This window comes from Megalobrama amblycephala, linkage group LG4 (assembly GCF_018812025.1).
Source record: "Megalobrama amblycephala isolate DHTTF-2021 linkage group LG4, ASM1881202v1, whole genome shotgun sequence".
Lineage (NCBI taxonomy): Eukaryota > Metazoa > Chordata > Actinopteri > Cypriniformes > Xenocyprididae > Megalobrama > Megalobrama amblycephala.
This window is the reverse complement of record NC_063047.1, coordinates 39,264,120-39,552,477: the sequence shown is the minus strand read 5'-3', so window position 1 is coordinate 39,552,477 and position 288,358 is coordinate 39,264,120. Positions and strand designations below refer to the sequence as shown.

The 288,358-nt window shown below is 36.8% G+C and overlaps 12 protein-coding genes and 1 long non-coding RNA gene across 37 annotated transcripts in view; 5 read left to right on the top strand and 8 right to left on the bottom strand.

The window, feature by feature from the left end:
- Positions 1 to 2,442: 2,442 nt before the first annotated feature.
- On the bottom strand, positions 2,443 to 79,883 carry rasgrf2b (Ras protein-specific guanine nucleotide-releasing factor 2b). 8 transcript variants are annotated; one of them, XM_048189226.1, is made up of 28 exons: positions 79,232 to 79,883; positions 51,093 to 51,199; positions 46,792 to 46,939; positions 45,115 to 45,204; positions 43,570 to 43,823; positions 39,364 to 39,443; positions 38,832 to 39,025; positions 38,218 to 38,327; positions 37,203 to 37,321; positions 33,522 to 33,682; positions 32,747 to 32,813; positions 32,149 to 32,285; positions 29,564 to 29,646; positions 28,558 to 28,806; positions 27,126 to 27,218; positions 26,298 to 26,707; positions 21,423 to 21,548; positions 19,993 to 20,082; positions 17,998 to 18,104; positions 11,326 to 11,438; positions 11,110 to 11,170; positions 8,293 to 8,396; positions 8,001 to 8,085; positions 6,624 to 6,821; positions 6,458 to 6,537; positions 6,256 to 6,373; positions 6,072 to 6,140; positions 2,443 to 3,677 (listed from the first exon to the last, which is right to left on the bottom strand). In XM_048189226.1, exons 1-28 carry the CDS (start codon positions 79,505 to 79,507, stop codon positions 3,585 to 3,587), a joined length of 3,822 nt encoding a protein of 1,273 aa, XP_048045183.1. In that variant the 5' UTR covers positions 79,508 to 79,883; the 3' UTR covers positions 2,443 to 3,584. The 8 variants fall into 8 exon arrangements, with proteins under 8 accessions (XP_048045183.1, XP_048045184.1, XP_048045185.1 ...); XM_048189227.1 differs by having other exon boundaries at positions 19,993 to 20,043; XM_048189228.1 differs by having other exon boundaries at positions 21,423 to 21,509.
- A 3,046-nt stretch (positions 79,884 to 82,929) lies between these two features.
- On the bottom strand, positions 82,930 to 163,815 carry msh3 (mutS homolog 3 (E. coli)). Of its 7 annotated transcripts, none has more exons than XM_048189223.1 (24): positions 163,163 to 163,812; positions 162,885 to 162,981; positions 160,345 to 160,583; positions 159,999 to 160,178; positions 157,972 to 158,088; positions 157,718 to 157,835; positions 155,665 to 155,798; positions 154,768 to 154,934; positions 136,665 to 136,795; positions 135,308 to 135,416; positions 134,186 to 134,270; positions 132,737 to 132,846; positions 130,839 to 130,971; positions 128,776 to 128,963; positions 128,439 to 128,607; positions 124,748 to 124,812; positions 124,212 to 124,328; positions 123,892 to 124,023; positions 122,998 to 123,112; positions 115,719 to 115,876; positions 106,111 to 106,297; positions 93,499 to 93,625; positions 87,162 to 87,330; positions 82,930 to 83,260 (listed from the first exon to the last, which is right to left on the bottom strand). In XM_048189223.1, the coding sequence occupies exons 1-24, from the start codon at positions 163,322 to 163,324 to the stop codon at positions 83,179 to 83,181; spliced, it is 3,291 nt and encodes a 1,096-aa protein (XP_048045180.1). In that variant the 5' UTR covers positions 163,325 to 163,812; the 3' UTR covers positions 82,930 to 83,178. The 7 variants fall into 7 exon arrangements, 6 of the variants coding, with proteins under 6 accessions (XP_048045180.1, XP_048045179.1, XP_048045178.1 ...); XM_048189222.1 differs by having other exon boundaries at positions 162,885 to 162,984; positions 163,163 to 163,811; XM_048189221.1 differs by having other exon boundaries at positions 160,345 to 160,586; positions 163,163 to 163,811.
- A 1,915-nt stretch (positions 163,816 to 165,730) lies between these two features.
- ubac1 (UBA domain containing 1) lies at positions 165,731 to 180,668 on the bottom strand. Of its 2 annotated transcripts, none has more exons than XM_048189217.1 (10): positions 180,223 to 180,668; positions 178,218 to 178,338; positions 177,659 to 177,732; positions 177,438 to 177,545; positions 177,236 to 177,332; positions 176,503 to 176,611; positions 175,205 to 175,481; positions 173,094 to 173,180; positions 172,825 to 172,963; positions 165,731 to 168,439 (listed from the first exon to the last, which is right to left on the bottom strand). In XM_048189217.1, exons 1-10 carry the CDS (start codon positions 180,358 to 180,360, stop codon positions 168,324 to 168,326), a joined length of 1,266 nt encoding a protein of 421 aa, XP_048045174.1. In that variant the 5' UTR covers positions 180,361 to 180,668; the 3' UTR covers positions 165,731 to 168,323. The 2 variants fall into 2 exon arrangements, with proteins under 2 accessions (XP_048045174.1, XP_048045172.1); XM_048189215.1 differs by having other exon boundaries at positions 177,236 to 177,338; positions 180,223 to 180,667.
- Positions 180,669 to 181,384: 716 nt separating this feature from the next.
- On the top strand, positions 181,385 to 185,036 carry entr1 (endosome associated trafficking regulator 1). 2 transcript variants are annotated; one of them, XM_048189219.1, is made up of 9 exons: positions 181,385 to 181,478; positions 181,589 to 181,731; positions 181,870 to 181,961; positions 182,242 to 182,652; positions 183,119 to 183,192; positions 183,696 to 183,807; positions 183,903 to 183,965; positions 184,183 to 184,322; positions 184,436 to 185,036. In XM_048189219.1, exons 2-9 carry the CDS (start codon positions 181,692 to 181,694, stop codon positions 184,518 to 184,520), a joined length of 1,017 nt encoding a protein of 338 aa, XP_048045176.1. In that variant the 5' UTR covers positions 181,385 to 181,478; positions 181,589 to 181,691; the 3' UTR covers positions 184,521 to 185,036. The 2 variants fall into 2 exon arrangements, with proteins under 2 accessions (XP_048045176.1, XP_048045175.1); XM_048189218.1 differs by having other exon boundaries at positions 181,407 to 181,731.
- Positions 185,037 to 185,501: 465 nt separating this feature from the next.
- On the top strand, positions 185,502 to 199,124 carry snapc4 (small nuclear RNA activating complex, polypeptide 4). 3 transcript variants are annotated; one of them, XM_048189211.1, is made up of 25 exons: positions 185,502 to 185,882; positions 186,331 to 186,462; positions 186,849 to 186,889; positions 186,983 to 187,082; positions 187,309 to 187,331; positions 187,445 to 187,594; positions 187,706 to 187,831; positions 187,947 to 188,025; positions 188,153 to 188,234; positions 188,436 to 188,537; positions 189,028 to 189,100; positions 189,210 to 189,374; positions 189,554 to 189,704; positions 190,061 to 190,167; positions 191,639 to 191,733; positions 191,886 to 191,980; positions 192,614 to 192,696; positions 192,794 to 193,264; positions 193,368 to 193,451; positions 194,567 to 194,738; positions 195,158 to 195,228; positions 195,321 to 195,386; positions 195,726 to 195,756; positions 195,874 to 198,650; positions 198,735 to 199,124. In XM_048189211.1, exons 2-25 carry the CDS (start codon positions 186,348 to 186,350, stop codon positions 198,828 to 198,830), a joined length of 5,355 nt encoding a protein of 1,784 aa, XP_048045168.1. In that variant the 5' UTR covers positions 185,502 to 185,882; positions 186,331 to 186,347; the 3' UTR covers positions 198,831 to 199,124. The 3 variants fall into 3 exon arrangements, with proteins under 3 accessions (XP_048045168.1, XP_048045167.1, XP_048045169.1); XM_048189210.1 differs by having other exon boundaries at positions 185,502 to 185,910; XM_048189212.1 differs by lacking the exon at positions 185,502 to 185,882 and adding an exon at positions 185,953 to 186,227.
- A 539-nt stretch (positions 199,125 to 199,663) lies between these two features.
- Positions 199,664 to 206,662, top strand: card9 (caspase recruitment domain family, member 9). Of its 2 annotated transcripts, XM_048189213.1 has the most exons (12): positions 199,664 to 199,975; positions 200,176 to 200,313; positions 202,101 to 202,426; positions 202,697 to 202,876; positions 202,955 to 203,098; positions 203,180 to 203,305; positions 204,978 to 205,166; positions 205,340 to 205,375; positions 205,496 to 205,544; positions 205,634 to 205,683; positions 205,771 to 205,859; positions 206,009 to 206,662. In XM_048189213.1, exons 1-12 carry the CDS (start codon positions 199,774 to 199,776, stop codon positions 206,100 to 206,102), a joined length of 1,623 nt encoding a protein of 540 aa, XP_048045170.1. In that variant the 5' UTR covers positions 199,664 to 199,773; the 3' UTR covers positions 206,103 to 206,662. The 2 variants fall into 2 exon arrangements, with proteins under 2 accessions (XP_048045170.1, XP_048045171.1); XM_048189214.1 differs by lacking the exon at positions 205,771 to 205,859 and having other exon boundaries at positions 199,665 to 199,975.
- Positions 206,663 to 209,979: 3,317 nt separating this feature from the next.
- Positions 209,980 to 228,341, top strand: ccdc180 (coiled-coil domain containing 180). Of its 3 annotated transcripts, none has more exons than XM_048189207.1 (37): positions 209,980 to 210,248; positions 210,394 to 210,524; positions 210,633 to 210,712; positions 212,223 to 212,332; positions 212,453 to 212,581; positions 212,690 to 212,800; positions 212,881 to 212,976; positions 213,062 to 213,225; positions 214,298 to 214,417; positions 214,511 to 214,590; positions 214,685 to 214,773; positions 214,860 to 214,979; positions 215,127 to 215,300; positions 215,539 to 215,654; positions 215,818 to 215,944; positions 216,031 to 216,073; positions 216,165 to 216,289; positions 216,375 to 216,562; positions 216,804 to 216,979; positions 218,339 to 218,519; positions 218,609 to 218,755; positions 218,863 to 219,007; positions 219,104 to 219,220; positions 219,310 to 219,408; positions 219,488 to 219,577; positions 219,664 to 219,851; positions 220,142 to 220,206; positions 220,369 to 220,450; positions 220,709 to 220,783; positions 220,878 to 220,947; positions 222,739 to 222,883; positions 224,935 to 225,095; positions 225,323 to 225,460; positions 225,578 to 225,689; positions 226,855 to 226,960; positions 227,421 to 227,562; positions 227,933 to 228,341. In XM_048189207.1, exons 1-37 carry the CDS (start codon positions 210,189 to 210,191, stop codon positions 228,065 to 228,067), a joined length of 4,437 nt encoding a protein of 1,478 aa, XP_048045164.1. In that variant the 5' UTR covers positions 209,980 to 210,188; the 3' UTR covers positions 228,068 to 228,341. The 3 variants fall into 3 exon arrangements, with proteins under 3 accessions (XP_048045164.1, XP_048045162.1, XP_048045163.1); XM_048189205.1 differs by having other exon boundaries at positions 220,342 to 220,450; XM_048189206.1 differs by having other exon boundaries at positions 209,981 to 210,248; positions 220,342 to 220,450; positions 226,858 to 226,960.
- pomt1 (protein-O-mannosyltransferase 1) lies at positions 228,252 to 241,819 on the bottom strand. Its single transcript, XM_048189208.1, has 20 exons — positions 241,519 to 241,819; positions 241,245 to 241,368; positions 241,042 to 241,148; positions 240,903 to 240,953; positions 237,945 to 238,091; positions 237,751 to 237,856; positions 237,585 to 237,644; positions 237,337 to 237,430; positions 237,096 to 237,251; positions 235,751 to 235,881; positions 235,571 to 235,666; positions 235,371 to 235,463; positions 235,109 to 235,205; positions 234,929 to 235,021; positions 232,409 to 232,529; positions 232,234 to 232,331; positions 230,460 to 230,573; positions 230,244 to 230,370; positions 229,864 to 230,041; positions 228,252 to 228,825 (listed from the first exon to the last, which is right to left on the bottom strand). Exons 2-20 carry the CDS (start codon positions 241,361 to 241,363, stop codon positions 228,651 to 228,653), a joined length of 2,163 nt encoding a protein of 720 aa, XP_048045165.1. The 5' UTR covers positions 241,364 to 241,368; positions 241,519 to 241,819; the 3' UTR covers positions 228,252 to 228,650.
- LOC125267510 lies at positions 241,289 to 256,010 on the top strand. The gene is made up of 3 exons (XR_007184689.1): positions 241,289 to 241,399; positions 254,501 to 254,578; positions 254,714 to 256,010. It is a non-coding gene; the product is annotated as an uncharacterized LOC125267510 (long non-coding RNA).
- Positions 243,848 to 246,901, bottom strand: zgc:194398 (midasin AAA ATPase-domain containing protein). The gene has a single exon (XM_048189209.1). It carries the CDS (start codon positions 246,899 to 246,901, stop codon positions 244,799 to 244,801), a length of 2,103 nt encoding a protein of 700 aa, XP_048045166.1. The 3' UTR covers positions 243,848 to 244,798.
- On the bottom strand, positions 246,934 to 262,565 carry LOC125267506 (trichohyalin-like). 2 transcript variants are annotated; one of them, XM_048189202.1, is made up of 12 exons: positions 262,411 to 262,565; positions 257,868 to 258,003; positions 257,564 to 257,663; positions 257,382 to 257,466; positions 257,102 to 257,270; positions 256,827 to 257,006; positions 256,608 to 256,730; positions 256,236 to 256,351; positions 254,842 to 254,869; positions 254,655 to 254,757; positions 254,475 to 254,574; positions 246,934 to 254,313 (listed from the first exon to the last, which is right to left on the bottom strand). In XM_048189202.1, the coding sequence occupies exons 6-12, from the start codon at positions 256,957 to 256,959 to the stop codon at positions 246,934 to 246,936; spliced, it is 7,983 nt and encodes a 2,660-aa protein (XP_048045159.1). In that variant the 5' UTR covers positions 256,960 to 257,006; positions 257,102 to 257,270; positions 257,382 to 257,466; positions 257,564 to 257,663; positions 257,868 to 258,003; positions 262,411 to 262,565. The 2 variants fall into 2 exon arrangements, with proteins under 2 accessions (XP_048045159.1, XP_048045160.1); XM_048189203.1 differs by having other exon boundaries at positions 256,236 to 256,348.
- Positions 262,566 to 284,842: 22,277 nt separating this feature from the next.
- On the bottom strand, positions 284,843 to 287,573 carry gcnt4a (glucosaminyl (N-acetyl) transferase 4a). Its single transcript, XM_048189201.1, has 3 exons — positions 287,433 to 287,573; positions 287,002 to 287,071; positions 284,843 to 286,880 (listed from the first exon to the last, which is right to left on the bottom strand). Exon 3 carries the CDS (start codon positions 286,877 to 286,879, stop codon positions 285,590 to 285,592), a length of 1,290 nt encoding a protein of 429 aa, XP_048045158.1. The 5' UTR covers position 286,880; positions 287,002 to 287,071; positions 287,433 to 287,573; the 3' UTR covers positions 284,843 to 285,589.
- Positions 287,574 to 287,708: 135 nt separating this feature from the next.
- The window catches only part of ankrd31 (ankyrin repeat domain 31), a 20,430-nt gene continuing 19,780 nt past the window's right edge, over positions 287,709 to 288,358 (bottom strand). For all 4 annotated transcript variants that reach the window (XM_048189192.1, XM_048189194.1, XM_048189193.1 and 1 more), the window contains one exon: positions 287,709 to 288,064. In XM_048189192.1, coding sequence (XP_048045149.1) covers positions 287,928 to 288,064 — 137 coding nt within the window. In that variant the 3' untranslated portion in view covers positions 287,709 to 287,927. The remainder of the gene's footprint in view (positions 288,065 to 288,358) is intronic.

Here is a 288,358-nt window from a genome sequence, read left to right as displayed (position 1 = left end):
CCTGTATCCTATTCTTCTTTAATCCACAATGGCAGCACAGCTGTTTGAGCTGCATGCGCCCTCTACTGTACAGGCGTAAATATGCATTTCCTTCAGCCTGGCTTATTCATTTCACTTTTGGTGTGAAAGGGCCTTAACATTTGCCAAAAATAGAACTTTTTGTTGTTATTAAAAAACAAACAAACAAGCAAACCCAGCCCAGGTGGGAAAAAGTAACGTAAAAGTAATGTAACGCATTACTTTTCATAAAAAAGTAACTTACACAATTAGTTACTTTTTTAGGGAGTAACCCAATATTGTAATGCATTACTTTTAAAAGTAACGTTCCCCAACACAGATACTCATGCAAAACTGCGCTAAGCTATGTTTAGTGGGACAGTGTGGGTGAGGGATAAAATTAAACTGGTATTTGATTTGCCCAGCTCAAGCATTATCTGGTTTAACACCAGAGCCATGCTGTGCTCATCCCTTCTTTCCTGTTGGATTATGGAGAGAGAGAGAGAGAGAGAGAGAGAGAGAGACCTTGAAATTCTATCTATCTATCTATCTATCTATCTATCTATCTATCTATCTATCTATCTATCTATCTATCTATCTATCTATCTATCTATCTATCTATCTATCTATCTATCTATATCTGTGATACATGATGCAGATTCCATTGTTTGTTGGATTTGTTTATTTGAAATGAAAGCATGGAATTGAAGTACTGAAGCCATATATTCTGCAAGAGAATCAATGATAAAATAAAGTGGAAGGAAAAAAATAAGGAAACATAGTTTGATACAGAAATGTACAAAAAGCAGTTTTCACAGGATTCCAACCTGGACATGCAAAGACATGCAACATACCAAAGCAGTAATTCTGTGCACATTACACTAAACCCTTAAAAAAAAAAGAGAAAAATTGACAAAGGATTGTAAATTAATCAGATATGCTACATTTTTCTTAACACATTTAGGAAAATGTAACAATTACAGGAGTGCTTGCAGAAATTAAAATATTACATGGTGATGGATGGGGACAAAAATCACATTATATCATAAACCCATATTGACACACTATATACAAAAAGGGTCAAATAAATATGCCAGAAAATAAATACTACCATCACACTTGCTTTAAAGATAACAACGCTACATTGATGAGAGTGTAACTCACACCTTTTCCACCCACTCACCTCTGAGATCACATTCACACCTACACGCTCTCATGCATTTCACACACTCGCACATATAGAATAGAAATCCGTCCCACTCTGAAGAAAGGATAGATCAGACAGAAACAACATTTTCTTCATACAGCACAGTGGTAGATATATATTTATGGCCAATTTGACAGTTCTCTGCCAGTCTATGCATATGAAATCTCCAGCTATTATGATCAAAGTATTTAGATAAAGAAGTGCAGTCAAATGAGAAGTTAAATATATTCATCTATCTGTTTTACTTGAGGTTTCTAGAGAGTTTAAAAGAGGCTACACAGCAGCTGAATGACACATGACCACAAAACATGTCTTGCAATGCATTTTCCAACATGCGATCACTGAATTTTTCATGCAAATAATGGAGAGGCCCTCTTTTCTGGTTAGCTGACCAGGAGGGTCGTTACATTAAAAAGCAGGAAAGCTTTGATTATTAAAGAACTTGTAGAGGCAGAATTGGATTCCAGTCATTTAGTTAAAAATTATTTAAAGGTTTAGTTCACCCAAAAATGAAAATTCTGTCATTAATTACTTACCCTCATGTTGTTCTACACCCGTAAGAGCTTCGTTCATCTTCGGAACACAAATTAAGATATTTCTTGATAAAATCCGATGGCTCAATGAGGCCTCCATCGCCAGCAATAACACTCTCTTTTTCAATGCTCAGAAAGCTACTTAAAACATATTTAAATCAGTTCATGTGACTACAGTGGTTCAACTTTAATATTATAAAGCGACAAGAATACTTTTTGTGCGCCAAAAATAACAAAATAGCGACTTAATTCCACAATATCTAGTGATGGGCGATTTCAAAACACTGTTTCATGAAGCTTTACGAATCTTTTGTTTCGAATCATTGGTTCGGAGCACCAAAATCACATGATTTCAGTAAACGAGACTTCGTTACGTTACGTAAGTGTTTTAAAACTTCAATAGTTCACGTGGTTTTGGCAGTTTGATACACGATCCGAACCACTGATTTGAAACAAAAGATTTGTTAAGCTTCGAAGCTTTATGAAGCAGTGTTTTGAAATCGTCCATCACTAGATATTGTGGAATAAAGTCCCTATTTTGTTATTTTTGGTGCACAAAAAGTATTCTCGTCGCTTTATAATATTAAAGTTGAACCACTGTAGTCACATGAACTGTTTTAAATACTGTTTTTAATAGATTTCAGGTCATTGAAAAAAAAGAGTTGTTATTGCTGGCGATGCAGGCCTTACTGTTTATTCAGATTTTATCAAAAATATCTTAATTTGTCTTCTGAGGATGAATGAAGGTCTTACGGGTGTGGAACGACATGAGGGTGAGTAATAAATGACAATTTTCATTTTTGGGTGAACTAACCCTTTAACAATAATGAGCTTTTTCTCCACTAGGGGGCAGTAAAGCCTCAACTTACTGTAAAATCAGATCAGGTTTGCATTGCACAATAACAAGTCAACATTTACTTTTTAATGCATGGATGATGTAATCTACTGCAAGTGGAGTATATCTTCAAGTAAGATGTTTTAGAATTTGAGAAGAAAATGCAAATTTATACTAGTATTTATTTGTTTTAATAGTCTGAATATCTCTGTTCTATCGTTTGCTACAGAGGCCAATCGTTTGCTAATATCATAACTTTCAAGCATTGCTGAAACATTAGTTTTCATTTACAAGTGTCTGTGAATGTGAGAAGGCACATTAAACGACTGATTTTTCAAAGAGCCCACATAGCTTCAGGGGGAATTACGAAATATAAATATAATCTACAACTGGTAAGGATTTTAGAAAGCTACTATACATTCCCATTACTTAGAAGACTGATGTATCTTTTGAAATTATCATGTGGCATTTTGGTTCTATGCAGCCAGCTGTTGGCAGATGGGAAAGCACATGGAGTGTAAAGTTGAGGCAAAGCGCACAGCAAACCCACAGTCTAGTTCATGCACAAAGTCACTACCATTACCAATGAGGGGATGTGCCAGGGGCCACAGGCCCGGGGGCCACAGTACACTACATACAAACTGGCTAATAGCTCTACTTCTGTACATGCTACATATCTTCACCAACTCTCTTCTCACTTAAGACTGAATCCATTTGCTAGACCCTGAAACTCATTCATGACCCCTGACCTCTGACAGTGGCCAGTTTTCATCCTTCTTTCCTTCATCTTCATGATAAAAGTCACCCTTCAGGTGACATTGTGGTGGTGAGCACTGTTTAATACTCTCTTCCAAATCTGAACCCTCTACCCTTCCACACTTTCAAACGGACATGTTCCCTCCATCCTTCGCATCCCAATTTCTCAAAACACTAGGCATGCTTCATGCCTTCAAAACATCCAAAGAGTGAGAAGCACATCTAGATGGAAGCTGCCAGGTACTGAGGTTGTAGTTCATGCAGGAAGCCTGGGTTCAATCTTGAGAGATAAGTCATACAGTGTGTCCTCATCCATAATCAAGGTCTTATCCAGAAGATACTGTGTGACCTGGACACGAAAACAGTACAGTACATGAAAACGGTTAGATTACAGATTACAAATTAGAGTAGATTTAGATTAAATAAGAAACCATATGAATAAAAATGACATACTGCACACAAACGTTTAAAACAGTTCATAAAAAAACACTAGAAAGAACAGGATGTGATGATTCATCTGGAGTCCAGTATGCTCATAATTATTTCATACGCTCATATGCACAAAAAGCAACTTTTCAAACCCATGGCAAGACTTGCAATTCACATATACAGTATAGGTTTACTGTTTTGGTTCAAAAGTTTGGGGTTGGTATAAGATTTATTATTGTCTCTTATTTTCACAAGAATGCATTTATTTGATTAAAAAAATACTATAAAAACAGCAATAAACAGCAATAACTGTTCGCTGATTTAATATATTTTAAAATGTAATTTATTCCTGTGATGTCAAAGCTAAATTTTCAGCATCATTACTTAACAGCCTTCAGTGTAACATGATTCTTCAGAAATCATTCTAATATGCTAATTTGCTGTTCAAGAAACATTTCTTATTATCAATGTGGAAAACAGTTTGCTGCTTAATATTTTTGTGGAAACTGAGATAAATATTTTTTTTCAGAATTCTTTGATAAATAGAAAGTTCAAAAGAACAGCATTTATTTGAAATATAATTTTTTTGTAACAATAAAAATTTTTAATCAGTTGAATGCATTTTCTATGTTTAATTTAATTCCTGAATAATTTAAACTTACTTAAAAGGTGCCCTAGAATTGAAAACTGAATTTATCTTGGCATAGTTGAATAACAAGAGTTCAGTACATGGAAAAGACATACAGTGAGTCTCAAACTCCATTGTTTCCTCCTTCTTATATAAATCTCATTTGTTTAAAAGACCTCCGAAGAATAGGCGAATCTCAACATAACACCGACTGTTACATAACAGTCGGGATCATTAATATGTACGCCCCCAATATTTGCATATGCCAGCCCATGTTCAAGGCATTACACAAGGGCAGGCAGTATTAACGTCTGGATCTGTGCACAGCTGAATCAAGCAAGAACAATAGCGAAAAATGGCAGATGGAGCGATAATAACTGACATGATCCATGATAACATGATATTTTTAGTGATATTTGTAAATTGTTTTTCTAAATGTTTCGTTAGCATGTTGCTAATGTACTGTTAAATGTGGTTAAAGTTACCATCGTTTATTACTGTATTCACGGAGACAAGAGCCGTCGCTATTTTCATTTTTAAACACTTGCAGTCTGTATAATTCATAAACACATCTTCATTCTTTATAAATCTCTCCAACAGTGTGTAATGTTAGCTTTAGCCACGGAGCACAGCTTCAAACTCATTCAGAATCAAATGTAAACATCCAAATAAATACTATACTCACATGATCCGATGCATGCATGCAGCATGCATGACGAACATTTTGCAAAGATCCATTTGAGGGTTATATTAGCTGTGTGAACTTTGTTTATGCACTGTTTTATAGTCGCGAGCTCGGGGGTGGGGAGCGCAAGGATTTAAAGGGGCCGCAGCCTGAATCGGCACATATTTAATGATGCCCCAAAATAGGCAGTTAAAAAAATGAATTTAAAAAAATCTATGGGGTATTTTGAGCTGAAACTTCACAGACACATTCAGGAGACACCTTAGACTTATATTACATCTTGTGAAAAAACATTCTAGGGCATCTTTAACCCAAACATTTAAACTGTAATATATATATTTATTTAAATAGATAAGTAATTACAATCATATATGGTAATAATAAAAAGCTGAGGTTTAAATACAACTGCAAAATATGTAATCAACTATATATATATATATATATATATATATATCACTACGCTTGAAGCAACTGTCATGGCAGCTGAGCAAATCCACCATATTTTTTACAATTACTACACTTATTGTACCACGAACTGTAGTTTTAAGAGTTTTTTTAGGCTAGAATGTAGTTGTTTAGACCTTAAATACGTGACTCATATTTAATCATGAATCCATGGCGAAAAGAAGTAGTTCTGCACAAAAGAGAGTTTTAAAAACACTCCGTTGTTATTTCTTATTTATTTACACACTGGTATCGTCGAACTGTTGTATAAATGCAATATCGCACTCATAGCCATGCGATATGGCTGTATATCAGCACGCTGTAATTACCTACTACGGCACTCAGCCGTGCTGATATACAGCCATATCGCACGGCTATGAGTGTGATAGTTATAACAGCAGTCATTGAATGTCTCTTAATTACACTTTTACTTAATGAAATGGTATAAGCTGTCTGCATGCCTGAGATCAATCAACTGATATATAGTAATGTTACTGAAGCAACAGGAATAGATGGAGGTGTCAGGACTTGATCTGAACATGAAGGATTTGTCTAACCTTTGGTTGGTGCTCAATTCTGTAGGGAGTTTGCTGGAACTGTCGGATCTCTCGTATGATATGAGATATCTGCAGACAGAGTGCCATGATTTATCTGTCTATCCACATTATCTCAAAGACAGTAAATCAACAAATATTAATTAATCCCAGAGGAAATGATCCAGGATACGATATAATTTCTTACCATTCTCATCTTTGAGAAGTTAACCAGACCTTCCTCTGTGAAGTTTGGGGTTCCCTCTTCGATAAATGCGAGGTCTGTCAAGTACATACCCAGATAGGGAACACAAGGTGGATTACAGCTGCGGAAAGACAGAAATGAGGTCACATACTGTACAAGTCATAAGTTATCAAACAAAGTGTCTCAAAATGTATCAACAGCTCACTTTTTTAGAGTTTCCCTCAGGTTTTTAAACCTTCCCTCAGATGACACAGTCTTTTGAAGTTTGTCCATTAGTGCTTTAGTCTGTTTAAAAGGACAACAGCGGTGAATAATTTAGCACACTGATATAATCTACTACACAAAACGTTACAGTGCAGTGCATCTCACACCTGTTTGCACACTTTAGCCCATGTCTTCTTTAGCCTGTAGATGGCGCTCCGGTTCAGGGCAGATGTGATCTCCAAGACACCATTATAATTGTTGAGACAACGGCAAATGTCAGCCACTGCTACCCATTTTTCAATAGAGCTGGCTCTAGAGCCAACATCTGTGTGGCTCATGATCTGAGAGGCCACGAGATTACTCATCTATACACAGAAAGAGAGAGACATTTTTATAACTGGAGGGGTGACCGGGGCTAGTTGTCACACTTTTTTTTACTCCAGTGAGCATTTAATAGAGTAGGATTATTTTGGATTATTTCAATTTCTGTATTCTGTATATAAAGCAGGGGTGTCCAATCCTGCTCCTGGAAGGCCACTGTCCTGCAGAATTTAGCTCCAACCCCAATTAAACACACCTGAACCATCTAATCAAGGTTTTTAGGCACACAGGAAACTTCCAGTCAGGTGTATTGTGTTAACTCTGCAGGTCAGTGGCCCTCCAGGTTTGGACACCCCTGCCTTAAAGTGTTGGCTACAAAAAACAAAAACAACAACAGATTATTTCCACCATTGTTGCAAACAATATACAGTTCAATGAACACATTTTGTGACAACATGGCCCAATATATTTGCCATGTTACACAGCATATTCGTTGCAAAATTTTAAAGGTAAGAACTGTGAGATATTAAAGAATTCATCAATTTTGGCAAAAATGTAGATGTTAACAAACACCATTGTTTCAGCAAACAAATACTGAAATGTATAACATTTAAACTCAATAAAAACGCAACATGTCTGGACTGATATTTATGAAAAACATTTTTGTCAAATCACCCAATCTTTTATATAGGATTATAAATATATATTTCATAAATATCATGATGAATGGATGAAATATTTCTTTTTTGGATGAAAAGATTTCTTATCTTTTCATAAACAATTGTAAACAAAGTTAAAATGCATTATAATATTTGCAGATTCCATGTTATCTAAAAAATGGTTGTTTGTCATTGCACTTTGGGTGTAACAATGAATAGATAGATATTTTATAATATATCATAACTATGGTTGCAATTATTCATGAGAATATACAATGCATTATAAGGTGAATTATAAGGCATAATTAATGCATTACAAATACTTTTATATATAAAGGCTTTAAGTAACATGTTACCAAATATTCTAATTTGGGACCTTTTGAACTAGTTGTTTAAAATAAAAAATGCAAGACCACTACTAGAGAAATCTAGGTGTATTATACTTTTGACTCTATACCTTATACTTACTGAGATATGGTACACTTCTACGTATGACAACTAGCCCCGGTATCTCCTATAACTAGCTAAGCTAAGAAGCAGATAGATATTTCCATATATACTCACATCATTGAAGTGCTGACTTGTCTTCATGATGTATGGAGTTCTCTCTGACTTGTCGGTCTTCATCCATCCTTGGCCCAGGAACTCCCTACAGCAAGAACACAGTCAGTCAGTGTATTCTGATAGAAGTGTGTCTTCAGAGGCTTCTTCTCTCATGAACACAGGAGCTTTTTTCAGGCCATAATGAAAAAGTTCAGTAGAGCTGACATAGAATTTTTCATGCATTTTTTTTTCTCTGGTGTCTTTAGAGGCTTGAAGTCTGCATCTCTCTGTATGGTGTTGAAGCTCTACTCACTCGTAGGGAATGCTCCTGAAGACGATGTGATCGAGAAGAGTGATTTGTTCAGCTAGCTCCATTGCTGACAGAGATTCGAAACACTCTGCCTTTGGGCATTCAGCCTGGATGAGATGAACAGACACATAAAAAGTTCTTTACTGTGACAAATAGCACTGTAATTGTTTAATGACTTTTTCAGGTATTATAAATACTGCATATTTAGAAAGTATATGAAATCATGTATTCATTACTGTATCGGTTTTTCCTATTTTTTTCAGTAACTGAAAAGGGATAATAAATTTAAAAAAATGTCATGATTTACTCTCCCTCAAGTCTTTCTTTCTTCAACGGAACACAAAAGAATGCATGTTGATGCTGCTATTTTCCATACAATGAAAGTGAATGTCATGTTCCAAAAGGGAAAAAAGCCATATGATAGATATGTGTGAGGAACAGACTGGAATTTAAATCAATATTAAAGGAAAATAATGCTTGACAGATGTGGTCATCATTCACTTTCATTGCACAGAAAAGAGCAGCATGAACATTCTTCAAAACACCTTCTTCTGTGTTACATAGAAGAAGGAAAGTCATATAGGTTTCAAACAATTTTGAGTGAACTATCCCTTCAACAATGTAAACGGGTCAATGAGGTGATGCACCATTTTTTTGTCCAAAGGCCTTAATAATAATAAAAAAACAAAAAACAAAGATATGACATCTAAAGTATGTAAGGTAGTACAACTAGATCTCTTTCAAAAGGTTTTAATTATATTTTGCAACATACAAAGGTATTTTAAAGATTTTGAAGTGTCAAAAGGTCATTCGGTTTAACCGTCCAAAGGCCAATTCATTTGCGATTAAAATATCTTAAAATGTAATAAATGTATATATTTTTTATTCTGGCATGATTTTATAATGTCATATATCAACATAGTGCAAAATGGTACAAAAATTATCTGTAGAAGTCATTGCTATGTTATGAGAAAGAATGTCCGGAAAAATGAATTTCATTGATGTCATTCAGAGTAACCAATCTAAAGGGATCATTTTGGATCAAGTCATGTGGTCATTATCATGTGACAGGATGTGCCATAATTTAGACACCTGCAAAGGATCACATAATCATGAAGCAAAGTAACTAACGCTTTTTTAACTATTTGAAAAATTCATGTTTTTACTAGCTCATAAGCTTGTCCCGAAACATCAGGTCATTCAGTACAACCATGAAAAATGTTGTAATATTTTAAAAACTTAATATACTTAATAAACGTACTAAATATAAAATGTTTGATTGTCCTTTTGCTAGCTAGCTATCAAGCTAATTTGCTAGCTAGCTAGATATCAGATGCTAACGGCATTGTTTATAAATATCGTCATTCGGTAAAACCAAAATTTTAGTTAAATCGAATGACTTTTTTGGTGACGAATTTTGTCCATCTTGTAAAAATTGACTAAAAGAGTGTTAATTGATTACAAAAACCACATAATCTCATTGTTAACACTTAATAAAATGTTAAAATTAATTATATCTCCATTACTTTTTTTTTTTTTTTTTTTTTTTACACTTTTAAAAACCTTATTTGTCAGTGACCCAATTATTCTATTCTGGGAAACACTCTTTAATGGCAAAGTGCAAAATACCATGCTGATGCTGATTTGAAGGCTAGTAATTACACATATTTGTACAAATATATGAACTTATGAAGATCTATAATTAAACTGCCAGTTAGCAATGAGTGACTGTTGGTTGTGTTTTCTTTGGCACACACACTTTTCAATTAACACAGTAGGTGAGGATTTCAGAAGCAAGATAAGGGTGTGTGTGTGTTCAGGGAACATGTTATCAAAATGTGCCCTTGCACGCACACACAATCACACACACACACACACACACACACACACACACACACACACACACACACACACACACACACACACACACAAGCATGCTGTGTTTGTAATTAGTGAGCCCAGTATGCTGCTGCCAAAACACATTATATCATACAGCCATGTGTGTTTGTGTGAATACATTTATCTGCATTCAGCCTATAAACAAGGTGGGTAAGAAACATTAAAATCAACTAATGTAGCTCACTCAAGTCCTTCTAAAACACAGAATGCTGCATAAAATGTTTATTAAATGTATAATATAAGCAGAGGAATAAGTAGAACTAATTGCATAATAAAGTACATCTGCATAGAGTGCAGATGCCTCTTTTACAATATTAATAAACATCAGTCACATAAAATAATAGCTATTTTTCCTACACTGCCAATGACATGCTTATCAAACAAGAGAAAACCCTCCAAAACCATGTCTCTAAAATTGAAACTCAGCAGATATCACTAGCAGGGCTTTGAAATGTAACAGCATGATCATTTACAACAATACATGGACATTTCAGAAAGGAAATATTCCTGAAATGTCTTTTAGAGTGTGTTTCTGTGTGCACTGGCGTTGCTCTGTAGTTTGCATGTGGCGGACAGCAACAGGCGCTCCGTCTCGCTGTTTGAAGTTGTAATTAGAGTCCTGCTGCTCAGAGATTTGCAGTTTGAACATGTAATTCAGTCCCCAAGCCTGATGCTGCCTCATGAGGCATGCCAAACTCTGCCTTTCCTCTGAGATCTAAACCTTAGGTGGCTGCTCAACGGTGATGTGGTCATGTGGATCATCTATCAGTCAATGTAATAAGTGTATTGTCTGTCTGTCTGTCTATCTATGTATCTTTGATTTGATAAGTCCCACATGTCAACACAGGAAAGAAAACTGCACTTCTCAAGCAATTTCATTGGGTCTAGAAACATGTAAAAAAGACTATAACATATTCTCACCATCTGTAGAATGTCTTCAATCTTCAATTGTGCATCGTCCTGGTCATCTTGAGAAAGGGCACTGTGGAGAAAAAGCCAACTTCCTCTAATCAGAATCCCTTGAAAATAGAATCTCGAAGAAGATCTACATTTATATTCAAAGACGCTCCCATTCGGAGTGACTTTCAGAAAGTGCCTTAGTTTTAATGTGTGAGAGGTTGTGCTTATGTAACCTGCCTTAGTATGTTTGCTGTGGCTTTCCTCTCCTGGGGAAGAAGGTCGGGGTCTCTCAACACCTCTTCCAGCAAGCAGATCACACCCATCTTCAGCTCTCCATTCATTTCAAAGTCCTGAAACCCACCACACACATAAGATCACGTTCCACAAACATGTGAGACCCATGCATAATAAATTAAGCTAAGCAAAGTCTAATGGGTTGACAACCCCAGATGGCTGAAATCAACTACTGGGTGAATCTAAACTCATTTCTCTGACATGTAGAGGTCTTTTTTCACACTAATGCAGATGAATCCAACGCAAATTCTGTGTGTACACTGCAAAATATTATGAATCTGTATTTTTTTCTTGTTTTCCAGTAGAAACATCTAAACTTTGCAAGCAAAACGGCATATAATATTAAAGACTTGTTTTCAAAGAACACTAAGATTTTTAGAATTTAGTGAGATTTATGCTTTATTTATCTATGGGCAAACATCAGACGTACACAATTTTGCTTCAAGCTAATTTATCTTGTTTTGAGAATGTTTAGATATATTTACTGGAAAGCAAGAACAAAATACAGATTAATAAAATGACTGTATGCAGTGTGTAGTCTGATTCATGAAAGTGTTGGCATTAAAGACTGCACACTCTCCATTAGAGCTCATCAGAAGCTATGCTACAGTACCTCAGCTCTACAGTTTCCCAGTGTAATAATCAACAGCTAACCCAGCTTTTCTTCTGTCTCTCTGTGCCTGCAAGCACTGCAGGTGGGTGGCTATAATCTCTTGTGTCACAGTTAAAGCATTCTTCACTTCTGGCTTCATAAAGCCCCACATCTATTAAACAGTCGATGTTCTTTGCTGTTTTTTCCCCCATTCACTTTAGGTTTATTGTTGAAATAATTTGGCCATCGGGACCAAAGCTTTCAGCTAATTTGATCTATCCTTGTTCGTACCATCTGTGTTTAGAGCATTTTCATCTACCAGTTTTTGAGCTTACTAATAATCTTGATCCTGACACGAAAAATGTAAATACTCCTCTGCAAAGGGACAGTTATTCAAAATAGCATAAGTGACATGATTTAAACAAACCAATTTATTAGTACATAATATTTTGTGTAGCCTTTCAAATGCAAATGCATAAACCACTTGAGTGTTTGTGCTCTGTTGTTCTCAGAGTATGAGTACTCTCATGTTCAATATGCTAGACTGTAGTTAGCATAATGGGCAACTTTGCTTATTCCTATCAAGCTTCCATTATACAGTATATGTTTTAACATACTGGATAAATGATCCTTTTTACTTTCCTAAGATATATTTGCCAGATATTTTTCTTCCCGCTAACAGAAATATTAAGACAAAGAAGCAGAACCGGATCAATTTAGATATTTCTGAACCTAAACCTTAACTAAACCTAAAGTTAACTATTAAAAAGAATTTTTGTTAAAGGCACAACATGTAAGATTTTTATATTAACCACTTGTACAGTGTTATATATTTCTTTCAGCTGTGTACTTACACTATCCTAAATGTTTCCAAGAATTTGTAAATTCAGAGAAATTCACAATTTTCAATAGACCCTTTTCACAGACTGTGATGACGCGTTTTAACGGTCATCAAAATCCTGCAAAGTTTTTTATATTTTCATTTAAAAAAAAAAAACTTTTACATTTGTACATTTATAACACTATACTTAGTATTATATTACCTTTGCATCAAATTACAAAAATTACTTAACACAGCTGTGAGGGTGTTTCTAATATAGCGGTTATGGGAGTGACGGTAAAAATGACATCTTTCTCACTTCTGACTGCCGTTATCAATCGCTTTCTATTTTTTTCCTCTTTTTGAAAGTTGTGAAAGCACTATTGTGGAGTTTTTCTTTTGCTATTTGAGCAAATGGAAACACAAAAAATATATATATTTAATGTACAAACCCGATTCCAAAAAGGTTGGGACACTGTACAAATTGTGAATAAAAACAAAATGCAATGATGTGGAAGTTTCAAATTTCAATATTTTATACTGAGGAGACAAGTTGCTCAAGTTTAGGAATAGGAATGTTGTCCCATTCTTGTCTAAAACAGGCTTCTAGTTGGTCAACTGTCTTAGGTCTTCTTTGTCGCATCCTCCTCTTTATGATGTGGCAAATGTTTTCTATGGGTGCAGGCTGGCCATTTCAGTACCCAGATCCTTCTTCTACGCAGCCATGATGTTGTAATTGATGCAGTATGTGGTCTGGCATTGTCATGTTGGAAAATGCAAGGTCTTCCCTGAAAGAGACGACGTCTGGATATGTTGTTCTAGAACTTGGATATACCTTTCAGCATTGATGGTGCCTTTCCAGATGTGTAAGCTGCCCATGCCACACGCACTCATGCAACCCCATACCATCAGAGATGCAGGCTTCTGAACTGAGTGCTGATAACAACTTGGGTTGTCCTTGTCCTCTTTAGTCCGGATGACATGGCATCCCAGTTTTCCAAAAAGAACTTCAAATTTTGATTCGTCTGACCACAGAACAGTTTTCCACTTTGCCATAGTCCATTTTAAATGAGCCTTGGCCCAGAGAAAACGTAAGACTAATCAATGTTATATAGCTCAGCACGATGAAATGTTAGAATATCATGAGTATGATACTCTAATGTTGATCTAGCTTACTGTTAAGTCTCATACGGGCAACAAACTAATACATAGAATAACATTACAACTTTCAACACACTCAAATGCAGTTTAGTATGATAGTGTAACTAGACCAAGTAAAACAGCGCTGCGTAACCTCACAATTTTAATTCGTCAAATAAACTGTATGAGTAATATTTCAGCACTTGCAAGTAGATCAGCACTTGCAAAATGTCCTCAGCCACGCTCTGCTACATACCACAGTCATTTTAAAAAACATGGGCTGTTCTTCAATTCCAAGAACGCAGAGAACGGACTTGTGTTCTCATGGAGTCCGATCTTGCCAGGCAACCTTGGAAGAAGCAACTCGGAAGGACGTGAAGAAACAGAACGCATCCTTTTGAGAATTGAGATGTGCTGCGATCTTGTTGCTCAACTGACCGTACCAGCATATTATAAGTAGCGGCTAATGCACAATAAATGCAACATAACATCACAAACAAATGTAAAAAATATATCATATTATTATAATTTTATATCTTTTTTTTTTTACCGCGAGTATTTATGAAAATGAGTAGCCTGCTTTGTCAATGTTAAGATTATTTTTATATGCCAATAAAAATACTGCAGGCTTTCTTCAGGTTATCACTTTATTCAAAAAAAACAAAAAAAAAAACAACAACAACTGACAAATGTTTACTTTCACGAGCCTCCACGTATTTGCAAGCTTGTAGCGGGAAATCTCATAAGGGAGAACGAGAACTTTAAAGCTTGCAGGCTTCCGTACATCGACCGCCCGTAGCGTCTTCTGGGATTTTTAACGGTTCGATTCTCTCAAGTCTGCATTTAATGCATCCTTGATACCAAGAACACATCCGGGTATTTTCATGCGTCCTCTGTTCTTGCATTCTTGAGTACTGTAATCGAACTTCGACGGTCGATGATGACATTGAGCGAGAACACAAGGGCGCAAGATCTCTTAAGAACTCATATTGAGAAACAGCCATGCATTCACTCATCCATAAACATTATTTCCCCATAAAGATTATTAGATCCATCAGCATGACAACAAGTTCCATGATTCCATGCCTCTTCACTGCGTCATCAATCTATGGCTTTGTTATTGTTTTGAAGAGTTTAGCGACCCCTAGCGGAGAAAAAAAATAGTCCTACATATTGTGCCTTTACGTGAAATAAAGATAAAATAAAATAAAAATATTAGATGAAAAACAGAGAAAATAATAGTAAATTAAACTAAAATGTGAGCTAAAATGAAAATGAAAATAAAGGGGAATTAAAAAATACATATATATGTATGTACTGTATTGTGTGTACAATAGTACAGTAAAAACAATAATATTGTGAAATATTATTTAAAAAAAATTAAAAGAACTGTTTTCTATTTGAATATATTTTAAAATGTAATTTATTCCTGTGATGACATAGCTGAATTTTCAGCATCATTACTCCAGCCTTCAGTGTCACATGATCCTTCTAATACTGATTTGCTGCTCAAGAAACATTTCTTATTATTATAAATGTTGAAAACAGCTGTGCTGCTTAATATTTTTGTGGAAATGGTGATAGTTTTTTTCAGGATTCTTTGATGAATAGAAAGCCCAATGAACAACATTTATTTGCAATTTTTTTTGTAAACTTATAGATGATCTTCACTGTCACTTTTGATCGATTTAATGCATCCTTTATGAATAAAAGTATTAATGCAGATGAATTTTTAATCTTACCAAATTTTTGAATGACATCATTGTTTCCCACTACTTATTTGTATTTGTATTTGAGCTACTCCTTACTATCCACTAAATTTTTCACCTTTCTCTCTCTAGACAACCAGCATTTGTAAACATTCCTCCTCTCATGTTTCTCTCGTCCACATCTTTCACCTTTGCAACCATAAAGGTCACTTCTAACAAGCTCTCTCCGTGTGAATTTGTCTGGCTGTTCTTAGCATAAACTGACAAAGAGTTAAAACAGATCAATGTAATTAGCCCACACTTTCCCTTCACTCAAACAAAGCGAGGTAAAAGCTGAAAAAGAGAAGCTTATTTCAGAAGGCCATTATGAGAAACTGTTTCCACTGCAGCACATAATTATGTTGGCTGTGTGTGAGGTCCTGTGACTGTGTGCGTATTTTAGTTTTGCTCTGAATAGTTGTCAATATTAATGTTATAATATCCTATGCTTTGACTCATAAAAAGTTGGCAGGGACTGAAATTATCCTTTATCTCTATGAGTTAATGGTCATATTAGAACACAGATCAATATGACGAATACCTGGCTTTAAAGCAAACCAAGCACTGCTGAAAAAGCTGAATCAATAAAGATACAAAAATAAACTGTAGTTTGTACATTACGTACAAGTGTGTACATTTTTATGTTAAAATGCTTTTTACTATTCCAACTGAATGTGCAGATCCAAAGTCATTTGTATTCCCCTGAAAATTGTAACACTGTGGCTTTTTAGGTTTTTCAAAACATTGCTCTGTGTATTTGTGTATGTAAGGGCTTTTTGCTGTTAAAAACAAGAGATGCAGGTCAGTGGAACAAAAAAAGCACAATGTCTAGATCTTCTTTCAACTTGAGCGCCGCATATTTAGAATACTCTTTCATGTGATAGACACTTGCGAAAGACACAAGACGGTTAAAGACGTCTCTAACTCCAACCAATGGTATAGATGGGGAAAAGTTAAAAAGAAATCAATATTCTTTCAAATACATTTGTTTGGATGTTACTGGCACAGAAATTGCAAACTTCGCCTTTAATAGCTTCTCTTTGAAGAAATGCATTTTGATCCAGTAGTTGCTGTGTTAATTAAGGTTTGGTACTGTTTATGTAAGGTAATTGGTTTCCCTTGTGAAAATAACATGGAAATTGTGAAGAGGTGTTACGCTTCCTCTGCCCTGTAAAATATGAGGCCTGGGGGTAAGCATGTGTTCACAGCCAGAGCCTGGACTAAAATGTAAAAGTGCCTGTGATAAAATATCAAAAAGCAGGAAGGGAGAAGAAGTCACAGATTAGTGTGACACTACAGTTTTAGGTACGTAATGACACACAGTGGGCCCTATTTTAACGATCTAAACGCAAAGTGTAAAGCGCACGGCGCAGGTGCACTCTGGGCGTGTCCAAATCCACTTTTGCTATTTTAACGACGGAAAAACGGTCCGTGCGCCGGGGCGCATTTTTGAAATGGGTTGTCCCTATTCTCATAATGAGTGATGGGAGTAACGTTCAATAAACCAATCAGAGTGTCATCTCCCATTCCCTTTAAGAGCGAGATTCACTCGTGCCATGGCGGATTGCTATTTACATGGCGGAATTTGTTGGCGGAAAAGCTGAACGCTTTTCAAGCGAAGAAACCGATCTGCTCATGCGCGAAGTTAAAGCGGGCTTGCAAATGCAGGCTTTCAAATAGCTTCGCGCGATGGGTCAGTTAATATAGGCCTATATGTGTGTGTATTGGCACGATTGTTCAATTAATTAGCCAATTTCGTTCATCATTATTATAAGTAGTAGCATAATAGGCTGAATTGAAAATAGGTAGCCTAATTCTAATACACACAATGACTATTCATCATTACATTTTTATATTCATGTAGCCTGCACAATAATATTCTTTTACACTGTAATCCTTTTGTTTTTAATATTTCGCATGTTTGTGTGATGCGCATCCCTGTGTGTAATAACCAAATTAAGTCAATGCGCCCAGAGGCGCAGTTTCTACCAACACTCTCTAACAAAAAAATATTGCGCCATTGACTTTAGACTTTAGACCAGGTTTGAGTTGGTCTATGGCGCAGTCTATTTTCAGCTCCTTAAAATAGCAATGCGCCGGCAATGCGCCTGAACACACCTCTTTTTTAGACCAGCACGCCCATGGGCGCACTAACTGGCGCAAATGCATTTACTAATTTAAGGATGTGGCGCTGAACGCAACTAGCAAACACACTTGCGCTGCGCCTTGCGTCGCATTACGCCGGGTGTATTATAGGGCCCACTGTGTCTGTGAGGCGAATGAAACATACTGTAAGCTGATGCTGAAAGACAGACCTGTGAGTGTTTGGAGACCCAATGGCGCAGGACATTCAGAACTCTGTTGGTAGCCGCCCGACGTATAATGAACTCCTTGTCACAAGTCCGCTCAGAATTATTAAAAACTGCAAAGGAATATACACATTGTGAGGGTAATACAGACCTGTCATATCCAGGCTCTCATTTCAGATTGTAGAAGAAATGTATGTATGGATTATACATGATCAAGAGCTTATTTGGTGTTTTAATACATATATACAGGCATACCTGTCATTTGCCTCACTATCAAATTTATTGCCACTACAATACACAATGGATAGTACAATTGCAAACACAGCACCACTATACCTGTAGTTGCAATGCTGGAATGGCATAAGTTGAAACCACAAAGTGGCATAAAAGAACTAGGCCTATTAAAGGGTTAGTTCACCCAAAAATGAAAATTCTGTCATTAAAGACCCCCTGTGGTTAAATTCAAGTTTTAAATGTTGTTTATATATCTATGTGGTGTTTTTAATATGCTTTAAGGCAAACCATGTGCAAATTCATATGTTAACCCCATTGCTGAGTTTTTTCTCCTTAAAACTGCAGTGAAAAAAGACCCACGTTTGAAATCGCTGGTGTCTGTGACGTCACAAACTACCTTGTAACCAATCACATCAATGTTCCAGTGGGCTTCAGCATATCATTATTAGTGAACTAGCAGGGGAGTCTCAAGAGAAGACAAGTTATCACTGTAAATTTTTCTGTTGATATGAAAAATCGGGGTAGATTTAGCAATATAGCGGGTGTATGGTGTATATTACAATGTTATGATGAACTATATGACTTTCTCCGCTGATGTTCAGAGTTGTTCAAAGCATTTGTAAGGATACTGATTGTTAGAAGGCAGCTCGTGAATGTGAACATGATTTGTGTAACATTAGCAACACATTATTAGCTGTTTGATAACATAGTCAAGCAAAAGGCTAATCATATTAATTACCGCAATGCGTCTGACATTGTAAAAAAGCAATACCACTGTGCAGCGTTTCCAAATAAGTTGACCGAGTGGATCTCTGAGCTCGTGTGAGTGAGTGGAGGCGGGGCCAATTTGCATATTCATTGATCCACGTGTATTAAATGAGGCATGGGTGTAGAGTTATATCCAAGCTATTTTAAGGCACAAAGGAATTTTTATCACAGGAAAAAAAAACGTTTAAATATGTAATTTTGTTGATCAAAGATGAGTTTTAAGGGATACAATTATTGACTACAAGGGAACTCACCCTCATGTCGTTCCACACCCGTAAGACCATCGTTCATCTTCGTAACACAAATTAAGATATTTTTGATGAAATCCGAGAGGTATCAGACTCGTCCATAGACAGCAATTTAACCACCACTTTTCAAGCTCCAGAAAGGTGCTAAAGACATTGTTATAATAGTCTACGTGACCGCAGTGGTTCAACCTTAATTAAGCGTCAAGAATACTTTTTGTGTGCAAAAACAAAACAAAAAAATAACAACTTTATTCAACAATTTCTTCTCTTCTGTGTCATTCTCATACGGTGTTTTTACATCCATTACTTCCAGGTTCTATGTCATAACACTGGCTCATTATTGGCCGGCTTCTGTGTCAGCATCAAAAGCATGCGTCATGCTGCTCACGTGAAGGTCTTACGGGTTTGGAATGACATGAAGGTGAGTAATTAATGAAAGAATTTTCATTTTTGGGTGAACTAACCCTTTAATACAATTCTTTCTGTTTGTATTTAGTAGGATGCGAGAATGTTAGTTTATGCAAGTAAGATGAGGGATTTTTAAAGTTTATTCTAAGTAAATTTTCCTTAAATCATCATGTAGCTCTTGAGGCTGCTATTCCTGTTATGATTTTGAACATTGTTCTATCATTGAGGGATGAAAATAGAGAAGCTATTAGACCTGCAGAAACTGCAACAGCTGTGTAAAGTGAATTTCAATAGCATATGAAGCTTTGCACATCTCTTGGGTTCTTTGAGTGGTGCAGTGTACCTGGAGGGCTGCTGTGTCCAGCTGCTGCTGTGGCAATAGCAAATGCAGAGGCTGGAGAAACAGAGCAGCGTGAGTTCTCAGCTGACTGGACTAGAAAAAAATATTGAGAGATTTAGATTTAATGACTGACGACCATTTAAAAAGATTTAATCACCCCAAAAGGGTGATGGCACCTTTAAAGTCACTCAAAAACTCATACTAAACCAATGCATGCAAAGAATCCATACAAAGGTTTTGTGATTAATAGACCAATAGGTTGGACCTCAATAACTTCAAACATCATTAGTTCTCCAGTGTCTCATAACTGTACACCATGATGTCAAACCTTCATGTATCAGTTATATCTAGTGGGGCATTTCAGTACATTCATTACACAAAGCTATAGGATGGCTTGAGGAAACTTGGAATATAGCAGACACATTCTATCGATTTCTCTTATAATTATTTTTTGTCCTTTGGAGCTAAACAGCCCCTGGTCACTACGCACTTCTTGTCTGAAAAAGACTAAATATTATCTTTAAAAAAAAAAAAAATCTGTGCGCGCTCCACAGCAGAAAAATAAAAAATAAATAATAATACTTGTTTGGAATGATATTATGGTGAGCAGATAATGACAGAATTTTTATTTTTGTGTGAACAGACCCTTGAATTTTTCAGGGAACGTGTAGTACAGTTCGTACATAAAGCCATAATTATCACATATCCAGTTTTTCTGCTAATCCAGTGGTGACAATTCAAAATGAAAGAGGTTTTTGCCCTTTAGTAACCATATTGAGTCAGCAACTAAGTGAACATATGGAAACAGCTTTTAATGGAAACTGAGAGAGCAGACATAATTATAAACCATATACCGTATATAACCATGACAGAATCAGATATGAATGCTTATGTTGAGCAAAATGAAAATGCAAAAGATACCCAATAAAAAGTCTGGAAGGAAAAACAACTTTGCTAATCAGAACCAATTTAGAATGTGATATATATATAATTTACTCCTGTCCCAACTCTCCCCAAATATGGCTTTATTTAATGTCATCCAAACACAACATTTGACTGTTTCAGATCCAAGACTGTGACTGAGGTCATTTTGTAACTGGGCTGCACTGAGAAAGTTTCGTTTAAGGAACCATTAGGAATGTTGGTTGCCCTCTCCTCTAAAATGCAAACTGAAAATATTATAAAAGAAACATAAAGAGGAAAAAAAGAGACATAAAAAGACCTTTATAAAAGGTACTCAGCTACTCAATACATGCAATAGGACTTATGGCAAAAGAGCTAGCAATATTGGAATGAAACTGTTACATTCACAGACTTCTCTATTTTACCTTTAGAAAGTTATAACTCACCACTGTGTTTGACTCTACAGTTGGTCTCAAAAGAGGACTGCACTGCCAAGAGAGCCAAACACCAATAGATATGCGCACGCTTACCTCCTGGCTGCCTGTAGCGGAGGTGGCGTGGAGTGGAGGGTGAGCGGCAAGGAGAGATTTCTCCTGGTTCACTGCTCTGGGGCGACTCTGGAATAAATTTGTCCAAAGACACTGACTCCAGCACAGCTGAGGGGAAAGTCAGACTCTTTATTAAAATGGATGATACAACCCCTAATTCTTCAAAAATAAATGGTTTTAGAGCAACAGCTCCAGAAAAAAAAGAGAGAGCAGGGGCAGGGAACAGCCAAAAAAAAAAAAAAAACTAGGGCAAGAGTGTTGCAGTTGCTAGGGTGTTCTGGGAGGTTATTAGGTTGTTGATATGGTGATACAGCATGAGAGGTTGCACGGTGGTTAAGTAAAAAAAAAAAAAAAAAAAGCCCACCCATAAGCAGGGTTATTATAGTTAACTAAAACTAAAACCATAAAAAAAAAAAAACATTTCTGTTACTTTTCATTTAGTTTAACTTGATTTTCTAAAAGAACTAAAACTGAAATAAAAATAAAATTTAATAAAAACTAGACATAAAAAACACAAAAATGACATTAATAATTAAAACTATTAATAAAAACTAATAGTAGTGATACTAAAATAACAGTATATTCTGGGCATTAGATACGACTGGGGACATATGCATACGAAAATGATTATTTTGCTTTGGTTTATCGTTTAATACTAAAAAAAATACTTAAAGGGATAGTTCACCCAAAAATGAAAATTCTGTCATCATTTACTCACCCTCAAGTTGTTTCAAACCTATATGAAATTCTGACTTTTGCTTAACACACTAAAAAAGGATATTTTGAAGAATGTCAGAAACCCCATTGACTTCCATTGTATTTTTTTTTTTTTCCATACTACAGAATTCAAACATCAGCTGTTTGGTTACCCATATTCTTCAAAATATATTTTTTTGTGTGTTAAGCAGAAGACAGAAATTCATACAGGTTTGAAACAACCTGAGGGTGAGTAAATGACAGAATTTTCATTTTTGGGTGAACTATAAGTCCGATCACACACTCAAAAAAATAACTTGTTGGTCTAACTTAATTCAATTATGACACCTATTTCCACACAGTTGAACTGATTTATTTGAACTTAAGCTAGGTTAATTGTACTGATGAGTGAAATTCATCCTAATTGAATGAGATCACACCAGTTTCATTTGACGTATTCTGTGTATGTTTCCTGAACATAATTCATTCTTGTTGATCCAACCAGTGCTTTTTTTTTTTGTTGTTGTTTTTTTGTTACCATCATGGTGAAGATGTGCGCTTGTGCTTAGGTTTTGAGTAGCTGTTGTACACAGACATACATGTTTTCATGACCATTGAGAGGGGAAAAGCTGGTGACCATATGTAGACTGTGTAAATTATGTGCTGGCCCTCAAACAAATTTATTTATATTTCTATAAAAACTAAACTAAAATAACACTTTTTCATATGCTAAGTAACATTTATAGCATGCAAATAATGATCAGATAAAGAACTTCTCATCACTGGCTTGAGCACAGTTAATGCTCGTTGAGAACAATATAAATTTATTTTACGTAGCCACCTAGAGCCTAACCACAAGGTCTACAATTCAGCATAATGGTAACCTCAAAAAATCGACATAACATAAACTCTTTTAAATGTCAAATATAACTGAACATCAAACTTTAAAAGGTATTTCCCTTTACTAAAAAACACATTAAACAGCACTTAAGTTCAACATTTACTGTCCCAATCTTTCCCTAAGCAAAGCATGCTGGGAACTAGAAATCCACTGCCCAGGTTCAATCAATGCAACATAAATGATTCATGTAGTCCCAACACAAATGGTTTAGGTTGACCTAACATTTTGCAAATTTAATTTCATTTAACATAATACAATTGAGTGCAAATGCCAATTAAGTAAAAAACTAAAGATTTGTGTTGGTTCAGCTTATTTTATTTAAATAAACTGAACAAGCAGCTAGAATCATTTTTTTGAGTGCAAAGTAATACGTGGCTTGTCTGATGCGGTGTTAAAGCTTACTATTAGTGCCAATAGTTCACAATAAGATTGACCTCAGAATATGGTGGATTTTATAGCAGAAAGAGGGAAAAACAATAGGGCTGGGACAATAAAATAATTCATTTCGATTCGTCGCTCGATTCTGAGATTTTCCGAATGCATCGCGCTTCTCTCTTGGACCGATATTGAGCTTAGTTTATAACAGCAGATGGCGCTCTAGGCTAGTTCTTAACCGCACACTCAAATGCACACGAAGAAGAGCGCATGTGCATTCAGCTATGTACTTGCACCTCAGAATGCTTTTATAACACGAAATTAATGTAAACAGCCCACTGCAAAAACCCTTGTAATTCGCTTCAACCTTTTCAAATTTTATGAATGATTATTTTATAGAAGGTTCAAGTGGTGTGTGTAAGGAATTGGAAGCAAGCAGAATACAGCTGTTTCTAAAGCACGCAGTGACATCTGCTGTTAAAAACTAAGCTTAGAATCGTTTCAAGAGAGAATCGTGATGCATTCAGAAAATCTCAGAATCAATCCAGAGTAGGGCTGCACGATATATCGCATGAGATTGTCACGCGCATTTCGTCAGTAAAGCCGGTTCCCTGATTACCGCTAAATCGCCATCACCTGCTTTCAAATAGAGCGCCATTTAATAGACAGAGCCGTAGATCACTGAAAAGCCACGCAATATCGCGTTCATATCGCAGATGAATCGCCTTCGATAATGAACGCGATATTGCGTGGCTTTTCAGTGATCTACGGCTCTATCTATTAAATGCCGCTCTATTTGAAAGCAGGTGATAGCGATTTAGCGGTAATCAGGGAACCGGCTTTACTGACGAAATGCGCGTGACAATCTCATGCGATATATCGTGCAGCCCTAATCCAGAGTCATTCTCGATTTGCGATTCTACGATTTTTGTCCCAGCCCTAAAAACAATACAAGAAAATCTAAACTAGCAAACACAAAAGGCCAACCATCAGTAGTTCGCACACCAGAAATCCTAACCAAAGTCACTCAAAGACGTCCATTTCCTCGACACATTTCCATCTTTTGAATGTTTCTGAATAAGGAAAATGATTTATTATTTGGTTGAGGTTTCAAACATTGCCTGCTTCTCATTCCGAGCTGCCTGGATGCCAGTACAATAGAGGGCCATAACCACAAGCATTATGGGTGTTTCGTCAAAAAACTTAAGTCCTCTGTTTTGCATTAAGGAGGGACACAATACAAGCATGTTTGCACTTTATTTGCGCGTGGATTTTATGTGGAGACAGGAGAATGCTGGTCAGACTAATAGCCTATAAAAGAAAATAACACATTAGTTTGGCTGTTAAGTTATTATGGTTTCAATGTAATTTGGAGCACCTACAGAAATTTTACTTAGAATATTCACTCTGCCAGCTACTTCTAGATGAAATTATGCTTTTAAAAAGGCAAAAGCCAGCTAATGAAGGTCGTGTTCATGAACATCCATGTTACTATCCAGCTAGTGTCTTGACCTACTTCCAACATCCCAGCACTGCTCTATTCCAAAACATAGTGAGCTGCCTACAGAGGCACCGCATGATCCCAAGGTGAAGGCTTGTAAAATTAAAAATCTTACTTATGTTGGCTAATAAGATACCTTGTTTTGGCCATATTATAAGGCAGCCAGCATCGCATGTATCCTTCTTGGAAAAAGCAAACCCAGAATATATTGTGATAAGCCCAGCAAAAAAGTAAATCCATGAAAGTAAATAATGATAGATTATAAAGCTTACATTTCATTCAGTTCTTCAGTACCAAATATTTGTATGTACAACATATTTTTTAAGATTATTAGAGATGTTAGACTGTTAGCTTAGCAACATGCTAACAGCAAATTCTATAGCACAACAGCTCCCACCTACTTTTTCAGCAGCCTTGGTTCTGGAAGTATCTTTCTCATTCATTTTTCCCATAGGGACTTTTAAAGAGTCTTTGTGAATCACAACATTACAAACTAATTTGAAGCAAAAAACAAAAACAAAATTGAAAACAGGACAAAAAGACAAATGTACAAGACTGTGTACTTAACAGCATTAATAAGGGAAAAAACTACAATTCCATGAAGCACTGCAAATGAATGAATCAAATTTAAAACAATGGATAAATATAAAACTATTGATTTAAAGATGTTAATTATGTACATATAGAAACAACATATTTTAGGTTTACTGAAAAATATGCATATACTGTATATGCAAATATTTGAGAAAGTTTGAGAGTGTAGGGACGTTGACTCATTCGCTGTACTTCATGGGAGTGGGCAGGCATCAAAGAGTTCTATTGGTGCAATGTTTAGGCCCTGTCCCAAATGGCACACTTCAAATGCACTTACAGTGTTGTGGACTTACAATGGTCACCGTTAAGTCCACAAGACTATAGGGTGTCCCATTTGTCATTTTAGGTTTCAGAAGGGTGCTCGCGAGCCTTTGAGTCTAATTTCAATTGTCTGATTGGTGGAGATTTCTTTGCAGAATCATGAGTAATGTAGTTTTCACCAGGAATTTCACAGTTAAATAAAATTAGTTGAAGAAATGTGGTCTGATGTCTTCAACAAAAGCTTATGTCATTGATTAACAACCACATAGCCTCATAAGTCTGTCTGTAAAGGGGTGTGTGAGTTATTGTTAAAAGTCAATTCCCCTATGTAGAAAATTAATGGTATTTTTACTTCCAGAACCCGTTTGTTGCACTCTCCATGTGAATCTCCATGTGCTTCCAACTTATCAGGCTCTATTTCAGTAGATACCCAGAAGGCAGTAGACAGTGGGGCCACTCACTAGGTTTTAAAACCGCTAATAAGTTTCTCTCACTACTCCTAGAAAGAAAAAATCTCTTTTCTGCTCACCTCTCCTGATGCTGCGGCGCAGTTTACCACAGAGGGCGTCGATTCGCGGCACCTCGGCATTCTCATCCAGAGCTCCAGGGCTCTGCTCAGGGGAGGATGGACTTTGTCCATGGCTAAGGTCCAAAGGGGGCTTGTTGTTGTTGTTGGATGGTGGGGGTGAAATGGTGGGGTTGGCTGAGGTTGGGCTGCTGGCTGCAGATGATGAGGTCGTGGACAGATCCAGGATGCCTACTTTTGAGCTGATAGGGGAATTAAGAGAGAGTTTCCTAGTGCGAACTGGAGAGGAAGTACGGGAGGGGATGGAGAGAGGTGGAGGAGATGAGAACTTGCGACACAGTCTGGGGGATTTGTCATTTACGTGGTCCCCGCTGCGGTTGTTCTGGTTGGTGGCGAAGAAAAGCTCCAGGGATCTGAGTTGTGGAAACAAAATTGAAAGATGGGGCATAAATGGCAGAGCAATACTGGCACATTCTCCATACTTGCATGCTCCAAGTACACTTAACATTCTTGTGTGTTGGATGCATTCAACATGTGGCAACACATAAGGAGTATCAGTTGTTGAGGCATGCCTCCTCTGCAGCTTTCAGAGTTTGAGAACAACAGGTAAACATTGCAAGATGTGAAATCTGCACTGGATGATAGCAATTGTGCAAGGACAGAATCTGGTATTTATTGAAATCACATAATAGTAACTTCCAAAAAAAGAAAAGGAGGATAAAGACAAACACTCCCAAAAATACAGTCAAACAGAGAGGAAATGTGAGGAGATAGACCAGAAAAATGGACAGGGATGAAAGTGAATCGGTAACAGAGAGATGGGTTTGTTACTTTGACTGATCCAGTGCTATCTTCCTGATCTTCAGGCTGTAGTCTGGGCAGATGGATGTAATGGACAAGCGGTCAAATGAGTGATACTGGACCCTGTGTGACAGCAAAGTGAGTGGGGGGATGAGGAGCATCAGAGACAACACATTAAACGTCACATCACTCACAATGACACCTTCTGACCACAAACACCTTCACATGAGGTACACATGCTGTGTTTGCCTTCTGCACAAGAATATTGAACATTCAACGGCGATTGAGGAGGAATTGCTGAGCGCTTTCTGGGCTGCTTTTTAAGTACAGGTCACTAAAAGTGCACTAATTTAACTTGGCAGAACACATGCTTTTGGAATAGAAAACATTTTTCCATTTGAAAAGACATTCAATCTGAGCATAAATGTTTGCAGAGATAAATGCACTACTCAGTCTCACTCACAGCAGTGTTTTAGACGCATACATCTTGTGCTCTCTTTCATATATTTCAATCACACAAAACATTTGAGCGTTAATATATGGTATTATTTTAAATGGATTAGAAAGGTGGCCTTGTACACTGTGGCCTATGCAAGTTTCCAACGACAAGCAAATTCCCTGTCCACACTAAATACAAAACTGCTGTGTGATGCAATATAATTACAGCCAGTTAGAAGACATTTCATAGTTATGTGGAGCAGGACCAATGAGATCTCTTTGTGGGCTGGGCTACCCAGTGTGATGCAGCTCAATTAGAAATTAAGGAACTGACAAAATTTTCTGTTAATTGTTGTGGTTAGGACAAAAATGTAGATTTACATTGAAGGACACAGGTTAGGACAGGTTTTGTATAGATTGTGAAATAGATTATAATATGCAGCACCCTGATATAGATTCATTTTTTTAAAGCACATATAAAAGTAAGAGGCATTGCGACTATTTTGAAGATTTTAATGCTTGTTTTAGACTAATTTCATCATCCTTCTGATGTAAGACAGATTCGAGTGTCTCCGATTTAAACTTCTGTAGTAAAAACGGTAATAGGGTTGGTTAGTTTGTCAGTATGAACTTTTCATTTCAATGAATCAATTCAAAATTCAACTGATTCAACAATTTGTTTTCTTCACTCAAAAAATATTGCAATATTTTTCATAAATTACATATATTTTTCAGTAAAAATTTATGTAGGTTAAAACAGCTGTAATAGCTTTTTATAACAATATTTTTTAAAAATAATTTTTGATAGTTAGTAGATTATTACTATATATTAGTTCTTGCATTAAACTTTTGAAATCTACTTGACAACAGTGGCTGTTGGTTGAAATGAGGGGTTGAAAAAAATAACAACTTGAGATATTTTAGAGTAAAGAGAAAAACTGAGATATATATTGGACATCGAAACAAAAGGCTATAAAATATAGACATAATTTTTTACTTTTAACCCCTTTGAGAGCTCCATTACCTGACTGGTATGGATGTAAAAGGCTTCTTGTAGATGTCAGCCAGTTTCTCCATGACCACGGTGGCAGTGGTGAAGATCCGGTAGGTGTGCAGGAAAGTGTTGAGGAAGTCTATGGAGAGGAAGCGCAGGTCGGTCAGCCTCTCCAGCAGCCTCTCCACGCTGGCGTAGCGGATCTGAGGAACCTTGCAGGAGTTGAGCGTCTTACTGAAGCAAATGTCAACATCATCTTTATGGAGACGTGCATCGGATCTAATGAAGAGCACAACCAAAGCATCTTTACGGTCTGTATGCTGTACATTTATGTTGATGGTGACTGGAGATATGAAAAACTAGTGGAGATCAATGATTTTGTTTGCATCTAAATATGTTAGCTAACTAGTCCAAATGTAACCTAGATTTGTAGACTAATAATGAAAATAATAATGATATACAATATTTGTTTTCTGCTTTTTTAATGGACAATTTTTAGAAGCTTTACACTATCCACAAGTAGAATATTTAAATGTTAAGGGTTTTTTTTTTTTTTTTTTTTTTTTTTTTTGCTTAAGGCCCTTTTTGCTCATTGGAAATGCTGCATCCTTCCTGGACTGGTAGTGCCAACATATTTTCCAGCATGGAGGGAAATTAGTCCCGGTTGCTTGCTCTCTCTGTCACTCCAATGTTTAGCTTGGACAGATGTGTTTGTACAAATGTAGAGTGCCGGTGCAGGGCTTCAGTGCATGTTCACCGTGCCTCCAAAACAAGCTGTTAGCAAGATGCTATTCTCAGCTAACTGATTTGCTAAGTTTGAAGGGCTAATCATTTAAAAATTGGTATTTTTGGTAAACTGAAATGTTATTTTTAGTCATTTGGTCTTTTACTAGATGAAATCAAAATCATTTGTATGTGTACATGCGGTATTACTGGCCCAAAAATTATGAACATAGTGGAAGTGCTTCTATACAATAAACTGACCCATGGCAATTAAGACACACATTGTTTCTTTATAAACACAAATCTGACTTACTTAATCATGTGCGGCACTGTGACTTTTGAGTTCTCCTCAAACACGCTGGTCATCAGGCCGTTACAGCGGATGTTATCGATGCACTACATCCCAAAGAGCAGAAATTTAAATGAAGAGAGGGATCAAAACAAGGAACAGTACAGGGAACAACACAGTTAATCTAGTCATTAAACACGTGGACATAATGTAATTTCTTTGTGTATATAAGAGACTGGGGGGTTCAAGGACAGAGAGACATCTCTTGTGGGTTCATCAGTAAGCCATGTTCTGACAACAAGTACAAAGCGTTCCCCTCCAGGACCAAGTCTTAACCTCATGGCTCTTGAATATGGTGTGAGTTTTCAGTGAGATGGTGGTTAGTTATTATCCACTGCTTCTGCATAGCCATTATCGCTTTTTGTTTTTAAAGGCTACAGGGGATTTGTATGGTTCAGAGCAATTGCAGAAACTACAGATGAGCCTTTTGGGTACATTTTCTTTCAGTGTTTGGGTAGTTTTTGTGTTACCCAGCTCCTGGGTCAGACACTGAGTTATTTATCGCAGACTTTTTGCAACCTCCGTCAAATTGGTGCATGTCTTCGGTAAAATGCAGGTTTGTACATTTTATTTTATCTATGAATTTGTTATTATGCTGTATATTTTTTAATTTTATGCAAAGCAACATAAGGCGCAATTTTATGATTTTATTAAAAAAAAATACAGAATATAAATATTTAGGATGCTAAAATATGTTCTCAGAATTGTACACTGATTATTTATGGACAGTTAATGGAGTCAGTCACAGCATATTTTGGCTATGAAAACGCAGGGCAGCGGTCTGAAGTTAGCAGTTCCCCCGTCAAATGCGAGCCATCTCTGGCACAAGATCCAGTGCCGTTACGGTGGAAAAGGGACAACAGAGACTGGTCGATTACATTTGAATTACTTCTAAATGTTTAATTTTTACTTCTAATATTTGTTAAATGAGCTTAAATGTAGACAATCTGTATTTAAAAAAAACTAGATAAAATATGCTATACTGTAAAATATAATTGGGAAAAAAAGGAATTATTATGCAAACCAGTGTTTGTGTGGAGTATTGTAAAAAAGTTGAGGGGTTAAAGGGTTAGTTCACCCAAAAATGAAAATTCTGTCATTTATTACTTACCCTCATGTCGTTTCACACCCGTAAGACCTTCGTTAATCTTTGGAACACAAATGAAGATATTTTTGTTGAAATCCAATGGCTCAGTGAGGCCTCCATAGGGAGCAATGTCACTTCCTCTGTCAAGATCCATAAAGGTACTAAAAACATATTTAAATCAGTTCATGCGAGTACAGTGGCTCAATATTAATATTATAAAGCGACAAGAATACTTTTGGTGCGGCAAAAAAACAAAATAACGACTTATTTAGTGATGGCCGATTTCAAAACACTGCTTCAGAAAGCATCGGAGCACAAATGAATCAGTGTATCGAATCATGAATCGGATCGCTGGTCAAACCGCCAAGCTGCTGAAATCACGTGACTTTAGCGCTCCAAACTGCAGATTCGACACACAGATTTACAATGCTCCGAAGCTTTCTGAAGCAATGTTTTGAAATCAGCCATCACTAAATAAGTCGTTATTTTGATTTTTTGCCGCACCAAAAGTATTCTTGTTGCTTTATAATATTAATATTGAACCACTGTACTCACATGAACCGATTTAAATATGTTTTAGTACCTTTATGGATCTTGACAGAGGAAGTGACATTGCTCCCTATGGAGGCCTCACTGAGCCATTGGATTTCAACTAAAATATCTTAATTTGTATTCCGAAGATTAACGAAGGTCTTACGGGTGTGGAACGGCATGAGGGTAAGTAATAAATGACAGAATTTTCATTTTTGGGTGAACTAGCCCTTTAAGTTAATCTGTAAAAAAAAAAAAAAAAAAAGAAAAAAAAAAAGCTGTATTATAGTAAAAACAAAACAAACCATTATGCTGGGTTAAATCAACCTATTATGCTGGGTTAAATAAACAACCCAATTTGCTGGGTAAAATTAACCCAACATGTGCTCTGTCCTATATTTACCAAGCTCTTGGGTTGAAAACAACCTAAATTGGGTTGTTTTTAACCCAGTGTTTTTTAGAGTGTTTGTATACCTTTAATCAACAACAGAGTTGAGAGAGACAACATCATAGTTGGATATGGGGAATGAAGCAGGCTAGATTTGAACCCGCATCTACAACACATGAATTAACAACCGTGCCACAGCACTGTCCAAGTTTATCAGTGAGCATATACAGAATAATGATAATATATACACTTCGGTTCAAAAGTTTGGAATCAGTAATATTTTCTTTAAAATTCAGGAATAAATTACATTTTAAAATATAGAAAACTGTTGTACTTTAAATTGTAATAACATTTAACTGATTTTAATGTGTTTTAATCAAATAAATGCAGCCTTGGTAAGCATAAGTGACTCCTTGCAAAAACATTTAAAAAAATCTTACCGACCCCAAACATTTGAACAGAAGTGTAACCTTGAAGAAACCATCAGCAGTTCACTTTAAATGCAGAAAAGGAGCTGTTGATTACAAGTGGCTTCCCTCTCACCTGGCTGATGTCGCTGGTCCAGGCCGCTTTCTCCTGACGGGAGGGAGCCAGCAGCACCACAGTAAAGGCAGGAGCATCTGAGGGCTCTACCACAATCTTAAAGTCCAGGTGACCAAACACCTGCCCTGAATTTTTAGCTAAAAAAAAACAAAAAAAAAACAGAAGGTTACAAATGAACACAAATCATGCACAAAATCCTAATTATCAGTCCTGTGGGATCACTCAAAATAACAATGGCAATACAAACTAATTGAACTGAAGGGATCTCTTCTTAGAAACATAATAGTGATGGTAATGTTTATTAAATAAGCTCTTAGGAACAATATAAAGGAATTACGAGAAGGTCATTGTGATGCAGTTTTGAATTAGCCATTGGGTCTCTTTCTATACCCTCAAGTGGATAATCAATCCATGACAATTATCATCTCTGCCCATTTGACATTTAAACAGCAGGCAGCTTTGACTCTTTTCTGACCTGTTCATAACAGTTAATTAACCAGCACTATATGAATAATGTCCAATATATAGCTAATGATGCATGTCTCCAATCATCTGTGCTGATGTGTTTGAAAATTGTGCATGAAAGAAACAGTCTCACCATCCTCATCATTGGCGTCAGGCTCTTCGATTAGAGTGCACTCAATCAGGGACAACACACCACCTTGCTGCCAGAGTCAAACCATTAGGATGAGAGGTTAATCACAAAGGGAGAGTTTTCTGATATTGATGGTTTGTTAGAATAATGGGTTTGTAATGGATCTGAATGTACAAAGACATTCCAAATGTGTTTTCCAAAAGCCTATGTATTGCTTGCTTATAGATCTCATCACCAAATAATTATTATAACTGGTAATTATTTAACTGGCTAACAAAAACGAGGTGTTGTTGAAAATGAGAAATTGACTTAATATTAGTTTGATGCATTTTTCAAGAGTGTAATTTGTGTTTTAAAAGAGTTACACACATATGAAAGTTATGAGGAAATTCAGTTTCAGAAATTGTGCCTGAGGATTGACCTAGTCAATTAAAAAAGCACAGATGCACTTCACACATTCTGTGAGTTATGCAATAATGTGCGCATGGGGTGTAGGGACTGAATGAAATGAACAGGGGAAGCTCAAACCTCATCACATATGATTAACCTTTTGAAATCATTACAGTTATCAAACATTTGCTTCTGGGTTTCTAAGTTATTGATCATCAGGGGTTAGTTTCTTAATCACTATGTCTTAACTGCCTTATCAATACATAAAAGACAGACAGGATGACATTTTGGGGTTTTCTTTGTTGTTTTTTTTAGAGTGACTGGTGTGTATTAAATGTCATTTTCTCTTTGGTTGATTTGTTGCAGTACTCTGTGTGCATGTGCGTACCTTGAGCAGGTGAAGTTTGCCTCCCGAGCTGCGTGTGCAGATAAGGAAGTGCTTGGTAAAGAGGAAGCACTGTCTCTCGCCTTCTTTTTTGAGTGAGAGAGAGCCAAGTCGCACCTTACTGAGCTTCCCTCTCTCCACTGAAGGCAACTGGATCAAAGAGCCTGAGAGAAAGACGGCAAGAAAGAGAAATGAAAAATGTGAAAAAGAGTGACAAGTCAAGTTGAGTCAACAGAGCCACAGCAGCATACCAGAACAAATGATAAATTAATCAAAGACACTTTTACCACTGAACAAAAGACTACAAGAAGAAAAGGGAAACATGGCAGATTTTCAATCAGGACATGGAGTGAAAAAAAAAAAAAATCAAAAGATTCAGATCTCATAAGCCACAGTCCAGGAAATCCATACTGTCACTTCAGTATGGTTTATTCTTAGTTTGGTGACAGAGCCCTGACACTCCTATCATCTTATCTTTGTGTGGGTGTGCAGTTTCATGTTCGCTCAAGCTGTACACTCTTTCATCCATGTGTGGTGTTGTATGTTCAGAGCGTTGTGTTCAGATCCTGGCACTTCTGTCTAGATTGGTTTGGTGTTGGGCTTCAGATATTCATGCTTCATGTTTTGTCTCTTGTTGTGAGCGCACGGGTTGAGTGTTCATTCACTCACTGTGCGCTCTTGTCTCATGTGTTTTTATAGAGCGCCTGTTATGTTTTCATTGGCCAGGCATTTTTGTGTTGTGTTATATGTAGTTTGTGGCATTTATGCTATCATGTTGTCCCATTCTGTGTAGCTTTCATGTTTGTCATGTTTTGTGTGAGCACATGGCTTTGCTTTGTTTTGTTTGTTTCTATGTGCCATGTGCTCTGATGTCTATTCTCTTAACTCTGTCTTGTTACCTGATTATTGGTTTAATTGCCCCACCTGCTCTCCCTCGTTAGGGTTTCTTTCCCTATGTATTGTCTCTGTGTGCTTAGTGCTGTGCCAGATCATCATCATACTGCTCCCTGTTGTGTCCTACCAAGTCCTGCTGCCGGTCCAGCTTTCCCCCAATTGATTGATTGATTGATTGATTGATTGATTAAAGGTCATACCTGCCTCATCACTTACCTAAAATCTGATTTAAACATTTTAACCCTTTCGCACGCAAGTTTAAAATATTCTGGCTGACCCCCCAGCGTGAGTTTTTTAAGGCGACCGTTATTTAGAACGTATCACTTTATGGTTTCCATGGTGACGCGTCATCGCTTGTTACGTGACACAGCGCAGCACTGTATGAATGATGATCTGCTTTCATTTAATTTTTCCTTTTTTATTCAAAATATTCACAGATTTGTTAACTATAGCATGAAATATCTAATATTCCGATTGCCAAATATGTGCAAGTGGATGTGTTTTGCTGTTTAAACACCTTTATAACAATCATGTTAGTTGAGCCATATGCGCTATGGGCGCCGCCATGTTAGTTTGCGCCGCACAGAGAATCTGTTGGATTTACAACACGTTAATTTATCCACTTCTCCCGAAATACATGAAAGTAAGTGAGTCGGTGAACTGGGGAAGAATAGAGTAAGCTTTAAAGTTACTTTCACAAAGTGTATCTGATATGAATAAAACGTGTTGTCTAATTATAAAGGCAAGGGTTGTTATTTCCGCTTCTATAGACATCATTGTGTATTTTACAAACTCTGTATATATTGTTTTGTTAGTACTCATGTGTATTTAAATGTCTGAAACCTAAAATAAACATTACTTGGTTGAAAACACTGCATATATGTAATATATGAAAAGCGCTGCGCGCGTCCATCTCTGGTTTAGCGTCAGCCAAAGCGCACACGAACATTTGAATTTGGCAGTTGATTACGTGATGCACTGAACGTTCTAATCACACCGGTGTGATCGTACGCTCCTGGGGCCAGACAAGATTGATCACACCGGTGTGATCGTACGCGTCAAAGGGTTAAATTAAAAATCACAACTGAATCTATTTACTTTATTAAAGGGGTGATAATCATACATTACAACATTTAATTATTTTTTTACTAATTTATCATTTTAACAATAAACATGAATACATATTAGTTATATGAACTTGAAAGGATATCATTTAAATTAATTATAATTAAAACTTTAAAAATTACCATTTTAATGTTTCCCCCTAGGATTTATAACAGTTTTTTTTTTAAGATATCCTAATAAATTTTTATCATTTATTTATTTAATTATTGCTTATACGAAAGTGCATAGGTTAACATTTCAAGAGGACAAAAACATCTTTGCTGTAGCCACATTTTAAATGCTGGAGAGATTGCAGATTTCCAGAGAAGCAAGAATTTGTCCTTTTATTTTGAAAAGGAATCAGTTTTTCATTCTTACTAAAAATGAACATTCTGGATAGATAAAGCATTTGTACTATCAATGCATGCATGACTTTTTTATTATATCACTGTATGTGGGCAGAGACAAATCAAACAGTCAAATCAATGGTCGCTGGCTTATTTCACTGGAAAATCAACAACTCACATTGACTTCAGTTATCTTTGTCACTGCAGATTGCTATATGTATGAATGACCTTTTAAAATTAGATGTCTATTGTTTATGCTGTGCCTTTAAGAAATGCTTTGTTGAATGTGAAAAGGGAAACTTATTACATACCAGATATAAGTTTTCTGCCCAATATAGTGTTTAACTCCACCATCGTTCAATAATGGCCTTTTTGCAAATCATGTATAAGCTTTATGCCGAACATCACATGAACAAACAGGACAACAGGTCTCATTGCATTCGCTTGTTGTAGAAAGTGTTAACAGCTGTATGAACTGACAATGATATCTATGGACTTTTAAGGTAATCGGCTAACATAGTTATTTATATTAATGTTGGCATATTTTAATATCTGAATGTTCGTGAGAAAAAACTTTAAGATATCAATCTGCATATGTAATGGGCATTAGTTATGCTCATCTTTGGTAGCTCCTTTGAAGGCATCTTGAGTAAAACAGCTCAAGAAGCACATACAAAAGAGCAGAACTGGAAGCGATGTAACCTGTTTTACAGACGGAAATTGCTGATGGGAATCAGGATACCAAATGATTTGAGCTGATGAGATATAGACTGGACAGAAAGAATAAGCGTACTTCTTAAATAATAAACTTAAGCCACTCTTTCATAATTTGGGGATCCTGCAGAAAGAATGCAATACGGAAGTAAAATGCATTCTGAACGATATTTCATATTGTCTTGAGCTGAAGTCATAATAATGATAAATCCTCTCACACTGGCTCATGGGGCTTTGGGTTTTAAAAATATGAGCTGAACCAAATGAAATGTCAACAACAGGAATTGCTTCCCCTGTCACTCATTCTACAAAAGAACATGAACTATGAACTATCATTGTGTGTAATGATGTCATTTCCTCTTTCACACATTCCATGCAGACCCATCCAAGTACTCGTTATTCCTGGTTTTCCTTACAGCACTGGATTCTAATACATTATAAAACACCTGACTGAAACACATCAAATACTCTGTCAATCCTGGAGACAAGGCTGTCCAATTCTGAAACCATGAAATATTCAGAGGCCGAGGGGATCAAAACAAAGTTGTTGCTGTCACTCAGGTGCTGCTTCTGCTTAAAGCAGCGTGTCAGGCAGGTGGCAGCTCGAGGTGTTAACACGACTCACCTTGTCTCACAAACGTCTGGCTGGTGTCAAGGAGGATGTCACAGCCCTCCACGATCATGCGCTCAATAGCCAGGTTTTTACGGATGTTTTCTGTGTCACTCACTTCATCGTGCATCACCCTGGAATAATGCAAACATGACACTTGTGTCACAAATGAAAATGTGAGAAATTCACCATATTACTTTTTGCCACTTTGATAAAACCGTTCTCTGACAAAGCTGTAAATGAACATGTCAGGATATAAGAAGCACTAGTGTAAGTGTAACTTATTTACAACCACTACATCAATGGCAAGTTTTAAAAAAAACGGTCAGTGGGGAATTCACTAAGCTAAAGTTACTTGTCTGCATTGTTTTGACATATTATTCTCTAAAATAATTCAAATGTAAATCAATTGTGATTGATCATCGACTGTTGCCATGATCGATTTGTTGTATTTTCAATTAATTTCGATTTACCACATGCTTTTCTACAGCCAAATAAGCGCGGTGTTATTGTTATTGTGCTGTTTTGTGAAAGAAGAAATCTTTAAGATTTACATAGAAAGAGGTGTGTTTGTTCTGAGAAAAATTACTTCATACTATTGACGCAAAGCTAATTCGCAGCATTAAACATAGTTCATCCAAAAATAAAAATTTTGTCATTATTTACTCACCATCATGTTGTTCCAAACCTGTATGATTTTTTTTCCATACAATGGAAGTCAATGGTAACCAAAACTGTTTGGTTAACGACATTATCCAAAATATCTTAATTTGTCTTCAGCAGAAAAAGTCATACATAGAGTTCAATGGTAATTACCACCATAGTTGACTAACAATGCATTCGGGAAACACACCCCAGGTTTGGAATGACTTTAAGGTGAGTAAATGATGACATAATTTTCATATTTGGGTGAACTATCCCTTTAAATGCATGGTTACACAGGTTTGTGGGTGGTTAGTGAAAAAGACAAAGGTTTTCTGCACTCAAATGCAATGTTTTTAGTGAATTCACCTCAGGGTGCATTTCTCACCTGGAGAGTTCCTCCAATTTGGACTTGGCAAATTCTAGACTTTTCCTTTCCACATGCTCATGAGGTGTATGAGCCAGTAGCTCATGGAGAGTGATGATATAACGAGGGATCTGTCAATCAATCGTATAAAGAGAGAAACACTGTAAAGAGTGAAAGCGTACAAAGAAAATGAGAGAATTTGCGCCCACAGAATGTCGCTCCATCAATCAACCGAGTTTTAAACATCCTTCGCTCCATATACAGTATGTTCGCTACTTACATATTGATGGCTAATTTGATAATGCTTTCATCCAAGAGTCTAGTATTTCAAGTACTTTCATTTAATTCTACAGATTTTACCCCAAAATTACCTCAAAAAAGTCTACAGATTCTGTCAGGAAACTGATTGCCTCGAATGTTTGAGGAATTGAGATACATCAGGATTCTACAAGTGATAAATGAGGCTCTTTTCAAAATGAGAGTTCGCTCAAATGGTTTATGGAAAACAAATTTCTTGTTTGTAGAAACACAAGCAGGCAATTCCCAGTGGCAGTTCAAATTAATTGAACAAATCGAGCTCTTCGGTGATCAGGCTAGAATTAAATAAGACACTAATGAGAGTGCGAGAGCAACACCTGAAACATGGGGTATGTGAGAAACGTTTCCAGCATCCTCCCCTCACACGCAGCGTTCGATTCATACTGCTTCAGGAGTTTGTCAAAGTCCCGGTTCTGCTTACAGTTGGCCAGAACCTGAAGACTGTACTGGTGGTTCCTCACAAACTCCTGATAGATGTTAAGCATTGGCAGCAAGATATCAAAGAGATCCGCTAAAAGGAGAAAACAAAGTCAAAGTCATTAAAAATTGATTCTTTTATTCAGAGCAGCGCTTGAAAATGCTTATCTGGGGTTTAGGATGTTGGCGGGGGTTTTGTCTGGCTACCATTGTTGCAGATGTGTGCATGTCTGTATACGGTGAGATAGGAGAAAATCAGGCGTCACTGACGGGTTTGATTGAGATGCTGTGCGTCAGCGGAAACGGCTTGTCCTTGATGTTAGTGTCACCCTGCAATGTGCTGTCTTTGTTGGTGGGGTGTTCTGAATAATAGCTGCTTCTGAGTGCAGTAATTAGCTTTCTGAGAGATAAAACGTAACCATCATGACATACCTAGAACCAGTGTAGGCCAGTTTGCTATCCTTGCCTTCAGTCCTTGATGGAATATTTCATGCAGAAACATGATTGTCTCACTGAGGACAAAAAAAAAGTGTATATCAATACAACAGCTCATTCATAATGATGAGTCAAAGGGATAGTTCAACCAAAAAAATTGTCATCACTTACCCTCAAGTTGTTCCAAACCTGTATGAGTTTCTTTCTTTTGCTGAACAGTTGACGGTAGCCATTGACATCTATAGCATTTTATGTAAGTCAATGGCTACCATCAACTGTTTGATTAGCAACATTCTTCAAACTATATTCTTTTGTGATCAACAGAAGAAAGAAACTCATACTGGTTTGAAACAACATGAGGGTGTGTAAATGATGACAATTTTTTTTATTTTGGGTGAACTATCCCTTTAAATACCACACAAAGGCAAATAAAAAGACATTTCTCACCTGTAAGCACAGTTGTATTTTGGTTGCAGTTAGGTTAAACTGCAGTACAACATTTTTAAAACATTTGTAGGATGTGTCAACACTGAGGCTCTATTTTTTATATATATTTTGGAACCCAAGCTCATTGGAAAACGTGCCTATGGCGTTAATAATGCAAAATGATATTACATTGCTTCTTGCACGTTTTGCTACACTTTCAAAGTGAAATGTCTGGTGAGTGGCATTAAAAGCTTGTTCGGTTTTATCCATATCAGGATGAATGTGAATCTGGCAACATTTTATTACATTGGTTGTTGTATATCATGGCAGTTCGGAAATGAAATGTCCCGTGAGTGGTTACGTTCGAAAATAACATACCACCAACACTAAACCTTCCCCTAAACCTAACTAATAGTGTTAACAAAAGCAAAAGTGAGATAAAAACACTCTTTGCTAAAGAAACCATACCATTTTAGTTTCCTTCCCCAAGTCTTTGAACTCTTCTATCATGACTTGAGTTTCACTGGATTCGTACACAAGTGTTATGCATACTACATCAGAAAAGTCATACATATGGAGCTGGTTATGGGATGCAAACATCATAATGTATTTGATTTCAAAAAAACATGCACTATGGTAAAAGTGTTTTAAGGACATAACCACAAGAAAATATATCTTTATTAATCAATAACACTGGTCTACAACTTTTTTAGAATTCATCTGCCTCAGAGATAAAATGTGCTATTTAGTGTTTTTTGATATGCTGATGTACATTTCATGTCTATGTATATTGTGTAGTACCTGGTACCTGTTCTGTTTATGTAAATAACACTTTAAAAAGCAGCGAAAGAGTTATGTAAATCAAATTTATTATGAAACAAAAGGCAAAAAATAGTTTATAAATACATAGTTTAGTCCTATTCAGTGTCTCATCAAGTCCTTCAAGCTTATTTGAAAACTACAGGTATGTGTGTTGAAGCAGGGTTGGAACTAAAGGTGTGTTCATGCCACGCCGTGTAGCTTGTAAGATGGGGGTTTTCTGAGAGCTCATACTTGTACACTGTAAAAAATGACCGTGATTTTAACAGTAAAAGACTGTAAAAATGCTGCGGTGAAAAACTGTCAATTGGTTTACAGAAAGTTTCCGTACTATATACGGTGAATAACTGTAATAGATCTAACGGTACATTTAATGTAATTTTACGGTAAAATACCGTTAAATTCACAGTTTTTGGAAGTGAAAAATAACAATTCATTGTAAAATTTACAGTAAAAAAAACATAAATTGGCATTCCCATAATTCCCTGCGTGACACTTCACATTTGATATATTTTTGTTGAAATAACTCTGTTTTTTCTTAGTTTTTCTCATTTTTTTCTAATCAGTTATGTACATTAGGGTTTTATGTTACATCTAATGTTGTTAAATTAATGTTTATTGCATTTTTAAAGTTTCATGCATGTTACCATGATGGTGTTTAGTGTGTGTGTGAATGACACTGTGTGCACCTTCTATATGTTAGTGTTGTCTTTCTCAGCTTGTGGAAAATCTGCTTGTGGTGAACTTTGATTCATCATGTGACTCTTATCACCACTGTGTTTGGTGACTGTCAGTGTATTATAAAGGTATAAAACAGATATTAGTACTTCATTAGGTTGGCAAATTAACATTATATCAGTTAATGAAATACGTTATTTTACCGTAAATTTAACAGATTTTTTTTTACGTTGCTACTGTATTTTTTACGGTAAAGTTCTGGCAACCACAGCTGCCGTTTTTTTACCGTAAATTTTACTGGGATTTTTTTTACAGTGTACGACATGACAGCTGTACCACCTGACTGCTGCAGATTCATTTAAGTGTTGATAGTGGTGCCAGAGAAACATACAATTCCCAGTCCGAGGACGTGAACAACTTTGAAAATAATGTCACGCTTTGTCATCTCAAGACTATGGTAATTACGACGTGTGAACGCAGCAGGGTCGTTCCGTGTCAACTCAACCAGAGGTCCCTGACTCAATTTTTTTATTTTATTAATATTTTTCTGTAGAAAGACAAACATAAATAGTGATGAAAACCAAAATATTAAATGTCACAGATTTATATTTACTGATTAATCCATTATTTTGTAGAAGGGGGTCAAAATGACAATTTTCACCTGAGATTTCGAGCAAAATTAGAAGGGGTGTAAAATGACTTTAGAAAGACGCAGCATCATTATTTTAATTTTACACAGAGATTGGTTGGTCTATTAGTAAAATCTGTTGACTTTGGCTATCTTTGTTTCATGATATGCCAGCGGTGACAGTTCAAAAATAGCAAAAAGCACTTCTTGTGTTTTTTTCCTCAAGTGTTCATGCCTGCAACTCAAGAAGTATTAAAGATATTTTATATCCTTTTAGATTCTGGTTCTTAAACTTTCCTTTTGGTATCTTCATTTTAAAGGTCTAATCTCTGTGTAAAAATAAAATAATAATGCTGCCATCTTTCTAAAGTCATTTTTACACCCCTCTAATTTAGCTCCAAATCTCACTGAAAACTGTTATTTTGACCCCCCTCTTCAAAATAGTGGATTACTCAGTAAATATACATCTGTGACATTTAACATTTTGGCTTTCATCACTATTTATCTGTCGCCCTCCAGAAAGAGTTTTGCACCCCTGCTGTATGATTTCTAGAGATGATATAGGGCAATTTGTGATGTAAGCTCTATTAAGATTGCATCATCCATGACTTCTAGGAATAACATGATGCAATTCATATTATTTTGCCTAAAAAGCAAGTACTATCCAAACCCAGTCATTCATTTATTCATAGATCCAGTCAAATATGTATCTTAGCATTTCTGGTTTAAATTGACGTCCCTTGCCTTTATTTCTCACTTATCTTCCACCATTCCCAAGTCAAGGGTCTTACATACTGACCAATAGCGTATTCTGAAAACTAGAGCCATTCAACAATTTTAAGCATCATTTTCATTCTCAGTAACCCTAAATTAGTCAAGTTTGACTACATTTATTTCAGAAACATTTTGGCTGTAGACCAGTGTAATCTGTCACTGTAATCATGATTTGTGTGAAGAGGAATAAAAGTTGTCGGTATTTTATTGCTACTAGTGCAGGGGTGTCCAAGGGCCACTGTCCTGCAGCTGACTTGTTGCCTCGCTGCACTATCTTTGGTAGCGTTTGGGCAGGAAGGCACCTCATGAAACTGATTTCGGAAAGACTTCTGAGGCAGCATAGCAAAATAGCACAAAATAGCGCAAGCTTTGGTGATAACTAAGCGAATATTTAATTACTACAATAGTAATTTCTTGTTAGAAATGACATCAAAAGTGGTAAACGTTGGTCAAAAACATACATTTACACACAAACTGACCACCAACCGCAACTTTCAGATGACATATTTATTTTTTAGCTCAAATGTCACAGAATGGAAAGCACAGGATTGTATGATATCAAAGGCAGCGAAGGATACTTCTATGCTGCCTTCAATAAATAGATCAGATAAAGATATCTCTTGAGACAGCAAGCAAAAATTTGGATTCGGACGTGCCTTGATGCCTTTCTACCTTAGAATGCGTCCTCAGAAGGCAGCATTTTTCAGTTTTCGAATTCAGCCACAATCTGCAGGTTTTTGGCCAGCTGAAACTGAAGTTAATTGCCTCTATCTGAACATTTTTGGAGTTTCACAAAAATGCAGGTAGAGGCATGTTTTTCTAATGAGCCTATGTTGATTTTTTTGAGTTTTCAAAGCCACTGAAACCAAATTACACACCTGTTAAGGAAGATGCTACTGACATCATCATGGCTTATCGGTGGTTTTTTGGAGCTGGCAGCCATTCTGAGCGGCCTCAGGAAGCAATTGACCAAGATGGAAAGCTGATGGACATACTCTGTCTCAGCCTCCACCATGTTGAAGACGATCTGGTTTCTTTTCCTCATGCTCTCAGCATGAGGAGAACAAATGTAGTCCTGCACAATAATCTTCCACTTCCTTCTACACAGCCACCCTCGCATGAAGCTCTGGACCTACAAAGATAAAGTGTGAGTTGTTTTAGTGTATCTAGGATTATTATTTGTGGCCTCTGTTTGATGAAGGAATGATGATGAGATGCACAACATCCTTATTTCATTAATTTATAAATGTTCAACAAGCCCATATCTGCATTGTTTAATTGTCCACATACTTAACTTACAGTTGCAAGAAAAAGTATGTTAACCAGAATCTGTGAAAATGTGAAAAATTTTAACAAAATAAGAGAGATCATACAAAATGCATGTTATTTTTTATTTATTACTGTCCTGAGTAAGATATTTTACACAAAAGATGTTTACATATAATCCATAAGACAAAAAATAGCTTGTCTTGTTTGTTCTGAGCAGTTAAACTGACCTCTATTCTTCAGAAAAATTCTCCAGGTCCCAAAAATTCTTCAGTTTTCCAGCATCTTTTGCATATTTGAACCCTTTCCAGCAGTGACTGTATGATTTTGAGATCCGTCTTTTCACACTGAGGACAATTGAGGGACTCAAACACAACTATTAAAAAAGATTCAAACATTCACTGATGAGAAGGAAACACGATGCATTGAGAGTCGGGGGGTGAAAACTTTTGAATAGGATGAAGATGTCTAAATTTTTCTTATTTCATTTGAATATCTTTTTTTTTTTTTTTTCATTTAGTACTGCCCTTCGGAAGCAACAGAAGATACTTGCATGTTTCCCGGAAGAAAAATTAAATACAATTTGCCATGATCTTCAAATTCGAAATGTTTTCACCCCCCATCTATTAATGCATCATGTTTTTTCTGGAGCATCAGTGAATGTTAATAGTTGTGTTTGAGTCCCTCAGTTGTCCTCAGTGTAAAAAGACGGATCTCAGAATCATTCAGTCACTGCTGGAAAGGGTTCAAATATGCAAAAGATGTTGGAAAACTGAAGAATCTGCAGGACATGGAGGATTTTTCTGAAGAACAGAGTTCAATTTAACTGCTCACAATAAACAAGGGACTCATGAACAACCATCACAAAACACAACAACAAACAGTCATAGATCGTCCCGGTAACCACACACAGTATTAAGAATCAATGGTTCACATACTTATGAATGGGGTTATTTTAATAAATTCAGCTATTTTTTGTCTTGTGGACCATATGTAAACATCTTTCATGTAAAATATCTTACTCAGGACAGTACTGAATAAAAAATAACATGCATTTTGTATTATCTCCCTTATTTTGTTAAAATTATTCACATTTTCACAGATTCTGCAAGTGGTTCACATACTTTTTCTTGCAACTGTATAATGAAGTTCTTTACCTTTTTGATTTTTTTTATATCAGGATCCTCTTCTTCCTGGTATATGTGGTAGGGGCGCATTCTTTCCTTAGTTTTGTTCAAGGCTACAATCTTTAAGAGAGAACAAAATACAACATTACAATGTGCAGAACACGTGAGAAGGGAAATTGGTGGAGGTGACTGTCAAAACAATTGGGCTGCAAATGGACGCAGTGATTATAATTTGACAACTCAGATAATGCTGGGGTATTTAGCGCTTATCCCTCTCAATGAATCAGCATGTCATAAATTTGGGTCATGGAGACCCTGTGTGGGTGCTGGCACATCAGATAACCATCTTAACTTCCTCTCCATGGACAATTTCCTTCCTTCATTCAACAGCCTTCATCAAAAAGCTCTCTCACCAAGCCTTTATCAGGCATTTACTCTGGATGCAAATAGGTTAAATGCCCTGCAGCGTATCTGCCAGTATGTGTGGTCCACAGACTGCTGGCACAAGCCAAAGACTTCAGTTTATTGAAGTGCTATTGCACACTCTAGATACTAACAGTCATGTTTGTAATTTATTCTTTTCTTTCTTTTTTATTAAGTGTTAGTTTGGAATAACAAAAATCCTTTCATCTTATCTGAAGGCTTTCATCGCTAGTCTTTGCTTTAAGAGGATGATGGTAATGTTTCCTTAATCTGGTTTTACTGCCATCTTATAACATGCAAAATTTATGTTATTTCATTTTTTTACAACAATAAAAAAAAATTATACATTATTCCATAATGAAAAGAATCACATATGAAAATGCAGCATTTACACAGAATGTATAGTATTTGAGAATATCTTTATGTATCTTATGCTTTATGTAAGCAATATAAATGTTTTTCTACAATATGGGGGTGTGACTCTGTAGTAGTTGTTAAAACTGAAAGTATTTTTTTAATTTTCTCCTCATAAAATATTCATAACTCACAATGAGTATAAATGCAGATGTTTCTGTTTAAAACAACAAAGCATTGCATTTATGGCTTCATCATTTATTCATAGACGAATACTACTGACACTACAACAAAAGTGGATTTTATGACCATTTCTATTATTCACCAGACCTATGTCTATGCAAAGAAATAGCACAAGGAAAATAACATCAATAACAATTATAGAGAGAGAGAGAGAGAGAGAGAGAGAGAGAGAGAGAGAGAGAGAGAAAGAACAAACATTGACCACTAAGTATAATGAGCTTAATTAAGATTACACATTCCTCATTGCTTTGCATTGATTTATTCTCTGAATCATGTGTTCACATGCCACTGACCCTGCAATGTCAATAATGGGGCATAATTCTTGTCCCCATGGCGACTGGGCCAATGGGGAGGATAATTCCCTGGTAACACAACTAGGGAACAGATAAGGTGCAGAGCCTGAGAGATGCTCTGTGGCACACTGGGATTGAATATGTTGCTGGTAACCTTAATCACAAAAAGAAATATACTGGAAAAAGCAATATGAGAAAAGTAAACCTACAGTAAAACTCCATATCAGGATTGTGTCAATCTATGTAAGTCACAAATGCTTTTAGTAATGCAACATTTTGGAGACCTGCACTGTTATTAGATTAATGGGATCTAGAGTGGTTCACTGATTCATAAAATTGGACCACACATTGGAAAACAGCCCATTAAATGGCACAGCTCAAGCATATACATTACCTCAGCTTTAAGCCTCTCAATCTCTGTGTCTTGGTCTTCCAGTTGTGTGCGGAGCTGATTGGCTGCCACCTTCTCTGTCTCCACAATCTGCACCAGGTGGATGTATTTCTGCATAAGAACCTCACGCTCAATGATGATGTCGGAGTAGCTGAGATGAAAATGACAGGGTTAATTAATGAGATTTCAGAAGTAGGAGTTTATATATGCCTGGTTTCATTTAGCAGAGCTCAACAATAAGAATGGTAAGTTGAAGGAACTGCCACTATCGGCAAATTGTACTCACTGGAGAGCCAAGTAAAATGGGTGGAGGTTGACCTAGTCCAGCTCCACCTCTGTGGATCTAAGAGGTGGAGCTTAACTTAATTAGGTTTAGGGATTAGGGTTGATGTTAGGGTTTGTGTGTGGTTGGGCTTTCTCCAACAACTAGGTCCAGAAAGGGGGAGCTGGACGTCAAGCTCCACTGGCTCTGCAGTGAGCAGCATCTCACTATTGGGCAACTTATATTTGTCGCTATAGGGGCTTTTGCACCGGGTAGCTCTAAGAACTCAGTAATCGGAACTAGCCACTATGATAGTTCCCCAAGAACTAACTAGAAGAACACAGGTAAACGCCGTTATCGCTGTTTTCCGTGTTCGTGAAGTACAAACCTGATTCCAAAAAAGTTGGGACACTGTACAAATTGTGAATAAAAAAGGAATGCAATAATTTACAAATCTCATAAACTTATATTTTATTCACAATAGAATATAGATAACATATCATATATTAAAATGTCATGCCAAATATCGGCTCATTTTGGATTTCATGAGAGCTACACATTCCGAAAAAGTTGGGACAGGTAGCAATAAGAGGCCGGAAAAGTTAAATGTACATATAAGGAACAGCTGGAGGACCAATTTGCAATTTATTAGGTCTTGGCAACATGATTGGGTATAAAAAGAGCCTCTCAGAGTGGCAGTGTCTCTCAGAAGTCAAGATGGGCAGAAGATCACCAATTCCCCCAATGCTGCGGCAAAAAATAGTGGAGCAATATCAGAAAGGAGTTTCTCAGAGAAAAATTGGAAAGAGTTTAAAGTTATCATCATCTACAGTGCATAATATCATCCAAAGATTCAGAGAATCTGGAACAATCTCTGTGCGTAAGGGTCGAGGCCGGAAAACCATACTGGATGCCCGTGATCTTCGGGCCCTTAGACGGCACTGCATCACATACAGGAATGCTACTGTAATGGACATCACAACATGGGCTCAGGAATACTTCCAGAAAACATTGTCGGTGAACACAATCAACCGTGCCATTCGCCGTTGCCGGCTAAAACTCTATAGGTCAAAAAATAAGCCATATCTAAACATGATCCAGAAGCACAGGTGTTTTCTCTGGGCCAAGGCTCATTTAAAATGGACTGTGGCAAAGTGAAAAACTGTTCTGTGGTCAGACGAATCAAAATTTGAAGCTCTTTTTGGAAAACTGGGACGCCATGTCATCCGGACTAAAGAGGACAAGGACAACCCAAGTTGTTATCAGTGCTCAGTTCAGAAGCCTGCATCTCTGATGGTATGGGGTTGCATGAGTGCGTGTGGCATGGGCAGCTTACACATCTGGAAAGGCACCATCAATGCTGAAAGGTATATCCAAGTTCTAGAACAACATATGCTCCCATCCAGACGTCGTCTCTTTCAGGGAAGACCTTGCATTTTCCAACATGACAATGCCAGACCACATACTGCATCAATTACAACATCATGGCTGTGTAGAAGAAGGATCCGGGTACTGAAATGGCCAGCCTGCAGTCCAGATCTTTCACCCATAGAAAACATTTGGTGCATCATAAAGTGGAAGATGCGACAAAGAAGACCTAAGACAGTTGAGCAACTAGAAGCCTGTATTAGACAAGAATGGGACAACATTCCTATTCCTAAACTTGAGCAACTTGTCTCCTCAGTCCCCAGATGTTTGCAGAAAAAGAAGAGCTGATGCCAAACAGTGGTAAACATGGCCTTGTCCCAACTTTTTTGAGATGTGTTGATGCCATGAAATTTAAAATCAACTTATTTTTCCCTTAAAATTATACATTTTCTCAGTTTAAACATTTGATATGTCATCTATGTTGTATTCTGAATAAAATATTGAACTTTGAAACTTCCACATCATTGCATTCTGTTTTTATTCACAATTTGTACAGTGTCCCAACTTCTTTGGAATCGGGTTTGTAAATATGTTTACATGGCTTTTTAAAAATGCCAGGTGCCGGTGTTTGACATGCATTTGGCCAATCAATATACACTTACGTCACTGGTAGTTCCTATAGTGCTGGTTTAGACCCTACTCTGAAGTAGGAGCTAATTTAGTTCCCCCAAAAGGAGCTCCTAGATCTAATAGTTCCTAGTTCCTGCAGTGCGAACATGGCAAAAACCGGGTACTTCCGCCAACAGTTCAAGGAACTATGAAAAGGTTCCTCTGGTGCGAAAGCCCCTTATATCTTAACTTATTCATGTTTTTTTCCCCCAAACAATATGTCACATCTAGCTGGATAAAAAATAGATCAGTTTTTGTAAAAAAATTACAAGAATTATTATTATTATTTTTTAAAAACATCAGTTAGCCTAGGTTGAAAATTATAAACATATCACCATACCATCATTTTCCAGTGTGTTTATGACATTATTGGTGTTATGAATTCAAATTATAGCTTTAAATGATAATTTCCAGATATAATTGGAAAATGAAAAATGTTTTAAAATGTTTAAAAATTAAAATAAAACATGAAAAATTATATTTCAAAAAATGCAACCAAAATATGATGCAAAAATAACAAGACATGTATCATTTATTGTTGTAGGGCCTATGTTTTTATGGTGCACTAAGTGTGCCACACTTTGTCTCTACCTATTGTCCAAGATTTATTTCCAGTTACATTTAAATGAACAATGTTGGCCTGTTTGAATAAAGTCCAATGTGTCCTGTCCAGATGTTCACAGGCACATCTGCTCATGGGCACCCAATAATCCTTTAGATTCAGCCCATCACCCCAGTGACGCAATACAAATGTACACTGCGTGTGGCTTGTGTATAAATCTGTATAGGGAGTATAAATCTCTGGAGTGCATGTGAGTGCTTTAAATCTCAGAGGGTTTTTGTGTCTACAGAATATCATGTGCATGTGTGTGTGTGTGTGTGTGTGTGTGTGTGTGTGTGTGTGTGTGTGTGTGTGTGTGTGTGTGCGTGCTTCTGTGACATATCAGGACACAAATTTGTATAATGATATGGGTATGACATAGGTATTACAAGGAGATGGTGACTTATGAGGACATTACTCATCCCCATTTTTCAAAAGTCTTATAAATCATACAGAATGAGTAAGTAAAAATGTGCACAGTTTCTTGTGATGGGTAGGTTTAGGTGTAGGGGTAGTGTAGGGCGATAGAAAATATGGTTTGTACAGTATAAAATTACGCCTATGGAATGTCCCCCCAATTCACAAAAACGTGTGTGTGGTGTGTTTTCTAATGTAGCTTTCTAATAAACCTGGAATTGTATACTTTAAATACTGCTGGCTCAGAGTCAATAAATCTATTGTTAACAAATATAAAATTACCAAGTACAGCAACAAATAATATGGAAAATAAATAAATAAGCTTAAATAAAGAAATAAAGGACATAAAGGGGGAGATAAACAAAAGGGAAATTTTAATAAAATAAAAGAAAAAATTAAATTCAAAATTGCTTCAAGAATTTTTTTTTAAAAAATGCTAAAAGAAAACTGTCCCACTAGACCTACTAAGTTACTAAAAAGTTTTTAACTTGCTAAAAAAGTCTTATTTTGCCTATGGCACTAAGTGAGACAAGACTGGTGCGCCCTCAAAAACCAAAAAATTAGTACAAGACGCCTCTGGCAACAGTGATTCCACAATCTGAAATGAAAGCTTAATATTCAGCCTTGCTCTAAGGCAGATCTGTGATACAACAAATAAAGCAGTTTAAGCTTTCTTTAGAGATTTGTCTCTTGGAGATGAGATATAAAACAAAATTTTATCTTAGGCTGCACATCTGAGCACCAAGGAGAGAGGAACAACAGTGCTGTCAACCTCAGTGCAGCTTATTTGTTGCTGTGCTGCTCTGCAGTGACAGGGATAAATGCACAATGCGCTTGACTTAACCCGCTCTGATATGTCTCTTTCTTATTATGATGATTTTATTCTTTCAGCCTGAGAGCAAAGCTTCTTTAGCGCTGCTAAACATTATCCTTGACTGAGTAGGATACAAAAACAAATATACAAATACACACACTGCTGCATTATACCTGGCCTGCAGTATGGCCTCCACCCATTCATCACAGTCTGACTCCTCCTCCGTCCGCAGCTCCAGAGGCTTCTGTCCATCATGCCCGAAGATGACAAGGAAATAATGCTGAAAAATAGACAGATAGAAACAAATTAAGAAGTTCGCAGACCTATACAAGCCTGTGTGTGTGTTTTGAATCTACTGAACTTCAATTTGTACTTTGCCACAAATAGTGTGCTTTGGTGTCCAATTTTAAAACATTAGAGGCACAACTGATGTGGGGGTTTTTTTCCATCATAAAAACTATTAGATATGTTAAATAAACTATTATCTTGCATAAAAGTAACTTAGCATTGCTAAGTTATTTTAAACTAATCTAATGTCTGTGTTCTGTCTACTTAAAATGGTAATTTTGGCCTTTCCTACCTTGTTGGATACCAATTAACTGTATTCAACAAGTCAAACAACGTCACAGTCTTGACATAATCTGCTGAATATATTTTGTCATTTTTACTTCATTTTAATTTTAAAACTCCCACATTTTTCCACATCCTTCTTAGTATCAATTTTTACCCTTTTAAAAATATATACATTCCTTAAAAATGATGACACTCAGGACCGTACACATCATGTAGATCCTTTCTACAGAATGAGAATGAGAAGATAAATACAAACCCGATTCCAAAAAAGTTGGGACACTGTACAAATTGTGAATAAAAACAGAATGCAATGATGTGGAAGTTTCAAATTTCAATATTTTATTCAGAATACAACATAGATGACATATCAAATGTTTAAACTGAGAAAATGTATCATTTTAAGGGAAAAATAAGTTGATTTTAAATTTCATGGCATCAACACATCTCAAAAAAGTTGGGACAAGGCCATGTTTACCACTTAGTGGCATCCCCTCTTCTTTTTCTGCAAACATCTGGCGACTGAGGAGACAAGTTGCTCAAGTTTATTAATAGGAATGTTGTCCCATTCTTGTCTAATACAGGCTTCTAGTTGCTCAACTGTCTTAGGTCTTCTTTGTCGCATCTTCCTCTTTATGATGCGCCAAATGTTTTCTATGGGTGAAAGATCTGGACTGCAGGCTGGCCATTTCAGTACCCGGATCCTTCTTCTACGCAGCCATGATGTTGTAATTGATGCAGTATGTGCTCTGGCATTGTCATGTTGGAAAATGCAAGGTCTTCCCTGAAAGAGACGACGTCTGGATGGGAGCATATGTTGTTCTAGAACTTGGATATACCTTTCAGCATTGATGGTGCCTTTCCAGATGTGTAAGCTGCCCATGCCACACGCACTCATGCAACCCCATACCATCAGAGATGCAGGCTTCTGAACTGAGCGCTGATAACAACTTGGGTTGTCCTTGTCCTCTTTAGTCCGGATGACATGGCGTCCCAGTTTTCCAAAAAGAACTTCAAATTTTGATTCGTCTGACCACAGAACAGTTTTCTACTTTGCCACAGTCCATTTTAAATGAGCCTTGGCCCAGAGAAAATGCCTGCGCTTTTGGATCATGTTTAGATATGGCTTCTTTTTTGGTCTGTAGAGTTTTAGCCGGCAACGGCGAATGGCACGGTGGATTGTGTTCACCGACAATGTTTTCTGGAAGTATTCCTGAGCCCATGTTGTCATTTCCATTACAGTAGCATTCCTGTATGTGATGCAGTGCCGTCTAAGGGACCGAAGATCACGGGCATCCAGTATGGTTTTCCGGCCTTGACCCTTACGCACAGAGATTGTTCCAGATTCTCTGAATCTTTGGATGATATTATGTACTGTAGATGATGATAACTTCAAACTCTTTGCAATTTTTCTCTGAGAAACTCCTTTCTGATATTGCTCCACTATTTTTCACCACAGCATTGGGGGAATTGGTGATCCTCTGCCCATTTTGACTTCTGAGAGACACTGCCACTCTGAGAGGCTCTTTTTATACCCAATCATGTTGCAAATTGACCTAATAAGTTGCAAACTGGTCCTCCAGCTGTTCCTTATATGTACATTTAACTTTTCCGGCCTCTTATTGCTACCTGTCCCAACTTTTTTGGAATGTGTAGCTCTCATGAAATCCAAAATGAGCCAATATTTTGCATGACATTTCAAAATGTCTCACTTTCAATATTTGATATGTTATCTATATTCTACTGTGAATAAAATATAAGTTTATGAGATTTGTAAATTATTGCATTCCTTTTTTTATTCACAATTTGTACAGTGTCCCAACTTTTTTGGAATTGGGTTTGTAAACAATCTAGGTTTTTACACAAATTGCAGTGTTCAATTCATTTGTCAAACTCATCCTTCATCCTTTTTACCAAGTATTTTATTTTTATGGCTAGAAATGCACTTGCAAAAAATAATTGAAAATAATATAGCTCATATAATATTTAGTTTAACCTCCTGAGGTCAAACTATCTGGCCAAATATAATTCATTTTTCAAGAGTTTCAGACGTTATTTTGTATCTTATTTTTGTCTAAACTCTAAAATATGAAGAATAGAATAGTGTTATGCCGACCCCAAGCAAAACAACAACCACAAAAGGCCTGCTTTTAGATATTCTTATCAGCCTGCTCTATATTACAAACTCATAGAAACATCAAGCTTAAACTGCCAGCACACAGATGCTGACAAGCTCTGTGAAATAAAACAGGTACAGGGTTATGAGAGTCTGAGCACTGGCTTGAGGCCATCTGAAAGGCAAATAAACACATGCAGCCGCTTAACAGCAGGTGCGAGAGGAGTTGAATCAGCTATTGTCATAATGACCTGAGGGAAAATGCGAAATGAGCTGGTTAGCATGTGTGTGTTCACAGTGATATTAGCAAACGCCTTCGCAAGCTTTAAAATGTCACATACAGGGGTTCGACAATGAAACTGAAACACCTGGTTATAGATAACAATTTATTAGTATGGTGTAAGGCCTCCTTTTGCAGCCAATACAGCATCAATTCATCTTGGGAATGACAAGTCCTTCACAGTGGCCAGGGGGATTTTGAGCCATTCCTCTTCCAGAACAGGTCACGTAATGCTGGTGGAGGAAAATATTTTCTGGCTTGCTCCTCCAAAACACTCTAAAGTGACTCAAACAAATTTAGATCTGGTGACTATGCAGGCCATGGGAGATGTTCACATTTACTTTTATGTTCATCGAATCATTCTGTCACAAATCTTGCTGTGTGCATTGGTACATTATCATTCTGATACACAGCACCCCCTTCAAGGTACAATGTTTGAGCCATTAAGTGCTTCCAGAATGCTTCGGTAGTCCTTGGCAGTGACGCGCCCATCAAGCACAGTAGGGAATGCCATGATATTGCAGCCCAAACCATCACTGATCCACCCCCGTGCTTCACTCTGGGCATGCAACAGTCCGGGTGATAAGCTTCTTTGGGGCTTCTCCAAACCATAACTGGGGAATCTGGACTCATCAGAGAATAATATATGTTTCACATTGTCCACAGCCCAAGATTTGCACTGTTGGAACCAATGAAAACAACATTTGGCATTGGCATGATCGACCAAAGTTTTGGCTATACCAGCCTGACCATAAATATTAGCTCCCAACAAACAGTTTTGGTGGAAACCGGATGCACATTTAATTCTGCGGTGAATTAGATGTCTGTGGTTTTTTAATGTTTTTTGGACACAATCCCTTTTAGACAGCTTCCTCATGCGTCGACAGTTACTTCTGTTGGATATGGTTCATCCTACATGGTGGTATGCCGACATTACCCGGGATACCATGGCTCTTGATACACCACAAAGACTTGCTGTCCTGGGCACAGATAAGCCAGAGAGAGACGCAACCAACAATTCGCCTTTTTTTGAACTCTGATATGTTTCCCATTATGTTGTGTGGATTGCAATATTTTATGTACAGCTGTGCTATTGCTCTGCTAATTCAAACTTCACACTCTGCTCTTACTGATGGAATGTAAAATCTGTGCAGATTGGCCACCAGGCTGCGCATATATAGGTGTGAAACTTCCAACACTATATTGGCCAGTGTTTCAGTTTCATTGTCCAACCCCTGTACATTTTATTGCAGATTCACTGCTTGCACATAATGTGTAATATGTAAATATGAGGGGAATATGTAAAAAAATAAATACACAATTAAAAAATGAAATAGAATAAAGTCTGTACTTTCTACTTGAAAAAAATACATAGGGGAATATATAGGGGAATGAACTATACTGCAATCTTGTGTATCCATAAAAACTGATTCTGATTCAAAGAGATTTTTTAATGAAATATCAACTACATCAAGGCATTTGCAGTACTAACCACAGCCTGACATCTGGAAAAGAAAAAAAATTAAGTGAGGTTTGGCCTTTTGCAGACAATGAAATGCACCATCACTTCCAAAAAAAAAAAAAAAAAAAAAAAAAAAAAAAAAAAAAATCTTCTGATGGTATTCAGCTGACACCGAGAGAAAGCAATCACAGCCTAAATGCATGAAAGCTGATCATTTCCATCCCTAAGTGGCTGAATTAGCATACACTTAGAATCCAGTGGGAAATAAGCCTAAGATATATACAGGTACTGTAATTAATTATCACAAGTTTATTTATTTATACAAGGCATCGTTATGCATATCAATCCAATCTGCTAATGAAAAGGTTGTGGGGTCAGAATGCAGAACATATTGCATTTGTTTGTGTATCTGATGTTTACATTTATTTATTTCACATCAGCAGCTGATGCTAATGAAACAAGCTACTACAGCTGGTCATGCAACAAGAAACACATAAAGCTCCACTCGTTGCTCTTTGAGTCATCACTGGATTCATGAGGAGGGAGACAAAATACAGTACAAATAACTTATTCAGTTTGTGATAACCATGTATATGTCAGAGATATAAAGATCTTTGTGCGTCAGCTTGTTTACAGATGTGCATATGCGTCCAGTATATGTATGTACACATATTTAAGCGTAAAACCGCAGTTGAAGTCAAGTTCAAGGGATTAAGCGTTCAGCATTTTCTAGCACAGACAGGCATGAGAGGCCTTATGTAACCCTCCCTCGATCTATTTACAGTCTCCCAGGCTGGCTGCCTCTCTGGACGTCCTCCTGCGCTCCTCTCTAGGCGTTTAAGTTGCATGTAAACAGAAGGATAAAATCAGCACAAGGCATTTTTATGACCTCCCAATACATGCTCAAAACCAAGATTGCTTTGTAAGATATTGGTGAACCTAGCAGAATGCACTTAAATATCTAAATGTACTTATGGACCCTTTTTACAGACTATTAATTTGTTAACGTTAGTAAACATTAGTAAACTAATAGTTGGTAAAAATCTAATTGTTCATGTTATTTCACAGTGCATTAACAAATGTTAACAAAAACAACATTTACTGTCTTAGTAAATGCTGAAATTAACATTGACTAAGATTAATAAATTCTGCAGAACTATTGTTCATTGTAGTTCGTGTTGTCATGTGGTTCCAATTTAGCCAGAATGTTTATTAAACAACTAAAACAAAGGCAATACAAAACAAGAGGGCAAAAACGTAACAGCTTCACACGAAAATACTGGACAGTGACTGGAACAAAACTGAGGGCTTAAATACAAAGGAGATAACCATCTGAACAAGAAACAGGTACGCAAAGCAATCAGAAACAATGGCTGTGTCCGAAATCACCCCCTATACCCTATACTATTCTCTACCCTAGTCCACTAATATAGTTCACTTGAGGGAGTGAATTAAAAGGAGTGAGTGAATTCAGACACTGAGTGTGCCGAAAGAGCTGCCGCTTTTGTTTGTTTTATATTACGCTGTAGCCAAATTGGACCAGCGGTTTGAAATATGGATGGATGGATGGCACGACCCTCACAGTGCATTATGGGTATTTTCTTGCAGTATAGCATACAGTGGTTGTACACTCATTATTAAGGTGAATTGTGAAATTGAATAAGTGCTCTCGATAACGTCCACTATGGTTTTGGACACCATTACAAATGGCTTTCCTCTCAAATAGTGCCCTATTTAAGGGTATAGGGGGTGATTTCGGATACAGCCCCTGACAACAAACTAAGGCATAATCAACCTAGGGATCAGAAAATTGGGAAAATAGGGAACAAAGGAAACACAGAGAATCAATGAAATGCAAACTAAAAGTCCATAAAACAGAACATAAACCTGACACTAATATAGTTAACTAATGTAAACAAATGAAACCTTATTGTAAAGTGTTACTGAATATCAAAAGATTTTTCAAACAATGGACTAGAGTCTATGAGCAGCCTTGGTGACAGGATGAGATAAAAACAAAGTCAAAATAAATAGACAGACATCAGAGTTAATACACAACTCAATATTACATCTCTGCAATCATAAGCCCTGGAGCGTCTTTTAAATGGTCTATCAATGCTCTTGTGTATGATACTTCCTGCAGTAACAGGAAGCAAGTAATTTGCTCAAACTCCTAACATTTACTAAGGAAGGCAATCAGATTTTTCACAAAAAGAAGATCCAGAAATGAAATCATGAAAAATCTTTTTTTCACAAAAGCATTATTCTTTTAATTTGCATCTAACAGTAAAACATATTTAGTAATACAAAAATGCAATGAAATACAAAAACAAAAGAGTGGGTAGATAAAAGTTTGTCATTTTCAAAGGTGAAAAGAATACAAATAAAAGGTATTGGAAAAATACAGAGAAGTTTTTATGCCCTGCAAAAATTCAACATTTGGTTTTCAGTGATTTATTCTACATTATTATTATTTAGTCTTGAGTGCATAAGTAAGAAACTATAAACCAAGCAGTAATATTTTGCATTATACACCATTTTTAGCATTAGTGTGTTTATGAATTTATGTTTTATAAGTTATAGCAGTATCATTTTCAGCTTGTTGCAAATTTTGCATTTTGTAAAGAAAATAATTTTATTAAATCTTTTTTTATTAAACAACATAAATATGTTTAGCAAATATAAGGATAAACTGAAACAAAGATCATTCTGCTGTGGTGGGGTCAGAGCAAACTAATAATCAGAACTACTGGCCCAGAAAAAAGCAGAAAAAAATGTCTTATCCTTATCAGAGACATGTTTTGACATCAAAATATAAACAGACATGGCGCAAAACGCAAGAACACCAATAAGCCAGAAGAATGCTGGTTTACATGCAAAATCTACAGTTTTCATGTTGATCGGGTTTTGCTTAAACCATTTATGAACTTAACCAACAAAAGAATTTAGGGTGTTTGCATGACCTAAATGTTGTTTAGTTATTAAACATGACCAGTTATTAAACATAGCCAAAGACGGTGCATAGATAAGTTTAAGGCCAAACCATAACTTTGCAAAAAAAAAAAGGCTATGTTATATTACAGTATAGAGCCAAATATTCTCTTTGAACAAAATAAATGAGAAACAGTCCACATTGATACTGACCTAGTAAACTAAATCATCGGCGCTCTGCCCCTTTACACGCATGAGCTCCTTTCATTGCGGCTGTGAATGGACCAGTGACCCCTCCACTCACAAGCAGTTATGCTGGTCTTTCCCCCTGTAATGGTCTGACTGAAATACTTCCTAACCTACTTCCTCACACAAGTCATACATTTGTGAAATGCTGTAGCTCTGCATTCACAAGGCCATGCCCTCAAGTGCTGAATTATATGAAAAGTGTCTATTCTGGGCAGAGCGTTTATATGGAAGTGGTACACACAAGCTGAGTCCAATTCAGAGCCTGCATCCTTTGAAGGACGCAGACTTCAAAGGCCACACCTTCGAAGTCCAAGAAGATAGAACAGAGTGTTAATAAATGGAATGGTCTAGCCTATGAAGGATTGTTCTTGTCGCCTAGCAACTGTGACAGGTGCCACTGACAAGCGGCAGTAACATTTGTACTAGACCTTTTTTTTTTTTATAGTTATAGGTCTCAATAGTAGTCAGTAGTCAGGGCATTGATCAAGTAGTCGACCATTTTAAGGCTGTCTCAGTGGCCCTGTTTACACCTGGTATTTTTTAAAAATCTAATAAAAAATATGTATAAAAACTATAATACTAAAATACCAGATCAATCTGATGTGTTTTGGTTTGATCGGATTGCAAGTGGATGACGCTAAATACAAGTGTAAACAGGGTGTAAAACGGTTTGAGCTTGTCCACTTTCGACTACTTCCAGAGGTAGTTGAAAACGCATTCAACCGGATTGCTTTCGTAGCGTAAACGCTCATGTGGTTAAATGTGTTGAACAGCGCAAAACTCGCCTACTCTACAAACTTTGGCATCTGAAGACCCAAGTTTGAACAATGTACCAACACAATGTTCTGTCACCATTCCTGATTTCTAATACACACGCACAGCGTTCGGCGTGGTCTTGCGGCAGTCAGAGCAGAAACGTAAGCTCCTGCTCTCCGCGTTTTTCCATCATCTCTGGGTGTGTTCAAATTGTGCAAGATTATTTTGTCCATTAAAAAAATAAATAAAAGAAATCAGGAAGAAATCAGGACAGAAGTGGTTTAAATTGGACAAAAGAGACGGATTAAAATACCAGGTGTAAACGGGTATGCGTCTCCCTCGTCCACTTGTGATCCAATTGTATCCATGTGTAAACAGGGCCAAAAATTCCCACAATGCACAGTGAAAACCAGGGAGCTTTGATGCTCACTATGTTTCCTTAAAGGGATAGTTCACCCAAAAATGAATCTCTAATAATTTAATCAAAATAATTTCTCTAATCTGCTTACCTCCAGTGCATCCAAGATATAGGTGACTTTGTTTCTTCAGTAGAACACAAATGATGATTTTTAACTCCAACCGTTGCCGTCTGTCAGTCAAATAATGCGAGTGGATGGGAACTTCTACTATAAGAGTAAATAAAACTTGCATAGACAAATCCAAATTAAATCCTGCGGCTCGGGACGACACATTGATGTCCTAAGACACGAAACGATTGGTTTGTGTGAGAAACCGAACAGTATTTATATCATTTTTTAACTCTAATGCACCACTATGTCCAACTGCGTTCAGCACTCGTTAGTAAGGTCTGATCGCGCTCTGACCACGGCAGTGATGTCTCGCTCTCATTGAAGTCTATGTGCGAGACATCACTGCCGTGGTCAGAGCGCGATCAGACCTTACTAACGAGTGCTGAACGCAGTTGGACATAGTGGTGCATTAGAGTTTTACTCTTATAGTAGAAGTTCCCATCCACTCGCATTATTTGACTGACAGACGGCAACGGTTGGAGTTAAAAATCATCATTTGTGTTCTACTGAAGAAACAAAGTCACCTACATCTTGGATGCGCTGGGGGTAAACAGATAAACATCAAATTTTCATTTTTGGGTGAACTATCGCTTTAATGGAAGTTCTGAAGAGCGAAACATAAATCACGTGAACTCCCTACACATAATGACATGAGATGTTTTTTAAGATACAAACCATTATATTTTTCAGTATGAACATACATCGCTAGACAGGTAATGAACATAATCTAGCAAACATTTATAATTTATTTACGACTGAAATGTTGCAAGTATATGTAACAAGTGAAGTATTTATCATAATGTACTTTAAATAACATTAAAACAATGTCAGAAAGATATCAGTTCTGCTGTTGTTCATAAATACCAGTGATGTTGTACAATAAGGACATTGTCATGTTGCTGGAAAAAGACGCTGTGTCCGAATACTTCTCTATTATATAGTATGTGTAAAACAGTATGCGAAAGAGTAGTATGTCCAAATTCATAGTATTCGAAACACATCCAGGTACTTTATTGAGTGCGAAATATACCCGGCGAGATGTTGAAGTGTGCATACGATGGACACTTTACTATCCCATGAGGCCACGGGAGAGGATTTGTGAATGGAGTTGAAGGGATGTAACTGATGCTGGTAGGTCATGTGACAGTAACAACATGGTGGATGTAGTACGTCCGAATTTCATTCATATTACACGCATTCGTACTATATGGAACATACTTTTTCAACGGTCGTGAAGTAAATTTAATTTCAAACGTAGTACCTACTCAGTACGCGATTTCGAACGCAGCTAGAATCATCAGTGTCTCAATGTGTAGTGGATCCTTAGTCAGGGTCCTTACTGTCCTTACCAGTGCACAAATTTATATACACGATATACCTAGGAAGCTAGGGAGTTGATTGAGATGCACCCATAATCAGCTGTTTGAAAACAAAACAGGGTTCACCACCTTTCTAAATATGTTCACCTTGGTCCATGTACGTACATAATAAAGAGTATAAACTTTCTATAAAATTGCATATTGGTGTCACTGGCACGCAATGAATATTGGGATAGGTTAGGCTGTAAAGGATAAACTCATTCTATCCTTCAGGGCCAAGGAAAAAGGACACATTTGTAGACTGCATTTGAAGGAGCCTTCGAACTGGAACTGCCTTCGTCGCACCGCTATGAAACATTCGGCCTTTGAATACAGCCTTCGAAGGATGCAGCCTCTGAACTGGGATTCAGCTACAGAATGTCCAACTCACAGGACACAATGCTGCCGCATTAGTGCCCAAGGACAACACAAACCAACAGGCCTGGTGAGCAGGAGTAAAGGTCCAACCCAACACCTCTAAATCTAGTCACCAAACACTCCACTAATACACAAATTCATCTCTGCATGTATCCACAATAGTAATTTGCTCTGGCAATCTGCCAAGCCAGAAGGGAAAAGCAGAGCGGGTGGGTGAGAGAGACAGACCCTCTTGCATAACATTTCTTAACAAGTGTCAAGCATATTTTTAAACCGTCACTTCACATAACAAATCCCGTTTCCATGACAACGCAGTGCTCTGCGCAAGAGCAGTGTTCAATAAGGCTTTTTTGCTCTGCATTCATTACTACCGCTTTATTCGTTCAGCGCCTTGCCAATCTTCATTTAAACTTCCTCATCTATTACGCCGACATCAGATTGTTAGAAGATACGTTTGGCTCAGCCGTTTGCAAATAATATTTGCAGTGATCTCAGCACCATAAAAGGCAATACTGTGTTGAAAAGAACTGCCTAAGGGGATTTTTTGCTGGTTTGATCTGGTTTAAACCATTTTAGCATGTCAGCCAGCTGGTCAAGTGTTCTAAACCCTTATAAAACCAGCAAAACAGAGCAGCCTGAGTCTGACCGGGCTGGAAGACCATCCTGCGGTGGTTTAAGAAGGGCGAATATTTGTCTCGATTAGCAGCACTTATTCATTTTATGCATTTCTCTCATTGGGGGAAGGGAGAAGAGATGGAGTTGTCAGCTTAGCTTCAGGAAAAGTGTTGATGTTCACCGTCTGGATGAAATAAATTACACTTTCTGCTCTCACTCCTGCTGGGTGCTTACTGATACTGTTTACAATCATGCAGTTTAGCTCTGCGCTATGTCTGTAGCTCTCTTTGCAGCTACAGCCAGATATAAAACAATCAATCACAAAGCAATATTTGCTGTTGTCACAATACACCTTTGTGGTTTGTTTGCGATGGGCCGATGCCAATAAAAGAAATGGAGTGGGCCCTGCTTTTCCTCAGGATGAAAGTGCACTTTTTTTTTTCAGCTTTCAATCAAGTTTTTATGGAATCTATTGTAATATAGCACCTCAGTTATTTCAAGACATGTATGTAATATTTTACACAGAGAATAAAGTGGACTGTCAATAATATTCTGGAGTTTTGAAGAAATTACATACCAACATCTTAAACCAGCCTAAAGGTAAACTAACCTGGTCTTTGGGCCTGGCCATGCTGGTTTGACTGGTCTTTTATGTTGGTCTAAGATGGGTTTTGGCCACTTGACAGCTGGGAAACCAGCTTGCAGATCAGCTAAACCAGCTAAGACCAGCAAACCAAGTATGCAAGTGGTACGTAGTGAAAGAGAAGCTTGATTCCACTTAAGCTCTTTATCAAACAGGACTAGTTTTCCCAGAGAAATTTGTGTTTCGCAGACGTACTTTGAGATTTTAATCCCATCTGAATCTGCCAAGTTTGTGTTTTTCCTCACACAACCTCTGTAACAATTCCAGAGTAAGTTACCTACTGTTTTTTGGTAAACTCGATGGTCCTCTGAGAAATCAAATCCTGTTTGAATGCAATAGTCTTTGACTGCTGATCCCAACAGTTCTCCTCAAGTGTTTTTGACTAACCTGACCTAAAAATTTATAATTTTATAAATATAAAATTAAGGAAAATCCAATTACTGAAATTTATAAGACTGGCCATTTTTATATCAGCGTCAGGTAAGATACAGTGCTCAGCGTAAATGAGTACACCCCCTTTGAAAAGTGACATTTTAAACAATATCGTAATGAACATAAAAACTATTTCCAAAATGTTGACAAGACTAAGTTTAATATAACATATGTTTAACTTATAACATGAAAGTAAGGTTAATAATATAACTTAGATTACACATTTTTTTTACTCAAATTAGAGTGATGCAAAAATGAGTACACCCCACAACAAAAACTACAACATCTAGTACTTTGTATGGCCTCCATGATTTTTAATGACAGCACCAAGTCTTCTAGGCATGGAATGAACAAGTTGGCAACATTTTGCAACATCTATATTTTTCCATTCTTCAAGAATGACCTCTTTTAGAGATGCTGGATGGAGAGTGATGCTTGTCTCTTCAGAATTCCCCATAGGTGTTAGATTCATATCAGGAGCCACTGAATCACATTCACCCTGTTCTTCTTCAGAAATCCAACAGTGGCCTTAGATGTGTGTTTAGGATCATTGTCATGTTGGAAAAGTGCACGACGACCAAGGGCACGGAGTGATGGTAGCATCTTCTCTTTCAGTATAGAGCAGTACATCTGTGAATTCATGATGCCATCAATGAAATGCAGCTCCCCGACACCAGCAGCACTCATGCAGCCCCACATAAGGACACTGCCACCACGTTTCACTTTGTATTCCTCACCTTTGCAACACTGTGCAGTTTTGAAGCCATCAGTTCCAAAAACATTTATCTTGGTCTCATCACTCCAGAATATAGAGTTCAAGTAGTCTTCATTTTTGTCAGCATGAGCCCTGGCAAACTCTAGGCGGGCTTTTTTGTGCCTGGTCTTTAGGAGAGGCTTCTTTCGTGGACGGCACCCATGTATGCCATTCCTCTGCAGTGTACGCCATATTGTGTGACGGGAAACAGTCACTCCAGTTTGGCTTTCTACTTCTTTAGATAACAGCAGTGAACTTGCATGCCGATTTTCTTCAACCCTTCTCATCAGAAGACGCTCCTGTCGAGGTTTGACTTCCGTGGATGACCTGGACGTCTCTGTGCGGTTCCATCTTTTTTACATTTTTGTACCACTTTTGCTACAGTATTCTGACTGATAAGTAAAGCTTTGCTGAACTTCTTGTAGCCTTCACCTTTCTGGTATAAAGAAATTATTTTCTTTCTCAGGTCTTGTGACATTTCTCTTCCATGTGGTGCCATTGCTGACAGCATGAAATGGGAAGGGATTTTAACACCCTTTTATAGTCAGCTGTCTGCTGGACACCTGTGTAATGAATAATTAGACTCACCTGTGGTTGAATTCTTGTTAAATTAGACATTTGTAGTCTAAAATGTAGCTTTGCTCCAGAGACTTTCAGTGGGGTGTACTTATTTTTGCATCACTTGCATTACTTTCATGTTATAAGTTATACATGTTTTATAAAACTTGGTCTTGTCAACATTTTGGAAATTGCTTTTGTGTTCATTGAGATTTCGTTTAGAATGTTACTTTTCAAAGGGGGTGTAATCATTTACGCTGAGCACTGTATATATATAGTTTTTTTATAAATACATAGATTCCCTGATCATGGACCTTTCCCGATCCCGTCCCCCCGTTTCTCTCCAACTTCGCTTCCTGTCAACTTACTGTTCTGTCACAATAAAGGCAAAAATGACAAAAATAAATCTTTAAAAATAATAATAATAATAATTCATTAAAATATGTGTCATATGTGATGCACACAACCATAGCACATGACCCTTTATAATGCTTACATCAAGCAAACATATACTCCCATCTCTGTAATTAACAAATACATAAAAATCACACATGTGGGGTGATAAGAATTGTAAACTCATACAGCGCTCAAAAAACTGGCAAGTCTGTGTTTTTACACTCTGATATTACATCACAAGTGTAACATTAAAAGGCTAATATTAGCGTTTAAATAAGCATGACGTTTTTTTTTTTTTTTTTCAATAACAGTATTTAAACAGTTTAAAATATCTGAAATTATATTAATGATATACAAACAAGAGAGAAACATCTTTCAGACACAAATGTTGCTATTGAGCGAGCACAAAACGTGGTTTCTATGAGTGATGAGCGAGGAGCAATCTAGGAGTGAGAGATGGAAAACCCAGAGTGGAGGTGGAGTGGAGTAATTTCAAAACACTTTCAGCAAGAGGAGAAATTGCTGTCACTCCACCTCTCTCATGTACTGTTCAGAAAAACACCTTAGTCTGGTTTAAGTTGTTATTTTCGGCGGGGTTTTGGCAGTAGGAGCATCCAGCTTCCAGACCTTGTGTATGATCTCCACAGGAGGAGTTGCACCACGCAAAAATGAGATGGAACTAATTTAGTTTAGTGTTCTCCAACTGATCACATTAATAACACAAACTGTAGAAATCTTAGACAATCTCTGAACATGCAGCCCTGTGATGAAATCCCCAACTGAGTGAAATAGGTAATGTCTATTCTCTGCATCCTTTCAATTTATAATTTAAATTATGAATTTTCCCCCTTTCGCTATCTTATATAAAACTTTTTTGCTCATTCTTCAATGCTTAGTATAACTGCACACTTAACAGTCAATAACATTAAATTGCAAATTTACTTTCATACACCGGAGGCCAGAAAATTGTTCCATGAAAAAAATAAATTAAAAAAATAACCATCACAATTGATTCAACTACTTTCCACTATGACATCCATTTCTCATCTCTATCATGCTATTTGTGTTTAAGAGATGTGCCTTTTGCCAGCCTCTCTTTTTGGTTTTGTTCATTATTGGTAATGTTTTTCATTATTTCATCCCTATTTCTAAGTTTAGAGATATGCTTTTCTATCCTTTATTCTTTTATTTTATTTTGAAACTCCTTTTATGGACTTTGTTTTCCGTATTTCATTGCATGCAGCCAAGCTTTAAAAGCTTTTTTTTTTCTTTTCTTTTTTTTTTTTTTTAATATTATTCATTGAAACCCCATTCCTAGAGAGAGAGAGGGAGAGAGAATGAAAAGTGTCACCAGCAGCGCTAATTGTACATCTCACAACCCAATTTTTGAGCAAAAGTAAATAAATAAATAAATAAATAAAGTAAAAACAAGGCACTACGTCTTTTCATTGCATACATGGAAATTATTTCAAATATTAAAGTTCAGTGATTGGTCCATCACAGTTGATTCTGATATGTTTGTATAATGACTGCTAAATAAATAAATAAATATTTTTGGTAAATAGTCTTGTCATAAATAACTGTTATGCGCTAATATTATATTCATAAATGTGAGCATATATTTAGAGATATATTATTTGTAAAATATTTTTGTCAATAAAGTATTTTCCACCATGACAAACATTTTTGCACCCTTTTGCTCCCACACAGAGCAATATCTAAAATTCAGAGTGTATTTTAAAAAATATATTTAAAAATAAAACACTTGGCAGTGATTGGGAGTGGAGTCACAGGAAAAATGTACCAGAACAACTGATGAAGTATTCATGAATCTCTGTTTGATTAATGTCCAGCACTTACAGTCAGCTTACAGCTAAATTATGAGAGAGTAAGAGTGTTATCCGTGTTATAAGTGCGGGAGAATGTGTGAATTGGATTGATTTTTACAAGTAAAAACATTTCCTCAAAGGAGAAGTATATAATTTCTGTGCCACCAAGCCTGCTGAGAAAGGCTTGAATTTGGGTCTGTTCCACACAATCGTATGGTTTCTAAAGTTTTAAAATACAGCGCATGAATAAAATCCATTACTTTTGTGAATTAATGTTCCATTTTTGGTGTATTTTATGCTTCTGTTGTCAGTCACAGCATAGGACTATATTGAAAAACCGCCTTTTGTGTCCCAGAGCAAACATGAGATCACGTTGGATATAAACTCTGAATTGTAAGTTATAAAGTCCGAATTGTGAGATTTAAACTTGCAATTGCAAGAAAAAAAGTCAGAATTGTGAGACAAAAAGTTACCATTTACATTTATTTTTTTATTTCATGGCAGAAACAACCTTTCATAATTAAGACATTAGATGTTACATTAATTATTTATGTCATCCTGAAAGCATTGCCACATGACCAGTGCCAACCTTACATTTACACCACAAATTACTCCTAATAAAAAAACCCTGAATAAAACAGAACAGCAATAACACAAGTCAACAAAACAGCAGGCTTCACATCCTGAAACAGGAGGGACCTGTTATTTTAAAGCTTCCCATCTAGATCTCATTTCTGAAGCCAATAATCAAAGCTAAACTGGGGAATAAGATTCCCCATCTCTCCCCTTAATCTAGTGAAAACATAACATCTTCAGCTGAAAGATTTCCTCACAAGACATTTTGGTAATGAGGAACACAGGGACCAAATAACTTTCACTGAGAAAATACTGTAATTTAATGCCAAAACACATCAGTATAATTGGAAAAGATTCACATTATGTCAGATCTCATTCTTCCCATGGTAATGGTAATAATGATAATTCTCGAGGCGCCATAGTACAGGAACTGTCATGGGGCGTGATAAATTTCATACATTAAAAGTGTATGAATTTGATATCATCTGCTCTTGTGTGAAGATGGATGAGCTTACACAAGATGCTGAGGAAGAAAAGGAATGGTGGTCATGGACCTGGAAATAGCCTCTTAATATGAATAATTAACAGAAGATGTTCAATAATAGCATCTGCTTCACTATAGATATACTGGAATGTGGAATGTGTCTTGTCACCTGTCTGATGTTAAGTTTCTGCACCAAAGCAACCAGACACTACTTAGCCCCTTTCTGAGACTACTTTCTTGAAATCATTGTTGTGTCTATTTGTTCACAGTTAGAAATATTTACCATATAATACAAAGATACTTCATAAAATCACTTTGTATTTAGCAGAGGCATTATGCTTATTATGATGTTGTACCAACAACACGACCCAATCATGTCCAGCTGTGCATATCCCACCAGCAGGATTACATAATTCCCATTCGGGTGTGGACGGTAATGAGATGGCCAGCAGCGATTCCTTAATGTTATTAATAACTGCAGTCGAGAGAGCATATGTGTAATCTAATTCATCATCATGACTGCAATGGCCATGGCTCAGCATATATTAGTAGATCAATATTAGGTGGTCTGGCATTTAGGATGTTTTGTAGGGAACACTGGTTTGCAGGTGTTCAAACTAGCTCTGTTTCAAAACCTATTGAGCTATCTCGCTGTCTATAGCGTGTTAGGCAGCTAACTTCTAAGACAGCATTGTAACCTCGCAGAAACCACAGAGGTGACTGAATTGAAGCTACACTGCAGGAATGGTCACTTATTTAGACACAAATTGCGCACTCATGTGAAGCACACAGTTTTTTCCAATAGTCTGGTGTTAGCATGTGGCTAAGCTAACGACAACACTCTATAAACATGACATTACATACACAAATAATGGATGATTTTAAAATGTATTTATTTACTTGGAAAAGCTATTTTTATCAAATGGATTTCCACCTTATTTTTAAGGTAAGAGTGGGTGCAGACATTTTTAAAATGATGGTATTTGTTATCACATTATTTTAAAGGGTTAGTTTACCCAAAAATAAAATAATGTCATTTATTACTCACCCTCATGCCGTTCCACACCTGTAAGACCTTCATTAATCTTCGGAATGCAAATTAAGATATTTTTGTTGAAATACGATGGCTCAGTGAGGCCTCCATAGCCAGCAATGACATTTCCTCTCTCAAGATCCATTAATGTACTAAAATATATTTAAATCAGTTCATGTGAGTACAGTGGTTCTATCTTAATATTATAAAGCGACAAGAATATTTTTGGTGCGCCAAAAAAACAAAATAACGACTTATGTAGTGATGGCCGATTTCAAAACACTGCTTCAGGAAGCTTCGGAGCATAATGAATCAGCATGTCGGATCAGTGGTTCGGAGCGCCAAAGTCACGTGATTTCAGCCGTTGGCAGTTTGACACGCGATCCAAATCACTGATTCGACACACTGATTCATTATGCTCCGAAGCTTCATGAAGCAGTGTTTTGAAATCGTCCATCACTATATAAGTTGTTATTTTTGTTTTTTTGGCACACCAAAAATATTCTCGTCGCTTTATAATATTAATATTGAACCATTGTACTCACATGAACTGATTTAAATATGTTTTTAGTACATTAATGGATCTTGACAGAGGAAATGTCATTGCTGGCTATGGAGGCCTCACTGAGCCATCGGATTTCAACAAAAATATCTTAATTTGTGTTCCGAAGATTAACAAAGGTCTTACGGGTGTGGAATGGCATGAGGGTGAGTAATAAATGACATTATTTTCATTTTTGGGTGAACTAACCCTTTAATTCATTATCGTAATGTAAATAGTTTTACAGTTTTTTGTACTTAGATATTCTTCTAGTTATTTACCTCTAGTGGCAAATGAATCAGAAGTATTGCAGATTCACAGGAAATAGCTTACTTAAATATTGAAAAATAAGGTGAAGTAGGCTATATTTAAAATACATAAATATATTAATAAGTAAAATAAGTATAATTTTGCCACTCAGTGGAGCTTGGAGCTTTTAATAAATGTGTTATTTATCCTATACTTATCCTATTTATCATATACTGTTGACTGTTTTTGTAAACTGTTATTATTAGCAAAAGTCTGGACAAAACAGGCTGGGACTAAATGCAAAATAATGTAAAGAGAGGTGTCACATTCCACATTCCACGTTCTGTCCTTCCTTGCAAATTATAGAGCACAATATCAGCTATATCAGAAACACCTGCTTGTTTTTCCACTCCAACATTTTCCAACATAGAAAGTATGATCACTGCCCTATTATCTCAGTTGCGTTTATTATATCAGCTCATGCTGTAAAAAATATTATTGTGTGCTATCTGGGCCCGAACAGAACCATTAAAACAATAAAACAGGTCATAGCGTGAATTGCAGTGCAGTAGGAAAGGCCAGACTATATTAACTTTTTCCACAACACATCCATCCAATGATCTGCGGGGAATTATGTGGGATTTCCTTACGTATGTATTTCCACTAATTGGAAAAACAAACTAATGTCAGGTGTCTATTAATAAAAATGCAAAACACCTTGATTTGACTCATTTAGGGTGTGGGCTACATTTGTCTTAAAAGCATTAATGCCAATTTTGCCAGATTACATTAACTTTATTGTATCAAACTAACGTTTGCTGAGAGAGCAACACATACTTCTACAGCATTATGAGAACGCAGTCAGACTGCAGTGATGACGCACAACCTTGAGATTGCATGGCTAAAAGTGTTTGTGTTCACGTATTTGCTTAATGTATGTTTCGGGTATAAATCCAGGCGTTAGTATTATATGTACAACACATAACTGCGACAACATTCAGAGATTTAGAATGGTGTCTGTTTGAGCAGCTTAAACTGACTTCATACTGGCACCTCTCCCCTTCTTTCATATTTCTATAACTCTTTACCTGCTCATTTTACGAGAGCAAACCTACTCAGCCTGTGCTTTTTTGTCTGCTGGAAAGAATTATCTACATGTTGTAGTCTCTCAGTCGGATTATGCCAGTCATATGCAACCAAAAAGTCTACTTTCAGATAAGCAGAGCCACAGACATTGTAGGATAAGGATTACATGCAAAGTAAACTTATTGGTGAGTGGTGCTCTGAGTATATTTGTAATGAGCCCTTTACAAACACTTCTACCACATAATGTGTCAAACTACATCAACAACATTAATAACAGAGATTGGATACACTCAGTATGTAAATTGATCAATAATGAATGAGATATCACTGGTGTTAGAGACATAAGCTTAGCGGCTTCAATCTTTCTCAATGTCATCTATAATAAAACTAGCAGCACAATAATATCAATAACTAGGGTGGATGGGAGAGGGGCGGGGAGAAATTTCACAGCTTCAACAGACTAATTCTTTGGAATAAAAAAATAAATAAAAAAATTTACAAATTATGAGATAACATTCAGCAATAGTTTGCAAACTGAACCTACAGATCTTTAAGTGAAAGTAAACAATGTGGTGTTTTCAAAAACATCAGCAATGTCATATAATGGACACATGTAATAAGATGAGTAGTACATAATCTGGTCTGTATTAATGAAGCAACTATTTGAAACTGAGTATCTTACTAACTTTAAAAAGTTAGGACTTGAAAAAAAAGTATGACTAAAATAAGAGTAGTCTAAGCAGTTTATGCATCCAGCCCTGGATGTGCTCTATTCCAAGCCTTCTGAAGCTTTGTGTACAGAACAGACCAAAAAGTACGCAATTATTCGCTCAGAATATTGCTTTCTAACTCGACAGCCCCTGCACTCTAAAAAATAAAGGTTCCAAAGTGGAGGGTTGCAGTGATGCCTTAGAACAGGGGTACTCAACAGGCGGCCCGCGGGCCGCATCCGGCCCGTCAGCATTAAATTTGTGGCCCGCATCATGCTACATATAAATGTATTTTTATTATAATTTGCGTCCAAAAATAGCGTGAATATTACTTCGTTTTTTTACAGGGTAGGCGTACAGTGCGCGTGACGCTGTAATCATCAGCAGAGAACGCGTATAGTGTACGCGCGCAGCACAGTTTTTCTAACCGCAAAGAACAATATAAACTGAAGGCACTTTGCACGCGCGCATTGAATAGTTTTTGCACTAATTTAGTTTGTCCACAAGGTGTCAGCACTGAAACGGGCTGTTGTTTCAGTCTGAAAAGAAACGGATAAGACAGAACAAGAGTAACAACAAACACAATAGCCGACCGAGAGCGCTCGTTTGAGGGGATTAAAAGATACCAGCAACTCTAATTTTAAACAAGTACAAAGACATTGTATTGTAACTATTTGAGCAAAAAAGACTAGACAAGCATGAATCTCTCTAGTGCGCATGTGTCGAGCACTTGTGTTCGTGAACGCCATCAAAGGCTCGAGACTGCGCGCAAGTAAAAAACGAAGTAACCTTATTTTTCCATGATGAAATGCAGTTGACATTCCTCAAACTTTGCAGTGCGTATGTTGCCGAGCATCATGAAAAACAAACCTTTTATTCTTAATGTCAATGAGTTATAAACAGAAAGCAAGCACCGCTCCCATTACAGATCTGTCATCACATCGAGCTCATGGAGAATATCTTATTTATCATGTTTACAACGTTGGTTATAGTTAGATTATTCATGAGATTGTGATTGAACATAAAAAAAAAAAAAGATTTTTGGATTCTGACCAAATTAAAAGGTAGGTAATAATAATACAAATAATAAAACGTTTATTCTCTGAGTATAAATAGGTGCTATAAAAAGTGTTAAAAAGGTGCAATGGAGTATAAAAAGACTATAAAAAAGTGCAATTTTTTCGTCTTACGGACAAACTCTCATCAGCCAGTGAACAACAGCCAGACCTTTAATTTCTTGTGAAAACAATGCAGACATTTCAAATGAATAAGGATTTCTTTTCATCAGTTCTTGTTTTTCTTTATGCATTTGTACATTAAGAATACAGCAAAACAGGCTATTCATCATTTTTTTAAATGCCATTTATCATGTTAAGTGACACTTTAAAAAGGACACCATACTATTAAGGCTTAGCTAGATAATAAACTGCACTTTTAGTAAATAAACAGTAAAACTACAAATATTGTCTTAAGTAGGCCTAAATAAATGTCTTACGATCCAAGTTATAATTTGTGGCCCTTCGCTTTTCATTTGGTTAAAATGCGGCCCTCTTGGCCTCTGAACTTGAGTACCCCTGCCTTAGAAGAACCATTTTGGGTTCCCCAAAGAACCTTTTAGTGAACATTTAATTTAACAATCTGAAGAAACTTTTTTCCACTATGAAGAACCTTTTGTGCAATATAAAGGCTCTATGGATGTTCTTCATGGAACCACAGATTATTATTATTCATTACAGGTGCTGGTCATATAATTAGAATATCGTGAAAAAATTCATTTTTTTTATTGTAAATTATTTTTAAAAATGAAACTTTCATATATTTTAGATTCCCTACATGTAAAGTAAAACATTTCAAAAGTTTTTTTTTTTTTTTTTTTTTTTTTAATTTTGATGATTAGAGCGTACAGCTCATGAAAGTCCAAAATCCAGTATCTCAAAATATTAGAATATTTCCTAAGATCAATCAAAAAATGGATTTTCCAAACAGAAAAGTTCAAGTTCTTTAAAGTATGTTCATTTGTGCACTCAATACTTGGTCGGCAGCACATATTACAGAAAATGACTTGCTCCTATAGCACAAATTACAGCATCAGTGAAGTGTGGCATGGAAGTGATCAGCCTGTGGCACTGCTGAGGCACTATTGAGCCTTCAAATCATCTGTATATTGTTGGATCGACTGTTTCTCATCTTTCTCTTGAAAATATCCCATAGATTCAGGGGTCAGGCATGTTGGCTGGCCAATAAAGCACAGTAATATCATGGTCAGCAAACCACTTGGAAGTGGTTTTTGCATTGTGGGCAGGTGCTAAAGTCCTGCTGGAAAATCAGGAAATCAGCATCTCCATAAAGCTTGTCAGCAGATGGAAGCATAAAGTGCTCCAAAATCTCCTGGAAGATGACTGCATTGACTTTGCAGTTGATAAAACACAATGGACCAACACCAGCAGACATCACGGCCCCCCAAATCATTACTAACTTCAGAAACTTCCCACTAGACTTCAAGCAGCTTGGATTCTGTGCCTCTCCAGTTATCCTTCAGACTCTGGGACCATGATTTCAACATGAAATGCAAAATTTACTTTTATCTGAAAAGAGGACTTTCGACCACTGTTCACTGTCCAGTTCTTTTTCTCCTTAGCCCAGGTAAGATGCTTCTGATGTTGTTTCTGTTTCAGAAGTGGCTTGGTAGTCCTTTTCCTGAAGATGTCTGAGTGTGGTGACTCTTGATGCGCTGACTCCGGCTTCATTTGACTCATTGTGAAGCTCTCCCAAGTGTCTGAATCGGCTTTACTTGACAGTATTCTCAAGCTTGTGGTCATCCCTGTTGCTTGTGCACCTTTGCCTACCCAATTTCTTCCTTCTAGTCAACTTTGCATTTAATATGCTTTGATACATCACTCTGTAAACAGCCACCACATTCAGTAATGACCATCTGTGACTTACTCTCTTTGTGGAGGGTGTCAATGATTGTCTCCTGGACCATTGCCAAGTCAGCAGTTTTCCCCATTAGTGTGGTTTCAAAGAACAAGAGATACCCGGAATTTATACTGTAGGGATGGTCATTTAATGAAACTCAAATGTAAATATTCTAATATTTTGAGATACTTGATTTTGGACTTTCATTAGCCGTACGCTCTAATCAACAAATTAAAAAAAAAAAAAAAAACCTTTTGAAATGTTTTACCTTTTCATAATATTCTAATTATATGACCAGCACCTGTATATGGAAAAGAACAGTCAAGGCATTCACCTAAGCATCTCCTTTATGTTTCACAAAAGAAAGAATAAGGGTGAGTAAATGAATTAACAAATTGTTATTTTGGGGTGAACTAACCCTTTTAATAGTGCAAGTCTTGAGAACTAATCATAGACTAATTTTCGTGGCTAAAGATACAAAGAGAACTCAAGCAAAAACCACGTCAACCAAGCAAAAACCATCAATTTTGCTCACAAGAAACTTGCATTATTACTTTGTCATCTTTCCCTCTGTACCTTGAAGTTATTACCTGAGTATCTTCTGAAAATTATACACTCAGCCCCCACAGATGCATCTCTTTGCCCCTCATTCATCAAACTGTCAGCTCATCAGATATGCATGTTATGAATGAACTACACACAAAGTCCAAAGAACATCAATCAGTTTTGGGGTAGTGTATAAAATATATAAAAATAAAGAATTGTTATCACCATTTAAGGTCCATATGACCTTCTTGAGAACAACAGTAAAGGCTTTACCACTGTAATCTAACTGGTGCATTATTTATACTACTATACGCACAAGTCATTTCAATCTAAAAACATCGGGAAAATATTCACTACAGTACGTTCAGCTTTAACAAAACAAAACTCAGCTTCCCTCATACAATACATACAAATGCAGCATGTTCGTAGTTGCTCTAAGTTGATTGATTATTTAGAAATGAAAAGATTATGATATTGATCCAGGACATGACATTAATGGGAATACAGTATTTATAATTTATGCCTCTAAGCAGTTCATGAGCCTAAGAAGTGTTTTATTGTCCCATATACTTTCTGTGTTGATGTAATTAATCTTTCATAAAGGCAGTTAATACAGAAGGTCTCATAAAAACAAAAGACCCAAAATCAAATCATGATGTTGTCTGATTGTTCCATGCTCTTTATGAGTTTAAGGGCGTCTATTTACAGTATTTCGGCAAATACCCAGTCCTCAGAAATCTGGCATTATAAAAAGAGTCTTGGACTTCATAATAATACACAAATAAAATCTGTCAGCTACAGGAAGGTTTTCATTGACTATGGAGACATTAGTGTTGGCTTTAAGTTTCAAATAAACAGCTGGAAATCTCCGCCTACACATTTCTATAAAATCTGTATTTCTTGCTCATCAAAAATAGTAATTTCTATTTAGTAATTTCTGTTTATCACTTATGGCAGAGCTGAAAACATTTATTTGTAAATGTTTTTGGTTGGTTTACATTTTCTATTCCACCGGGTTTTTTCTCCCCAAAGGAGTTTTAGTATCCCCATCGACACCTTCGACACCTGTCTGTACTCTTTATAGACTAGCCCACATTTATTCCTTTGTGTCTTTTTAGTTATCTGTGGGAGAGAGCGCGCATACTTATATGCAGCCGTGTGGGAGTCTGTGGGTGTGTGATTGAGAGAGGATTTCTAACTGTGTTCTCACAGAGGAAAGAGTCGATAAGCTACAAATATGCACTCTATCAACTACATTCACGTTGCAAGAGAACTAGGCCCGTATAACATCTGTAGATTAGAAGTCATCTCATTTCTGTTTGAACAGGCATAATATTCAAAGCAATACATGATTGCTGATAGGCTACTTAACTTAAGTCTTTTTCATGTCTAAACGTGTCAAAAAGAGAAAGAAAACCATTTTGGGGTTCACTAAAGAACCTTTCAGTGAACCGTCCATAAAATAACCATTTATTCTTTGTTTAAAGAACATTTTAATAATCCAAAGAACCTTTTTTCACTATAAAGAACCTTTTGTGCAATGGAAAGGCTCTCTGGATGTTAAATGCTCTCCATGGACCCATACATGCCAATAAAGAACCTTTATCTTTAAGCGTGTACATGAATCTTTGGCAACTGCAACATGAAATCAATAAATAGATTTTTATGAACTCATCAGCAGTTTAGCAGAGTTAAATGATTAACTGAGACACAAACATCTAGAAAAGTTCATAACTAAATCAATTAGGCCTACTTCTGAAAAGACTGGACACAATCTAAGGACATATGAACTTACCTTGACATCTCAAATGGTTTATCCCTTAAAAAAAAAAAAAAGCCAATAGTCTTTACTTATGTAACAGCCAAAAACATGTTTTTCTACCAAAGGGTCAAGGTTTAGCTGGTTATCATACACAATATGGCTGCATATACATTGACAACCATACTGATGTATGGGTCATTGACGAATAAGGTTTTTAAAAGTAAAAAAAAAAAAAAAAAAAAGATAATGGAGATATAATTCATTTTTCAAGTTTTTCAAGTTTTATTAAGTGTTAACAGTGAGATTATATGGTTTTAATAAATCAATTAACACTGCTTATGTCATTTTTTACAAAAAAGTCATTCGGTTTAACCAAAATTTCAGTTTTACCGAATGACACTTTTGGTTTTACCCAATGACGATATTTATCTAGCTAGCTATCAAAAGGACAATCAAACATTTTATATTTAGTAAAAGTTTTTAAAATAATAACAATTTCCAATTTTCAAAAAAAATGACCCATCACGTCATTGACCTGTATATCTTTTTTTGTACGCAACATTTAAATCACTATAGGGAGACCTGTGTGTGCCAGCTAAACAACATCCATATTTATTTGCTAAAAGCCAATTATCTCAAAACTCACACTGAGAGAATAAGACTCTCATTTTCATTTCAAGAGACTCAACCAGGGATGCAAACAGGTAAGGGGGGAAAAAGGTGAGAACATTGCGTGGGGCGAGGGCATGCTTCGCACAATATGTTTAAAAAAAAAAAAAAAAAAAAATTATATTTTATATTTTTTTATTTGTAGTTACTTTAAGGGATTTTTTTATTTATTTTTAATACCGTATATATCCAAAACTGTAATGCAGGATATTTAAGACAATATTGGCTAATTAGACGGCAATACTGAGCTAAACTGCAAACTGTTTGCCATCTCTCTTCACCGTTCCCACATCTCAGACCTCAAATACATAAAATATTCCCCTTTAAAGACATTAGTTTTTAAAGTAAGAGTGAAGGAAACAATGTACAGTACTTATTGAAACAACCAAGTACCCTTGTAACACCCCAAACCCCAATAAAAACACTTTCTCATTGGATCTATGCAAATCCCATAAGTGACCTATTTTGATCTCAAAAAGGTGAGGAGTTTGTATCTATGGACTCAACTTTTACAGAAGACTTTATCACATGTAAAGGGTTACATTTTAGAGTAAAATCAGAAAATATGTTTTTAGTTGGAAAAATTAGATAATTTTACATTAGATAAATAGGATACTATGGCAGCAGCTAGCAGAGACTTGTAGTATAGTGTGTTAAATGATGACTGAAAAAGAGAAAAAAATTACCACCCATTTTTCAACTGATTATAATGCAACTGCAAATTTGTGCATGTGAGAAATTTATCAGCAGATGAATATTAGTCATGACTTGTGATACTACTGACACTTGCATATTTTTTCTTCTGTGTAGAGGTCACAGACTGCACCTGTTGAATGGGGAGACTCTAGTTTCTAACTGACTTCAGTATCTGACATCAGCAGCCGCCTATTTGACATCTTTGTCGTCGGCAGACCACCGCATTATATTAGGTGAACATTTCTGCATGATAAAAATGTTTCATCCACATTTCTTTGCCAGAACCTCATGCGAAATTCGAATATTACCTCTAACATGATAATGAAGACATCAATAGACATTATAGATTTTATAGGGGTCCTCTGGATGTCATGGTCTGATTAATTTAATGCATAGCACGGTCACGTTTCTGCGCTGCTCGAATCATGTTCAAAAGAGGACTTGGGGTGTCCAATGCAACAGGTTTTCACATGGCAAGCAAAATATTTATAATTATCTATTAGATATTTGTGACACATTGTCGACGTTTTGCTGCTTCTTTTTTTCTTCAATATGAGCAGAAATAGTCAAATATATCCTCCAAGTTGATTTCCAGATGTCAGTGATAATTCCATCAGATCTCTTTTTACCTCAAAATACAAAAAGCAAAAAAGGCATTCCCTTTCAAATCCTGTATTTTTTATCTTAGTTTATTATTATATTTAACATGAAAATTATTCAATTACTTTAAGGGGTTACGAATTTTAAAAGGTATTTCCGTCTGTCATTGTAGAACGCGATTCGTGGAGGTCCCTCACGCGCAACCAAAAACGTATTTTAGACACAGTTAAGCGAAGCGTCAACATCTAATAGACGTCTACAGAAAGATTTTGAGATTAGGTGATATTTAAATATATAGTAAAGTGATTAGATATGTATTGTATTGATACAGATCTTAACTGAAAGCTCTAAAGCAGCGTACTGTTGCCATGGTTACCTCATCAGGCGAACGCGACTTCTATTCACGAGCGTAACTTGTAATTAAACTTTTGTCTTTAAAGAAACGTTGAAATTGCAGATGTAACATATAGTTTAATACGTTTTAAGACAACCATCCGTTTTGACTTCCTTTGGGTAAGTTCAAACCTTAGAGTGCTCACCAAACCCCCATAATTCGTACTGGTATGTTGAAGAAACGTTGAACTCACCAGTTTGTCAAGCGTGTCCTTGCCAACAGTGGACACCTTAAGCGCAGGGACTCGTTCACATGTGCATCCTTCCAGAAGATAAATCCCTGATGGTCGAGCGCTCTGGTCGGTGTCGAAGTAAAATAAAACATTCTGATAAAGTGCAAAAAACTTCTCATGCCATTTGCTGTTTTCTGTGGTCTTCTTGCTGAGATACCCTCGCTTGGTGCCCTCTTTACGCGCGACAACGGAGAGATACAGAGCGTGTCCCTCATTGTACCGAACACTCTTCTGCATTTTCCGTCTTGGTTTAATGTGTGTTCACTTGTTTGTCACCATATCCCATGTGATTTTAACTTTCCACCTAGGATGTTTGGAGAAATGCGCACTGGAAAGTTGACGAGCTGAAGCGCGCTGCTTATAAGCGACTCATCCAAACGAGTTCGGAGCCCAATCCATTCTGACCTGAAAAAGTTTTAACCCTGACGAACAACACTGTCAGTCAACGCGTTCAGCTCATGTAGTACAGCAAAATAAGCAATAGTAGTGGACAGACGGTGAGAGAGAATCACTGTTGAGCTCAGATGTAATCGGCTTTGGCATCCTCTTAAAGAGACAGCGCCTCTCTCGCTCTCTCTCACTCTCTTTCTCCCTCTCTCACTGAGATTCACTTTCCCTTGAGGCTGAGCGCAGGTTTTAATGAGTGGGCGGATCAAAATTTTGGCGGAACTACTTGCAGATCTTAATGAGGAGGCGTGGCGATGGAAAGATTTTAATGACGGGGCGGGGCGACACGCGCTAACGCACATCACTCTACACAAAGCGGGCACCTGACAAGGCCCAATTAGGCGCTTTACTGGTAGGTCAAGTTGCAGTAAAAGAAAAGCTACAATTCACATTCACTCCATGGCAACATTTTATATTTAAATGAACTTTTATTTCAGTGTCCTTGATATATATATTAATTTGTACTAACAATAAATAACTACAAGCAGCAATAAAAATTGCACATTAAATACATGCTGTTTATCGCTCCATAAACTATTGCATAAAAAAATGCCATGCAAATGAGTGAAAAGGTGAAGTCACGTTAGCAAAAAAGGTCCATTGTTCATTACAAGTGAAGTGATGTATGAAGCACAGCTCACACAGAGATCAGTTTCAAACCAAGTAGCTTTTTGTGGGACATGGCGAATTTGCATGACCAACTTGCACACGATGCGAAATCTATGTGGGGAAATCCTTCACCCAATCCTTCATGTGATATTCTCAAAGGGTTAGTTCACCCAAAATTGAAAATAATGTCATTAAAAGGTTTAGTCCACTTTCAAATAAAATAAAAAAAAAAAAAAAACGCCGCCAGTTTCGTTTTTTTTTTTTTTCATAAGTAGAATAGGGAAGGCGTAGGACATACAGCATAAGCTTTTTGAAGAATACGGAAAGCGGAAGCACACACACGGCGATCATTTGTGTTTATAAAGCATGTACAGTTGTATTTTTTAGAAAATGACCGATCGTTTCGCTAGATAAAACCCTTATTCCTTGTCTGATATCGTTTAAAGCCCTTTGAAGCTGCACTGAAACTGTCATTTTGACCTTCAGCCGTTTGGAGTCCATTGAAGTCCACGATAAAGGAGAATAATCCTGGAATGTTTTCATCAAAAACCTTAATTTCTTTTCGACTGAAGAAAGAAAGAGATGAACATCTTGTATGACATGGGGGTGAGTAAATTATCAGGAAAATTTTATTTGAAAGTGGACTAATCCTTTAATCACTCACCCTCATGTCATTCTACTCCCGTAAGACCTTTGTTCATCTTCAGAACACAAATTAAGATATTTTTGATGAAATCCGATGGCTCAGTGAGGCCTGCATAGACAGCAATGGTACTTCCTCTCTCAAGATCCATAAAGTTACTAAAAACATATTTAAATCAGTTCATGTGAGTTCAGTGGTTCTATCTTAATATTATAAAGCGACGAGAATATTTTTTTGTGTGCCAAAAAAACAAAACTTTTCAACAATATCTAGTGATGGCCGATTTCATAACACTGCTTCTTGAAGCTTCGGAGCTTTACGAATCAAATCAGCGGTTTGGAGCATAGATATTATTATATGTCTATGGTTTGGAGCGCCAAAGTCACGTGATTTCAGCAGTTTGGCGGTTGATACGTGATCCGAATCACTGATTCGACTCAAAAGATTCATAACGCTCTGAAGCAGTTTTTGAAATCGGTCATCACTAGATAATTGTTAAGTCGTCTTTTTTTTTTTTTTGGGCGCACAAAAAATATTCTCCTCGCTTTATAATATTAAGATAGAACCACTGAACTCACATGAACTGATTTAAATATGTTTTTAGTACCTTTATGGATCTTGAGAGAGGAAATGTCATTGCTGGCTATGGAGGCTTCACTGAGCCACTGGATTTAATCAAAAATATCCTAATTTGTGTTCTGAAGATGAACGAAGGTCTTACGGGTGTAGAACGACATGAGGGTGAGTAATAAATGACATTATTTTCATTTTTGGGTGAACTAACCCTTTAATCGTGTGGATTCCTATTGCCAGCAAAAATTCACTGAACACGGTAACAGTGTCTATACCGGACGCAACCTTTGCAAATCCATCAGTCCTTCATATCAGAAGTAGCGCAAGTGCTTGGAGTACACCAAAAATAGAACAGGTCATCAGTTTATTGTCAGGAATTTGTAGCGTCACGCTGCAGCATGCCACATCCAGTGTAGACAGCATCACTGATTATAATGGGTTTGATTTGCTTTTGTCGCGTTGCTCGTGTCTGGTGTAGACACGGTGTAAATGTGATCGCACTTTAAAGTCGGTATGAAATGGAAGTTGCAATAGTCTTTTCTTCTCTGCTGTAACGTATAGTGAAATGGCTTCTCGAACAAGAAACACAATGTAGGGCGAGACTTGATTTTGTCCTTCAGGAACTGATTGGATTGTGAGATTGTTGTGGTTTGCTATAGAACTTGCAAGGCTGTGAGGGATAGACTTACAGTGTTTTCAATGGTATCCACTATATAAAAAAAAGCTGTATAAAGCTCCTAGATCACTTATAATTTTCCAAAGTTCATGTTGTCTGGAGTTTTTTGTCTTTTCACTTCATAATAACAGGAATTTGGATGAAGCTCTGGACTGGTCAGATAATGGTCAGTGCAGGGGTACTCCAGGACCAGGACTGAAAAACACCATCCAGTGTCTCTATCAACTTTAATTACATCTGAGAATTCAACACTCATTTTCCTTTTCCTTAATTTGCCTTTTAACCTTTTTGCATGTTAAGATGACAGATATAATGGGTTAAGAAGGTTAAGAACATTCTTAATTTGAAATGACATTTAAACAAACCTGGGCAAGCAATGCAAATGCGAGTAAGGGAGGAAGACACAAGAGGGTTTTATGGTCTCGGACTGCTTCAGCTTTCATGAAGAATGATTATTCACCTCAGACATTAAGTCTGAGGTGGAGGACAATGAGATTACTGAGGAAACTTAAAGGGATTGATTACACAAAAATGAAATTCTGTCAGTTACTTACCCTCATGTCGTTTCAAATCTTTTTGACTTTCCAAGAGTCTTAAAAATATATTTTCTTGTGCTCCGCAAAAGAAAGAAAGTCATAAACAAAAACAGGATTTCCATTTTTGAGTGAACTAGCCCTTTAAAAAGAATAAGCACCACAATTTCCAGCAGGATGTTTGAAATGCAGTTTAATCAATGTAAACACCACATTACATTTTTCTTTTCCATACAGTCACAAATATATTGACAAATTTTCTGGTCTATATAAAGACAACATGTTTGAAGTTGTAAGATCTACTGTTTTAAGTTAAAGTTAAAACAGGTGAAGAAATGCATGGTTTATTTAAATACATGATATTCAGTGTTTGTTTTTTGAGGGTTTTAAACCATCATCCTATGGGGAAAAACCCGTCGCACTATCATTAGGAACTACACTTTCTCCAATTCAGCAATGTTTCCTTGTTGTTGATACTCCAGGCATCAGATAACACTCTCACCATATTCCTATGTTTGTAAAAAGAGAAGGGGATATCATGTTACATATATCACACCATTACAAAAAGGTATAAACACAGCATCTTCCAATACTTCAGGAAATTGTTAATAATGTAGCCAAATCAATCAAGACAATTTGGTCTTTTAGTGGCTGGTGTAAATTTAAATGCATCATTTATAATTGATTCTAAATATTAACATGTTAAAATCAAAAGGGAGACATTTTTCTATTTACTCAATTATTCAGTCTAGAACTTCCTCTTTTACATTTCTTGCAAGTGTTAACAGAAAATACATGCAATATTGGACAAACTGTATTATGTACTGTATGTGAAAATCTATGCAAAACAGCTCACTCTGCACAATAAATTATGATACATTTCAAGCATTTCATACTTTGACAATTCAAATTACAGCTGCTCAGCAATTATTATTTTTTGCATGTTTTTTCCCCAGTAAATTAAAACTTTAATAACAGCTTTTACCAGCAGAAGAATGCAAGTACGTCCTTTTTAACACAGACTTCCATTTCGAGGATCAAATGCAACATAAATACATGTGGATTATATATATATATATATATATATATATATGTTGGCAACCTATCACGGAACCACATTTGAATTCACTGAGCTCCTGAAAGCCCATTCTTTCACAAATGTTTGCAGTCTGCATGCCTAGGTGCTTGATTTTATACACCTGTGGCAATGGAAGTGATTGGAACACCTGAATTCAATGATTTGGGAGGGTGTCCCAATATTTTTGGCAATATAGTGTATACTGATCAGGAATAACATTATGACCACCTTCCTAATATTGTGTTGGTCCCCCTTTTGCTACCAAAACAGCCCTGACCCATCGAGGCATGGACTCCATTAGACCCCTGAATGTGTGTTGTCATATCTGGCACCAAGATGTTAGCAGCAGATCCTTTAAGTCGTGTAAGTTGCGAGGTGGGGCCTCCATGGATCGGACTTGTTTGTTCAGCACATCCCACAGATGCTCGATTGGATTGAGATCTGGGGAATTTGGAGGCCAAGACAACACCTCAAACTCATTGTTGTGCTCCTCAAACCATTGCTGAACCATTTTTGCTTTGTGGCGGGGCACATTATCCTGCTGAAAGAGGTCACAGCCACCAGGGAATACCGTTTCCATGAAAGGATGTACATGTTCTGCAACAATGCTTAGGTAGGTACATGTCAAAGTAATATCCACATGGATGGCAGGACCCAAGGTTTCCTAGCAGAACATTGCCCAAAGCATCACACTGCCTCCGCTGGCTTGCCTTCTTCCCATAGTGCATCCTGGTGTCATGTATTCCCCTGGTAAGCGGTGTACACGCACCCGGCCATCCATGTGATGTAAAAGAAAATGTGATTCATCAGACCAGGCCACCTTCTTCCATTGCTCCGTGGTCCAGTTCTGATGTTCACGTGCCCACTGTTGGCGCTTTCAGCAGTGGACAGGGGTCAGCATGGGCACCCTGACTGGTCTGCGGCTATGCAGCCCCATACGCAAAAAACTGCAATTCACTGTGTATTCTGACACCTTTCTATCAGAACCAGCAATAACTTCTTGAGCAATTTGTGCTACAGTTCGTCTGTTGGGTCAGACCACATGGGCCAGCCTTCGCTCCCCATGTGCATCAATGAGCCCTGGCCGCCCATGACCCTGTCGCCGGTTCACCACTATTCCTTCCTTGGACCACTTTTGATAGATACCACTGCAGACCGGGAACACCCCACAAGAGCTGCAGTTTTGGAGATGCTCTGACCCAGTCGTCTAGCCATCACAATTTGGCCCTTGTCAAACTTGCTCAAATCCTTACACTTGCCCATTTTTCCTGCTCCTAACACATAACTTTGAGGACAAAATGTTCACTTGCTGCCTAATATCAATTTACGGATGTTTACATCGGATGTCAATTTACGGTGTTTACATTCATGTACAATCATCTCTGTCCATTAACACACACTGTCCCTATCAAATAAATAAATAAATAAATCCCACCTTGCTGTGATGAAGAGATAATCAGTGTTATTCACTTCACCTGTCAGTGGTCATAATGTTATGCCTGATTGGTGTGTGTGTGTGTGTGTGTATATATATATATATATATAAACTGCCCTCCAAAAGTTTGGAAACACCCTAGAAAAGTGGGGTTTTGGACAATATTGGCATGAATCCTTTTAATTTGTGATAATTCTGCACTGATAAGGGACAACACAAACTACAAAAACATATTTTATTACATAACAGTTTATACATACAAAAAAACTTACATTTTCGATTCATCAAAATATCCACCATTACCAGCTAATACAGCTCGGCATAATCTGGGCATCCAAGCTGTCAGTTTAGTCAAACATTGACTTGATATATTACTCCAAGCCTCCTGAAGTATTGCCCAAAGATGATTCACACTGGTTGGACACTTCTTACGGACATCACGGTCCAGTTCCTCCCATAGTAGCTCAATTGGGTTGAGGTTGGGTGATTGGGGAGGCCATTCCATGACAGACATGATGCCAGCTGACTGTTTCCTCTCCAAATAGGATTTGCACAGCTTGGAAGTGTGCTTGTGGGTCATTGTCTTGTTGGAAGGTGAAGCCGTGACCAATAAGGTGCTGACCAGAAGGAACAGCATGTTGTTGCAAAATGCTGTGGTATCCATGCTGGTTCAATATTCCTTGGAGTATTCCTTGATACAGGTCACCAACTTTTCCTGCTCCAAAACAGCCCCAGAACCATCACACTGCCACCTCCATGCTTCACAGTGGGTGTGAAACAGTCATCTAACATCTTTTCACCAACTCTGCCTCTCACGTAAAATCGTCGCTTTGAGCCAAAAACTTCAAATTTGGATTCATCCGTCCAGAGCAGCTTCATCCAATCATCTGCTGTCCAGTTTCTGTGCTTCTTTGCCCACTGCAGTCTCTTTTTCTTGTTGTTTGATCTTAGCAGTGGTTTCTTAGCTGATTTTCAGCCATGTAGACCTGCTTGTTGGAGTCTCCGATGGACAGTAGTACATAACACTGGTACATCACGTGCACTGTTGAGATCAGCTGTCAGCTCTGGACAAGTAAAGCGTCTGTTGCGATGGCTGGACACTCTTACATATTTGTCCTCACTAGAAGAGGTACTTCCTGGTCATCCACTCCTCTTTCTGTCTTTATTGGACCCAGACTTTGCCTTTCGTTCCAAGCAATAGTGGACACCTTTCGGTGAAATTTTCAACTTTTTGGCTATATCTCGCATTGAATAGCCTTCATTCCTTAGAACTATTACAGACTGACGTGTTCCCAGAGAAAGCTGCTTGCACCTGGCCACGTTGTCAAGAAACACATGGAAACTCTCTATAAAATAGGCCAAACAAGTCATTTGATTGGCAAGAGCTATTTGTAAACTATCTGACCTAAATTGGGTTCTCATTGGTTCATTGTATTCTAAACTTAATTGGCAATCAATTGTTGAAGCTATTAAGGTGTGCTGACCCAAAAATCTTTTACAAACCCGGGCCAAGTTTATACCAGTAACCAGGCATAACAGCTGGCAAAGGGGCATGTCTGACTTTGACATGTATATATTGCCATTATTATGTAATCAAAATGAAAATTATTATTGCTGGTCTTCAATGATAATGTCAAGTTACTTTAATGATAAGGATTTATGCTGATATTGTCCAAAACCTATATATATATATATATATATATATATATATATATATATATATATATATATATATATATATAGGAAGACTTAAACCTTATAATACTTTGTAACCTCTTCAGATTTCAGATAGTTCTCTCCCTGAAAAGTCTAAAAATTTGTTCTAAAGGAAGCTCCTCCACAATCCAAATCTACTACAGTGTTCTTTTTCCATTGTGTAACCAATCAGCCCACGTACCTCCGGCTGTTCACGAGAGCCTCCAACTCTTTGGACTTGAATGCAGCGGTCCTGAGGATGGACTCTGGGATTTCAGCCAGACGTGCTACATTTAGCCCGTAGCTCCTGGCGGCTGCGCCTTCAATCAGCTGATAGAGAAACGTGATGAACTCTGGATGCATCTCCTCCTCTAGAAATGAGAGCAACAGAGTTATTAAACACTTCAGAAGCACTCAGTGTATAAAAAAGAAAAAGAAAAAAAGATGCACTGTGAAAGAGCAAAGTTTTGAAAAGAGAATTTGTGAAACAAGATCCATTATAATCCTGATGATGCTGCTTAATAAATAGCCTAATTGTCCAATAGGATACCAGCTTAAGTTTCACTTTATTATTTTAAGTCAAAGACAGTAATTGTATAACCAGTGTTAAATATAAACGTGTGTGAAGATGACTTGACATTCTTTTATGAATCGTTTATGGTTTTATATATAGAAAAAAAACTAGTAAACAGTCTACAGTCTAAATACTACATTGTTTTGTCAATTATGTGAATATTGTAAAATAATACTTTAGTGGAGTGCACTAAAATTGAATGAACTGATCAAATACAGTATATGATCACATGACCTTTGGCAAAAAGTGTAAAACCTGTGTAAAATACCCACATGATGACATATTCGAGAAAATAGACATTGTCTGAGAAAAGATATTTGAATGATGAACATTAGAAGGGCAGAAAGTGAGTTTTGCCTGATAAATGACACTTCTTCAGTGCTCAGAAAAAGTCCTGTGTCATGATGTGGCAGAAGCAGAATATGATTTGTGAATATTATTAGGCATTTTCCCCAATATTTCTCAGCAAATCTGTCACAAACTCAATCACCTTTTCAGTATGGCACAGATTATTTAGTCAGAAAAAAGAAGAAGAAAGAAACTGAGAAAACCTGAGGAATTTGAAGGAAGGAGGAGGAACGAACCATAAATAAGTGAATCAGACTGAGTTCTGATTTTTACAGATGATCTAAATCTGAACTCTGGATGTGATTTAAGGATGAATTGGAATGTCGGGATGTGAAAATACACAGCACAGTACAATGAGAAATAGAAGAGGAAAGACTACTTATGCAATAGGATTACTGTCATACACACAAGTCAGTTGTTAAGTAACCACTACCTGGCTCTTATAACAGTATTACACGGGTTTAAAGGTATAGTTCACCCAAAAATGAAAGTTCTGTCATCATTTACTCAACCTAAAGTTGTTCCAAACCTGTATGATTTTTTTTCTTCCGCTGAACACAAAAGAAGATATTTTGAAAAATGTCGGTAACTAAACAGTTGATGGGCCCCATTGACTTACATAGTATTTTTTTTTTTCCATACTATGGAGGTCAATTGGGCCCATCAACTATTTGGTTATCCATATTCTTCAAAATATCTTCTTTTGTGTCAGCAGAAAAAAACTAAACCAAACCCTAATCCTAACCTTATAGTAAGTATATACAGTTAATTGAAAGTGCCCAAGAACGTTCTTTCACAAGATGTAATATAAGTCTAAGGTGTCCCCTGAATGTGTCTGTGAAGTTTCAGCTCAAAATACTCCATAGATTTTTTTTAATTAATTTTTTTAACTGCCTATTTTGGGGCATCATTAACTATGCACTGATTTTTTCAGCGCGCCGCCCCTTTAATTCGCGTGCTCCCTGCCACACGAGCTCTCAACTATATTTCAGCACATTTACAAAGTTCACACAGCTAATATAACCCTCAAATGGATCTTTACAAGATGTTCGTCATGCATGCTATATGCATGCTTCGAATTATGTGAGTAAAGTATTTATTTTGATGTTTATATTTGATTCTGAATGAGTTTGAGGCTATGCTCCGTGGCTAACGGCTAATTCTACACTGTTGGAGAGATTTATAAAGAATGAAGTTGTGTTTATGAATTATACAGACTGCAAGTGTTTAAAAATGAAAACAGCGACGGCTCTTGTCTCCGTGAATTCAGTAAGAAACGATGGTAACTTTAACCACATTTAACAGTACATTAGCAACATGTTAACGAAACATTTAGAAAGACAATTTACAAATATCACTAAAAATATCATGTTATCATGGATCATGTCAGTTATTATTGCTCCATCTGCCATTTTCGCTGTTGTTCTTGCTTACCTAGTCTGTTGATTCACCTGTGCAGATCCAGACGTTACTGTCTGCCCTTGTCTCATGCCTTTCATAATGTTGGGAACATGGGCTGGCATATGCAAATATTGGGGCGTACACCCCGACTGTTACGTAACAGTCGGTGTTATGTTGAGATCCGTGTGTTTTCCGGAAGTCTTTTAAACAAATGAGATTTACATAAGAAAGAGAAAGCAATGGAGTTTGAAACTCAATGTATGCCTTTTCCATGTACTGAACTCTTCTTATTCAACTATGCCGAGGTAAATTCAAATTTTGAATCTAGGGCACCTTTAATATTACTCAGTACTTAAAGGGTTAGTTCACCCAAAAATGAAAATTCTGTCATTAATAACTCACCCTCATGTCGTTTCACACCCGTAAGACCTTCGTTCATGTTCGGAACACAAATTAAGATATTTTGATAAAATCCGATGGCTAAGTGAGGCCTGCATTGCCAGCAAGACAATTAACACTTTCAAACGCCCAGAAAGCTACCAAAGATTTATTTAAAACAGTTCATGTGACTACAGTGGTTCAACCTTAATGTTGTGAAGTGACAAGGATACTTTTCATGCACCAAAAAAAACAAAATAATGTCTTTATTCAACAATATCTAGTGATGGGTGATTTCAAAACACTGCTTTATACATACTAGTGAAGCTTTACGAATCTTTTGTTTTGAATCAGTGGTTCGGAGCGTGTATCAAACTGCCAAAGTCACGTGAACCATTGAAATTTCGAAACACTTATGATGTAACAAAGCCTTGTTTACTGAAATCACATGACTTTGGCAGTTTGATACATGCTCCGAACCATTGATTCGAAAAAAAAAAAAGATTCGTAAAGCTTCGAAGCTTCATGAAGCAGTGTTTTGAAATCGCCCCTCACTAGATATTGTTGAATAAAGTCGTTATTTTGTTTTTTTGGAGCACAAAAAGTATTCTCATGACTTCATAATATTAAGGTTGAACCACTTTAGTCACATGAACTTTAGTAGCTTCCTGGGCATTGAAAGTGTTAATTATTCTGCTGGCAATGGAGGCCTCACTGGGCCATCAGACTTTATCAAAAATATCTTAATTTGTGTTCTTTGTGTCTTAAGGGTGTGGAACGACATGAGGGTGAATAATTAATGACAGGTTTTAATTTTTGGGTGAACTAACCATTTAAATGTGTAATTACACTGTAACAAGGAAATAAAATGTAACCAAAGGAACTTATAGCCTTACAATCTACCACAGCAGAAGAAGCTGAAAAAGACACTTAAAAAATGTCTTGAGATAAACAAACATATGTCTGCTAATCATGGTAAAGGTGAAATGGGTGCATATACACATTGGGCGTTTTCAGTAATTCATTATTTCATATTTGAATCATTACCAAAAACTTTATCTTTTTATCGTCTCTGCAATTTGCTCCTTAACTCTACATAAGAGCAAACATGATCTGTTTACCTGTCACTACTTTAAGTCATGTACAGATTATGCAACAGGCTACACAACTGATTACCAAATCTATTTCACACATGAAAGCAGGGAAAATAACTCTCATATTTCACACTGAATGATTCACCCATTTCCAGTTTTTTTTTTTTTTTTTTTTTTTTTGAATATCAACTAATATTTGAAAAAGATGCTTGAAAACAAACAGTACATTGACCATCCTTTTTCCTTTAAAGGGTTAGTTCACCCCAAAATGAAAATTCTGTCATCAATTACTCACTCTCATGTCGTTCCAATCCCATAAGACTTTCGTTAATCTTCAAAACACAAAAGAAGATATTTTTAATGAAACCTAAGAGGTTTCTGTCCCTCCATTGAAAATGTCCAGGTAAGGTCATAAAGGTCTTGTACAACTAACCCATATGAATGAAGTGGTTTAATCCATGTCTTGTGAAGAGATACAATTGCTTTACATGAAGTACAGATTTATATATTTAAACACACATGCATAGAGCCCATCACATATGGTAAACATGAAACTTCATTGGTTCTTGTGCATCACGCAAGCACATTTAAGCATGTTTGTTAACCATATATAATGTGCTCTATGCATGTATGTCAATCATTGTTTCCATGCAAATAAAAGCCTAAATTAAATCTGTTCATCATATAAAGTGACTGTATCTCTTAAAAAGACTTTGATTAAACCACTTGGATTTATGGATTTGTTTTATGACCGCTTTATGACCTTGATAGATTATGAAGTTTTGGACTTTCAATGGAGGGACATTAAAAATATCTTAATTTGTGTTTTGATGATTAACCAAAGTCTTATGGGTTTGGAATAAGTAAATGATGACAATTTTCATTTTTGGCTGAACTATTCCTTTAAGGCATTTAATGGACATTGGCATTAAATCAGGCTCTGCTCTGCCATGTCAGTAGATAACATAGGCAGAAGCCAATCAAAAAAAAAATGTAAATAAATTAAAGGAGAAGCGTGGAGCATAAACAATTAAATTTGCCATTCAAATGTGAAAAAGTGACATTTGATATTCTGCAACTTAAATGTAAGGCTTTACAGAAAATCATCATGACGCACATCGGAAACACAGAAAATGATTTGGTAAAGACTTGAGTATTATATTATATTAATCATCATAATCATGCGTTGGATAGAACTATTCCTGCAGACAGATCAAATAGACAATAGGTGGACTGACTAACAGAAGGTCTAAAAAAGTGTGCCGCACTCCTTGATCACTCAAGCAGCATAAGGTCAATGCAAAGGTCACATAAATGAGTAAGTGATCCATGAAATCCCGGATGACTCAGCTGACATACAATAGCAAAGGAACTGGTTCAGAGGCTATCAAAACCAAGAAAATGCACTCCTCAGTCTCTAATACGTCTTTGTGTGCACTGATGAAATCAACTTCCTGATCCAGACACTAATGGCTTTCTCAGATGATATCAAGATGGAGTTAATAAACGTGCCTGGCTCATTATCAAGAAAGGCAAGATCAGTAATACTGATGGATTGCACAGAAGATCCATACAAGGATGCAGATGCCAAAATATAGAAGTACAAGCAGGGGAACAATGATACAACTACAATATGATGGGCATAGAACAACAAATAATTATTAGACCACTATATGAACAAACATTCTCACATATTTATTTACTATTGATGGTGTTATCATACTACTATATAATCTAGTGACAATGTTTTGTTTTACCCCATTAGTAGCAGAATTCTTAAATTGATATTTCACCCAAAAATGAAAATTCTTGCATCATTTACTCAAGCTGTTCCAAACCTGTATACATTTCTTTGTTCTGCTGTACACAAAGGAAGATATTTGGAAGAATGTTTGCAACCAAGCAGATCTCACCCCCCATTGACTGCCATAGTAATTTTTTTTCTACTATGGTAGTCAATGGGGGACGAGATCTGCTTGGTTACAAACATTCTTCCAAATATCTTCCTTTACAGCAGAACAAAGAAATGTACAGAGGTTTGGAACAACTTGAGGGTGAGTAAATGATGACAATTTTCATTTTTGGGTGAACCAACCCTTTAAGTACTTATCAATGGTCTTTTCCTCATGCATAGATACATTTTAAGTAGACTTTTACTGCATTTTACTTATACAAAATGGTTTAAATATAATTAGCCAATTTACTTGCAAATATAGGTTGCCAGATTAAAAACACCCTTTTAAACCATACATGAATATTGATTGGATATCATCAAAAAGCTACCAAAAAGCCAGCAAGATTGCATTAAATTGACTGTAATGACTTTTACAATGTAAACTAACAAAAAATATTTCACATAAATGCTTTCTATGCATCAAATAAGTACTTCTTGAGTACCAAATTAACATATTAGAATGATCATGTGACACTGAGTAATGACTGCTGAAAATTCAGCTTTGTCATCACAGGAATAAATGATTACAGGAATAAATTAAATCTTATAATATATTAAATTAGACAACTGCTGTTTCTATTTCACAATATATATATATATATATATATATATATATATTTTTTTTTTTAATGGCATTTTTGATAAAATAACTGCAGTCTTTTTGAGAAAACAAACATCTTAAAAATAGCTTTTAACAACCCCAAAATTTTGAACAGAATTGTAAATAATAGCCCAATCTTAAGTCTGGAAGCTTATGTAACGCAAGTTGGTAGATAAAAAGCATACGCACCATCAGAAGTGTTCTCTGGCTCATTGAGCAGGAAAGCCATGTGGTAATTCCCCACATGCTGAGGGTACAAGTGCTCCAGCTCACACAACGGAGGGTAGTGGGTCACAAACAACGTCAGACACTTCACCTGCAGAAACAGAGATGAAAAATAATCTAACTTCACACATCTGAACAAGGTGAAGCCGTAATTTCTGCACCACTAGCGTCACCCAACAGAATTGCAAAAGTAACTAGAAAAGGAAAGTTTGTCAGACAAACTTAAATGTTGACTTGAATTCTTACCTGAAAGTTTAAAATCTACTAAGCAGTTGCTAAAGTGTTCTGAGTGTTGGATGGATGAATGGTACTGGAGATAGGTTGAAGCATAAAGCAGGTTAAAAGTCTTGGGTATCTTTATATTTGAAATGTGGCATTTGGAGATTGAAATCATGAAAATTATGAGCCAGACTCTATTTTTTGAGTCATATTTGATCATTTGCTACAGGAATATCAAGACAAAATCAGAACACTGACTGTGCCAAGTCTGGTGATTATAGCTTGAAAGCCACAGTCAGAAAGGACTTGGATGGATGGATTGGATGGATGGATGGCAATTTCACTCACTTCACCTTAAAGAGATAGTTCACCCAACAATGAAAATTCTGTCATCATTTACTCACACTCAAGTTGTTCCAAACCTGAAAATTAAATTTCTTTCTTCTGCTGAACACAAAAGAAGATATTTTGAAGAAAATGGATAACCAAACAGTTAATGGACCCAACTGACTTCCATAATACGGAAAAAAATATATATATTATGGAAGTCAATGGGGTCCCATCAACTGTTTGGTTGCCCATTTTCTTTTCTTTTCTCTGTGTTCAGCAGAAGAAAGAAATTACTACTATATACAAATACTTAAGACAATTCATTAGAAACAACAATATAGATTTGGTTACTCAGCATCCTGCCTCCAAATGACTGTGTGAAAGAGCGAGACATCCTTGAGCCAGATGCACATACCACGCAAACAGAAACCACCCCCTCACTCGCCACTTACGAACATTATCAGCAGCCCATTATCTGCATAGTGTTACCACCTCATGCAATGCGCACATCTCATTCCAGAGGGGGGACGTGTTCATTTCTCCATTTATTGATGTGTTTGTTTTCGCAGGCTCATGTGAGGCATTGAGCTGGAGTGTGAATATGAGACACAGAGGATACGCAGAGCGCCGAAGCAGAACAAGAGACATGAGGCTGCTCTTGACATTATCATTCAGTTTTGCTGACAGAAGTCTCAGTTTGGCAGGTCAGAAGATTACACACGGGTTGGCGTGAGGGACGTACAAATGTGGCACAATCAAAGAAAATGCTGCTTGTGCACTGTATATGCCATAAATAAGATTTATGTCTTGTGTTTTTCTGTGATGCAGTCCTCTGAAGAAGTTCACAGTCTTTACTTTGACTGATGGAGGTGTTAGAGACTATCGAGGCAAAGCTGCTCGAAAACTTTACCATCACTATCAAATAAAACCAACATTATTTGTCAATACATAGGATGAACATTATTGAAAGCTTACTGGGTATTTTATCGGTTTTTAAAAACCGGACAAAGAAAAAAAAATTGACTTGAAGGATAAAGCGTTTCTGCTCATTGCTTCTACTCAAATTCTCGTTTGTGCAAAGTATTCATGTTTGGTGTGAAAAGGCCTTTAGTTTAAAGTCATTATGAAATCAAAATTGACTCTATTTACTTTGTTAGCGCATATTACTAGTCTTGTGGTCAACAATTACAGTAATCCATGCAAGTTAATACACACAAAAAAAATTGTCTGTCGTGGTAATCTAAGTAAAATCTGAAAAGTTACTTCCGGTCTGGAATGGCGTTCCTTCTCTGATAACGTCAGTTTGACGGCTTGGGTTGAAAATAACTAACGATTGGCCCCTCCAACCGTTAATCTGCTATGGAAGAGATGAAGAGTAGGTGCACTAAAGTAAAACCCTGCCCTCTATTCCGTTTTACTTGGAAATACGTCACAACACTGGAGAAAAGTCGGTTGCAACTCTCAGTTCACGGGGACTTTAAATGAATATTTACATTACAATTACAATAAATAGTCTAGTCACACTATTAAATTATTATCGTTTCCAAAAACTACTCACTAAGGAGGACAAATATCATCTGATCAATAGGTAAAACATACAACATACAAGTGTGCTTCAAATTACATGATGTTTAGTGGCAAATACAATCAAAGTTGTGGTCGAAGATCGCTCATTTACTTCAAAAGTAAACTATCATTCAAAAGTTTGGGGTCAGTAAAATACTTCATGTTTTTGAAAGAAGTCTTAACTGTTTTATATTTTAAAGGGGGGTTCTAATGCTATTTCATGGATTCTGACTTATTTAAACTGTTAAAGAGTTGCATTCTCATGCTAAACATGGCCAATGTTTCAAAACATGAGTTGGACATGTGACGGAGTATTTCTGTGGCAAATATACTACTTCCGGTTTCGGAGACTTTTCCCTTTTTCTTTTTTTTTTAATATGTCCATTTATCACGTAATAAAGGGCGGAATTCCTTGTATGGACACTTCTCCCTGATAAGCGTGCACACACACATCACCCAGAGCAAGCGCAAGAGCACGACCATCAACGCACTTCGTTGGGGTTACGGATGCCGTGAGATTTTTCAGCAATGTCACCAAAGGAGTGTGTTTTTGGTTGTGAGGGGAAGACTACCTTTTTCAGCTTCCCAAAGAACCCAGCGTTAAGGGAACAGTGGATGAAGTTTGTTTTTCCGGGGCAGCAACAGAGTTGTGCATGTATGTTTGTTTGTTCCTGGGATTTCGGTGATGAATGCTTTGTAAACAAGTCCCAGTCCGACGCTGGATTTGCAGATCGTGGGTGGTGAGTAAAAATGCATCAAATGTCTGCGTTTTGTCGGCAATTGGTGCGCAAGTGCATAAAATGTAAACAACACAAATGTTTTTGTTCCCTTTTTATTTATAATGATGTCGCAGCTTGCAGACGATCTCTACGCGAAAGCCGTACGCGCTCGTGACTCTTTAGCTCTGCTCACAGCAGGCACGCCTCCAGGAGCTCGGATTTTTTCGGAAAGAATCGGTACAGCATATCTATCTTTTATAAATATGATAAAACTAAAGACTTTTCGGAGATATGAAGGATGCAATACTGTAGTACTACAATACAGGTACTCAAAATTAACATGAGAAACGGTGTGTTACCTACCCTTTAATATAATTCAAAATGGTGCTCAAGAAACATTTTATTCAATGTTGAAAACAGTTGTGCTGCTTAATCAGGGTTCCCACTCTTTTTCAGTGATCATTTTCCAGGACTTTTCCAGGACATTTTCAATTTTACTATGGCAGGAATAAAAGACAAGGATCATGCCCTAAAGTAATATATTGCTCTCCAAGTCTTTAAAAGGCGTACAGTTTATTGCCATGACTTAACTATAAAATGTATTTTTTTAATGAGCTCTCAATCATACATTATGTCTATGGAAGCTTGTTTCCGCCACAGAATAAAAAAATTAAAAAGTTAATTGCGACTTTTAATATTGCTATTCTGACTTTTCTTGCAATTCCACAATTATGCGATTTATAATTCTGACTTTATAACAATTGCGAGTTTATATCATGCAATTCTGACTTTATATCAAGCAATTGTGAGTTTATATCACAATTATGTAAGCCTGCAATTGCAAGAATTTTTTAGAATTTTGAGATAAAAAGTTGCAATTACCTTTTTCTTTTTTTTATTCAGCAGCAGAAACAAGCTTCCATAGTTTATTGCCATGACTTAACTATAAAATCATTTTTTAATATAAGCTCTTAATCATACATTGACAAATTGTTCTCGTTACCAGTGTCCTTTTCATAGCAAAAAATATTGGAACTATTTTAATGTTTTGTTTAACTATTTGAAAATAAAAATATTAGTCAAAGACAAAGTCGATGAACAACAAAGACACCCACAACACGTAATAGAATATGTGGCAGGTCTATTAGTCTGCATTTACACAAAACTAAACATCATCATTTAAAATACTTCTCTCACGTCAAAACTCATCATTACTGAACATCGCACTTTCTGCAACTAACAGTAATTGTTTTTGGCAAGTGATAAACTCTTTGTTCTCAGCTGAAGAACTTTCTAAAAAATAATTTTCAAGGACAACAACAAGATTTTCCAGGACATTTTACATTTTCTCTAATTTTCCATGTGTTTTCCAGGACTGGAAAGTTTGTCAATAATTTTCCATGTTTTCAAGGTTTTCCAGGACGAGTGGGAACTCGGTTAATATTTTAGTGGAATTTTTTCAGGATTCTTTGATGAATATACAGTTCAAAAGAAAGCTTTTATTTGGAATAGAATCTTTTGTAACATGCCTTTACTGTCACTATTGATCAATTTAATGCACCCTTGATGAATAAAAGTAGTCATTTGTTTCGGGTACATACTGACCCAAAACTTTTGAAACATTAGTGTATCTCAAACAAAATGATGAGTACCTAGATTCAATACCATTTACCTTGCAAACTTCAGTAAATTCATTTACTAGCTTTTCTGTCTGGGAACTTTTAAACATGACTTTTTCTTCTGGCAGGTTGATAAAGACTTGTGCTCCCTTACTCCTGGAAATGATGTAAAGCCAGCCACTCAGATCATAAATGTACAAGTAATGTACAGAATGTAAAATCACTCATTCGACTAAGTTTTCGATCAAGTAATTTATCTGTCTGTATGAAAGCGTAATTGATGAGTAATGTGATACCAAACACATCTGATGTTTAAAGGGGACCTATTATGCCCCTTTTTACAAGATGTAATATAAGTCTTGAAGTTTCAGCTCAAAATACCACACATAAAATGTATTATCTCATGGCCAAAATGCCCCTTTTTGGGTGGAAACAAAAACATGCTGTTTTTGTGCATGTATCTTTAAATGCAAATGAGCTGCTGCTCCCCGCCCCCTCTCCATAAAATGGCCTTTACAGCTCGTGTTTTGGATACTCCGGCAACAACAAAACAGTAGGGCTGTTTGATTCATTTATCAGGGTCGACTCCGATTCCCAACTCCATTAACAACTCCTTTTTGCAAAACAGGGTCGGCAATAAGAATACAAGATTGCCATCATTATTATACACTTGAAGTAGGCTATTCTTTTTTCGATGTAAAACTACCTTTATTAAAACAACACACTTTTTAGCGTGACTGGCCAAATTAGTCAAATTTAGAGACGACATTACCTTGAAAGGATGAGTCACCATCGTTTCAAGTCATTGCCAATAAAGCCCGATTTTAAAGATGGAAAAGTCACAAGAAAAGCCTTGGCCCAATATTATTTCAAAATTAAATAAACGAGAAGGTAATGTATTCTTTAATGGATTCATCTAATTCATCTAAAGTTCTTCAACTCTAAGTTTTCTCAACTTAGAAATGCTCTCTCTAAATATTGAGGAGTGACTGCCTGCCTCTAACGTGCTCGGAGAGCTTCGCTATGGCAACCAGTGCTGCTCTACTACCTATTGCCCACTGAAGAAAGTTCTGCGTCAAGGCTGCTCACAATGCATCATTCAAGGGTGTTACACAACAAACGTATTTACATTCTTAAATACAGCGCAGGTGAACAAGTGAGCCTTGTTGCCATGGCAATGTGCAGACACTCTCTGCAAGATGCTGCCAGGACACATGCATGCACTGTAAAGGCAAACGGGCATGGACAAAAAGCTATTCTAGTGTGAAGGGGGGAATTTCAGTATGAAGCACACGCTTGAACAAACATTGAAACGTTTTATTTTTGAACCTCTGTGAGCACGTAGTGTCACAACTCCAGCTGTGCAGTGAGAGTCTGAGAATATATAACGCTCATGATATTCTAAGTGGATTCGAGTATACAAAAGACTAGATTTGTATGTTTTCTGAAGAAGATGTGAGCGGTTCTTGCATTTAAAAGTCACCACCACCTTGCTAGGGTGTTGGTATGTGCTTACTTAGATGTTCAGAATTGATTTCTAAGGAATTGCAAGTGGACAGTGTGTTGTTTGTGTTGTAACCCACAAATCTCTATGATAATCTGATCTTTAGATATTTGTAAGGTTCATTTTGATGTTTTTTTTTTTTTTTTTAAGTTTAAGTTCTTAAGTTTAATTGCTTAGAAAATTCACTGTACAGCAACCATACTGTATATATGAGTGGTTTGGGCTTAGTAAGATTTTTAAGAAATTAATTATTTTATTTAGCTTTGACGCATTAAAGGGTTAGTTCACCCAAAAATGAAAATAATGTAATTTATTAATCACCCTTATGTCGTTTTACACCCGTAAGACCTTCATTAATCTTCGGAACACAAATTAAGATATTTTTGATTAAAGGGTTAGTTCACCCAAAAATGAAAATCCGCGTGTCGAATCATGTTTCAGATCGCGTGTCAAAATGCTGAAATCACGTGACTTTGGCGCTCCGAACAGCAGATTCGATACACTGATTCATTATGCTCCGTAGCTTCCTGAAGAAGTGTTTTGAAATCGGCCATCACTAAATAAGTCGCTATTTTGTTTTTTTTAGCGCTCCAAAAATATTCTCGTTGCTTTATAATATTAATATTGAACCACTGTACTCACATGAAACGATTTAAATATGTTTTTAGTACCTTTATGGATCTTGAGAGAGGAAATGTCATTGCTCCCAATGGAGGCCTCACTGAGCCATCGGATTTCAACTAAAATATCTTAATTTGTGTTCCGAAGATGAACAAAGGTCTTACGGGTGTGGAACGGCATGAGGGTAAGTAATAAATGACAGAATTTTCATTTTTGGGTGAATTAACCCTTTAAATCTGATGGCTCAGTGAGGCCTGCATTCAAAGCAATGACATTTCCTCTCTCAAGATCCAAAAATATCTTCATTTGTGTTGCGAAGATGAATGAAGGTCTTACGGGTGTAGAACGACAGGGTGAGTAATAAATGACATTATTTTCATTTTTGGGTGAACTAACCCTTTAAGATATACAAAATGACAGTATAGACATTTATAATGCTATGTTTTTTTTATTTCAAATAAATTATGTTCTTTTGAAGAATCCTGAAAAAAAGTTTCCACAAAAATATTAAGCATAAGCAGCACAGCTGTTTAAAACATTGATAATAATAAACATATTAGAATGATTTAGAATGAATTATTTTGTAGCAAGCTGTTTTTTAAGAAAACTTAAATTAACTAAAAAAAACAACAACAGAAAAAATATACTAAAACTAAATATTGTAAATGTTGGTAGGATAAGTAAGAGTAAAAAGCTGTGGAAAAAAAAAACTAATTGTACAAAACATCTGAACAAACCCTTAACCCCAACAATGAGCAATAGTAAAATGATGCTTGCCTTAAAAAAAACACTACCATGTATTTTAAACAGTCATTTTGTTTTCCATAATGCATCAACAGCTTTGAAACAAACAGCTCATGCCAATTCTGTGAGCAATATGCATCAGATGGTCAGTGATTGGCCCATGGCTATGCCGTCTGACACTGTGTCCCAACCAGGCGAGACACGTTTCCACTGAGTAATTTGTCAAGCAATTTGTCTCACCTCACTGAAAGTGAACATGTACCATGATGTGACAATCACACCCCATCAGAACATATATGATGATGTTTAATATGCAGTTATGCAGAGTGGGATTTTGGACCAATGAAATTTCCACAATCAATAGAACGCCAAAGAAATAATAAAGGCAACGAACAAAATACCTGACTTCTTGTAGCTGCTTTATGACCAAAAAAATTACTTGTATAGAAAAGATAATTTAGGCTTGATTGTATCATATGAAGCCAGGACGTGATGTTACATGTGGCTTGAAAACGTGAGGGGAAACAGCTATCAAATGAGAACCCTTTTTTTGCTAGCGAAATGCTTTGAAACATACAACTCATTTAACTTGCAAAGCCTGACATATTCATGTTCATCTTGAATGTAGGACGAAAGCTCAACCCAATGTTTTGCTGACTTTTAAAGATGGTGAGGAAAGCAAAAACTTGTATTATTTCGTCAGCGTCCATTGCGAATCGCACCATTTTTACTTCTTTTTCGACCTAAGCTTTTTCGGGTCAGTACGTCTACCTTGGGTTGTTTCACCAAGATATGGTGATCACTGAGATTACCGAATATGGGTCACTTTTAAAAGATGATGTACTGTAAGCTGATCATCAAAAAAAATCCGATATAGCCAACTAATCGGAATCGGGCATCAAGAGCTACAGTGTAAATATGGCCTAATAGTCAAAGAACTTCTTGTTTTAAAAAAATCAACAGAGAAATGTTAACTTGCTGTAAGAAAAAGTACCCTACAATAAATTTCATAGCGAATGAGAAAGAGGAAAAGAATGGAAGAGAGGGAGAATGATGTGAAAACGATCTGAAGAGAAGACAAAAGCAACAATGCCTTGGCTATTTTGTATCACAGTTGAGTTGTGGCAAACAAGCCCATCCATGTGCCAATAAATAAACTCCAGCCTGAGGCAGTATCAGTACAAGAGAACTGTGGTGGGAGAAAGAGAGCAAAATAGAAAAAGAAAGAGTGATAGATCTTGCACCTGAGCCAACGCCATAGAGACACACAATATTATGCAATACCCAGTGGAGCCCACCCTCTGACAGCCCAAACACCAGCACAGCATCTAAATTGACGTTTACCTTCAATATGAGCAACTACAGCCAACATCCAACTAATTAGTACTTTTAATTTGCCACACACAGGATATGATTGCCAATTTCACTAGCAACCATCTCATTTAACTTGGCAGCAATATTTGGTGTTCACATTAGTTTGAAGTGACTTATATATTGAGAAACATTTGTAGCTAAATTTATACCCACGGAGGATGCTGTAAAAAAAAAAGGAAAAAAAAAAAAAAAAAAAAAGGACAATACCGCATAAACAGTAAATCAACATATTTGATTGATTAATCTGAAAAAGAATCATTTAAATTCAGTAGGTTTCCTCACACTTCCCCCCAAACTCACTGGTTCAATTAATGGGAAAATCAAACAAACAGAATGTTTTGAAACTACCACAGAACATTTATACTTTCGAGGAAATCAACCTACCACTTTAGGAGAAAGTTTTTATACATCAAAAAAAAAAAAAAAAACAACTATACACAGCAGATTTAAACAAGTGTGTCTCAGGGGATAAACATGGAGACTCTAGATGTACTGTGTCCCAATGGATGGACTGGTATGAGATATTTTTTTCTCTGTGTCCGGGGAGGATTAGTCTCCCTTGAGTCTAGCATATCCCCTTGATGCTTTGTTTTGGAGCACTGTATAAACCATTAAGACTTGCTACCCAGTAACAGAGAATTTTTGACCTTGTAGCAGTTGGAAGAAAAACATTTTCAATTTCTGCCAGAATTGCACCTACTATGACATACTGCACGTCATACATTCAAATGCTGCCAGATGCCAGAGAACTGTTATTAAAACTGTGAATGCTTTTATGAAGTTCACACTTTTAACTAAGGCATAATTTTGGTTCTTGTGATTCCAGTCTAAGACTTTTAGCAGAGTAAATGTACTGCGATGGTAAACACAGCTGTCCCCACAGAATGTCATTTAACATCTAATGTGGTCACGTGGTCAAAGAACTAAAAACCTTTCATTTAACGTACTGTGGATCCTCTCAAGAGTCACGACTTTGTGTTTTATGATCAGTTTTGAGTGAGGAGAAATCAAAAAATGACTGAAATGAAAATGAAGAAGAAAAGTTAACTTTTAACACATAAAAGCAATGCAATTTTGTGACGTTATTAATAAATTCAGATTTATTTAAAGAAAAATAAATGGATATTTAAGCAGATATTTAAATAGTCAATGCTTTTTGAATTTGGCATGAAATTTCACTCAATCTGTTTTGAAAATTCATTTAATAGATCTCATTGTGAACGGTTAATCCATTAATCCTTCCAGTGAAAACGACAGACTTCTCTCTGCCGAAGAATGCCGGACTTCTCCTATCATTTACTCCGTTCAAATCCAACGCCTCCACAATGGACTGTAAGCTCATATTCATTTTTGAGCATGACACCCACATCTCAAAACCCAATCAACAACCGACAGATAGAAAAATGTCTCCGTCCTACATTTGATTTCCGATAGTCTGTTACACTCACTACTGTTTCATTGCAACTTTAATAACCAAAACCAACATCAAGGGCCATCTTTAGGGCTGCCCCTGACTAAACATTTTCCTAGTCCATTGGTATTCTTTATTTTAAGCCATTAGTCGACTATTCACGTTCATGTTGAGAAACGTATGTTAAGTTTACGTAATGTCATACATTAAGCACGGTACTAATTTAGCTTCCACACTCCACACGAAGACTTTGATATGCATCAAATTATAGCACACATTTATCTAGATTAACGTTAGAGCAAGCAGCCATGTAAAATGACTAACATTAGGCTACTACTTAAAAGTTTCCAATGATAAGCCATGTTTGAGGTTGATGAATGATAGGTAAACGTTTGGATTTCCTGCCTGGATTTCCTACCACTTGGACTAGCCATGTTAACAGTCTGTCCTTAATGGACTGCATGACTTCCCCACTTCCTGTGAAGATATTTTTTTTTTCTGAGACCAACCAACCAATTAAAATTTGGTCGACTAAGCCTCTACTCATCTACTAACATCTGGTAGACCATTAGGGGGCAGCCCCAGCCATCTTATATAAAATATTATTTTATATTTTTCTACACATTTATATTTCGCTAATCTAGTGATAGTAAACAAGATTACACATTGCTGAATTTAAGTGAACATATTTTACACAAAATGTAGCTAAAATATATAAAAATAAATAAACATACATACAGGTGCTGGTCATATAATTAGAATATCGTGAAAAAGTTCATTTTTTTATTGTAAATTATTTTTAAAAATGAAACTTTCATATATTCTAGATTACCTACATGTAAAGTAAAACATTTCAAACGTTGTTTTTTTTTTTTTTTTTTTGTTGATTAGAGCATACAGCTCATGAAAGTCCAAAATCCAGTATCTCCAAAATATTAGAATATTTACATTTGACTTTCATTAAATGACATTAAATTCCGGGTATCTCTTGTTCTTTGAAACCACACTAATGGGGAAGACTGCTGACTTGGCAATGGTCCAGGAGACAATCATTGACACCCTCCACAAAGAGAGTAAGTGACAGAAGGTCATTACTGAATGGGGTGGCTGTTTACAGAGTGAAATATCAAAGCATATTAAATGCAAAGTTGACTGGAAGGAAGAAATTGGGTAGGCAAAGGTGCACAAGCACCGCAAGCTTGAGAATACTGTCAAGTAAAGCCGATTCAAACACTTGGGAAAAGCTTCACAATGAGTCGAATGAAGCTGGAGTCAGCACATCAAGAGTCACCAAAATCAGACATCTTCAGGAAAAGGACTACCAAGCCACTTCTGAAACAGAAACAACGTCAGAAGCATCTTACCTGGGCGAAGGAGAAAAAGAACTGGACAGTGAACAGTGGTCAAAAGTCCTCTTTTCAGATAAAAGTAAATTCTGCAAATTTTAAAATCATGGTCCCAGAGTCTGAAGGAAGACTGGAGAGGCACAGAATCCATGCTGCTTGAAGTCTAGTGTGAAGTTTCTGGAGTCAGTAATGATTTGGGGGGGGCCGTGACGTCTGCTGGTGTTGGTCCATTGTGTTTTATCAAGTGCAAAGTCAATGCAGCCATCTTCCAGGAGATTTTGGAGCACTTTATGCTTCCATCTGCTGACAAGCTTTATGGAGATGCTGATTTCCTTTTCCAGCAGGACTTTAGCACCTGCCCACAGTGCAAAAACCACTTCCAAGTGGTTTGCTGACCATGATATTACTGTGCTTTATTGGCCAGCCAACATGCCTGACCCCTGAATATATGGGATATTTTCAAGAGAAAGATGAGAAACAGTCGATCCAACAATATACAGATGATCTGAAGGCTCAATAGTGCCTCAGCAGTGCCACAGGCTGATCACTTCCATGCCACACTTCACTGATGCTGTAATTTGTGCTAGGAGCAAGTCATTTTCTGTAATATGTGCTGCCGACCAAGTATTGAGTGCACAAATGAACATACTTTAAAGAACTTGAACTTTTCTGTTTTGAAAATCCATTTTTTGATTTGATTTTTTGATATGACCAGCACCTGTATATAAACTATGCATTGACATTTTCGAACGGACTTAAGGCAGAGACAACACTGATGCTGATATACTCAAAATGGCCAAATGTTGGTGGATTAATGTGCTTGGCTTGCCACACAGCATTAGAGTTAAGGATTTAGGAGGTGGGTTCAATCCAAAGTAGCAGTGACCTGAGAACTGTAGAATTACTGAAATCACAGTCTTCTATTTAGCCTGCAAGCAGAGCACATAACCACAGGCTGAAGCATGGTGAATCTCCCTCCAATAATTATACAACAAGTCATTCGGGATGAACTGTGTTACTATATGGCCTGTTATAATCTGGCATGAAAACATGTCACAATCACAGCATTTCTCTTTAGGTATATTTGCCAAGCAAGGGTTCCAAGTCTTTCAGTCTCACTTACATCTCTGATGAAGGACTCTAGGGTAGCATAGGCAATAGCGATGCCGTCATGAGTGCTGGTGCCTCGACCCAGTTCATCCAGGATCACCAGGGAGCGGGACGTGGCACGAGCCAAAATATCTGATGCTTCCACAAGCTCCTCCATAAAGGTGCTCCTGCCCCTTGAGATGTTGTCAGATGCACCCATTCTGTCAGAGCAAAGACCAGTAAAACTTAAATTAGTCTGTGAACAAACATTAGCTTACTAGAAATGTGAATATTGTCATAATTTACTCACCCTCATGTCATCCCAAACCTGTATGACTTTCTTTCTTCTGTGGAACATGGATGAAAATTTGGAGTAAAAGGAAGAATGCGCCAGTCACTCTTTTCCATACATTTACAAATGGATGAGACTAAAGCTTTCAAGCTTTAAAAGGGACGCAAAAAGTATCATTAAAGTGATCCATATGACTTGTGTACTATATTCCAAATTGTCTGAAGTGATGAAGTGTGATGAGTAAACCAAAATGCAAGTTGTATAGGGTATAATTTTGAGACCATGTGGCCAGGTTGAGCTTTTTTTTCTTTTTTCTTTTTAAAGAAAAAGTTACACAGTTACACAGAAGAAATTAAGTCATAAAGGTTTGGAACTTAAGGGTGAGTAAATGATACAGTATGTTCACTTTTGGCTGAACTATCCCTTTAACTCTGACCAAACCATTAGCGTTGTCACAATTTTAAAATAATTTTAAACAGAGCTACTTGTAAGTTACAAATAGCTTTTGAAACTGCAGTGTTGGAATGGTTCTTCATTGTTCTCCAGCGGTTAAGCCTCATTACACAGGCCAGAGTCAGCATTACAGATGTTAAGACCAATTCATATCCACTAATGAGAGACAGATGATTATGAAAAGGACCTACAAATACTCTTAAATTATCTTACTCTTGCATTGCCTGGGAAAGTAATGACTACTCAGTGTTTGAATACAAAAAAAAAAAAAACACTGGTTGGTAGCTGAGAACATTTTTCAAGGAGCTCGACAATCAAATATGAACCACCACACAAAGATCACATGTTTTAGGCAAATCCAGTGGCTCATTATATCATAAGATGCTGAGAGAGCAAGAAAAAGCTGACGCTGTTGAAAAATCACAATGTAGAGGTGAAAGAACCTCTAGGGTATGTTTGTACCTGCTCTTAAACTCCTGTTAAGCAGTGTTAATGTTTGGATTTTTTTTTTCCAATGGTTAGTAGGAAAGCAATAGTCATATCAGGGTTTGGGGGTACTTTTTTGATCATTTACTTGTTTATTTAATTATTCACTTGCATTGTTTTATTATCATGGGAAATAAGAATCTTTTTCTATCATTTTGAGAGTTGGTGATAAAGAAAAATGTCACGTCGCATTGAAATATTTCACCCAAAAAGCAAGCCTGTGGATATCATGCATCCAATTTGTCAACTTTGCACAAGACTTATGTAGGTGAAAGAGTCTCAAACCACAGTCAATTATTCCCTAAAAGTGAAAGTGACATGATGAGAGCTAAATACCTCTATGCTGATAACAGTATATCAACTATATTTATTGGCTTAATATTTCTCTTGTGGACCATACATTAATGATAGTGGAAAAAAAGATAAGAATCAATATTTCTTGTTTTGTTTTGTTTTTAAGTTGGTGTTTGAAGCTGCTTCTGATTTTCATAGATTACTGATTATTGTGCTGTGTTGTTCAGAACTAAAGACTGTTATTAGGTCTATATAATTTTAGAAATATTATTATTATTTTTATTATTATTATTATTATTATTAATAAATTATAATTTGTGTCATTAGTGTCATTAAAATGTTTTGTTATTGTGCTATGGAAACAAAATGCTGACGAACAACGATGCTAACTGTATACGAATAATGTGTCTCTTTTATAACAAGCACTCGACAATTTGTGAATAGATCACCTTGCAATTCAATTTTGATGTGGGATGTAGTTTTGTAGTCAGTTTTAAAAACATTTTCATTGAGGAGTCCTCAATCCTCATACAAAGTGTCACAAGTGTGGTTATGTAGTGATGTTATTATAATAATAACAACAATTTAATACGTTAATGGGAAAACGAGCCAATTATCGTCTTGATATCGTCAAAGGTATCAGCCATTACTGTCGATACACGATACCATCATCTATGGGCACAACCCTAATGCAAAGACTCAGGCAAATTACAACGACATTACGCAAAATATGAACCAATTAATGTGCCAGCCATTATAGGTCATGTACAAAGATCCCCAGATCCCAGAATTATCCTTTGTTAACAGCTAATCTGAAAAACATTCCCATTATCCTGATAAGAGGGTTCATCCTAGTTTTTTTTTTTTTTTAATTGAATAAAACAACACTCTTGGCTTCGCTTGAGAGAGAACACAGATGGCATCTGTAGTCTGCTTTGCTATGAGCCACAGCAACAAAATGTCGTTTTCATTCCATTTGTTGCTTTTATATTTGTCTCTGTTTTCTTGTATTTTAACATCCAAACGTTTTGACTATATGCATGTCATTTTCATGTATTTCTTCAGAGTTTTTGTCAATAGATTTCACTTGGGAATAGGGCTTGAGCTGCAAAACCACAATTCCATTTTGAGTCAAGTGCAACTTTTATAAGGATGTTGCAATCATGTTGATATCTATGACAATCAGAATATTAAAAATGTGTTTTTTTTTTGTTTTTTTTTGTTTTTTACACATAAATTATTTGATTCTGTTCCGTGATTCATGTGCTTAGTATTAACACTTAATATTAACAATAAATGTTTTCTTTTAGAAACAATTCAAAACTGGTCACGTAAGCAATAAGATGTTTCTGCAGTGAATCAGTCAGGCTGCCGGCAATCTCAGGCTGAACACAGCCATAAACACAATAAAGGTCAGACAGCACTATAAAAATATGATTTAGATATTTTAGATGACACATATTTTTTTCTTTATTACAAAATATTTTTCTTTTCACTTTAAAAGGTTTAATTTAATGCTTCATGTATTTTTTTGCATTGCACTTAATTTCCTGTTTCAAAAAAAAAAAAAAAAAAAAAAAAAAAAAGAGAACGGGAAAAGAGCTTCCAAACCTTAAGTGCCACTTAATAAAAGTGTTCCATCAGTGGGGGAAAAAAAAAGCCTGTCCGATCAAGGACTCACACAGACGCTCTGGACCTTGTAGACTTTTGCAGTTTAAATAGTCATCATGGGTGTATTATTACAAATATGACGATATTCTGCTTCTGTGCCTGAATAGTTGACACACAATGCGTTAATAATTGCAAAAAATAAATTGATAAATAATAATTTTGAGAATTTTGACACATTTTACAATAGACCCTTTTCACATTTCCGGGTTTCTTAAAAACGGAAGTCGTCATAGTTGGGCAAACTTTTATAGTGGTGAACGAGAGACTTCATTAAATATATTTTTAGTTTACATTTGCGAAAATAGCAAAAGCTATTGAAAAAAAACTTGAAACTCACTGATATATTGGATTTGATACAGGCATAGGTTTGTATCATGTAGTGCAGTGGTTCCCAAACTGGGGTACGTGAGGTGACAAAAGGGGGTACTCAAACAACATGCTGAGTAGTTCATTTAATTCTACCTTAAAATAATATTAAAATCGAGCATGCATTTCTAACTGCCAAAATGCTGTAAATCCAGTACATTTAATCAAATGACCTCATCATTTGCAGTCAAAAACGACTATATCCACACAAGCAGCATGCATATGATAGATTGCGTGCAGAGACTGCTGCCTTACATCGCGCTAAATTACTGTCGTTCTTGACAATGCACCTTTGTAAAAGTGGGGATTTAGCACTTACTCGCATGACATATGGACACAGATAGTGGATTAATTTCGATTTATGACTCAAACTTTCTCCGGTACAAAAACATACCTTGTGTGAGTTTTTGTATTTAATGATGATAACGAGCAAGAATGCAATTGTTCCCAAATATCCACATGACTGCAAACGTGACATTATACAACAGGTCAAAAAAACAAAACATACATTTTAACACTCTGAGGTCTAAAAACGCGCCGGCGCGTTTTGCAGTTTTTTTTTCACATTGCAGCAAAACAGACTTAAAATACTCCGTCATTTTTTATCATAGAGACATAAGTAATATATCAAATGAAACTATAGAATGTCTTCTTTTTTTTGTGTACACTCACAATCAAAATAAAACTTTGTGCTTTTTAAAAATAAATAAAATATACAGGGTGTGCTGTCCTGCCATCTCCGTCTCTGCAAACATCATTCTAAAACGTCACTAAAAGTAACACAGTACTGTCAGTATTTACTGTATTTTGCAATGAAATAATAGTTCTAACGAAAACCACAGCAGAACTACAACACACATCTGTTTCGCGAACAACTCTGCGGTTTTGAACGAATTGTGAGAGTCAATGATTCAATGATTCATTCCCAGCCACTTGCTTATTTACTGAATGAATGACTCGATGACTCACTCATAAAAACAGTGACTTGCTGCCACCTACTGGCTGTTTTAGTTTAATGTTTAAAAGTTTTACTTAGTTTTACCATCATTGCATATTTCTCTATTGAACTTTTTTTTTTTTTTTTAACATTTATTTTATAAAGTTATTCATAAAGGTAAAAAAATGCACTGGAAAATCAATTTAGGGGGCAAATATTGTCCCTTAATGGTAAAGGTGTGACTGTAGTCTAAGTGGAATAGAGGGGGTACGCAGAAGTATTGTAATCCCTTCAGGGGGTACTCCACTCTAAAAAGTTTGGGAACCACTGATGTAGTGTGTCATGTCATATAATGTACTTCATGTAATGAGATTTCACTCTGTACGAAACATCAAAAAGCAGTTCTTCTGTGCTGTGAAACAGAGGCGTTGTTACTTTTTTTGCCCATCACTTTGGGTGTTCCTGTGCACTCAGGAACCCTGCATCTTCCCTTCTTGTCACATATTATTTGCCAATGTGAGGTATTGTCAAAGACATCCTTGAAAAATACTCCTTATCGCACAACGTTGCCCTGAGGCAACGAAAATAAAAACTGAATTTCTGAACATGCAAAATAAAAAAAACTTCATAAAACATGACAAAAGGCTTCTCTACACCTTCATACACACACACACACACACACACACACACACACACACACACACACACACACACACACACACACACAGACACAGTATTTCATATGTACAGTTCATGTCATTTTAAATAAGATTACTAAAGCAAATAATCTTGCTGCCTTCTCACACCCAGAAAAGGAAGTCACACCTTCCAATGGTGATTGATAGTGACTCCCACACCTTACTGGACTGTTCTTTGATACTTTTTCGACCATTCTAATTGGTTGCAATCAAAAAAAAGCTCCTGCTACTTTGACGTGTATAGTGTGGGAGTGGCAAGAAAGTTTGATATGGAGCACACTACATCTCCAACCTCCGGAGAATCATCCATTTAAAAAAAATAGAAAGAGGAGAGTCTGCTGTCAAAAAGATAACAATTGCGACAGAGATCGCCAAAACGTAGGGATTTGAAATGTTGTAAAAGTTTTTATTACTCAACAGGTTAGTAAGGTGTTTTATTGAACAGATAAATTGCCATACGTAGCAGTCCAGAGTTTATTGTAAAGCATTATGTATTGCTAAGGGTCATGTAAATTATGGGTTCATCCAGTGCTGTGCTGGAATTTATTTTCAAGGAAGTTCCGTGTCTATTAATGGGTAGAGTTACAATAACGTCTTCAGCTAGTCAGCTTGAGATCCTTTCTATCTAAACTGGTTATATCTCTTAGGCCTAGTAGTGAATGTTTTATGAGCAGTAGGATAATCTCTCTCTTGCTCTTTGGCAAGAATATCAAAAAAAAAAAAAATGCAACATTTGACACATCAGACTGGCAATCATCATTACTTTTGTAACATCATTAAAATCTCAAAAAACGCTGTTTCCCATTAGTCAAAACAACTGCACTAAAATATTGAATAATAATAAAATAAAAAATAAAATATTGCACTTACATGATCAGATGACATTTTTGATATCCATGCGTTCACGTGCCGCGAACCATATTCATCCGCACAGTCACACAGAGCCAAAGCGCAACCAAAAGAATGTTCTTCCGCGAAATGCATTCAGTTTTGAATTTTAACAGCTAGAGCGCCAAAAGTGTAACCTTTAATTTTTTTAATATATATATAATCTTTTTTAAAAAGTTAGAAAAAGTACAACTGACTCGCACTGTTAGAGTGTTCACCATTAAAAAACTACCAACAATGATGAGATTTTAACATTGGAATTGAATTGTGATTGTTCTTTCATGTGTTTATTTGCATGAGTTATTTTTTAATGAACAAATATTTAGGGTAAATGCATGTATAAAGGAAAGTCTATTATATCCATTTCATCAAAATTCACCTTTTTGCCTTCAAATTTTAAATTACTCTGCAGGGTGACAAATTAAAGCTTAAAAAAAAAAAATTCTCTCAATTTATATAATTATCAAAAGAATTGAAAAATATCTCACAAAACCGTTTTAAATGGAGTGGCACGTCACACAACAGGACGTGCACTTTCCATAGGTATTTCATGTCAACTACCCCACAAAAGTTTTAGAGAGTGTCATAAATCTTGAAAATGAAAAGCCAAAATCGAGTCAAAGCAGCTGCAAGGGCTTTTGTGAAACTTTGAGGACGTAAACTCTTCTCCAACATTCTACAATCCCATTACGCAAATGCAATAACCCCTCAATGTTTCCGCTTCACCAGAGTGCAGTATAGGCCACTGAACCCTTCAGACTTAATTGGGCGCTGTTTGAACCTGATTTTGACCTGTTAATTGGAACAAACCAACATAACTCTGGGGAGCGAAGGCAATTATCTTCTGACGTGAACAGCGCCAGGACTGGGTTAATTAACAAGGCAGCACTTCACTGTTAGTGGTATGTACAGACTTAGAGTGGCAAGACAGTGTCAAAAAACAAAACACTCTACATCACATCCCCTTCCTGCTGAACGGTCTCACAGCAATACTTAAATAGCTTTAGGTGTAGAGCAAAACTATTTTCATTGCAAAATTAACTCTGTCAATGTACAACATACACTTCTCAACAACACTGCTGGCTCCTTAATCAATGAATTAATTCTACAATTACTTGAAAAAGGCTAAAATCTCTGATAGATCTCAGGCACTTTACTTGTCCAGCAAAAAGTGTAAAAAGCGGCACAAGTCACATCTGAGTCTCATTAGTGAACTGCTGTGGATGTTGTTGATGTTGGTAGTCTAATGACTAGCACAGTAAGCAGAAACCAACCAACCCCTACAACAGTAAACAATGTTAATAAATCACATCAAAATGAAAGACAAAACAAGTAAAGAGGGGCTGGAAGTTCACTGAGGTTACTAAGAAATAAAAGCAAGACGTGTTTAGTTAAAATACTTGACAAAAATCTAGATTTTTCATTTGAATTTATGAGGGAGGTAATACACCATAGAATAAATCTGTGTGACAGCAAACCTTAAAAGGACTAAATGAAAGAGGCAGGCCACTTTTTATGTTCTCAGAACACATTACAGGATGACAGCAGATTACCACTGACACAAGAAATATCCATGGATTCCTTTTACAAATATAGGCTTGGTTTTGATGGTTTGCAAATATCTGTTATGATTCTAGATATGAAGCTAGATATTTTACTTTATAACTTGTTAAATATGGAGATTTTTCTTACATAAACACATTGCATCGCTTTAGAAGGCCTTTATTAAGCAGTGTTTTGAAATCTCCCATCAGATATTGTTGAATAAAGTCATATTGTTTTGTTTTGTTTTTAGCGCAAAAAAGTATTCTCGTCGCTTTAATAACATTAAGGTTGAACCACTGTAGTCACATGAACTGTTCTAAGTATGTCTTTAGTAGCTTTCTGGGCATCTGAAAGTGTTAATTATCTTGCTGGCAATGGAGGCCGCACAGCCATTGGATTTTTATCAAAAATATCTTTATTTGTGTTTCGAAGATGAACAAAGGTCTTATGTGTGTGGAACGACATGAGGGCGTTTTTATTTTTGAGAATGAAACAGAATTTTCATTTTGGGGTGAACTAACCCTTAAACAATTTGAACTGTTGTCATAGGCAGATGACGTAGTGAAAGCAGTTCAGCGCTTCCGTGTTTACGTCCAAATGCTGGCTCAGTATTGGCCGACGCTGTACACGTGGGCAGCATGACACATGCATGTGATGCTGACACAGGAGCCGGCCAATAATGAGTCAGCATTCTGACGTAAAACACTGAAGCGCTGAACCGCTTTCACTACGTCAACTGCATATGACATTGTCTTGTCGCTTCATAACATTAAGGTTGAACCACTGTACTCACTTGGACTATTTTAACAATGTCTTTACTACCTTTCTGGACCTCAAAAGGTCCAATGACTTTGCTGCCTATATGTGCTTCAGAAACACTCATCAAAAATATGTAAATTTTTGTTCCAAAGATGAACTAAGGTCTTAAGGGTTTGGGACAACATGAGGGCGAGTACTTAATGACAGAAATTTAATTTTTGGGTGAACTAACCCATTAATAATTTCATAAACTTCATCACTTTATGAGCCGAGCTAAAACAACAAGCTCAAAAACTGTTGAAATAAGTGAACATGGCAACAGCACGCTCTTTGAAGCAGTCTTTACAAGCATAAACAAAACACGACGACTCCATCCACTCTGCTTTGGGTAAAATTGCTGAAAATAAGTATTTCGTCGCTGTATTATTACTTTGGTGACAATAAATGGACCCCAAACACACAAGATTCCAGAACATTGCTATGGTTTCCAAGTTGTCAATCATCTGAGTTTTGAGAGCGAGTTGTGTTCAGTACATACATGTAACGATAATTTAGTGGATTCAATCTGGTATTTAAATGAGGTTGTCACTCCTGGAAATGTACAGTGTGTAAGTGGTCTAGTATAACTGTTATAAGATGTGGCATAAGGTCTGAATAGGTTTGACTCCTGCCTCTGTAATCTGCGGTTACCGGGGTTTTGCAAAAAGACTAGTGGGCATGGTTTCACCCCGTTCAATTCTGGATCATTCAAGCACACACTCTGAAGTCTGCTCAGCCACTGAGGTGTTGTCATGGTCACTAAAGTTCAGCTTTGTGCTGTCAAACATAACTTCCTCTCTAATGGCCAGAAAACAAAAGGAACACTATCTCAGTGAGAGCAGATTTTTCCATGGGTTTAAGCAGATGGATGGGCGCCTGTTCCTTTGGAGAAAGACCCATCTACATATCTCAGAAATACCCCATTATGGCAGATAGGGGGAGGCTGTGATAAATCTATGAAAGTGATCTTTGTTCTTTAGGGAAAGAAAGCGGAAACAACTGCAATAAAGATGATAGAGGATAAAAGATCTAGAAAATTCCTTTCATAAGAAGATAATATGCAATTAAAAGCTCTCAGATGCATTTTGTGACATCCAGAGGAAATTATATGCATTATACTCGCTGTGAGGCCTGTCACAACTACAATAATCTCTTCTCAACAATTGTTGATAGGCCAAAGAGAGAAAAGGTGGAGTTTGGCAGGTGGAAGTTACCTGACATATATGCCGTCTACAATGCCCACTGACGCCTCTCTGGCAGGAACAAAAGATCCCAGCTGTGCCATGATGGTCACCAGGGCAACCTGACGAATGTAAGAGCTCTTGCCACCCATGTTGGGCCCGGTGATGATCATGGCTCGTTTGCCATCCCCCTAAAGACAGGAAAGGTAATCAGATGAATATCTGTCCAAGATTACAATAAAGATTCTAAAAGAAATGACTGATTGTTGGCTGATTGCTTGAGTGTCAGAGCTAAAGAGAGGGGGAGCACAAAGGTCATCTCAATCGTCTGGACAAAAAACACTGAGGAGACACAGCTCAGTCATTATGAAACAGTATGACCAGCAAAAATCTATTTATAATGGAATATAAAAAAGGTCAGAGACAAGAGCATAGATACATTTTTTAAAAGAAATTAATACTTTTATTCAGCAGGGATGCACTAAATTGATCAGAAGTGACATTTAAAATGTTACAAAAGTTTCCCATTTCATATAAATGCTGTTCATTTGAAGAAAGAATACTGAAAAAAAAAATGTTTCATAAAAAGTTGTTGTTTGGATTTAAATAGTCCAATGCTTAAGAGGCTATGATTGGACCATTATTGCAGTGATTATTATTATTGTTTGGCAACAGTTCTTCTAACCTTATTTGATGGAGTCAATGGCCATATTGAGACACAACATGGCCATATTCCAGGATGACAATGGCAAGATTCATCAGGCTCAAATTGTGAAAGAATGGTTGGGAGGGAGCAAGAAGAATCATTTTCACATGAATTATTGAATGTCTTTGGGATGTGCTGGAGTAGACTTTACAGAGTGCTTGATTCTTGCATTGTCAATACAAGATCTTCACCAAAAATTGATGCAACTCTTGATGTAAATAACATCACAACATTTATATCCATCAAGAAGTGCTTTCTTTTTTGGTCAAGATCTTGTATTGACAATGCAAGAGTCGAGCACTCTGTAAAGTCTACTCCAGCACAACCCAAAGACTTTGAATGAATTTAAGGTCTGGGCTCAGAAGTGCCAATTTGCGTGAAAATGAATCGATTTTAGAATATCATATTAAATGCTGGATGTCTTGTGTTGATAAATGGCATGCAATTCATTTTAAAACATACTGTATGATGGAGAAAATGCTGTATTACTGTTACTAAAAATAAAGCTGCATCTGATTATGCTATGTTAGCTGCTTGACAAAATAGTGTTTTTCTCTGAGGCATGGTAAAACATGGTACTCGAGAAAAAATAAAAAATAAAAAAATAAATAAATAAAGAAAATTAGATTTAAACAATAAGACTAAAAACGTTGAGCTATATAACAATAATTAGTTTTCTGTCTATAAATATATCAAAACAGTTGTTCCCTTGCCTATTAAAACATGTAAATATTAAAACGTCTTTGGTGTTTCCATAGTTTCTACAAAATAAAACCGGAAACCGAGAGTAACACGGGTATGACGCTATTGACAGATGACTCCTCACACGTCCCGGAGCCTTGGTTAAAATTGCAATTTTCTCACGATTTACAAATAGTTGCAAATATTTGGGATGTTGTAAGTACTCAAGTGAACAAAATATATAGCACTGGCCTAGTGGTTTTTGGATATTTTACTGCAAATTTCTTACATATTGCACCTTTAAATCAGAAAAGAGTTATTTTAAATTGTGATATTTCACAATATTGCCGTTTTTACTTTATTTTTTATCAAATAAATGCAGCCTTGGTGAGAATTTCAAAAACATTAAAATCTTACTGACCCCAAACTTTTGAACAGTAATGTATACTACAAACACACAAATAAATGGGCATACGTATTAATGTGACGAATTAGAACTACACTTGTAGTTACTCTGCTACATCATATACAGTACAGTCCAAAAGTTTGGAACCACAAGATTTTTAATGTTTTTAAAAGAAGTTTCGTCTGCTCACCAAGGCTACATTTATTTAATTAAAAATACAGTAAAAAACAGTAAAATTGTGAAATATTATTACAATTTAAAATAACTGTGTACTATTTAAATATATTTGACAAAGTAATTTATTTCTGTGATGCAAAGCTGAATTTTCAGCATCGTTACTCCAGTCTTCAGTGTCACATGATCCTTCAGAAATCATTCTAATATGCTGATTTGCTGCTCAAGAAACATTTATGATTATTTTCAATGTTGAAAACAGTTGTGTACTTTTTTTTTTTTCAGGATTCCTTGATGAATTGAAAGTTCAAAAGAACAGCATTTATCTGAAATACAAAGCTTCTGTAGCATTATACACTACCGTTCAAAAGTTTGGGGTCAGTAAGAATTTTTATTTTTATTTTTTTGAAAAGAAATTAAAGAAATTAATACTTTTATTCAGCAAGGATGCAGTAAATCAATCAAAAGTGGCAGTAAAGACATTTATAATGTTACAAAAGATTAGATTTCAGATAAACACTGTTCTTTTGAACTTTCTATTCATCAAATAATCCAAATGTTGTATTGTACACAAATATTTTGTACAATTGTACACATTAAATGTTTCTTGAGCAGCAGATCAGCATATTAGAATGATTTCTGAAGGATCATGTGACACTGAAGACTGGAGTAATGATGCTGAAAATTCAGCTTTGCCATCACAGGAATAAATTACTTTGTGAAATATATTCAAATAGAAAACAGTTATTTTAAATTGTAATAATATTTCACAATATTACTGTTTTTTACTGTATTTTTAATTAAATAAATGTAGCCTTGGTGAGCAGACAAAACTTCTTTTAAAAACATTAAAAATCTTAGTGGTTCCAAACTTTTGGACTGTACTGTATGCACTAGAAATCATCTTGACACCAGTTGGTTAAAAGTCATTGCAAAAATGCCTCAGATTAGCTCTAACATAATTTGTTTGCAGACACCACTTGGTTATAATTTTCAATGATAGTCAGACATTTTTATAAGTGCCCAAATTTTGAGTGACAACTAACGTCTGTTGAAGGTTAAGAAAAAAAATGTCTTGAGTGAATGGACATATGACAAGTAATGTGAAGAAAAGTGCGGTGTCCCAGTAAGACGGCTTCATTATTAAAGCCTGACTCACGCATTGAAAGGAAGCCCAATGATTGTGTGGGTGGAAAGAGAGAGCAAGAAATGACAAAGGTATTAAAAAACATATGCTAATCGGCATGGCAGAGTGGGTGGCCGATACAAAAGGTTTGGCTGCTGGTTCAATAGCATTTTCCTACAGGTGAAGTAAAAATGATTACCCTGCAGTGAAAGACTTTGGCTTGAACACAGATTCCCCCACCATTATTTTAAAGTTGATTACCATTCTGGCATTTAATTTCAAGTTTTATAAAATCTCTAAGATCTAAAGGCCCCAAAGGCATTATATGAAAAGGAGTTGTTAATGAGAACGTGGAGGAACAGATATGAATATAGCTCATGAATATGGATCTAAGGTGAAGTGTGAAATTTCTGCACCACTAGTGGCATGAAACAGAACTGGGGAGTAAACGATTATTTTGAATTGGGCTGTTTCAATTAATCACTTTATCCAGTTCACAAAACCAGTGTGAATGAACCAGACCGATGCGGTTCTCAAGATTAGCAGTTGACTCGCTGGACAGAAACATCTATCAGTGAATAATAACTTAAAGGGTTAGTTCATCCAATTCTGTCAATTACTCACCCTCATGTCGTTTCACATATAAAACTTGATCAGCAAACATACACAGAAGCTCAACCGAACCTGAATGACACACAAGATCAAACCTCTTCCGGAAGCTCAAATGTGCGGCGTAGCCAATGAGGTTCATTTTCATGTGTCGCGCAGCACGTTTGAGCTTCCGGAAGAGGTTTGATCTTGTGAGTCATTCAGGTTTGTTTGAGCTTCTGTTTATGTTCGCTGATCAAGGTTTTAATGTGAGTAAAAGCCTAAATTAAACTTGTTCATTATATAAAGTGATCGTGTCTCTTCGGAAAATTTGGACTAACCCACTCAGTTCGTATGGATGAGTTTTATGATCTCTTTATGAACTTTTTGAAATGTCAAAGTGGTAGTTGTGTTGCTGTCTATGGAGTGATAGAATGCTGTAAGATTTCGTCAAAAATATCTTCATTTGTGTTCCAAAGATGAACAAAAGTCTTACGGGTTTGGAAAGACATGAAGGAGAGTAATTAATGACAAAATTTTCATTTTTGGGTGAACTAACCCTTTAGCTATGATAGGTAGGAATTGATCAATAATTAAGTAGATTAAAAAAACAAAACAAAACAAAAAAACACACTACACTAAAAATAAAAAAAAATCTGTCAAGTGAATTTAATCATCACAACATCAAAATGCCCAGCATGAAAAATGGATATTTATTTTGAGATTTATAAGTGTTTTTAATTATTAAATGAGTGTTAGATGATGGAAAAGACCATCTAAATGCAAAAAAACCCCCCAAAAAAACAAAAAAAAACATGTACATTTATACATTTTTATTTTGATGAGTTGAAAAAAAATCTAAATAACAGCTAATAACAGATATGGTACATATTGTGCATTTCTAATCAGAGGACCTAGAATATAGTGTATGAGTCATATTAACCACTTTTATGATACAGTGCATCTGGAAAGTATTCACAGCACTTCACTTTTCCAAAAGGGAACAACATGTGGAACAATACCCAATAATGACAATGGGAAAGAAGTTTGTTTGAAATCTTTGGAAATGTATTAAAAAAAAAAAAAAAAAAAAAAAAAAAAAAAAAACGAAACAAATCACATGTACATAAGTATTCACAGCCTTTGCCATGACACTCAAAATTGAGCTCAGGTGCATCCTGTTTCTACTGATCATCCTTGAGGTGTTTCTACAACTTGATCGGAGTCCACCTGTGGTAAATTCAATTCATTGGACATGATTTGGAAAGGCACACACCTGTCTATATAAGGTCCCACAGTTAAAAGTGCATGTCAGAGCACAAACCCAGCCATGAAGTCCAAGGAATTGTCTGTAGACCTCCAAGACAGGATTGTATTGAGGCACAGATCTGGGGAAGGGTACAGAAAAATTTCTGCAGCATTGAAGGTCCCAATGAGTACAGTGGCCTCCGTCATCCATAAATGGAAGAAGTTTGGAACCACCAGGACTCTTCCTAGAGCGGGGGAGAAGGGCCTTAGTCAGGGAGGTGACCAAGAACCCGATGGTCACTCTGATAGAGCTCCAGTGTTTCTCTGTGGAGAGAGGAGACCCTTCCAGAAGAACAACCATCTCTGCAGCACTCCACCAATCAGGCCTGTATGGTAGAATGGCCAGACGGAAGCCACTCCTCAGTAAAAGACACATGACAGCCCGCCTGGAGGACTCTCAGACCATGAGAAACAAAATTCTCTGGTCTGATGAAACAAAGACTGAACTCTTTGGCCTGAATAGCAAGCGTCATGTCTGGAGGAAACCAGGCACCGCTCATCGCCTGGCTAACACCATCCCTACAGTGAAGCATGGTGGTGGCAGCATCATGCTGTGGGGATCAGGGGTGTGACGGGACAGGTAGCTCACGAGACGAGACTAGACTCGAGATTGAGTTCACGAGATGAGACAAGATTTTTACACACTATTTTTAAGAAATCCTCAATGGTGAAATACATGACTAGAAAGGTGTATTTGAAATGTTTTAACTAATCATCTTGTAATGAATGCCATTTCAGTTCTACTTTCTGAGTATGAATTATCATATGCAGTAAAAGAAAACAATACTCAAGTACTGTAAAAGGTTTTGGCACAAACTCAACTGACTGACTTCTCTTCTGTATGATTTCAGTCTCTTCAGACCTTACTGTACATGATTTATGAGCTTCTACAACTTTTGACCTCCTAACTGAACTCCTTTCCACAAACTGATCATAGAAATAAAAACAGTATAAACAAAAATGGTAACACTTTACAATAAGGTTTCATTTATTAACATTAATGTATTAACCAACATCAACTAACAATGAGCAATATATTTGCTACAGTATTTATTAATCTTTGTTTATGTTAGTTAATAAAAATAGTCATTCATTGTTAGTTCATGATAGTTCACAGTGCATTAACTAATGTTAACAAATGAAACCTTACTGTTTGTGCTTAATAAGATTAAGAGAAAACTTATTAATTTTTATGGTAACACTTTACAATAAGTGCAACCATAATCACACTCTTTCAATATTCAAAGTGCAAATTTTTCTTTGATACAGAGCTAAGAGATGGTTACAACTACACAGCCCAGCCTAAAATAGCTTTTATACTGAGAGATATTTGCATTCATCAGGGAGCCGCTTTCAAAATGTGGTGTATTGAAATCGCGTTTGAATGTGCGCTCGCATTTACTTTCACTTTCACTCTGTGAATATGGAGCAGCGGCGACCGTTATCCAACTAAATTAAATGTTTTTTATTCAAATACAAAGCAAAACGACAGTGGAGGCGTAATGTAAACGTAGCGGTGGCATATTCTTTCCTAATCATCCTAACCACTCTGTCATGGCAATATCACAAGACTACTTTTCGCCTTGACAAGAAATCTCGTCACCTTTTAGTCTCGCGTCACACCCCTAGTGGGGATGTTTTTCAGCAGCAGGAACTGGGAGACTAGTCAGGATTGAGGGAAAGATGAATGCAGCAATGTACAGAGACATCCTTGATGATAACCTACTCCAGAGCACTCTGGACCTCAGACTGGTGCGAAGGTTCATCTTCCAACAGGACAACGACCATAAGCACACTGCCAAGGAGTGGCTACAGGACAACTCTGTGAATGTCCTTGAGTGGGCCAGACTTGAACCCGATTGAACATCTCTGGAGAGATGTGCACTGACGCTCCCCATCCAACCTAGATGGAGCTTGAGAGGTCCTGCAAAGAAGAATGGGAGAAACTGCCCAAAAATAGGTGTGTCAAGCTTGTAGCATCAAACTCAAAAAGACTTGAGGCTGTATTTGGTGCCAAAGTGCTTCAAGAAAGTAATGAGCAAAGGCTGTGAATACTTATGTACATTTTTTTTATTTATTTATTTTTTAACAAATTTGCAAAGAATTCAAACAAACTTCTTTCACGTTGTCATTATGGGGTATGGTTTGCTTTTGTGTCCTTTTGGAAGCTTTAAAGCTTAAAAAAAGCAAAATGAGCGACAACAAGCACATTATTTAAAAACATTTCCTTTAGTGAAGACACACGAGGGTGTGCAAATGAATTCTCATTTTGGGTCAGCTAATCCATTAAGAAAAAAAAAAAAACATTGATGGATGTTTTCACCTGTAAGTGAGTGTCATTGGGGACATATTGATCCTGATCTCCCATCAGCGAGGTGATGACCGGATGCTTGCCTGCCGTAATCAAAATCTGACTTTTATCTTCAAGAAACTCAGGCCTATGTTCAGGACAAAAAAAAAAAAAAAACAGAGTGCGCACATATTTAAATAAGCTGACACAAAAATTCAAGAATGAATTCGCCAACATAAACTTTTGCGAACACTGTTTTGGCACGACACCTTACATATAAGAGTTGGAATTTATGGTATCAGCTCAACACACTTTTGAAAAGTCCAGAGGGAGAGGATAAGCTCTGGTGCTCTGCAGAACAGGCGGGAGGGGGAGGCGGTAAGGAGCAGAGGGGGAGTAGTTGGCGGAAACCTCTGCTTTCAAAGTCAAATCCACTCCCCCACACAGACTGTCAGAGGGATATGGAGTGGGCTCTATACTGCATGGGGGTGGGATTCATCCTACTGTTGGACTCAATTCGGGCCAGGGAGAGACGGAGATGTGGGGGCTCCTGGGTCCCCTTACTTTCACTCATCTATGAAAGCTTATGTAAGATGCTTTATGCGCATCTCACGAAACACAAAAGAGAAATAGAGCTTCTTTGTAGATGCTCAGAAATGATTGATTTTATTGCACTATGGCGTGCCAAAAAAGATTAAAAATCTGGGAAAACTCCCCACAATTGCTCCCAGAACTACACGTATGTGACTTTTGAATGTTCAAAAAGAATAGAAGTCTTGGAAACAAAGCTTAATATATTTAATTTGGCGAACTGGGCAATTTATGAGCGAATATGCGTGCTTGTGCATATGATTAGGTTTGAAATATGAGAGAGGACAGGAAGGCAGCAAAGAATATGGGAATAAAAAGCCAACTTCATTACCACACCTGCAGTAATTATTTTCTTTAGCAACCTGGGCCAATGAGAAGAGGCAATCCATGGTTGCTAGGTGACACACTGCTTTCCTCAGGATGTAGTAATGGTCCCCAAATAGCCTGCATGACAAAAAAGATAGAAGGCTATTGAGAAAGAGAGAACGAGCACTGTTAGGTCAGAAAGTGAAAGACAAAACACGTTTTATATGATTCAATTACTACTGCAGCTTCCTGATCCGAAAGTCGACACTGAAACAAATTGCTGAAAGCATCTCAGACAATCAACAGGGCTGCTATAAAAAGGATTTTTATCATATTTCAAAGTTACATACTGAAGGAAACTGATCCACTCGTGATTGCAGTCAATAACCAGCTGCTCACGTAGTTGCTGCAGGCGCCGATGTTTCTCCACAATGAAAGGAGTGTGATAGCGGCCAACAACCTTAGTGCTGTGGATAAAAAGCCGGTTTAAATGCTAAAATTGGTTTGTATCCAACCTACTTTTCAATGTAGAAGTAAGCTATTCCCTGTGAATGTGCAGGACTTCCGACTCATTAGCCACTATAGATAAACAGCTACAAGAATAACAAAGTGCAGTAAACTGTAAAACCACATGCGCTACAAGCCGGTGTGTTTACAATTCTGATAACAAATTAAAATAATATAATAACAAATACCAGTGTGCAATATCAAGCCATTTTTGGATCGTTTTTGTACAGCTTAAATAACTGGAACTGGCTACTTTGATATACAAATTATATGGGAGAGGACACTTGGTAGAAGCTCTCTTAAAAAGTAGTACATGGGTAAGATGATGGATTTTCAGAGATCATTCAAAGTGATCCAATTTCTCAACAATGGTGCCTACCTGTTGATTTTGACCCAGTCTGACGGGACTATGGATGACATACTGTTCTTTACTTCAATGAGAAACTGTGTAAGAAAAAGAGACAAATCGTTGTCAAATTACTGTAGACTGTCTGAAAACCTTTGTTGGATTTTACTATGGTGAAGACCAGATACTCACAGTATTAAAGGCTGAAAATTATGTTAAAAAAAAATAAGCTCACAATTTGAGTTAAAAAAAATATAATGTTATAAACTTAATGTTTTGTGCATGGACACTGTATTTATCACATTACATAGTAACCTGTGCATTGCAAAAAAAAAAACCAACAAAAAAAACAATAGTTTTCACCAAAAATAAGGTGCTATCCTCTCAAAAATCGAAAGGACAATTTCCAAATATCGTCATAATTTACTCACCCTCATGTCATTCCAATCCTGTATGACTGTGGAACATCAAAGAAGATATTCTGAAAAAATGTCTCAAAAGTTTGTTTGTTTTCTGTCCATACAATGGAAGTCAATGGTCACCAAAACTGTTACCAAGATTCTTCAAAATATCTTCTTTTGGGTCCAGAAAGAAGAGAGAAAATCATAAGAGTTTGGAACAACATGAGCATGAGCAGATGCCAACAGAATTTTCATTAATGGTACAGTCCACCCAATAAAAGTCCCCCATATTTATATGGTCTCATTTGTTTGTCTTAATGATGGTTATAGTTAAATCAGTTCTGTAGTTATGTACTGAATGCATAAAAAAAAAAAAAAAAATCAGGCAAGATTTCTAGGAGTAAACTGGGAAAACATACAAACATTTCCTCTGTTTTTGTACAACACTGCTGTTATTGTAGAGAGTTTTTTTTTTTTCACACACTAGTCTATTATTATGGTATCAACTCCCAAATCCTTCCCTACATGGCACATAAAATGAAACTGTGGTTGGCCGCCTGCGTCAGTCATACAGTCTCTTGTGGTTCTAGGCCAGAATGAGATGACAAGTGGACCAGATTGTATGCTGATATTCAAAAGCATAGCAATGCTAGACTCGGCCATATGAAATGGTGGGAGAAAGTGGTATGGCCAGGGTCTATACTCTGAGGTGGAAAAACTGTTGTGTATTCATGAGGGAAGGGCAGCAGTGAGCAGATGGAGAAACAGATGTGGAGCTGCATGCAAACTGAAACATTTCAGACATTGTCCTTGTAGTTGTCATCTTCTAGTAAGGCAGTATTCAACAGTATATCTACAGTAGAATAAAATTAGTAAAATAGCTTTTGCAAGGTTGTATGTAATGTAGAAAAAGTAGTAATTATAGACAACTGACAACGAGACCATTGTATCTTCTAATTTATCATACAGTATTTAAAAAAAAAATGTAACAGTAACAAGGTAACAGTTGAATTTCAACATTTTGCACTAGGGAGCGCTTTTTCAAAACAATAACAGGTGTAGCTTAATGAAGCCGTGAATGAGAATAGAATCATGGGAGTTGTCGTCTTCACCTCCACAGCTGATGGAAAGCAATCTGATGGAACTCAGCCAGAAATCGTGTTCATGGGTAAGATAATCCATCAAATTGAAAATTGAATTTACCTCGGCATAGTTAAATAACAAGAGTTCAGTACATGGAAATGACATACAGTGAGTCTCAAACTCCATCGTTTCCTCCTTCTTATATAAATCTCATTTGTTTAAAAGACCTCTGAAGAACAGACGAATCTCAACATAACACCGACTGTTACATAACAGTCGGGGTGTACGACCCCAATATTTGCATATGCCAGCCCATGTTCCCAATATTATGAAAGGCATTACACAAGGGCAGGCAGTATTAACGTCTGGACGTGCACAGCTGAATCATCAGACTAGGTAAGCAAGCAAGGAAAATAGCGAAAAATGGCAGATGGAGCAATAATAACTGACATGATCCTTGATGTCATGATATTTTTAGTGATATTTGTAAATTGTCTTTCTAAATGTTTTGTTAGCATGTTGCTAATGTACTGTTAAATGTGGTTAAAGTTACCATCGTTTCTTACTGTATTCACGGAGCCGTCGCTATTTTCATTTTTAAACACTTGCAGTCTGTATAATTCATAAACATAACTTCATTCTTTATAAATCTCTCCAACAGTGTGTAATGTTAGCTTTAGCCACGGAGCACAATCAAACTCATTCAGAATCAAATGTAAACATCCAAATAAACACTGTACTTGCGTGATTAGACATGCTGCATGATGAACACTTTGTAAAGATCCATTTTAAGGGTTATATTAGCTGTGTAAACTTTGTTTATGCAGTGATAGAGTCGAGAGCTCTGGGGGGCGGAGAGCACGAGCAATTAAAGGGGCAGCAGCCCTGAAATCTGCGCATTTCTAATTATGCCCCAAAATAGGCAGTTTAAAAAAATTATTAAAAAAAAAATGGGGTATTTTGAGCTGAAACTTCACAGACACATTCAGGGGACACCTTAGACTTATATTACATCTTGTAAAAAAAATTTTGATGGCACCTTTAAAGTTTTATTAACATTACTGTGGTATGAAGGCGGGGCCAAAAGACAATTTACATTGCCGTTTTTATTATGCTTATATGCTGCAGTCAGCCGCTAGTGCCGCTCTTTTCATTTGTTGTTCATTTTACGATAAAATTTATGTTTCACATCCAAACTCCTTCTTCCCTGAACTTCAGCTTTGTTACATTTACTGTACATTTGATCACTTAAATTCACACTATTTTAATTCTTTCTAATAAAACATCCACAACTGCTAAATTACTATTCATACAGTTTACTTTATTTGATAAATTAAAATTGTGGGGTAACACAACGCTGTTTTACTTCGTCAAAACAATCATACTAAATAAGTTTGAGTGTGTTGAAAACGATGTTATAACGTTACTCTGTGTGTTCGCTCAGTGGCTGGTACGAGACACTGCAGTAAGCTAATAAATTAATAAATAAATATATTATATTATATAAAAATAAATTAATAAAAGCTGGATGACTTGTGTTGCTAAATGGAATGCAATTCATTTTAAAATATAGTGTATGGTGGAGAAAATGCTGTATTACTGTTACTACAAATAAAACTCTTTCTGATTATACTATGTTAGCCACTTGACAAAATTGTGTTGTCTCTGAGGCATGGTACAAACGTGTTAATCGCAGTAAATCAAGATTCAAACAGACTAACCGTGTTGAACTATATAACAATGGTTAGTTTTCTGTTGATAAAGGTATCAAAACAGTTGCTCATCTGTCTAATAAAAAGCATAGTATATTAAAGCCTTTTTGGTTTTTCTATGGTTTCTACGAAAGTAAAACCATAGAAAAAGGAAATCGAGGGTAACGCTGATATGACGTCATTGACAGGCAACGCAATGACATGGGCCATTATACTGGTTAAAACAGCTGATTTCTCAGTATTTAAACATTGTTGGAATCATTTGGGATAAACCCACTAATGTTTTAGTGGGTTTTGAATATTTTAATTCAAAACTCTTATTGTGCCTATAAAAAAATGCTTGTTTTATATTTTTTTTCTTAAAATAACTTAACAGGGTTAACAGTTGAAATGTGTGCACTTTGTGTAAATTCTGCCTCTAATGCAAAATAAAGTGTAGCATATTCGTGGCATGTATTAGGTGTCAAAATGCTCAGTTAAAGACAGGAGTTAAAAAGATGATGAGATGGAGATCCTTGATGCTATTACCTGCTGGCCAGACACTGTTGTATAATCCAAAGATGGGTTTTTTAACACCAGCCGAACCTCTCGCCGGTGTTCCATTATGTCTGATAGGACACTCTGGATCTCTTCTTTTCTTTTCTGGATCACTGGGAAGTCCGTCAGATCCACAAACATTTCTGTCTTATTACCCGTCCTAAAAGGATTACATTTCAGAGATATCTAATCAGAAGAGCTACATACAGAATAAAAGCATTTTTGCATCAGATACTTTGCTTTATGTATTGCATGTACAGTATTTGGATTTGGAAAAGTACACAGGTAAAGGTGAATATTCTTGAAGTTGTCAAAAGATTTAACGCACTTTGCGGCTTTCTCATCCAGTACTTTCAAGAAGTTGTGGGCGGGGCTTAGAAGCTGAGGTGTGTCCAGTAGGAGGTTCTTTAGAAGGGCAGAGCTGAGCTGTGTTTGGATGGCAGGCATTAGAGCTTGAAGCTCAGTGCTCAGACGAGAGAGAGTGCTGGTGATGAGGTAAAATTCCTGAGTAGAGCACTGACAAGACACAGAAATGACAACAAAAAAAAAAAAAAAACTGTCAAAAAATTTGCATGTAGAGTCTTTAAAATATATTGAAGTACACATTCTACTTCTCATGAAGATGCCATTTTCCTCCAAGATCAATTAACAACTCTTCATAACACTTACAGGTTTAGAAAATAATTATTGTAAACATGGCCTTGTGTGCGAGTGTTTAATTGCTTTTAAATTTGTACAGAACAAGTCATTTTTGCAGATTAGTTTCAATGAATGGTGTGTTTGGACTGAAAAGTTACAAGTTAATATGAAAGTTACAATGCTTATTTCAAATGATTACATTTCAGATTTGATTTTATGACTCATTGAAAGCCTAACAGCACTTTTCAAGATATGAACTCTTCAAAGACTATGAATAATGAACAAATTCCCTTCATTTTGCTTTACTTCATTAATAATGAACCAAAAAACCCTAAAACTATTGATTACCAGAAGAAATAATAATGCTTAGTCGTAACTTACTGCTGGGCATCATTAATCATTATATGTCAAATGCAATGGCTCATGTGTATGCAATCTGTAATTTCCATATTTTGATGACAGTAAGCACCAAGGAGCCAATTAAATCTCAGCTTGATCTTGTGTATGTTTATAAACATCAAGCCCATTTCCCAAAGGCTTAACATTAGTCATTCCTACTAAACATTATACACTATAATAAGGCAATGCATATCCACTCTCCTTGCTCATTAAAAAAGTGTTAAAGTCCCCCGTAGATCTATGCAAACACTCTCTGACCCTTATTATTGTACATACGTTTAATTTATGATGGAAATGCTACTTTGACAGTCTATTACTGGTAAATAAGATGCATAAAATCAACAGGAAACTACAAAAAACACAAATACTGAGAAACACTGTTGTTGCTTTTTTTTTTTTTTAGGTTCAATATTAAAGGGTTAGTTCACCTACAAATGAAAATTCTGTCATTTATTATTCACCCTCATGCCGTTCCACACCCGTAAGACCTTCGTTCATCTTCGGAACACAAAAAAAGTTATGAATCTTTTTGTGTCACATGAACTGATTTTAATATGTTTTTAGTACATTAATGGATTTTGAGAGAGGAAATGTCATTGCTGGCTATGCAGGCCTCACTGAGCCATCGGATTTCAACACAAATATCTTAATTTGCGTTCTGAAGATTAACGAAGGTCTTACGGGTGTGGAACGGCATGAGGGTGAGTAATAAATGACAGAATTTTCATTTTTGGGTGAACTAACCCTTTAAGTCTCATCCTTTAATGATTTTAATCCACCAACAATAAAGTTTTTGTACAAAACTACATTTAGACATTTGGACATTTTGTTTCATAAATTCTAAATTTTGCTTTTGATGAATGTGTTTTTATAAAAACGAAGGACAATGAGATGACAGAAACAGGCAGGTGAAACAGGGTTATTGAGGACATTCTGTCTCTCCACACATGCTAAAAAACAATAATCATTCCCATTCCTGCTCTCACTCGTCATTATGCTAATAGAGCCATTCAACAGAAACACGCCATTAAGCACCATCCCTTCAACCTCCTGCTTGATTCCAGAAACAAATGGAATGATTTTTTTTTTTTAAAAAGAAAGAAAAAGAAAAAAAGAAAGGAAAATATAGAACTTTCCATCAGCTAAAATCAGTTCTGGCTTTGAGAGGTTTTCACTGTCAGACAGAACATGACAGACCCTTTTTGTGTGACCATGACCACTACAGTCTAAAATATACTGTTGCCACCGTTTTGAACTAATTTTGAATTGCAAATGAAAGGGGGCTTCCTGGTGGACCTGTGCAGAAGAATTGTTTCAAACAGATACTGATTGTTTAGGTACTACAGGCTTTACTTTCTTGTGGTAGATACTGCAAAGTCCTCTCTCGAGGTCGGGTAGACGAGTTAGCAAAGACTGAAGAGAGGGAAGGACACTGGATTCAGAAGACAAAATTTCTGCCACTGCCTCCTGACGAGCCTGGATATCACTGAAAGAGAGAGAGAGAGATAGAGGATTTGAAAAATAGCATAAACATAAGCAGGCAAAGTAGTAGGGATTGGAGGAATTACAGTCAACAGATGCTATGTACACAAACCATAAAAACCACTGGAACAAAATAAGGCTTGTATCACACCACAAACAGAAGCAGAGTGTAAGTGAAGCAGCAGTGTAACCCTAACAGCTCATGTTGTGCTTTTCTGCTGCATAGAGAGCTGTGACATACTTGAATAAATACTTTCATTTAATAAAGGCTATAAATTATAAAATAACAGTCTACTTCATTATTTAATGCTGTTTCATAAAAGCATACATTACATTTTTTAATGTATGCTTTTATGAACTAGCATTAAATAATGGTGTTGTGTTGATAAAGAGGTTTATAGTGTTTTTTTTCCAAACTTTTGTGTTTTATAGTTAGTACTATAAGAAAATATTCTTAACATAATATATTGCTCTATCTTTTAAGAAGTGGCTTTAAATATCTACACTACTACTCAAAGGTTAGGGGTGAATACGTTTTTTTTAAATGTCTCTTATGTTCACTAAGGCTGCATTTACTGTATAAAAAAAAAAAAAAAAAAAACTGTATTATTGTGAAATATCATTACAATGAACTGTTCTATTGTAATATTTTAAAATATAATTTATTCCTGTGATGGAAAGCTGAATTTTCAGCATCATTACTCCAGTCTTCAGTGTCACATGATCCTTCTGAAATAATTCTAATATGCTGATTTGGAGCTTAAGAAACATTTCTTATTATCAATGTTGAAAACAGTTGTGCTGCTTATTATATTTGTGGAAACCGTGATGGTTTCTTTCAGGATTTTTTGATGAAAAGTTTAAAAGAACAGCATTTATGTGAAGTAAAAAAAAAAAAAAAAACTTTTTATAAGGTCGTTACTCTCACTTTTAATCAAATTAATGCATCCTTCTTGAATATAAATATTCATTTAAAAAAAAAAAAAAAAAAATTTGTGAGGCTTGTAAAAACAGTTTAAGATCATTCCCTGTATGTCAGGAGACACACATGAAGGATACTGCATCAATAACGTATCGATCTGATTGCATTGCCCACTCCTTTCACAGACAACATACAAGCATTTACATGGACATTCAGTGGCATGATATTCTGTGTCTCAATTCAAAAACATTCCCCACCATGTCTGTTAAGAGGTTTGGCAGGAAAATATGTGGATTTAAAGATTAAATTATAGTAATATGGAATCTAATATATTTATTCTCCACAAACATAATCAGATCTTTGCAAGCATGCATTACGTCACACAGATCCAAACAATCCCCTACAACCTTTAAAAGGCATATAAAGATGGCATCAGGTTGACAATGCCTTGCCAATTTAACTCTGGAGAAATAAAACAAACATTTAAATTTGAGTAATATCCAAATAGAATGAACTCAGAATAAAAACTTGCATTTTATGGCAGTTTATCCATTTTTATATGCAGTAGTGTTTTCACATAATCCATGGGGGATTTTCCAATCGAACCAGAATGAAATTATAATCCCGTCAGTGGCTGAGAAGAGGGGTGCAAAGTTCCTCCATTTGCAAAATACTGTAGGACTTGGATTATCCTAGGCTCAGAGTTTAGAGTTCAGCATTATCTGTGCTGGTGTAGGGAATATCTGGGCATGCCACTTCTACTCAGCACATGCAAACACTGTCCATGTTGCATACTAGCATTCAAATCGCAGCGATTACATGATAATAAAATTAAATAATGACTCACATCACAGATTTCAGTGGCTGGCTCACCCACTTTCTTAACAGTCTCTTCCCAAATGGAGTCTGAGTGTGATCCAGAACCCAGAGCAGACTGCCTTTTACTGAACCTGTGGTCTGACAGCAATGGAAAAGTCGTCATTAAATCCAAACTGACATCCTAGATAATGGATAAATCACTTCGCTATCAAGACACAAATGCCCATGTTATTTTCCAGGCAGTCTGTAACACAAGGCAAAGAAAATGCATAATTTAAATTAATTTAAAATAATTTAAAACTACACAAAAAGACCGCTTTAAAGTTGACGGTTCACATTAAACAATTCACAATACCATAATGTAAAGTTACATTTCTTACACAGGATTTTGTTTACATTTGTTCACTGTAATGGATGCTGTTTCAATGTAAGCAAAAGAGGTATACTGTTTACTACTGCAAAACAGATGTGATTTCAGTAATCCTAGTACAAATCTTCAGTCCATGCCTAACAAAAGTTGTCCTATGGATATTTTGTTCTCAAAATAATTTGCCTTGTACTGACATTCAGCTGGGGCTTTAAGAGATTAAAAAAAAAAAAAAAAAAAAAAAAAAGAGTTTATAGTGTCCTGCACCCACTAGTAAAAATATATCAAAAATATAAAAAAAAATGTCTGAATAATTTTTGGTTTGACTGTATTTTCATGCGCATTTTGGGATATTGCATTAAAAATGCTGGATGTAAACGCCAAGATGCGCATAAATTAAAAAAAACGTGCATAAAAAAAACGTAAGCGTTCAACTGAGGTGAATACATTTTTTTAATCTGATAAGAAGACATGACCATAAACTATGATGGAAGCATATTTACTGAATAAATCCCCTCGATGTGCAACAAAAACCTCCTGTGATTTTGCTGCAACAGAGCATGTGATTGGATAACCGGACTAACCAGCGGACCAATCACATCATACAGCATCTCAAATGTTGGTTTGGTTGTTCTGAAATGCCTGAGCCAAAGTCTGTCATCAGAATGATTTGGTTTAATTCCCTCCCAGAATTGTCTCAAATGATTGTGTTCCCAAACACCATCATCCGAAAGCAAGATAACATGATGGCTTTTATTGCATTTCATCTGAGACACAAGCAATTTATGATGGAGGAAAAAAGAGACACAGTGGCACAACTTCCATTTTTATCACAGATTATTTCAATTTTGCACACAAATTCAATTCGCAACTCAGGATGGAAACATAACACTGATGTATGCAGTCACAAAATTAGGCCCTCCCCTTAACAAAAAAACAATCAGAGGTGGTCTGTGGAGAATCATTTAAAACATATTGTGTAAATGGCAATCTTTCATGGCTGAGCACATGTGAACGGATCACCCAAGACGAATGTTAATACCAGATGTAAACAGTACGACTGTTTGTGTATAATATTCCATCATCCATGTTTTCCTCCATTAGACTGACCTGGTTGCACAGGATTTCCAGGTTCTTCATGGTAGCAGCATTGAGCAGCATATGGTCAGCATCACTCGACAGCCGCTTGAATGAACTGCAAACATCACAGAACAATCAAAATGTGTTTTCCACAAGAGCAGCTACTGCTTCATAATTACATCTACACATTTATACATATTCAAAAAAAATGTGAAAACCAATTCAGAAAAAGCAACGTGAAAACCAAGTAAAAAAAATAGAAAAACAAGTCAGACACAACAATACACAGTCATGACAAACTATTAGGCAGCAAGGCCCCATTTCAGCTAATGATGCATGCTAATTAAGGCTCTTTCAGAAAGTCTGTGAGGTCAAGGCCTCTTATTTTTCTTTAAACAACGTGCTTAATCAGTCTGTAATTACAGGAGGTTACTGAACATTCACACACCAGGGGTGACAAGCTGCAAGCATTGTGATTCAGATTCGACTCTGTTCCCTGCTGCTACACTATATTTGGATAAACGAACACCCTTGTTATTACCTATGTGCCTGATGGAAGTAGGTGTGAGATGTGTCTGCTTTGGGTGGGGAGGGAAAATAAGAGGGTCTCATAATAGGTTCACGCTAAACCACTGGATTCTTCAATGTGTTTGAAGCAAAAGCCAACGACAGGAAAGTGTAGGTGTAGCAGACACTAACTCATTCAGGAAATACACAGTGAACACATAATTAACACTCTGTTGAGTTTGCTATATTATTATTCATATAAGCATTACTACTAAGCAACAAGCACTGTTAAAGCAGAAATCCAAACAGAAACCAAAAGGGGAAAAAAAAGGACTCAAATGGATAATTCACACAAAAAGGACATTTGTAATTGTTTTTCTGTCATCAAATTTACTCATTCTCAAATTTTTGTCATTTTTGGAGCTCAGCAGCCTCAGTCCCCATTCACTTTCATTGTATGGAGAAAAGCAGCCAGAACATTGTGCTAAATAACTCAAACATTTTCCATTCTACAGAACAAAGAAAGTCATACAGGTTTGGAATGACATGAAGGTAATAAATAAAGATAGAATTTTCACTTCTGGATCAATTATACCTTTAATTAAATCTTTAAGGCATTAATGAAAAGTATGTAAGGTACTGTACCTGGAACACATTAAAATCTTGTCTAGCTTAAACTCAGCCAGATACTGGATCACAGGACCAAGACAGCAGACAATCGGGCTCTCCAGACCCATACAGAGGGAGTAGGAACCTATTTACAAAGGGGAAAAAATGATGTGGACATATTCACTGCAATTCTCAATTGTACTGAATGATAGTTAATAGTGATTGATAGACACATTACAAACAATATGCTTTGAGCTTTTAGCATAAGTATGCAATTGGACAGACTGAGTCTGAGTCAGTTCAGATGTCATTCTGAATCATTCAAAAGTTCAATTAATACTTTTATTCAGCAAGGATGCATTAAATTGATCAAAAGTGACAGTATAATCAAGCTGATTTCCTGGGTTGTCACAATTCCAATATTTGAGTAGTCGATAAATCATGAAAATGTATAATTCTTTATAAATACATATAACTAATGTTCCTGAAATCACTTTATTAAAACATTTAAATATAAAAAAAAAAAAACCTAAATTAAAGCAAAGGCATTTAGGCTTAAATTAGCAAATGCTTTAAACATTAAGCAAATGTTGCTGACATTTTCATCAAGTAATTACTCAAGTAAACAGTCATTAATTAAATCAAAACAGAAGCAGAACAGAACAAATAAAAACACAGCAGAAACAGAAACTAAGTAAACAATGCTTGAGGTTTTTTTTAGGTATCTAAAAATTGTTCAAGTGAAGTAAACACAGTATAGAAAAATGCTGAAAAAATGCAAAATCTATCAAATGTGAATTGGAACTACTTGAATCAATCTTCACTGAATGGTTATTAGATATAACATTAACACTAATTCAATGCTTCAGGTGTATGACTGAGTAACCTATAATTAATTAAAATCACCAACGCAGAGTACTTCCCTTTTAGGCCTAACTTTGTTCAAGTTCATGTTCATGTTTGGATGTTGATTTTTTCCAACAATACTGTAGAAATACTGGATTGCTACATTGTTTTCATTTAATAGATTTAGACTTGTGACTTTTACATAGTATCTGAGATACAAAGCAAGGCATCAAAGCATCAGAGGAAACTTCAGTGATGGTAAGGGAGTCTGCTGTATGCCATTAATGGATCCTGAACAAGACAAAGAGGTGATTTAGTCCCAGTCTTGACAGGAAAAGCCACCACCTCTTGTCCTACACATGTCCAGTTTAAAAGGACAGCAGATATTGATCTGCCTCCCTTCTGCCTACAGGGAATGATTTTTCAATTAAACATACTGACCTCACATCAGTTTGGGCAGACATCTCTGTCCAAAAGACCAGCCGATGCTTCATCATGACTGGAGGTCAGACATCAAAAGACAGGAGACAAAGATAAAGTAATTTACCCTTTCCCTGGTTTTCCACAGCTTGATGAGGTGTGTCTCTGTAGAAGTCTTTGATAATTCCCATCGCAGTTGGGTATTCAAACATGGTACTTTCTCGTTTCTCAATGCGAATTCGGTCATCTGCTTGGACACTGAGAGAGGAGACAAACAGGAGGTTTACATGAGACAACAGGAAATCACACCAGGTAAAACTTAAAGATGTTCAATGTGAGAAAAGGAAACCCAAAGGAGTTGCTGCATATTTTGTAGATTTTGTGTACCATATTACACTTCTGAAACAAAAAAGAAAAAGTTCAAAAGAGAGCTTTGTCATTAACATTGACAAAAAAATTTTAATGTTATCAAAAATCTAAAATTGTTTTATAGATATTTTTAAAATTTGCAATGTCAGGTTAAGTGGCCCGCCAATAATAAGGAAAATGATTGGCATCAGTTTGATTAGGACATGGACCAGATCCTCCAAGTAACAGCCAGAGGGGATGCTAACCGGAAGCTGCAGACAATATGCTCAATGATCATCAACATAGCTGCTGAGAGATTTGGCCTGAAGAAGCAGCTTTTGACCAGCGGTACTGCGGGACCAAATCATCAGGAGGAGAAGATGTTCAAGATGTACAAGATGTTCCAAACAAGATCAAGGACCTCATTCTGAACTATTATAACTGCTTTAGCTTGAGAGTCACCTCTGGATCAATAATATCTGCATTTCATAGGCTGGATAAAGGAATAAATCACAGGGTGATTAAGAGTTCACGGTTTCCCGAGCAAGAGAGGTGCTGCTTTACAGTGTAGCGAAAATTAACTCAAAGGGGAAATATTAATAATTATTCATAACTCATTATGATTATTAATTATGATTAATTATGAATATGCAAATCCGTTAATCAGATTAACTGGACGTAGCTACATTAAAATTAACATTACAATCAGTTAACCTGTTCGTCCAGTGAACGCTCAGTGTTGATTGTTTATTAATTCTAAGAAATGTCAATTTCCAAGTTATGGAAAAATAATATTTCTTATTGTACTGTACTACTCACGTAGTCCGGATCTATCACTTAAGAGGCAATTCATTAGCAGACGGAGTCAGAACCAAACGTGTATTGTGCACAATCTTTATTAACTAACTCACAAACACATAACTAAACTAACAAACACATAACATAACATACATAAAGGGTCACACACACACACACACACACACACACACACGCAAGTCAGAATGAGTAATGATAGTGTTGAACCGGAAGAGTTGCTGTTACTAGAGCTACATGAAATGTCAAAGGCAATCTGGAAAGGACTCATCAGTTTCTTTTAGCAATAGCAAAGGTAAAGTCTTTACAAATCAATACTAAATCGCTGTTTAGCATTAAAATGTACGATACTTGCAAGATGCCTTTAGGCTGAAGAGCGTCGGATCTGCAGGTTGAGGATAACTCTTGAAGTTATCATCTGAAGTTGTTGCCAGTCTGTTGGGTGATGAGCACATGGCTGGGTGTTGTAGGCCAGGGGCCTACCAGCCTTGCGGCCGGGCCTAGAGAGGCCGGCCGCAAGGAGATTTGTTCGGTCCAGAAGCAAGGAAGAAGAAGAGAGGGAGTGGCACTGTTCGCTGGTTTTTAACCTCTGGTCAAAGTCACACCTCTCAGTTGTTGACCGGACCAATGAAGATGTTGTAATTCCGGGTGGCAACACCCCTCCTGTCAGGGCTTTTACAACCCCGAAAGATTAACAAGCTGAGTTCTTGAATCAGAACTATTAAATATTCTTTTAATACTGATGTGTTGCACAGGTATGGATGTACCGCATACACAAACATTTAAATCTTCCCGCTACGAACGTATAGACACTAAACATGGCATGATTGAAGTTACCGTGCAGGTCATAACATTTAACAATCATCAAACATGTAAATACAATGAGTACAATACAACATCAGTAATAATGGATACCATTTCCTGAGAAGGAATCATTTATAGCACAGTCTGTCTATACATTAATGCCATAGAGTCTGTGTTCTCTGTGGAAAATGCAGGGAAGATGCAGATTTTCTGTGTCTCTACTCTGTTCTCCATGCGGCAACCACATTCCTCAGCGCAATAAACTTGTAACTGAAAACTTCCCGGGGGATGGGGACAGACTCCAGAGTGAGCTTAAAACTATTGGTTAACTAACCAATAATTGTGTCTGATTTGCCTCAGTCATTACAACAGAGAGTCCACTGACAAAGTCTCTTCGGCTGGCGTAGATGTGAGGAAAGTGTTGGGCCCAGGATGCAGTCGACCATGCTGAAGCGCGGCTGAGCCACAGTGTGCTGGTGGGGACAGTGGCGTCAGGACATGCAGGGTTTGGCTGTATCCAAAGAACTCAATACAACAAGGCCCAGAGAAAGGACAGGCTTCAACTGGTCCAAGAAGAAATCCAAGCAGGGGTGAAGGAAAGACATATCTGTAGAATGTTTGGGGATGTGAGAACAAGGGGCGTGGACTCGATCGTAACAGGTGATGGTCCGAAACATCTCATGTTCTGAGTTGTGGAAGGTGGAGCCACACCAGATCCAGTTCCCTATCCAATCTTTCTACGCTGCCCTAAAGCCCTGAGATAGGAATGTTATTAGTGGTGCCATGACCATCACAGAAGCCATCAGCACAGGGATCTCTCTCAGCAGGCACCAGCAGCCAGCACAGCATTCAAATGTATTTGTCAAGGATGGAGAGAAACCACCACGGATCAGGAACCCAGCAGGGGAAATTGCAGCTAAAGGTCGACCTGGGAAGGCAGCTCAGATTCCCAGAAACCATCGCAATGACCACGCTTAGGCCTGACATGGTCCTCCTTTCAGAATCATCAAGGCAGGTGGTCCTACTGAAATTGACTGTACCCTGGGAAGTCTGAATGGAGGAGGCCTTTGAACAGAAGAGGGCCAAATACGAGGAGTTGGCAGTTGAATGCTGTAGCAGGGGATGAAAGGCTGGCTGCAGAGGATTTCGCTCTGCAGGGCCCTCAAGCTCCTGGGAATCAGGGGACTGCACAAGAAGAAAGCCATCAGGAACATCATGGATGCCGCTGAGAAGACATCTAGATGGCTGTGGATCAAAAGGGGCGATCCGTGGACCACACAAGCTACCTAGCTACCTAGATGCCTGGGCAAGGGTGTATGATGTTGAAAGACCCAAAACACCTACTGACCTCAGGTTACATCACTGATGATGTGTCTAGGTTGCACCTGTAAGGTGTGTGTTAAAATTAATCTCCCATAAAAAGAAAATTATAAATTAAAATGAGTTTTTTTTTTTCTGAATGGTTTCTAAAGCTCACGAAGTATAGCACTATCACTACTGAGCCCTGATGAAGGCCAGTGTGCCGAAACGTGTTGGCAAAATAAATGCTGATCTTTTAGCTCCATTTTTTGTTTATTTTGACCCCTTGACGCCACAAGTGTTGCTGGTATTGTCTATAAACAGCACTATCAACAGTCATGGATCTGGCGGGCTATTAAAATGTAGTCACTTTAGATAAACTAGTCTGACAAATTATATGCATGTAAATTAGATTTTGCCTAAAGAAAACGAAGCATTAAAATGCATGACAAAATTAATTTGATGGTTAAGCTAATTTCCACCCAAATTGTCAATGAAAAAAAAAAAAAAAAAAAAAAAAAAAAAAAAAAAAAAAAAAAGCGCCCCTTGTTGGCAAACGCTATTTACACTAGCTCCAGCCACAAATGTCTGGTTGGGCCACTCAAGTTTTAAAAAAGACGCATCGAATTCAATGTCTTCAGTGGCGCAGCAGTAGCGAGTAAGGCTCGCAGACCTGGCTTTTATCACGATTGACGCAGGTTCGCATCCGCCTTTTGCCAAGCTCGCGTTTATTTTCAATAAAAATGAAAATAATGTTCTAAAAGTGGAAATAAACTGCGAACGAGTGTTTAATACTAAGTGTTTATTATTAATAATAAGTGTTTATTGGGTAGGGTTAGGGAAAGGTATAGGGAGGGTTTTCATTCTCCCAATAAGGCAGCATCCATTTAATAATTTTAATAAATATAATCATTTACACTCTGATATTATTGCATCCTGTTAATGTACAAAAATACTTAGGAGCAAATAGTATCTGCCAATATTAAAGGTGCTCTAAGCGATGTCACGCGTTTTTAGGCCAAAACATTTTTTGTCACATACAGCAAACATCTCCTCAATATCCACTAGCTGCCTGTCCCCTGAACACACTGTAAAAAAACGCGGTCTTTGTTGTCGCCACAAGCTCCAAAAACGGAAATAAAAACAAACTGGTGCAGCCTGGACCATGAATCATAATAAACATGCTCCAGCCAATAACTGACAAGAATTATTTTAAATGCGCGTTCATGACTGTTTCAGGAAGCACGGAGGGGAGGGGGAGGAGGAGGAGGAGGGAGGGAGGGTCTAGCTAGCCTCTGTTTTGTTTGACAACACTTCAAACGTCAACAGGAAGTTACTCCACCCAGGATCGCTTGGAGCACCTTTAAGTATAGATAGCATCTAATTACTATGTACTCTCATTGCAAAGAACTGATACTTTTACATGGTGTAAACAGAATCTATCACTATTTTCACCTAGTGTAAACCGCATATCGCTAAGAAAATGTTGCTACATATACATTGTAACGTCTGGATGGATCCGTTCAGAGTCAATAAACTTTGGAGTTTTCAGAACGCTTTTAACCTGCTGAACTTTGTTTGTTAATCACTAACTCGGCTCCGGACGACTGTGACTTTCGGCAGGTTTGTGGACCTGTGAGGGTAAACAGAAAAACTGCAACTTCCTCACTTCGGTGACTTCAAAAGGAGCACCCCCCCCAGAGACTGACCAGATCCACATTCCAACACCCCACACACACAGGGACACACAAAAACACACACACACACACATACAGAAACACACAATCATACATTTTTAACTGTATATGTGAACTACCACTGTGCTGGAATATATACATGATATATTTTAGAGCCTATGCATGTTTCCTAGTGTTTAAATGAGTGTATTTGTGCTAGTGTGCATTTTAATAGGGGAATTCTGTCTGTAAACCATAACTTCTTGTCTATGCCTTTCTGATCTGTCGAGTTTGATCTCTCCGTAAAGCTCCGGACACGAGCTATTCACTGAGATATGTCACACAGCTGACAAATGCATTTTTCTATGTGTTTGATGATACTGTGAAGAACGCACTCCATTTCGAAATCTGATCTGATAATCATAAATCATGCAGATTAAGTCGTGAGGCCAAACAAAGGGAAAGCTTTCCCGCCAACTTTGCACCCATGTTATTGGCTACCCCACCTCAAGGAGGTGTGTCGGCTTATCTGTCATAAAAGCAAAGACGCACAATTTCTTGTGTTCTCTTCCGATTGTCTCACGAGCATCTCGTGCACGTTTTTCCCGGACATCTCCGGTGACCACGCGCTGCCATCGCGCTCAGCTTCGGGACCACCATCTTCCAGCGAAACTCATTCTCAAGTCCTCAGTTCAAACCTTCCCGCGGAACGGAGGAAGCCACCGAACTGCACCAGCGCTAACCTGAAATTCGACACACACAACCAATGCAAGTATACTGCCGTTTCTCAATCTTAGATGACGAAACTGATTTCCGTGCTGGCTTAGGACTGGTTGTGAGTTTGCTACTTTCCTTCTCTCTTTCCTTCTCTACTTCCACTCTTGTATATATATATATATATGTGTATACTTCTGTATATATTTTAGACGTATAATCTCTGTAGACATAGCTGCATATATTAAACACTTAATTCATGCTCGATTGTTCTGTTCGTTCTTTCAACTGAAGACCAAGTCACTTTAACGTTTTTCGATCGCTTTATGCTAATAGCAAGTTATTTTCATGGCCAGAGAATAACTCCGGTTATAATATTCTGTGAGGGACTTAGTTTGCTGGACAAACGAACAGTTTCTCTAAATAATTATTAAACCTGAACTAATCATATATGTAATTGATTATAATTCGTTGTAATTGATTCACAATATATGTTTAATTCCCCGTTGGGTCGATATATGAATCATAATTTATTCATAACCTTATGAATTATTATATTCATATTTCATCCATAAATTGATTAATAACTGTACGAACCGCTACATCGTTACAACATATATATATATACATACACACACACACACACACACACTGTACAATATATACAAGTATTATTATATATTATTTGATTTAAGTATTTATTGTCCTACCTTAAATGTATGGATATTTAAACAAAATAAGGTTAATTTATTTCACAAACCGCAATATTGTGAATTATTATTATTTATTGGGGGTGCTTAACTGTCATGAAAATGATGTCACAGTGCACAAAGAAAATAAATAAATTATATACATATATATATAAAAAACTATGACTCCATTTTCTTAATTTCTTTTTTCCCTTTTGATTTTAGGGTGAAATATGAGCTTGACATGTTTGTGCAACTACTAAGTTACTTAACATTTACATAAGAGAAATCATTCATAGAAGCAATGAATTCTGCTTTTTGTCTCATCCTGAAGCCTTCAATACCAATGGATTCTCTCAGTGGATATAAGGTGCATATTAGTTTCTAGTACACACAAGCTTCACCAACAGCCCATTCACTTTTGCTTCCCCACCATTCAACACGACAGAGCTCTCAAGGACGCAGGTTTTCTTTGTATCTCTGTGCTGTTGCTAGGGTAACCAATGAACATATGTGGCCTATGCAAGCGTGCAGCCAGTTTTATCTTCCCCAACAGTGTAATTGACTTGCTGGAAAAAAACAAATAGTAATAATTCATTTAAAACAGAATCGTGCCCATAAGTGCCTGCTTCCACAAATCTAACTATGCAAACACATTAACAAGAGAAAGCCGCAAAGAAACATCTTTGAGGTCAAATGGGAGATGGGAGAAATATGATCACATGAATATGGATATAATACCTTAAAATTAAGCATCATTTCTATAAACAGAACCTAAAATGAATCTTTCATGCCTAAATATTTTTAAGCATAAAATATCATGGGTAGCACCGACTAACTTATCCATCGATTTTTTTTTCTGAAGAACAAGATTTTAGGATAAAAATTATCTATATTCTTTAGCAAAGGAAATTTCTTAGGTCGCTTTGATCACAATTTTGCCATCGTTAGTTAATTTTAATTAATCCTGTGGTGATAAATGAATTTATCCAAGTGCAAATATTCCATGTAGTCTCTCAATTAGTTACGCATTACTAGGCATAAACCCTCTGGGCAAAGTTTTGCACCATTAAAAAATTCTTCAAGGAAAATTTCACATTCTTCCTTGTGTGGATACCATGGAAAAGTTAAGAGCATTATAAAATTTACATGGTTATGAAAGACTGGATCATAACTTTGCATTATATTATTTGCATACAAGTATGTTGGCTATACTTTAAACTGTGTATTTCAATGTTTATTTTTGCCCCACAGGCTCCTACTTCTTGTACACTATTGTGAAATTAGTTTGCATTTACAAACTGAGGAACAAGGCAAAATTATTTTATGTGGTAACTGACAGCTGACCAACAGATGCTTTCGATGGAACATAACTTGTATTCAGCCTGAAATATAACTAATTTAAGGACCAGTTCTGACCCTCACTGGAGTAACTTCATTACCCTCTTTGGTTATCGACGCCAAATAATGATAACATAAGGAAATTTTCCAACTTATTTAAAGGGGTAAATGATAGAAAAACTTCCAGTGATGAAGCATGATTGTGTTTGTGTACGAAGAAATTGAAGTTGTTTGATTGGTAGGGCAGAGAGGAGCATTCAGAATCCATCTCAAATAACCAGTACGCACTGGGATAAATTGATGGCAGTGGCACCTACAACACACCACCTGCAATTCTCCTGAGGGTCTCATTAACCCACAGCACAGCAACTACTCGGCAACAGTTGCTATGGGCCCTCCCATACTATCATGCCCCTGAGAGCTGAAGCGCACAGCACATGGTTAGCAGTGAAACCCTGAAATGTGTCTAAAATATTAAAAGCAAAAAGAATGGAATGGGACAATGGAAACTGAGAACAAATGTGAAAGAAGTGATTTTAACAATGATGATGATAAATTGGCCTCCAATTTATCTTGCCTTTCTCTTCAGAATCATTAATTCAGAAATAAAACAAAAACAAAGGTTGTTTAAAAAAAAAACATTTTACATTTATGTCTATACTTATTTACTTCCATAAAAATATATAAAAACAAACATCAAGCATTGCTTGATTGAATGGAGGTTCACGACAGCACTTATGCAAACCTGCAAAGTTCACACAAACCATTTTAACAAGTCTCGAATTTAAGCTGCCTAACAAGAGTGCCCTTTAAAGCTTGTATGCAGACGCAAATGCCTACGCAGTAATTTGACAGTTGTTCAGGTCCATAGGTCAGAGGCTTTAACCTATCAACACTTTGATGTATAATTCTGCCACATGCTTAATTTCCCCCAGATTTCCTAGTAACAGTAATACAATATTGTTAATGGCAGAACAATGACAGGACGATGGAGGAGAAGGACAGCAAGTGAACATGAGGATAGCCATGTCTGGTTATAAAATACAAAGAGGTAAAATGAGGCAACAAGAAGTAGCTTGAGACAAGACAAAAGGACAGAGAGAGCATGACAGGAACACATAACCAGGAAAAGGAGAGTTGAGACAGCTAGGACAATTAAAGGTTAGGTGAGTAATTTCTGCGCTAATACACCAAACACTATTGCAAAAGCAATGACTGTTTATCAAACAGGTTTCCCTGTCTGCCATCAGTCGAGCAAACAGTTCTGCCTCCAAACTCACTGCACTGGTGTTGCTGCGCTGGGTTGTTCAGGATGCTCAAACAATCACATAGCCACAGTGTTTACACTTCTTGGAAGAACAAATGCATTTTGAGCTGGGATAGGAGAAAATAGAGGGACATGAAGTACTGCAATAGCTTTTTTGCAATCACATGATTCTGATGATGCGCAAAATTCAGATGGAGGGCAGGAAGTGAAGAGCAGAATGGACAAGATGGAGGAAAGTCCTTAATGTACTGGTTTAGACACTATTACAAGAGGGTGAACGTGATTTCACCAAGTACAACATGTTCCTGGATCAACATCTTTGTTGATCCTGGAGCAACATTCCAATCAACCAATCAGATTTGAGGGACAAGTTCACCATTTATGTCAAGTTTAGGGTTACAACTTGCTTCCACGAGAGTGTTATTCAACTATCATTTCCCTCTGATTTTAGGGATAAGTTATGGGTTGGGTTAGGTTTAGGGGTTGGAACTACATTTTCAAATAGCAATGTTGTTCCATGATCAACAAAATATGTTGATCCAGGAACATGTCTTACTTGGCAAAATCACGGTGACCATTAGAAGAGGTATAAACAGAAAATCACAATATGTGTTGGATGTGACCCTTACGTTATAAAGAGGAGCGATTTTTCTCCTGAATTGGAATATTTGCCTGTCACCGAGACTGTAAGCAACTTCTCCAGTGCCCGGTTACGTAAAGCACCTCAAATTTTTCCATTAAATATGAGAATTAAGTCGTGATTTCCCCTTACATATGGGAATGACTTAAGGGTGTTGCATATAAAGTCTTTGATATGATCTCTTAAACCACTAATGTTTCATGACAGCGACGTTAGAAGACTTGGATTGAACCTGCTCGCTCCATGTAACACTTAAGGTGAAGTTTTCCAAAACATATGTTATATTAAGGAAAATTACACTTGAGGTGCTTTATGCAACCGGCACGGACATCATTCTACTCCAGAAAACGAATGAAAGCATACAAAACTATGGAGGCATACTACTTTTTTGTTAATGGTTGCATATGCAAGTTGTATTAACTTTTGACAAAGTGGTCACTGCACACACAAGCATTATCCGACTCGGCTCCACCTGACCACAGATGCAGGATTAAAAGCCACTTTTTCCTGTATTTTTCAGTCAATTTCTTGCATTTTTCCCCCTGATGAACAACAACTTTTGGTACACAATAAAAGCTCCTTGTGGTTTCTCAGTTTTGTTCGATTACAAACTACACAAAACTTAGGAATTTCATAGTGCTTCCCTATGTAGAAAATCACTTCCTGCCCTCCATTTGCATTTTGCACTATCCTGTGACACCATGTTCAACAACCTATTCAGAAAGACAGAAAATCAAGTGAGAAGCGAGAGAGTGAATATATGAATGGTCAGTGCACATTAGAGACAGTAGAAAGTAGAAAGATATAGATTGAGTGAGCGCACCAGTAAAATTCAAAAGATATAAGGCCTGTTGGGGAGGCATCACTCTTTCCTGGAGTATGTGCCCCTCAATAATTTAATCTAATTCCTTCCATCTAGTTCCTTTAAGCGTTGCCCTTGGCAACAGTGATCACAGTCACAGCAAGTCAAAATAAATCGACAACATCTGTCTTGTTTAACAGGCAAAACAAAAGGTTTTGCCCGTCAACTGAGCAGTGTGTCTCGCAGGACTGCAATGGCCATTTCTCTTTTCTTTAGGAAATGACTAGACTTGGCCATGTGATATTCCATGATCACCAGTCGGGACTCCCAGTGAGTACAGAATCCAAGCTCCTTCAAAACAGCTTGCTTGTTCATTCACTAATGACTGTTCATTCTTACAGAAGATGTCATCACTTCCAGAAATGTGGTTACTTTGGGCTTAAGTTGTCAGCAATGCTATTGAAGATTGTTGTGGAACCCAATTCATGACCCACTTGTCTTTCTACACTGGATTTCTAATGGTTCAACACCCTTATTATATGTAGCACTAGATGCCAGCCAATTTCCCACTGTCCCCTGGTGAAATACCACATGCTTCCAATGTTTGTATGAGGTGGTATTTCCTTCCTTCTGCCAGAAGCTCTGATGGCACCAAGTAACTGATGGAGAACTTGTTGAGGACCCATTGCAGCTGTAGCCCTCCCAGAGTTTCTTCAATCTTAACAGTGTTAGCATGTTCAAGGATCTTGGTGTTGGGGAGTCACTCTCAAAGTGATACCTTGAATTCTCTGGAGAAACCTGATGTTGAAACATCAGTCTTCTAAAGTGTTGCCTATAAAGCCCGGAACAAACAAGCCGACGAACTAGTGGCGACAAAAGCAGACTGCGGGGTTCGCTCACGTTGACACCGTCTGGGTCCAAAGTTACCCTGACACACCAAACCGATGCTCGACACCTGACAGCCAACTAGCATGTCTGTTCTGTGCCTGAGTAAGAAGAAATGCCTTTCCGTACCAGCAGGTGGCAGTAGCTCAACAGCCAATCAGAATGATCAGATGGCCCAACTGACTGACAAGCTCCGGTGCTGATTGAACATGTCGAATCGGCTGAAAAAAAGCCGACGAGGACCAACTTCAGCCGACAGTGCGGAACGCACTAAGAAAAGCTTGTTGAGGAACAAAAACTGCCTGACGGCCGACCGTCGGCTTGGTGTGTTCCGGGCTTAAGGTCTCTTTTCTGAGGAACCAGCCAAAATAGAAAGAATAACATCCCAGGATGAGTTATAACCACCAGCCTGGACTCCCACAGTGCATCTGAAATCTCATACTGCCTGAGTAGGTATCACATTTGATCAGGAAACAACTTTGTGATGTTATATATAGCATGAATGTGTGTGGTATGAATTAAATCTGGTCATACTACATTTCCCAAGTCATCCAGGCAATTTTTGCATCCTGTTTTATGGTAAAGGGATAGTTCACCCAAAAACATGGTCATTTACTCACCCTCTAATTGTTCTAAATCTGTATGAGTTTCTTTCTTCTGTTGAACACAAAAGATATTTTGAAGAATGTTGGTAACCAAACAGCTGATGGTAGCCATTGACTTCCATAATAGAAAAAGAAATACTATGAAAGTCAATGGCTATTGTCAACTGTGGTTATCAACATTCTTCAAAATATCTTCTTTTGTGTTCAACAGAAGAGAGAAACGCATAAATTTTTCATGTGGGTGAGTAAATGATGACAGAATTTTCATTTTTGGGTGAACTATCTCTTTGTGACTATCCCTTTAAAGGTATATTCGCATGCAGGGCCAGCAAGTATAGAATCCATGTTTTACAACTTTACCCAGTTGTCACATGCTGGCACCTGTAACCACTTACTGATCTAACTCTATGCCAACATCAGGCAGTTAACAAACAACAGGCAAAGTGCCATATTCCAACAGCAAAACTCACCAAGCAAGGTGTTGCAGAGGCTTCCATAATTCTGAAGTGCAGTCAGCGTTAACCACCACTTTCAGTTTGAGGACAGCACACCAGTGGATCTGTTTGGTGACCATGACCTACAGCAGCTGAACTCAGAAAATAACAGCTTGATATGGCCATGGTTTCTTCTCCTGGAGAAAGACCAACCTTGATTCAAGATGCTGCTAGACAAAAAAGCGCAACAAAAAAGAAAACAGACTACAGGGGTGTCCAATCCTGCTCCTCAAGGGCTACATTCCTGTAGATTTCAGTTCCAACCTTGCTTCAAAACACCTGCCTGTAATTAATTAATAAGTAATCTAAAAACCTTGGCTGTGTCTGAAATCGCCCCCATATACCCTTAAATAGGGCACTACTTGAGAGGACAGCTATTTGTAGTGGTGACCGAAACCATAATAGACGTTATTTAGTGCACTCATTCAATCCCGTAATGCACTGCAATAAGGAGTGTACAACAGATATACACTCAATGGCTAGAAAATACCCATAATGCACTGTAAGGGTCATGCAGAATGAATTCCCGCATCAGACCAGAAGATGGCGACCGCAGCTGAATCATCCATCCATCCATTTTCCAAACCACTTTTCCAATGTGTGCACAGTGTAATATCATATAAGTATAAATTCCTTTTTAGTTGTTTCATTAAGATTTATACATGCTAGTTTCCATGACAGAGTTCAAAATAACTCTTTTCATTACTACTGGAGCTGCCTATTTGCCTATAAGTTTCAAATCATTATTAAACAGCAAACACAAAATATGCAAAAGTGGCAGCCCTTCCGGTGCACTCAGTGTCCGAATTCGCGCACTCGTTTTCTTTCACTCATAATGTAGGGAATAGTGAATGAGGGTATAGGGGGCTTCGAATACAGCTCTTGATTAGCGGTTTCGGGTTTGTTTTATTAAGGTAGGAGCTCAACTCTACAGGAAGGTAACCCCTCCAGGAGTAGCTAGGCTTGGCTACTCCTGTTCTTGAAGGTTCTTCAGATGACAACCGCAAAAGGACGAGTGAATGTTTCAGTTCAAATCTCCCTCAATTCATTTTACAATAAAAGTTGTCAAGGTGTTCCTGACCCTCAAAGAAATGCCCTTTTGAGCTCAAGTATGCATCTCGGTGTCCACCAGGGGAAATGAGCAAAACCTCTTGGTCTTGGTTGTTCATGCTTTCTGGTCATTCCAAAAAGTGAATTCACAGAACATTATAGTGTAACTGATGCTGCTCTAAAGTTGGGTGGGCCAAGGCCAGAAGTGAACACTAGATGTGATCTCAGATGTGTTCTGGAGGAACTTTAGATGGCCTGATCGCCAGTGTGAAAAAAATATCACCCTGATTTGTCAAAGAAATGTTACCTATGATTCGAGGCAAGAAAAAAAAGAGAAAAAAAAAAAAAAGGTACTGTAGCATTTTTTTATGCAGGTAGTAAATATTCAGTGTGGTTCTCTTGGGTTTATTACCGATTTCAGCCAACTTACTCTTCATCCTACATGCGAAAACATTAAGGTCTGTCTGAAGAAACAATCATCTGGACATGTTCATCTCTCTAAAGCTGTGCCAATAATGACAGCTAAAGTGTTTCTGACTGCTTTGCAGATGTGCTATTGTGTGCTAAGATGCAGATTTGTCTTCAAAACAAGCCAAATTTCACTCCAGTCGGTTGGAAAATCCAAGGACAATAGAGTAACACATTATTTTGTGGTGCTCCAAGACTTACTCAGAGTAACCTGGTTGGGTCAGCCAATGGAAAAGCTTTTTAGCAGCCTTAGATGGGGACACACAGATTAGTTCTGCTGAGGTTTATTGCTGGGTGATTTTTGCAGGATTCTTTACACCTGCATGTAAAACGCATAAGGGTTTTGACAAAATTATGAATTCAATCTACATCTAAGTATAATATCATCACATAAAATTTCACCCTCGGTTATCCTCAAGCACTTTGTTTACAGCAAAACCACAACAACACAACCATGTATCAGTAAATAAGTTTGTACAACACTATATAACACATACACTTCAACTGTGTGATGAAGCACCAGCACCAGTTCAGCCCTAATGAATACCATCCATTCTACTTTGCCATGTTAAGCAACCTTGTCTACATATGGCCACAGGCAGTGAAACAGCCAAAAATGTCAGGTTGGGTCAAGTTAAACTAAGAGGGAAATACTGCAAGACTTGCAGCACACCCCCATGGAATTCTTCTCAGTTTGAGGTATCCTACAAATACAGGAGCAAAAAAAGTGCACTTCGGTAGGATAGAACATGCACATCATTTGTAGTCAGTGTATATAACTATGTGTACATAAGAATATATAGGATGATGGATTGTTGTGGCTTAGCAATTAGAACACATACTCTAATACACTGACAATACGAGTTTGAAAATGACCAAAATACATATTTTCAAATCTTTAAATGTTCCCACCCTCAATGAAATGATATTAGTTAAGAGGTGATAGTCATTTACTGACATCTAGTGGTGAAAGTGAACAATTGCTAGTCACTGAGTAGTAGTTACATATTATAATTGAAAACTATTTGAAAGCATAAAAAGACACTGCAAATAATTTTCTGTCATGTGAGGAGGTTTATGAGGTTAAATAATTAAAGTGATCTTAAAATAGTATATTTGTAGTCTAATGATAGGTGCAGTTCTTCAGGCAATCAGAAGGCCTGTTCCAATACCAACATTTGCATCATCACACTTAGGAACTTGCCTTCTTCCATCACAATTGTCCTGTATTTGGTCTATAAGTATTCAAGTGAGGACCTTTTGATTACCTGATGGGACACACTTACAACAGTGGTGTAAAATTGCAAGTGAATTTTTACAGAGCTTTCTTTGCACAAAGCTTGATTTGAAATACTTTTGCACTTTTAAATGTCTGTTGTTTAGTAGTTCCTGTGTAACATATGACACATTTTAGTAATTTTGATGTTTCTAATTACATGTTAAAAAGCAGTTGCAAAACATATACATCATTTGCAGTCAAGCCTACGTGTATATGTGTACATAAGAATATATAGGATGATGGATTGTTGTGGCTTAGCAATAGCACACATACTCTAATACATTGAGCTGTGCTGCTTGGGTGGACAACATGATTTTGAAAATGACTAAAACACATTTTCGAATCTTTAATGTTATAAACTTCAGTTATTAAATAGTGATTAAACTGGGGAATCTACTAACAGGATGATATGAGTATAACCAATGAGAATGTAGGGAGTATTACCTACAAATAACATACATATTTCATGTCAATGTCACTTAATTTTGTCTCAATGTTTTATGGTCAACAAGTATACAATATATCAGTGGTTTCCAAACTGTTGTACGTGAGATTCCCCTGTGGGTACGCGAACAAAATGCTGAGTTTTGCCATTCATTTAATTCTACTCCAGATTAAAATAACATTAAAATCAAGCATATATTTCTAACAGGCACAACACCCACAGGTCAAACAAATGACATCCAATTAAATTAACTCAACTTTTGCGGACAAAACTGACTGCATCCACACAAGAAGCATGCATATGATAGGTTGCATGCAGAGTATGCTGCCTTATGCTGCATTATTGCCTTTCTCAACAATGTATCTTTGTAAAAGTGGGTATTTTGCACTTGAAGAACAAATATAGACAGACTATGTATAGAGATCGAGACTCAAACTCTCTTCGATACAAAAACATACCCTGTGTAAGTTATATTTTTTAACGTTGATAATATATTATATGATCAAGAACGCAATTTTCACAAATTGCCACACGACTCCAAATGTACATTTTAAACACCGTATTGTCAGTATTGTTTGTGCTATTTTGCAACGACATAATAGTTCCAACAAAGGCTACAGCAGAGCTGCAGCACTCAGCGGTGTTTCGTGAATGAATGTACAGCTTTGAACGAATTGTGAATCAATGATTCAATGACCCTTTCATAAATACAGCCACTAGTTGTAGTAACCTCATTACTGAATGAATGAATGACTCAATGACTCACTCATTCAAGGGTTAGTTCACCCAAAAATAAAGCTAATGTAATTTATTACTCATCCTCATGACGTTTTAACCGTAAGGTCTTCGTTCATCTTCGGAACACAAATTAAGTTATTTTTGATTTTGAATCTTTTGTTTCGAATCAGTGATTTGGAGCGCCAAAGCCACGCGATTTCAGCAGTTTGGCATTTTGACACGCGATCCGAATCACTGATTTGAAACAAAAGATTCGAAGCAGAGTTTTGAAATCGTCCATCACTAGATATTGTTGGACTAAAGTTATTATTGTGTTTTTTTGGCACACAAAAAGTATTCTTGTCGCTTTATAATATTAAGATTGAACCACTGAACTCACATGAACTGTTTTAAATATGTTTTGAGTAGCTTTCTGGATCTTGAGAAGTTCAATGACATTGCTGTCTATTGAGGCCTCACTGAGCCATCGGATTTAATCAAAAATAATTCATTTGTGTTCCGAACGAAGGCCTCATGGGTGTAGAACGATATGAGGGTGAGTAATAAATTACATTATTTTCATTTTTGGGTGAACTAACCCTTTAAGACAGTGACTTACCACCACCTACTAGCGTTTTTAGTTTAATATTTAAAAGTATCGCTTCATTTTTAACATCATTGCATATTTCTCTTTTGAATTTATCTAAAACATTTTATAAAGGTAAAAAAAATGCACTGAATAATCAATTTAAGGGGGCAAATACTGTCGCTTAATGGAAAAGGTTTGACAGTGGAAGACAGGGGGGCTGAGTTGACTCCTGGCCGTAAATAAACACTAATTTCTTTAAAGACCAACTTGGAGTGTCGTTGATACTGCGCAGCTAAGGAAAGGGAAGTACTAAAGATTCTAGCATACAAGTGGTAAGAGAGTGATAGTGTCTTCTTAGACGGGACGCCGTGTCCGCAGGTTGGTTAAAGTCCACCTTAGTTACCTCAAGTCAGATAAGTTCGTTTGAAAAATTCTACCACTGTCACAGCACTTGCAGTCCCTTGTACATGCTCTCAAATGGCCAAGAATGAAAGTGTGGGTATTTGGACAGGCCCATTATATATAATTTGGAACACAGTTTTAACTCACCAAAAGCATATTTAAGATAATCAGAAAAAAAAAAAAAAAAAAAAAAAAAAAAATGCAAATAACTCCATGAAATCAGGTCCACTAACTAAAGTTGTGTAATAAATTAGGGCTGCAACAATTATTTTGGTAATCAATTAATCTATTAATTAATCAATTAATCAACAAATACACATACATATATATATATATATATATATATATATATATATATATATATATATATATATATATATATATATATATATATATATATATATATATATATATATATATATATATATTTAAAAAATACAAATATTTAAAAAACATTTATAAAATAAAATATTTTTAAAAAAAAATCTTGCATCATAAAAAACAACAGCTTATCATCAGTTGTTTTGAAGCAGAAAGTCAGTTTAAATCACGATATTGATAATATAGAAAAACAAGCACAAACTAAGTGTTACCTACTAAGAAGTAAAATGGAGAAATAAATATTACAAGAGCACCTAACATGACATGCCGCATTGTTTGAATTGTTTAAAATAAAGCATTCTGATTATTTTTGCATAGCTAGGATTGTGTACTCTTACTGCAGCAGCTCATTCTGTCCTCCATTATTATTATTCTTGTGTGTCGATTAATTTCATTATCGATTACTCGATTAGTCGTTGCAGCCCTAGTATAAATCATCTACAATGCAGCATCACACAAACATATTCAATCACAAGAAGATCTCTACAAGACAAAATATGCCTACACAACATGAACATTTACCTGGACAGAGCAATGTTGCGTAATAACCTCTCAGTCGTCTCTGAGAGGTCTGAAGGCACCAGGATCTCTACAGGTTGTATTTTAAGTACCCTGGACTCCAGCTCTGAATGGGCCACATTATCTTTAAAACAGTCCACCATCACGTCCCCGATGCTTGGCTGGACCACCTAAACTCAAAAGGGAAGACAGGGTTGTAGTAGGATTGTTTTAACCAAATGAAACTCTCTGCTGTATTATAACTAAGGGCCGGACACACTAAGCCAACGGTCAGTTGGGCTAATTTTTGTAGTGTTCCACACGTCGGCTGTAGTCAGGCTTACGTCAGCAGCAGTTCACCCAAATCGGCATGTTAAATCGACATCGTGGGTCATTGGTGAGAAAGATTTCTCTGATTGGCTGTTCAGTTTAGTGCACAAGAATAAAAGAGAAAATGATGAAAGTGAGCAAAAGGAGTGAAAGACAGAAGGCTGTTAGAATTTTACGTCATCTCACCTGAGCATTCCAATGTGCAAATATTTTAATAACATCATGAGCCGCCTGGAATGAATAAAGTGATCAGAATGAATAATATTCAAAATGCTAAAAAGCGCTGCTTTGCTTAAGGTTCGTATATCTAAGGTCTTAGTTTCAGGTTCCCTTTTTGAATGATGAGAATAGACTTGATACCTGCTAATACAGACGGTTATTTCTTTACATGCAGATGCAGAAAGCACATGCTAGTTGGCAGTTAGCTGTAGTCTATTCTTTGGGCTCAAGCGCAGCTTTTTGTCCCAGACTCGGCCAACAGGAGGCGACAACACAGTTTGCTTTCGTCGCTGCTAGTTCTTTGACGTCGGCTTGGTGTGTCACAGCCTCAAAGCTCACCCAACACTATCAATTACCACAATAATTTCTTACCACCATCCCCACGGTCAGCTCCTTGCTCTGTTTATCAAAACTTTCGCTCACACACATTAGATAGTTGTTGCCACTGTCCTGCACCACATCTTCAGCCTGCTCCAAATCTCCCAGCTTCAGAAGAGGATTCACATCTGAGAACAAGGCAATGAATTCATTCAATTCAGGTTCTGTAGGTCACTCATCAAACAAAAGATACTGAAGCCATTTCATAAATAGATATCCTTCAAAATGTTGTCCTGAATTTTTTGAATGAAATGAAACTTTTATTAAGCAGGGCTGCATTAAATTGATCAAAAGTGACATAATTTTTCTATTCATGAAACAATCCTGAAAAAAAATATCACAATTTCCACAAAAATATTAAGCAGCACAACCGTTTTCAACATTGATAATAATAATAATAATATTAAATGTTTCTTGAGCAGCAAATCAGCATATTAGAATAATTTCTGAAGGATAATGTGCAGTGTTGCCAGATTGGGCAGTTTTGAATTTGATTGTCAGACTCAATGTGAGACAAAATTTGGGCTCGTTTGGGATCAGTTTGGAGGTTTTTAAACATTTAAATTTGATATGCTAATTGGTAAAAAAAACAAAACTCAGGTTAGCAAACACACACACACCCACTGCAGAGTGGGCTGGTGTTGATGTCGATTTTGTTGATTTTGAACTGTGCAAAAGGTTTTGATCACGAATTACACATTTTCAGCTGTTATGGTGTGTGCATGAGCGTCACCATGTGTGTTTCCGAGGGTTGAAGTCTGTTAATTTCTTGGCTGCCGTTTACAAATTAACTTTAAAAGTTTCTATCTGATTGCGAAGAAACAATTTTTGTTATATTTGCTCATTTTCTTTTACTGCATGTATTTGCTAAGCTTTCCTGTTGTATTGTTCTCCTGTCAGGGAAATTCATTCATTTTTATAATTTTATTTTGTCATCATTATTTAGTTGAAATGAGGTAAATGGTCATTATAAATCTTGGTTGTCATGACAACAGAGTTCTTTTGGCAGTGAATGTTTTCGGCGGGTTTGAGAGCTTTTGGGCTGGAAATCATTAGCCGCGTTTCCACTGCCGGGCCAAAGGCGGGCGTGCTAGTGCGTGCCAGGGCCGGTCGCGTTTCCACTGTCACTTCCGGGGCTTGATCGTGCCTCTTCGGTGCTTCCTCGGTGCCAAAGGCACGGGTTTTTCGGCCCGCCGAAAACCTTGGTCCAAAGCGGGCCAGCTGGGGCTTGAGGCGCGGTCGAGGTGAAAGGCGGAGCTAATCGTAGTCAGGTGATGGTCTACACGCTGAAATGGGTTGGGTTGTGTGATGTTTGATCAAGGGAAGTGTGTTTAAGGGCAGTTTTTAGATCAGCGCTGCGGAGCTAGCGGACCGACAGTGGAAATGCAATTTGATTTTGGCCTCGGTGCCTAAGGTCTGTGGCCACAGGCCCAGCCCGGCACGCTGTTAGCCCTGGCTCGCACTGGCCCGACAGTGGAAAAGCGGCTATTGACCCAGTCTGGCAACACTGCTAAAGTGACACTGAAAGCTTTGCCATTAAACTTTGCCACATGATTAAATAAAAAAAAATTTTTAAAAAATGGTAACACTTTACAATAAGGTTCATTAGGTAACTACTTCAGTTAACATGAACTAAGAATGAACAATACTTCTACAACATTATTAATCTTAGTTAATGTTAATTTCAATATTTACAATTACATTATTAAAATCAAATGTTGTATTTGTAAACATTAGTAACTGTGAACTAACATGAACAAACAATGAACAGCTGGATTTTTATTAACATTCAAAGTTTAATAAATATGTTCATGTTACTTAATACATTAACTAATATTGACAAATGAGACCTTATTGTAAAGTATTACCAAAAAATCTTTCCAACCCCCAACTTTTAAACGGTAGTGTACAGTATGACACCCATCAAAGAGTTGAAAACTGTAAACTGCAGCTGAGAATCTGGTCAACAACAGATATTGAAATTAATCTTAAAATAGAAATGAAAGGCAATTATGAATCTATGGAGTATTAAGAGCAGAAACAATACCTTCTCCCACAAGCGTGGATTTGGTGTAAAGTGCATGAAGTTGCCGTGTGAAGAGAGAACTCTTGTTGGTGCTGGAGGCCTTGATGGCTGAAGTTTCGGTCTGTTTCACTACACCTACCTAAGAAATGAGGCATGAAAACACTCTTACACTGACTGAAACCACAGAAAATAATAATAAAATGGGATGTTCATAGATATACTCATCTCTACATGACAAATTTGCAGCATATTGTAATTAGAAGAATGTCAGTGACCTTGTAACCCTGAGAGACCAGTCGGCGAACGTGCACAAACAGGCGATGAGTAGGGATGCTGGCCGTCATGAAGTTATGGTCCAGATGACAAGTGATATTGAGTTCCTTTGCAGCAATCTATGAAAAAGAAAATTTGGTACTTAAGGGGAAAAAAACAAATCAGGTTTCTTAAAAAAAAGTTAATTTTGCACACAATAAGTCTTTCAAAGTCGAACATTATTAATGGAAATAAGTCAATGCCACTACGTTAAAGGGATAGTTAACCCGAAAATAAAAATTCTGCATCAAGCAAGCACGTTTGAACTTTTGTTTACAAGGCTTGAAACTGAACATTTTGGTTGCATATGCTCCACAAATTTAATCTATGCGACCTCAAAATATATTTATGTTGAGCATTTGTGCGAATGCAAATAATTCTTGTGGTGCGACCTGCTTTCTAGAGATGCACCAGTCCACCGGTAATAATATATATACCACCATATATATATATATATATATATATATATATATATATATATATATATATATATATATATATATATATATATATATATATATATATATATATATATATATACACACATATACACACTTTGTAGTTGTGGTGCGTGCTCTTTTTTTTATTGGTGAGTGCTCCAAAATTTTTCAGTTAGGATCACTAGTAAGGAGCACCAGTGCTATCAAGTCAATTACTTTTATGATCTCTTTATGAACATTTTGAAGCTTGAAAGGTTTGGTGGAATGGCCTTTTAATGGAGGGACAGTAATCTAAATCTACATGTATATACCAGTGGCGTGCAGTCCATATACGCTGCGAATGCTCTGCATACCCAAGCCATTCGTGGACTCGGCAAAATTAATATTAACATTATAAATTACTATTAAATCCCTTGTTTGAGGAGTACCATAAAGCCTACATGATTGGTAATGCGCATGTAACAGTCTGTAATTTATTTATTTGCCAAATGACTGTAATTTTCTTTAAATCTGCCAGTTACGGAGACTTCCGGGTAAGCTGATCTACAGCAGTTTTGCGTCTTTACGCATTTGTTATGGAGTGTCATCATTGTCCCGCGTTCTCATTGGTTCGCTGGCCTATGGCGGATTACATGGCAGGATAAGCTGTGAGCGGATCGCTCGCCCAAGAGGAAAAATGAGCTACTGCCAGATCTCGATCAATGAAAATCACATTGTATTTGATACAAAACTAACTAGACTTAACCAAATGGGGAACAAAATCATAACTAAAACTATTTTCATAGTATTTCATTTTCTCCATAGGGATTTTTATTTTATGAAAACTTATAAATTGTTTAAGATAGTCCTACTAGATAGGCCTATCAGAGGATATTAATCGATAGTCTGTGCATTTGTTAAAGTCATCAGTTTTGCATAATTTCAACTTATTTTTTAAAGAATACTGATATTTTTATTTATTATAGTCTACTTATATTTATTATAATTACATTTTATTTTTTTTTATTTATAATAAGCTGCTAATACTAATTATGTTATATTTATTTTTAATTATTAATTTAAAAAGTTCTTCTGGCATACATTTAAATTGACACCATGGTGATTCTTATTTGTGTCCTAAACTGATACGTTTAAAGGTGAAGTATGTTGTTTCTGTGACACTAGCGGCACTTAGCGGATTACAAAATACAGCATATTTTGCAAATACAACTTTTTAGCATGTCGCGCCTCCGTCGACTCAAACATCACAAAAGCTCTTACGGTTGCTTGTGAAGGCAATTCTCAACAAGTAAATGCGGGCTACTCTCAATAAAAGATCCAACTTATTAGAAATACTTTTCGCTGTGTTGCTATTTGTCATAAGCAAGCAATGGAGTAAACTAACACTGAGAACGTGAGCGTCTCGCATATTAGCTATAAACCCACTCAACGTAACTGCATCACCCAGCATACCCAGTTAAAAAAGTCACCACCACTGGTATATACACCCTTGAATAGAGTAATTAATTACCCATTGTATGATGATTGTGATGGGCTGCTCTAGTTCTTACCTCTGCATCCTCACCAAAGAACCTGTACTTATAGCCACACTCAACGCAAAGCACTGTGTCCACATGTTGCTTTTTGATCTCCATGTACTGTTCCTCTAGAGGGGTGTATATGGTCTTGGTTCTCCTGTTGGGAATGCCAGGCTCTTCTGAACTTTTTCTGATCACAGTATTCTTAGCAAACTGAGTAAAGGAAAGCAAAAACATCATGACTGAAAACATTTGAGTCTTCACTAAACATACCAGGCAATAAAGCTCCTTCTGATTCTGACTACTATATTTTATATATAAACCAGTTAAGACAAAGAACACCCTCTGAAACATACAAGTATTGCTTATAAACTCAAACCTGTTTAATCTTAATAGGTTCTTCTCTGAATTCTTCCACCAACTCAGATGAGCTGTTCTCCATGATAGTATCGTGTTGGTGCATGGCAGATGTCTTAGTTTTTCCAGAGTCTGAAGGCTCCACCTCCATCTTTATACCCTGATCGGAGACTCTGCTCTCTGAGTTCCCTGGGCAGCTGAAATCTTTAAGTCTCGTCAGGGTGGCATGGCTGACACTTGCTCTAGGGGATACCATCTTATCTACTGCACAGAAGAGAGAAATAAAATGAATATGCCAGCAAGAATAACAGTCAGTGATGCATTGTCAGTACATTTTATGTTGATCATGTATTGTACTTAGGGCTGTCAAATTGATTAATCGCATATATATATATATATATATATATATATATATATATATATATATATATATATATATATATATATTTACACACAGCATATTATATATTATATATATTATATATACACACAGCATATTTTATATTATATATATATATATATATATATATATATATATATATATATATATATATATATATAAAGCATGTGAAATCGCATCATAACGTAACATAACAGTGTCTGTTTCGCTTTAAAACACAAACTTTCTGTCATATTCTGTCATTGTATCTGAAGAGCACGAGCCCTCCCACATTGCGCTGTTCCTGTCTGAACGGAACGTCGAAACATCCCACCGCTGTATGGCCAGATGATATGAAAACTATGTTTCTCGGCTGGATAAAGCAAACCAGCTTCTTGCTATGAAAGTTTTGATGGATGAGGATTGCAATCAAAGTAAAGATGATTGCGGTGACGTACAGAAGCATGCATGAGTCCGTTATATTGATGCGCAAACAAATCATGTATGAGCGCTTTTGACGCTCTGAAACACATTGTATTTATGCACATTTCAGTACATTCACGTTGTTTTCACACACATTCAGGATAATGTTTGGATTTGTCCTGTCTATGTTGCTGTGTACTTCATATATATGCAGGTCAAGGTTGGTTTAGGGTTTTTTTGGCATCTCCATGTGGTCCTGAACAGTATCGCAACTTGACTTGTCTAAAATGTAAACAAGCTCTTTGCTGTTGCACATACTATACTCCGTGAATTCTGAAATGTTTTTTTTGCTGTGATTTTTTTTTATGGGTGCTTTAGTGTAGCCTACATAAATGTATGAATTATATGAAATCATATCATTTGGTTATTTTGGCAAAATGGGCGTTTAAATGGACGTAATAAATGGTGTATGCTTAATTTCACGATAACTGTGCGATTAAAAGTATAGTATGTTAGAATTCTGTCCGCTAGAGGTCGCTAGAGGCCTATTCAAAACAAAGGCGTAGCTTGATGACGCCAAGTTTTAGAGCGGAATCTTGGGACATGTGGTCTTCACCTCAACGGACGGTACAAAAGAATAGGGATAGGACTCAGGAAGAAATCATGTTCATGGATGTAATTATTAATGTTACTGAAGTATGAAGCAGAACAGGGCCAAGTGTTGTGGGAACTGAACAAGGCCGCTGGAGCGATTGTGCAACACAAGCCTCACGAGCAGCGGAAGTTTTATTATGCCACAGTCGTCGGCGCTGCTTCCGCTTTTCTGGTCATGAGTATGAGGTAAAGCAGCTCTGTTTATCATATTAGATACATTTGAGTGTGTTGAAAATGATCATATTAAATGCTGGATGTCTTGTGTTGATAAATGGCATGCAATTAATTTTAAAACGTATTGTATGATGGAGAAAATGCTGTACTACTGTTACTAAAAATAAAGCTGCATCTGATTATGCTATGTTAGCTACTTGACAAAATAGTTTTTTTTCTCTGAGGCACGGTAAAGCATGATACTCGCAAAACATCGAGGGTTAACACGGGTATGACGCAATTGACAGGTGACTCCTCAGACGTCCCGGATTAAATTGCAATTTTCTCATGATTTACAAATAGTTGGAAACATTTGGGATATTGTAAGTACTTAAGTGAACAAAATATAGAACACTGGCCTAGTGGTTTTTGGATATTTTACTGCAAAAATATTACATATTGCACCTTTAGCCGCGATTAATGGTGCGCAATTTAAAAAAAAAACTATTTACAGCCCTATGTATGTGTGTATTTTATATATATATATATATATATATATATATATATATATATATATATATATAGTAGTAATTATTTGTATATACACATATATTATGTAAACACAAACTTTTGTGTTAGATGCGATTAATCGATTTGACAGCCCTAATTGTACTTGTTCTCATGCCTTAAAAACCTAAACATCTTATTTAAAAGTATATAAAAACCATCAAAAGTCTTTTTTTAAGGCATGTCAGTGAAAAGAACAGACCTGAAGAGCACAAAAAACATAATTGTTGAGCCCTGCTTAGAGTAAATGCCAGAAAACACATTTTTACATCTTATGATATCAGTGTAAACAAGCTGCTTTAAAATAAAATGTCCAATGCAGTTACACACAAAAACTCCAATAAACATAATGAAAAGAATGACATGCATGGTGCATATGTCCTTACAGGTGCTGGGGGTCACCATGCACTCATCTCTCTCCTCCTCCACATTGTGAGAGAGTTTGGGTCGTTTTTCTGAGGACATTCCTCCATCACGTAACTTCTTCTAAATCAGAACAGGTTTACATTTTAGTCGGTGCTGCTTTGAAACAGCAAAAGCTTCGTGCATGCGAATGCAATGCATTTTTGACTTACATTATTATTGACATGACTCTATTGTATGATAGGACTGCAGATTATTTACAAAGTAAACAAGCTGTCTGCTCTGCAAATAAAGCTCTTACCTTTCCTCTGCCCCCATGGCGTCGGTCTTGGAAGTTAATCCCAGGCTGGTCAATTGGTTGAGATTGATCGCTTGCACTTGTGAAGAATCTGCTGATAGTTGTCTGAGTGCTGGACTTTTTGGAGGATTTGGATGCAAACACACGTTTGACACTTGTATGCATTTTACAGCATTAACTGATTGTTAATACATGGCCTGCAAGATTTACTTTGTTGTTTGAAAATAGGCCTAAATTCTGATGATTAAAAATAGTCTCTAGAGAAGAGACTAGAAGTACAGCTGATCATGTTGGCGCGTGAGTGATGTACCTAGTCTCGCGCATGCGAACTGCTGTACTGCAGAGGGTGAAATATGCGCTGCATATGCGCAGTCGCTGCTGTAGTGCAGCGGGGGAAAGAGGCGTTAGATATGCGCAGTCCACGATTTGTAATCACAAACGAACTTAATACTGATTTAAATCAATAACCAAATTAAATTAACCATGGTAATTTAATTCATGGTTTTAATTTAATGGTTACACACTGCCCCAAGTGGCTTACTGCTGTTATACAACAAAACTTTTGTAAACTCAATATATAAAGTTAAAAAATTAAAATATATATGCTTTTTAAACACAAATGATTGGCTTGCAAGTGCTTCCGCCAGACCGCCTTCCATATTCTTCAAAAAAGCTTACGCTGTTACACTTGCAAGGCGATCATTTGTGTTTATAAAGCAATTTACTTTTTTTTTTTTTTTTTTTTTAAGAAAATGACCGATCGTTTCGCTAGATAAGACCCTTATTCCTCATCTAGTATCGTTTAAAGCCCGGCTTTGAAGCTGCACTGAAACTGTAATTTTGACCTTCAGCCGTTTGGGGTCCATTGAAGTCCACTATAAGGAGAATAATCCTGGAATGTTTTCATCAAAAACCTCAATTTCTTTTCGACTGAAGAAAGAAGGACATGGACATCTTGGACGACATGGGGGTGAGTAAATTATCAGGAAAAATTTAATATGAAAGTGAACTAATCCTTTAAGCCTTGTCTGTGAAACCAGGGTATACACTATCAAGTAAAGCGATATAATAGAATATATAACGTAGCTGTTTGTTTATATCGTTGCAAAATGTTGGCTAAACTATCAACCAACTCTAATCTGATAAATGTGACTATAAGCCAGGAACATATTAAGATATTATACATTTTAACATCATCTAAAATAAATAATCTTATCTTTTAAATAGATTTTTTTTTTTTCACTGTTTATGTCTAAAGTTTTCCACGGGCCACTTAGGCCCTACCAATCCCTTGGGACAACCCCGGGGTCCCCGGACCCCAGTTTAAAACCTCTGCCATATAGGTGACATTTCACTGTTTGTCTGCACCCATCATGCATCTGCTAAATGTATAAATGGTTTTATCTCACCAGCATTTTGTGGGGGGCTTACTGATACTGATACAGTATCTGACTCCGAAAACCAGTCAGTATCTGGTGTGACCACCATTTGCCTCACACAGTGCAACACATCTCCTTCGCATAGAGTTGATCAGGTTGTTGATTGTGGCCTGTGGAATGTTGGTCCACTCCTCTTCAATGGTTGTGCGAAGTTGCTGGATATGGGAAGGAACTGGAACATGCTGTCATATATGCCAATCCAGAGCATCCCAAACATGCTCAATGGGTGACATGTCTGGTGAGTATGCTGGCCATGCAAGAACCTTCCAGGAATTGTGTACAGATCCTTGCAAGATGGGGCCGTGCATTATCATGCTGCAACATGAGGTGGTGGTCGTGGATGAATGGCACAACAATGGGCCTCAGGATCTCATCACAGTATCTCTGTGCATTCAAAATATCATCAATAAAATGCACCTGTGTTCGTTGTCCATAACGTACGCCTGCCCATACCATAACCCCACCGCCACCATGGGCCACTCGATCCACAACGTTGACATCAGCAAACCGCTCACCCACACGACGCCATACACGCTGTCTGCCATCTGCCCTGTACAGTGAAAATCGGGATTCATCCCTGAAGAAAACACCTCTGGTGGACATTCCTGCAGTCATCATGCCAATTGCACGCTTCCTCAAAACATCTGTGCCATGTGCTGTGTGATAAAACTGCACATTTTAAGTGGCCTTTTATTGTGGCCAGCCTAAGGCACACCTGTGCAATAATCATGCTGTCTAATCAGCATCTTGATATGCCACACCTGTGAGGTGGATGGATTATCTCGGCAAAGGAGAAGTGCTCACTAACACAGATTTAGACAGATTTGTGAACAATATTTGAGAGAAATAGGCCTTTTGTGTACATAGAAAAAGTCTTAGATCTTTGAGTTTAGCTCATGAAAAATGGGGGCAAAAACAAAAGTGTCGCGTTTATAATTTTGTTCAGTGTATAATAACACATAACTCAAATAACACTGAAAGTAGTATTATTAAGCCTAACTGAGTGAAACAGGTCCCTTAAACAAACTTTGATACATGCAAAGAAAGATATTAGGCTGTTTTCAGACTCCTGAACTATGTTGAATTAATGCAACATGTAGAGAATAATAATAATAATTAGAAAAAGCAGGGATTTCAAAACTTTTTTTTATTTGTCATGAAAGACTTTTCAACAATTGGATTGAGAAAAGTTAGATTTCAGCTCTCAGACAGTGGGGGCTCTATGTGAAATTGTACATGGAGCAAAGACACAAAAGTAAAATGGTAACACAAGAGCACCAGACCTTCAAGACATTTCATCATAACCTCTGTGACCTGATAACCTTTTTAAAATGAGGGAGAAAAACAAATATGAAACTTTTTAAGGTATTCAGCACACTGACATTAAGAAAATGAAGATCCGGGTTCCAAAATGCCACTGTTCAACCATGTAAGCATTTCTAAACAGTAAATGAATGAACATCAAACATTTTAAAATACTGAAATCATACACCATTTTCTACTTTACACAGCTTACCCATGATGAAACCAAAATTTGATTCAAATTTAAAAAAAAAAAAAAAAAAGATATGATATGATATGATATGATATGAAAGTGCACATCAAATACTCAAATATTACAAATGCATCATGATACGGAAACCTGTTGTTTTTCTGCTGAGGCAACAACAACAAAAAACTGAATTGCATAGAAGCCTTTACTTTCTAGTCATCCAAAACAACATAAGCTACCTCTCTTAAGGGAAAAAAAAAAACATATGTTGTCAAGTCAATGGAGATGGTCTGATTTCAAATGCTGAATGTGTTAAACATAGTCTTTAAGTACATACAATATGAAGCCACTGAGTGAAGTGAACTTAGTGTACCATTTTAATAGGTGAGGTTCTCTAAAACGGCATTGACAATCTCTCTAACGATGGTTTCATGATTGACTATATTTGGCCTCAAAATAAATAAATCACACAAGGATAGCAAGGTTTCATTTAAAGAGTAAGTTTTAAGATATATTCATAGAGTTCTCTGATAATGCAATCACTAAGCTACTGTTATTTGTATTGATAAAGTAGGCATTACTATAGCAGATATTTGCCCGGTATGGCTAAGAAACCCCTGAGCACACACTTCACACCAACACGATTCAAATATTGAATGGAAACACTCCACACTTGGCCAAAAAAAAAAAAAAAAAAGCATATTCCATCCTCTAATTCACACAATTATCTATGAATCTAAAATTGGTGTTTGGTATGACCACATTTGTGTAATATATTTATCTGATACAAATCAAAATGTTAGAAAAAAATGCATAACAGAACCAATCAAATGACATTTTATCTTGATTCTGACTGAAAACTTAAATAACCGTTTCTTTTAGAAAACACAATGCCTGAATTTCACTCTAGACAGGGAATTTCAAGATGAACATCTAATGTATCATTTAAAATAAAAGAGTACATTAGAATGTTGCGTACTATGAATTCAGTCTGAATTTCCTGTGCAAAAACTAGTAAGTGCACTGTAAAAAGTGTGACATAAGAGAACTGCGATCACACTAAGCACATATAATTCATACTGGTCATTAAACACAACGACTTACATATACTGTAGAAACTGATGTACTGTAGTAGAACCAATTCATAAAGTAAAAGTCATTTTATTTTAGTTAGTACAACCTAAAGTCTGCCCAGCCTCCTGTAATCATCTAAGTTCACATTAATATCAACGTGTGCAGGGATGTGAGTGAGATCAGAGGCAGCAGCTTGATTATGATATTGGATAAAAAGGTACTGTAATACTTCAACTTGAAAACCCCTGATGCAGGAGCTACTGAGGGCAAACAGAGTAAATGATCCAGTACTTATTTATACCATCTTTGTTCTAAACCGATGGAATCAGAACTGACTCGAGTCCGTTTGGACAGATTCCACCTGAATAGTTGATTTATAGATCAGAAGAATGAAAGAGATAAGAGGAACAAAGGGATCAGGTTAGATTTCAATATCTATCACATAGCTGTCAGAAGGGGGCTGCAAACTGCTATTGCGTCACATCCACATCACAGAAACCTCTGTAGTGTTAATGAAACCACAAAGCTTGAATGATTTTCAAATGAGAAGCCAAAAACTGCTGGTGCTTGCTTTTCCCCCCAACGTACGTTCAGTTTATGTTTTTGGATATGAATACATTAAGTGTTTCATTTTTAAACATAATAAAAAATAACTGAATACACATTGTTTATCTCCCTGTAGTAACATTTAGTTATGACAAACGTACCATGTGAAGTGTCAAATAATTTGGTTGTAATTTGATCTTTGAGCACAAGAAACATACAAAAGTGTTTCTTGAGATTTTTTTTTTTTTGTGTCCAATTGTACAATTATATAGAGAAATTATATAAAATAAAGCATGTGCTTAATATAATTAAAACAGATCTTATTAAAACATAAAAAACTAAATAATGAAGTTAGCAATTTATTATTAAGTTACTGCTTATATTGTATTTGTACAAGTGTTGTGTAGAGATATAAATAGATATTTTCCTCTGTATAACGGTGTGAAATGTCATCATCGTATTTTTACATTCATCTTCTGTGATTTCTCCACTTAAAACAATAGTTATGCCACATACACACACGCACACACACTCTCACTCACTCTTCTCTTATAAATGATTGACCTTTTTTCCCTATGCTGTGGTTCCGGCTGCTCCAGAGATGAGGTGTGCTTTACGTGCGGTTGAGTGTCTGGAAGATTCTGGAGATCTGGAGCATGACCGGACCTGTCTCAGGGTCGTTCATCCATTGCGTGCTGTTCAACGGGTTCTCCAGCATGTCCTCAAACGCTGCAAAGCCAAGAAAAACATGTCTCAGCCACATTTAACTAACAACTGGCACAGACTGGACTGCACCTAATTGAAAATACAGTTTAAAGGTGCCATAGAATGCTTTTTCAGAAGATGTAATATAAGTCTAAGGTGTCCCCTGAATGTGTCTGTGAAGTTTCAGCTCAAAATACCCCATAGATTTTTTTTTATTCATTTTTTTAACTGCCTATTTTGGGGCATCATTATAAATGCAACGATTCAGCGTGCTTCCCCTTTAAATGCTCGCGCTCCCCGGCCCAAGCTCGCGACTCTATAATACATTGCATAAACAAAGTTCACACAGCTAATATAACCCTCAAAATGGATCTTTACAAAGTGTTCGTCATGCAGAATAACTGATTATGTAAGTATGGTATTTATTTGGATGTTTACATTTGATTCTGAATGAGTTTGATTGTGCTCCGTGGCTAAAGCTAACATTACACACTGTTGGAGAGATTTATAAAGAATGAAGTTGTGTTTATGAATTACACAGACTGCAAGTGTTTAATAATGAAAATAATGACGGCTCTTGTCTCCGTGAATACAGTAAGAAATGATGGTAACTTTAACCACATATGGCATATGCATGAATTTGGGGGCGTACATATTAATGACTGTTGCATCACAGTCCGTGTTATACTGAGATTTGCCTGTTCTTCTGAGGTCTTTTAAACAAATGAGATTTACATAAGAAGGAGGAAACAATAGTGTTTGAGACTCACTATATGTCATTTCCATGTACTGAACTCTTGTTATTCAACTATGCCAAGGTAAATTCAATTTTCAATTCTATGGCACCTTTAAAGGTGCACTAAATAGTTTGTTTTGCTAAATGATTCAACAGTGGTCTTGGACTTTGAAGCAGAAAGTATTTAAATCACATTAAGAGTTAGTTCACCCAAAAATGAAAATTCTGTCATTAATTACTCACTCTCATGTCGTTCCACACTCGTAAGACTTTCGTTCATCTTCAGAACACAAATCAAGATATTTTTGATGAAATGCGAGGGTTTCTGAACCACACATAGGCAGCAACGTCATTGCACCTTTTAAGGTCCAGAAAGGTACTTAAAGACATCGTTAAAATAGTCCATTGACTGCAGTGGTTCAACCTTAATGTTATGAAGCAACGAGAATACTTTTTTGTGTGCAAAAACAAAACAAAAATAATGACTTTATTCAACAATTTCTTCTCTTCCCTATCAGTCTCCTATGTTGACGTAGTGAACGCAGTGCAGAGCTTCCTTGTTCAGCATCAGAATGGCGACTCATTATTGGCCAACACTGAGCCGGCATTCGGACGTAAACACGGAAGCGCTGCACTGCCTTCACTACGTCAACAGCGTAGGAGACTGACAGGGTAGAGAAAAATTTAATAAAATCATTGAATAAAATAAAGTTGAATAAAATCGTTATTTTTGCTTTGTTTGTGCACGAAAAAAGTATTCTCGTCGCTTCATAACATTAAGGTTGAACCACTGCATTCACATCAACTGTTTTAATGATGTCTTTACTACTTTTCTGGTCCTTAAAAGGTGCAATGACGTTGCTGCCTATGTGTGGTTCAGAAATATCTTAATATTTGTGTTCTGAAGATGAATGAAGGTCTTGCGACAGAAATGACAGAAATTTCATTTTCTGGTGAACTAACCCTTTAAGATCAGCTTAACTAATGGACCAACCAGACAGAAAGAGCAACTGAAAGAGAAGGGACCAATAGGTCACTTGCAGAGCTCTTTGCCTTACATGGGACATATTGTCCAGACATCAGCAATGTTTTCAGTATTTCAAAGATTGAGTCATCCTTGTGAGAGTGGCTAGAAAGGAAGCCATTTCCGAGCATGTCCAACTTAATTCTGAAGATTGTGAGAAGCCATGTGACAAAAGCTGAAAGGCTTTGGAAGTAACTGCTGTGATCTGATGAAGTGAAAATTGAGCACTCTGGCTTGAATGCAAAGTGCTATGTTTACAACAAACCACACACCCAGATAACGTCATCTTGCCATCAAGCATAGTGGTGGCAGCATCATAGTCTAGGGTTACTTTTCAGCTGGGAAAACTGGATGTCATACAGTAACTGGCCAAATGGATAATCAAATAAAGACTAGAAAACCTTGAAATGACATGTTTTGATCAGCCAGAAACATCTTTTTTTCCAACTGAAAGGTACAGAGGAGAAACTAGAAGAAAATTAATTTTGAAGGGGGAGAAAAAAAAAATCAATCCAACTGCATCTGTGGTATGACTAGAAAATTGGTGTTCACAGACGCTCTTCAGTGAATTGATATGTTAAGGCAAACCTTTGTAAATAAAATACTGGTAACGCTATTTTGATGGTCCCAACTTTGTTGATTATAAGTAACTTTGCACCTACATGTCAAACTAACTCTCATTATAATATTAGTAGACTGTCTGCTTAATATCTGCTAACACTTTATTTTGATGGTTTATATTGACATTCTACTGACTATAAGCAACTACATGTCAACTTACTCTAATAACCCTACCCTTAACAGTCTACTAATGCTCAACTAATACTCTAATGAGAGTTAGTTTGACATGTATATTGGCATGAAAAAGTATGTGAACCCCTTGCAGAATCTGTGAAAATGAGAATTATTTTAATAAAATAAGAGGGATAATAAAAAAATGCATGTTATTTTTTGTTTAGTACTGTCCTGAGTAAGATATTTTACATAAAATATGTTTGCATTTAGTTTACAAGACAAAACAACCACTGATTCTCAATACTGTGTGTGGTTACCTGATGATCCACGACTGTTTTTTGTTTTGTGATGGTTGTTCATGAGTCTCTTGTTTGTCCTGAGCAGTTAAACTGAGCTCTGTTCTTCAGAAAAATCCTCCAGCTCCTGCAGATTCTTCAGTTTTCAAGCATTTTTGCATATTTGAACCCTTTCCAGCAGTGACTGTAGGATTTTGAGATTCATCTTTTCACACTGAGGACAATTGAGGGACTCAAATACAACTATTACAAAAGGTTCAAACATTCACTGATGCTCCAGAAGGAAACACGATGCATTAAGAGCCGAGGGGTGAAAACTTTTGAATTCAAATATCAAGGTAAATTGTACTTAATTTTTCTGCTGGGAAACATGCAAGTATCTTCTGTTGGTTCCGAAGGGCAGTACTAAATGAAAAACAATGATACTTAAACAAAATAAGAAAAATTGTGACATCTTCATCCTGTTCAAAAGTTTTCACACCCCGACTCTTAATGCATTGTGTTTCCTTCTGGAGCATCAGTGAATGTTTGAACCTTTTTTAATAGTTGTGTTTGAGTCCTTCAGTTGTCCTCAGTGTGAAAACACAGATCTCAAAATCCTACAGTCACTGCTGGAAAGGGTTCAAATATGCAAAAATGCTTAAAAACTGAAGAATCTGCAGGACATGGAGGATTTTTCTGAAGAACAGAGCTCAGTTTAACTGCTCAGAACAAACAAGAGACTCATGAACAACCATCACAAAACAAAAAAACAGTCGTGGATCATCAGGTAACCACACACAGTATTGAGAATCAATGGTTCACATACTTATGAATGGGGTTATTTTAATAAATTCAGCTATTGTTTTGTCTTGTGAACTAAATGCAAACATCTTTTATGTAAAATCTCTTACTCAGGACAGTACTAAACAAAAAATAACATGCATTTTTTATTATCCCTCTTATTTTATTAAAATAATTCTCATTTTCACAGATTCTGCAAGGGGTTCACATACTTTTTCATGCCACTGTAGGTGCAAAGTTACTTATATACAACAGAATGTCTAAAGTGGACCATCAAAATAAAGTCTAACCGAAACATTTCAAAAGAAGAGTATTTAGGGATGTGCCCTAAAAATGAATAATGCATTCTACGGAGCCCCAAAAGGAACATGGTTAGGCTTGCTGTGTTAGTCGTTACATTACAGTACATCATGATTTCACTTATCACATGAAGACAGTAAGGACTGACAAGACTATGTCGGAGGATTTGGTGTGCAAATCTGGAGAGTCATTGACAAATATCTTATAAAATGTGTGCTCAGTACCGCTGCTCCCTACAGATTACTCGTGATTGCGAATTGTAAAGTGAAAGTAAAAAGCGAATGTGCATTCAAAAGCGATTTCAATACCCCGTGTGTTGATAGCGGCTCCCTGATGCCTGCAAATTATATACAATATAATTACCCAACTACATAATTGCGAGAGAACGGAAAAGCATTGAAATATAATTTTTACTTCCATCTCATTTTTTTTCCATCACCACGTCCCTTTAGGGGATCCATAGAATGCATAATTTCCTTTCCGAACATAGCATTCAGCTTCGGGCACATCCCTAGTATAGAGGAAGAGAAGTCACCTAGAAGAGTCTTGGGATTTGTGAGACCAAGCTGTACAACGGGGTTCTCCAGGATGGCCTGAAACAGTGGACTGTTGGTATCAATGCCCTTGTCCAGATCCTCAGGGGTGGGCTTTCTGTCACCTAGCAGCCATTCACACTGTGTGGGAATAGAGGTTTAACTTTGAAAGAATTCACAGCTTAATTACTATCTATCTATAGTAATGATTAGTATCTAAAATGGCTGGAGAAATAACACAATATACATGATCCTCTGAATGTTTACATACAGCCGCATCCTGTTGATTATTATTGACGCGGAGGGCATCAATCACCTCCTTCTCATCGAATCCCATCTCCATCAGCGCAATCACTGCCTGCTCACAAACACACAGACGAGACAATGCGTCTCATTTAAAACTACAGTAACACAAAAGCAGCTATTTTTGATGTGAATTACTGCAGGTTTTACAAAGATCCTGAATTATACATTTACATTCTGAAGTGGCATTTGCCTGTGCAGAATGTAAATTACACAATACTAGGATGTTGTGGGTGATTGCCATTTGCTATGTGGTTGCTAAAGTTTTTTAATGGATTTTAGCTTGTTGCTATCAGTGTTGTTATTGTTAAAGGGTTAGTTCACCCAAAAATGAAAATTCTGTCATTAAAGGGATTCATCACTCGATTCGTGACAGCAGTGATGTCTGGCACTCATTGAAGTATATACGCGAGACATCACTGTTGTTGTCAGAGCGCGATCAGACCTCACGAATCGAGTGATGAATGCAGTTGGACATAGTGGTGTATTAGAGGTAAAAAATGATATAAATACTGTTCGGTTTCTCGCACAAACCGATCGTTTTGTGTCTAAGGACATCAATGTGTCGTCACGAGCCGCAGGGTTTAATTTGGATTTGTCTGTCGTGTTTTATTTACTCTTATAGTCCAAGTTCCCGCTGACTTGCATTATACCACTGACAGACGGCAGTGGTTGGAGTTAAAAATCATCAATTGTGTTCTACTGAAGAAACAAAGACACCTACATCTTGGATGCGCTGGGGGTAAGCAGCATTTTCATTTTTAGGTGAACTATCCCTTTAATGTCATGTCGTTCCAAAACTGTAAGACCTTCGTTCATCTTCAGAAGGCAAATGAAGATCTTTTTGATGAAATCTGCAAGCTTTCTGTCCCTCCACAGACAGTCTACGCAACAAACTTTTGAAACTTCAAAAATTTCATAAAGAGATTGTAAAACTTAAACCGTAAAAGCTTTTTATGGTAAACAGATTTAATTTAGGCTTTTACTCACATATAAACATTGATCAGTGAACATAAACAGAAGCTCACACTTGCTTGATGGGCCAGAACAAAACTCTTCCGGAAGCTCAAACGTGCTGCGTAACACACGAGAATGAACCTCATTGGTTCTCGTGCATCAAGCAAACATACTTGAGCTTCCGTTTACCACAACTGATGTGTGAGTTGATGAATGTTTATATGTGAATAATAGCCTAAATTCAATCTGTTCATCATATAAAGCAATTGTGTCTCTCTGGAACATTTGGACTAAATTGTTCAATATATATATATATAGATGAGTTTTATGATCTCTTTAAGAACTTTTTGAAGCATCAAAGTTTCAATTGCGTAGGCTGTCAATGGAGGGACAGAAAGCTTTTTCTTTAAAAAGATCTTCATTTGTGTTCCGAAGATGAATGAAAGTCTTACGGGTTTGGAACGACATGAGGGTGTGTACTTAATGATAGAATTTTCATTTTTGGGTGAACTAACCCTTTAACTAAAATTATAACTATTAAAATTGTTTTCTTTAATTGAAATAAAATATGATATGAAAAACTTAAAAGAAAATTGGAAGTATTGCCTTGGTGATTAACTGAAATAAAAGTTGAAGTACTAAAATGACTAAAACTAAAACTGAAATAAAAATAATTTAAAGCTAAATAGAAATACTAAAAAAAATTCACATACCAAATTTACAAAAAACTTAAACTAAAAAAGTCTCTTCATATGTGGTTAGAAACCTGATTAAAATAAGACTCCTGGAAATGTGTTCGCATTTCATTAATTCAAACTCAGTGTCATAACAGACATGAGTAGAAGCACAAATTTCCAGTTTCCACTTTTAACAATGACAGCTACTCTCAGTTGTTGTAAAAGAATGTCTTGTGGCATCATGCTGGTGTTAAGTCATTTCTACGGTATATAGACAAAACTGAACAAAAGGATCTGATTTCATGCAAATTAATCTCCATGCTCGGGGCAAACCAATGAGGCTGTTAACACAGTATATCATCAGTGCATCGGGAAACTTATAATGTTTGGGTTTAAAAATGAACTATTCTTCTCCTGTTTCTCATGACACCCACATGACACTAACCCGTGAGTCAGGCCTGAACTCTCTTTTCCTTCTGATCCTTTTAAAGATCTCTGTCAGTTCGTCCTGCTTGGCCTCATCTATGCTGGCCTGAGACGACAGACGAGCACGGGCCCCTGAAACTGTGGCGGAAAGACCTGGGGCAGGTGCTGGGGTTGGGGCTGGGGCTGCAGCTGCAGCGGCTGCTGCCCCTGGGGTGTCCTGTCCCGGCAGAGGAGTGTCAACCATGGGGTCATCTACATGCTCAATCAGCCATTCCATAGCCTGGGTCACAGACATGCTGCGGAAAGAGTGATTAGTTATTAGTGACAGTTCCACTGAGAGCTGGGACACATTGATGAGGTTATTCAGCACCAAACTCAAAATATCATGTTTAAACATTTTATCACGTTATGTGTTCATTCAATGATTGAAATTACATAATTTTTGTTTGTTTCGCTTGCCAATGTGACAGCGGTCTTGGACTCTATACTCCCAACTAGAAATGCTATGCATATTTATCCATGGATAATTTACACTACTGTTAAAAAGTTTGCAGTAAGTAGAGTAACAGTAAAGAAATGTAATTTTTTCTCAGCATTTATATTTACATTACACAGATCAAATGAGACAAAGATGTTAATGTTACAATAGATTTCTATTTAAATTTTAAATACTGTTCATCAAGGAATCCTGAAAAAAGTGTATCAGTTTCCACAAAAATATTAAGCAGCACAGCTATACTACGATAATAATAAGAAATATTTATTGGGTACCAAATCAGCATATTAGAATGATTTCTGAAGGATCATGTGACACTGAAGACTGGAATAATAATGCTGAAAATTCAGATTTGCCATAACAGGAATAAATGTCTTTTAAAATATATTAAAATAAAATACTATTATTATGTTAAGTTGTAATAATAGTTCACACCATGTTGTAATTACCATAAATATGAGATTTCAACTTGTAAAAAGCGTTCAAGTCCTTCTAGAGCTTGTAATTACATCTTGTAAGATGGGAATTTTCTGATAGCTCCTACTTTTTGTACCACATGACTGCTGTGGATTCATTTAGGCATTGATAGTGTTGCCATAGAAACGCATAATTCCCAGTCTGAGGACGTTACAGCTGCGAATTGAACGGCACGTGTTGTCATCTTGAGACTACGGTAATTATGACATGGCGAGAACTCAGCAAATATAACACAATATTACTTCCTAACTGTTTTTTTTTTTATCAAATAAATGCAGCCTTGGTGTGCATAAGAGACTTCTTTACAAAACACATATTTCACAACCACAGCTGAGAGCACTTACTGATTTAAGCGCAGAGCCTTCACAGCGCGGCTTTCAGGGAAACCCATCTCAGTCAGCTGCTGCAGGGCCGTTTCATCCACACGGTCTTCCTCATCCTCATCCAGCATGGCTGTCAGAGAGCGAAGATAGAAAGAATATTCACTCACCAACATTTGCAAAGATAGCAAAATGACTCCTGCACAGTGGCCTGAGCGGTTATGAAATGAACAAATAGGTTAATAATGACTCCTTGTAAAAACAACAACAACAAAGTACTGTGGCAGTACTATGGTACAACAATGTTACTATATTGTACTTCAAATAATACAATGGTATGGAATATGTCCCAAAACATATGCTGCATCCAAAATCGCATACTGTATAGATTGTACTACAACTGGTTTGAAACTTACTTCAAGACCATTAAAAAATATGTTCTATATAGTATGAATTAAATTTGGACGTACTACATCCGCCATGTCATGTGATCTACCGCCTCATAGTAAAGTGTCCATCGAATGTGTTCTTCAGAATCTTGCCAGAAGTTGTAGGTCATCTGGGTACTTTTCACTTATTGTTTTATGAATACTATAAATTCGGACTTACTACTTGGCTCACATACTGTTTTTCACCTACCACTGTATATAGCATGGAAGTAGGCATAATCGGACGCAGCGATAGTATTACCATGGTAGATGTCAGAAAAGCATGGATTTAATAAAGTCAGGTGTCTATCCATACTTCCATAGCTTACCATTGGCCTTTTTGAAAAGCTCAACAGCATCTGGATTCAGAGCCAGCAGCTTCTGAGCCACCTCAATAAGCGAGACCAGAATCTTCCTCAGCTCTGTCTGAAACTGACAAAAATAATAAAATAAAAAAAAAATATTGTAAGATTTAAAACAATATATTCTGCAGTGCAATGAAAAGTCAAAATGAACAGACTGTGTACCCACATCTCTGATGTTGTGCTGAGTTACAGTACGGTCAGTGTTACGAGTGGACAGGTTTGCTGTGGCTTTAAGGATGGCCTCCTTATCTGGTGCTTTGTTCTCTTGCTTTTTCTGTCAACAAGAACAAAATTGGTTAATTTGGCAGAATCAAAAATCTTAGAAGTGTAAAAGCATAGTAAGCATTGAGAATAGATCACCCAAAAATGAAAACGGTCACCACATACCTTCTCCTCAGAAGATATGTCAGTCATTTTTGGTGGAGCCAGTGGAGGTCTTTTCTTTATCAATAATAAGCAATCTAGAAAATAATAAAAAATAAGGGTTTGTGTCTTTTAGAATTTTAAATACAAAGAACATATACAAAACACTATGTTATACTCTAGATCAGTCGTTCTCAGCCAGAGATGACATTAAAATGATTTAAAATAAGACAAAACAAGCATTAAATTAAGCTAAAACAACTAAAAATCTAAATCAATTCTTATTTTAATTCCCAGTGTCTTGAAAAACCTGGATATATAAGGTAGTCTAATTTTAAACGTGTGTTTTCCAGACATGGAAAAGTCATGTAAATTAGAAAAACCAAATAAAACTCTATAGGCTTTTTTGTATATATATTTACATAAATCATACTTTTGAAAGTACTTATTCTTATTTTATTTATTTTTTAAATTATAAATTACAAAAATGATGAGGCCTTTGAAGATTGTTGTGGACAATGAGGGGCTTGGAGTCAAAAAGGTTGAGAATCCCCTTTGTAGATGCACCAAAAATGTTCATTACCTTTATCTTTAAGATTTTCCTCAGCAACAGTTTTGGATTCAGTGAGAATTCTCTCAGTGGCAGCATGAATAAGTTTGTGATGTGTAAGAGTTTTAGGATCCTCTAGACTTCCATGGACATACTGTAAGAGACGAAAATATAGATTAAGTAAAAAAGATTTAAATAGCATTGTGGATTCTGCAGTGCCTAAAAACATAAATGAGTTTAAAGGATGTTTATTCCTGTTTAGTCCTAACAACAACAACAACAACAACAAAAATTATATATATATTTATATATATATATATATATATATATATATATATATATATATATATATATATATATATATATATATATATATATATATATATATATTATATATATATATATATATATGGGCTGTCAAACGATTAATCACAATCAATCGCATACAAAATAAAAGTTTGAGTTTGCCTAATATATGTGGGTGTACTGTGTGTAATTATTATGTATATATAAATACAAACACATCCATGTATATATTTGAGAAATATTTACAAGTATATGTATTTATTTATATTTTTATATAATTTATATTATATATAAATACATTTGTACATAAATAACATATTTCTCTTAAATATATACATTAATTTGTGTCTATTTATATATACATATTAATTACACACATTACTCACACATATATTATACAAACTCAAACTTTTATTTTGTATGCGATTAATCGTGATTAATCGTTTGACAGCCCTATATATATATATATATATATATATATATATATATATATATATATATATATATATATATATATATATATATAAACTTCTTTAAAAAAAGTGTATATAATACTTTTGCTCAACAAGGATGCATTAAACTGATAAAAAGTGGCAGTAAAGGTATTTATGATGTTACAAAAATACTATTTCAAATTAATTCACTTTCTATTCATCAAATAATCCTGAAAAAAAAAATCACAGTCTCAGCAATAACATTAAGCAACTGTTTTTACCATTGAAGACAATAAGAAATGCTTCCTAAGCAGCAAATCAGCATATTATAATGATTTCTGAAGGATCATGTGACACTGAAGACTAAAGCAATGATGATGACATTTTTTTAATAACTAAACTAAAAACTTGCTCAACTATAATAGAAGAGTTATTTTACACTGGAATATTTCACAATATTACTGTTTTTACTGGATCAAATAAATGCAGCCTTGTCAAGCATCAGAGAGACTTCTTTAAAAAAAAAAAAAAAAAAAGTCAATATCTTATCAACCCCACACTTTTGAATGCTCCATAAAATTCACATCTTTACATGTGAGTCTGGTCCCCCCACTTATGAGCTCAGCCCATTTTGGCATCCACACAGGGTGGTCCAGTACTGTGGTACCATGGTACAGTTAAAGTCAGTTGTCACCACGGTACACTGATATACACCTTTGTACTGAATAATTAATGTATCCTGCTTTTTACATGATACTCCAAAGTACTTCAAAGAACACTACAGCACTGGCATGATATATGTCCATAAAACTTGGTATTATCGTGCCAATATGCACAGGGTAATACCACGGTACTTTTCAAACTAAACTACACCTTGAAGCTGGAACCAGACTTGACTTACAGTTCAATCTATGTGGTGATGCCACCTGCTAAAGTGCTTACAAACACATCCACAACCTTCAAACAATTAAGTTTGCAGATCAAATCCTCACAGAACATATGAAAGGGTGTGCACTGATCTGCACAGATGTGTGTACAGTACTTGACAGATATATTGTAAACAAATTGAGGTTGTCAACAAGTTAAAGTCAGCTGTACACTGTGAGTCAACAAGAGTGACAGTGGTAGTTACAGTCCAGCCACAGAGACGGAGGTGACGGGCCAGCTTGCTAAATTATAAATAGCACCGTCGACTCGTCTGTAAGTTACTAAAAATACTTGGCAATGACTCTGAAAATCTAGCGGGCCTGTCCTGCCCGGGTTGGCTAACAGTACCAGCTAACCGATGGCAAACCTACATGCTTCAAGCATTTCTCCTTGAGTTTCTCTATAGTGGTGTCTTCCGTGACTTCCTCCAGCCACTCGGTGCCCTCCATAGTACAGACGTGGACCTTCAGGACTTTGCCTGCAAAGATCTTCTCCTCCTGCACGAACATTGCAGCAGCGGCGGCGGCAGCAGGACCGCAGCTTTCCCCGCTGAAGACGCTCCGAGAGCCCGCTGTCTACAGCCCGGAAAGCCGCCCTCTTCCCCGCGTAAATCTACCCTGGCAACAGAGACGAGCTCACGGTCTCATTCGAACATTTTCATGCCGTCCGATCTGTACTGCCGCCTTCTTAGAAGGACTAATATTTTTCGATAGGACAGATAGGTTTCCTCACTCACAGCTGCAGCAGAGACGCTTGCTCCGTTGACACCTGCGATGCGAGAGCGACAGCAGTCGGTACGGTGCACCAGTGCGCATGCGCGAGGATGTTGAACGTGATTGGTGGAAGTAGGAACAGACGCAGACGCGTCCTGATGCCTGTGCTGCTGCTGCAGACTCTCAAAACAGCCTCGGATGGGAGAGGCAAGCAAGACCTGAACTCTGCCATTGAAAAGAGAACAGGCTTTTCACGGTAGCTTCTTCAAACATACCGAAAATCCAGTTTTCCAGTGTAAAACTTTCTGCGGCTATAACTGCTTCCAGGTGTCAACCTGGCCTACCTACAAGACTTTCTCTCTTATCTAATCTCTCTACAACGTGCTAATAAACAGTGCAGTACTCTTACAGTACTACAATCACATGAAAAGTCAACATGTACTACACAACAAATGCTGACCTAAATGATGTACATTAAAATCTGATAAACACAAACTATTAAATAAATAAATACCTTTGTGGGAAGTGAGTAAAGTGAACGTTCTTCTAAAAGTTTAAAAACTGACATTGTATATACACAAATTAAATATGAATAAAATGTGCATAGGAAGTATAATAATTAACCTGAATCATAATTATACCCAAAATCTTTTCAATTCTTGTTTCTCAATTCTGCATTGTACAATTGCAGTACCTGTGTTGACAATTAGGGTATTAAGATGTTATTATAAGTTTTTAATGTTTAATATACAAAAAATAATATGCAGCAGGGTCAGCATTTCTCATAACCAAACATCCGACCTGTATATTTGTGTCCTCCACGTCAATAGGTGGCGATGTTTTACATGTTCCCTGTAGAAAAACCTCTATTTGTCGGACAGAAGGAGACCATTGAGAACTGCTGGAGATTACTAGTATTTTCATTTCTAAAATACAGTAATGAATTAAGGTTTATGACAGATTATTAGACATTGACCTTAATTAAACGAAAACCTTTACTCTGAATACCTTTTTCTTTCTACAGTACTTCGTCGCTTTTCTTCTCATGTAATGTTGAGCTCAGTTATTTAGCAGTTACAGTCTACAGGATAGTTTACGTCTGTGTTCAAGTTGACTTGTAAGTTAACATGTCCAAACACAAGACGAAAAAGCTCATCATTGAAGATGGTGCGTGTCAACCTGCTTGTCTTTTGCTCTTTCTATAATCCAACATGATAATGTAATACAGTTCTCTGACTTGAATGGGGATTGTTCTTGAAATCTTTATTTTTTGTCTTTTGTGCACATGGGCAAATTTACTTTCAGATGAGCCAAAGCAAGATGAGCTGAATCCATTTTCTTTCAAAGAGTTTATCAGAAACAAGAACCAGCAGCCCTGTACTACAGAAGCCACAGAGGTGAGGAAGAAGATTACAAAGTCATTGTCACCTGGTTTAGTTTTTAGATTTTAGGATAAAATGTATGTATGTGTATTAACTGTTCAGGTAACTGTAACAGCTCAAGATGCAGATACTTCTGTCAAGTATGGTTAACAATGACAGTTCTTTTTAATAATTATCAGAAATGTAAATGAATCAAATCTTTATTTTTAATGTCTTTTGTGCACATGGACAAATTTACTTTCAGATACTTTCCATTTTACTTAAGTAGTCCTGTGGTATGATTGATTTTCCAAAGGTATATGATGGTGCATGCCACATCGAGCAGGACTATAACACCTCCATAGATTTTGCTACCAAGGGGCCTTTCTTCACAGACCCCTCTGTGCTCTGTAAGCCTTCTGAAAGCGAACCTGAGGAGACATGGATTGAAAGCTGCCACCCATCAGCCCTTGACGGTTCTCATGACTTCCAACTACATGGGACTTTAGACCTCAGCGCTTACTCTGAGCAGTCATCTCTGTGCAGTGATGAAAGGGAAGCAAATGTGACTGAATGGGAGCTGGATCAGTCTGACTTCCTGCCAAAGAAGCACTTAGAAAGAAGAAGCACAGGAAGCTATGAGGGTGATGAAGAGACTTCAGTGATGGATATTTCTTTCCATCTTAAGAGGAACAATGCTGAAAATGGCACAAAAAATGCTCAACAGGTATGTTGTGTGCATTGTGTGAGGTTTTGCATATGCATGAGCTGAATGTTTGTTATATTATAACTGGTGCAGTGCTGCTTTTCAAAATAAGTGTTTCTCAAGTCGACATGAAATGGTAGTTGTGATAGTCTTTTTTTCCATATTGTGATGTATATTCTCGAATGAGAAAAACTGTAGGGTGGGACTTGATTTTGTCCATCGGGAATCGATTGGGTCGTTGCTATTGGTCGATCTTATGTGAGGGACAGGTTGTCCCGCCCTCATGCCAGTAAACATCATCAGAGAAGAGATGTCACTGCAAGAGGGAGGGGGAAGTTATTTTGATTAAAGATTACGAGGACACATGAATCAAAAAAAAAAAGTGATTATGTGCACATAAATCATTTTATAATAAATACTGCAATATTCCATTAAAGAAAATCAGAATTTTCCATTTTGATTTCATGTTGACTTTAATGTGTTTTAGCTCAGAGAAGAGAATTCTCTACTCAGAAAGCAAATCAAAGAACTCCTTAGAAGGTCAGAAACTGACTCCAAAAGGTAAGACTCTTTACACATAATGTAATGTTATATGTGTGTAATCCAAGTTAGAATGATTCAGAGGTCATTGAAGCACAATATGTAAGAAGCGGAAGCAGCGACTGTGGCATAATAAAAGTTTTGCTGCTCTCGAGACATGTGTCACACTCATCTCTCATTAGCAATCGTTCCAGCGGCCTCGTTTCTGCTCGCACAGCACTCGGCCCTGCTCTGCTTCATACTACAGTAACATTAATAACCTCATCCATGAATATGATTTCTGCACGAGTCCCATCCCGATTTTTTTCCACCGGCTGTAGACGTGAAGACAACACCTCCCATGATTCTGCGAAATCAAGCTACGCCTTTGTTTTGAATAAGCGACCTCTAGCGGTAAAAATGTACATATTGTGCTTTTAATGGACTGAAGTGTATCAGTATTGCTGCTGTGTAATTAAAGATCACTGGTTGCGTCTGTAGTTTCTAGAATATTTCTAATGGTTATACTTTCCAATTTGTAACAGGATTGAACAGCTCACAGATGAGCTGCACAACAAGAAGTTACAGGAGGAGAGAGAGGCAAAGGCTTTGGAGACGATGGTGCAGTCAGTAGAACAAAACCTTCAGTTAATGACGGTATTAAGCATTGTGTTGTCATTCATATAACATTTTTTATTATTAAGGTTTAAAATATAAGATTATAAGAAAATTCTGTTTTTTATCGAATACAGAAGCGGGCAGTCAAGGCTGAAAATAGTATTTCAAAATTGAAACAAGAGATACAACAACTCCAGGTTTGACTTCTTTCCACATGCACACTGAAAAACCACACTATATATACAATATAATAAATTGTACATTCATGTGTATATACCACTATATACTGTAATACATTTATATGTACTACTATATAATATGTTTGTGAACTTTGTGAACTGTGACTATTTCACTTCTGTTATTGTTCAGGTTAAAACTCCACCATTATGATTTTTTTTATTGTTTTCTTCTCAGGGCCAGCTTGAAGGATATAAAAGTGAGAATGAGAGGCTTAGATATGGAGAAACTACAGCCTTAACCACAATGAGACACAATGCACAAGTGGCCTCTGAGTACCTCAACAAAGCAGCTCAAGATGCAGAGACTTCTATCAAGTATGATTAACAATGACCATTAAGTTTTTTGAGTACTCCTCTTTTAAAAATTATCAGAAATGTACAGTAAATGAATAAAATCATTGCACTGAATGTGTTGTTTATGTTTACAGGCAGTTGCTGACAGGAAGAGAGACACTCTATTTTGTATCCCAGTTATTGTCCTCCATTGACAAGATCACAGAGATTCATGATTAAGTGTTTTGCTTTCACAGCCAAACATCATGTTCTGTACACTATGGACCCACTATATTTAGACTGTGGTATTTCATTGTTTATTATTTCATAAATTTCATTAAAATCATGTTTAGGTTTTATGAAATAGCAAAATGAGGTGTGCTGGGCTAAATAATGACCAAGTTAAGCTCTAACAGGACCTTAAGCATACAGATACTTAAGTGTACCAAATAGTGCCTTGGATTCTTTCATCAAAATCAAAGCTCCATGTTGCTCAAAATAGTAGTATTTAAAACCTTTTGCACTTTTGTCAAATAAGTCCTTTCTTAAAAATTAATTACATATTATTTACAATATTTTTAGTGTTTCGTGATTTGTGTATTGATATATAAATTAACATTCATTTTTATAGTTATGCTGTTTTAAATTACAACATTTTAGTTATTTATGTAAACAATAGTTTACTAATCAGCATTGGATGAAGTGCCTTATATACATAATGCCCATTATTGACTTAATAAAAACATTTTTCAATCATATGGTCCTATTGTTCTTTGAGAATCCAACACTTAGGCTAAGCCAGGATTAGGTCTTATTTCAATTAGGGCATTTAAGTAGCTTTTATAAACACATCCTAGTAAAAACATTACTGGTATCCATCTTGAGACAAAACAATGGCTCTGACATATGTCAGTGGAAGTTACTTTCAGTTAAAACAGCTCAAACGTGCATTTTAGTCTAGGACTAGCTTAAGCCTTGTCTATGAAACGGGGTTTATATCCCTAAATTGTCACATTAACATTTAATAGATGCCATCATAAAACCATTTTATTATATACAATTTTGTATATGTATTTTTTTAACATATACAATATTTATGCTAAATTTTTAAGCAATAAGTATTAATTTAATGTGCATTAATTAGTAATTAACAGTAAAACATTTTTTTTTTTTTTTTTTTATGGTGAAGGGTCGATGGGACCTTTATTATGAAGCGTAAGTGAAGATGACGCACTATTGACGCGCGCTTCGTGTTTGGATACGCATGACGTTCTATGAACGTAGAATAGTTTTATCGCCAGAATTATTCTTAACAGCTTAACTAAGTTTATATAAATTAGGGTGATATTTGAGGTCATTCATTAAAAGCAACAACCTCGAGTTATGTTGTATAAAGTGTAAATCTAGTTCAGAGATCCCAAGCGCACTCTGTGTGAACATGCTGCTGCTGTATAACGTTAGGTAGATTTGAGTGAGACATTCAGAAGCGCGAGCAATGATGCTACAGGATCCAGCAGGTGTTATTATTGTGTTTGTGTTATAGAAGATCGGCAATGCTGAAGCCCACAGCAGCTAACGTTAATGCATTAAAGGAAAGCTAATGTAAGCACATGTACAGACGGACAACTAGGTATTTTTTTGCTGTATGCATTTCATGTTGCCAGATAATCATAAACTGTATTTTCTGCTTCGTGCTAATGCTTTAGTATTTCTTAATTTAGGTTTATTTATTTTATTTTGAATATAGAGGGGCGTTTTAGGCATTTTTTTAAAAGAGTTATTGTTTATTACTGCAACATTATAGTTGAGCAAATGAAACAAAAACACAGAGTCAATGTAAAAAAAAAATCCATTCCACATTTAATTGTAAAAGTTAAGTTTGTAAAAATAACAAAGTAAACTTTCTATCAAGAGTCTTTGTAAACCAACCTCTTAGATGTTCTCAGTGTAAGTTCTTTAGATGTAAAAACAATGTCTTAAAATTGTTACATTTTAAATTCAGCAGTAGTCCATCTTGAAGTAAATGAGTATGATTATATTGGCTTTTCAGGTTTCATCTTGTCTAAAATGGCAACGGATGACTTGCTTGCGAAGAGGGAAAAAATCCAGAGGGAGATTTTGGCTCTTGAGAGTTCTCTGGGTGCAGACAGCAGCATCATAGACATACTGTCATCTGACAGCGGTGGGTCACTGTAGAGATGCCCACTTACTCTGTGTTTTTGGGCATCCTATCACATTAACACACCCATGATGCCCACAAATGCTGCCTAGGTAGTAGGTAGGCAGCTCACTGGGACTTGAGGAACAGCCTACCTTTGAAATGTATAAAATCTTATATTGCTGTATTGTAGATGTTCAATTTATGAGTGAATCATACTTTTGACTAAGTTCTTTCAAATTAATTGATTAAACTTATTCACACAATTTTCTAAATGTTTTGGTATGGTCTTTTGATGATCCCATGACCATTCTTTACCTAGAATGGTCATGGAAATTCATTTGGCAAGTTGGGAGCTGTGTTTTTTAATTTGTGCTCTGTGTTAATGTAATATTATGTTTCCATGACAGATGATGAATCTGATGACAGTGGACCTGCGACTGAAGGATTGGTAAGAGTCTAGAAAGTTAATATAATGTACCATAGAAATTAAATGTTTTTTTTTTTTTTTTAATTCTTATATATTTGTAACTCTCTCTCAAAGCCTGATGACTTGGAGACAGAGCGGCTGCGGATTCAGAGGGAGATTGAAGAGTTAGAGAATACACTTGGTGCTAATGCTGCACTCGCTGGCGTATTGGAGGGTAAATAATATTAATTGACAGATTGACAATGATTTTCATCAGCTTAAAAAATTAACTTTCACATTCTCCATGGGAACTTTCTCTGAAATAAGTGGTTTGTTGCTTTTAAATATTTGATGCATAATCTGAAAGGTTCATGGTATTTCATTAAAGGGTCTGCTGTTTGAGTTATTCAATTTTTTCTTTCTTTTTTTCTTTTTTTTTTTTTTTTTCTTTTGGGAAACAGACAGTGAACATGGATCTGATTCTGTGAGTTACCCTTTTGATTCCTTCATACATGCTTATGCTGCCAATTTTTGTTTTTAATATTTTCCTCATATATTTTTTTTTTTATGCTTTTAAAATTGTTCTACCTCCATTAGAGTGATGAAGACAGTGATGATGATGATGATGAGTTGAATCTCCCGCAAAATGTGGAGACTTGTCTGCAAATGAATTTGGTCTATCAGGAGGTGCTAAAAGAGAAACTATCTGAGCTGGAACAGCTCCTCAAAGAGAATCGACAGCAGCAGGTTAACAACAAACATCTGGGCTGTAGTTCATTGAAACAGAGTTTTCATGGCACTCAATTGCATGAGTTAAATTACACTATAACCATTTTAAAGCTGACTGTATCTCCACAGAAAGAGGTTGAGGCCCAGCTCTCTGGCCCGAGCACTTCTGTCTCCTCTGTACTAGGACTTCCCCCTCAGAAACTCTATCTTGGATACTTCATGAAGCCTTACTTCAAAGACAAACTCACTGGTCTGGTATGTTATGAAACTAATACTGGAAATCTGTACGTTTTTGTGGTGTCTGTGAAAGCATGCATTTTAGAGTCATTGAAATTGAAATATTTATTAATTTCTTTTTATTTGCCTCCAGGGCCCTCCAGCAAATCCAGAAACGAAAGAGAGGCTGAGTCATGGTACCAGACCCATTGATGAGCTGAAAATAAGAAGATGTATGTTTTAAGACATTGTGCTTGCTTCTTGTTACTTGAAGATTTTTATATATATATATATATAAAAATATATATAAAATATATAATATTATATAAAAAAAAAAAAAATTGTGGTTATGTCTTTCAGGGGAGGGTTGGCAGAAGACTTTGCTGACTAACGGAGTCGCCAAAGACATTCTGAAAAGGATGCTACAACCCAAACTATCCAAGTGAGTTCCAGAAAAGAATAAAAAAGTTGACCTAAATATCTGGTTATTGTTGCACTTTCTGTTCAGTTTGGATTAAAAAATAGTTTTTTTCTTTTAGAAATGGAAGTTTGCTTTTATCGTAATTTTTTGGATGTGTATTTTCATTATATGTATATTATATTTAGCGAGCCTACAATGGTGCAATGGTCTGTGTTTTCATAGGCTGGACTATTTGAGTGCCAAGATGTCTAGAGCTGGGGATGAGGAAAAAGAGCAGTTGAAAAAACAAATGGAATTAATTGAGAAAGATATTGCAGAAATAAGGTAAAAACATTTTAAGTTTCTTGTCTCATAAACAGTGTTCTGTTAGATTGTACCTACACTTCCATTCAAATGTTTAGGAACAGTAAGATTATTTAAAATGTATATTTAATATATATATATAATATATATATATATACAAATAAATGCTGTTCTTTTGAACTTTCTATTCATCAAATATACTGCGGAAAAAAGTGTAGTTTCCAAAAAAAAAAAAAAAATTAAGCAGTGCAACTGTTTTGAACACTGATAATAAGAGTTTTTTTTTTCTTGAGCAGCAAATCACCATATTAGAATGACTGTTTTCTGAAAGATTATGTGCCACTGAAGACTGCTGAAAATCCACCTTTCCCATCATATAAAACATTTTCAAAAACAATAAAAAAAAAAATTCAAAAGCAATAAAAAAAAACGTACAGACTCCAAACGTTTGAATGTTAGTGTACTTGTTGTGCAATAAAATGCGTAATCAAACCTAATAATGTCGCCTTAGCACCCTGAAAGATGATCAGCTGGTGGGCAATCGCCATGATGATCATGACTGGGAGAAAATATCAAATATTGACGTAAGTTATGTAGTTGTTTTACTGATATGCAGTCAAATAAATTGTGTACTATCTTCTAACATCAGTTTCTCATTTTAAAAGTATGAAAGGACTTGTTTCTGTGTGATAGTTTGAAGGTTTGCGACAGGCTGAGGATTTGAAAAGGTTCTGGCAGAACTATTTGCACCCCTCCATTAACAAGTCTGTGTGGAAAAAGGATGAGATTGATAAACTGAAAGGAATTGTAGAGGAATACAATTGCTGCCATTGGGACAAAATCGCAGAGGCTCTTGGGGTAAGGATAGATTCATGCACTTTCAAATTAGATGCTTATATGCATAATATTCTGTTGTGTATTATGGTTTTTAATATTTAACATCATGTTTAACAACACAACCTACCACTCATTTATTGCCTTTGACATATATATATATATATATATATATATATATCTTGTTTTCTTTTGCTTTCCAGACGAACAGGACGGCTTTCATGTGCTTCCAGACTTATCAGCGCTACATTTCAAAGACCTTCAAAAGGAAAGAGTGGACACCGGAAGAAGACCAGGTCCTCCGAGACCTTGTTGAGAAAATGAGAATCGGCAACTTCATTCCTTACATACAGAGTGAGACAGTTGGGTCTTCTTGAGCTCTTGTACTGGATGTGGTGTATTTGTTTCTAAAACAGATCATTGTGACTCTGAAATCAGATAGGATATCTCACATTCAAATTAAAATATGTGATGTATAATGTAGACGTAATTCTTCTAAAAAAAAAAAATAGTAGAAAACCAGTAAGGGAACTAATTCTCTAATGATGCGTTCTTGCATACACCTGCACTTTTTAAAAATAGTTTATTTTACAGTTTGTTTTAAATGCAGGAATGTGACTTTTTTGACAGGTTTAATTGAATGTTTGATCTTTTGGAAACAAGAATGTATCATAGGAGCCATATATTTGTAATATTTATTATCTCCATAGTGTCGTATTTCATGCCGGGCCGTGATGGATCACAGCTGGCATATCGCTGGACGTCTGTTCTGGATCCCTCTATAAAGAAAGGTCCCTGGTCTAAAGAGGAGGACCAGGTATGGAGCATAATTATTTTATTTTTTTCATTTAATCAGTTTCATTTAATGTAGTTTGGAAAAGTATGGAATTTGATTTGAGTAATTTCCAGGTCTGGATAAGTATTGGGGGGAAAAAACAGTTTCCAGAACTATTCATTTTTCAAAATTATAAAATTAAGGATTATTTAAAAAAAAAAAAAAAAAAATTATCATACAAGCAGAGTGTTTTCATGGCAAAAGATTATTGATCCTTGTTATACACAATGGAATGTATTCAAGGCGCACATTTTCATTACGCAAAACTGTTTGTCTTTACCATAAGCAAGTCTCTTTTGAACCGCACTAAACGATTGTGCGTGAGCCACTCAAACCAGCAACAGATAAAGGAGAAACAATCATCTAAATCCGATTGTACTTTGCTGTTTGGTGATCGTGCAACAACAAACCACATTTACGGTATCAAACTGGTGTGTCAGAGGTGAATATATTCTGTACAGGTTATTAAGCATTGTAGGCTCATGTAAGCGCATGTTACCACTTTGAGAAAACTAGTAAAAAAAAAAAAAGAAGAAGAAGAAAATAAATTTATGTTAAATGTGGTCTGAAATATGTACAGGTTTGGAAATTTGAGTCTGGAAATTAAAAATGTGTAGGAGCCCTGTTTAATAAATGACAAACAGAAGCTTTTGCAGCATATCCCATCACAGTTTTAAAGGGATAGTTCACCCAAAAATGAAAAAATTGATGTTTATCTGCTTACCCCCAGCGCATCCAAGATGTAGGTGACTTTGTTTCTTCAGTAGAACACAAATGATGATTTTTAACTCCAACCGTTGTGGTATGTCGGTCAAATAATGCGAGTGGATGGGAACTTCTACTATAAGAGTAAATAAAACTTGCATAGACAAATCCAAATTAAACCCTGCGGCTCGTGACGACACATTGATGTCCTAAGTCACGAAACGATCAGTTTGTGCGAGAAACTGAACAGTATTTATATCATTTTTTAACTCTAATACACCACTATGTCCAACCGCGTTCAACACTCGTTAGTAAGGTCTGATCGCGCTCTGACAGCGGCAGTGATGTCTCGCTCTCATTGAAGTATATGCGCGAGACATCACTGCTGTTGTCAGAGCGCGATCAGACCTCACTAAGCGTGTCGTCATGATCCGCAGGGTTTAATTTGGACTTGTCTATGCAAGTTTTATTTACTCTTATAGTAGAAGTTCCCATCTGCTAGCATTATTTGACTGACAGACGGCAACGGTTGGAGTTAAAAATCATCATTTGTGTTCTACTGAAGAAACAAAGACACCTACATCTTGGATGCGCTGGGGGTAAGCAGATAAACATCAAATTTTCATTTTTGGTGAACTATCCCTTTAATATCTGTTGCAGTCACACATGCATGTTTTTTGCTGTTTCTTAACTTGCTAGAATTACATGACCACATGTTCACTAATTTGACTAACTGCTCTCATATCAGTTATTGCGGAATGCTGTCGCAAAATATGGCCCTAAAGAATGGGGGAAAATCAAAATGGAAGTGCCAGGCAGGACCGACGGTGCTTGTCGTGACAGGTATGACTCATTTCAGATAAAGGTAAATTTATGCTCTGCAGCCAATGTTTAAAATAACGTGCCTGAAATCATCTCCTAACTCTTAAATCAATCTTGCTGAATGGACTAGTGCTGGTAATTGATATGTAAATATTAATAATTTTGTATCTTAGGTATTTGGATTGTCTTCAGGAGAATGTGAAAAAGGGGCCTTGGAGCGAAGAGGAGGTAGAACTACTAAAAAAACTGGTTGAGAAATATGGTGTTGGTAAGTGATGTCCCTTCTATTTACTTTTTTTTTTTTTTTTTTTTTTTTTTTTTTTGCATATTTGGTATATATACACTACCGTTCAAAAGTTTGAGGTCAATACAATTTTGTTTTTTAAATAAATTAACTTGAGCACCAAATCAGCATTGAGAATGATTTCTGAAGGGTCATGTGCCACTGAAGACTGGAGTAATGATGCTGAAAATTCAGCTTTCCCATCACAGGAATAAATTACATTTTAAAATATATTAAATCAGAAAACTGTTACTTTAAATTGGAATAATATTACAAAATATTACTGTTTTTACTGTATTTTTGATCAAACCTTTTGAACGGTAATGTATCTAAATAACGAATGACCATTACATCAAGGCTAGGTCAAAATGACTTATCATGACTAATTTAAATCATGTTTTGTTTGTAATCAAATGAATATGGAGCAAATATAACAAAAGTGTGTAAAAATGTCTTCAACATTTTGAAATGACTCATTCAAAGGGAATTTTTGAACCAACAGATTTTATTAAACATTGCAGCTTTGACTCACAGTGACAACGTAGACACTGTGTCAGCCTTCAAAAGAGCTCTAACCACATGTATTGTCTTTATCTATTGTGTATCATAATTTTCCAGGCAAGTGGAGTAAGATTGCCTCAGAGATCCCAAACCGGGTTGACTGCCAGTGCCTGAACAAGTGGAAATTACTGACAAAAGCTGTAAGTTCATTGTTCAGTCTCGTAGCTTTCAAAAGAAGATTAAATATGATAAATAATCATACACACTGTTTTTTTTTTTTTTTTTTTTTTTTTTAAGTGTCAAAATAAAGGCATAAAAAGGAAGCCAACAACAATACAACAAAAAGCAAAAAGACGAAAAGTTTTGAGAAAAAAAAATAAAAAAGAGATGGGAACCTCCTCCAGCTCTGAGGATGAAAAAAAGTTAAAGTATATGGACAGTGATGCTGAATCAGACGTACCCTTAGTTGAAGCAATGGAAATACCACAAAAGGACTATGTACAGACAGATATGAAGAAATGGATACCTGCAAATGCAAACTTACTGGTTGTTTCTCAAGAAACTCTCAGGACAGTATGGGTGCGTCTTCCCACCAATGAGGAGGAGCTACAGTATGCCACTAAAGAATCAGAATTAGGCCGCAATCGATCAGAGAAGAGCAAGTGTTCGAAAGTCAGGCCCGTTTTGGTGCGCAACACCGTTCTGAACCGCTTCGGAAACATTGAAAGAACTTATGTGGGTATGAATCCTGTTGTCCTGCAAAGCCAGGTAAGATGTTTTCTTTCTTCATTCTCTTTTCTTGTCAGATCAGTGCAGATTTATGTGTTCTGCCATTTTTCTTTGTAAAATTAATTTTATTTCATGCATGTAGACTGACGATGAGAAGGCCATGATCAAGGTGGCAGAGAGTGATTTTAGACTCTTCGTGCAGTGCAAGGGAACATCTGTAATAAAGGTGTGGTTAACAGAGATGATGCTAGATCTACATTTATAGTAAATAACATAAGGCCATTACATTATTAAAATTTGTTTGAACATAAAGGAAAATGGTTGCCACTTGACAAAAACTAATTAGATTTTAAAACAGATTTGAGACTGTATACATTTCTTTGTTCTGCTGTACAGAAAGGAAGATATTTGGAAGAATGTTTGTATCCAACAGATCCTTTAAAGGGTCAGTTCACCCAAAAATTAAAATTCTGTCATTTATTACTCGCCCTCATGCTGTTCCACACCCGTAAGACCTTCGTTAATCTTCATAACACAAATTAAAATATTTTAGTTGAAATTCAATGGCTCCCGTGAGGCCTGCATAGGGAGCAATGACATTTCCTCTCTCAAGATACATTAATGTACTAAAAACATATTTAAATCGGTTCATGTGAGTACAGTGGTTCAATATTAATATTATAAAGCAACGAGAATATGTTTGGTGCGCCAAAAAAAACAAAATAACGACTTATATAGTGATGGCCGATTTCAAAACACTGCTTCATGAAGATTCGGAGCATTATGAATCAGTGTATCGAATCACGATTCGGATCGTGTGTCAAACTGCCAAACGGTTGAAATCACATGACTTTGGCACTCCGAACAACAGAATTGACACGCTGATTCATTTATGCTCCGATGCTTCATGAAGCAGTGTTTTGAAATCGGCCATCACTATATGTCGTTATTTTGGGTTTTTCTGCAGCACCCAAAATATTCTCGTCGCTTTATAATATTAATATTGAACCACTGTACTCACATGAACTGATTTAGATGTGTTTTTAGTACCTTTATGGATCACGAGAGAGGAAGTGTCATTGCTCCCTATGGAGGCCTCACGGAGCCATCCGGATTTCAACTAAAATATCTTAATTTGTGTTCCGAAGATTAACGAAGGTCTTACGGGTGTGGAACGGCATGAGGGTGAGTAATAAATGACATTATTTTCATTTTTGGAACTAACATTTTAAGGCAGCATATTCTCTTTATAATCATACTTCATATTTTTTTTAAGTAACATTTGGAAAATATATTTACATGATATACTTTATATTGATAATATGTTTTTCTTTTCAAAAGAAAGTAAAAAGTCCAGCAGATAAAAAGAAAGTCCAGGAAAATCCAGGAATTAAAAAAAGAAGGCTGGTTCAGGACATGCTCAGCCTTAAAAATGACCTCCTGAAAGCTATCACCCCATGGATTGGTAATGTGATCATGCCTCTCCCAGTGAAAGAAAATACACTTTGCGAAGGTACAGACCCTTGTTTGACTTCTGACAAAACACCTGAAATTATGTAGTGTAGTTATAAGTAGGCCTGCATGGAGTTTGCACAAAAAATAAATTTGTATTCATTAATCAAATTTGCACTTCTTCTGAAACAACTTGTGTCAGGCACAGTACTGGATAACGATACCATTAGTTAAAGTGATGTTGAGCAATGTTTTAGCAACTTCAGATATCATATCAGAAGTTTAGCTTCTTTTTTTTTTAGCTTCACTACGGATATGTCTCATTTTGGAACTAAAATGTGAACCAAATTTACATTGACTTTAGTGCATTAAGTTTATAGTGTTCTTATAATGTTCAGATTCCAAGTGGGCCTAGTTATAAGCGAATAGTTAAATGCATATGTTTTTGTTGTAAATAATTAATCAATAATCACTTTACAGGTGATATTGTTGGAAAAAAAGCAGAAGACATCCCTCTTCCTAAGACATCAATGCTTATATTTTTTATCAAAGTAAGCCTAACATCTTTGTCAACTTTTATGATGAAATAAAAGAGACGAAGATTACAGTGTTTCACATAGTTTTGTGTTACGTCTGAAAACAGGCTTTTCACATAGATGTCGTGGGTTGCAGAAATGTCATTGAAATTCAGCAAGAGAAAGGCATTAAGGTATTTATCAATCCAGCATCTTACGTTTATTAGCGTAGTTGTCATACTGTGTTGTAGGGATGCCCTCGGATTTTCTAGTCGACTAATAGTCCTTCATTTAAGCCACTAGTCAACTACTAGTCACACATTTATGATATTAATTTAATTACTTAAATATATACTGGTGGGTGGCATCGGAAAATAGGATTGCCAATTCCTGTGGAGTTTAGATGACTATTAGGGGGCAGCCCTAAATAAATAGTTTTTTTTTGTTGTTTTTTTTAAATAAAGAAATTAATATCTAGTAGATTAGAGTTCTATCAGTGTTGTCAGTTGTTTTCTCCTGTCTCCTTTTTCCAGGAGCCTATTTCTGGATGTAACCCGACAACAGGTATCTCCATTTATATCCATTTTTAATTTTTTAAATAAAATAGCAAAAATACACACATCCAAAGAGCTCCGGTTATTTCTGTCAAAACATGCATAATGTTAATGTGTCATTCCTAAGTTTATTTAGGTCCTCCTAAAACAGTGGCAGTGATGCTTCAGGAAGGAAAGAAGAAAGCTGAACACAAGAAACCTGCAGAACCTCCTCAACATCCACCTCCCCTGCAGCCAGTTCATCATCTTAACCCTCCCCAGCTGCCAGTCAGGCAAATGATGCCCCTTGCTTTGATTCATCCCAACAATCTTGTCATTACACAGCCAAACATACAGGAGGCAGTGAAACCTTTAATGCCTAAAGGACAGAAAGTATCACTACAACTACAGTCACCTCCACAAGCTATGTCACCGATTCCTCCACCGGTAATACAAGGGACACCTCCAGTGCAACCCATTACAACCTCAATGTCCACATCACCAAGTGAAGAGGACTCCGACTGCGTCAGATCTATGAAACGCATCCGCAAACCTACTGAGAAAGTCCAAGCCCTAATGGAAGAATCAAAAGCTAAAAGTAGCAAAAAAGTGTCACAGAAACAAAAAAAGGGCAAACACGCTGTTCCGACTGTTACATTGCAGACGCAGCCAATAAACTGGATTCTTACCCCCACTGGTTTGGTACAAATAACTGGCCCACTTTCTGCTAATATCCCAAGCAACCAGACACTGATTGTGCCAAACAGTTCCCCCCTAAATAACAGTACTTGTCCATTTACCTCAACCAATTTATACCCATTATCATCTGCCCCTATTGTTGCTGCTGCTTCTGTCAGTCCAGCCCTTATAAGTTCTTCTGTCTCAGATGCCTCCAGCTATACCCAAAAGACTTCCTCCTCTATGAACATTAGCCCCAGAGGTAATAAGTCAGGCATCCAGATGCCTCCTTCAACTACTAGTTTAGTACAGAACCAAAGTATGCCACATAGTGTTCAGGGGTTGTCCCAAGCACCTACCAGTGTTGACCAGAAAAGTTCTAATGTTGGAGCTACAAAGAACTCATCAGACTCCTCCTCTGATGAAGCGATTGTAAGGCAATATAAATCATCTCCATCAACTGTTCCCAGTGCATCTCATGCTGTTTTCAGTGTTATTCCAGTTCCCTTGACTGTGCAAACTTTGACTAGTGGACCAACAAATGAAGTGGCAAAGCCTTGTGGTGTTTCTGAAAATGGCTGCTTTCCTGTGAAAACTAGTCAGCTGCCAACCATCATCCAACAGAACAGTTTACCCTTCACAATATTGAGCCCCTTTTGTGCTCCTGGAAGACCTCTCCAACCTCTGGGAGCACTTCAGATTGCAGCTCCATCCCCTCAGGTTGTAGCTTCATCACTTTATGTTGTTGCTCCATCACCTCGTGTTGTTGCTGCATCACCTAGTGTAGTAGCTTCACCACCTCGTGTTGTAGCTTCACCACCTCGTGTTGTAGCTCCACAGCCTCTTGTTGTAGCTCAGTCGCCTCGTGTTGTAGCTCCATCACCTTGTGTAGTTGCTTCATCACCTTGTGTAGTTGCTCCACCACCTAGTGTTGTTGCTTCATCACCTTGTGTAGTTGCTCCATCACCTCTTGTTGTAGCTCAGTCGCCTCGTGTTGTAGCTCCATCACCTTGTGTAGTTGCTTCATCACCTTGTGTAGTTGCTCCACCACCTAGTGTTGTTGCTTCATCACCTTGTGTAGTTGCTCCATCACCTCTTGTAGCTCAGTCGCCTCGTGTTGTAGCTCCATCACCTAGTGTTGTTGCTCCATCGCCTTGTGTAGTTGCTCCATCGCCTTGTGTAGTTGCTCCATCGCCTTGTGTAGTTGCTCCATCACCTCGTGTAGTTGCTCCACCACCTCGTGTAGTTGCTCCACCACCTTGTGTTGTAGCGCCACTGCCTCATGTTGTAGCTCAATCGCCTCGTGTTGTAGCTCCATCACCTAGTGTTGTTGCTTCATCACCTTGTGTAGTTGCTCCATCACCTCTTGTTGTAGCTCAGTCGCCTCGTGTTGTAGCTCCATCACCTAGTGTTGTTGCTCCATCGCCTTGTGTAGTTGCTCCATCTCCTTGTGTAGTTGCTCCATCACCTCGTGTAGTTGCTCCATCACCTCGTGTAGTTGCTCCACCACCTCGTGTTGTAGCTCCACCGCCTCGTGTTGTAGCTCCATCACCTAGTGTTGTTGCTTCATCACCTTGTGTAGTTGCTCCATCACCTCTTGTTGTAGCTCAGTCGCCTCATGTTGTAGCTCCATCACCTAGTGTTGTTGCTCCATCGCCTTGTGTAGTTGCTCCATCACCTCGTGTTGTAGCTCAATTACCTCGCGTTGTAGCTCCATCACCTCGCATTGTAGCTCCACCAGTAGCACCTCAAATCACAACTTTAAATGAACCATTGATCCCTATTTCTGATCTTCCCTCTGATGGTGTGAGCTTCGATCCTCACTTGATATTTCCTGAGCAGTCATCTGAAGTAGATGACTGGATAAATGGGAAAGGTGGAATACCGATACCTCATCTAGAGATGTCTTTGCCTTACCTTCCACCATCTGCTGCCAGCATCAAAACACTGACTTGTTTGCTCAAAGCTAAACAATCTCTGCTTACATCTGCAGTGAAAAAACTGCCAGTTGAGTATCAAAATGGCATGGGAGAAGAAGCTCAAGTAGCTGCCATCCGCAAAATGATTGCAGAAAGGTTTGCCTCTAATCCAGCGTACCTGCTTTTCAAGGCTCGTTTCTTGTCATGCTTTACCTTACCAGCCATTTTGGCCACTATAAACCCATCTGAGAAATGTCAGTCAGATAACACTAGTGATGAAGATGAGGACTTACATTTACTACAGAGGAAAAAAAGTGTTAAGCCTGCAGTAAGTTGCGCTTAACATTGAAGTAACCTTTGTTTTTTTGTTTGTTTTTAGTATATTTTGCTAATGTATTTTTTTCTCTTTCAGAGGATTGAGCTTAACATGAATGAAAACGAAGCATCAGCAAAACAGTTCTCAGGAATCAGTACAAAAAGGCAAAAGAGTCGACGTCAAGTTACATAAGATTCATCAGTTGTTTAATGTCCATACCATGCTATAGCAATGAAGTGCTAATGGCTTTAGATTCTGTTCAATCTAACTTTTTATTAGTTTAAGGGACCAGTATGTGTTCATTGTACTGAATTTTTTTTTTTTTACTCCATCCATATGTTTTGTTGTAAGAACATGTGTCCTCGCAATTTTCTTTGGGGAAAAAAGACAGCGTTTTGCACTGAATTATTGTAATTGTTCTTAAAATATTTTATACTTTTGTTTTGCTGCTGTTGTTTTTTGAATAAAATATTTGGAATTGTGAAATGTCTTGTCATTTATGTTTTTGTATTAGGTCTATTAAGTGTTTATAGTTTTTATCCTTTTATATTATGTGATCATAATGTGCAACTTATATAATCAAAATATATAATCGTAAATTTATCATATAATGTTTTGTTATGTTCAATACCACATAAAAGTATGGTATTTCTAGAGTTCTTTAAGGTGCACAGTATTTCTCTAAAAAAAAAAAAAAAGTTTTAAAAAATGTTTAAGTTCATGTACACTCAGGTGAGATGAATTCCTGTCATATCAGTATCCTGATAAAAGGTATTGTATTTTGTGTGAGCTGGAAGCCTCACAGATGCTGCCAAGTTAAGATCACAGAGACACTTAACACTGAATAAATAATTCATGGATGACTGTCAATTCTTTAGAAAATGTCTTTACTTTATGTACTCATTCTGCAACCATACACTACAACAAGTACATTTCAACACAACAATTTATTGTGAAATAGAGGGAAATTATAAAAAAAAATGCACTGACAACTGGAAAAGGGGAACTTCTGCCACCGCAGTGCTCAGTGAACTTCCTATTTGAGTTTAGAGACCAGCCAAATGTGTAACGTGCATTTGGCTATAAAGCTTCGTGTCGTGCATCGTGTCAAGCCAACAGAGAGCTAGTGTCAGTCATGTCTGATGGCACAGGAGTTTTGGAGGTGGAAGATGATGATGAGTGCTGGGCACGGCTGGAAGACTACAGAATGCTTCTCATCAAGACCATTGAGCCCTCAAGGATAACGCCTTATCTGAGACAGTGTAAGGTGCTGAGTAGCGAGGACGAGGAACAGATCTACAATGACCCCAGTTTGGTTATCAGACGCCGAAAAGTTGGTAAGATGTGTCAGACCACCTAAAGTTATGTTTTGTAAACATTAAATATTCAAACATTAAATATGCTACAAAATGCTGACAGGGATATTTACTGTGAAATTAAGCTTTTTATCCTATTTTCTAAGCATACTCTTATCTTAACACCTCAGGTATCTAGATATTTATATAGAGTTTAGGAATGACTTTTTATTTGCTTGTAGGGGTGCTGCTTGACATATTACAAAGAACTGGCCTGAAAGGATATGAGGCATTTCTAGAGAGTTTGGAGCTGGACTACCCAGATGTGTACCGTAAAATCACTGGCAAAGAGCCGGCTAGGGTCTTCTCCGTACTAATTGGTAAGTTGTACATATTTTCAAATTTTTTTATGTCATGTAAAATATACTTTAGTCACATATTTTATGCAAAATGATAATTGCTCTGATAACTGCTATCATCATCATCGGCCAAAGTAGAATAGACTTTGTTAAATATTGCCAGGATTTTTCTCTGAAGGTACTCCAAGGAATCCTTAATATGGTAGGATACATGAAACATATGGAATTTCTTATTTGCTTATATTTACATAAGATTTTTAATTATTAAATACTTTCTAAATTTATATTTAAAGATTTGTTAAGCTTTTAAGCAACAACACAACTGTTGATCTGAACATCAGCACCGTTGTGATTCGCCATTGGCACTATTCCACAAAAAAAAAAAATCAACACAACAGCACAATTGCAAGTGTGCTATTGCTTTTGCTTTTATACATTAAATATATTAAACACAAGATTTCCAGTTACTTTGTGTATTTTTGCACCGGCAAATATATAATTCTGAACATATTAAACCGATGCATCTCTAAGCAACACACTGTGGCATTTGATTCCTGAGTAAATCAGAATTTATGAACGATTTGGTTAAATAAATGATTCAACGACTCACTCATAAAGACAGTAGGGCCCTGTCCCAAATAGCACACTTCATAGCACTTGTCCACGGTCTTGTGGACTTACAATGGCTGCCACGTGCGTGTGTCTATAAAGTCCATGACACCGTAAGGTGTCCCATTTGTCAATTTTAGGACTCAGAAGGGTGCTCGTGAGTGCCCCTTTGCGGTCAATATGCACCCTCGATGCACACATTTGCTGAGCCCGCACTGGTGTGAGCTCCGCAGCAGACATCTTCCTGACAGTCAAAGAAACATTACATCACGAAAGTGCGGATTCATAGGAAGACCGTGAGCGATAGGTGTATGACATTACCACGAGAGCGATTAGAGAGTCATATTACTTTGGTGTCATATACTGATTGGTCTGCGCAGTGCTGCTTCAAGTCAAACACACATAGTGGCTACATCCATACTATATAATAAGTGAAAAGAGTAAAATGTCTGAATTCACAGTATTCATAAAAGAGCAGGCAAACAGTACCCAGTACTTCCAGTGAGATTCTCAAGTGCGCATCTGATGGACACTTTACTATCCCATGAGGCCACAGGAGAGGAGTTGTGAATGGCAGTGAAACAACGTCACTGTAGGTCATGTGACAGTAACATGACCAAAGTAGTATGCCTGGATTACATTAATTTTCATACTATATAGAACATACTTTTTATCAGTTATGAACTAATTCAAAAGAAGTAGGCCTACCTACTCAGAACATACTGTATGTGATTTTAGATGCAGCCATTCACATTCATTCATTCCTGAATGAATCACTGTTTTGAACAAATCCATTGAATGGATGATTCAATGACTCACCCATAAAGATAGTCATTTGTCGCCACCTAGAGGTGTAACAATTTAAACTGCAGAAAGAGTCACTGAAAATTCCCCACCACAAATGCTGAGCCTGTCTGGAAACACACAGATGCAGTGTGATTATACAAACAGTAAAATCTCCCCGTACGGTTAGAGCGATGCTCGTCGGTCAAATTTGAGTAGCCTATACCAAAACTAACTGTTTTATAAAATGCAGTACTGTTAGTATTCTAAATGAAAATTAATACAAAGTGTTAGAGGAAAATACTAGCTTTTTAAACTGAGGTTCCAGGAGCATTGCAAGAAATTTTAGGCCACTTGACTATATGAATGTTCCTTATGAAAATCTCTGGTTTACATAACTCTCTCTGTCTACCCAGACACTGCTGGGGAATGTGGCCTCACTCAGTTCCTCATGAGCGAGGTGGCTCGCCTACAGAAGCTCGCACAGGATGAACGGAGGGCACGTCACGAACTGTCTGCGCAGGCAGCGGAGCATCTAGACAGCATCCGCCAGCTGCAGCTGCGTGAGAGCGAGCTTCACAAACAGCAAGACCGTGTGCAACGCATCCGAGAGGAGCGTGAGCGCATATGCGAGGAAGCGCGTAAACTGAAAGATGAAAATTACCGACTGATGCACGATCTGACCCGACTGAGCGAGGAGAAGAACAGCGCTCTCATGTGTAATAGAGACCTCCAACTCGAGGTGATCAATCATTACATTAGGATTTAGGAAAGCATGTCAGGAACATGTTCAGGTCATAGGTCAACACAAAATGTAAAGATAGAAATAATAAATTTAATGCATTTATTTATTTGCATTTATGGTTATAAGCATAATGTTCATGTTGGAAGTTGAAAGATGAAGAAAGTAGCCTATTAGATTAGATATTAGATATTGTTTTTCTATTTAATTTTATCTTTTTATTTTTTATTCTTTGTATTTATTTCCCCCCATTTTGGACCTTCCAATAAGATTGAGAAATTGAAACACAGCTTAATGAATGCAGAAAGTGACTCAAAGATCCAACGGAAAAAGACAGTAACTTTAAAAAATGCTATGGAGCATAGGCCGAGTCCAGAGATGATCTGGCAGATGCAGAGAGAAAATGATCTTCTTACAGCACGTATACAAGAACTTGAAAGTGCTTCCAAGGTAAATCAGCCTCACTTATCAGACTACACTAATCAAAATATGAGTAAGGATGACTGCACACACAATTCATTCATACAGGTCCGAACTCTGGAGCACGAAAAGCTTGATTCACAGTCATTAGAGGATTTCAAGCAACAGAGTCAGGCACAATACCAGGAGCTGGTGAATGATCTCTACAATCTAAAGAGAAATCTACATGACGCAGAAGAGTTGCGTGATAAGGTAGCCTTTGTTTAATACATTCAGATTTGACATGAAGTGAATTTTACTTTAAATTAATACTTTTTTTCTACTAAATTTAAGTATCGAGAAGAGAAGGATGAGTTGGAACTGAAGTGCGCAATGCTAAGAAAAGATTCCAAAATGTACCGTGATCGAATGGAAGACATTCTGAAGCAGCTGGAAGAGGTGATCAAAGAAAGAGACAAGGTATCAAACCTTTATCTTTGCACGACAGAGCATATAGCAACATCATGTTGTAATGTTTGGCCTAGCCTACACTGGCAGCACTAATTTAGCTGTTTCACAAAATGGGCACCAGAATTTAGAGGGTTTCACAAGAAGCACCAAATTAACATTGTGAGTTTTGGTCACACGTCGCTTAAGGTGACTTTGAGAGTGTCCTTCCTAAATTGCGATGTACCAGCCAAGGAGTTTCCTTGACAATAAAGTACAAACAGGTAAGACTGTTGAATAAATAAGATTTATATAAATTGGGAGTTTGATATCTGACCAATATTGGGAGATACTGTATTATATCTTACTGTATTATAAATTTAAGGAAGACAAGGAACTGTAATAAAATGGATTTTTTTTTTTATAAAAAGATAGACCAGAATAACTATCCTCTACTAAATGAATACCATGAATGAATAATGAAGTAAAGTACATAAGATTTTTAAATACAGATGATGTGTTACTAATGGCAGTTATACATATAAACTGTTGTTTCTCTGGACTAATAAGGTGAAGAACCTTATTCTGACTCTAATAAATAAACGGATATCAGCTATACAAAATCGAATGCAAATTAGAAAATCATATACTGACAATACACACTAATGACAAGGTGTCTTGAAAGAAGTTTTGTAAAGCGATGTTTACGTAATGATGAGGTCAGTGACAGCAATGTCTTCCAATCCCTGAAGAGAAGATTCTGAAGTTGGTGCAGAGGGTCCTCAAAATGGGGGAGCACAAGCTTGGTCATTGTTAATGTTTCTGTTTTCGAACTCCCAGAAATTCCGTTCTTGCAGAACTTCCTTGTTTCTCAGTTTAGAGCGTCGGAGTCTTTTCCATGAGTTCAAGTTTGAGAGTTTCAGTTACACTTTATTTTAAGGTGATGTAGTTACATTGTACTTACTCAAATAAGCACTGAGTGATATTAATTAACTACATGTACTTACTATAGAGTTACAGTTATGGTTAGGGTTTGGTTTAGGGTTAGTTACTAGTTACTATTAGAGGTGTAACAATATATCATGTCACAATATATCGCAATACAAAAATGCAACAATATGTATCTTGGATAGTGACAATATGTATTGCGTATAGTTCACCCAAAATGAAAATTAATATGTGAGAAAAAATAGTGTCAGTTTTACATTGAACTATATAATGTTGAATATAATGTAGAATAATGCAATGGGGGAAAATTTATGGTTCCTGAGAATGCCAGTCTTGTGTTACCAGTAAAAAGTGGCCTACATTATTTTAAATATATCTAGTCAATGTATTTTCAGCTTCAAAATCATGAATATTTTAATTGTGGTATCAACATTGGCCAACAGTGCTATCAACAAAGGCCAAGCCTATTCATTTCCACTCCCAATGTAATACCAAATTTAGCATTTTAATCACCAGTTAATTTTTTGTTAACCTTTTACTTTTTTTTATTCTTCTAGTTATTTACCTATAGCGACTAATGAATTGAAAGTCTCGCACATGCACAGAAAATAGCTTGCTTTTGCGTTGTAAAATAAGATGGATATTTTATGGCCATTTTACATTATATGAACGCCAATCTCTGTTCAGTTTTATTATATGTGCCTGTTCTATGCATTTCATTAACCGCTACAATTGTATGGCACTGCCCATTTGATAGGCTATTTGTACAAGAGAGGAGTACCATTTGGAGAACTCAAAAAACCTCCAAGACAAGGACCAGTACCGCAAACAGATCCGGGAGATGGGAGAACGTTACGATGAACTTCAAGTCCAGTTGTTTCGAACTCAAGGAGATGTTCTTGCTCTTCAAGCAAAACTTCGCAAACAGAAAAACCCAATTCAAGTGGTATGTACGCTTGAAAACCATTACATGTATGAATGGAACAGATGAAACATTAGTTTGGCTTCTTGTTGTGTCACTCTGATGTAGGCACATTATCTATACTCACAAAATGTATGACCACTGGGATACAGTTTCTAGTGAATAGTAAGCTGGTTATGATTTGTTTTATTCCTCAGAACTCAGAAGAAAGCTCTTTGCTCAGTTCATTTGAGGTAATTTTGAATAACTTTCTCTTAAACCAATTTATATGCAAAAACCCTTCAGAATTCACTGCTGATACAAAGAACATATTATATTAGTCATCAACAAGGTTGTTTACTTTTTATCCACAGATGAAAAGTCAGACTAGCGAGGAGGAGTCCAGAGAGAGGGGTGAAAAGGGTAACGTTCTCTGATTTTCTCTATCAGATCTCATGCTCAGAAATAGATTGTTCTCATTTTTTAAGCATTGTTCCTTTTTTCTCACACAGATATGAGTGAAGAGTCACTGAGCCTAACATCTGGCGAGTACAATGTACCTGTAGGTATCTTTGTTGTGAATGTTTATGCATTCATTGTATAAAATGAAAGTGGCTTCATTTTTTATTTGCATTTTTCATGCTTGCAGTCGTGTCTGTTTTCTGAGAGGAAGTTCTCTGAGGAGGACATATCAAGTAACTGCAGACTTAAAGGAAAATGTAACTTCCATTATAGGAGGTTGTTGTTTTTTTTTATTATTCTTTCAAAACCACAATTTAACCATTTAATTTTAGTATTGAATTTAACCATTAAAGTACTATGTTTCAGATCTTAATTAAACTGAGTGATATGTTCCTAAGCAATACTCCTAATGTGTTCTTGTACAGGAAACGTGCTTTAAGAACAAAAAAATTCACTGACAAAGAGAATGTGCAGTCTATCCTGGACAACACTACCGAGAGTGATACAGATGGGATGTGACATACAGCTTTGGACAAGAAGAAATGTGGCCTTCTTTGAAAGTATATTAAAGGGGTCATGAACTGGATTTTATAATGTTTCTTGAGGTGCACTTATATATTTAATATGATTTTTACCTCAAAAAATTGTCATAATTTAGAAATAAATGGCTATTTTCTACCCTGATTTTAGCCCTCTGATTTGAACACTCTGTTTGAAGGGGCGTGTTTGCTGTGAGACTTCAGTGTAAACACCCACTGCTGTGATTGGCTGACATCTTTGCAATTGAAATAAGTATTGCATGTGGAATCATCTTGAATACTTTCACTACATTTTTATTATTACAGCTGTTAAAATTAATGAATTGTGAAAAGTGTTGATTATTGCATTATATTTACATCTACTCCCATCTCATGGAAGGTTGCAGTGATGAAGTAAAAAGTTCTTTAAAGTAAAAATACTAGAGTTGCATCCCAAACGATGCACTATACATTATGTACTTATGCACTATGTACTCATCCGTGTAGTGCGTGAATTGTATACGTTTATTTTGTCATTTAACAATGGAGTCTGATACCCTCTCCCCTCTCCTCAGTTGAGTGCATGAAGTGTCCAACATTCCACACTTTGTTTTTTTCTGTTAATTTAGTGCATCATCCAGGTATTTAAAGTGTACTTTTTCTTTTTGGAATTTTCAGTGTGAACAAACTACTTGAACAATTTATACTTAAAAACGTCACTGAATAGTGCATAAGTACACGAATTTGGATGCACTTTAGGATTATTCATTATGAATTTAACTGTCATTACCGGTTTAAAAATTAAATACAGTATGTTACAGTTTGCGGGGTCCTTGCTGGTTGCAGAACAGTTGGTACAGCCTGATCTTTGAGCAAAAGTTTTTGGGCAAAGCCAGTATCGTATTGTGAGTTGTTCTCAAAACAGTTGCTGGTAACATGTACAGTACAAACACACAAATCAGCACTGACGTGAAAAATAAACTGAATCCATTTTTCTCTGACATCGGTATCCTTCGGCAGCTTATGCAAAGTTGATGTTTTTCCACAGCCAGGAACAGCACAGCGTCTGTCTGGCATCACAGTCTTATTATTGATACAATCTTGACGTACACAACTACTTTAGATCCACTTGCTGCTCATTGACTGAACACCAGTGGGTGGGGACAACGATGCAGTGGTGTAAAAGTAGCCATTGTTGTCTTGCTCCAGAGGCTGTCGTATGCAAATTATTGTGCCCCTGTGACGTCATCACATGCCACCTCAGATCCAAACAAAGCTTTTTTACAGCTTGATTATACAGTGCACAGCATAAATGAGTACACCCCCCTCTGAAACTTCTGAAAGTCAGCAATTACTCAATCACTTAGAAGACATCTTAGGGTTCTTTAGAGATATAATGTTCCAGCAAGTCTGCTTAATCAATTACCAAAGAAGCATGTCAAAATTATTCAGGAAAATAATAATTTTCTTGTCAAGGTGATAAAATGTTGTGTAGCAAAAAAGAGTACACCCTCCTAAAAGTTACTAAATAAAATTAAATAAAAAAAATTCTGGTGTAAGTTTAAGGCAATGTTTGATCAACAGGTAAGTATGTTGAACCAAAACATTTAAAGAGAAGTAATTTCTTGACAATTAAAAGTGTTATATAGCCCACTGAATCATTCTCAGACTTAAAGGTGCTCTAAGTGATCCTGGGTGGAGTAACTTCCCCCTCCCTTCCATGCTTCCTGAAACAGTCATGAACGTGCATTTAAAATCATTCTTGTCGGTTATTGGCTGGAGCATGTTTATTATGTTTTGTGGTCCAGGCTGGACCAGTTTGTTTTTATTGCTGTTTTCGGAGCTTGTGGCGACTACAGAGACCGCGTTTTTTTACAGTGTGTTCAGGGGACAGGCAGCTAGCGGATAGTGAGGAGATGTTTGCTGTATGTGACAAAAAATGTTTTGGCCTAAAAAGGCATGACATCGCTTAGAGCACCTTTAATGCTGACAACAATGGAACCACTTGGGAGAGAACTGTCAGGAGACTTATTTCTTAGCACAAAAGAGGACAGTGGTACAAGAGGATTACCAAATCATTGTTTTAAGTGTGAAAATATAGCAAAAGTAACACAGAAATTCAAGAACAATGGACTTGTGACAAGGCCAATGAAATAATCAGGCCTTCATTTTAAGCTTTCATTTAGCGATGAGGGATTTTTTTGCTAGACAAAGAGCAAGAGAAATACCAAGCGAGTGACTCGCTATCAAAAGCTATTAAAAGAGTGACTGTTTATCTCACATAGTAAGATGCAGCCTGCAGAAATTACATACATGGTTTTTTGTTCTCACTGGAACTAACTACTGTAGCCAAAGCACAATAAAGTCAGTTAGCCATTTCCAAAGCCCATATTTATAAAATATAGATTCTGGGAATCCATATTCAAATCAATCATTTTGGATCTAACAGCATCCAAAATGTTATGGTGTTGCTAGAGGAGGAATACAGTGAGAAGTGCCTGGTTCCCACAGTAAAGTTCAGTGGTAGTAAAGCTCTTATATAGGGATGTATGAGTGCTGAAGGTATGAGGGAGTTGTGCTTTATCAGTGCTGTCATGAATTCCCTGTGTAATTTAATACACAAACTTGAAACAGAATGTTACCCTTTCCTCATTCCCTGCATTGTGAGGCATTTTTTCAACATGAGGATATGTATTCTCCCAAGGTGAAAAACCTTCTGTGGACATGTATTGCACTCAATCTTAACACTCTTGAGCAGCTGTGGTGGATTCTGTAGAGACGAGTTGAGCAACACTCCCCATTAAAGATCAGGGCATTTAAGGAGCTCATCATCCAGGAGTTAAACAGGACAGATGTGACAATTTGTCATGAACTTGTACACTCCGTGCCAAGAAGGGTCAGAGCAGTATATTCAAAGTTATGGAGGGCGTACTAAGTACTTGAATATTATACATTTGTTGAATAAAATCTAGGGTGTACTCATTTCTGCAGTCCATAATTTAAACAAAATTGGCTAATTTACTTATTTTATGGCTATTAATGACATATATTTCTCAGTTTTTATTATGTATATGTTTAATACATTTTAGTTTTGCCATCTTTCCATGAATTGTATTAGTGATCATAAAGAAAATACATCTTTTGCATTTGTTCAGAGGGGGTGTACTCATTTATGCTGTGCACTGTGCTTTTATTGATGACGAGGGCGTTTTAAGTTATGGAACTTGCAGGATGTATTAATGAAACAAAGACCTCTTATATGCCAAAACATCAAGGAAAATTTGATTACTCATGTCATGAACCCTTTAAAATACAATTTAATCACAATACAACATTGTTCTGCATCCAGTGACCTATAAAACCTGATTAATATCATATCAATGTCATAGTTTTTACTGTCAAAGTACATCCTGTCAGTCACCTGAGTGACTGTTGTCATTAGTCTGATCTGCTATGTACAATCTTTCTGCTGTCTATTAATATATACAGTACAGTAATATAATATAATATAATATAATATAATATAATATATTTTTATGTATTTTTTCTTGAGCAATAACAGTTTAAACTTTCCAAATATAAACTTACCCTGAAAAATATTTACAGCCCAGTCATATGGGCATGAATTATACTATGAACCTATGTGCTTGTCATATTCTAATAATTTTAATGTTCTTAACTTTCTTTGTTAAATTATAATGACAATTGTAAAATAAAAATATATTTTTCAAACTTTGTTTTGTTATCAACGGCAAAATAAAAAATCTATTTCACTGAATACTGTACGAAAATTTAAAGTGTAATGGTTCAAACTTCTTTCGAAGAGAAATTTGGTTGGACCGAGTTCACCACTTCAGCTCATCTCTGGTTGGGCTTTTTCGCGCGTCACATGCGTGACTGCCATAGCAACGAGAAAACGCTTTCACACAGCCTGATTGAACGCTTCCGAGAATTCAGACAGTCGTAGATAGCATTTGCATTTTTTTATTTTTTTGGGGGGGGAACTCTAATAATAAACGAACTATCCCATTGATTTCGATATAGTTTCGTTTTGAAATAAGAAATAAGCCAATATTTTGTCGCTACAATGGCAGACACGCGTGTGCTTCCCAGTGGTAAAGTGTACCGGCAAATGTTTGACGCCCAGGTAATAGTACGAACTCATGTTCATATCTAAACGACATATGTGTGTTTTACTTATTGTTGATGCTTTCTTTGTAATATTGTCGATCATCTTCAGGACTGAAGACCTGTTGTGGCCTAATGTGTTCATTTTGAGTGTTTGTACTCAGGTTCAGTTGTCTCTGGCTCTCTATGATTCGCGGAGGAAGCGCGTGGCAGATGAGGGCGACTGTCTGCTAAGTGGAGATGCTGCAGACTCTGCCTCACAGCAGCTCAATGAGACATTCAACATCACCACACGGTATGATGCTCCTGCTGCTGCTGCTGCTCACGATACGAATTGTAATTTGTCAATTTCGATTGTAATGTGAAGATTTGAACCTTAATTAAAAGTTACTGTTTTTGATAGGGACACAGTTTATTCAGGTAGAAAAAGAAAGGAGGGCCAGGATGATACTGAGGAGGTTTGGGGTCTTCCAGACACTATTGGTGAGACCTGATGCTTAATTGTTTCCACCATGGAATCTTGTTTCTTTCCTTACATATAAGCATTGTACGCAAACCTAAACAATATCTAAGAACACAAACATTAGTTTTAAACTAGCATTTGTTATATTTAATTTAAAAAAGACCTGCAGTATATTGAAGTACAATTGCAGTAAAACTGCAGTACAAAATAGTATAACTGCAGTATAATTAAAGGGTTAGTTCACCCAAAAATGAAAATAATGTCATTTATTACTCACCCTCATGTCGTTCTACACCTGTAAGACCTTCATTCATCTTCAGAACACAAATTAAGATATTTTTGATGAAATCCGATGGCTCAGTGAAGCCTCAAGATCCATAAAGGTACTAAAAACATATTTAAAACAGTTCATGTGAGTTCAGTGGTTCTACCTTAATATTATAAAGTGATTAGAATACTTTTTGTGCGCCAAAATCAAAATAATGGCTTTTCAACAATATAGTGATGGGCAGATTTCAAAACACTGCTTCTGAGCTTTACGAATCGAATCAGTGACTCGGAGCGCTGAAGTCACGTGATTTCAGCAGTTTAGCCATTTGATAGGAGAACCGAATCACTGATCAGCCCATCACTATATCATTGAAAAGTTGTTATTTTGTTTTTTTGGCGCACAAAAAGTATTCTTGTCGCTTCATAAAATTAAGGTTTTAAATATGTTTTTAGTACATTAATGGATCTTGAGAGAGGAAATGTCATTGCTGTGAATGCAGGCCTCACTGAGCCATCGGATTTAATCAAAAATATCTTAATTTGTGTTCCAAAGATGAACGAAGGCCTTATGGGTGTGGAATGACATGAGGGTGAGTAATTAATGACATTATTTTCATTTTAGGGTGAACTAACCCTTTAAGCACAACCATAGATTTGCATTATAATGAAGTATAATCACAGTACGACTGCAGTACATTGAAGTTCAACAGCAGTAAAACTGCAGTTGTATTGCATACTGCAATATTGCAGTTTTTTTGTGTCCAAAAAAATGCAGTTTTCTATATGTAATAATTGCAGTAATCTTTTGTAAGGGAAACGTTTTCTTCAAGACACATATCTTTTGCCAATAATATTAATCAAAGGCCCGGTTTCACAGACAGGGCTTAGACTAAGCCAGGATTAGGCCTTAGTTCAATTAGGGCATTTAAGTAGTTTTTATAAACGTATCCTAGAAAAAAAAAAAAAATTACTGGTGTGAATCTTGAGACAAAACAATGGCTTTGCCATATTTTAAGATATGTCAGTACAAGTTATTTTCAGTTAAAACAGCTCAAACATGCATTTTAATCTAGGACTAGCTTAAGCCTTGTCTGTGAAACCGGGGGAATAAACTATATAATATAGAATAATTGGAGTACATGTCCTAATAATGTTTCAATAGGGAAGCCATTTCTAATAACAAAACTGTAGGCCTACTCATTTTCCCAAAAGTATTTTAGAACTAATAGTCAATCTGTTGTGATTCTGTTTTGTCTGTAGTTCCAGAGAAAAAAAACTCAGACATCATTGATCGTCTTATGGAGAAAAGGCAAACGGATCACAATGAAGCTGTTTCTCAGTTGCAGACAGATCTCGCCAGCCTCACTGTGGTAAACACATTTATATAGTGTTAATTTGAGCCCAGTTCATCTGTTGTGCACCTATAGTTATCAATATATTATAATTATCTGTCTCAAAAGTGTCTTATATTGTGATATTTCTGCATTTAGGGTTTTGAACCATTATTTAGACAGACAGGAAAAGATATCCTGCTCAGATTGGCTGAGTATAATGACAATATTGAAAGACTTATGCAGAAGATTGAGAACATTTCTGATTTGGTGGCACATAGCTATCAGGTGAGGACCAAATGTCAAATACAATACTTGCTTACTTGTCAAATTCAATATTTTCAAGTAAATAAGTGTAGGATGACTCAATTGTTACTCATCTGTTGTCTTAAAAAGGACATGCATGAGATCTGGAACAAAGTCTGCCATGAATCTTCCTTGAAAAAGAAGTGGATTAAAGATCTAGACGAGATATATGCCAAATATGAAACTGATAGAAAAACCATGGTATGTGGTTTATATTATGTAAAGCGAATGTTGCTGCATTCAGTAGATTTGTACACTGCTTATTTGTTCCTCTTTCCTAGATAGCAGAATTACTGAGAAAATACACCACTAAACTAGAGAAAATCAGTTATTTGATGCCGCCTGATGTCCACAGACTGATTGACAATGAAGCCATGGTAGTATATTCTACATGACAAATGTATTTGTATGCATTATATGTATTTTTTTATTTTTTTTGGATTGAATCCATGTTCTCCACAGATAATAAACCAAGCCCTGCTAGCAAATCGACGTGCTTTGGCCAAACTGTGTTTGAATTTGATGGAGAAACATTTGCAGATAGATGTTTTCCAAAGGCTGAGATGGGAGGAAAAGCTTCAAGATTGGAAAAGAATGAAACTTATTGATGCAGTCAGCCGGTTCAAGTATGTCTGATGTTAAAGGGTTAGTTCACCCAAAAATGAAAATTATGTCATTAATGACTCACCCTCATGTCGTTCCAAACCCGTAAGACTTTCTGTCCCTCCATTGAAAATGTATGTACGGTAGGCTGTCCATGTCCAGAAAGGTAATAAAAACATCATCAAAGTAGTCCATGTGACATCAGTGGGTTTTTGAAGCATTGAAAATACATTTTGGTCCAAAAATTACAAAAACTGCGACTTTATTCAGCATTGTCTTCTCTTCCGGGTCTGTTGTATATCCGCTTTCACTCCACAGTGACGCTGCTTCTTCTTCTTCTTTCCTGTTTTACGGCGGTTGGCATCCAGCTTATTGGTGCATTACCGCACCCTTCTGCTCCGGACAGTGACGCGATTAGGACATCTGTGACATGCACACCTACGCACCATTTTAAAAAATATAGCAATACCAAAATACAAACAATGTAGAATAGCTTGAATACAGCGTGCGTCTCCCTCAGACTGTAAACGAAGCTCGGGCGCACTAGATAACATGTCATCAGCGTCACTGTCCGGAGCAGAAGGGGCGGTAATGCACCAACCGCCGTAAAACAGGAAAGAAGAAGAAGAAGCAGCGTCACTGTGGAGTGAAAGCGGATATACAACAGACCCGGAAGAGAAGACAATGCTGAATAAAGTCGTAGTTTTTGTTATTTTTGGACCAAAATGTATTTTAGATGCTTTAAAAACTTCTAACTAACCCATTGATGTCACATGGACTACTTTGATGATGTTTTTATTACCTTTCTGGACATGGACAGTATACCGTACATACACTTTCAATGGAGGGACAGAAAGCTCTTGGACTAAATCTAAAATATCTTAAACTGTGTTCTGAAGATGAACGGAGGTCTTACGGTTTTGGAACGACATGAGGGTGAGTCATTAATGACATAATTTTCATTTTTGGGTGAACTAACCCTTTAAAAAAACAGTAAAAATATAGTATACAGTATATTGGTGACAAGCAGTACCAGTCTTTTTAACAGGGCACAACAAAAACGAGATATTGATTATATTTATGTTCTGCCTGCAGAGACTTTATGAACAGCCCTCACATTCAGAACCCTATAAACATTCAAGATACTCTGAGAACAGTGAAGTCAGATCAGAAAACACTGAGTGAGAAACGCATCCAAACGCTGGAAATTCTTAGGTGAGAAGTAAAACACAGATTTCTAGTCTTGCACTCTATTTACTCAGTTAATATTAATTGTTAACATGCTGTGTACCTTTTACTCACATTTAGAGACATGACGCCTCCAAAAATCTCAGAGTCATCAGTTGCGGAATGGTATTCAGCACTGTCTGCCATCAATGAGCAAATGGGTCAGAAAATGTGCTTCTCATTACAATAATCCAATACGATACAATGTTATTGCATGCCCTACATCACTTTGTGCACTATGTTCCATTTCTTTAGATTGTATTCACGTTGCCACAATGGAAAAACTTCACAAAAACTATGAGAACAGCTGGCAAGTCTGTTTGGCAGAGGTTGATCTATTTAAGGTAAGAAATAAGTTAAGCTTTCTCATTTGTCTTGATTGTCAAAACACAACATTAACACAATAATATTCTCAACTCTTTACACACAGATAGAGGTGTCTACATTCGGATTCACCTCAGATGAGATACAGAATATTGTTAACGTGGAGATATTACCTCTCATTGGCCAGTGCCAGTCACAAGTGGATGTCTATTTGGAAAATCTGGATGTAAGTTTAGTTTTCTTAATGCTTTAAATTATGCTTTAACTTTTGGACTATAAACTTGCAACTTTATGGATGTGTTCTCTGCATCTTCAGATGATTTTTATGTCAGTACTCTCTCATGATACACTGTGCATTTTAACCTTCTTACAGAAAGCTTTTGAAAGCTTGGCCGAAACAGCAGCTAATGAGAGCAAGTGTTTATTCAAGTTTATTTGTGGGCTGGCTCAGCTGTGGGAGATCCACTGCGAAGACCTGTTGAACAGAGAACAGCAGCTTCAAAAGTCATTGGAGTCCATCAGTCAAGTCCACAACCAAGAGAGCCAGGCAAGATTGCATTAACTGTTTCATGCAATACTTTTGAAGAGGTTTCTTATAAGTGTTCGGAAAAGTTACTTTTTAAAGTAATGTGTTACAATATTGTGCTATTAACTGCATTATTGTGATGCTTTACCACCAAATCTGATGCTCGTAATATCTATCTATTTGCAATATTTTGTAACATTTAATGCCTTGACATGTTTGCTGAACATGGAAATAAGCTGTCAAATGTCTCACCCGACAGAGGAAAGAGGCCCAGCTGGATATGATGTTGGACAAACTCAGGCAGGAAAGCTCAGAAGAAGCTCTGAAAGACTCCTTAGAGAAGACACTAACCTATTTGAAAGACATTAAGAATGGGTAACGCACATTTAGATTTTTTTTGAGTGAGGTTTTTTGTTGTTGTTGTTGTTCTTGTTTGTACATTAAGCTGCTCAAACTTGACTTTAATTAGAAAATTATACAAATTAAGAGAGAAAACCTGGACATTTTTGTAAATCCTTTAACTGCATTGTTCTTTAAGGTATATGAACATCTATAAGGAGGAAGTGGAAACTGTGGAGTGTTGCCCATCTATAGTCCTTCAGGAATTACAAGCATACAGTCTTTCTGTCAGCCAGTGCTTTAATGTCAAAGAGGTTTATGGCCAGGTACGCATTCAACAAGAACAAAGCTGTTATCTCAATGTTTGCGCAAGACAAACATTGTTAAAATATATGTCTTTTTTTTGTCAAAGGACCCTAAGGATTTTTGCCAACTTTATCCCTCTCTTAAACTTGGTGAGTTGAAAAATAGTCTCAATGAGCCAGATTTTTGTTGCCTTTGAATTGTTTAACACCGATTTATTATGTTTATTTGGTGTTTACTCAGATCAAAGCATGACAGCCATTAAGAATGACAGATTGAAGAAAGAAGTTGAGGTGAAACCTAGAGGTGCACAAAAGCCACATTTCAACAACCAAGGAAGCTCAACATTTGGCTCGTCCTGTGATATGGTAATAATGAAACGTACATACTTCCCCTTGTTAATTTTTTTCTATTATTTCATTATTTTATTATTTCATTTCCTCTATTTTGTAGGATGACCAAGATTGTAAAGCTCTAGAATTTTCAGTCTCTCAAACCAATGAGACTTTCACTACCGCAAAAGGAAACTTGTACAACTGCTATGGGTTTCACACTACACGTGATGAGGATCTGGAGACAAACCTTAAGGAAACTGAGCTGGTTTTATACCCAAAGGCTCTAATTGTTGAATTGCTAAAAGAGTAAGTGTACAATAAAAATGAAAGAATAAAATAATGCTTTGGTTGATGTCTGTCTTGTGTTCTACCAATAATTTAATCTGAAATTAAAATTGTGCAATTAAAAAAAAACCATGTTCTTTTTTGACAATTATTTACTTCTGCATGTAGTTTTTTCTGTTTAGTTTTTCATTATTATTTTTTATGTTTAGTTCCTGCATAGAGTAATAAAAGAAATGAATACTGCTGTGTTTCCCCATCATAGTGTGAGGCAAACAATTTTCAGCCATCTGGAAGAGAGATTTCATATTATTCTAACCAACACTATGACTGTTGTGGAAGCCAAGAAAGAGAAACTGAAAGCAGAGCTGGAACTTCGCCTCCAACTCCACCAACCCCGCGCTGTAAGAATCGAGATGGATATTCACAATGTCAGAGCAGGTTTGTCTCATCACATCTAAAGCCATTTTGGCTTTTACTTATTTAGAAGAGTAACATGAGCCCTTGTGAAGAAGAAGTACACTTTTGCATACTTATAAAAAAAGAGTACTTATTAAGAAAATAATATACTTTAAAATAATATACTTAAAGCTGCAGTCCATAACTTTTGGTTAAAATTATCCAAAAATCTATTTTTGAGAAAGTACATAACCAGCCAGTGTTCAAAACTATCTCCTTACATAAGCCTGATTCACAACGGTACGCTTATAATAATCTTTCCTAATTTGGATGGTACTGGTGGGTTTCTGCGGGAAATTCGAGCATGCAGCCATTCGTCTTTGCGTCATTACGTCATGTCTGTTTACATGAAGAAGGAGTCCCAGCTAATAGGCTATATGGCATGTGGAGGATGCTACAGGCGGCGGATCAGCCTTTTCTCATAGCAGCTGCAATAATTAAACGTATAATTTTGATGGCGGATTGTAATCCAGAAAGGTCCAAATGGCAATCATCAGTGATAATTGGAGATTCACCCGTAGTCAAAAGCAAAAAACTTCAGACTGCGGAGTGGCTGCAGAAAATGAAATCTACAGGTAACGCTAATACACACTAAATACACATAGTCACGCAATGCTGATATTGTTAACAATAACATTTTGAGAACAAAATATAACAATAATAATAATAATTTGCATGGTTTGATGTGATCTGAGCTAAGCGATCGTTAAATTTAATTACCATTGGCAGCACAATTTATTGTAATGCTTTTATTCTCAGTTGTTCAGAACAAAAGTGGCAGACATGTTATTTACTAGTTCAGATGACATTTTCCAGTGAAAATTCTTATTTTGGTCATACTTCCAAGACGTAGAATCTGTGATTCCGAAGTACAATATCCACACCAATGTGATGACTGACAGCAAACATTAGATTAATCCGCGCTGAGGAGCCGTGCTGATGCACAACCCACGTAAAGATGATAATTCCGCAAATAACTGCAATTGCAGGTTTCAAACAGAGATGGCGATAAAGAGGCAAAACTCACGGACTGCATCTTTAAGTGCGAAAATGAAAATGTATTATATATATATATTGTCTTTCTATTCTATTGTCTTTGAAATATGGTTAAAGCGTACTGCCGAATGAACTAACAAGCATATATTATAAATTCAAATTTAATGTCATTTCTGTTTAAACTTGTATCTCATGGATAGTCATGAAAAAGTCATTAAAAAAATACTATTAAGATTTGAAGTACACTACAAGTGCACATTCAATAGAATTAAGCATACTTCTTTTTTACAAGGAAGCTCAGTATGTAGAGCTCAGCATTCATTATTCTCTTCATTATTTGGGCAGCTGAACTAGTGCTACATCGGGAACGCGTGGATCGACACTGCAAGGGTGTACTAGAGGTCCTAGAAGACTGCCGGACAGACTTACAGGAGTTACAGATACAGAAAAATAAACTGACTGAAGACTTCCAAATGCAGATCTACAGTAGAGAGAAAGATTTTACCTTTGCCACTAATTCTGAAAAGTAAAATGCAAATAAATGTACAAAAAATAGTGGTAATGATGTGTGCAGTTTATACTCAATCTGCTTATTCTGGTCATTTTTATTCACAGGATAAATAAACTTTGTACCTCACTTCAAACCAGCCTGGACAAACACATCAATATCATCCAGACTTTACAAAGAGACTTCAGACAAAAGATGGAGTTAAAAATGGAGGGCTTGAGGGAAGCAAATGTTCAGATAATGAAATCTTTCAAGTATGTCACTGATATTCTTTGTATGAGTCATCAGTGTTGTGTTGTGCAGTGAATCTGATACAGGCCCAGTGAAATATATTAACGACAATTGTTGTCTATTCCACAAGATTGTTTTCTGAGGGGGGAAATTTTACACCCCAAGAAATTGAGGTCTTTCAGTCACATCTGGAAAAAATGGACAAGCGCATCGATTCAGCAGAGGGGGCCATGATGCAGGACATGGAAGAAAAAGAATCAAAGTGTCTGGAGCAGGTTAAGATTTCCAGCTCATAAGTCGATCACTGTGATCATGCACAAAATAATTAGCATTTCGACAGGAATTCACAGTGAGAATCCATTTTTCCTCAGGTCAAGGATATAATCAGGAAGTTTGAGGAAAAATTCCGTTTTCTTGCTATCGAGCTGAAGTTTCTTGAAAAAATGCAACAAATCTTTAACAACACACGAATCCAGATCAAAAGCGTGGTATTTTCAGTATATCATTTACTCTTTATTTCATTCTTGCCCTCTGTCCACTGTTCATAATCTGTTTGTATTTGTATGTGTCTGTTCAGGCTTTAAAGAGTAACATGCAGAAAAAGACGATTGACAACATGTTGAGCAATTTAAAGGAAATGACTGCTAAGTATGGCCAACCCAGCCCTGATAAGAAGGTAAATCCTCTTAATATATTATTAGATTCACATTTATGTAATTATAATACTGGTCTACAGAAAACTATTTGTTTTGTAGATTGTAACCAGTGGAGTGGAGATAACAAGTTTAACAAATTCTCTGATGGAGGAGCTACAGAAGAGGTGTCAGTATCTTGAATGCTTCTTGGTAGGGCATTACACATTCCAATGCTACTGGTATATTGACATGTAATCCCTATAGACATGGATAATAATGTCTGATATATTTTTTAGGATGCCTCTATGGCTGTCCCCCGACCAGAGACTCCACTTCAGGGGGCTTTTGCAGTTGCAGCTCGCACCAGGTCCCGTATACAGGAAAAAACAGGCAGTCCAGATGGAGACAGCCTGCTCCATCCTAGCCGCATTGGAGTGTCCTTCCTGGATGATGCAGCAGTGGGGGTTATCAAAGGCCTACTCAAGTCAGTGTCCTTAAAGAGGGCCTAGTGTGCCCTTTTCAAAGTCTTGAGTTTGTTTTTGGGATCTACTTGAATAGTTTTGTTAACATTGTCCTCATAGTCATATGAGACTTGATTCCCTCAACGTGATTCAAGTTTTGCTTCAGTTTATTTGCGTAATTGTTTCTGTTGTGGGCAGCTTTTTGCAATGCTCACTAACGGAACTAACACATGACATAGTAAAATGAAAACTTTAAAAAATGAGGAAATAATCTACTTCTCATTATGTACATAATGTCTCTTTCCTTGAACAGGGTAGGCAAAACTAAAGAACTCAAGGAGGTAAACACTGACCCAACAGAAAGACACTTTTCAGCAGGTTGGGTTGTTCATGTGTCCTCATTAATTATTACTGCCTTTGTAGTGAACTACAATCTTATTAGTTTGCCTTTTTACACTCACCTGTGACTAGTTTTTGTGAGGTCTTCTAAAATTTGAAATTCTTTGCCTTCAGCAAAGTTAAACTCCCCTCTTGAATCAGGTCAGAGGTCAGGAAAGAGCGCCAGTCAGTCTGGAATAGAAACTCTTCACAGAAAGTCAGTGGAGTCGATGACCACACAGAGGTTTGGCATTTCAAATATGATAAGAGATTTAGGAAATACTATTAGAGAAGTGGCAATGCCTCTCCTCCAGTGGTAATATAGTAATATAATAATAAAATCTGACTACATAGAAAAATGTAGTTAATGTAAAAGCTGTTAATGTAATAATTAGTATACTTTCCATTCATTGATCATGTAAAATGTACATTTATGATACAAAATGTTCTAATTTAAGAAACATTCTTTTTTATTTCTTTGAAATGATTCTGTCTGTGTAAGGAGGGTTTCCAAACCCAACCGCTTTGATAAGAAATTCCTTATTTTTGGCTCAAAACCTGAAGAGCAGAAGGACAGGTTAGTACATCTGCTAGCTGTTATTTTATGTTTTTTGTTTTTTTTATTTTTGCACCATATTCATTTCATATTCTTTGAAATTTGCATTTCTCAGTGTTTCATTCAAAGCCTCAATCACCAGTATTCTGTGGAAAGCCAATGATATTCTCCTCTTGGTGGCAGAGGTACTATAAAAATATGATCACAGTCAGTGTGTATTAAGCATTTGGTGTTAAAGTTCCCGTTCTTCGTGATCCCATGTTTCAAACTTTAGTTAGTGTGTAATGTTGTTGTTAGAGTATAAATAAAATCTGTAAAATTTTAAAGCTCAAAGTTCAATCCCAAGCAAGATATTTTATTTAACAGAAGTCGCCTACATCGAACGGCCAGTTTGGACTACATCCCTCTACTTACTTCTTTAATGACGTCACTAAAACAGTTTTTTGACTAACCTCCGCCCACAGGAATACACAAGAGTTGCGTTTGTAGAGTGTGTTTGTCGCCATGTCGTCGAAACACTGTTATTTTCATCCCGCAGTCCAATCACCTTTGTTTGGCCTTCCCAGGGACGCCGTACTTAGAGATCAATGGTTACAATTTAAGTTTAACTCGGTTCCCGAAAATTATAATCCACGTGTAAAACTATGTTTACAATAACACTGAGCGCATGCATCTCCACGTTATGGTAAGAGGCGTGACCTTTCCGGGCAAGGTGCGCTAAACTGCTGTCGAATCACAACACAGGAACCGCTGAACTGCTGTCGAATCACAACACAGGAACCGCTGGCACAATCAGAACTCGTTACGTACAGTACAGTCCAAAAGTTTGGAACCACTAAGATTTTTAATGTTTTTAAAAGAAGTTTCGTCTGCTCACCAAGGCTACATTTATTTAATTAAAAATACAGTAAAAACAGTAATATTGTGAAATATTATTACAATTTAAAATAACTGTTTTCTATTTAAATATATTTCACAAAGTAATTTATTCCTGTGATGGCAAAGCTGAATTTTCAGCATCATTACTCCAGTCTTCAGTGTCACATGATCCTTCAGAAATCATTAATATGCTGATCTGCTGCTCAAGAAACATTTAATGTGTACAATTGAACAAAATATTTGTGTACAATATTTTTTTTCAGGATTATTTGATGAAAGTTCAAAAGAACAGTGTTTATCTGAAATCTAATCTTTTGTAACATTATAAATGTCTTTACTGCCACTTTTGATTGATTTAATTCATCCTTGCTGAATAAAAGTATTCATTTCTTTAATTTCTTTTAAAAAAAAATACAAATAAAAATTCTTACTGACCCCAAACTTTTGAACGGTAGTGTATAATGCTACAGAAGCTTTGTATTTCAGATAAATGCTGCTCTTTTGAACTTTCTATTCATCAAGGAATCCTGAAAAAAAAAGTACACAACTGTTTTCAACATTGATAATAATCATAAATGTTTATTGAGCAGCAAATCAGCATATTAGAATGATTTCTGAAGGATCATGTGACACTGAAGACTGGAGTAACGATGCTGAAAATTCAGCTTTGCATCACAAGAATAAATTACTTTGTCAAATATATTTAAATATTACACAGTTATTTTAAATTGTAATAATATTTCACAATATTACTGTTTTTACTGTATTTTTAATTAAATAAATGTAGCCTTGGTGAGCAGACGAAACTTCTTTTAAAAACATTAAAAATCTTGTGGTTCCAAACTTTTGGACTGTACTGTATTTCTGAAGGAGGGACTTCATAGAACAAGGAAGTGATCAGCCCGTTTTTATGACAGTGGAAACAGCGGTATACAGATAAGTAAATTATGTGAAAAATACTGTGTTTTTTTACACGCGAAACATGAACACGTTATATTGCACACTATAAACACAATCAAAGCTTCAAAAAACCACGAAAAACGGGACCTTTAAGTAAGTTGATTTTAGTGTGTAACTGAACTATGTGTCACCATCAGGAGTTCTATAAGAAGAAAGAGCGCCGCCCTATCACTCGTTCTGAGCAACTGCAGGAGACATTTGATCAGTGTGCAGAGGAGATAAACAAAAGACTTCTTATCTACCAGAGTCAGTCACATGATTACCACAACAGCTGCCTGCAAGGTGAACTCTTTGAATATTGCCCTCAAATGATGAAAGTATTACAATTTAGTATGCAATTATTTTGATAATCTCACCATTGTATTATGCTGTCACCACTGTATGGTTCACATTTAAATTTCTTAAAAAGCATTGAAATTTTCAAAAGAAAAAAAAAAAAAAACTAAAATGACACACCTAAGAAGGAAATTATCGGTAACACTTTATTTCAATAATCCACTATAGATATTCTACTAACTATAAGTAACTTTGCATTTAATAGTATTAGTAGAATATCTGCTTAATATCTGCCAAAGACGGGCATACACTGTGTGAGTTCGGACACTCGGGAGGTCATGAGCCACATACGTTACGAGTCAGTTAACTTGATAATCGTGTCGAAGCAGCTGGTGCAGGACTGTACTGCATGCCGAGCCGACCAAAATCGTGCGAGCTTTTGCGCTAAACACAGAGACTGGAGCTTTCAATGTTGCTGCTATAGCTTCGGATAGAAAAAAGAAAAAGATGAGTGTGCAAATAATTTTGTAAAAATCAGAGAACAGCACAGCAGTTCCTTTCAACAAAACAATTACTAGAGAGTGTTTGTGTCTGTGTCAGTGTATGTTCACACTGTAAAGTTATATAAATCTAATAATATTCATTGATCTAGCCAGTCCTGGTGCCAGGACACATGACTTGGAGGGGCTTTTATATTTCTCAGGGTGGCTAGTGGTTGAAATCGCGTTTGGTTCAAATTGTGTTCCCGCGCATTCCGGGGGTTTTAGGGGATGGGGGCTTTAGATCATCGTATGCCCCTCTTGATGCCAACCATAAAAATGGACCAAAGTGATGTCCATAAATAGTAGATAACTATAAAATTGATACAAACATAAAATAACAACCAAAGAAAGCACCAAGAAAATCATGCCTTCAGTCACTCACAGTTCTCCGACTTCATCAAACTCCGAAAGCTTGATAAAATAAGTAGGTCTTCAAGTCCTTTTTAAAAATATCCATGCTTGATTTAGCAATAGTGAACAGTCTATACACTGGTCAAAATCAGGCAAACTCCCCAAATTTTTTAAACGTTTAAACATTTTAGAGAGGTCAGAAGGTGCTCGGCTCATAATTCCTTGTACTTTTAATTTTGATGGTCCTACTTAGGGCTGACTGATATATCGCATTTCGTCAGTAAAGCCGGTTCCCTGATTACCGCTAAATCGCCATCACCTGCTTTCAAATGGAGCGGCATTTAATAGACAGAGCCGTAGTTCACTGACAAGCCACGCAATATCACGTTCATATCGCAGATGAATCGCCTTCGATAATGAACGCGATATTGCGTGGCTTGTCAGTGAACTACGGCTCTGTCTATTAAATGCCGCTCCATTTGAAAACAGGTGATGGCGATTTAGCGGTAATCAGGGAACCGGCTTTACTGACGAAATGCGCGTGACAATCTCATGCAATATATCTGACTATAAGTAAATTTTCAAGTACATGTCAACTTATTCTACCATCCCTAACTCTAACCTAAAAGTCTACATGTAGTTGCAGAGTTACTTATATAGAATGTCCAAAGTGGATTATCCATATAAAGTGTAACCAAATTACCTACAAAGCAAAGTTTAAATTGACTTTGAGATGAATTAAAGACACTACAGGCAAAAACATTCATTTTCAACCTGGCTTTATCCAATGTTCAGATTTCTGTTCTGTAAATAGTGCATATTAGTTAATGCGTCATTTGCATATTTAAACAACATTTTTGAAAAATTGTAATACTAAACAGGTGTCTTAATGTACTGCAATTAATCAGCTGGGGAAGTATGGTGATATCTATTTGTTAAAATGTTTACCCTATTCACCTGTAGTGTCTTGCCTTAACTGTGGAAAATAGGTGAAAAGATGGTGACGGACAGTTAAAATGCAGTGATTTTGGAATATACCATACAACCCTACAATACCATACTGCCTTGCAATCCCTGTTATAACAATACAGAGGTCTAATTACAAGACAAGATCATGTTCATTTAGATTACATGACAATATGTGAAAGTTTTCACTCTGTGTAGAATTTCAGGTGCAGTTGAAGGCCATTGAGGAGTTTCTGTCTAGCGTACCAGAGAAGCTTTTCTCTAAACTAAGAGATCAACACCTTGAAGAGCTGACGCAAAGCATGACACAAATTCAACACCGGTTTAAACTAGTTCAACAGCAGAGTGAACAAAAGAGGGTATGTGAACAAATGCAGAACAATGGTAAGGGCAGAGGAAATGATCATAACCCTCCTAAGTTCCTCTCATGTAGTCATTCTGCGGAAGAAGCCATTAAACTGTCATAATGCAATATTACTGTTATTTGCCTTAGATATTTGCAAAATATTATTCAAATACATGCACCCCTAACTATATATAAAGCATAGTCACCAGGTTTCTGCTGTTCTGTGACCTGCTGTCATAGAGGGAGCACAGTGGTCAGTTGCGTGTGCGTCTGAGCCATCCGGCTTGTGAGACAGAACTGAAGCAGCTGGTGGCAGCCGAGGAGGACAGACAGAGAGAACAAAGACAAGCCATCCAGAATACCAGACAGGAAGTTCAGGTTACAGACTTACTGCTTCAGACTTTCACTCCAATAATCGCTGTTCTGCTTTTATTGCTTTTTTTTTTTTTTTTTAAAAACCTCAATAAATTTCAACTTGGTCTTATTTCTGGACAGGCCTGTGCCCTCAAAAATGCAGAAGAATTTGTAACTGCACTTTCCAGGTTGGCAGAGGCCTTACTCTTCCAGTTCGACAACCTCATAACCATCCACGAGGTTCAAGTGGGATGTAAGTTTATGAATTAATAGTATGGAAATGTAGATGGTGCCACAAAACAGGTTTGGGTCTTTCAGGCATGTGATCAGCTAAGGAAAAAAAGAAAAAAGAATATTAAATCAATTTATTCCCTCAATTCAATATAACTTAATATAATAATAATATTATTAACATTATTTTTATTGTATTATTATTGTTGTAAAAAAAATAGAAGTAAAAATATAAAAAAGGAAAATATTGTTCCCCAATTCAATTTCTATGTAATAATAATAATAATAATTTTTGTATAATTTTATTTTGCAACGCAAGAGTAAAATTACAATACTGATATTTATGGCAGTCCTAACTTATTAATATCTCAGGTTACGAATATAACCAAGGTTCCCTGAGAAGGGGAATGAGACACTGTGTCTTGAATCTGCGCCATGGGGAATGCCATCAGTGTGACCGGTATCTAAAGCATGTGTATACACACACCAATTTCCAACAAGTCCATGACGTTATTGCCATCAACCCTTCAATCGGGAATGAAGCATGAACAGAGTCTGCTACCATGAATGCATCACTAAGAGTGCTTTAAACTCCCTCAAATGCTTAAAATGCTAACTATTACACCTTGGGGTGAGAGTCAAGGAAGAACAAAGCTTCTTACCAGCCTCTTTCAGTCAGTTTCGTGAATGCATCATAATGAGCACATCTAGCTTCCTTGAGGACTTGAACGCGCTCCACTTGTAGCATGCAAACAAGCATCTCCTGAAGACAAAAAGAGTTAATGACATCTATTGCAGGCACTGTTATATGCGTGAGTGCTCTGGTAGTGACATCATGGACTGTTGTCGGCCAATGAAATAGTTTTCCATGCTTTTCAATGCTTAAGACACCGGTCACACTGATGGTGTTCCTCTTATAGCACCGATCCAAGACACGGTGAGTTACACTTCGAAAGGGAACTGCAGGGAGACCTTGAAGCTGCTTTTGTTCACAGATTTGTAATTGAGCCTCTGTCAGCTGAAGGCTGGAGAAAATCTTTTTAAAACCATACTTTCCATAAAAAGTAACAATGTAACTTTTTAGTAACACAGTAGTGTAACACAGTACTTATAAAAGTAACATTCCCCAACACTGCTTATAACAATCATTAATTTACTGAATTGAACCTGAATGTCTTTTGGAAAAGCAGATGCTGAACAAAAGAAGGAAAATATTACTAAACTCATTCGCCAAGCACAAACTGGACTTTTGCTGGAAGACAAGAGCAGTACTCTGATGCAGAAGGGCAGCAGGTATGGAAATACCATAACCAAGGAAAATGTCTTTCAAGCACCACAGTTTTTTTTTTATTTTTTATTGTTGCTTTAGTAATTTTAGTACTTCAACTTCAAACTTTCTTTTATATCAGTTAGTTGCTAAGGCAACATTTCTAATTTTTGTTCAAGTTTTTCTTCTATTTCTATTTTATTACTATACATCTTTATTTCTACTATTTTGAATTGTTTTTTTGTTTACAATAACACTGATCTCAATGTTTTGGGATTCTTCAAATGACTTTAAAACAAGAACATAATTCCATATCTAGTAAAAAAAAACAAAAACAAAAAAACAATCGAATAAAATGTAATTACTAATTCCAAGTAATTCATTCTGATAGAGTTACACATCTGTAATGGTCACCATGCATCAGAGGGTTAACTGCTTATGGGACATTAATTGTGAATATTAAATGCTCAGCGTGTTGTTTTGTAGAACATGGCCAGGCATTTGTTACTTCGGATCCACTGATGATAGCACATTTCATAAAGAAGCTCAGGAAACGGCCACCATCACAACTGCTAAAGCAACACTAGGGCATTTTAAGACCATTGAGGTGCGAGATGCCATGCATGAGGTAAGTTCATTTAAAATGAGTTCTGTTCTTGTCTAAACATGCCTGATAGAGCATGAAAATATGCTCTTTTTGGATCTGCATACAACAACCGTACATAAGCTTTATGTACTAGGATTTACAACAATAACAAACTCTATTGGAGCTGTAAAGTGCCATTTACAGCTCAAATGAGGCTGTGGCAGATGCTAATTCATCCATTCAGAGGTCTGTGACATCATGCATTAGTAATTTGCTGGGAACAGCCTTTTGTCTATTTAATTTTTGTTGCACCTAAAGCAGAAACCCTGGTGCAGGCTGAATGTTAAAGAATATGAACATATATAAATATAAAAATTTTTCTGCTTATGTGCCTGCATTAATCTTCCCCCAGCTTTATAGGCAGAGGGTTCAGGAGGAGCTGGCCAAAAGCCTGCGAGAGTGTGACGCTCAGGAAAGACAGCTGAAGCAGTGGCACGACTATTGGCAGAGTCAGCTAAAAACCCTCGCTTCACTCAACTCTGAATGACCATGAGACATTTATGAACACTGACAGTCTAAGCCAAGGCATTAAACACCATCAAACAAAGAGAAGAGACACTACAACACATGGATTTTTGCCACTCAACATTTACACGCTTATCTGTTCTATGTTGCTTGATTCATTTAATGATCAACATAATGGCTTTTGCTATGAATAGGCTAATACAAAGTTTGTTATAAAAGTGTTTATTCGATTTTAAAGTTTCATTGTTTAGTGTTGTGCAGGAATTAAATAAAAAGAAATTCTAAGAAATACAACATATCTCAGTTTAACAAGTCCTTAAAACACAATAAAACTGCCATACAAACAGAATATGTAAACATAAGCGCATGATAAATTAAGCACTAAAATAGTGCTTTACAGTCCATTTGGTTTAGAGTTTTGAGATTCAGCAGCATGAATTCTCATTGTAGAGTTTTTTCACATTTTTATGTTTGAGTACAAGACCCTAAAAACCGTGTTTCACAGTTCTCTGGAAATCCAACAGCACTACCATACTGCCTTGACTTCAAAGTTCATGTCATAATGTTATGCAAGCTCCTGTTCTTAAAGGAACAAGTTGGACATTTCAGCGTTTTCGTAGGAGAATATCCCAACTTTCTCTCCAACGCAGTGCAGCAAGCTCATCTGATGTTAACGCAGGCCAGCCGTAGGTGAGAGGACTCAAGTTGCGGTAGGACACGTATACTGAACAAAGGACTGCCAGAATAACACCACCAAATGCTTTCCGTTGAGCTGGGGATCTGAGAAACGGCATGACATACAGATATGAGCGTAGATGTGATTAACACTGTTGTGATACAATGATAAACTTACAGGTTTCATTCAATCACTCTATCTATCTGATTGAATATACATAACATCAAATCAATCTAAATATACAGTGCCCTCCATAAGTATTGGGACATTAAGGGCAAAAATGCTCTGTTTGCTGTGAAGATGACATCTGTAAATATGATTAAAAGATGAATATGAGGCATAAGTACAAAATGTCACATTTTATTATTGGCTGTTTCAACACAACGTGTTTTACCAACTAAGAAGAACAGCACTTTTAGAGTTTCATCCCACTGTCTCTAATATAAGCATATACAGTCAGGTCCATAAATATTGGGACATCGACACAATTCTAATCTTTTTGGCTCTATACACCACCACAATGGATTTGAAATGAAACGAACAAGATGTGCTTTAACTGCAGACTTTCAGCTTTAATTTGAGGGTATTTACATCCAAATCAGGTGAACGGTGTAGGAATTACAATAGTTTGTATATGTGCCTCCCACTTTTTAAGGGACCAAAAGTAATGGGACAGATTAACAATCCTAAATCAAACTTTCACTTTTTAATACTTTAATACTTTCAAATCCATTGTGGTGGTGTATAGAGCCAAAAAGATTAGAATTGTGTCGATGTCCCAATATTTATGGACCTGACTGTACATACATATACAGTAAATGTTTAATAAATTCATATTTTAAACATGTATAATGTTACAGATTTCTATTTCAAATAAATGGTGTTCTTTAGACCTTTTTATTAATCAAAGAATCTTAAAAAAATGCATTTGCTTCCACAAAAATATTAAGCAGCACAACTATTTTCAACATTGATAATAATAATAAATGTTTCTTGAAAACCAGATCAATATATTAGAAGGATTTCTGAAAGATCATGTGACACTGAAGACTGAAGACACACACACACACACACTATCCAAGCATAATACTATGCAAAATGTCTACAGTAACTGATGATTTTTGGACAGAAATGGCTCTTACCTCATTACATGGATGTACAGGTGCTCTATGACAATCGGTATCTGCAAGATCTTGAAGGTGAGCGCTGGGAGATAGTGATAGAGAAACAGAGTCTTCTCCATTAGGAAGAATGGCAGGTAATTAACTGCCCAGCCTCCGAAGCAAACGACACCAGCCAAAACCAGCTGTTCCCAAGCGTCTAAGAGAGAAAAAGAAACAAAAGAAAATGAATGGCGATGGTAAAGCAAACATATCTACTATTAATGCTCACAGTTCATGTTAGAGATTTAAACAAACCCCTAAACCTAAGAATTCAAATTCTGTGTAACGTCTTCCTCACCGTTTGTGTGACAGACATGAATGCTACCTCAAATCATGCAGCAGTACTTCCAGGCACATACCCTGAGGAATGTCTTCAACTTTCCTCCGTCGTCTTAGCAAGTAGGTTAAAAACAGAAGACAATACACAACCAGCATAAGGTTTGCAATGGTCCAAGTCACAAAATTCCCTATCAATTGAATTTGTGCCTGCATTAAAACAGAAAAGATTAGAGAGATTAGTTCTGTTATCATTCTATAAAACACACAGAGATAAAAGAAAAATGGTGTTGACATACATTACTTGAAGGATGAAGCCAGTATGCAATGTTAGTGTCCATTGTGATCCATTCAAGAGGTGATGAACTATATTTGTGCTCGGACTCTTCATTCTTTACTGTCAACATCTTCCACTGTTGCTCAAACATACATGAAGTGTGTTCATTCTACAACATCAGCTCTAAATGGCTTTTCCGATGATTGACATACAGTCGTGGCCAAAAGTTTTGAGAATTACATAAATATTAGTTTTCAAAAAGTTTGTTGCTAAACTGCTTTAGATCTCTGTTTCAGTTGTTTCTGTGATGTACTGAAATATAATTACAAGCACTTCATACGTTTCAAAGGCTTTTATCGACAATTACATGACATTTATGCAAAGAGTCAGTATTTGCAGTGTTGGCCCTTCTTTTTCAGGACCTCTGCAATTCGACTGGGCATGCTCTCAATCAACTTCTGGGCCAAATCCTGACTGATAGCAACCCATTCTTTCATAATAACTTCTTGGAGTTTGTCAGAATTAGTGGGTTTTTGTTTGTCCACCCGCCTCTTGAGGATTGACCACAAGTTCTCAATGGGATTAAGATCTGGGGAGTTTACAGGCCATGGACCCAAAATTTCAACATTCTGGTCCCCGAGCCACTTAGTTATCACTTTTGCCTTATGGCACGGTGCTCCATCGTGCTGGAAAATGCATTGTTCTTCACCAAACTGTTGTTGGATTGTTGGAAGAAGTTGCTGTTGGAGGGTGTTTTGGTACCATTCTTTATTCATGGCTGTGTTTTTGGGCAGAATTGTGAGTGAGCCCACTCCCTTGGATGAGAAGCAACCCCACGCATGAATGGTGTCAGGATGCTTTACTGTTGGCATGACACATGACTGATGGTAGCGCTCACCTTTTCTTCTCCGGACAAGCCTTTTTCCAGATGCCCCAAACAATCGGAAAGGGGCTTCATCAGAGAATATGACTTTGCCCCAGTCCTCAGCAGTCCATTCACTATACTTTCTGCAGAAGATCAATCTGTCCCTGATGTTTTTTTTGGAGAGAAGTGGCTTCTTTGCTGCCCTTCTTGACACCAGGCCATCTTCCAAAAGTCTTCGCCTCACTGTGCGTGCAGATGCGCTCACACCTGCCTGCTGCCATTCCTGAGCAAGCTCTGCACTGGTGGCACTCCGATCCCGCAGCTGAATCCTCTTTAGGAGACGATCCTGGCGCTTGCTGGACTTTCTTGGACGCCCTGAAGCCTTCTTTACAAGAATTGAACCTCTTTCCTTGAAGTTCTTGATGAACCTATAAATTGTTGATTTAGGTGCAATCTTAGTAGTCACAATATCCTTGCCTGTGAAGCCATTTTTATGCAACGCAATGATGGCTTCATGCGTTTCTTTGCAGGTCACCATGGTTAACAATGGAAGAACAATGATTTCAAGCATCACCCTCCTTTTAACATGTCAAGTCTGCCATTCTAACCCAATCAGCCTGACATAATGATCTCCAGCCTTGTGCTCGTCAACATTCTCACCTGAGTTAACAAGATGATTACTGAAATGATCTCAGCAGGTCCTTTAATGACAGCAATGAAATGCAGTGGAAAGGTTTTTTTGGGATTAAGTTAATTTTCATGGCAAAGAAGGACTATGCAATTCATCTGATCACTCTTCATAACATTCTGGAGTATATGCAAATTGCTATTATAAAAACTTAAGCAGCAACTTTTCCAATTTCCAATATTTATGTAATTCTCAAAACTTTTGGCCACGACTGTACAATCAAGATTAATATTTAATATTCACCTGCAGCTCAAGAAATTTGGCCATAAAAGTGAGGTTTCTTTTGACGTCGCCGTGAGTAGGTGACTTCAGCTCCAACTCCCTTTCCTTCTGTTCCTGACCTGTATAGATATGCGTTTAATTGAAAAAGAAGCCATAAGCAGTATGAAAACATATACAGATTAGTTCATTCTCATACTTCTGCCATAGCGATGCTCCTCCACGTTCCACATGCCACTCTGCTGGTAGCCTTTATGAATCTTATCCCCAACCACCTCCAGCTGTTTGAAACCCCACTCTGGTAGAGATGCTCCACTGAGCTGCAAAACATTACAAGACAAGTATAAATACAACCAGTATAAATAACTCTCTTAAAGGACTACTCCACCCAAAAATGTAAATTGGGCTATATGCACGGAGCATTCTTTAGAACTTCCGCAATAATATAAGCCAGCTGGAAAACTTCTGGTGAGATGTCATTTGCTGGTGTGTTGAGCATCAGTAGTGTAATACTTAGTTTATAATCAGAATATAGTCACTTAAATAGTCAGGCATAGCATTCATTTAGTTATTCAAACGTAAGACAGCATAAAAAAAAAAAAATAGATAAAGATGTACCTCAGTGTTCCTCCTCGGCTAAATTCAATTCGACCATCAGTTTTCACACTTTTATGTGAAAAAAGCTTACAAAATTAAATATTTATTGTGCACTTTAGATTAATTGAATAAAATGTGTGTTTTTACAAGTGTGCTGAAATCATTGATCTTGCACTGCACTGACTGACAGCTGCTGTGATTACAAAGGGAAAGCGCGGTGCTTTTAAATCTAGTTATTTTATAATGTTTAATATTTAGTCACAAACGAAGTGAAAAACAATTAGAGGAAATTGCTGAAATATGCGCAAATAAATGCTACTTTGCCGCCACCTGCTGGTTAAAGTGGTAATTATTGTCTTTTTTATTTTTAAATAAGTGTTTTCTATCAAATGTTGAATTTCCTACATTTTTAAACGTTCGGTTTTACAGTGGAGACAATCTCAGAAGGATGAACAAGTAATGTTTGTGGTCATCACATTAAAAATAACATTTGAAGTGCTGGGGAAAAAATGCATGTGCGTGTGTCTAATTACAGACAAAGCGTTTTTAAACGGTCCCAATAGCTTCGTCTTTTTTGCAATCAATAAAACTGGTTTATTGGCAAATTAGGTAAATGTGATAACTGCATTAAAATATGAATACAACATTAAAAAGTCAACCACTGATGGTTTTGTGTTGATGTACAGCGAGTACAGAATGAACAGCTAACAGTTCACGGAAATGCCCGAGCTGGCTTAACGACAACCAGGAAGTAACCGTGCATATAGCCTATTATGCCACCTTTATGTCATTCCAAAAATTAATGACTTTCTTGTACGAAACATAAAAAAAGATATTTTGAATGTTTGTTTGTTTGTTTGTTTTTTCCTCAATGAGCTGTAGTTTGGTTTCCAAACATAAAGTAAAAGTGGACAGAAGTTTAATTTTTGTGTGGACTATCTCTTTAAAGGGTTAGTTTAGCCAAAAATGAAAATTATCCCATAATTAACCCACCCTCAATCCATCCTAGGTGTATGTGACTATCTTCTTTATATTAAAGGATTAGTCCACTTTTAAATACACTTTTCCTGATAAATTTACTCACCCCCATGTCATCAAAATGTTCATGTCTTTCTTTCGTCAGTCGAAAAGAAATTAAGGTTTTTGAGGAAAACATTCCAGGATATTCTCCTTACAGTGGATTTCAATGGCTACCAACAGGTTGAAGGTCAAAATTACAGTTTCAGTGCAGCTTCAAGGGCTTTAAACGATACCAGATGAGTAATAAGGGTCTTACCTAGCGAATCGATCGGTCATTTTCGGAAAAAATACAACCGTTTATGCTTTATAAACAAAATATCGCCTTGAACGTACTTTCCGCTTCCGCATTCTTCATAACGCTTACGCTGAATGTCCTACGCCTTCCCTATTCAAGTTACGGAAAAAAACGAAACTGTCGCCGCGTTCATTCCGTAAGTAGAATAGGGAAGGCGTAGAACATTCAGCGTAAGCGTTATGAAGAATGCGGAAAGTACGTTCAAGGTGATATTTTGTTTAATTATAGTAATTATTCAAAGTTACTATTCACTCCCATTATAAAACTTTTTTAATATAACTCTGATTGTGTTTGACTGAAAGAAGAAAGTCATATACACCTAGGATGGCTTGAGGGCGAGTAAATCATGGGATAGTTTTCTTTTTTGGGTCAACTATCCCTTTAAGGGCAGTAACTACTAATTACTAATTATATACTGATATATACCAATATGGTAACACTTTACAATAAGGTTACATTTGTTAACATTAGTTGAGATGAACTAACAATGAAAAATACTTCTAAAACATTTATTAATCTTAGTTGATGTTAATTTCAAAATTTATTAAAGCATTATTAAAATAAAAAAATTGTATGCGTTATTTTATTTTTATTTAATGGGCCTGAGCTGACATGAACCATCATTAAACCTGTATTTTTATTGAACTATCATTAAACCTGTATTTTTAAAAAAAAAAAAAATTGTCCATGTATATCTGCATAAATTAGTCTAAAATTTGATCAAGTTTGCATACTTCCTAAAACTGTATACTGCATTATTATTATTATGCCTATATTCTTTTGTACACATTGTACAACTATACAAACCTTCAGAACAGCGGAAGTGTTCACATGGACTAGTCGCACCTCTGACAAAATCGTCTTCCAGATCTCTCTATCAGACTCCCTGTTCACTACGTCCTGCGGTGCAATGAACAGAATGCATAACAAAACCCATTTTGAGTAAATGTGAATATTTATTATAGACCTGTGGGACTGAGATCTTACCACTCTCCATAGATTTTGAGCTGGCATAGATACATTAAAGTCAATGTATCCAGACACTTCCTGTGAGTGAGGACTCATGGGGGCTGCAACATCATGTCTTAAAAAAAACAAAGCACAGTCAGATTATTGCTACAACCAAAAAAATATTACAAACATTATTTTGCTCTATTATTACTGTTAAATTGTTTATTATTAATATATATATATATATTTTTTAAATATATATTAATGTTCATACTAAATGTAACTGGAATTGTATTACGTGTTTAGGTAGCGTGATGTCATTCCATGTAGCAGCTGAATAATATCGCCATGTCTGACAGGTCTGGGTGGGCTGCTAACCACAAGACTCTGCCTGCAGTTTAAAATTACAATACAATTCATGTATATATTCATCTGTAGCCCATATATGTGTCATATGAACTTTACAAAAAAATTCTAAAATTACTAACAAATACATACCGCCCAGGGTCTTTAATAATCCACCAGTTGTTGACGTCTTTGAAAGGATAGCAGGTCACCTGCTGCTGGTGTGAGCTACCGCGGCCATTTTCATACCTTTAAGCATAGATGAACAGTAAAGATCTGCATGAAGATGTGGTTGTTTAGGAACCTGCAGCTTTGTTACTGCTGATTCCTCACCTGATTGGATAGTTAGCCTTGTGGGAGTGAAGCCAACATGGAACAGGTTTACTGGACACGGTGCGGAGAGTGACCTGTGAGCCGAACGCTACATCCAAGGGCTGCCCCTGAGTGATCCGGGCTAGACCGCCCTTTATAGGAAAAATAAAGAAGATGACCATACAAACACATATAAATGCTACTGTGATAAGATTCACTATTTAGGTAGGTGACTGCTACACTGTGTATTTGAATACATTATGCACACTTCTGTTCAAAAAAATTGGGGTCAGAAAGGGTTTTTTCCTCTCTTTTTTTTGTTTTTGAAGAATTTAAAAGGATTAGTTCACTTCTAAATGAAATTTTCCTGATAATTTACTCACCCCCATGTCATCCAAGATGTTCATGTCTTTCTTTCTTCGGTCGAAAAGAAATTAAGGTTTTTGATGAAAACATTCCAGGATTTTTCTCCTTATAGTGGACTTCAATGGTCTCCAAATGGTCAAAATTAGTTGTAGTGCAGCTTCAAAGGGCTTTAAACGATACCAGACGAGGAATAAGGGTCTTATATAGCTAGAGGATCGGTCATTTTCGAAAAAAATACAACTGTATATGGTTTATAAACACAAATGATCGCCTTCCTAGTGCTTCCGCCATTCCGCTTTCCGTATTCTTCAAAAAGCTTACGCTGTATGTCCTATGCCTTCCCTATTCTACTTATGGAAAAAACGGAACTGGTGGCGCGTTCGTTCCGTAAGTTGAATAAGGAAGGGGTAGGACATACAGCGTAAGCTTTTTGAAGAATACAGAAAGCGGAAGCACTTGCATTTGTGTTTATAAAGCATATACATTTGTATTTTTTTTTTTTTTAAGAAAATGACCGATCGTTTCGCTAGATAAGACCCTTATTCCTCGTCTGGTATTGTTTAAAGCCTTTTGAATCTGCACTGAAACTGTCATTTTGACCTTCAACCGTTTGGGGTCCATTGAAGTCCACTATAAGGAGAATAATCCTGGAATGTTTTCATCAAAAACCTTAATTTATTTTTGACTGAAGAAGAAGGACATGAACATCTTGGATGACATGGGGGTGAGCAAATTATCAGGAAAATTTTATTTGAAAGTGAACTAATCCTTTAAAGTCACCATGAAATCAGAATTGACAATACCTATTTTTCATGGAATATTACAGTATTTGTTAAAAATTATTTGTCTGTGCACATCATTTTTTTTTTTAAATGCATGTACTCTCAAAATCTTTACTCAAAATAACTTTTTTTTTCATTTTCTGTCTTTTGTTTTGTTCAGCAACAATGCATTAAATTGATTAAATGTGACCAACTTTTAATAGGATTTTTTTCTGTACCTCTAGACTTGCTTGAAAAGCACTGCTCATCATCTGGTCATGTGGTCCACTGCGATACAGCAGGGTAAGATGGATGTAGAAAAATCCAAGGTACATGATGACGGGTAACACCACAAGGGCCAAGAAGCGAACCAAAACCTGGACCAATACTTTGCCCTTTTGACATACAGTAGATCGCAAAATCATAACGTTGTACCCAAAGCGCTTTAAAACATATGGATATTTTTTAACTATTACTCACATGGCTTAAGGTTCGATCTCCAATAAGTTGCCAGGTGTGTACAGCTGCCAGGCCTAGCAGTAAAAAGTATGTGAACATACCCATGTACTTTACCCTGAAAAATAAGACATATAAAAGAAAACTTACTACTTGAATTTCATTCGATGAGCAAATTAAACAACACTTTTTTTCCTGAAGAAAATGTGAGTGGTGCTTCACAAAATCTGTTGAGACAAAAAAAAAAAAAAAAAAAATCTGACCGTACATACCCAATTCCATATGCACAACTGACCCCACAAATCACGAGCCAAAACCACCTAAAAGATGAACTGGAAGAAAAGAGAGCACATGACACATTTAGGTCCACAGCCACTCTAGGTTGACAAGACAATCCAGATCAGAGACGTACAAAACATATTAGCCAGCAATTCTTACTTGCGTGCTTTGTGGAAACGGAGGTAAGACAGCACAGCTAACAGTAGGAAAAAGATTAAAACAGACTCCAGCAGCATGAAGCGTGATTGCACGATCATGGAATTTTCTGTAAAAATGAAACAAAAGTATTTACCCTAACATGCAAGAAAACCGTCCTCTGGCAGTGACTTGAAAATAATATGTTAAGTAGTTACCCATGAGGAGCAGCGCACAGGCCCCTAAAGCTGACAAGTGGGAATATCCCAGCTCCACCACCAGAAGATAAGCAAGTGGTATACAAAAGGAGCCGGCAAGGGCCGGTATTATCCGAAGGCTCCAAACAGGAACATTACTGGTGTATTCTACAATGGAATCAAGTGATAATAAGTAAAAGTAATGAAATTACTAAAGTCTGTGTTAATGTATAGCAGTGTAACATATAAAAATAAAAGGAAAGTTGACATGTTGTCTTGACGAAGCCTTGTCTGAACGTTCACGACAGTTTAAAGGTGTTAGTGTGTCGTGTAGTTTGAATACTTTGAGATTTGATGCAACGTAGACGATGCTAAGTGTTCGCTAAGGTGTTCTGGCTGGCTGCTAGGACATTGCAAGATCCTAGAAACATGAGTTTGATCACTTAGAGAAAATACAGAATTAGTAAGAACAGCCTGAAAGATAGTTTCATTATGCTATAGGTGCTATAATTGTATAATTTTAACTAAATAAGAGAGATCATACAAAATGCATGTTATTTTTTATTTAGTACTCTCCTGAGTAAGATATTTTACATAAAAGATGTTTACATATAGTCCACAAGACAAAAAAAAAATAAAAAAATAGCTGAATTTATTAAAATAACCCCGTTCAAAAGTTTGGGAACCCTTGATTCTTAATACTTTGTGTGGTTACCTGGATGATCCACAATGTTGATGCTCCAGAAGGAAACACGAGGCATTAAGACCCAGGGGGTGAAAACTTTTGAACAGGATGAAGATGTCCAACTTTTTCTTATTTTGTTGAAATATCTTTCTTTCTTGTTTGTTTTTTTCATTTAGTACTGCCCTTCGGAAACAACAGATACTTGCATGTTTTCCATAAGACAAATTAAGTAAAATTTACCATGATCTTCAAATTCAAAAAGTTTTCACCTCCTGACTCTTAATGCATCATGTTTCCTTTTGGAGCATCAGTGAATGTTTGAAGCTTTTTTTAAAGGTGCCATCGAACGTTTTTTTTTTACAAGATGTAATATAAGTCTAAGGTGTCCCCTGAATGTGTCTGTGAAGTTGCAGCTCAAAATACCCCATAGATTTTTTTTAATTAATTTTTTTAACTGCCTATTTTGAGGCATAATTAGAAATGCCCCGATTCATGCTGCGGCCCCTTTAATTGCTCGCACTCTCGACTCTATCATTGCATAAACAAAGTTCACACAGCTAATATAGCCCTCAAAATGGATCTTTACAAAGTGTTCGTCATGCAGCATGTCTAATCGTGTAAGTATGGTATTTATTTGGATGTTTACATTGATTCTGAATGAGTTTGATAGTGCTCCGTGGCTAAAGCTAACATTACACACTATTGGAGAGATTTATAAAGAATGAAGTTGTGTTTGTGAATTATACAGACTGCAAGTGTTTGATAATGAAAATAGCGATGGCTCTTGTCTCCGTGAATACAGTAAGAAACGATGGTAACTTTAACCACATTTAACAGTACATTAGCAACATGCTAACGAAACATTTAGAAAGACAATTTACAAATATCACTAAAAATATCATGATATCATGGATCATGTCAGTTATTATTGCTCCATCTGCCATTTTTCGCTATTGTTCTTGCTTGCTTACCTAGTCTGATGATTCAGCTGTGCACAGATCCAGACGTTAATACTGCCTGCCCTTGTCTAATGCCTTGAACATGAGCTGGCATATGCAAATATTGGGGGCGTACATATTAATGATCCCGACTGTTACGTAACAGTCGGTGTTATGTTGAGATTCGCCTGTTCTTCGGAGGTCTTTTAAACAAATGAGATTTATATAAGAAGGAGGAAACAATGGAGTTTGAGACTCACTGTATGTCATTTCCATGTACTGAACTCTTGTTATTCAACTATGCCAAGATAAATTCAATTTTCAATTCGATGGCACCTTTAATAGTTGTGTTTGAGTCCCTCAGTTGTCCTCAATGTGAAAGATGGATCTCAGAATCATACAGTCACTGCTGGAAAGGGTTCAAATATGCAAAAAATGCCTCAAAACTGAAGAATCTGCAGGACCTGAAGGATTTTTCTTAAGAACAGAGCTCAGTTTAACTGCTCAGGACAAACAAGGGACTCATGAACAACCATCACAAAACATAAAAACATTCGTAGATCATCAACACTTACAGTTTTTTGTTAATAAAAAGTTTAAAAACCGTCAGCATTTTCAAAGTTACAGGCCTCTGAAATTGTGTTCAACAATGGGGGCATTCAAGTCAAAACAGTTAAGAACCACTGGACTAGGACAGGGGGTTCGCCAAATACTGTTTGATCTCAAATTATTATTATTATTATTATTGAGAGAGAGAGAGAGAAAGAGAGAAAATATCCATTAAAAATACAGTCATATGTATCACTATTCATATCATATAAAAGTTAAATTCAAATCCAATGTATATGACTTTGTGCCTCAATAATGATTATTTTAATGGTTTTGAAATGTAAAGCATCATAGCAAAGTATGTCAATACATTATCATATTAATGATTAAAATGATTATGCAACACAATGGCCTAGTTACACAGACAGGGCTTAGATTAAGCCAGGAGCGGGCCAGTTAATTAGGACATTTAAGTAGCTTTAATAAACATGCCTTAGGAAAAAAAAAAATACTGTTGTGTATCTTGTGACAAAACAATGGCACTGACATATTTTAAGATATGTCAGTGCAAGTTGCTTTCAGTTAAGACAGCTCAAACATGCATTTTAGTCTGGGACTAGGCTGAAGCCTCGTCTGTGAAAGCGGCCAAGGGTCCATGCTTCATGGCTCTAGCCCTAAAACAGTTTAATAAAACTCCTCTAAAGCCAGATAAATTGTTAGCGACACTAAAAAAAGAAAACTGTAAGGTCTGTACATGAACAGTCGGTTGGCTTTGTCAACCCAACATAAAGTGTATGGTATGATCACCTGCTCCAATTCTGTTCCAAACAAAGTTGCCATCAAATCCTCCTAAATACGCTACATGGACAAATAATATACATTAGTAAATAAACATTAAGTGGTTTTCTTCATGAATATGATTTATAAATATCACTGATTTTCTCACCTCCTAAAGCTAGTATCATGTGGCCAAAAGGTGGACCACTCTCATCAATAAAAAACACTTGCTTCATGTACAGAGACAGGAACTGTCCATAATAAACTTCATCAAACCTTTAGTAGTATACAAACATGATAAACACAAATGAATATATTTGACAAAATTAAATAAAAAAAATGTTTAAAAATAATGATTAAACGCAGACTTACACTACAGCTTTAGGAAAGTGAATGCCATAAAGTCGGGTCACGAGCGCAAGTGCTGTCACTGCCACCAGCAGCAGGTTGATCTCCACTGTCACACTGATGGGCAGTTTCACACATTGCATCCTGCCTGAACAGAACAAAACATTCATTCAAACAAGGTAAAACATATAGCTATTACTATATAGGCTACGTATGAATTTCTTCTGCATCTATAATGGCAGAATCCAGCATGGAAAATGCATTTTGCATATTATGTAAATGTATGCAGTTCATTTACCTCGATTCAGTTAGATTTAGTTGTAAATTTCTCTCGAGTTTCGCAATCATAGGTCAGCACTGCTGATTTCGCGTCTACATGTGCTGTGTCTTCTCGCAAAAATTAACGAATACAGATCTTCGTTAAAACTCGTGTTGATTAAAAAATGCAGCCATGTCTCTGGCACAAGCGACAGCTTTAGTCCTTTCTTTTAAAACACTAAAATATAAATAAGCCAAACGTATGTAGCCTGTGCCCTAGAGTTTCCGGGCAGTATTGCCCACATTTCAAAATAAAGGTTCCAACATTCCTGGAGTAGATGAGTCCCTTTCCCTACAAAGTATTTGAATGTTTGCTGTTGTTTAAAGAAAAATAGCACAAATACTTTTAAGGCAAACATACAAACAAAAATGAAAAAAAAAAAAAAAAAAAATTGTTTGCTTATTGTAGAAATCTGTCACTAAAACAAATTCCTAGTATGTGTAAACAACATACCTGGCAATAAAGCTCTTTCTGATTCTGATTTCTGATTCTGAAATACATTTACAACAATCAATAAACTGTTCAGATTAAGAAAAAAGTAAAGCAGGACATGTTCTGATTAATGTGATTAAATGAGATGAGAAAATTATGAGACATTGACGTTATATATCCACTAAAATCACCTTTGGATCATAGCCTATTAACTGTAATTGTTTAAAAGTAACTGGGAAAAATAAGAATAAAAGTCTTGCATCATTTGTTTGATGATGTTACTTGGCTTTAAGTACGGAAGAGGATTAGGGCCAAGCAATAATAAAAAAATAAAACCATCTCGAGATTAAAGTTTGTTAAATTTCGAGAAAAAACTAGTTAAATTTCGAGAAAAAAGTCTAAATAAAATGTTGAGAATAAACTCATTAAATTACGAGAAAAAAAACTCGTTAAATTTCGAGAAAAAAGTCGAGATAAAATGTTGAGAATAAACTCGTTAAATTACGAGAAAAAAACGTTAAATTTCGAGAAAAAAGTCGAGATAAAATGTTGAGAATAAACTCGTTAAATTACGAGAAAAAACTCGTTAAATTTCGAGAAAAAAGTCGAGATAAAATGTTGAGAATAAAGTCATTAAATTACGAGAAAAAAGTCATTAAATTACGAGAACAAATTCGTTAAATTTCGAGAAAAAAGTCGAGATAAAATGTTGAGAATAAACTCATTAAATTACGAGAAAAAAAACTCGTTAAATTTCGAGAAAAAAGTCGAGATAAAATGTTGAGAATAAACTCGTTAAATTACGAGAAAAAAACGTTAAATTTCGAGAAAAAAGTCGAGATAAAATGTTGAGAATAAACTCGTTAAATTACGAGAAAAAACTCGTTAAATTTCGAGAAAAAAGTCGAGATAAAATGTTGAGAATAAAGTCATTAAATTACGAGAAAAAAGTCATTAAATTACGAGAACAAATTCGTTACATTTCGAGAAAAAAGTCGAGATAAAATGTTGAGAATAAACTCGTTAAATTACGAGAAAAAAACTCGTTAAATTTCGAGAAAAAAGTCGAGATAAAATGTTGAGAATAAAGTCATTAAATTACGAGGAAAAAAAGTCATTAAATTACGAGAACAAATTCGTTAAATTATAAGAAAAAATGTCGTTAAATTTCGAGAAAAAAGTCGAGATAAAATGTTGAGAATAAACTCGTTAAATTACGAGAAAAAACTCATTACATTTCAAGAAAAAAGTCGAGATAAAATGTTGAGAATAAACCATAAACTCATTAAATTATGACTTTATTCTCAACATTTTATCTCGACTTTTTTCTCGAAATTTAACGAGTTTTTTCTCATAAATTAACGAATTTGTTCTTGTAATTTAACAACTTTTTTCTCGTAATTTAATGACTTTATTCTCAACATTTTATCTCGACTTTTTTCTCGTAATTTAAGTTTATTCTCAACATTTTATCTCGACTTTTTTCTCGAAATTTAATGACATTTTTCTCGTAATTAATGAGTTTATTCTCAACATTTTATTTTGACTTTTTTCTCGAAATTTAACAAGTTTTTTCTCGAAATTTAACAACTTTAATCTCGAGATGGTTTTCATTTTTTTATTATTGCTTGGCCCTAGTCCTCTTCCTTACACTTTTGTGCAAGTTCATGCTTTTTAAAGTTACCATTGTATAAGACATTTCATATGTAGTTATGTGAGCTACTTTGTTATTAGTGTTGGATGTATAAAAAATAAATCAAACAAATACTGTATGTCAAACAACTGACATCCTTTTCGGTAAGCTGCTTGTTTTATGTTTTATAGGATTGCAAAGAATGCTGGAGCATATCTAAACATAAAATTGACACAATTAAAATTACAATGTATTTTATGAATTTATTTAACCATTTAAGAAAAATGATCTGACAAATCACAGTTCAGGGAAATGTTTGCACAGGACAATCACAGAGAAAAACATAAAAGAAAAGAGTCATTCTTTTTAAATTTTAATATTGATGTAAAAAATAAAATGTTAAGGTACATAAACTGCTCTGCTAACAGAATGCTAAACAAACCTATAGCATTACACATTCACAACCATTTGCTATGAAAATGATAAAATGGATCCAGTTACAAAATATATTGCTTTGAGATTCACAAAAGACTAATATATTTTCCTTGGCAATAAAACAAGAGCAGTTGTGGCAGATTCTCTAGTATTTGGGACACTGCAGTCACAAAACGTGTCAAACTCACCTTTGAAAGGTACACTATATGTAATGAAGCGCATACAGCAAGTTGGGGGGAAAAAATCACACAAAACACTTGCTTGTTTACTCTGAAAATGAGCAACAATATTTAATTTAGCATCCTATCCAGAACTGAATGTAGTGAATTGTTCCATGTGAATTCATTTAGTTGAATTTTCTGGATTTAAGATAAAAACTACTATGGAATATATAAAAAATAGTGCTACGTTAAAAACTTCCATAATGAAATTACAAAGCACAATATAGAATAAAAATTTTAAAAGAAACAATAACTGTGTCTAACTTGAGTCTATCCTAAATATACTATAGTTAGACATTTACCATCCAAAATGTTATACTTATCATGCTTAATTTACCAGTAAATCATAATTTCAAGAAACAAGTATTTTATAAAATCCCCAATACTTCCGAAAGAAATACAAAATATAGTTGTTTAAAATAATTTGCATTATTTTGCAAATGAAAATGTAATAGAAAACTTCACATTATGTATATAATTGGTAGGTCCCTTAAGCAATGCATAGGAGGCTTGTAGTAATACAAGAGCCACAGATCTGCTAAACATTTTTTCCCCTAACGTAGCGTTTTGATCTGCGTGCAGGTGTCAAGTCAGTTATGGCTTTTCTTTTTCTCTGATGTCTCTGTTTCGCTGTTTGTTGTACTTCTGACTCCTCTGAATCCGATCCATCTTCTTTAGTGTTCTTTTTAGGTTCATGCATTTGCAGTCTCATTGATCTTCGTCTGCTTGAAGATGTACTTGAGCTACTCTTGAGAACATGCTTTTCAATGGCAAGACCTTTCTCATCCTCATCAGAGATATTTTCTTCACCTTCATCAGATTTTTCTGCAGATGTGAATATGTCTTTTGGGGCCTCCATGGCCACTCTGCTCTCCTCATCTGCTTTGTTTTCTTCTTGATCAGATGTGTCCTCTACCTCCAACACTAAAGTGAAGCCCTCATTTGTACTGGACTCAAGCTTTTGCTTTTCTGTCTCCACATGTTGCTCTATCACTTTCTCCATTTCACCTGTCTCTTCTAATTTCTTGCTATTTTGCTCCATAACCTCTTCGTTATCCTCATCTGTTTGAGGTTTATTTACTATTTTCTCTTTCAGCTCCTCTTGAGATTCACCTGCATCTGTCTTGGTGTCTTCATGTATATTACAATCTCCATCTGATTTAGTCCCTTCTGCATTTTTCTGTTGTATTTCTCCACCCAAATTACTGCCCTCAAAAACTGCTGCAGGTTCATCTGAGCTCAGCTCTACATTATCTGCTGTAAATGTCACTTCAACTGTCTCAGTTTCTTCCATAACCGCCTCCTTGACTTGCTCACTATCTTCATCATGCTCTTGTTTGCGAAGACGTTTTGATTTTCTTGGAGCAGCTATTTCAACAGTCAGTCTTTTTCTCAGGGTTCTCCTTTCCACTGCTGTTTCCTCCAAACCAAAAGAGCTTCCTTGCACTGCTTCCTCATTTTCTCTTTCCTGGAGTGGTTTCTCTTCCTCCTGTACACTTGAGACCTCCTGTTCATCATCCTCCTGTTCCTTGGACACCTGTACATCTCTCTCAAAATTTTCCTCTTGAGTCTTGTTCTGCTTAGTGTTTTCTGGGCTGGCACTGCTACTTTCATTGATTTCAAACAGGACTTCATTTCCTTCCTCGACAGCATCATCTTTTGTCCCTGTTTCTTCTGCCTTTCCTTCTATATTTTCCTGAATAATGCCTTCTCCTTCTTTTGTCTTTGAATTTTCAAATTCAGCAATGCTCTCCTCAGCATTTAATGTCCTATTCTCCTTCTCTATAGGGATATTTAAATCATCAGCTGTTTCCTGTATTGCTGAGTCATTTTCATTTCCAGATATGTTGTCCTTTGTTACTTTTTGTGACTCCACCTCTTGTCTGTGGAGGTGTTTTGATTTTCTTCTTGGTGTAGACTGGACTGTTACTGTTCGGTATCTGAGACTTCTTCTTGTAATGAAGGGTGCTTCTTGATCCGAGCTTTCTACAACAACCTTCTCCTCCACAGCTGTTGTCTTAAGTTCATTCGTCGGATTGGTTTCCCCCACATTTTCCTCTTTTGACAGTGCTGGTTCTTGTTGAGCAACAACCTCTTCTACTGAGCTTGTTCTTTTGTTCTCCTGAATATTCTCCTCGTGTTTCTGGCCTGCGTTTTCCTGTGGAGGCTCCGCTTTTTCTTCATCTTGAACGCCCCCCTCTACATTTTTTTGTGTTTCCACCAGAATTTCATTTTCAGTTGTTTTAATTGAGCTCTTGGTCTTGTCTTCTTCATCATCTGTAGATTTGTCAGGCAAAGCTTCATCCACCTTTTCTTTATCATTTGATATGTCTATCTCTTGCTCATATGATGTAGTTTCCACTTCTCTACTCATGGAAACCATATTTCCATCTTCATCAAGACTTTTCACATTGGCCTCTACTGTAATAATCGGTAGACAGACATTCACAGTCTCTACTGTCGTTGATGAGGTTTCTTCATTTCCACTCATATCTGCTTCTTTCACTGGTTCCAACTCTGCTGTGTGAAGATGTGTAGATTTTCTTGTCTTCTGTGTAGATGTGACTGGCTGTGCACTGATCCTCACACTTCTCCTTGTGATCCTTTCACTTTTATTTTCATTGGTTTCAGAGCTTTCCATCTGTGCGACCTTCTCTTGAATGGCGGTCTCTTCTATAATGTATGTTTGCTCCTGCAAACGACTGGAACTTTATCCACCTCCATGGGTTTTTCTGCCTCGGCTGTTTCTTTCTCATTTTTAACCAATGGCTCATTTTCACGTTGCTCTAAATTGGCATCCTCTCTTCCCATCTCAGGAGCCGCATCATTCTCTAAGCTTGTTTCCTTGTTCTCCATCCTGTTGATTTCTTCAAACCTTTTCTCTATTACATCCTCATCAGGTTCTCCTTCTACAAGTGGGATAATCTTCTCAGTATCCTCTTCCACTGGCTCCATCTCAGCTGAATTTGCTTCCTTGTTCTCCATCCTGTTGACTTCTTGATCCATTTCTTTTTCTGTCGTTTCTGTCATTGAAACTGATTCAGTTTTACTCTTGGTATGTTCAACATCTGCTTCAGCTTCTTGTTTTTGTACACGTCTAGATTTCCTTCTTGGTGGTGACTGAACTTTTATTGTTCTACGTCTGAGACTTCTCTCTGTGCTGACTGGTACCTCCTCTTCTAAGATTTCCTGGACAGGTTCTGGTGCCTCCTGAGTAAGACCACTAATTTCTACACCACTGTCCATTTGTTTCTCTTTTAAAGCAATATCTTGATCATTTTTAGCCATTTTTGTTGCTTCTGGATGCTCTTTAGATGTTACAGCTTCTTCCACATCCTCATCTACGACTGCCTTATATTCCTCTACAATCTCCTTTACATCATTTTGTCCCTCCAAATCTTCTGTTGGTTTCTGCTCCTCAAACGTCATGTCTTGTTTATCATTTTTATTCTGTTCTTCAACTGTGTTTTCTTCCTCCATTTTGTTCTTTTCTTCCTCAGGGGTCTTTTCAGTATCTTCCTCTTTTTGTAGTTCTTCTTGCTGTTCCTCATTTTCTGATGTCTGGATACGTTGTTGATATTCACTTTTGTCTGGTTCATCTAGTTCCAGTTGTTCCTCTGTCTGGGAATGCGTTAGGACTTCTAGAGTGTCACACTCTCCTTCTGTATTTTGGGAAAGGTTTGTGTTTAAATCTACAAGTACTACAGTGGCTTTTTGCAGCTGTATTATTGGAGTACCATCATCTTTCTCTACCTCCTCATCAGGTTCTGCTTCCACAAATGAGACCTCCTCTACAATCTGAGGTGCCTCATTTTTATCATCTGTTTCTACACCCATCCGCAGTTCAGACGTCTCAGGTTCAACAGCTGTAGTTTCTTCAAGATTTGTGTTTGCTATTTCACCAATACTTTCCAAATTGGGCTCTACCGTAATTACTGGTATACACACGTTCACAGTCTCTTCTGTCTTTTCTGAGGTTTCTTCATATTTATTTTCACTCATATCTGCTGCTTTTACTGGTTCCAACTCTGCTTTGTGGAGACGTGTAGATTTTCTGGTCTTCTGTGTAGATTCTGTGACTGATTTTGCACTGAGCCTGAGACTTCTTCTTGTGATCCTTTCATTGTCACTTTGATTGGTTTCAGTGCTTTCTACCTGTGAGGTCTTCTCCTGTATTTGAATAGTGGTCTCCTCAATAATGTGCGTTTGCTCCTTGTTAACCACTGGGTCAATTTCCATGGGCTTTTCTGTATCATCTGTTTCTTTCTGATTTTTAACCAATGGCTCATTTTCCTGTTGCTCTAAATTGGCTTCTTCTACCATTTCAGATGCCTTCTCATCTGTGTCCTTTGTCATATCAAAATTAGTTTCCTTGTTCTCTATCTCGTTAGTTTCTTTAAATCCTTTTTTTATTATTTCCTCATCATGTTTTTCTTCAATAAGTGGTATAATCTCATCAGTAGCCTCTAAAGTTGATTTCTGAAGTGTTCCCTCTTTATCATCTATTTCTGCACCTTCTTTGTGCATTTCATCAACTCCCTTTCCTGTTATTGGGACTTCTCTAGTTTTATCTTCAAAAACTTCAGCTTCTTGTTTTTGTACACGTCTAGATTTCCTTCTTGGTGGTGACTGAACTTTTATTGTTCTACATCTGAGACTTCTCTCTGTGCTGACTGGTACCTCCTCTTCTAAGATTTCCTGGACAGCTTCTGGTGCCTCCTGAGTAAGACTGCTAATTTCTACACCACTGTCCATTTGTTTCTCTTTTAAAGCAATATCTTGATCATTTTCTGCCATTGTTGTTGCCTCTGGATGCTCTTTAGATGTTACAGCTTCTTCCACATCCTCATCTACGACTGCCTTATATTCCTCTACAATTTCCTTTACATCATTTTGTCCCTCCAAATCTTCTGTTGGTTTATGCTCCTCAAACGTCATGTCTTGTTTATCATGTTTATTCTGTTCTTCAACTGTGTTTTCTTCCTCCATTTTGTTCTTTTCTTCCTCAGGGGTCTTTTCAGTATCTTCCTCTTTTTGTAGTTCTTCTTGCTGTTCCTCATTTTCTGATGTCTGGATACGTTGTTGATATTCACTTTTTTCTGGTTCATCTAGTTCCAGTTGTTCCTCTGTCTGGGAATGCGTTAGGACTTCTAGAGTGTCACACTCTCCTTCTGTATTTTGGCAAAGGTTTGTGTTTAAATCTACAAGTACTACAGTGGCTTTTTGCAGCTGTATTATTGGAGTACCATCATCTTTCTCTACCTCCTCATCAGGTTCTGCTTCCACAAATGAGACCTCCTCTACAATCTGAGGTGCCTCATTTTTATCATCTGTTTCTACACCCATCCGCAGTTCAGACGTCTCAGGTTCAACAGCTGTAGTTTCTTCAAGATTTGTGTTTGCTATTTCACCAATACTTTCCAAATTGGGCTCTACTGTAATTACTGGTATACACATGTTCCCATTCTCTTCTGTCTTTTCTGAGGTTTCTTCATATTTATTTTCACTCATATCTGCTGCTTTTACTGGTTCCAACTCTGCTTTGTGGAGACGTGTAGATTTTCTGGTCTTCTGTGTAGATTCTGTGACTGATTTTGCACTGAGCCTGAGACTTCTTCTTGTGATCCTTTCATTGTCACTTTGATTGGTTTCAGTGCTTTCTACCTGTGAGGTCATCTCCTCTATTTGAATAGTGGTCTCCTCAATAATGTGTGTTTGCTCCTTGTTAACCACTGGGTCAATTTCCATGGGCTTTTCTGTATCATCTGTTTCTTTCTGATTTTTAACCAATGGCTCATTTTCCTGTTGCTCTAAATTGGCTTCTTCTACCATTTCAAGTGCGTTCTCATCTGTGTCCTTTGTCATATCAAAATTAGTTTCCTTGTTCTCTATCTTGTTGGTTTCTTCAAATCCTTTTTTTATTATTTCCTCATCATGTTTTTCTTCAATAAGTGGTATAATCTCATCAGTAGCCTCTAACGTTGATGTTTGAAGTGTTTCCTCTTTATCATCTATTTCTGCACCTTCTTTGTGCATTTCATCAACTCCCTTTCCTGTTATTGGGACTTCTCTAGTTTTAACTTCAAAAAATTTAGCTTCTTGTTTTTGTACACGTCTAGATTTCCTTCTTGGTGGTGACTGAACTTTTATTGTTCTACGTCTGAGACTTCTCTCTGTGCTGACTGGTACCTCCTCTTCTAAGATTTTCTGGACAGCTTCTGGTGCCTCCTGAGTAAGACTGCTAATTTCTACATCACTGTCCGTTTGTTTCTCTTTTAAAGCAATATCTGCCTCCTGAATTATTTTGTCTGCCATTGTTGTTGCTTCTGAATGCTCTTTAGATGTTACAGCTTCTTCCACATCCACATCTATGGCTGCCTCATAATCCTCTACAATCTCTGTCTCCTTTACATCATTTTGTCCTTCCAAATCTTCTGTTGGTTTCTGCTCCTCAAATGTCATGTCTTGTTTATCAAGTTTATTCTGTTCTTCAACTGTGTTTTCTTCCTCTGTTTTGTTCTCTTCTTCCTCAGGGGTCTTTTCAGTATCTTCCTCTTTTTGTAGTTCTTCTTGCTGTTCCTCATTTTCTGATGTCTGGATACATTGTTGATATTCACTTTTATCTGGTTCATCCAGTTCCAGTTGTTCCTCTGTCTGGGAATGGACTTGTGGAGTGTCACGCTCTCCTTCTGTATTTTGGGAAAGGTTTGTGTTTAAATCTACAAGTACTACTGTGGATTTTTGCAGCTGTATTATTGGAGTACCATCATCTTTCTCTACCTCCTCATCAGGTTCTGCTTCTACAAACGTGACCTCCTCTACAATCTGAGGTGCCTCATTTTTATCAGCTGTTTCTACACCCATGAGAAGTTCAGATGTCTCAGGTTCAACAGCTGAAGTTTTCTCAACGTTTGTATTTGGTATTTCATCAGGACTTTCCAAGCTGGTCTCTACTGTAATTACTGGTATACACACATTCACAGTCCTTTCTGTTGTTGCTGTGGTTTCTTCATATTTATTTTTACTCGTATCTGCTTCTTTTACTGGTTCCAACTCTGCTTTGTGGAGACGTGTAGATTTTCTGGTCTTCTGTGTAGATTCTGTGACTGGTTTTGCACTGAGCCTGAGACTTCTTCTTGTGATCCTTGCATTGTCATTTAGATTGGTTTCAGTGCTTTCTACCTGTGAGACCTTCTCCTCTATTTGAATGGTGGTCTCCTCTATAACATATGTTTGCTCCTTGTTAACCACTGGATCCATCTCCATGGGTTTTTCTGTCTCAGCTGTTTCATTCACATTTTTAATCATTGGTTCATTTTTCTGTTGCTCTAAATTGGCTTCTTCTCCTATCTCAGGTGCCTCCTCAACTGTGTCCTTTGTCACAGCTAAATTTGTTTCCTTGTTCCCAGCATCTTTTTCTACCACATCCTCTTCAGGTTCTGCTTCTGCAATTTCATCCTCATTCTGATTGTTTTCATTTTTATTGCTTTCCACCAGGTTGCTCTGAGCATTGTGCATTGTGGCCAAATCTCCTGTTGGCTTTTGCTCCTCAAATGCCATGTCTTGTTCACCGAGTTTGTTTAGCTCTTCAGCTGTGATCTTTTCTTCCTCCATTTTTTCTTCCTCAGGGATCATTTCAGTGTCTTCCTGTGTTTGTATTTCATCTTTTTGTTCCTCCTCTTCTGATGCCACGTTGCACAGTTCTTGTTCACTTTTATCTGGTTTATCCAGTTCCAGATGTTCCTCCATTTGTGAATGTTTTAAGACTTCTGGACTCTCAACCTCCTCTGTATTTTGGGAAAATTTGTTCAAATCTACAAGTACTACTGTGGCATCCTCTATCCCTGTCTCCTCATCAGGTTCTGCTACTTTTACTTGATCATCTATTTCTACACCCATCAGTAGCTCGGATTTCTCAGTATCAACAGCTGCAGTTTCCACAGTTTTCATATCATCAAGACTTTCAAAACTGGTCTCTGTTGTAATAATTGGTAAACAGACATTCTCTTCTGTTGAAGTTTTTTCATCTTCATTTCTAATCATGTCTGGTTCTTCCACTGGCTCCAGCTCAGCTAAATTTATTTCCTTTTTCTCCATTTTGTTGATTTCTTCAAATCCTTTTTCTGTTGCATCCTCATCAGGTTCTCCTTCTACAAGTGGGATAATCTTCTCAGTATCCTCTTCCACTGGCTCCAACTCAGCTAAATTTGCTTCCTTGTTCTCCATCTTGTTTACCTCTTGATCCATTTCTTCAACTCTCTTTTCTGTTGTTGAGATTGATTCACTTTTACTCTTGGTCATCACTGCATGTCTTTCCTGATGTTCAACATCTGGTTCAGCTTCTTGATTTTGTACACGTCTAGATTTCCTTCTCAGTGGAGACTGAACTCTTATTGTTCTACGTCTAAGACTTATTTCTGTCCTGACTGGTGCCTCCTCTTCCTGGACATTTTTCTCCTGAGCAAGACTGCTCATCTCTATACAACTGTCTCTTTGTCTAACTAAATTTGCTTCTTTGTTCTCCATCGTTTTGATTTCTTTAACTTTTTCTGTTGCGTCCTCATCAGGTACTGCTTCTACAGGTGGGATGTCCTTCTCAGTACCTTCTGTAATCTGAGGTGTTTTCTCTTTGTCATCTATTTCTGTTGCTTTCAGCACTTCAGAACTTCCAGTTTCAATGACTACTGTTTCATCAACATTTGTGTTTGCCTTTTCACCCTCCTCTGTACCTATTTCCTTTGCAACAACTTCATCCCTTTCTGAGTTTTCATCAGTCCTGAATTTTGCCTCAACTTGTGGGTCAACACTTTCCACCTGCTGAATCACTGCTTTGCTACGTGTAGATCTCCTAACAGGGGTGATTTTGATTGGTTTCGAAGTGCTTCTGAGACATCTAACTGTCACCCCAGGGTCAACAGGTTGATCTCTAAGACTTGTTGATCTACTTGGGGTGTCAGTAGATCTTTTCTTTTGAGCTTGTTTGCCTTGTTTGGGAATCAACTTATCTGCATCCTCTTTAGCTTGTTCAGTGTCTGTTTTCTCCTCTGGTTTCTCAACTTGGCTTAGAAGAACAACCTCTGTGGTTTCAGGTTCTGGCTCACCCTCTTGTTCTTCGTAACCAGTTGATTGTTCTGGAGTTATTTTAGCATCAGCTGCTGCATTATATGCTTCTCTTGTGTCCAATGTACCATCTTGTTTTTCCATTTTCATAATTTCTTCAGCTGCTTGTTCCTCATTTGACACTGACTTAATTTCATCTTGTTCAGCAATATCTATCTCTCCGTGATTATTACATGCCTCTTTAGGAGAAAGTTTGGCTTCAGTCATCATAGAGCTATTCTCCACTGTCTCCTCATCCTCTTCAGGTGTTGTTTTCAATTTGTGCACCTCAGCAGACTCTACAGATGACTGTTGTGGTGCTTCTTCTTGGTCTATTTCTGAAATTTCAGGAACTACATCTACAGTTTCCCCAACCTGTGTGATTTCAGCATCCATACTAAAATCAGTTTCCACTGTAAGCTTGTCTTTTTCATTGTATTCCTCAACCTTAGACTCTTCTGCTTTGTTAGCAAGAGTCCCTGATTGATCTGTCACCTCTTCTAAAGCTTCAGTATTGTTAGATGTTTCAACAGTACCACTCGCAGCCTTTTCCTCTTCAGGTTCATCCAGCATTTGCTTTATTTCTTCCTTCTCTGCCTCACACACAGTTTTATCTTTCTCAACCTCTTTGTTCTTTTCTAAATTCTCAATTTTTTCCTCTTCAGTTCCTGTACTCATCTTGACAATTTCTATGTCCACCACAGACTGAAGTTGGCTTTGGTCAATAGACCCTATAGTGGCTCTTTGTATTACTACAGTGTGCTCCTTATTAACCATTTCGCATTCCTTCTCACTGCCTCCTTGGCTCTTTATTTCCCCAGCTGTGGTGAAGTGGGTGACTGGAGTCCCCTCTGATGTAGCTGTGACTTTGTCTTTTTCCCATTCCTCCTCTTTCTGTGAACTTCTAACCTCTGAAATGTTTGTCACAGTTGTAGTTACTGTGTCTGTTGTACTCTGCCAAATTAGAGAAGACAGATGTTAATTACTGTACTAAAAGTAAGTGTGAAAATTTGAAAAAAAGGACATTTTAAGTAAACAAGTACATAATAATACTGTTCAAGCTGTTTAGTAATGAAACAAACATAAACCATAGTTTTATTTGGTTGTATTCATACCCTGAGAGTTTCTGATTCTTTTACAGAAAAAGTGTCATCAGGATGTTCCTCGGTTGCCACTTCAATTGGACTTTCAACTCCTGCCTCAATGTCTTCCACCCTTTGTGAGACGTAGTTAATTATGAACATAATGTAGTAATTAATACTGATATATGGTATTCTGCTGACAAGTAATGTTACCTGATAATGATCTTTGAAAGCCTCTCCTCTGAATTTTCTCTGATACCTCTGCGTTTCAGGTCGCTACCTCTGCCACGCCTTGTGACAGGTATGTCATCTACTTCTGTAACAGTGAAGAACATCAGTTGGATTTGGCCGGAGAGACTTTATTGAACAAATTATTGTTCAACCAAAAGATTATACTTGCCTTTGGTGATGTCTGTAATGGTCTCCTCCTAAAGTTAATATCAATATTGGATATAAGATTTACTTCATAATATACTTCATAATTTACAGATTCAATATGAATTTAACAATTCAGTCTAATTTATTAATCAAATCAAATTGTTAAAAATTGTTTGCCGACACATTTTGTGAGAATTTCATTTGCATATGCCAGTGTGATGTATCCCAATCTTTTAGCAGAAGGAACTAGATTAAATATCCTGAATGATATCAATTCCACAATCTGACTTGTGATGCAGCCTTGGAATCATAATCACACCATGTGCATTCATTTGGCCAAAGGTATACTGGTCCCCCGACTAAGCCTGATTTCTCCCAAAGTTTTTTTTATCTTCTCCATTCTGTCACCTGATGGAATTTGGGTTCTTTGCCAATGTCGCCTTTGGTTTGCATAGTTGGGGACACGTAGGGCCTGATTTACTAAATGGGGCAAATTAGCGTGAGAGCACAATTTCACAAATGCGCCGATGGGAGTGGCAAGATTTGCACGTGATCTACTGCTGACACACAAATTAACGAACACAGGTGCGTGTCGACACAGGCGCAACTGTAATCTGTCAATCTTGTAATCTGCTTGGCAACTGATATGTTCGGATAACGTCTTCCTCTGGCATTCCTTATAAATTAATATGAGTGGAAAATATTTTCTCCCTTCTACCACGTGCTCTCTTTTTTCTGTGGTGTCTCCTCCTAGCAGCAACATTTGCAGCCATATCACAAAATAGGTTAAGACATGCTTTTTTGGGGCGTTAAATAATGGTGCAAATATCAATAAATTGACAAGTGTAAACATTAGTAAATCGTGTTGTGTGATTCATTTAAATACTCTCCTTCCATGAATTTTGCATCTGACAGGGAAACACCTACAAATGCATATGCAATAAGGCCAGCCGCAAAACAACTCAGTTTTGCACTGCGTGTCTTTAGTAAATCCAGACTGTAGTTTTTCAACGGCAAAAGAGGGTTTGTGCTGACGCAAGCTGTTAGTCAATCTGGCCCTTAATATTCAGCAATATTACTGACCTGATTGCACTGACACTATCAGATGAGAAATTAACTGAGCTATATGATGACATCATTGTTTTCTTCAGAGCTGCTTTTTAGCTTTAGAAATATTTAAATAATCCTATAATTGTATCTATCAATTCAAATCATTGTTAATCATATTGAATTGTTCCGAATTTGCCATATATATATATATATATATATATATATATATATATATATATATATATACACACACATATATATAAAATCTAATTTTTTTTATCAAATTGGAAACTAGTTAATCAAATCTATTTTCTGTCAACACAAAGTTAATTAATACAAAGGTAACAGAATCAAAAATTCTTGTACCACAATCTCTGCTGTATATTCAGTGGTTTCCTGAACCTTTGTGATCTCAATTTCCATGGGAGCAGTGACATCATCTTCCTCAAAATTCAGTTTACTCACAATCGGGTCCTTCTCTGCTAATAAAGAAAAACATGATTAGGGCTGTAATACATTACACAGTTTAATCATATTATTTACATGATATTAATTAATTAATTAATCAGAATTATTATCACAAGTAAAAGAAAAACTACCAGATTAAGATGATTCAAAGACATCATCATGTCAGACAAAAGCACTGAATAGCCAAAAAATGGCTTTAGAAGTCAGTGTATTGTTTGTTTGTTTTTTATTTACATATCACTGAAGCTAAAAATACAGGCATTTCCTTACCTTTTAGCTTCAACTTCTGTAGGCTTTTTGCTATTAGAGTTCTCTGGAAAGGGCTTCCTATTTTCTCTACTTCCCACAGAATCTCTTTGTCTGCTGGATATATACTGAAGTACTTTTCACAAACTGTAAAGAAAGAGTTACCAAATGTAGAAACCAGGATTAATATCTGTTATGTGAGAAAAGGTGACATTTGACCAGAATGTAAGTCTGTTTCTATACCTTTATACATAGCTTCTGAAAGAGGAAACTTTAACCCTATTAACTCCTTTCTGAAGCTACCAACAAAGTCTTCCAGTATCTTCACGCCATGACCCTTGCCCCGGTGACATTTCCTGACAAATAATGTGTCCATGACAGGAAGTTGATAGCACTGGGTCAAGAAGTTTCTGCACAAGCTACCTGTAAGTGAAGAGTAATGTGAAGTTTTCTAAAAGGTAAAAACAACAAGTAAGGTCTGGAAGTGTACATAAGGCTTTGAAAGGAACTTTCATTACCTTTGGGTTTGTATGAGTAAAAGCCAATGGCCTCTCCATCCTTCCATAGTATTTTTGCACTTTCATGCTCACAGTGGCAGAGAAAGGAAACATCTTCACTGCTCTTCTCATGTCTCAACACAATTCTGTTGAGAACATATAGGACTATCCTCTCCCCAAGAGTACTGACCTACGATAAGCATGGCACTAGTCTTGTAGTAGTTTTAAAAATGTATTCAACTGATCTCTGATTTTCAAAGTAAGCATTAATGGCCTTACATAAAATAGAGAAAACACTGACCTTGATCAGGATGTTCTTGAGGGCTCTGCTGTTTTAAGAACATCTTCAACTCCCCACCATTGTCCCAACAAATAAAGCCCAACAACTGCAAATATAATGTAATAAGTCTGGTGAAATATACAGTGTTAACATCACAATATGTTACAAATGATTCTGATTTTCATATCTTCAGACCATATTACCTGTAGTAAAGTCGTCAGGTGAGAACAATGCAAGGAGCTTCTTTTTAGAATCTATTCCATATAGAGGGACAAAACTCACATTGCAGAGTCCAATGGCTATCTGTCACCAAGAGAACATACTTGAAAATGTGAACATGTTTTGAAACCACATTGTTCATATAAGAAATGTTGTTTATAAAGTATTGCCATCAAAAATAAAAAATGCGAAAATATAATCAACAATAATATTAAACTTTCCTGAGAATTAAATATAAATTTTGAAGGGAAAGGATGCAGACATTATAGATAGCACCTCCCATCTTACCTGTTTGGAATCAGATAGGCTGAGGAACTCAGCTGTTTCATGATTTCTGTAGGGGAGCTGAGACATGTATTCCTCGGCTGCCAGCTCTAAGGACTCGTGATCCACATTTGTCAGAATATCTACAGGGAATGCCATCCTATGGAAGAAATGATAATATTTGTTATATTAAAAAAAAGAAATACCACTCGCATAATATCTAAAAATGTATGTCTTAACTTGGCTATGGAAGTTGTAAATGATAATGTACAACTGCTTATTGCGTCTTTATTTTGAGTGTGGTTTGAGACCAACATATTTACAGTAAAAACAGTAATATTGTGAAATATTATTACAATTTAAAGTAACTATTATCTATCTGAATATATTTTAAAATGTAATTCAATACTGTGATGGCAAAGCTGAATTTTCAGCAGCCATAGTTCAATAGCCTTGATTCTGATTGGTCAATAGCTGTTGCAGTGCACTGATGATGCGTACTTGGCACGTCACGCCATTACATTGTTGTTATTTTTGTTCTTCAAATCAGAACAAAGCATTTGTCATAGAAAGCAGGCAGAACTTACCTGTTTTTTAAAATTCCCATCGATTATAATATGTTTTAACTCACGATAAAACACGGCTATGACCACTTCACCCAACGGTTCTGTGTATCACCACATAACACCCTTAGCAACCACTCTTAGCAATGTAAACGATATTGTTCATTAAAGCTTACTGTATTATGTAGAAGAGTACTGTGAGAAAAAGTTGAGTGAGCGAGTTTATTACCTGCATTCAGATTTAGCATTTTCCTTCAGGTCAGTCTTATGTTCAAAATAAAAAAATCTGTTTAAATGTCCGATGTATTATCTTGTCCTTTTAACAGTTAAGGGGTTTTCCCGTGACTGACAGCACTAGTCAAAGCATTTGTCAGTTGTGTCTTGTTCCGTGTTCACAACAATTCAGTCTTTTCAATGTAAAAGTCTTCGCTACTGACTGACACACTCATAAAGACAGTCTTTGCCACCATCTAATGGTGTAATAATGTAACTTCTGTTGCTGTTCTGTTTTTTCTGGCGGAAGGAAGCCTTTTAGTGATTTTACTTCATTAATGTTGCATTGATACATTTTGGCTTTTAATATTTGTTTTGTTTGGTAACCGTTTTATAAAAGCAGTAAGTTATTTGAGGCTAGTGCTGTATCATGAATAAGTCGCGGCTGAAGGGGTTGCCTAACAGCGCCCTTCAGCCGTGACTTATTCACGATACAGCACAGCCTCGAGTACCTTACTGATTACATATTATTGTTTTTATATATTAAATCAACATTTATAAATGAGCATTTTTTTTTCTATTTCTCCATTGTTTTAAATTTGATTATGCTGTTCACAATATTTCATAGGATAGCAGTTCTTTCCCTCGCTTAAGTTGTTAAGTACACAGTCTTGTACCTTTGTTCTTTTTGTCATTTTTTCAAAAACTTTTTTGCTTCTCTTTTGTTATGATTCACCTCATAGCTGATTGGGTTGATTCATGGCTTATAACTCTTTAATGAAGACTTTTTAAAAATCCATATGGGAAAAATTAATGGAAAAAATAACGTCCAGAAACAGAACCTCTAAAAAAGGAAGCGGACACTGTTGCACTCTATTATTTCAGTCTTCAGTATCACATTATCCTTCTGAAATCATTTTAATATGCTTATTTGGTGTTCATTTCTTATAGACATTTCTTATAATTATCAATGTTGAAAACAGTTGTTCAGCTTAATATTTTTGCAGAAACTGTGATACCTTTGTCACACTGTGGTTGTACGAAGTGCACGATGAAGAAAGTTGTAAACAAAAACAGTCTTTATTACAATCCACAAGGCAAACACAGGAGAACGTAGGAGAACACAACCATGAAAACACTTGACGATACAGGACAAGAACTCCAGGCTTAAACTGGGTAATCAAGGTAGAAACAGAACAGGCACAAATTCTCAGAAAAAAAGGCACAAAAGCTGTCACTTGGGCGGTACCCCTTTCAAAAAGTGTTGTACCTAAATAGTGCATATTAGTAACTTAAAGGTACATACTGGTACCAAAAGTATACATATGATTATCTAAATGGTACATATTAGAAACTTTTTATGGATTTTGAGATTCTTTGTTCAGTGTAGATTCCTTTGTCACAAATGTCACATTGTCCTCTACTTAGACTTTGACACTGAGGTCTGCACGGTGCTTCATGTCTTCTTAAATGTATCTACCTCTTTAACTGTGGCTTGTTTGGAATGTGGTGTTTGTGACATAAGGCTAAGAAATGCCCTTGAGTGATAGAACTGACAGCTGCTCTTGATGATTATTACAGTGGAGATAGAAAAATATATCAATAGATCGCTTAATGTGGAGGTGTGGCACACCAGAATGCCTCAACTCAATCACATAGACATTAGTGGTTCTTGTGCATTTCATAAGAAGTAGCTCTAGAGTCCTGGAGGAGCAACATATGTAGCATACATACAAAAACAAAGTCATGTATGCTGTGGGCCCCTTTCCTGGTTTGGTATTCTTTTAATGTGTAAAGCTGTCTTACATCTTGCAGCCAAAGCTTTCGTCTTAAAGATCAAGTGTGTAATTTACTTGTACAGACTGCTGAGAGACAAATACTACGTCTGAAAGTGCAAATCGCAATGATAAATGACATACACAGTAAACACTTGCAGTATTATTAGGGAAAAACATTGAATACAAAGCAGAGTAGACACTCCAGAAGCTACTAGAATGAGTCAATTTGTAATTAATTATGCATTTATGAGCACAGACTGAATGTTAGCTTGTGCCTGAACCAGTCAATACAAGAATGTGTTGTTAGTAAGCCACATAACAAAGTGGGTTTGTTCATGTTTGTGCCTATATATTTGATAGTAAAAAACAGTTAAGGGCTGCCTTATGAATTAGTCAATGGCCCTTCTGTCAGGAAACATTACCAGTGAGGCAGAAAAGCAAGCTTTGTGTGTGTGTTGTTTGCTGAAAACCAGATGAACACCTTCCTCATGGCAACCTACCTGCAGGGCAACTGAATATGAATATCAGCTTTTTTTTTTTTTTACAGTGAGCACAAACATGCTCACTGTAAACTACAACTGCATAACCAGGTTGTCTGAAAGATATCAAACATAACAGCTAACCAGCAACTTAGGTTGTCACAATGTGCTAGATTAACAAAATTGATGACAAAAAATTAATGTCAACTTCAGATGAACTCCTTCTTTTACAAGCCAGTCATGTATTGATTCAATTTGATCCATTCAATACGATCAATTCACAGCTATCAATTATATCAGAATAAAAAGTTTCTCTCCAATTTAGAAAATGCATTGTATTTTCGATATAAAAGAACAGCAGACATGTATGAAATGTTTGTACACATTTACACATTTAACACAACATTGCTCATGCTCATTTTAAATACACGTAGGAGGTGCTTTGCACATGGCGTTTACATGTGACAGGCCAATATGAAAACAAGCCATGCAAACATTCTACACGTCAACTCAACACTATAGCACACAATTGTAACATATATCATATTATACAACATACACACTATTTTTAATAAAGCTTTTTATATAAATAAAGAAATCAAAGGCCAGATAAAGTTAAAATACAGAAAGCGGACGCTTTATCTAAAATATAACGCAAGAAAAAGTCTTTAGGGTCGCCAGTGAAATGCATGGGGCCCCTAACAAAAGCCTTGAAAGGTTTGGTAACACTGTGTACCCAAAGCGCAAAAGCAGAGTGGGTGTGTGAGTCCCGCCACGCTGCAGGAGGAATCCCTGCATTTAAAGTCCCACGAACTAAAACAAAACTTTAACTTATCCAACACTTCTTGCACATGTTCCTCAATCTCTACAGACATTTATGGAGAAACTAGAGACATTTGTGGAAAAACACTTCGAAAGAACGTATATTCCCTCGCAACCCTTTGTCTGTTTTTGAACGACAGTCGAAAGGTGTTTCGAGAGGTTTTAAGTAAGGATGGCCAACTATGCTGTGCGCGCATGTGTGTAAAAAAATCTTTCGCGTTTAAACATCTATAAACATAGATATTAACACACAGTGGGGCGAAAATTGCGAGCGAAATTAAGCTCACTCTTTAGGTGGACCGAGCAGGATTCGTCAAGTAGCCTAAAGCGCAGGCAAAATATGCAACCCCCAAAAGCTTGCAATTGCATAACAAACAGCGCACATGTGTCATTAATAATGAACTAACCTAATTAAATATTAAGACTTGCTCTTACATGTTCTGCAGGAGTGTTAAAACAGTTATGTGCAAACGATTCTCGACACAGAATGACCAGCCTTGGGCAAAAGTGAAGAATTTTGATAAATATGCATGATTTATTCCTTATAAAAAGTGGACCTGATGAACTCGAGCAGGACCGAGGAGCTTAGTAAACAAACACTAATCCAGTGCGCTGATGATGCGTACTTGGCACGTCACGCCATTACATTGTTCTGATTTGAAGAACAAAAATAACAACAAAGCATTTGTCATAGAAAGCAGGCAGAACTTACCTGTTTTTTTTTTTTTAATTCCCGTCGATTATAATATGTTTTAATTCCCGAATTGCATCCGTAAATCTCCGTGAATGAATATTACGTGGCTGTTACATTGTAGTTGTGTATGTAAGTGCGAGCTCGAGCCCCCTCCCACACTCTCTTTCCCTCCACTTTGAGAAGCGCACGAGCAGCCAACGGGAGATGAGCGCACAATCGCGTTATGCAATCACATTCACACCGCTTAAAACCTTCTACATTCTAGGTCTAAATCTGGAACGCGTTTGATATTCAAAACAAAAATTATTAAAACACACATGTTTTGTTAGTACAATTTAGAAGTAAACAACTAAATCTTATCATCAGAAAAAAAATCTTGCAGGTTAGTGTTTTTCTATACGAAGCCCCGCACATGATGCAAGAAAAAAATAGTAGACTAAATCGTGCGCACGATTTACTAATTCGTTCCCTCAATTTACTAAAAGGCGAGCACTATTTAATATCTCGTTCCCTCGATTTACTAAAACGTGCGCACGATTTACTATTTCGTTCCTACATGATTTATAAATCGAGTGAACGAAATAGTAAACTGTGCGCACGATTTATTTATTTATTATTATTATTATTATTATTATTATTTTTCTTGCATGTCGTGTGCGGGGCTCTGTATTTTTCAGTGTTGTCCTACTCGAGACCAGTCTTGGTCTTTAAGGGTCATGAAACCCCCCTGTTTTACCCTGGTCGTTCACACCTCAAAGCTCAAAAAAGTGGGCGTGTAAAGCTCTGGAAAAGTGGGAGTGTAGAGGGGGAAGGAAGAGGGTAGAGAACAACCAATGAAGCACAGACATATAGAGCACACTCATTATACAGAATAATGAATATTAATATATGAGCACGGAGAAAATGACAACAAACTCCCAAGCACAAGGGAGAAATGCGAAAGAATATTTAATAGGGCTAATAGGCTACTTTGATTACGTTTACGAGCACTGCAGTCTCAAAATCAGTCTTTTGAAAATTATGTTGTCTTGTTCAGATAGGCTACACCACTGTATCAGTGTCCAGTTTGCACATATAATTAATTTGAAGAAGACTAGATGAAATATGTGTGCATAACTACGTGCTGGTTAATGTTTGGTGCAGGAGAATGTGTGAAATAAAAACTTTAAACACGGATACTTTATTCTATATGAGCTATGAGCCACGTGGCTAGTGTTGTTAAACACAATGCGAAGCTCCGTGCTGAAACCGATCATATGCGCGTTCCATGTGTATATCAAGTCAAGTCAAGTCACCTTTATTTATATAGTGCTTTTTACAATGTAGATTGTGTCAAAGCAGCTTTACATTGATAACTGGTATATATTTTTGGCTGCACAGCAGCTCGTACAGAATAGTGTCAATGCGGGCAGATCAAAGCACTGTTGAATATCAAATGTCAAGTGTCCCCAACTAAGCAAGCCAAAGGCGACAGCAGCAAGGAACCCAAACTCCAACAGGTGACATCAGGTGGCAAACAAGTGGCAAATAGGTGTTAAAATGGAGAAAAAAACCTTGGGAGAAACCAGGCTTAGTCAGGGGGCCAGTTCTCCTCTGGCGAACAGTGCTTTGTTACGATTCAGGTTGCTATCATAAGTCCGATAGGATCGCAGCATTCAAAGTATTTATTTCAGTTCCATCCAGTTGAGGATCATATTCATCATACCGGTATGGACGGTTGTTGAGGAACTGTGCCACTGGTTGTCGTGTTGATGAGGCCTTCACAGTGGATGATCTAGTTGACTCAATCTCTGCTGATACTTCAGGGCTGCGTTGTGGTCATGTCAAGGTGCAGGTCCTTGGTCTCACCTGGATACGGTCTGGATCTGGTTGACTACGGTAAACCTCGGGATAAACAGAAAGACTAATACTAGCGTAGATAGATGCCATTCTTCTTCTGATGTAGTGAGTACATCTGGTGTTATAGGAAGTGTTCCTGGTTCCGGCTGACCTAATTTATGCAGCCTAATAATCCTTTAACAGATTTGAAAATATAAATTGATAATGTGTTATGTGTATGCCAGGTTAAAGAGATTCTAGAGAGTCTAGATTTAAACTGACAGAGTGTGTCTGCTTCTCGAACAACGCTAGGAAGTTTATTCCAGAGTTTAGGTGCCAAGTAGGAGAAGGATCTACTACCTGCGGTTGATTTTGATATTCAAGGTATTATCAGCTGGCCTGAATTCTGAGATTGCAATAGACGTGAAGGACTATAATGCTTTAAGAGCTCGCTCAGGTACTGAGCTAAACCATTTAGTGCTTTGTAAGTAATTAGCAAGATTTGAAAATCTATACGATGTTTAACAGGAAGCCAATGCAGTGTTGACAGAACTGGGCTAATATGATCATACTTCCTAGTTCTAGTAAGAACTCTAGCTGCTGCATTTTGTACGAGCTGTAGTTTATTTATCAGGCGAGCAGAACAACCACCCAGTAAAGTGTTACAGTAATCTAGCCTTGAGGTCATGAACGCATGAACTAACTGTTCTGCATTTTTCATTGAGAGCATATGTCATAGTTTAGATATATTTTTAAGATGGAAGAATGCGGTTTTACAGATGCTAGTAACATGGCCTTCAAATGAAAGATTGGTATCAAAGAGCACAAATGAAAGATTGGTATCAAAGAGCACACCCAGATTCCTAACTGACGACGAAGACTTAACAGAGCAGCCATCAAGTGTTAGACAGTATTCTAGGTTATTACATGAAAAAGTTTATAATCCAAAAATTAGAATCTCTTTTTTTTTCTGAATTTAATAGTAGGAAATTACTGGTCATCCAATTTTTTATATCAGCTATGCATTCCGTTAATTTTGTGAATTGGTAAGATTTGTCAGGGTGCAAAGAAATATAGAACTGAGTATCATCAACGTAACAGTGAAAACTAACACCATGCTTCCTAATGATATCTCCCAAGAGTAGCATGTACAGAGTGAAAAGCAACGGTCCTAGTACTGAGCCTCCATATTTACTACAAACTGATAACGGTCAGATAAGTATGATTTGAACCATGACAATGCAATTCCACTAATGCCAACATAATTTTCGAGTCTATTTAAAAGAATATTGTGATCAATAGTGTCAAATGCAGCACTAAGATCCAGTAACACTAATAGAGAGATACAACCACGATCTGATGATAAGAGCAAATCATTAGTAACTCTAATGAGAGCCGTCTCAGTACTATGGTACGGTCTAAATCCTGACTGGAAATCCTCACAGATACTATTTCTTTCTAAAAAGGAACATAGTTGTGATGGTACTGCCTTTTCTAGTATTTTTGACAGAAAAGTGAGATTTGAGATTGACCTGTAATTGTCTAATTCTCTAGGATCAAGTTGTGTTTTTTTAATAAGAGGTTTAATAGTAGCCAGCTTAGAAGTTTTTGGTATGTATCCTAGTGATAAAGATGAATTGACGATATTAAGAAGAGGATCTATGACCTCTGGAAGCATCTCTTTCAATAGCTTAGTCGGTATAGCGCCTAACATACATGTTGTTGATTTTGATGATTTAACAAGTTTAGACAATTCTTCCTCTACTAAAGCAGTAAATGAATTTAATTTTTCCTCAGGGACACTACAATGCACTGTCTGACGCGATACTGTAGTAGACAGTTGCATGGTTATAATTTTTTCTCTAATATTATCAATCTTGCAAGTAAAGAAGTTCATAAAGTCATTACTGCTTCTAACATTTTCGAAGAGTTTCGAAACTCTCTAAAAATTTTTAAAAATAGGCAGATCTAGCAGTTTTTAAGGCCTTTCTGTACTCAATCATTCTCTCTCTTCTAGTTTTGTTTTCTTCCAGCTGTGCTCCATTTTTCTGGCTGCTACCTTTAGGGCCTGAATGTGCTTATTGTACCATGGCGTTGGATTAATTTCCTTAATCTTTTTTAAACGCAAAGGAGCAACTGAGTCTAATGTGCTGGAAAAGACAGAGGCAATAGTTTCTGTTGCAACATCGAGGTCTTCTAAACTGTCTGGTATGCTAAGGCGATGAAACTGATCAGGCAGATTATTTATAAAGCGATCTTTAGTGGTAGAAGTGATGGTTCTACCATATTTATGGCAGGGAGGCAGTTTAGCCGCCTTGACTAAATGATCTGAGATGTCGTCACTCTGCTGCAGAATTTCAACGGCATCAATATTGATTCCATGTGACAATATTAGATCTAAAGTATGATTACGACAATGAGTGGGTCCTGACACATGTTGTCTAACACCAATAGAGTTTAGAATGTCTGCAAATGCCAATCCCAATGAGTCTTTTTTATTATCTACATGGATATAAAAATCACCAACACCAAGGACTTCATCTGCAGCTAGTACTAACTCCGATAGAAAATCAGCAAATAATCAGCGATAATCGTAACCTTGAGGGCTAGACTCATTTAAAGTAATGTAATCGTCCGATTTTGGCCAAGTTTCTGTCAAACACAGCGCATCTAGATTATTGTCTGTGATAATATCATTTACAATAAGTGATTTTGAAGAAAGGGATCTAATATTTAACAACCCAAGCTTTATCATTTGTTTATCATTATTATCTCTATTTTTTATTTGTTGAACATCAATTAAATTTTTACCATTAAATGGGTTTGGAAGTGGGTTTTTTTTTTTACTAATTTGGGGTACAGACACAGTCTCTATGTGATAATATCTAGGTGTAAGAGTTTCTATGTGTTGGGAATTATCTGACTTCTGTAATGTGAGGCAGACGGTCGGTTTAGCCAGTCTGTCTGCTGCTTTTCCTGACCTGGGCCCCAGTTTGTCATGTTTCAGCTCTAAGACTATGTGCCATATTACTAGAGAGAAGAGCAGCATCATCCCGGGAGGGATGAATACCATCTCTTTTCAACAGGTCAGGTCTGCCCCAAAAACTTTTCCAATTGTCTATGAAACCTATATTATTTTTGCGGACACCACTTAGACAGCCAGCCATTGAGTGATGATAATCTGCTAACTATCTTATCGCGCCAACGAACAGGAAGGGGACCAGAGCAAATTACTTCTCCTGACATTGTACTTGCGAGTTCACACACCTCTTTATTGTTAATTTTAGTGATCTCCGACTGGCGAAGTTGAACATCATTAGTGCCGACGTGAATAATAATTTGCTTTGATGTCAGGTGCTCTGGCTCCCGGCAAACATGTGACTATGGTGGCTGGTGTCTCTATTTTCACATTCTGTGTAATATCGCCAATAACTAGGGCACTGGGGAGAACCTGTTTGATGTTCTTATTGGAACGGAAGAGTGGTGTTTTCCGCGGCTAGGCCGCCTCACCGTTACCCAAGTGCCCTGCTGCGCGGGCTCTACAGCCGGAGCCGAACAATGTACAGAGTTCACTAAGCTAGTCGCATCCAAAACATTATCTGAAGCACTTGCATTCTTACTATCCTCGATTAAAGTTTGGATGCGTGTCTCTAATTCTGAGATTCTCTCTGTCAGCCTGACTATTTCCCTACATTTATGACATGTAAATCCCTCATCGCTGACAGAGAGAGCTATGCTGAACATGTGGCAAATGGAACAGGACACAATGCTGGGAGAGGATGACATGACTCACCGTGTTTGTAGACTGATCCGAGTTACCACAGCTGTTTGATGAACACGTTGAAAAAGGAGTGTGCAATATTATATATAAGGTAATAATAATATAAGCAACAATGAATAAAAGTAAGAGATTCAAAACAAAGCTATACGGAGTTACAGACGCAAACCATTCAGAGCAATGAGTCAGACAGGAGCAATCGAGCAGCCAGGAGCAATCAATATATTATAACAATCGTATTTTTCATGTGTTCGTATTCAAACTCCAGCTCTGACCACATCGTGAGCAAAATACAAACAACACATGTGCTGCTGTGCTGAGGGAAACATAGCCTACATATGGCTTGCGTGTTTGAACGCAGCTAGAGCAGGCAGAGCTTCAAATATTTTCCATTTGTGCTGGTAGATTACAGCAAAACAATCCACATGCACACAAACCTCTGCTCTAGTCGCGTCGCAGGTGCCACAACACAACACATTGTGTTGTGGCACTGAGGAAACTAACACCAACGATATGTCTCTGAATGACAAGAGACCGAGGCGAGAGAAGTGATACTTCCTCATGCATAATACCGCAATTATAATCTTATGCATACTATAGCGCAGTGATTGGATTAAATGAGCTTTAAGTCATGCATAAATGCAGAAACTGTTGACGTCAGCATGTTCAGCATGTTCATTGAAAAACTTTCAATAACTTATTGCTTAAATTAGCTTCAACAAAACTGGAAAACATATTTTGTCTCAATGTTTTCTCCAGTGCTGATATATATATAGAAAATTAATTAAACTAAATTAATAACTATTGATTTTTACATCGGAATTAATCAATACTGAATTTACTCAGCTGGACAATGATGCCATTTTCTTTAACAGCTGCTGTGCAGCCAAAATGATTTACCAGTTATCACTGTAAAGCTGCTTTGACACAATCAGCATTGTAAAAAACACTATATAAATAAAAGTGACTTGACTCAAAAGATCATCTTGCAAAATTATTATATTAGATCAAATGACCTCAAAGAAAGGACAATGGCAAATAGGTGGGTAAATACAAAGGATAAAGAAATAACACCAAGACACACCTGGAAACATTAGGTTACTTACGTAACCCGGTTCTCTGATAACATAATGAGGTATCTCACTATGTGAAACGCCTCTTGGAGTGACAGATCCTGGAAGCACCAATAACACCATGTCTGTCAGTTGAAAGACCAATCACAATATAAACTCTCAGCATATCTTTTCTCTTTGCAAGATAGGAAGTGTGGTGAGATACCTCACTCATGTTATTAAATAGCTAAAAACAAAAACACCTCATGAATGTTTTGTTTTGTTGTTTTTCTTTTCTCCTTTTTTTTTTTTTTTTTACACACATAGGAAGAAATGAGTCAGCTATGGCTCTGTGACATCCAGTTTATAAAATTGAATAGACTCGGCGAAACACAACTTGCTGCTGCACAAATGTCCTGAACTGAAACACCCTTAAACAGTGCCCATAAGGTAGAATGAGCTTCCCCTTCCAGAGGACCGAGACCTGTGTATATTATATTAGCTATTATATTATGAATGAATGAGGTATTTTTAAAGCGCCTTTGTTTTGTACTACTGTATACCCAAAGCACTTTACAATCATATTATTGGGTCTCTCCTCAACCACCACCAGTGTGCAGCAATCACTTGGATGATGCGACAGCAGCCACAGTACAATGATGCCAGTGCGCTCACCACACACCAGCTATAGGTGGAGAGGAAAGAGAGTGATAGAGCCAATTGAGTGGATGGGGATTATTAGGAGGCCAAGATTGATGCTGGCCAATGGAGGGAATGTGGCCATGAAACCGGGGTTACACCCCTACTTCTTTTATGAGAAGTGCCATGGAATTTTCAATGGCCAGGAACAGTCAGAACCTGTTTAGTCTCATCCGAAGGACAGTGCTTCTTACAGTATTGTATCCCCATCACTATACTGGGGCATTAGGACCCACACAGACCACAGGGTGAGCACCCATTGCTGAACTCACTAACACCTCTTCCAACCTAGTTTTTCCAGGAGGTCTCCCATCCAGGTACTGACCAGGCTCAACCCTGCTTAGCTTCAGTGGGCAACCAGTCTTGGGCTACAGGGTGTCACATCACCACTTGTGCGACCATGAGTATAAAAGGGCACCTGTGAAATACACCATCCTCTTTCTTGTCTTCAGGAGACTGGATGTTTGTACATGAGTGAGGAGCATGTGTGTTTAGCTCCTGAGGGAGCTGAATGCGTGCATTGCATGGGTCTCCTCTCACTATAGAGAGGATTTCTCAGTGAAAAGCTCAGTTAACTTCACACCGTTCCTGTTCTTGAGGGATGTGGGACGCGCATTTGGGTGATGATGTCTTCTCTTCGAAGAAGCTGGATATGCTAGCATTTTTCCTTTCTGCTCTCTCCTAAGGGATAGTAGTTAGTTTTTGCACGAGCGTGTTTGGCTCTCTCGAGGAAAGTTTAAGGCACTCATAGTGATGCATTGTGTCTGTTCTCATATGATTCTTTTCAGAGTGATAGAATCTAAAACTAGTGTGGGTGACTCTCGAGGGGGTTAAATGCGTGCTTTTTGCGATGCAGTCGCAGTAATTGTTCTACCTGGGCTTGACTCTCTCCTAAGGGGTGAGAGTTGAGCACATGCACTCCGCAGTTCGGGTCCCTCAGCCACCATTACGGTGATGCGGGACTGAATGTGGACGTTGTAGGCAGAGCACGGACGAGTCAAATAGGAAGTTTCCTTTTTTTGGCTCCTCTTGTTTGCTCAAATATCACTTTTGTTATTATCTCCCTCGGGTTGGCGGTCACGCCGGCAATACCACTTCGGTTTTTTTCTTACCAGTGTGAAAGAGACTCAAAATACTCCGTCAATGTTGCACATACAATTAAGAGTTATACACCATTTTAATCTGTGGAATATCTTCTTTTATTTGTGTACACTCAGAGTAAAAACAAAATGTTGTGCTTTTTGCAAAATAAAGAAAACTAACATGATGCGTGATCTCTCGTCTATCTCTGAACGAAGTCCAATCTGATAGTTCTCAGAAAATGAACTGTAACTTAGTGAATACTAATCACAAAAAAATTTGACTTATGTCTAAAGAAACGTTGAAATGTCAGGTTTTAAATCGTGTAAGTCAAATCGAAAACAAAAATTCTGTGTTTATGTAATCTGTATGAAAAGAGACACATGTCAGACGCCCGTGATTCAGTTCATTATCCGCTAATGCGGCCACGCCCACGGAGCTAGCGCTATTTAGACGCAAATTCTGAGGCAATGCATGTATACATCGTTTATCTGGATGTTAAAGCCATGGTTAGCAATCTCTGGAAGCCTTTGTTAGTTCCTGGAATATCCTGTTCTTCTTTAGATTAATTTGTGGACTAAAGGTGCAAAGAGCGCCCTCTGGCTGCAAGTGTGAATTGAAAAGACAGTATCGAGTGCTCATAGTGATGACAATAAATATTAAATAAATATTACTCCTCTGTATAGAAAATTGACATAAACATATGAGAATCCATCAATATTTCTCCAAATGTGCATGCTTTTAAGCTAAAAGGCTATATGAAATGCCATAAAGGTACCATAATTGTTCAGACACTTTGCATCACAGAAATACATTATATTTTAAAGTATATAATAGAATACCATTATTTTAAATTGTAATAATATTTCACAGTATTGCTGTTTTTTCTGTATGTTTGATATACACCATGATGAGCTTGATACATGATCACAGAGGGTTTTTTCACATAGCCTACCTGACTGAAAGGCCTCCTTATTATGCAAGTCATAACAACTCATTATGCGATTCTTTTGTCTTCTCAGGTGTAAATGACCCATTATTCATGATTATTCACGCCTCCACGCATACTGTGTTTCTTAACAAAAACTGTCTTACAAAAACTAAATCAATATATTGTTATAAATGAATGAGTAGGCAGGATCATTTTTACATCATTTTGAAGCAAAAACTCTAGTCTACAACCTCCAATACCCAGAAGTTTTGTGAACACAGATGTAATATATTTTTTTAAAAGTATGTTTCTAATTCTGAGGAATTAGATACAGAAGAATTTAACAATAAGGAGTTTTGGACAGTTATGCCTGCGTCAATGACAGATTAGATCTGGTTTGGCCACATGAGGCAGACTTTATGGAAAACATTTTGTGTCTGGAAATAATTGCCCTGCTCCTGTGAATAACAGAGCTCTGCCTGGATAGCAGTATCAAGTCGTTAGGCATTCTGTAAACCTCCTTGATAAGCTGTCCTGAGCTGTCCTTTCGCGGAGAGAGAGTTATGCCTTCTAGGACGAAAGAGGTCTTCGTCCTCAGAGCTCAGCTAGGCAGTATGCTAGTATGTCAGGCTTACTTTGAACTTTTTTGGTTATTGCATTTGCAATTCTGGTAATAGAAGTCATTCTTCTGAGGCTTCCACTTCCTAAAGCTCCACCCAGATAGCAATTTTGAGTTGTTAGGCTTTGAGCCTTCTTTGTAAGCTGTTCTGAGCGTAGAACATCGTTAGGCTGCCTCTCACTAGAGTGAGTCGTCATGCTGAAGTGTCTGTCCTCAGAGATAAGCTAGGCAGTACGCTAGGTTGTTAGGCTCTCTGTGAGCCTTTTTGACTACTGCTTTTATAGTAGCGGAGTGTTGTTAAGCTTCCTTTCATTATAGAGAGTAATTTTTTCAGGCCTCCACTCCCTAAAGCTTCACCTGAATAGCAGGTCAGAGTTAGGCTTTCAAAGCCTAGATAATGTAGTAAGTAGTAGGCTCTCAGTGCACCTCCTTAGTTACTGCTTACTATGGAGCATGTTATGCCCTCTCGCTATAAGTGGTGTTTTTGCTTAGGATGTTGCTAGACCTCTTCTTGCTTTAGACAGTTGTCATGTTGAGGCCTCCATCCGCAGAGCTTCTCCACGCAGTGGTGCTGGGTTGTCAGGCTTTTGAGCCTCCTTGGCCACTGCCTTTAGGGAGTGCCATGGGTATTTTAGCCTTGCTCTTTTGAGTTTTACCTGCATATGGTACGATTTGATTAGGCTCCATCGAGCCTCCTTTGGAAGCTGTTTTTTGGGCTCTCTGAGCCCCCCTTAGCTATTGCTTAAGTTTGAAGCGTTGTTGTTAGGCTTTTTTGTGTTATAAGAATTTTCCTGTAAGGCCCCTGCTTTTTAGTAAGCAGTGTTGTCAATTCGTTAGGCTCACTTTGAGCCTTCTTGGCTACTGCTTTTATAGAAACTGCTCCTCAGTGCTCCAGCTGGGGCAGCATCAAGTTGTTAGGTGCACTGTGTGTCTTCTTGATGGGAGCTTGATGGAGCTACAAAGAGTTGCTATGCCCTTCTTTGAGCGACCTCGGCTGCTCTTTTGATATAGCATTGCTAGGCCTCCTCTGACAGAGAGTCATTCTGTTAGATGCTTCCACTCCTCTGAGCTCCTCCCATTATTGTGGTAGGCTGCTAGCCCTGTTATTTAGCTTCCTTGACAAGTGTAGGACATATTGTATTCGTCCTATGAGCTCAGCCATAGGCTAAGTGGTTAGGCTCTCTGTGAGACTCCTTGGCTACTGCTAGCATTGTCAGGCCTCCTCTCGCTAAAGCAAGTTACATGCGTAACCTGAGACATTTATTATTTTCACACCACACATGTCCTTTTGAAAAAGGCTCTCTGCCCTTTGTTGTAACCCCATGGGTGGAGGGGGTAAGAAATTATCTGTGGGGCACTTGGGGAACTGGTGCCAACTCCACAAATGAACTAGTCATAAGTTAACTGTTTGATATTTCTGTGAACAATTATTTCTGTGAACACTTCCCATGTCCAGCAACACCTTCTCTTGGTGGGAGGGGGAGAAAATTACTGCTTTCTTTGAGGGAGAGTGCTCTGTACGACTTGATACTTCTGTTCTCCTGAACAGAAGGATGGATTAGGTTGCCCGTGGTTTCTTCCCTTCCTGAGGTTTTGCCAGCTGGAGTCTAGCCGCAGTTGCTGCAAAGGAAGGTTTTCATTTCAGCTGAGCTGGCTTAGACTGTGGCTCAGCCTGCTGATGCTGAGAAGATTCAGGCTGACTGACCATTCCTCTGGGGGGCTTCAAACCAGGGTGTGCTGGTTCAGGAGCCCTATCAGCCCTGACAGTCCCAGCCAGAGAGCTCGCTCACCCACCACTGCCAGGCCCATGCTGCGACCACAGTTCTGCGACCACAGATCTGCTAAGCGCTCAGCGCGGCATGTCCTGATTTTGCCGAGTTAAACACGTTCCTGGGTCAACATATTTTTTTGATCCTGGAACAACATTCCTGTCTGGAAATTTTATCCTAACCATATCTCTACCCCTAAAACCTAACCCATACCTATAAGTTATCCCTAAAATCATAGGGAATGATAAATAACACTAATGTAGAAGCACCTAACCCTGGTTGTAAGCCTAAACTTGACATAAACTTTAAACTTGTCCCTCAAATTTGATTGGTTGATTGGAATATTGTTCCAGGAAAAACAAAGATTTTGATCCAGGGACTTGTTGCACTTGGTGAAATCACATTCTGCCCGCGTGCGTCCTGGCAGTGAGGCTGAGGCAGAGGAAAAGGCTGCCCTGCAGTTAGGGTTTATGATGTGCCACTGACAACTCAATAGGAGGGGATTTGACATCCCTAACTCCTCCATGTTATTAAAATCCAGCCTGGAAACCCTTTTACAAGTACCCTGTGTGAAAAGGGCTTATCCCAGAAAAGTTTTCTCTCTGAAACATACGCACAGAGTGCTGGAATGAGCTGGTTAACAGCTGGGGCACGTGATGGCAGTCTTTTGCCATCATAGAGACCTCCATTCCCTGGCCCGCCTACTGCAATGGCCAGTCAATTGAGAGTTTTTCCGCTGCCCTTCGGCACATTTCAAGTAGGTCAAGCTCAGCCTGAGTTGGGGAGGGGGACCCTTCGCTTACCAAGCGAATGTTTAAAAGAGAACAATCAGGGTGAAATCAATGAACAAAGTTAAGATAAATACAAACGACAAGAACTTCAAGATAAAAGCCAAAAAGTGCCAAAGTTACAGACAAGTAAGACCACAATCAGGTAGCATGAAAATATTTTCATTATTGTTGCAATAACCATATTATTTTTTATAGATAGTAATGACATTATATTAAGTTATCATTTTTTTTTTCCTGTGCCAAATGAAGACGTGTCTCCCCAGAAGAGATTTGTCCTCAACACTCTTGCAACATAAGTATGCATTTTAGTCAGTTTCAATAATAATGCCAACATTCATCAACCACCATGTCCAATACCAAACTTTGCTGTCCACCTTCTTTTCATAGATATGTACTTTAACTGACAACAATAGACCTTAGGAAACAAGGCTGTGAGGGATAGACTTGCAGTCTTTACAATGGCATGCACTCTACAGAAACTAGATCACATGTCATTTTATAAAATTCTCAGTCACAATAGTTTTCTCTCCAGTGAGTTCTTGTTTCTGCCATATGTATATTATTTTGTCATATTAATTATTATAAAGCTGTGGGGCCAAGCTTTTTAATGAGGATGAAAATAGATTGTGGTTGTTTTTAATTTGCCATTTAAAAAATACATAAAAAATTATCAAACTAACATTTTTCTAAAAGTTTTTTCATGATTTCTTGTCGTTTGTGAACAAAATATTTTTTATGAAGATAAATATATCTTTCTATTTGAACTTTAGTGAGACTACAGTATACATTTTTTAGTAGTGTAGTTGCGCTGTACCATTTCCTGTCACTAGGTGGCGTGCAATATCCATTTTAGACAACTGTGACTGTTGAGTTTAAAGTCAAGCAGTTTTACACTCATAAACAGAGACATTTTCAGTGTAGATTTATTTATTTTTGAGAGTCAATTTATGTATAGGCACATACCTTTTTAACAATGTATAAAGTAAAACAAAAAATATTATAACTCTTATTTTGGAAACAAATATTGTAATTAATAAAATGCATACATTTATAAGACTTAAAACACAATAAAAGCCTCAGTAAAAATGTCAGAACCTGCCCCAAGACATATATGAAATATACCCTTAAAGATAGTTCAACCTTTCAGTTTTATGTCATTCTGGCTTTACTGTGTTCACTTGCAACAGCTATTGCAAATATGATATTTGAATTTTAGTAGAATTGAGTAGAATTGATCAAAAATGATTCTACACTCTAACTAGTTTTGAAATTGTGAGGTTTGAAACTAATACTTAACACCACTGCTAGATACAGACAACTTCCCCATGTGACAACTAGTCTTGATATATGTCTAGTCTCACCTATATATGGGTGGATGAACCACTGCTGAACCTGTCTAAAACAAAACAAAAAAATCTGTAGAAAAACGGAAAAGGTACTGGTAGTTTCCTTTTTAAACACAACACAATGCAAGACATAATTCAAAATATGGGTAAAACACCTGTGAAAAGTAAAATATGGAAAATTCCTTTATATTAACACAGTAGCCATTGTGCCCTATTTTTACAGACTTTTTATGGAGTATACAGTATTTTTCCAGTTTTGGCTGCTTGCCCAGCATTCAGGTCTTGGTTATACATTTTATGTAAATTTATAACATTTAAAAACTGGCCAACCTGACACTTAATTCTATTTCTATTAATTCTATTCTTAATTCTATGTATTACACTTAATTCTATGTATTTATTCACTGACATGAAATTCACCCTTCGCTGGAAGTTTGTTTATTACTAGTAGGAAGAGATGACTGGTCCATGTGCCGCTTGAACTGAAACGTAGTTTCTTTAAAAAAATTACAAAATTTGAAAGCTGAGACTTTGTTTCATACAAAAAGTAACCTGTCTTGTCTGTCAACATGTTGTCAGTCCAATCCTCTTTACTCCGCAATGTATTTCATTCTGTGAGAATATGATGTATGGCGTGAGAGCGTCATGGCTTGTCTGACAAAGCAATAGTAACTAAAGGGGGGCGGGTCTATGCGAAAGGTCAGTTTCGGGACTAACAATATATTGTATTAGATGTAAGTTACGTTAAACATGACTTTATGTCGATAAAGTAATCTCATTGTACTATTTAAATTGATTTCTCTACGTTGTAATGTTATTTTTTTCTGTAATTTTTGTTACCACCCCCCCCCACACACACACACACACACGTACACACACACTCATGTCCCACTTTTTAAAACAAAGTTAGGCCTACACCACTGTTGAGATCACATTTGCCTTATATTCAGCAAAACCATGACTCAACTTATACATGGATCAACGCAAAACACCTTGCGTTTATCCCCCGACCTCCTTTTATGTCTTCATTTTCCCACTCACTCTCTCCTAATTCTTCTAGCAATGTGAGGAGTGCAGGAAGCAGCTACAGTGCCCTCCACAATTATTGGCACCCTTAGTAATTATGAGCAAAGGCGGCTGTAAAAATAAATCTGCATTGTTTATCCTTTTGATCTTTCATTCATAATTCACAAAATTATAACCTATCATCGAAGTAAAACAGTTGAAAGAGGGGGAAACTCACATTATGAAATAAATGTTTTTCTCCAAAACACGTTGGCCACAATTATTGGCACCCTTTTTTGCAACCTCCTTTTGCCAAGAAAACAGCTCTCACTCTTCTTCTATAATGCCTGATGAGTTTGGAGAACACCTGACAAGAGATCAGAGACCATTCCTTCATGCAGAATTTCTCCAGATCCTTCAGATTCCAGCTCCATGTTGGTGCTTCTTCTCTTCAGTTCACTTCACTCATTTTCTTTATGGTTCAGGTCAGGGGACTGGGATGGCCATGGTAGAAGCTTCATTTTGTGCTCAGTGACACATTTTTGTGTTGGTTTTGATGTTTGTTTTGGATCATTGTCCTGATGGAAGATCCAACCACGGCCCATTACAAGATTTCTAGCAGAAGTGGTCAGGTTTAGATTTTTTAACTGTTGGTATTTGATAGAATCCATGATACCATGTATCTGAACAAGATGTCCAGGACATCCAGCAGAAAAATAGGCCCACAACATTAAAGATCCAGCAGTATATTTGACCGTGGGCATGGGGCACTTTTTATCCCTGTGTGCACCAAACCCATCTGGTGAGTTTGCTGCCAAAAAGCTCTTTTTTTAGTTTCATCTGACCATAGAAGCCGGTCCAGTTTGAAGTTCTAGTCTTGTCTGACAACTGAATATGCTGAAGAATATTTCTGGATGAGAGCAGAGGATTTTTCTTGAAACCCTCCCGAGCAACTTGTGGGGATGTAGGTGCTGTTTGATCATTTTTTTTTAGGCTTTCTAAGACTCAAGACTCAACTAATCTCTGCAATTCTTCAGCTATGATCCTTGGAGAGTCTTTGTCCACTCAAACTTTCCTCCTCACCGTGCATTAGGACGATTTAGACACACGTCCTCTTCCTGGCAGATTTGTAACATTTTTAGTTGATTGGAACTTCTTAATTCCTGATAGTGGAAATGGGGATTTTCAATGCTTTAGCTATTTTCTTACAGCCACTTTCTATTTTGCGAAGCTCAACAATCTTTTGCTGCACATCAGAACTATATTCTTTGGTTTTACTCATTGTGATGAATGATTAAGGGAATTTGGCTTTTGTGTTTCCTCATGTTTATACTCCTGTGGAACAGGAAGTCATGGCTGGACAATTTCATGCTCCTAGTCACCCTGGTGTGCTAAAAAATGTAAACATGAATGGGAATATACTTCAGAAATATTTTACTCATAAGAATTTCTAGGGGTGCCAATAATTGTGGCCAACATGTATTGGAGAAAAACATTTATTTCATAATGTGAGTTTCCCCCCACTTTCAATTGTTTTACTTCGATGAAAGGTTATAATTTTGTGAATTTTTTGAAAGAAAGATCAAAAGGATAAACAATGCAGATTTATTTTCACAGCCACCTTTGCTTATATTTACTAAGGGTGCCAATAATTGTGGAGGGCACTGTATGTCTCTGACGCCACAGGTTATGCCTGCTCTTTTCTCCCCCACTGACTATCACCCTCTGTGGAGTCAGTGACCTGTAACCACCTGGGCAGTAGAAGAGTGAGGATACATAAGACTTCATATCAATTATTGAAAGAAACTCTGCCCCCTCGTTTTAATTTATTGATAAGCCCACCTCACAATATTCTTTAATTACTCGGCCACCTGCACGCCCACCCTATAGAATGCAGAGGAAGCCATTACATGTCGGCAGAAAATGATCCGCTGCCTCAACAATTGTATCATTGTGTGGCTAAGACTGTGAGTTAGGTGTTGGGTTTCATTAGTGCCCTCATGTTGATCATGATAGGGCACATTTCTTTGAAGCTTATTGGCATTGCTCAAACAATAGACCTTCACAAGCTGTGAGGTGCAAGGTGCTTCTAGATTGTCGATCACAGGTATTTAAAGAATCTGCACTAAGAACTGTGGAACTTAACTCATTTTGGAAAAAGGGAGCTTTCAGGTTTCTTGTTATAACAAATAAAAGGGCCGTGTTTGTCACAAACCAAAAGTCGACAAGCTAGTCTTAATTTTCCAGTTAACTGTCATCTTAATCTTTTAAACAAAAAGTGTTTAGTGGACTCAAGTATGTGTCATGGCTGAATTCAGCCAGACAATCCCTTGAGATGACTGAAACATTTCTCTCACGCAAACAGGTTGTGAGGTGGTTCGTGTGATCAGATTGCGTTCTGGTCTGGCTTGATGCCGGAGTGAATTAATCGCAAAGACATGAGAGATGTTATGCTAGTTAGACTACTTTCTTAATATATTCTGTGAAAGACAGGTTCTGCATTCCAAACAAGACTGACTTGTATAAAACATTCTGAATAATACTGGTAGCACTTGAATTTGTGAAGTCACTGATGACACACTCTCAGGTTTTGCCTAATGAAGGTGTCATTGACTCACATAATGTACAGAATAAGTCAATATAATCTAATGCGTTTCAATATTTACTCAAGCTGACTTGACTAATATTATCACTCTTTCACATAACTCATTATGACTTGAAATTTCATATATTTGAACAATACTGGTAACACTTGAATTTCCAGAGTCACTGATGCACTCCCTGGATTTGCCCAATAAAGACGTCATTGACTCACATATTGTATGGACATTATAAGTCAGTATGTTCTCAATATGTACTCAAGCTTATACATTCTAATCCTGTTTAGCATATTACTGCACTAGGCTGAATGTTACAACAGTTACTCAACATTTAGACGCTAGTCTGGTAGCATATTTCCTGGTACAAACTGAGGACTTCCAAATGCCATTTGATGACTCTGTTTAGATAATATTAAATAGGAAGAGTTCATTGCTGCCATGTTCTTTGTTTCTAATCTAATTAAGAAATCAAATGTCCTTGGGGTGCACAAGCTTAGCCTGGAGGGTTGGCGAGTGCTGCGAACGAGTAAGAAGAATAAAAAGGCTCTTTGTTGCAGTTTGGTCGGTTCACCTGGCTGACTCCGCGCACGATGCTGAGTGACGGGGCTTGTCTTGCTAGCTCTTGCGGTCAGTGTGGCTCTGCTCATCTGTCATGGACCCTGGGGCCTCCATCACCAGGCCCACAATGGGCGTGATTATAGCCGTGATTACGGATATGATGACATAGAGTTGGTCAAAGAGCAAAGACTCAGACTTCTTGTTCATGGAAACATTTTTTTTTTTTTTTACAGGACTTCTATTTTTATTGATTTTGTCAATACTCTGGGAAAATATTGTTATCAGTTAGTGAAAGATTATATACACACTCTGTGCCATTTCTGCAAGCAATTGTCTGATTAGTGTGTTTACATGCTGGACAAAGTCAAGCTACAATCACATTATCAAGCTCTTCTGGTCTGACTTCACAAAAGCTAGAATTGCATGATTCCGCTCTGACTGAAGCATTTACATGACATTTTAAAAGTCGAATTATTGTTATAGTTTGACTGAAATCGAACACTAAGGGTGCATTAAGTCAACATTCTGACTTTGCGATTCCTCATTGTAAGTACTTTGAAGAGACTTAATATAAGATTAAAACTTTAGATTGTGAATTGACAAACATCAACTTTTTACTTATAGCGACCCACTTTATCAACTCTTTGAGCGACTATGAAAATCATTTTAAGATTGTTTTGTGGGACTTTAAGAAACAGAAAGCCTGAGAACTGACAGCAGTCAATTTAAATGAATTTTCACACCAGTTTCTTTCTGGCAGTAAGGAAACCTACACAAGGTTGTGCTAATAATGTCACATCCTTAAATAGCACTAGCATGAATAACACAGAGGTGTGGTCTCAGTGAAGGCCTGCACATCGCTACAATGGATGACCCCTCATTTTGGTCTTTTCTACCCTCGGGTTCTAAAGAAACTGTAATTAAGCTCTAGTGCCCGTCTTTTTTAGTATGATCCATGAAGGCTGATGATATTTGGTCTGTGGTGACGCAAATGGGAATGGAAATGTTCAGCTATTTAAATCGCCATGTCAAAAAGGAAATGGGTGAGGTTTGTGGCAATGCTTCGATTCTTCATGTAATATTTCATGAAATAGTCTCCTTTTTGTTTACCTCTGTTCTCATGAATGTCATATTTGAAAACATGACTTTTAAGCAAATTAAGCAAATGTTTAATTGCATATATTGATCCCAAACCATCCCTAATCAGACTTTTAAAAAGATTTTTAAAACACTATGCATCACACACATGCCAACCAGGAAAAACTGGTCATCATACACTAAATGATTAAGGGTGACACTGTCTTTTTTAATACATTAAGCCTTAAGCGTTTTCTATAATGGTTTTCTATGGGAGGAAAAGGCTTAACGTGTTATTAAATGCGTTGAGATCATTCAGGACTCATCTGATTTTTTTTTGTAGGCCTACATAGTATTGATTAGTATGATGTTTAGTGAGTTTGGTCTGTTAATATCACTGCTACAAGCCACGTTAAGCTTTTTTCACGTTAAGCGTTTTAGAATGTCCCGTTGCCGACGCGTCATGCAGCCATACTATGACAGGTATAGGCTATCGCGTTTATTTCGTTTTTCCTTTTTATTTAAAATATTTACAAACTTGTTAACTATATCATGAATTATATGATATATTCCGATTGTCAAATATGTGGAAGTGAATGTGTTTTGTTCTTTATATCAGTCGGATTTACATCACGTAAATTCATCAATTTCAGATCTGAGGGGGCAATGCCCACTTATGTTCCCTCGTGGCGCCGGGCCTGGGTGACACAGACTTTCAAGTCGTTCCAAAAACAACAAACTCACAGAGAAACATGCGGCTCAGTGAGATGCATGAAAATGAAAACAATATGTTTACAAAATCATCTCAAAATATCAAACATGTTTGATATTCTCAGATTGGATAGATTTTTAGTCTGAAGTCTGTGTCCATCATACAGTACTCGAATTTCTGGGAAATCTGTCAACCCCGACTGCCCAAAATATGCAGACTGGCTCGAACTTTCCACAGCTAGCGTTCACTCGTCCAGACTGCAAATTTTGGCAAAAATCTGGGCAAGAGTCATGTACTGTTGCAGCCTTAGACAAACAAGAAACATTTACACACATACAGTCTCAAATACAAACTACCCATTCATTCATTCATTTATAGAAATGTGGGGAGTCAATGTGACACAGTTCTTGACCTCATGCAGTTTTATTGTTTAAAATTGGGACCTTTCAAATGCAGAAAAATAAATACAGGGCCTAAAGATTTACAAAACAGGTCTCACTTCATATGTCTTTAACTACTTTGTACTAACACATAAATTAATCATTTTATACATTGCACTTATTGTGCATACATGTTTTTACATTGTATTTATATATAAAAATACCTGCAACTCAAACTAAATTCAACATGAACACAAAAAGTACCTAACAATTTTGTAGTTAAATGCAAGGCAGGGCGGGGCAAAGCTGAATGCTCAAAAATCAACAAATGATACCATGCAAATGGTGTTTTATTTTAAACCACAAAACCACTAACGCAAGTTGTTTTCCTGTATGAAAGTTCATTATGATTGTTCAGTTCATATGTGTTTTAGTCATGCCATTACAGAATCAATACTATACAAACCATGACATGAGAAAACAATGTGGCAATAGGTTAATATTTCATTTGTTCAAATCATATTTGCATGTCTTTGATCAAACAGATGTGTCCAGGGCATCATCTCTGCTAATGCTTGCATATATCTCTGAGGAAATTGTGTCATTGCTGACTGTTTCCTGTTTTCAGTCAGATAAGTTTCCACACATTTTTTTAAAGCTGACTCACTGAAGCTTTTCTCTTTTAGCTTTATCTTTTGGAAGGGACTTCCTCATGCCAGCCTTTTAGTGAACACATTATATGACACTGACTAGTCCCTGTTTCAGTTCATATCTAGAATGCTCCAGTAGATGTATTGGCCATTTTTTTGTACTCACATGACCCATGAAATGGTAAGTCAAACTGTTGATCGCAGAGAGCAGTAACTGATATTGAGTAAATAAATCCTACACAGAGGGCTTTCTGTACTATTTTCATCAATGTGGGGTCTGAGACATAAAAAAAAACTGAGAGGGCCAAAGAGGTTTTAATGGCAGGCGTCTACATTCCAGGGTGCATTAACTTACACTGTCAACACTACGATGGAGCCGCATGTGCCGGTCATACTGCATTTAGATTGAGGAAATCGAGCCTCGCTGGCTACCTCAGTGGTTAAACATGCTGTACAATCAGGTCTTAGAGTGAAAACCTTTCAGAAAAGTAGGTTCAAGAGCTCTGATTCCAGCCCTCTGGTAACGAACAGAGACAGACTGGCAGAGGGCAAACTCAGGACATCGGCACTAACTGCTTAGCTTTAAATAAAAATGTTTTTAAACTTAAACAAAAATTTCAATTATAGTATTTGACAATGTTCATTTAGCTTCCAAAATAGTGAAATGATTGTCCTACAAGCTAACTTTAAAAAAATGCCTGTTTTTAAAATGTCCCAAGGGACATATCAGTTATAAAAAGTGGCTTTTGGGAATTCATTCGGTTTGTACACTCGAGTGTCTTGTTGCAGTTAAAGTTTAGGTGCTTTTGTCCAGCCATTGACTTGTTGAGCCAAGAAATGAAAGCTTACTTATTGGTCTTGCATCTCCACTTTAAAGACTTGTGATGAGCTTTGACTCAACAGACTGTGGATTCAACATAGCAAAATTTTAAAACCACCTAAATGCAAACAAAGAACAACTTTAAGATGCATAAAATAAGGACTTTGATGATGACGCAGATATCCTGTTTAAATAAGCGATTTATGCTGTGCAGTGCATAGAAACTCAACATTGGCACATTTCATAAGCCTACTTCAACTGTGAATAATTAATAATCACACAAGCAAGAGTGTTGTTGTTCCGAATATCATATAGCACATGGTGACATTCCATTGTTGCGAGTGTAAAATTGTTTGTACAACAGTTCAATAAACAAGAAGCAAAAATCAAGCAACTAGCATTTTAGACAAAATATTGCCAGTTACTTTGTCTATTTTTGCTCTGGCAACCAAGATAGTTAAAAACTAACCACAGTGTAATTAACCGTCACTCGTTGCAATAGTAGCGTTCCTGAATGAAACAAATTTTGAGTTTGAGTGAATCAGTTAATAACACTCTTACAAACACAGCTTCTTAGTTCAGTAAATTATTAAATGACTCAACTATAAAGACTTATCACGTATCGCCTCCTACTGGCGTGATAACGTAAAATATCCCCACAACAGACAGTATGTCTAACAAGTGTATATAAATCTAAAGGCAGAAATAGACTTCTGTCAACACTTATGCAACATCAGCTAAAAAAATTAGAGGACAAGAACAAACTGTTGCTTAATAGGCTACCATTTACGTCACTGATAGACAGCAAATATACAATGAGTACACAGGTGTGACTGTTTTAGTGTTACAGTAGTTATGGAGAAAGATTCGAGTACAATAGCTAGACAGCTTTATTTGAACAGTAAATATTGAATGTACAGTAGAGACCTTCATATATTATATAAATACTTTTAAAAAGACACAGCATAACCCTTGTATTGATACAGATATTGTTTTGAAATGACTATTGAGAAAATCCAAATGTGACATACTTAAAACTGGTAAATATTGCTATAAGTGCACTACACAGAATATCATTTCCGCTGCAATTTTAACTTTGAAGGCCTATCTTTATCTTTTTAACACAAAAAACCTATCAATACAACTCTCACAGCTGAAGCACTATGAAAGTTCACATAGACTGATTCGATAAAAACAATGAAAAAGAGGGTCTCCTCTCCATGCATCTAACAGTATTTGTTTAAATAAATTAAAATATATAAATATTTCATAGCTCAAGAACCTATGAATTCATATTTTGGGCAGATTAAAAAGCTGAAGCTGAAAGGCACTTCCAAACTCATTAACATACTGACCTAGCATAGGTATTGGACAGCAACATTTCAAAATGTAAAGGGAATAGCTTGGAGATACAGCTAACCTTTCAATCAGCTGGTACTTTGAATACACATAAGTGCAACAGCAAACATACATATTTCAACCAAAATACAGTCCAAAACGAAAGGTCCCGTTTTAAGACACTCTTTTAAAGCATTGTTTAAGCTGTTTCTCCTCAAGTTTCTCTTCAAGACATTTAATAATGACAGGGTCAACTTTGGGATCAAACTTGTTTGCAAACCAGTGGCCGTCCTCCAGAAGCCACCGGAGCTCCGCTGCACCATAGATGCAGACACTACGTCTGTGTGTGCCAGTGCACTGTGGATACAAACGCCTTTCAAGATATTTCCATTTGACCAAACGTGTCCTGCTCTTTAGATCTGACACATCAGGCTCAGATCTTTGGATCTCCCCAGGAACTCCAGGAACTCTGGCCATCGTTGCCCAAAAGTGCTCATCAGGAGAATATGTGTCAGCTGACCACTGCAGAAAATCCTTTGCCAGTTGATTGTTCATAACATATGTCACAAAATCACGTGTCAACACAAAGTAAGCACTCCCAACAAACATCTCGATGTCATGAGGTGGTGGGTCTTTAGCATTGGAGGTTTTAACAGGCATTTTATGGTATTCATATGATACATCTTTCAATTCATACTGAAACTCGAATCGCTGCTTTTTCATTTTGCTGGGCCTGCTTGATTCGAGCATGTTTCCACCATTCAGTTTCCTGAGCTCATTCACCAGCTCATAATTGGACTTGAGCGGGAAGTCTTGGCCACACAAATTGATAACATACTTCCATTTGACCTCTGAACTCAGCAGGTCTGAAAGGCAGTTGAGATCTGCATTAAGTCTTGTAATATGTGCATACTGAACAGATTCGATTTTAGAGGCTATGAAGACATTTGGAAAACATTTCTCCAAGTTCTTCAATGCTGTAACAAAATCTTTCGAGGACTTTTGGTCATAATGAATGCAGTAAATATTTTGAGGTGTGTAAATGGCTCGAAGAATCCTTTCCACCATTGCACTGTTCTTGTGCACCACCAAAGAGTATGCAATTGGAAAGCTGCATTCCTCATCAGTTACAAAGATCTCATTGTAGCCCCTTTTTTCGATGTAGTTTTTGCAGTCTGCAGTGAAAGACACAATACTCCTATCATCAACTTCCACAATGTTTTTGCGTCTTATCTCCAGTGACTTGCCAATTTCCACTGGTTCCTGTTCATAAATGGCTGTGCAGTTAATGCCATTCAGAGGCTGAGGTTTGTGTGATCTATGTGCAGCTCCATAGGGCTCAATGTAAATACTGTCGTCCACTGAAATCTTTATATACACCAGCTTCAGCACAACAAACAGTGACACAACAAACACATAGAACTTGCATCTTAACCAGTGTAAGATAGCACATCTTCTTTTCATTCTGTTGGAAAAGTACATACAAATAGGTGTTAGAAATACATTTGGCATATGCTAATCTTCTGACATGAAACGGTATCGTACTTAGTTGCATTATATCATATAACTGAAGGGGATTTGCCTACCTTGCACACTGCCGGTCTTTTGTTTTGTGCCACTGCCATCAAATGTTTCTCAGCATTACAAAATATTAACCTGTGTGACAAAGAAACAATAACGTATAAATGTAAAAACCCTGCCGTTTCGACATTAATTCGTCACCTAATATTGCAAAAGTTAACGCAGGCGGTTTGAAAATCTTTAAAACGCACGAGGACAAAGATTAGACTAGATACATTTCCGTCAATCTGCTCGAAATTCAAGAAAAGTTGACTTATAGCCTACTACTCAAGCAATTGAACGACTTTGTATAGGAAGAATAAAAAAGACTGAATAACTAGACAACACATTTGCGCGTTTTGTGTATAGAAAACAAAGAAATCGAAATACGAATTAAATGTATTATATCTGTTACATTATCGATCTCTAAATGATCTATCGAATTCAGGATACTTACGACTGCTGTTAAGATTGCGTGAACTCGTACAGTCAGTCCTTCCAAGATGAGTAAAGTTCAGTGTTGTCCACTGACTTCACTTTGTGACTCGAGAGGCAGTGCGAGGAGTGAACGCCAGGAAAGTCCTGTCCGCCCACTATACCGGAGCTTTGTCTTAGAAACTAGTTAACCACTCGACAGCATTTCCGAGCATCACACACACACACACACACACTCAACTTGACCTAATCGAAACACAAAAGGCTAGGATCTATACTAGTTAGTTATGTAATACACATAAAAAGGAAAGGGTGTGTTTATTCTTACTTTAATATCAAGACCATAAACTTGTCATTGAAACTGATCGGTGTACAAAGACACATATTCATATTTTCAAACTAACAATGAAAAAGCAACACTTTTACACTTTATTAAAGTTATAACACACATTTTATAACACTAGAACAGTCTTCTCTTGATGCTCTAACAGCTACTTGCGCTATAGCCTACAAGCAACTAAGTTTCAAAGTTCCACTCTTCACTCCGTGCGAACAAGTTCCAATATCTGTTCATCAGATGGCTTGGAAAAAACTCCTCATCGCTGACCAAATGAATCGACCTGACGTTTATGAAAACGTCATTTTTGGATGGTTCTAAAGAACAAAATGAATAAATAATTAAACAAAATACTACATACATAGGCCTACATTAATATTAATATGTTTATAGAACATTTATGGCATGTGGCCATTACCACTAACAATTTCGACTTTCTTTACATAGGAAAGTTCACATTGTAGGCTTCCATGCTATTGAGAGTTCTGTCAACACAATTGTTTAAGAACTGGGAGTTTCTGTGGTAACTGACAGCATGCCACAGATCCTGCTTATATATTTTTGTAGCTTTTAACAATATCTGATTTTAGATAAGATTGGAATGTATGAAA

Coding starts and splice junctions, on each gene's coding strand:
- zgc:194398 (XM_048189209.1), bottom strand. CDS start 246,901: ATGGAAAGCTCTGAAACCAATGAAAATAAAAGTGAAAGGATCACAAGG.
- ubac1 (XM_048189215.1), bottom strand. CDS start 180,360: ATGTTCGTGCAGGAGGAGAAGATCTTTGCAGGCAAAGTCCTGAAGGTC. Junction 177,733..178,217: donor GGAAAATCTTAAAGATAAAG/GTAATGAACATT, acceptor ATTATTTTCTAG/ATTGCTTATTATTGATAAAG. Junction 176,612..177,235: donor GCTTTTCAAAAAGGCCAATG/GTAAGCTATGGA, acceptor GCTCTCTGACAG/CCATGCTGGATGAGGATGAG.
- rasgrf2b (XM_048189226.1), bottom strand. CDS start 79,507: ATGCAGAAGAGTGTTCGGTACAATGAGGGACACGCTCTGTATCTCTCC. Junction 43,824..45,114: donor ATATAAAAAAAATCAAAAAG/GTAAAGAACTTC, acceptor TTATCTTTGTAG/GTCCAGAGCTTCATGCGAGG. Junction 38,328..38,831: donor TCACATACCCCATGTTTCAG/GTGTTGCTCTCG, acceptor ATTGATTGACAG/ATCCCTCGTTATATCATCAC.
- msh3 (XM_048189220.1), bottom strand. CDS start 163,324: ATGCATACAAGTGTCAAACGTGTGTTTGCATCCAAATCCTCCAAAAAG. Junction 128,964..130,838: donor GCAGTATCTACCACAAGAAA/GTAAAGCCTGTA, acceptor GTGTCTTGTCAG/TGCTCTACTCAGGAATTTTA. Junction 106,298..115,718: donor GTAGACGGCATATATGTCAG/GTAACTTCCACC, acceptor TTGCTCTGACAG/AATGGGTGCATCTGACAACA.
- entr1 (XM_048189219.1), top strand. CDS start 181,692: ATGTCCAAACACAAGACGAAAAAGCTCATCATTGAAGATG. Junction 181,732..181,869: donor AAAGCTCATCATTGAAGATG/GTGCGTGTCAAC, acceptor ATTTACTTTCAG/ATGAGCCAAAGCAAGATGAG. Junction 184,323..184,435: donor GATGCAGAGACTTCTATCAA/GTATGATTAACA, acceptor TTATGTTTACAG/GCAGTTGCTGACAGGAAGAG.
- ccdc180 (XM_048189205.1), top strand. CDS start 210,189: ATGGCAGACACGCGTGTGCTTCCCAGTGGTAAAGTGTACCGGCAAATG. Junction 212,333..212,452: donor ATCTCGCCAGCCTCACTGTG/GTAAACACATTT, acceptor TTCTGCATTTAG/GGTTTTGAACCATTATTTAG. Junction 220,784..220,877: donor CCTGAAGAGCAGAAGGACAG/GTTAGTACATCT, acceptor TGCATTTCTCAG/TGTTTCATTCAAAGCCTCAA.
- pomt1 (XM_048189208.1), bottom strand. CDS start 241,363: ATGCAATGTGTGAAACTGCCCATCAGTGTGACAGTGGAGATCAACCTG. Junction 235,667..235,750: donor AAGGCTAACTATCCAATCAG/GTGAGGAATCAG, acceptor CTATGCTTAAAG/GTATGAAAATGGCCGCGGTA. Junction 232,530..234,928: donor ACACTTCCGCTGTTCTGAAG/GTTTGTATAGTT, acceptor AATGTTTTGCAG/CTCAGTGGAGCATCTCTACC.
- snapc4 (XM_048189211.1), top strand. CDS start 186,348: ATGGCAACGGATGACTTGCTTGCGAAGAGGGAAAAAATCCAGAGGGAG. Junction 195,229..195,320: donor TGCTTATATTTTTTATCAAA/GTAAGCCTAACA, acceptor GTCTGAAAACAG/GCTTTTCACATAGATGTCGT. Junction 195,757..195,873: donor TGGATGTAACCCGACAACAG/GTATCTCCATTT, acceptor GTCATTCCTAAG/TTTATTTAGGTCCTCCTAAA.
- gcnt4a (XM_048189201.1), bottom strand. CDS start 286,879: ATGAAAAGAAGATGTGCTATCTTACACTGGTTAAGATGCAAGTTCTAT.
- card9 (XM_048189213.1), top strand. CDS start 199,774: ATGTCTGATGGCACAGGAGTTTTGGAGGTGGAAGATGATGATGAGTGC. Junction 199,976..200,175: donor TATCAGACGCCGAAAAGTTG/GTAAGATGTGTC, acceptor ATTTGCTTGTAG/GGGTGCTGCTTGACATATTA. Junction 205,167..205,339: donor AGAAAAACCCAATTCAAGTG/GTATGTACGCTT, acceptor TTTATTCCTCAG/AACTCAGAAGAAAGCTCTTT.
- LOC125267506 (XM_048189202.1), bottom strand. CDS start 256,959: ATGGACACATTATTTGTCAGGAAATGTCACCGGGGCAAGGGTCATGGC. Junction 256,731..256,826: donor TTCAGAAGCTATGTATAAAG/GTATAGAAACAG, acceptor CTTTCTTTACAG/TTTGTGAAAAGTACTTCAGT. Junction 256,352..256,607: donor ACAGAAGTTGAAGCTAAAAG/GTAAGGAAATGC, acceptor TTTCTTTATTAG/CAGAGAAGGACCCGATTGTG.